A 255078-nucleotide genomic window follows, 5' to 3' on the forward strand; every position below is an offset into this window, starting at 1 on the left:
GTGGAGGTTTATAGACAAAGTGGTGCTGAAGCTGTGATCTACAGGGAAAAACCAAGGGCAACAAAAGCATCAAAGGCAGAGAGGACCCTAGGCGACATCCAGGGTGTTTTCAGCATATTATTATTTCATTTCTCTTTCAAAGGAAGGAAAAATCTTTAATATGAACCCTCAGGGTGGGGGTGGGGTGGGGTGGGGAAAGGAAGGAAAGGTCGTCTCTCGGGAGAGACAGGAGCTCAGCCCGGGGTGATGGGCAAGGCGGAGAGGCTGACTGCCCTGCAGTAACCCGTGGCAACAGCCATTCCCATAACAGCTGTCAGGCAGTGACTTAAATGGATGACCCGAGGGCTGGGTTTGTTTTTATTTGGTTGCTTGTTTTTTAACCCTGATACACGGCTTTGAACACTGAGGGACTCTCTTTTTCGGAAGAAATAAGCTGGCAAATATTTTAGGTTCAGAATGCACCTTTTCTTAAAAACCCAGGGGAAACAATTTCACTTCCAGGAGCACCAAAGAACTGGTAAATATATTACCCTTAAAAGCCCACATCCCCAAATTTAGTGCATGCCTCGTGCAAGTACTATCATTCTAATTAATGCTTTCTGCCAGTTTTAAGAAAATAGTGCTGCAAGTGCCGTTTCTCCCTCCTGGTCTAGCTTAGCAGAGCTCTCGGGATCTGAGCCCGAACTCCTCCATCAGCTACGAGCTCTCTAATTGAAGGCAAGTGTGGACCCTCTCCACACCCCACTCTGCACATACACAAAACGAGGGTAGCCCAGGACCCACCTCCTGGCCAGGCCTGAGGACTCAATGCGTCAGTGCAGAAGCACTCAGCAGAGAGCACAGCTCATGACCGATGTCCAGTAAGGGTCAGCTGGCTACTATGACCGTATTTTATCAAATGCAAAATGCCATCCATTGCATGATACATCATTACTTTACATGCCACTAAGGAAGAAAAAGTGATGCCAATAAACATAACACAATGCATTCTTACAGTTTTTTATTTTATACTTTTGCAAAAGCATTAAAACCTATTTGATTTATATTTTATTGTATAGCACTCTTGTGCGTACATTTAAAGGGAAATGTAAGTTAAATAAATAATTTAATGTATCCTAAAACTTTCTAGCAGTAGAATCTGATTCTACTGACTTTTTGTATTATTGAAGCTGTATGTGAAGTCCACTGTTGATCTCACAGAACTCGGTTCTGAGCAGGAGAAAGCACCCCCCTGACAGAACCTCAGCAGGGTTTCCAAAGGGAGCAGAGGGGCCGGCCCCATGGCCCAGTGGTTGCGTTCACCCACTCTGCTTCCACCGCCGAGGGTTTCACTGGCTGGGATCTTGGGCACAGACCCCGCGCCACTCATCAGGCCATGCAGAGGTGGCGTCCCACACGGCAGAACCAGGGGGACCTACAACTAGAATGTGCAGCTGTGTACTGGGGGCTTTGGGGAGAAGAAGAAGAAGAAAACAGATTGGCAACAGGCAGTAGCTCAGGGCCAATCCTTAAAAGTAATAGATAACCATTTGTTAAAGGAATGGATTAATTGTGGCACTCTCTTTAAAAAAAAAAAGGGAGCAGAGAAGGGTAGTGGAAGGGAAGTCTGCGAGGTGGTCACAGGGTGGTTTGGGGCAGAACATAGTGGATGAGGGCTGGGCAGGGGTCAAAATTTGTAATGACATGAGTTGCTGGAGGTTAGTGGTCTTCTCTCGGAACCAATGGGTCTGAACAAGCTGGTGCTAAAATGCTTTACACTTAGCTTGCTCTCTGTGTCACGGTTCGAATAGTTTGCTTTGCCAATCACACTACAGCTTTGCAAGCTGTGGCTTCCATTTTATTTCTGACCCATTGGTATCAACGTCCACGTATTTCCGCCCAACGTCATGCCTTGTGCCCCTAACAGTGCTGGTGACACAGGGCTTCTTACTGCCTCTGGGGTTTCCTTCGCGGTAGCTGGCCCTCATTCTGAAAGTTTCGATACCCGTGTACAGTATTAACAGCCACACCACAACTGCTGTCCAGCTCATGGTGATTTTGATATGCCTCCTGATTTCAGAATTGACAAAATGTGAAAAAACTCTGCGTCTTAGAATCAATGAAATACCCCAATAATTTGATAACAATAAAATCTAATTTTCATCCTGCAGGGTAGAACGAACTATATATTTATGCTCCTATTAATGACCCAGCCAGTTGTGGGAGATAAGTGAAAAGATGTATCATAAAATGACAGCACGAGAACACTTACCCCTGTAGACAAGCCCTTATACCACCTCTATAAACCTAAAGGGGAGTTTTTATTGTTTGTTTTGTTCTGATCCTTATCATTTTAGCATTAATTTTGTTTCCTCAACAATTTCCTACTTTTTCAAATCTGGTCACAGAAGAAATAATCCAAATCATGTGGACAGGAAATGTCAAATGTGTTTTGCCTGTGGAATTGCTGTGTCATGGGATGAAACTAGAAAAGATAAAGACACTCAAAGGTACATTTTTAATTAGATTTTTAAAAATTGGATGGATCTGAACTTCGTTCCGTTGTGACTTTCCAATGACAAAAACTAACAATCTGCACGATGGCGGCTCCAGCAGCAGGTGATTCATCAGGATGCTGACCTTTGGACTCACCGTGATTTCCCAGGAACGGTGAGCACATGTCTGTGTGCATGTCCATTCATGTGCTGTGTGGGGATGCAGGGAGAGAACCAAAAATCCATTTGTAGTGTCAACATTATGCTTTCCTCTGAATGATTACCCAAAAGGTCAGGCTTATAGATAACGGCTACACCGCCTTACGACTGGACCGGATCAAGGAAGAAACTTCACACGTTGCTGGGGCAAGTGAAGCCCTTTGGAGGTCCTACGCGTGAATAGATGTGGGCTTCCGTCCCTCCCACTCCCGATAGGAATTCAAATTAAAATAATGCTAAGTCAGAAAATAAGTGTAAAGAAACCCAACAACGTTCTGATTTCTCCGTGATTATCCTGATCTTTTTTTGAGATATGAAAAATCTGAGTTTTTCTTTTTTAACAAAAGAAACGTGAGCTGCCCCTGCATTGCTAATGTCCTGAGCATATGCTTTGTCTGCCTGCTGGGTGATCCACACTGGGTGGCATCTCGGTTTGCTTCTGGATCAGGAAATGCTCTGCTTTAGGCTGTGCAGAATGGAGACATTTGAGTACAACTGTGAACGTTTCTCGTGTTCATTTGTAAGCAGAATGCCTCCCCCACCCCATCCTCACCCCCTGTCAATGGGTTGTTTCTCAAAGCACAACTCAGATTTTCTTCACTGCAGATTATTCACCCTGTCGGATTTCTTTATCTGAAATTATCCTGGGGAACCTTTGTGTTTGAAGCACAAAATGATATGAAAAGTCAAGTTAAAAAAAAAAGGCAAACCTAAAAGCTGAAGGCAGGCCTTGGAAGCAATAGAGTCGCTCCTTGAACTCCTCAGGAGCTGATCGAAGAGACAGCCATGAATTGCAACAAAGGCAGAGATCACTCTGCTCTGAAAGCCAGCCAGGGACACTGGAAATGCTCCATTATTTATTTCATTAATTCTGTGATAGCAATCTCTACTGACAAGATTTGCAAATCTAATCATTTATTAATGAAACGTGTCTGGTGGATTGCGCCCAAGACCTTCCTTAGGTCCCAGTCTGTGCGTGGCTGAAGGCCTTTGCTGGCTGCCAGCTTGCTCTCTTGCCACAGTATGACATTGGGATTTCCAAGGTCCTCACCAGGGACTTTCTCTCTGAGCTCACAGGCATACTCAAACAAGGCTGCCAGGCACAGCCCTGCACTAAGGACCAGCGTGACGGCCACTCTCCAGGATGAGTCTAGCAAACACAGTTACTTCTGTCCACGGAAAGCACCCTCTGAGAATCCCCACACAGTGTGTGTGGTGTTAAATCATGGTGCAGCAGGAAGGAACCCTTCAAGCCGTGCGTGCCTTGTGGCTGCTCACCCTGATGCAGAGAAGGCTTATCCTGACTCTTGACTAAGACATCGATTTTTCCTGGAAATTTCACCATGGTTTCAGATATTTCCAAAATCTCAGCCTGTTTCCTTGGCAACCATCTAAGCTGCATCCCGTATAAACCAATGTGGCGTGATTCATCCGCACACAGCGAAGGAGCAACCACCCAACTTACAGGCTTCCTAAAGATTTCCTGGAAAGAGATCCCTGACCTGAGCTGTTTCACAGGCGCTGTTGTTGGTATTTCACAGAGGGCAGCTAAAAAAATGATAAATGTCCCTTAACCGGGTGCATGGGGAGCAACAGCGTTTGTGGAGATAATGAAATGCAGAAGTGAAAACCCCTCGGCAAAGCCCCTTCAGATGTGCCTAAGCTCTGTTCATTAATCTGTGATAATTAGACTTATTTGCAGAGGTTAACAGCAGTGGCACGTAGTAATTAAGCACTTGCTTTCTACCAGAGGGATCGAAAATGCTTCTCACGTGGTGCATGTCCAGTCTGCAGGACATTTTCTGTTTGCCTCACCACTCAGCTTTCCTGTTAGAGAAAGAAATCGTGTTCTCCACAGCCACGACCAGACAGTGCCTCCTGTACTGAGCGGCAAGGCCGGCCTTTCAGTGGAAGCCCTGCCCGGCTAGTGACCGGGGAAGAAGCAACGCCTCCATCACTGACTGGTTGCATCAACTCAGGCATGCTGTCAAATCCTCTTACCTCAGTTTCCCCATCTGTAAAATAGGGATAAAAATACCTTTTCTGTTGTTGTGATGATTTAATAATGGTGATGACGATAGCTAACACTCACTGAATGTTTACCGTTTGCCATACACTGTTCCAAGCCCCTTACTTATACCCATTAAATCTCATTTTATAGATGAAGAAGTCAGAGCACAAGAGGCTGAGTGCCTTGCCCAAGGCCAGGCTTTGGGAGCAAATAACTTAATTATCTTTGGGACATCAGTCCCTTGTGAGCAAACTTCCCAAAAACGGGCACAGACTCACTGTTTTGAAAAATATGTTTTCCCTCTTTCCTCTAGAATAAGAATAGTATTTATTCTTGGCAACATCCTGTGGGCTAGGCTGGGTATAGTGGCATAATCCTATCTGTGAAGGAATCCATTAACAGAGAATTATTGAAATGTAGAAAGGAGACGTTCCGCTTCTCAGTTGTAGTAATTGCACTAAGTGAGGAAATAGATGCCAAGCTCTTAGTGTGGTGCTCTGTGCTCACTATGTGCTCAATAAACAGTTGCTATCACTACAGAAGCGAATGGAAGAAGGACAGCACAAAGTTGAGCCAGGTTTGTAATGTCACATGTGAACACAAATGTGGACACACTCAGGATTGGGGTCATCCCAAAGTTCATACACAGTGGACTGTGATCTATTTCAGTCAGAAAGTAGCCAGGTTGTTTACAGTATTAAGAGGGAAGAAGGGGCCAGTCCAGGTTTCCTAGTGGTTAAGCTCACCACGCTCTACTTTGGCAGCCCAGCTTCAGTTCCTGGGCATTGACGTACACCACTCATCTGTCAGTAGCCATGCTTTGGTGGCAGCTCACATGCAAAAAGAGCAAAAAGAGGAAGATTGGCAGCAGATGTTAGCTCAAGGCCTACTTTCCTTAGCAAAAAAGAAAAGAAGGAGCAAGGAATGAGACTGGACCCCTATCTTCCACCACACACAAAACTCAACTCAAAGTGGATGAAAGACTTGACTGTGAGACCTAAAATCATAAAACTCCTAGAAGAAAACAGGTGGTAAACTCCATGACATTGGTCTTGGTGATGATTTTTTGGATTTGAAACCAAAAATGAAGGCAACAAACGCAAAAATAAACAAGTGGGACTACGTCAAACTAGAAAGCTTTTGCACAGCAAAGGAAACCATCAACAAAATGAAAAGGCAATCTACTAACTGGGAGAAAATATTGAAAATCACGTATCCAATAAGGGGTTAATATCCAAAATATACAAGGAACTCATACAACTCAATAGCAAAATAACCCCCACAAATTGGGTTCAATTAAAAAATGAGCGAAGGACCTCAATAGACCTCTTACCAATGAAGACATACATATGGCCAACAGGTACATGAAAAGATGTTCAATATCACTAATAATCAGGGAAATGCAAATCAAAACCACAAGAGACATCACCTCACCACAGTTAGGATGTCTATTATCAAAAAGATGAGAGATAGCAAATGCTGACAAGGGTACGGAGAAAAGGGAACCCTTGTGCACTGTCGAGGGAATACAAATTGGTGCGGCCATTGTGGAAAGCAGTATGAAGGTTCCTCAAAAAATTAAAAATAGAACTACCATATGATCCAGCAATTCCATTTCTGGGTATTTATCCAAAGGAAACAGAATCACTCTCTCAAAGAAATGTCTGTACTCCCCTGTTAATTGCGGCATTATTCCCAATAGCCAAGGTGTGGAAACAACCCAGGTGTCAACTGACACATGAGTGGATAAAAAAAAATGTGGTATATGTATACAATGGAATATTATTCAGCCTTAAAAAAAGAAGGAAAGCCAGTCATATGTGATATATATAAAATTGGAGGGCATTATGCTAGGTGAAATAAGTCAGACAAAGAAACAAATGCCACATGGTATGACTTATATGTGAAATCTAAAAAAATAAAGCAAGCTGAATTCACAGAAACAGAGTGGAATGGTGGTTTCCAGGGGCTGGGCGTCGGGAGAAGTAGGGAGGGGTGGGTAAAAGGGCACAAACTTTCAGTTAGAAGATGAGCAAGGGCTGAGGATCTAATGTGCGACACGGTGACTATAGTCGATCATGCTGCATTGTAGAATCGAAATTTGCTAGGAAAATAGAACTTAACGGTTCTCACCAAAAAAAAAAAAAAAGGTAAATATGTGAGGTGATGGACGTGTTAACCAACTCGATGGTGGGAATCCCTTCACGACGGGTACGTCTATCAAATCATCACACTGTACTCTTTACATAGACTGCAATTTTATTTGTCAATTATACTCAATAAAGCTGGAGAGAAAAAAGAGGGAGGGAGGGCGATGAGGACGGAGAAACAGGAAACACACCTTAAAAAAGTAGCCAAACTTCCTAGTCCTCGAATCCTGGAAAGTGGAGTTTAAAGAAGGTCTGAGGTCCTAATGGGGAGGGGTGTTCCTGTTTTTGAAGATCTTACTAGACCAAGTCAGAAAGTAATAATGGGATTATAGCTGCTTTGCCCCAAGATAGGTTCGTTTTCTGGAATATTCCAGGATAGCCTCACTGTGTGTCCTTGCTCTTTGTGTGCTGCGTTGAAGGCTTAGCATCTTTCCCACAGGCCCTCTGGAAGGAGGATCTCAGCAGAGAAGCCTAAGCCCAGAGCGGGGGCTTGGCTGGTTTTCCATACGCAGCTGGTCCCTTCATTAGCAGTTCCTGACTCCTCTCTTTGCACGACTCTGCACACGGGCAGCTTGGCACTTGTTTTTGCAAATCCTCTTTTTTACTTCTTTCTGGCTTTTGAAAGACAAGCACTGACACTTTCCAAAGAGAAAGAAAACCGCTTCCAGCACTAAGGGAAGACTCTAAAGAGCCCTACAGACGATGCGGGACGTAGATCTCGTTCACCGGGCAGCCATCCCACACCTGCCTGCAGCCCGTGAGGAGAGAGGCTGTCCCCAGTCTGCCCTCGGCGTGCCCAAACCTCGCTCTGCCTTCTGACCCGATGCTCTCCTGCGAGATCCACCTCATGGGGCTTGTGGGGCCGACAGAGTTACAGAAAACAGGGCCACACCGACACCAACGCAGCCTGGTTGCTTCAGCATTTTTACGGGGAGCCAGGGGATTTTCCAAACTGGCAACCAATGTCATATTTCACTGGGGTTTTCCATTCACACACTAAAAGGAGACATGAGATTTAACTAAGAATTCGTTCAAGATTAGACCTTACGACGCCATTCCGTGGTCATGAATGAACTCTAGGTAGCGGGCCTTGTAAACAACATTTACAAATCTCTTCCGACGGTCAGCTCTCCCGCCCGCACGGGGCTCTCTCCCCGTTCCTTTCCTTGACTGGACCAGACACAATGTGAGTTCCGGCCCTTCCCTGCTCTCTAACCTTTCTTCTCGCGGGATAGCCCTTTCCCCCAGTTTATGACGGTGATCCCACGATGCAAAATAGATCTCTATAGCCCGAGCCACACAGATAAGTTTCTACGTGCGATTATTAAAGTGCTTGTGCGTTTGGGGTTTGAATTAAGAGAATCTAAGCTGGAAGGACAAAGATTAAAAGAGATAGAAAAAGATTCCTCTTGTTAAAGTAAATTAATTAGTTGGATTTATATGAGGAGACAGAAGGGAGGAAGCCAGGCTGTGTCCCATATTAATAACTCACTTGGGAGAAGCCAGATTGGATTGAAAGCAGAAGACAAGGAGGGTGGGGGCCGCCGTGCCACCTCATAAGAGAAGTGGCCTCGGTCTTCCTCTCTTTGCACTCCACGACCCCTGCCTACACAAACACACATCCTCATTCCTGACATGAAATGATGTCATCTTTCTTTTCGACTCACCAACCAGACTGCATTAATCCCCTGCAGCGTGAGGGCCAGCAGGAGGCCGCTTAAGGGACTGCAGGCCTGTGAATAAATGATGACCTAGTGGTCGGGGTGGCGGTCTCCATACATTCAGGATGCATTAAAGCAATTAGCTGGGAGAAGAGTGAGAGCACAATTCCCAGGCCCCAAGAAGGACGAGACCACGCCTGGACAGGTGAGGAGCCCAACAGCCTAGGGCTGGTAAGAGCCACTTAGCAAAATGGCTGCACACGGAAGGAGCGTGGAGTTCACCCCTGTTGACTTTATTTGAGACTAGTGCCATTTAGGGGTGATTTCCGGATCATGGGATCTATGAAAATAATTACTTTTGCAAATCAGTGTACACAACCAGCCTTGCCACAGATGATTTCAAATCATGGTTTGCAAACTGGTGTCCCACTGGCTGAATCTGGCCCATGGATGCTTTTTGCTTGGCCAGACCATTCACTTTGAGCCAATATTAAAAATCAAGAGACTTCACAAAAACTGGCAAGTCTGAAGACGCTGCATTGGCGTTCCTGCATGACGCCAATCTGCTGAAGCTGAGTACCAGCTTTTCTCTTACACCGGTCATGTTCTCTCCAGTTTGCCACAGTCCTCACCACTCCCTACTGCCTTACTCCCAACCCACTTCACTCATTTGCATCTACCTGGGTTCCTGTAGGCATTTGAGTTTGTGACCTCTACTTTAAATGACTTCCAAGTTAGGTTCAACCAGAAGTAAAAGGTTAAATTCTAGAGCCCCTAAGCACAGTTGGCATGTGGCTACTTCTCAATTCCTGCTCCTGAAATGTTTGCCTCTAGCCTTGCGTGGGAGCCTAGAATAAACATGCCCACAACTCTTTGTGAGGCTCTACCTTCAGAGATGCAGAGACGTGTCTGGAACACACACTCAGCTATTTCAACCTGGTCAGGCTTGGTGGCTGTGAAGTGGCAATTAGAACAAAGGGGGATCTGAACACGAGTTTAAATTCAGTGGCAACTGTGGATCTGGGCAGTACCGATGCTCACCAGAATAAGGACAGTCAAAAATGTCACAAGCTAAATAAAATGCCAGCCAAGCAGCCTCGAGATCCAGAAACTGCTTGGCATATTTTGTGACACTCACTTCACACTAGACCGAGATGTGAGAAACAGCCCCTAACATAGGAGACCCGCCTAGCGAGGTCCACGTTCTGACTTCCCTGAATAGGTGCCAGCCTCCTTCTGCAACGTTCCCCGCTTGCTCAAGTCAATAGAGCTTTTTTGAGATTTTTTCCCCTTTTTCTTTTTTTCACATATGCCTCCCATTGGAAATATCATTTAAAGACAAAAGAAAGGGCTCCAATGACTTAGGGAAACCAAATCCTGGGTCTTCTGCGACACCTCCTCCTCCTTGCCACCCTCCTCCAAACCCTTGGATGCTTTTCGCACTCCTTGCTTTTAATCTCTCTTCTTCTCCTTCCGATTACTCAGCCCAAATGGGAATGAAGTGCTAAGTGGCTGCTCCACGCTCCCTCAGCCGGGCCACACTTTGGTGCTCCTAAAAGGCATCTTCCAGCCTGCTCTTGACACAGAGCCCTGTGTCAGCAATCCCTGTGCTTGAAACTAGAGGACAAGGCATGCTTTTAAAAGATGGCTGAGGAACTGGGTGACGACAGTGCCCCAGAAGAGCCTGTAACAATCTGCAGTCAAAAGTACCTGGCACAGGATGCGCAAATGACTAATTCAGACGTCGTTGACATGCGGAATTAACCCTGACTTACTTCATGCTCCTCCACCCCAGGCCCCTGACACTTGCTTCTCTGCAGGCTGGAGTTGGCTGGAGTCACTCAGGTGTGCATTTTAATCCCTCTGGGAAACTTCTTCTGCTCTATTTGGATCGCAGACAGTCGGGGCAATTGGATAAGCTTATGCTCACCGCCCTGGAAGGGGTGTCATGGAAGCCGATAGGCGCCCTTGGGGCGCCAGCCACACCATGGAAATGACCACCAAGTGTCCTTCCGCTAATATCAAAAGCCAGACACCGAGCACCTTGGGATTTAAAAGAAATCCCAAGAAAGAAAATGTCCCTCTTTCTAGTTTCACAACACTCATTTTTCTTAATGAGGCTCCTTCTTTCCAACTTCTTTACTCACACCACCACCAGCAGTAACGTCAACCTCCTTCACTCCATCAAAAAAATGAAAATCATCTTTCTAACTCGGCTCTTGGAAGGCAGGCAGAAGCAAGCGCCCCTACCTGCTTAAGGGTAGCCTCCTCTCCCATCTCACAGGACATCACAGACAGTGGTGTGAGCTCCTCCTCGCATCCCAGGCACAGAGCCACACAGGTCCCGGGAGCCGGTTCACACCTGAGTTGCACTGCGGGCCTTTCTCCCTCACGAGCCCGATGGGACGCATTGTGTTCCTGCTCAGGGAAACACGTGCACAGGTTCAGGGCAAGCGGAAAGGAAGATGTGAGCACGCCTATGTAGAGTGTGTTTCTTGGTTGTGGTTTAAAATAAGTACTGTGTGTCTTAAAGGCAACATCATGAAAGAAAATGGTACACTCCAAAGCTAAAGAAAATCTCAGTTTTGCCTTAAGAAACTTGTTCTTGTCACTATGGTCAAGTAATTTCTACAAAAATTCTCTCAACGTTGTCCAGTAGAACTTTCTGTATTGATGGAAATGTTCTGTATCTGCATTGTCCACATGATAGCCACTAGCCACATGTGGCCCCTGAGTGCTGGAGTCGTGACTGGCATGACTGAGGAAGTGCGTTAACTTCAGCTGATTTGAATTTAAACAGCCACGTGTGGCTAATGGCTCCTGTACTGGATGCTGCAAGGCTGGATGTCAAGACAGCCTATTGCCTGCTCCATTTTCTTTTTTGACCAGTCTTATGTATATCTAACGCTGAACTCTTCCTCCAGAAAGTCTTTCTGTTTCATCGACGATGAGGGAGGAAGGAAGCAGACACGGGATGAAGCCCCCTCCAGGTGCCATGGCTGGGAAAGGTGCTTCCACGGGTGAACCTCAGGGACGTGTGGCTGGAACACTACAGCTCTGCTCTAATGACGTTATCCCCACTTTACAGCTGAGGAATCCAAAGGCGAGGAATTTGGTAAATCGCCTAAAGTCACAAGATGAACAGCTGGTGGGAGTGGAACCCGAGTCTGTGGATCCAGTCCAGGAGTGTTTCCATTATAAATAAGTCGTGTTATTCCCAGTGCTATCCCCCTTCACAGAGGGGGAAAAAGTCATTAATTACGGAAGAAAGTCCAGGAGTGAGTGGGAGGCATGCAGTGTGAGGTCTTCAGCTGCAAGCTTCTTTCAGATCCAGGCACACGCCGGAAGAACTCGACGAAGGAGCATCCGGTGGTGCGACAGGCAGGTCTGAAACGACAGGTCTGAGGTCGCTCTTACTGCGATTGAAATGTCCGAGGGGTACGTTAGACAACGACAGTGTCCAGAGCAAGAAATCTGGAACACTTCCAAAACGAAACATCCTAAGAGTCGGGGAGAAAGCACCCTTCATCCGAAATAACTCAGTGCTTGACTCTGGGGGAAAGTGGGAGAATTACCAGGGTTGGGGAGCGTTGAGAGAGGTGTTTTTCTCTTCCCAGGCTACAGCTGGAACCGCTGGCCACAGCACTAACCAGGAGGGTGGTGAGGAGAAAGCTTTTCTCTGCTGGTAGCCGTTCACCCAAGGAGTTTCCTAGAAGGTGGCGTTGGTTGTAATTAGAGCCTCGTCTCTAAGAGGGTTTGTCTCAATTCCCAGTCCTGCAAATGCAGCTGGTGGCTGGGAAGCTGCCGCCTGGCATTCTCTCCAGAGAGAGTCTCAGCTGCTCCCGCCGCCTCCACTCCTCCCCGGCTTTGCTTTCCCAGGGTCCGGGCTGCCAGTGGGGGAGGGGTTGGCGGCGCTGGGCCTGGAAGGAGGCAGGGACAGGCGCAGGCGGCTTTCACAGCGTGGGTCTGCCCTGCCCGGGAGGCCGACTTCAGTGACTCCCGGTCCCTTGCTGGCTGTTCACTTTCTACGCCAATGGGCTCCGAGGTGACAAGTTCAATCCCCAGTTCTGTCAAACCTGCGTTTTCTTCCTGACCTACTTTCCCACTCGGCAGTGTTGGAACAAAGCCTCGCTCTGTTCCCTGTTTAGACCCATCCTTTGCCTGAGCTGGTGCAGAAGCCCAGGCCTTTGCCAGCCTCTTTGCCTTGAATCCCTGACAAGTGTTGATGGGAAAAGAAAAAAAGAGAAAGAAAAAAAAATCCTCTCGTAAAACAGAGTTCAGCTCTCCCCCAGAAGCCCAGATTGCAGCAGGAGTAAACGCTCCTGTAGGTAAGGAAAGAAACCAAAAGGCCGCTCTCGTCCGTTCCCATCTCTCTCCTCACCCCCCACCCCGACCCCCCAGGAACCGTGAGAAGTGAGAAGCGACCGAGGCAGCGCCGGGACACCCCTGACCGCAGGAGCATCAAAGAGGCTGCTGCTGCTGCCCAGCCAGCCCAGGGACCGTCCGTGGGTCTGGCACCACCACGGGTTTCTCGGGCTCATGGCCACAGGGTGACAGGGTGACGAGGAGCCAGTGAGCGGCGCACATGGAGACCCTTTGTGACCCGTGGAGCTGATGTCAGATCTGCAAATAAACGTAGGCTAACCCGACACAGAAGAGGTGAGCGGTGCAGAGCGACCAGCTCTTAGCCCTCCTCCAGCCTCGCCCGGCTGTGTGGCAGCACTCTTCTGTGTGCGCCACACACGCCAAGTGCTCATTTGTCCTGAGACCTACGAGACAGGTACTGTCACCTGCCATGTCATAGATGAGGAGGTCCAGGGTCGCGCCCGGCCACTGGGTCGGCTGGGATGTGCACCCGCGCATCTGCCCAGAGCCTGCGGCCACGTGCACCTCCTCCCCGCACGCTCTCTCTCCCCATCTCCATCTCAAGCACTAAGGACGCTCAGCCTGTGTGTCCTCTCCGGTGCTCTGGCAGCCCTCGCCTCCTGCTCCCCCAAACCCCGACCAAGACCACTCTGGCCCCCTTCCTCCACACGAGCCTGAAGCAACATCCTCCCTACTTCAGTGATCCCTTGAGTTTCTTCTTGTAAGAACATCTGGGCAAGCGTGTCCCAAATGCCACCTCCTGGACAGCCGCTGTGCCGGGCCCACGAGGGCCACACTGAGTGACGCCCTCCAGTCCCGCCGTCTCTCCTAGACCGGGTGGCCATCCTGTCTGTCCTGTTCGAGGGTGGTGAGAGGGAATCTGCTGGTGGATTCCGGCCAAGTTTCCTCTCAGTTAGAAGGAGAGCCATCCACAAAGAAAATGTTTGGGTTGCACCCTCCTTCCTCCTCATCTGCAGCTATGTGAGCACGCAGCTGGGAGCGGTTGCATCTCTCTTGCAACCATGAGGGAATTCGCCGCTGACACACTAAGGATAAAAACGTGGAAAGAAAAGCACCGGAACTTGGCCTCGTCACTGACCTGCTGCGCCAGCCATGGAACTGCTGACTTTCAGATTTACCTTTTGATAAAAACTCCTTAACTTACGTTGTCAACCAGCCATTACATAGGTTTTCTGTTACTTGCAGCCAAAAGCACCTGACTGATGGGGGGGCCTCAGCAGCCGTCTAGAAGAGCGCTCGCCGACCCCCTGGCTCGCACGTCCCTGCTTCTCTCCCCAGAGCTCCAGGAAAGATAACCAGCCGTCATCCTGCCCCACTTCCCAGCCTTCACCATCGCTACTCCATCTGCGGGGGAGCCTCTCCCAGCCATCTTCACAAGGCTGCTTTCATCTCTTCACCCACCTCAAAGTCACCATGACAGAGAGAAGTCACCCGACCACCCAAGCTGAGGGCCACCCTGTAACTCTCTGTCCCGTACACGGTGCGTTTCCTTCACAGAATGTCTTACTCTACATAAGTATCTCAATCGCTTCTTTAAAATACCTCCACACTCAACAGTTTGTCTTACTCGCTCACCCAGAACGTAGCCTGGCTCACAGCAAGAGTCCAGACATTGGTGTGCGCTCTCCTGCCGTGTTTGTTACAGTGTCTCAGGGGGTCCTCCTCCCCGTCTTCCTCCTCCGCCCCTTCTTTTCTTCCTTCTTCTCCTCCTTATCTTCTTCCTCCTCCTCCTCTTTCTTTTTTACCTCCTCTTCCAGTCTTCTTCCTTCGAATCTGACTGAAGCACTTTATGCCTCAGTTGATGGCACGGAGGAGCCCTTTTCCAAATTCCTCCTCCCCAATTGTTGGTGTCGCTGCCTGTGTTCCACAGCTGAAATCCCAGTCTGATCATCCCCAGTGAGCCTCAGTTTTTAGGGTTTCATTGTAAATTGGGATGCTTTGGTGGAATGACAATGTGAGAATGTTTTTAAGCTTCTTGTGTTCATTTCACTATATCATTATGGTGGTTTTCAGTCTTTCAGACATTTTAATCTATGCTTAATTATGCTCATTCCCAGAGGCTCCTTAAAACCAAATGACACAATTTTTTTAATCAAATAAATAATACACACGAGGCCTGCTAAGACTTGATAGAGCCTGTCTGCAGCTGAAGGGAGTGATTTTATCAGAGGGGCTGAGAAACAGGGGTGTGGGAGAGGCATCACCTTCTCCTCTGGTGTTTCTAGCCACTCAAGAAAAATCTTCAAAGCCTGGGAAGCTAGAGTCTTTGCCAACCCTGTACCCCACGTAGGCTCTCCTCTCAGCCGGGGTGGAATCTGCAAACCTGATTGTTCTCAGTGATCAGTTTGCTGTGCAGAAGGATAACTGGGGTTCGTCTTCCTTCCAAAGGAGGCAACATGGAGTCCATCTGGCTGCTTTGGGGAAAGGAGAGAGAGGCTCTGTCACAGTCGGTTAAGGCTGCTCTAATGAAATGCCACAGACTGAGAGGCTTAAACAACAAACATTTACTTCTCACAGTTCTGGGAGAGTCCAGGGACCCTTCCAAGGAGGCTGGGAAGTCCAAGATCACGGTGCTGGTGGATTCGGAGTCATTGAGACCTCTCTTCCCGGTTTCAGATGGCCATCTTCTCCTTATGTCCTCACGTGGCCTTTCGTCGATGTGTACACGTAGGGGGAGAGAAAGATCTCATTTCCAATCTTTGTTTTATAAGGGCATTCATCCCCTTGTGAGGTCCCACCCACATGGCCTCATCTAACCCTAATTACCTCCCAAAGGCCTCACCTCCAAAAACCATCGTGTTGGGCTTAGGGCTTCAACATAAGAATGGGGGGGGGGGCCACAAACATTCAGTCCATAGCAGGCTCCCCTGCCACTTTGTAATAATGACAAGAACCAGTGTAAGACTGGGGCGCTAGACATCTCTTTCTAGGGAGCCCGGGCCCTTTCAGCTGTGATGAGCAGCTGCTGATTTAGCCTGTCCCGACCTCGTCACTCTGCTGCTGCTGCACTTTGCTCTCTTCCCTTGCTGTGGACAGTTTTAGAAGGACTATCAGTTAAGGCTTCTCACCCTCACCCAGCCAAGAGCTGGGTATAGGGCCCAAGCTGGGTCCACCAGATTTTCAAGGGAATTTTAATCCTGAACAGAACAGGGACATAAATTGAAGAGAAAACACTAGTACTTCCCTGAAGAGACTGTCCATTACTTCCTGCTACTTAAGTTCTCGGGTTCCAGCACTCTCCTATACTTGGTCTTCAGCTTTGGCTTTTACTAAATGACTACTACATATCCTTCACTTAATTGCATTTTTCCCTTGTGAGTTTCCAGGTTAATATCTGTACCTTGCAATAAAAGGACCCTAAATTATACACTTTTTAAACAATGAAGCTCAGAGTCCTACACCTGCTTTCACCACTGAGGCCTTGGAATATGTGTATGTTATACATCCTAGCTAACCCCAGTAATCAGAGTGAAAAAGGCTCAAATAAATGCAAAGAAACCTCGGTCACCCTCTCTCTGGTCTGTCACATCATTCTCAGGTCAAAAACACAAATGGCAGCTGCAGAGGCCAAAGAAAAAGAATCTTAACAAAAACCCTATCTGTCTTAACAAGCATGAGTGAAATAAAGGAAACTATGTTCATAGCACCTGACTCCCACAATCACTGTGGGTCAGCCATCAATATGGAGATAGAAAGGAAATAATTGGCAAAGGCTCCTTGAAATTTCTGCCTACAGCCTCCCCTGGGAGGCCTGGGGGAGAATCAATGGCATTTGAACAGCCCGGGCTCAGTAACGCGAGCTGACGATCTAGTGTGTGATACAAACGACACTTCCCTCCAGGAACCACGCAAAGTACTTTGATCAGCCAAAAAGTCGCCACTGTAAGGAGGGAAGGGCTACAATAACCTCTCCTTCCTTGCTTCACCCCTGCTTGGCTGGCTCCTGCTGCCTGCCCCACCCTCGTGGCATCAGCAACGCCCTCCTGGTTGCTTCCACCTGCTCATCGATCACTGTGCCCGAACCCGGCTGATTAACAGAATCCCCGAGCTGAAGGCTGCCTGGGTTTCAAGTTGCTCTTGCTCACAGTTCACACTCCATGTGTGAGGAGCTCCCCCCATCCTTCAAATCCCTCTGTGAGTCTAGAAAGTGGGAAATCGGCTTTCAATTGTGTCTGGCTCCTCACTGACCGGTCAAACCCCAGGGTGCCCATGGAATATTTGATTAGTTGTAAACTCAAAACAACCATCACAAAGAAAGATAAAAGGTTAAAACCAGCAGCAAGGCCCCCGAGCAAGCAAACAGCTTGAGAGATACGCATGGTGAGCTGAGAGGAGACGCAGACCCTCAGCAGAAGCCGGAGATCAAACGAGGCTCACTTCAGGCCCAGGGCAGAAAACTACAAATGGAGTAGGTTCCATCCCGAGAGGGCATTGCGGGTGCGGTCTCCTCCACACCCCACCGCCAGCCCTGGCATCCTCTCTGGGGTTCCGTCTTACCTGCCGGCATGCTGTGTTTCCCTTGGTCCCCTCACTTCTGGCTGAGACAAATGCCCTGTTACTAGGAAGTGCGGGTACTAGTGTCATCCACAGACAACGTCTTCAAGGCAATAATCATAAGAAACCTTCTTGGGGCATCAGACCCTGAGGGCTTTGGGTTTGCCCCTTTGCGCCTGTATGCAAACCCATTTGTACTACAAATGGCCAAACACATCCTTTAACATGTTTTCAGAATCTAAAGGCTGGAATATGACCAGGTGATGCCTCCCTTGTGGGGCCATCCTACATCAATTAGTAATACTGGTCCACGTGGCGTATAAAGACTCAGCCCTTGTGCCCTGATTCGAGGTATCTCTGAAAATCCATTCCAGCTCCAGGGTGGCCCTGTAAAAAGCGGTAGGAAAATGCTGTGACTGCGTTGCCATTCAGCGTCTCACTCTGCTCAATCCTGTTTTATCTAGTCCCTCAACAGTGTTGATCCCGAGAGCACTCCCCATAAACTTATTGCGTTAAAATTAAAAAAAAAAAGCTGAAGTACACTAAAGTGGTCTTGAAACCCAAGCTCCCACCCAGCCACTGTGGAAACTGCTCTGTGATGTCCTTCAGAGAGAATCTAGTGCCCTTCCTGAGCCTTCCCAGCGCTGGGTTCCACATTCTCAGGCAGGAGTTAAGAGGAGGTGGTGCCACGCTGGGGAGGGCAAATCTCTGACACCAGACTAGCCACTGAACTCTGTACAGTGATGAACTAGGGGCCAGAAAAGAGAAGAGCTACTTGGAAAGGGCAAAAGGATGATGGGTAAAGGTATTGAAATGTGATGGGGCAGTAAGTTGAGTGTCCAAAAGCTGGCAGAGAAGAACCACTGAATGGTACTCAGGCATCATTTTCCTTACAAAGTTGAGCTAATAAAGGAACGAATGCAGTGGGCCATCATGCCAGGAGTAGTGTAGAAACAACACAGGGAATTTACGATAAAAGGCCAAGGAAATGGGCAAGAAAAAAGGAGCTAAGAATACAAGGACACTGAGGAGCGAACGTTAATGAGCGTCACGTCCCTGGCTTATCTCCTTTGCACACTGAGCGCCCGGAGGGTTCCAGCAGAGCACGGCGATGACGCCTGACACAGAGAGAGTTTGGTTTGTCACATATCTAACATGGTAGGGAAAGTAGAAGGAGAGGCTCTGAAACATGGAGTCAGCCAATTTCTACTAGTCAGTCAGGATGCTAATCTTTTACTTATGTCTGCAGACGTGGTCATCAGACTTATGACAATGGCCTCAGCTGCTCTGGGCCATGCCAAGATGAAGAACAAGGGGGCCCAGGATGAGATGGCACGGGCCTTCTTTTGGTGGGAGAACCTTCATGAAGGAGTTTCAACTGACATCAGAGTACGGATCGTGTGTTCCATGTCCAGGACGAGACGATGGGGAGTGGTGAGAACCTCTCCCAGGCTCCACCTAGAAAAATCACTTTCAAGCATTTTGCTGGGGTACCTATTGTGTTTGTGACTAAATTTGACTCCCAGCCTGCCAGTTTGCAGCCCCCGTTCTGACAGATGAAGATCCGCCCAGATTACCTCCAGCAATTGCCTGCTGCTGCCGTTACTCCCGCGGCAATTGGATCAGAGGCCTCAAGATAGGTTATGTTTTATTCCACGTCACATACCCCTCTCTGTGTCTTTGCTGCCACTACCCTATCACCACTTCCAGCTCAGAAAACTCAGTCCGTGTAACTGCCAAGAGGGAGGGGAAGAAAGTGAGCGGGTGGAAAAGGAAAAATGTTGAATAACATTAAGCAGAAAACGCAGGTGAAGATCTCCCAGATGGTTCCAAGGTAACCCTCAGCTCCTTGTAGGAAATCAGACCTCAGCACCTGAAGACAGCTTCCTCCTTCTGGAAGAAAAGGAGAGCGTGGTCATCTCCTGAGCACCTGGACGGTACCAGGCAAATTCTGTGCCCACAGGGCCAGCGGAAAGCGGGGTGGGGATGAGACGCGCAGACTCTCACTCTCAGGCCACTTAATCTATAGCTGCTCAGCCGATTTTCCTTCTTTCATAAGTCACTATGCCTGTGAAAGCGGGAAACAGTCACCAAAGGGACGATCCACATATTAAATGTTTGGAGCCAATAGTAATACAGAACAAAACTGAGAAAACACAGGCTTCAACTGTGAGAACGTGGATGAGAAATTCACTGCTGCTCCCAAAGCTCCCGGCAAGGCTTTGTCTGACTGATGCCCACACTGCCTGTTCCCTGAGGCCGGGGCCAAGGGCCATCCAGGCACCAGGTGGAGACAGAAGTGGGAAGAAAAGCAACCGACTCAAAATCAAAGCCTAATGGAGCCATTTCCAACGGGACCACCCAAACCTCACACTGGGAAGGAAATGGCAGATTTAAGCAGAAAGATCTTCTAAATTGTTTCTCATTCATTTTACAAAGGGACTGAGGCCAACCATGGGTCCACGATGAGACCAAGTTTATGTGCCAATTATGACTTCAGAGGTCGAGGATGTTGAGAATATCATAGCATCCTTTCTTTTTTCTTTGAGGAAGATTGGCCCTGAGCTAACATCCATGCCCATCTTTCTCTACTTTGTATGTGGGACGCCTGCCACAGCATGGCTTGACAAGCAGTGTGTATAGGTCCACGACTGGGATCTGAACCGGCAAACCCTGGGCCTCGGAAGCAGGATGCACAAACTCACTCACTGTGCCACCGGGCCAGCCCCTCATAGCTTCCATTCGGAACTTCACCGCCGATTTGTTAATAATTTTGCCTCATTCTGAGATTATTTGTGCCTCAGCCTCTTCCTCATTTTCATACATCTCTTAACTCCTAAAACTCTCCATTCATTTATTTCACAAATTTGTGTGTCCCCAGCCCTGTTCTACGTGCTGGAGATAAAGTGGAGAACGGTCAGTAGAGACCAGGACGGAGAAAAAAGAGGCACTTTTGTCCCAAAGGGAAGATGTTTGGAACCGTTAACTGGCCAAGAATGTCAAACTTATCAACCTCCTTCATTGAAGTTAATTTTTCCACATAACTTCAGTCATCTTACTCCTCTTCACAAAAGTTCTTACGTAAAAAGAACTTGGGCTTCTTAGAAGCCAGATCCAGACATATGGGCTCTGCTACATATCAGTATTACTGTTATCACAGTGTTAAAACCACCAATGCCAAAGCAGGTCACTGTCATTGCTCGCACCCACCCCTTGACCTCTGGACACCAGCCTGCATTAGGATCTAGCATCGCCTGCATTAGGATCTAGCATCACCTGCACCCATCACTGAGCGGCACCAAATGGAGTTAGAGACAGACGGGCAACAAGGGAAAGGAAAAGAACAAAAGGGAAAGAACGGAGAAATGGCCAGGAGGGAGTAAAATAATACTAGTAAAAAAGAAAGAGAGAAGATAGAGCTGGAGATGGAACAGAGAGCTTGTGTGTCGGAATAATGGGACAACAGGTGCTGGGACCAGGCAGAGAACGGAGACACCAAGAGCACTCCATCTGGGAGGTACTCACTCTCAAAGCCATGTGAGCGCCCTTCCTAATCCCAGCGCTGGCGCCCAGGGCCCCTGAGGAGCCACATCGGTGCCACTGGTCCCCAGCACGGCCCTGGACACGTGCAATGCCGTCTTCCATTCACCCTGCCTGCAGGGAGAGGCAGAACTGCTGGGACACTCTCGTCCCCTCTCCTCCTCTGTTCAGAGTTGCTGAGCTGTGAGCACTTACGGGATTGCTGACTGCGTCATGGGTGTGCCTTCTGGATCTCCAGCGGGCACACGAGCTATGTGTCTAAGGGTCCGCAAGGCCAAGTCCGCATGGACTGACACAGGAGGTGCCAGTCCAATGGCTAAGCGGACAGTTGATCAGCTGGTTGGCTGTGATGCTGCCGCTCAGCTGTGGAGCTAGAAATAGAGATAACGACCTTCAGCTCATGATCTGCAGGCCGCCCACGTCAACCTCACCCCATAAGTACAGGAGCTGCCACCATCACAGTTCCTCTAAGCAACCACATCGTCACACACGACACGGGAAGGGACAGGACGGGAGCTGAGGGTGACATTAATGAGGTATTAGAGGCCTCAGTGGACAACAACAGACAGAGACAAGCAGAAATCAAGGAACTCTCCCTGTGGGAAGGAGAATGAGATTTGAGAAAACTGAGAAACTATTGTCTTTACTTCAACAAGAAAGCGCCCAGATTGCCATCTACCTCCACCAACAGGAGGGAGGGGTCCTCTGTGTGTGCTGCCGAGATTCAAAAGAACCAATCTCCATGGAAAACTCTCGATTCCCAATCCAGGCAGCGTGCTTTAGTTGGGATGTTAAATTACAGCCATTGAGTCTCTTTATGTGTATAAATAGTCCTGTAAGCACTGGGAGGGCTAATGACTGGCTAGCGCCTGTCTGGGGCACCTCACGCTGCCTGGTCCCGTACGCCAGCCTGGCCCATCGGCAGGGTGAACACAATCTGGCCCGGGCAGGTATGTCATGAACAACTGTAGGCGTCTGGGACATTCACCCTCAAACACCATTCACTTGATCGCAGTACTCTCCGGTGTGCTCTGATCTCGGCGCCATTCCTGGACCCCTGGATCTGCAACCTTTTCAGGCCGTGCTCTTAGACTCCTGTCTGGGTGAGATCTCGCCAGTGCTCGCCCTCAGCTGCCCCTCCTCTTCCCAGCCCTGTGTTGCCTCCCGCAGGACATGTCGTGTGGCCGGCATCCTGCCTGAGCCTGCCCTGGTGGCCCTGTGCTGCAGTGACTGGACACCGGGAAGCCACTTACACACCAGCAAACAGAAACAGCAGACTTACCACCATTTCCGCTGGCCTGGAGCGAGGTCTGGATGTGGCTGCAGGTGACACTAGGCAAACCCCGTGCCTGCTGTCATTTCCTTCAACTGATTTCCCCAGGGGGCTGAGGGGCCTTTAGGAAATACAGGATTTCTGCGTATCATTGGGGTTCACTCACAGGGACACACTGACAGAGGAGGAGGAAAGGGAGAAGGGAGGCACCCCAAATGTGTCTTACGGGAGGGAGGGAGGGCCCCTGACAAGGCCACGCTGTGAGGGACAGACCTGGAATGTGAACCCAACTTAGCAACAGTCCCCCAAATCTCAGGGAAACCCTGGTTCTGACTCAAGCTGGTAGCAGATATTTGACCTCTCCACCTCAGCTGCCGTCTGTGCAGAGAGAGAAAGGGTACAAAGTGTGAAATGAAGGGCTGTCTAGGTAAAGCCTGTGGTCCCCGGGGCTCAGGCACCGTGCTGTGGGACCCCGGCTGGACGTGATGCAGCGGGAGAGGGGCTCCTCTTCTTTTGGCCAAAACCTGGCCGGCTGTGAAGGCCTGTGCAACTGAGGGGCGGTGGTGCTGGGGCAGCGGCCAGCCAGGCCGTGGAGCCAGGGAGAGTGGTGGCTCAGCTCGGAGCCCCGGAGGCCCGAGCACTGGGCTGTGGGGGCCGGGTGTGATACCCCTTGGGGATGAGGGCACCTGCTTTGGTGAAAGGGTGCAGGGCATGAAGGGAAAGCCGGCAAGCTTTGATGGAGCTGGTGGAGACGCAGGCACCCAACAAAATGAGACCTTATTCTTGCTCCCCTGCCGGGAAGCCGGGGCATCTTTTAGTTACTCCAGAGTACCAAATACTCTTGTCCCTTTTCAGTGGTGTCAGGAGACTCCCGATCTCCAGGGCCGGTGTCCTTCTGTCCAGTGATCAGCCCCTGAGCCTCCATCGTGGCAGGGAAGTAGGCTCTCCCTGTGCAGAGAAATAGGAAGCAGTTGTAATCCCCTGTCCACACTGGCCCCTGGCCCTCCTCGTGAAAGCCCCTCCTTGCTCTAGCAAGGACACCAGGAGCCTTCACCCTCCACGTGCATCCACCCTGAGCCTTGTCGTCTGACACAGACACAGGTTGTCTCTGCTGCGCTCTACGCACCTCCCGCCAGAGAGGAAGACGAGGGGCCCTGACCACGTGACCTTTTCCTGTTTCTGATCATCCCAGACACGCGTCCGGTTTCCTCTCTGGCCCTCCCAGCTCACAATCTGTTTCCTTCTGTGGTGAAGTCGGGCACGTCCCACTGCTGGGGGTGGAGAGCCAGGAATCCCGAGTGGAGGCCCGAGGACGCCCAGTCTCTGCTGCTTCCCCCACAGGACCCTCCGCCTGGTGGGACCCGACGCGGACCCCGCCGAGCTCTGCGTCCACGACTGGTGCCCTCAGGAACGCGTCCGTGGGAAGCAGGGAAAGTTTCAAACATGGTGGAATGGAGTCGTCGGATCTTTCTTTCTATGCCGGATTGCAGGCGGCCCCGAGGCTGGCCAACCGCACGAGTGAGTAGGCACAGAGCGCCACAGTGCTGAGTCACTGCCATCTGTTTTGGACCCGAGCTGCTCGGGGTAGGGACGGGAATGGGGCTCCCAGTGAGTCCTCGTATAGCTGGGGCCTCAGAGTATTTTTCTAATAGATGAAATTTGGAAGGAATTTGGATATTTTATGCTGTGGAGGGCGGCTGCTGAGGGAAATGGTTGGAGAAAAGAAACACTCAGTTCAAATGACTCCAAAGGACACTTTACTGACCTAAGCGTTTGTGAGGCCAAATGGCTCCGTCCACTCTCGGCTGCCGGAAGTGGATACACTGCAGCCACAGGCCACTGTCTGCAGCCAAGTGTGGAGGAAGGACTTGGCCGGGACGGCAGTGGGGCAGGACCCGGGCCGGGTAGGGCGCTCCATCCCACTCCATGAGGCCCCGGGACAGGCTGTTAACCCCCGCGGTAGCCTCTGAATTCTGTGTTTCCACAGAAAGTTCCCCATCATCTGGATGTCGTGAATGACTTTACATACCCAGGACGACCTGTGCATCTTTTGAAAAGTAGAAGAGCTTCTCTGTTGGAACGAACACTTTCTCCTTTCGCTGTAGCCTTGAATTTCTCGGGATGCAGAAGCGCTGCGCTGCTCCCAGGCACGCACGAGGCCCGGCGCCCAGCATTCCTCACTTTTTAAGGAGTTCTCTAAGACACCCGCAGCGCAAGCTCTTCATTCTGAATCATTTGAATTCTGTTCCAAAAAAAAAAAAGAGCCCTTCGATTTAACATGGTTTTCACCAGATGCCCGCAGGTTGGGAGCCGATGCTGCTGCCTTTGGGCTCAGCCCGGCATGCGAGGTGGAGTCGGGGGGTGCTTGGGGGCATGCGGGGGTCAGGAGGCACTGGGGGTCCTGCGGCTCCCTCTGGCCACAGACAAGTCTGCTCAGCTCTGTGGACAGCAGTGTTCCCAGGGGTCCATTCCTGCCACTCCCCAGTCACCGCAGCTGTGTGTCCAAGGATGTGCTGGATCTTACGACCAACTCGAGGGCTGTGGACTGAGGGAAAGGCACTTCTAGGCCTTGCACACGCTCTTTATGCCCTCGCCTGGAAAGGGACTGTGGCAATGAGCAATCCCCCTTTCGTAGCGGGATTGCAAACTGCCCCCAGGCCTTCACTTTCCCTGCAGACACACCTTTGCAACGTGACTTTGCATCTCCTCCCATCAATAAGTGGAGTTAATTTCCCCGCCCTGCCCTTTAAATCTGGGTTGGGCTTGTGACTCACTCTGGTGAGAGAATACGATGTGAGTGATGGCTGCCAGTTCTAAGCCTCAGGCTCAGGAGGCTTCGAGCTCTTCCGCTCTTCCTCTCGGACGCTGTGATTACCAACTGACCAAGCTGCACACTTAGACGGAAGAGACGTGGCCCAATCCCCCGTCACCCTTGCTGACAGCAAAACAGCTGTCGGACTTCGGAGGGAGGCCGTCCTAGACCAAGTGGCCTTCGGCCAACCTGCCAGCTGAACACAGATGCATGAGTGAGCCAAACCAAGATCAACCAGAGCTGGCCCAAGTCAGCAGAACTGCCCAGCTGACCCGTAGACTTGTGAGCAATAAGAAGTGCTTGTTGTTTTAAGTCACTAAGTGTTGGAGTGACTCCTTACACAGCAACAGCCAACTGATAGACTCCCTCACTTAAGGGCTCCGGTGCACACCTGACAGGCAGTGTCACACTGCCCTCCGGCATTCACAGGCTCATTCACCCCTCAGATATTGGTTGAATGCCTACCTTATAACAGGCCTTGTTTCAGGCTCAGAGGATGCACTGTCCCCACTCTCTCGGCGTTTGCATTCCACTGGGTGAAGACAAACCACAAAGAAATAAATCAGTAAATAAATAAGAAAAATACCAGCTAGCAGTAAGCAATATCCAGACCATTTAAAATGGCCTATGATAGAGAGTACCCCTGGGGTCCCTTTAGGCTGATGGCCATGGAAGCTTCGTGGAAGAGACATGCAGACCGAGGTCTGGACGTCGCGTAGAGGAGCCATGTGAGGACGGAGGGAAGAGCAGTGCGAGAGCCCCGAGGCTGGGATGTGGGCGTCTCAGACAGAAAGAAGACGGGGTCTGGAGCCCCTGGGGAAGGAGAGGAGGGGAAGGAGAGAGCATGGAGGGCTGTTAAACCAGGAGAACTTAGATTATATGCTAAATGCACTAAGCAAGCTATCATCATTTTTTAAAACAACAGAGAATAACATAATCTGATTAATGCTTAGATGACTCCCCCTGGCTGACGGGCATAGAGAGGTTATTAAGGGCACATGTGGAAGAAGGGCATCAGCTAAGAAGGCCCTGCAGTGACGTAGCCGGACCGAGGTTATAGCAATGGAGGTGAAGAGGACTATGTCTTAGGGGAAGACATGACAGGACTTGGGATGACCTGGCTGTGGGAGATACAGAGGAATCTAGGGTGACACCGAGACATTTGTTCAGTAAATGGATGGACCAAAGTGGAAGAGACAAGAGGAGGGGCAGGCCTGAGGGCAGGGCAGTGGGAGTCTGCGATGTCTGTTAGGACAGGGAGAGGCAAGGGCGTGGAAGGTGTCGACGAAAATAATCCATAACCAATCTATAAATGAAAATTTGGGTGAGTTTATTCTGAGCTGAAATCTGAGGACCATGGCCCAGGGCCTTTCTTCCCAAAGGAAGAAAGGGTACCGAAGAAGTGGGGTCCACAGAGTGATTATATACCCCCAAACAGGGTGTTTCACATATGATTGAAATGTCCCTCCCACAATGGTCACAAGATTGCCCTGTCAGCACAGCGCTTGATGGACACAGCAGGAGGCAAGTCTGTTGTCTGGAGCTGGGCGGTCACAGGTGAGCGCAGCAATCAGTTCCTAGCCTAAGGAAAGATGCTTAATCCTTAAGGAGATGCCAATGTTGGGAGGGGGAGGGAAGTTGCACCTTTATCTCAAGGGCCTTTGTTCTTGCCATAGGGAATATCTAAAGCAGATACACAATGCATGCTCAACAGCCACGGTCAGGCCCTTTTGGAAAGACAAGGTCAGGCTGAATTAGGTTTATACCAAATGGCTTCCTCATATTCTCCAATATATCCTATTGCTTGCCACATGGGCCTGGGGGCCTGGGGAGGGGTCAGCACTGGAGGAGTAGTTTGGGGGTCACTGGCATGAAGATGACGTAAGCGTTGGACAGAATGTGGCCACCCAAGGACAGTGATTAGCAGAGATGGGAGCCCAGGACAGAGACCTGGGCACACCTACATTTACGGGTTGAGCAGCCTAGAAGGAGCCAGCAAGGAGCCTGAGAAGGAATAACCAGTTAAGGCAGGCACAAAGGAGGAGGCCCATACGGTGACACTGAAACCAGGAGGGCAGAACGGGCAAGAAGAGGACGTGGGCAACTGTATCGGGTGCTCCTGACTGCTATGGAGGACAGGGACCTTCCTGCAGCTGGTGAATTTGGCAAACATTCGAATGCCTTTTGCCCTCTTCAGGCCGACAACACATCCCAGGACATCAGCTGGATTGTGAAGTTCTCTTCCGGCTCCTGTCCCTGGGTGCTGGACTGACTCGCTACCAACTGCCGGCACCCATCCTACACACGCCTGCCCTCATAGGTTCAGTCATTCCCCAAACTCCACCACAATCCAGGGGCCCAGAATTCCAATGACCCATCAGGGTAGTCAGCAGGGATTCTCTGGAAACTGTCTGCTCCACAGGGACGAAGATGGCGTCCGTCTTGCCTGCACTGTGTCCCAGTGCCCAGCACAGCGCCCAGCCACAGAGAAGTTCAAACACCGAGGACGAGAAGGGATGTTAGAGTCCCCATCTGAACTCCCGCCGTTGGCGCTGCATGTGGCTTCTCCTGGGACCCAGGCTGCCACCACCTTATCCCCCTGTGTACCGATATGAGGCATCTTTTCAATGTCCCCCAAACTGAGGTTTCTCGGGGTTGGGGTTCTGTCTTGCTGAGGCCAGGTCCCCAGTACAGCTGCTGACTTCTCTGATGTGGACTTCTGATTGGCTGGCAGGGCTTTCCTGGTGTCCTGCCCACCTGCAGAGCTGGGACATCCCCTTAACTATGCTTAAGGGTCTCATCTCCCAGGACCTTGCCTTGAAGACTGTGTGAGTGTTTATCGTTGTGGAATTTTTCAGCTGCTTTGTGTTCGGCCCACACGTGTGCAAGGTCTGAATGCCTGGATGCTAGGATGAGTTTGTGTCAGCTTGACCTGAAATGTTGTCTGTGTCTAAAAGTCAAGGTTATAATACCCGGCACCGATATCTGGGAACGTCCATGTGACTCTTTGACCCTAAAAGGGCATTACTTTTAGCCTGTGCGTCTGACCTGGATGCTTGCGTGCGACTCAGTATCTGAGTGTGCACTTCCAGCAGCTCACCTGGAGCCCCTCTCAAAGGAGGGCGTTCGGTGGCCGTTCCAGACGGCCTGGGCCAGCGCACCTGCTGATCCCACTGCAGTTCCGTGTGCCGGGACAGCCAGGCGTGAGGGTGCAGAGCACGGAAAGTTCACCTCATTTGACCTGAGCTAAAGGTTACCCTTTTCCACCTTTAAAATAATTTCACATTCAATCACTTTTTCCCAACTTCAAAAGGCTTTAGTGATTATTCTGAGCTTAGCTCCAGTCTTGCGCTACCCCCTCCTGCCGTGTGGAGCTCACGTTTGCTTGACCTGTGAAAGGAAAGGATCACAGGAGCAGAACCAGACTCTAGCTGAAGTCAAGGCGCAGATCGAGCGTGAGGCTGAGATCAAGCCTGACGCTGAATACGCGTCCCCACCTCCAACGGGCTCCCTGGCGCGCAGACGCTGAACAAATGCTTCCGATGAAGGCCCCTCTGTCTTAAAAGGAAAGTAAATTGTTCTGACAATACCTCCTCTTCGCGAAACTGCTGGCTACCATCTAGAAGCCTGTGATCCTCCAGGTGTTTGCAAATTGATTGTTCAATATTTTGCATTCCTGTGTCCACATTTCCAGGGTCAGCAGTCACATCTACAGTTCCCAGGGTAGGCGATGTGTTTGTCTTTTGCTGGTCTCTGGGCATTTCATTGACTACACACACACGTACATATACACACACACTCACACACACATACACACACACATACACACTCACACATATGCATACATACACACACTCACACACATACATACGCATACATATGCATACATAACACCCTCACACACATACCCACTCACACCACATGCATACATACACTTATACACACATGCACACACATATACACACATACATACACACATGCATGCATATACACACTCACACACATACTCACATACATATACACTCACACACATGCACACATGCACATACATATACACACATACATGCACACTCTCACACGCATGCATACATACACATGCTCACACACATTGCACCATCTTCTTTCTTTTCTAACCTCCAGTGCTGGTTCCAGTAGATCAGGGACTGCCGTGCTCTGGGAGACCTCTCCACCTTCAGGACTGAGCCACCAATCCCCCAGCAGCCAAAATATTAGCTGTGGGTGGCTCACAGCTGGGTCTCTCCCCAGGAAGTGCTCTAGAACGTGCCCCTCCCTGGCAGCAGCCCCATCTAATTAATTGGTCAATAGAGGGATGCAAGGGCCCCACTCCCTGGCCTCCAACTGGGACATCTCTGAAGGGCCATCTGAGCTCCAGAGCTCCAGGCCTGAGGCCTCTGTCCATCACGGGTGGGTTTCTCCTCTGCCCCATCCTGCTTCCCTCACTCCCGCAAATCACCTGCGTGCAAATCTCCACCGCACTGCGTGTTGCCTGGGGAAGCTGGTCTGTGACTCCAACATTAGCACAACTCTCCATTAAAGTGTGTCTTTGGGTCATCTGTCCTGGCACCTCCACATCTAATCGAGAGGTGGAATATCCCCTGAGCTTTCTGCTGGATGATCAGGGATCTTGTCCCATTATCTTTTATGTCTTTCGTAAATTGAGTCACTGATTTGTTTTGACCTGGAGAATCTTATCTGAAAATGGGTGTATTGGTTCAGATACTGGTTCTCTGTCAGCTGCACCCTTCCCACTTTGCATGGCATTCCAGGAGGTAATTTCAGATCTTGGAAATCAACAGCTCTTCCTTAAACTCCTCGATTTTCCTTTATCTAAATTTAGTTTCTTCTTCTGGTACTTGAATAATTTCCTTAGGGAATGTAAAGATCTCATAAATTCCTTTTTTATTTCTTTTATTCATGAGATTATTCCTAGTATTTCTATATAGTAATTTGAAATTTATTGAAATAAATTACGATAGCACCCATTTTTTTATAGCTCGTTATCACCAGGAATGCAATACATCATGGATTAAATCATGCTCTCCCAAAACATAACTACAACCAAGAAAAGGCAGGCGCTGGGTCACCAGAGTGCAATAGGAGAGAGTCAGCCATCTTTTCAGGGTAACCCAGCCAGTCCTCGCTCCCCTGCGGTCAGGAAAGGACAGATGTGCAGGGAGAGGGTGGGGAGGGCAGCAGGGAGCAGCGGATGGTCACACACTTGAGTGCTGGGGCTTGCCTGTGCCCTGGTGAAGTCTCTGGACTGGTGTCCAGCCACCCAGCCACATGAAGTCTCTTGTCCCCACCTCTGCACACAGTAAAGGGCACATGGAGGAGGGAAAGAGTATCTACATAGACCTGCATACTTTAATTCTCCTCATTCATTCATTCATTCATTCAACAAACATCCTTGAGGACCCTGCATGGAGCTATGCCCAGCAGTGCTATACAAGGCACAGAACATCTCAGAAAACCATTCACGTCCCCTCTGTTCCCACCCCCATTCATGAGTGACGATGCACCTCTTGGTCATGAATCCGAAACCAGAAGAATAAAATGTTCCACTGCTTTTTTTCCTTTTGATAACTTTCCTTCTTTCATTAAAATTTGGAATTTCTTCTATTTCAGATCATCTGCCATGAGCATGGCCTCTGCTGTAGAAATCTCTAATCCTTCAATTAACTTTTCCTGCTGTAGCAAGATTATGTCAAAAGACTGTCTTCTCTGGTTGAGCCAGAACCAAACAACGTTCCTAAGACTTTTCAACAACTTGCTTACACTCTGGTTTCCACAATGTTGGAAGTAAGGTGACTATTATACCTCCAGCTCGCGTCACAGTAGAAGTCTGTGGAAACCACCCAAAATGTCAGCCCCGCAATTCATGCACTACTGTGTTGATCCCCTTGTTTAGTCTGTCAAAGCCTCAGTTTCCTCATCTGTCAAATGGGACAACAGCTAACTTCAAGGATTTTATGGGGATCAGAGTGAATCCTGTGCTGAAGGATGCTCCCTGCCTGACACAGCATGCACACTCTGACTGGAGCCTCCGTCCACTTTTCTTGCTGGAGCCTCCGTCCACTTTTCTTGCTTGGGAACTCTTCTTTCATTCATTCAACAAACACACACTGCTTAAGTTGTGCAAGGCAGGGCTTCAGGCCCTGAGGCCCCAGACTGAACGAGCAGGACAGTGCACCTGGTCTTACACGGCTTCTGGTCTTGTGAGAGAGACAGATGGCAAACGAATGAAGAGACAGCGGTCGGTGGTGGGTGCTCAGTGTGAATGAACCGGGATGCCAACGGTAGGAAAGAAAGGAGGGGGGTCTGCTTTATGCTGAGCGGAAGGCAGGTCTCTCTGGGAAGTACACTTGAGCTGAGACCTAAATGACAAGGAGTTAAGCCCACTGAACACCTGAAAGAAGAGCTTTCTATAAAGAAGGCAGAGCTGGGGAGAGCCCTGCTCCTGGCACGAGTGGACTTGCACGGCTTCACACAAGGCACAGGACAGCGGTGGGCAGAGCCCTGAGCACTCGGGGCCTCTTTGGTTGGAGTGAAGAGCTTGTATTTTCTCCTCAGTGCAACGAGGAGCCTGTGGAGAATTTAAAGCAAAGGCAGGAACGAGAACTGGCCTACGTGCCTGCCCACCGCCAGGAAGGGTAGTTTTGGGGCAACAAGAGTAGAGGGAGGAAGACCACACAGGAGGCTAACGTGGCCATGTGGGCGACGGATGCTGGTGGCCCGGACCGCCGTGGGAGCCATGGGACGGTCAGAGGCGCACAGGTGCCACGAGATCTTAGAGAACGAGTCAGCAGGACCTGCAGCTGGATTGAACTGAGGAGGGAGGTGAGGAAGAGCCAGAGATCAAGGAGGATTCCCAGGATTTGACGTGAGCCACGGAGGCGCCATTTACTGAGAAAACACCAGGGAAGGAGCACGCTTATGGGAGAAAATCCAGATTTCAGTTCTGGACACTGCAAGTTGGAGATGCCTATTAAACATACACGTGGATAGGAGCAGGTGGCAGCATAGGCCTGGGCGCACAAGGTGGTTGTCAGGGGAGGGTCAGGGCTGAGGATACAGAGATGTGTTTTAGGCTAATGAGGCTACTTAGAGCCACAGAACTGGGTGAGATTCCCAAAAGACCGGGTGTGGATGGAGGGGAAAAGGAGTCAAGGTGCAGTCGCAGGACAAGCCAGCACTCGGAGGCCCAGTGGAGGGTTCTGAGGAGGAGGCGCCCGAGCAGAAACACCGGGAGAGGGTGAAGCTGCAAGAGCAAAGAGGGCGTCAAGTGCAAGGGTCTGAGTCACAGTTTTTATAGCCACCAGGCTTGCTTCACAAACACCCCATTAACAGCAAACCAGCATTAAGGCCAATCACCAACCTGTCGACCCCAAGAGCCAAGTCAGTGTTCACTTCTCAAGTGTATCAGCGTACGGGGTGAATTGTGTCAACAAAATAAGGTATGTTGGAGTCTTAACCCTCAGTTCCTCAGAACGTGACCTAATTTGGATATGGGATCTTCACAGAGGCAATCGAGTTAAAACTAGACCTTTAAGGTGGGTTCTAATCCAGTATTACTGGTGGCCTTATAAGAAGAGGACACAGACACACACACACAGGGAGACGCCATGTGAAAATGAAGACAGAGATCAGGAGATGGAGCAGAAGCCAAGGAAGGCCACAGATTCCAGCAGGCACGGAAGCCGGGAGAAAGGCCCGGCATGGGTTCTCCTTCAAGCCCTCGCAGGCCGAAGAAGGAACCCACATCTTGAACCAGACTTCTAGTCTCCAGAACTTGACACAATAAACTTGGGTGAAGCTCCCCAGTGTGTGGTACTTTGCTAGGCAGTCTTAAGAAACCAACATGGCCAGTAGGCCAGAAGGGCAGCCACAGGCCTCAGCACTCTCACGCTGGGGTCTCCCTTCCCCGTGTGCAAAAGACAAAGTAGGTTCTGAGACAGTGTTAGCACTGTGGGACACCTCCATGGGCTTGTTCTCAGTGTATGAAAATGGAACTTTGCTGCCAGCACTAGCAAAAACACTCGGGACAAAATCACACAGGGAGAGTGCTATTGGGTGTGGCTTAATGCCACAGGGAGCCCACTTTTGTCAGGAGGTAGAGGAGAGAAGGCTGCAAGCTGTGGGGAACACGAGAGCCAAAACGGTGGAGGGAAGCAAAGCTGAGCGTTTGTTGTGCACAGAAAGAGTAAGAAGACTGAAGGAGAGCATGGTGGCCACGTGGTGGCCCCAAAGGGAGGGCGCAGGGCCCCCACCGTTTGTCCGGTTAGAAACAACTTGTGTGGACCGTGCACACACACTTCGAAGGCCTCCTCTCTCTCTGCCTATTTCTGTTCCCACGAGAAACGGCAACACTGTTTCTCTTTTGATACTAAATTTACAAAATTCAAAAGAAAATATGGCATTTTTTGTGTTAAAAAATGTGGAACGTACCCATAAGGTGTTCGAGTTAAGCTGTCTTTGATCATAAGGAGCAGATATCCACAAATGTGTTCAACTCAGATGCAGGACACTGGCTGTTGTCAGGATCCATGTGAGGTAGGGAGAGACGTTCAGTTGAAATCAAGAACTTTGGTAATAAAAATAGGTCCCACTTCATATTGTGCCAGCACCCTGAGAAGTGCTCCCCACGTGCTGACTCCTTCGTTCCTCACAGTGCCCCTCCAGGGGAGGTGCTGTACTTAACGCCCGTCTTATGGACGAGGAAACTAAGGTAGAGAGATTAGGTGTGTTGCCCGAAATTACAAAGCTGGTAAGTGAGGAACCAGGATTTGAACCAAGATGGGCTGGCTCCTAGGAATGTGCCCCTACAGACCAGTCTGTGCAGCTCCTCGGGGACCCGAATGGAACTGGGCAGACTGGGGATGCGCCGTCTTCTCCTTCCTCCTGCCTTTCTCCCCCTTTCCTTCTCTCTCTCTCTCCCTCCACCTCTCTCTGTCTCTCTCGACGTTTCTGTTCCTCCTCTCGTGTGTCTGCTGTGTTCTCTTTGGCCGCTAACCAGCTTCTTCTTCCTGAGTGCTCTCTGTTGCCTCTCTCCACTCAACACCTTCTACTCACTCCTCGTTTCTGCTCCCTTACGCCTTCAACCCGGGCCATGGCGCATCACAGGACTCCGACCACCCATCGTTCACTGTCTCACCGGGATTTCTTAGTCCAGAATCCCAAAGGACAAAATCCAACTGGATCCATCCACTAGGTGCCGTGCAATCTGGTTGGCTGTGGCTGTGTATTGAGTCACAAAGAACTACAGCAGCCACCGAGGAGGACACCTGGTAAGCAGAGCATCACCTTTGTTTCTGCAGGAAAAACTGTCCACCGATCAAGTCTGTCACAGATAAGCCTGCCAGTCAAACCCCTGCCCTGCCCTGGCCTGTGCCTGAGAGTACGATGCCCCTGGAGTAATAACACTCGTGCACATTGTGTGTCTCTGAGTGATGGGGATAGCCAACTGCAAGTGAATGCATGAGAGTCTTTCCTGGTCCTCCAAGCTGCAGGGCATATCTGATGGAAGGGGAACGCAGCCATCAGGAGGAGGAAAGACCAGAGAACCACAGCGCTCCGTGCCAGCCTCGGCAGAGCCCGCCTCCTCAATAGACCAGGGGCCTCCATCTGTGTTGGAAACCAGAAAAGAGAAGCTGCCTGAGTCAAGGGAGAAAAGGACTCCACCTAGGCCAGGAGCAAGCTCAGACTAGAATGAGAGAGAATTTCAAGTTCTCTGGGGGAAAAGGGAGGAGAGGCTGAGCTATAGGAAGCTGGGCTCACCGAGCCAGACCAGACCCCTTGCTCAGAGCGCCCTGAAACTCTCTCAGCTTCTGCGGCTGCCGAACGATGAAGCAGGCTCGGCAATACATACGTGCCCCTGCTCACCTGAATATGTACAGGTATTTAAAAAGCAAGTCTGCTTGCAATTTCTTCTTTTTTTAAGCTGACTCTATTCCAAAAATGTACTTCAATGATGCCTTACCGTTTCCACATTGTCTTATAACAGATTTGAACAGATCTGTCACAGTGCTGGACAGGTGCTGGAAGCTTGGTTCATCCCCACCTTCCACACCTTGCAAGACCACGCAGCCTTCCCTCTAGAAATCTTGCTCTCTTCTTTGACACACTGGATTGACTGAAAACAGGTTTTCCATACACTTAGAGAACAAAAATATTTTTTGCATTAAAAGCAGAATCACAACAGGCACGTGGACAGATATTTAAACAAAGGACACACCAAATCTCACACCCAGTGCTGCCAGAAACACCCGCAAACTCTCCGACCATGAAATCAGAATTTGGGGACCTGGTCTAACAGGTTTGTGATTAACCTTGTCAACTTATTTTTGAAACAACCCTCGTCGTTCATGCCACTGTAGTCACGGGTTCCCTCCCCCAAGCAGGAAGTCCAGAATGAAAGTGGGTTGTTGCCATAGCAACAGAGTACAAGGCAGCGAACTCCAGCGAAGGGGGAGGTCCCAAGGCCAGAGCCACAAGAAAGCCCCAGGCCCCAGGGTGGTGGCAGCCGAGAGAGGCAACCTGCCATGACTTCACACTGCCAGATGGCCCACTGTCGACACAGGGTCCCCCCAACTGCTAATTATTTGCATAACTCTGGATAGTTCATTCAAAAGAAAATAAAGAATTCACTTAAGTACACATCGATATCCTTATCCTTGAACAGCCTTGTATCAGAAATTTTCTCTAAACACCTAGCACAGTCCCTTACACACAGAAGCTACTTAAGAAGCGTGTATTTAGCTATTTACTGGATCCCTTCTTGCACCCGGTATTGCTTAAGATACGGAGATGAGAAAGACAGGTCCCTCTCCTCAGAGAGCTCACTGTTCAGCAGGTAGACAAGCATGTATCAAGACCCATATAACCTTCACATTAGTTGCATGCTCCAGCCTTGCCCAGGGTGTAGGGAAGGGGCAGAACTCAGGAGACATGCGTGCTCTGGAGGAGAAGCAAGGAGAGAGAGAGGGGCAGGGTGTGCTCCGTGATCGGAGCCCTGAGGGTGACTGAGGAGCTGTGTGTGCTCTTTGTTTGCTTGTTGTTTTTGTCTGCTGGCCTGGGATACTCCTGGCAGGGGTCAGCAAGAGCAAAGGCCCAAAGGTGAACAGCAGCACCGTCCATGTCAGGAAAGCACGAGCAGTTTGCTGTTGCTGAATCAGAACCTGTAAGGCGGGGGATGGCGGGAGCCGAAGCTGGAGACACAGCCAGCCGAGGTGTTAACAGAGCATGGAGGTCCCTCCCCTGGAGGAGCCTAGACTGTGTCTTCTGGACAGTGGAGGCCGACGTGGAAAGGCTGCTTTCTGGAAGGACTCTTAGCAGCAGTGTGGAGAATTGCTTAGCAGTCAACCTTGGAGTCAAGAGGACCAGTTCCAAGGCTCCTTCAGACATCCAGGAAAGAAACAACAAGAGCCTGGATCAGAGCTGCCGTCAGTCATGGGGAGGGCGAGGAGAGATTCCGGAAGCATTGAGTGAGGAGTATTACACATCCTCAGCGAGGCTCACCTCCCCAAACCCCTCAGACTCCAGACTCCATCCTCCTCTCCACACCAACATGACCACCAAGAGAAACCTGGTCAAGGGAGGAGATTGACGGTGACACCAGCTCCTCCAATAAATAGTACGCAGCTTCCACTGTCCCAGAACCGCTTAAAATGATCACAGTCACTTGAAATGCTGTTGGCTGAGCTGATGGACAGGCAGATATTTCCTCTTTGGATTTATTCCAGTACACTGTTTCCCATCATTATTGGTCACAGAGGTCAGAAAAAGAAAAGAGATTTTTAGAAAGATTCTTAACAATGAATCGATGCCAACTCAGAGTGGCAGGCAAAACAAAACTGATAATGCTTCGTCTTGAGATAGGATGGTTCCTCTGAGCCTCTCTTGGTGGCACAGTGAATATTAATTTCTAGAGCATTCCTATGAAGTAGACAAGTGGCGAGGGGGTTGGCTCCATTTCAGTGGGGAGAGAAAAAGATCTTAGTGCCTGGAGAGATGAGCTGACTTGTTGGAGGCTGGGCTCGTGGAGGCGAGCCTGAGGGCAGGGTTTGGGCTTCCTGGTTTCTTCCCTGGTTTTCTCGTCTAAACCTATCCTAATGAGGTTATTGCACTTAACATGGCCTGTCCAGATCTCATCTGAAAAGAGGAAGCAAAGACCCTGGTAATTTTCCAGATAATTTCCTTAAACGAAAAAAAGCAACCTCTCTTTCCTCCAAATTGTTTATAATTGATGCAACACAGGAAGTCTCGCTGGTTTTTAATGAGTTCCCAAACTCAAATGCTGCCATTTAATTTTTTTCTGAAATCTGCGTTTGCCTGAAATATCTCAGTAATTCAAGTGGAAAGGGAGGTTTTGCCTAAATTACGAAAATGACCTCAATTTACTTCTTGGTGTAGCTAAGGGAGAAGTGAGCAATGCAGAGTAGCTGGGCTCTGGGAACGGAGCCCTTCCTGTGGCCGGGGGATCTGACCCTCTTTGGTGCTGGGATGGGGGTGGGGGCACTCCATGCTGAGTTCAACGCTGTGGCCCTTTCTGTTTCCCATCATAAATTTGTGGTGTGCATCGTTTACTCATTTTGCATCTCCCGGGACTGCCACAGACACACCTGCGTTGCCTCATCTGTACACAGGTGAAGATGTAGGACTCACTCCAATCACTGGAAGAAACCACTCCATTCCCTCTAAAGGGTCAGCCTTGGGCCGGGTGGGTAAGTTGAGCAGCTGGGCAACAAGGAAATGACCGCGTTCCTTGCTTTTTGCCAAAGCACGTGTCCCAGTTCTTTGTCTGACTAGTCCCCGTCACTTGCCAGGCTGCTTTCTCTCTCCCTCCTTCAGCCACTCCTCCCTTCTCCTTTCTTCCTCTGTCTCTGAGGAGACGGTCACAGTCCCTGGATGCTTTAGCCTTGTGAAACCCTGGGACTAGAGTGTGGTTCTCAGCAACGTTCAGGGGGAAAGGAACACCACCAATCCTGAAGCTGCCTTGGGGGCTGCAGGAAACCCCAACAGTCTGCCTCTTTCCTGGGGCTCACAGACAAAGCTTCAGATCTTGACGATGAACACAGGCAGCTCCTCTGGGCTGGCGTGTGGCCTGTCCTGCTGCTCCCGGCAGTCAGAAGAGCCAAGAACAAAAGATGCTCGCCAGGCCAGCCTGGTACCCAGCCGAATGCCCTGGGTGTCTTCCATGCGCTGCTCCCCTGTGTGCACTCCCTCCTCCCTGCCTGGCTCCCTGCACACACCCAGCCCGGAGTTCACTCTCTGCTGCGTGCACACATCTCCCCAAAGGAGGGCCCCTTTCTGAGATCAAATCCCCTCATTTTTACACCCTGAACAATTAGACATGATTTCCAAAATGTGAGAGCAGTCAGCAGCCTCTGTCCAAATGACGGTCTTGAAGCGATTAAGGCAGGAGGAGGGAAAAGGAGGGAGGAGGGGAGGAGGGGAAGGAAGGCAGAGGCTCTGAGTCTTTGTTTCTCTCCCATTTGGCTGGAAGCCAGAGGCGAAGATCGAAGAGACCTATCCTTTGTCCACTGATCTGACAGTCATCTGACATCCCCTCTCGGCAAAATCAAAGTGGAATGCATTCACACACTCATGTCCATCGCCCAAAAGGTTACGGGGAAATTCAAGTCCTCCTGTACCTAGTGGAAGCAGGATTTCTACGCAGCACTTCTGTTTTCAAGGTCACAGTAAAATTAAGAGTTCCACTTTCTCCACTGCAGCCTGTCCTTGTTAGCAGTCTCCCTGTCCTCCAAGGAGACCGAAAGCATGTGCTCTGTGGCTTTAAGGGAAGAGAGAATCCTTGCAGGCTCTCCCTATCAAGTCTGGTTAGGTTTTAGCATGTAAAGTTCCAGGCCATAAATAATTCAAAAGGCATGAAGAAGATTTTCTTCGTTCTCCAACTATAACCCCCACCCCCCCCACCCCCCGCACAACCTCCCCCCCTTCCCTTCTGGCTTATAACAAATGCTAATTTAATCAACTGGCAGTAAATTGTGCTGGTTGCTGACTCATGCCAGCCACAGCCCCTGTGGACTTAGAGCTTTGCCATCTCACTAGGAAACGAACAATAAAGAATCGTGGTCCTGAGCTGTCCACCTTTCTTCTTTTGTTCTCCTTTGTTTCCTCCTATTCCTACCCCCTCCCCCAAAAAAGGATTCTTCACAAACATATGGACCAGCCAGCAATTCACATCGCAGCCACATGGCCAGCAAGAGTCTGTGCTGCATGCAAGTTGCGAGGCCTCCCAGCCGTCCCTGACTATGGGACATCCCCTGTGCTCTTGAAGGCTGCTCTCGAGATAAAGCCACATGGCTAGGGGAGGGAAGGGGGGACCCGGAAGGGTGGGAAGCAGAGTGAGGCAGAAAGAACTTGTTATCCAAGCTGCGAAAGCATGTGTGTCAGGAAGGCGCTTGGAAAACCCCACAGTGCTGGGATGGAAGCTGACTGCAGGATGGAGGAGCAGCTCCCATGAGCAGGCGCTCCCACCTCACCCAGCCGGCAGGACTGGGAACTCCTGCGCCCCGGGACAGCTGCAAATGCAGGGTGGAGGGGAGGGACTTCCCTGAGACAAGGCAAGAGCAGCAGGTGGAGGGCTGAGGGTGGAGAGGACGCGACGGAAAGAAAGGACCAAGAGCTAGGAAATATTTACGGAAGGCCTGGGGTCTATTTCCTTTCCCCTTTGCTCTTTTATTTTAGCCATAAATATTTATCTTATAAAGAGCATCTCCATCCCCATCCCAGAGGGATTCTTCGAAAACCCTCCCATCAGACTCCTCCAAATCCTTGCTGAGCACTAATGTACAGGGAGGAAACAGAAGGTCGTGGACCCTCTCATCTTCAAATGCCTGCAAAGCACTTAGAGCGATGGGCAGCGTCACGCCTGCTGGGTCGTGCCTTCTCCTCCTGCTAGTGCTGGAAGCACGCCGCTGTAGCGCTAGGCGCCTTCCACAGGCAGGCCAGCAGATGGCACATTATAGCCAATGCTACTTCCTCCAGACTCCCTGTCCTGGGGGTTTGCACACAGTAGGTCTACCTGCCTAGACATTAGGCTTATCACATATCAAGCAAATGGAACAGCAGAACTTCCACAGGGTCTGCCTCGTCTGCCACCGCCCCGCCCACGGTGCTGACGGCCCCTGCCATTCTTCGGTCTTGAGTTGTCAGGAGCTGTTTTATGTTTAATCGTACACACCCCTCACTGGATCACAAACTCCTCCTGGCCAGGGACATGGTCTGGGGAGCTTCTGCATCCCCCACAAGGCTACGAAGGGGCCTTATAGAGAGCAAAGTCAAGTTTTCTGGTTGGTTCCGAGCACACCTTAAGTCTCTCCAGGCGAGAACTGCTATCTTCAAGTCCCCAGCCACCATTGGCTTCTTCTGTGGTCACTCCTCCAGAACAGCAGCTGTGTCTCCGTCCCTTTGGGTTCTTTGCAGGGTGTGTGTGCTCGCAACCACATGTGTCTTAGACCAACGGCACTGTTCTGTGCCCCTCTTTGCAGGCTTCTTCTAGAAGGCACCCTGCTGACGAGCAGGACACACACGATCAGCTTCCTGCAGGAAACCCAGAGAGGGAACGAACGAGGAGCCTGCTCTCCTCCAGCTCCCCTTGGTCCCTGCACGGTGCTCTGACTTCTCCCCTCTCATTCCCGGCTCTGCGACTCTGGGGTCACTGGGGAGCCAGGAGAGAACGGGCCGCGTGGAGGAGGTCCCTGTGCCCAGCACACAGCCATCCAGAGCTCGCTCCACTGCCAAGAATGGAAGGCGTGGTTGGCTTTGTCCTTATTTGACCAGAAGTCTCGGGCGGAATGTGGCCTCAGTGCCTGGCTGTAAACGCCCAGGCATAGTAAATAAGCGGAGGCCTGGTATGGCTCCTTGGCTAAATGTCCGTCCGCACAGCAACTCCAAGGAGGCAGCAGACAGGGGTCAGGAGGGAAAAGGCGGCTGGGGCGCTTCAGTTCCTCAAGCCTGGGAGACGTACTTTACTGGAGTCACTGCTGACCTCCCTCCCTCACGGCCCCGCCTGCCAGAGCAACTGCGAAGCGGCTGGTAAGAATAGCCGAGTGACCCGCTTGTCCACACGCCATGCACGAGGCCAGTCAGGACCATTAAATATTTTATCTTCTTTGAACATTTACAATTCGAATCAGGACTGTACACAAGCTGAGAACTTCAGGCTCAAGGATAACGTCGGCTCTGCAAGGCTACGCCCAGTGGAAACGTGAACAGATGATGGTCGTCTAATTCCAGCCGTCGTTGCTGGGTGTTGGCTCATCAGCAGATGCCCAGATTCATCCTCGCCCCAGAGCGGGAGCCAGCGGCTGGTGGCCAGAGGTTATGCACCTGCGTGGTATGCTTCCTTCTCTCTGCTAGGGGTGATAAGGAAGGGCTTCCTTCAGCTGCTGTGGGTCACCCTGCGAGGGGCTGAAATGGAATTATCTGCTGAATGAGTGAATGGATTCCTTCTTTTATTCATTCACAAAAACTCAGGACGCCTGGAAGTTGTGCGTCTCCGTTTTAAGTCTGACTCTCTCTGCTCCTTCTTAACAATTATGTTAGCCTGCTGGGCTGCCACACCGCGGACTCGCGGCTTGAACAACAGAAACTTAATTTCTCACAGTTCTGGGGGCTGGAAGTCCAGGATCAAGGAGTCGACTGGATTGATGTCTTTTAAGGCCTCTCTCCAGCTTATAGATGGCTACCTTCCCCGTGTCTTCACATGGTCTTCCCTCTGTGTGTACCTCTGTACTTCTCTCTTTCTTTTCTTCTTCTTCTTCTTCTTTTTTTTTTTTTTTGGTGAGGAAGAGTGGCCCTAAGCTAACATCTGTTGCCAATCTTCCTCTTTTTGCTTGAGAAAGATTGTCCCTGAGCTAATGGCTGTGCCAATCTTTTTGTATATAGGACGTTGCCATAGCATGGCTTGATGAGCAGTATCTAGGTCCACGCCCGGGATCCAAACCCATGAACCCTGGGCCACTGAAGAGGAGTGCATGAACTTAACCACTGCACCACCAGGCAAGCACCCTTATCTCCTTTTCTTACAAGGACACCAGTCACAGTGGATTAGGGCCCACCCATAGGACCCCATTTTACCTTAATCACCTTTTCAACGGCCCCACTTCCAAATGCAGCCACATTCTGAGTTCTGAGGGGTGAGGACCTCAACAGATGAATCTGAGGATGACACAGTTCGGCCCATAACAGCAATTATGACTTTTGGTGCGGCAGGACCAAATATGTTAGTCTCAGTCTACACAAACCTTTGGTAAACACAGACCTGGCCCCTCACACAGGAGGACTCTGGACCCGCCCTGCTGTGTCTGCGCCCCCACAGATACCACCGCTCCCCACCCACCCGGGAGGGACTAAATAATTCCACAGCGTTTCAGGCAGTAGTAACAGCAAAGAAGGTATTTTTTAAAGTATTAATTTTTCAGTCACTATTCCACTGGTGAAGGGGGGAGGGGCAAGAATGACTCCTTCGGGGGCCTATGGACTCCTCTCCCTTCATTTCTCTGTTCCTGCCAGTGGATTCCTCATGAAGGCTGCTTCTGCCTGCCTGCGTCTTATCAACGCTGCATCTGAGCAGTCTACTTTGGTTACAGGATGAGCTTCCATTTGTTTTGAACAGAAACTAGGATTCGGCATTTGACCAACCTAAGTTGCTAGAAAGCCCCAGGTGGCAGGTTTATAGCTGACTCTCTCCTTTTGGTGTATTTCCTCTGCTCATGTCCCCGCAGATCCCATCAGGTGGCCTTATCGCCATTGCCCCAGTCGAACCACTTTAAGGAGCCCCTTTCCTAATTCCCAAAGCATACACCTGTCCCACTCCACACTTAGCCCTGCTGGGAAGGCCCAACCAGCCGCCAGCCCGTTTCCAGGATGGGGATGCTGAGACCTCTCAGGCAGGGACTCCGGCCTCACAACTCCAGAACAAATGGCTAGGAGTCGACAAAGCACTCTGGGGCATATTTTAATGCTTCAAGAACTCCCGTTTAAGATTGTCCCAGCCTTATACGCATGTTTTGTGTGTGCATGTTGTTTTTTGAAATCCTCTTCGGAGCCTGCATGCTGGAGACACGACAAATTCGGCATTTCAGTCCATATGCCTACGTGAATTCTAGGAATGCACATTGGTAGGTTTTAAGAGCATCTTCTGGTAAGTTGAGTCAGAGGTGGATACTGATGTTGATTTAACTCAATCAGACCAGGAAAGTTAACCATAAGGAAGGGTGAGAACATCTCTCCCATTTACCTTCTTCCTGTCTCATAATTCCAACCTACATTTCTAGAGATTTTAAAATATTACAATAAGGAAGTCTTAATTGACCAAGATTCCAAGCCAAGGAGTCTGATCCCAGTGAATTAATCCATCTGTTTACCCACTATGTGCAGGGCACAGAGCTGTACACGGGCGGCAGTCAGATATGTACCTCTCTGTGCTCCAGGATCATGGAATCAGTTAGGAGATGCAGACACATCAGCCACGGTTAATGACAGAGAGCAAGAACAACTGATCGGTCCACCCAGTGGGGCAGACATCAGTGCTATTGGGTTTCGGAGGCAGGACAATAGCCACAGTGAAGGGGTCTCAGAGGAGGTGATGTCTGAGCCTGAGAGAGGGGCTTGGACCTGGTGCTATAGGCAGCGTAGGCCCCCTGAAGGCTTTTGAGCAGGAGAACATCATAAGAAAACCAGCGTTGGAGGTGAGTGCCCTGGCACTGGGAGCAGGATGAGCCACGGCAGGTGAGAAGCAGGGCTGGGAGACCAGGGGCAGACTGGCGGTTGCCCCAGCACCAGACACCTCACGCCTGAGCTGAGGGTCGGCAGTGGGAAGACAAAGACGAGAGATGCTCCCAGCGCTGTGAAGAAGAAAGACGCAGAATTGCATCTCACTTATGGTGGGGACAGGGACAGGGTTCTGATCACTGACCAGCCCCCAGAAACGGACAGCCGTCCAGAGGGAAGGCCTGGGTCTGGCTGGGCAGCTCGGTCACCTCCCTCCCCTCCCCCACACCCTAGAAACAGCAGAATGGCCAGCACACCAGGCTCTCCAGTGGGAGCCCCGGGTCACCCCGCGAACGTCGCCCTGCGCTTTGAACAGACAGGAGAAGTGTGCAGGGCACAGGGACTCATGACGTGAGGCAGCTTTCCAAACAAAAAGCCGCAGAGCTCCCTCCAGCTTTTGTAATCCTTTCAGCCTCAACCCCCAAGCCAGACTCCCCCCCTGACTGGACTGAGATGGACATCGTCCGGCCACAACCGCCACTCGTTCAGACTTGAGGTCACATACCTCTGTCCCCGTGTGGATTTCGTAGTGACTTTTGGCTGGCTCTGTTAAGCTTCCAGAACCTTCCTTCCCACGCTCCACCCACCCTTATTTCTATTTGAGTCCCACGTATGATCCGGGGTCACGAGGTCTGGGTTAAGCTCACCAGGGCACTCCATTCGCTGGTCCTGGTTGACATCCTGCAGCTCCTGATTCAAAGGTCCCCTGGAGCAGACACCTCAGACTTTTAGGGAAGTTATCGTTTGAGCTCTGTACTCTGCTCCCTGCTCTTAAAAAGCCCCGACACTGGCTCCTCGCTTAACGGTGTCATTGCATCATCGTGTCCGGGAAAGAAGGCAGAGCACTGGCCCCCTCTTGTGTGACCTGGTCGAGGACCTTTGTTTACGCTCTCCGTCCCTCTGGCCTCGATTTCTCCACTGGTACCGCGAGGAGTTGTGCCAGCCAGCCTCTCGAGATCCTTCCAGCTTTGACGTTCTGGCTCTGCAGTCCCCTCTGCGGCTGAAACCCCGGCGAACTTGACTATTCGCCCCCCCGTCTGTCCTCCCAGACAATCTGGCCGCGACCTCTGCCTGACCCTACACTGTGGCCTCTGAACACCAGGGGCACTGCCCCTTCCAAAGTGACCCAGGAATTAAATGTGCTTGCAGAGCTTGAACACGTGTAGCCGTGAGTGACAGTGGCATGAACAGAAACAGAGCCAGCGCTTCCTTTCCTGGTGGGGGGGACACAGGAGGAGGGAGGAAGGCGTGCAGCGACAGCGGGAAGCGAGGTCCCTTTAGACCTGTTGAACTGGAGTGAGCAGGAGACACCAAAAAGGAACGTTCGCCCAGCTGTTGGAGACTCCACACTGGAGGCAAGGGCTCCAAACCCTGGTGTGCAAACAGCCAGCTGATTCTGAGGTGGAGAGGATTAGCAGGGCCAGAGCTGGAGAGGTCCCCTGGAGATGCTCTGACGGCGGTGGGACAGAGAGGACCAGTGACTGCCCGGTTAGGGGGAAGAAGGGAGAGTCTGAAGGACTCAACCCTGACCGACGACCATGTTTTATGAAGAAAAGGAAGGTCAGTGAAGGTCATGGAGGGAACAGAGAAAGACCGCCTTCCCTGAGCTGCTGCCAGGCCTGCTCGTCACATAGATCAACGGTGAGAGTCAGGAAAGCCCAGGAGGAAAAGTGCCCACCGGCGAGGCGACCTTGAGGAACAGAGCGGCAGGGAATGGACTCAGAGCCATCATGAGGCCACACCAGGTCAGGTCCATGGCGCCGGACCCTAATGCACCCCTAGAATGATGGTCCTGACCTCTGGCGTCACAGACCATGGCAGACACCCTGGACACCCAGCATCACACCCCCTCACCTAAACTCAGACTCACAGCACAACGCTCCCTCACGCTTGCTCCCACAGCAGCCTCTCTCTGCATTTCTGCCTCAGGGCCTTTCCTGGAGCTGTGGGGCTTCCCAAGGAAAACTCAGACAACACAGGGGTCCCTTCTTCTCCCCACATTCTGCTCCTGAGACCCGGGACCCGCTGGACCAGGGCCCCAAACTTCTGTGCATCCACATCAGAGACCTCACTCATACACCAGAAGTTGGCTCTTCCTCCTTCCCTGCCTCAGTCTCCCCACTCCCTCACTCCTGTTTCCTGGGATCGGATCCCAACTTACAATCTGTGCCCAGTCCTGTCCTGAGACCCAGCTTTCAGGAGAACACAGAGCACGACAGAGGAGCGTCTAGGGCGGTGCGGAGCAGTGCTGGCAGAAGCACGTGTGCACACCGCCCTCAAAGCCGCCAGCCCATCAGAGAGTGAGCAGGTTCCGCTCGTCTCTGTAATGACTGAGGCTGAGCGTGCCACATGGTGCAGGCGGAGACGTCACTTTGGATATGATCCACATGTCCTTGTCCTAAATCCCCTCTCAAGAGGGCGAATAGGCAGGGCGAGCTCTCAGGCCTCCCCAAGGCCTGTCCACGTCCTGGCAGAGCCACAGTGCCCTGTGGGGGTCCCTCCCCAGGGCCAGCGCAGCCGGGAAGCCGGACACCTGATGCAGCACGAGGCCCAGGAGAGGGCCTTGCTCACTGTTTGACACATCCCCACCATGTTTCACCAGCAGACATGAATAATCGCAGTAGAAGGAGCCCAAGGATGGAAGTCCCTTAGTTGTTTATGCTCCCAGCTGGCACCGAGGGCATGTGAGTTGCAATCCCAGCTCAGGCATATTCGAGAGACAGGGCCTCAGCTCAGTCCACTCCTGCTCTGGGTCCTGACGCTGTGTCACGTCGTCTCCCTGCTCCACCCTGGACTTCCCTACGGTTCTGCCGTTGATCACCTGCTCGACCTGCCACAACCATCTGTCTCTAGTCGGCGCTGTGTCCCCCGCGGGGATGGTGGTCCCACCTTGGGGAAGGTGAGGCAGCTCTCTCCGTTCCCACCCCAATGGGCACAGACCACTGCAGAGTTCCCCACCCCGTTAGGGCTGGTGCAGGTCGCTGGCACTACTGAGGTGTTGAGAGGATCATAAGGGAGTTCGAAAAGCCGGAAAGTGAACTGAAAGTCAAGCGTGATATCCCCCGAGGCCATCAGCACTGCCGCACCAGGGACAGCCCCTCGCTGGTCCCTCTCCTGGGCCGTGGCCAGCATCGCTCAGGCTCACTTCCTCCTCGGGGCCGTTTCTGTCCAACCATCTCCTCAGAGTTCTGGCTTCCAGGCGCCAGTGCTGGGTGGCGCCTGGGACATCCTTCTATTCCCTTTTGAAAACCAACCAATCAACCCTCTTTCCCTGGGTTACATTTTTCACCTTTTTAAGTTTTTAGGAAATTAATTGCCTTAATATATTAATAACTTAAATTGCACTAATAAAGCAATTTTAACCCTTCATTGAGCCAACGCACGGCTTTTAGAAGAGACCTAGACATATCTGCACATAGAGCAAGATTATCTAAGATTTTCCTTGAGGGAAGTTGGGCGAGGTGGTGCTGTCCCAGCGTTAGCCACGCTCAGACCCGAGCCCTGAGCTGGGTTTGACGCTCTGCCATTCTCCCACTGAACCCTCCCAATAACCACACACCCTTTCCCTCTACAAAGGCTGTTGAGGCTTCATCTCAGAAGGGAATAAAGTAAACACCGTGGCATTTTCCACCCAGTACTCGCTCAGAGCCGGGATCTGAGGGCCGCCTTCGAGGCGGGAGGGTCTGAAGACCGGGCACCCTCACACACCCGGTCTGTCTGTTTTCTCCTTTAATTGAGCGCCATGCTTTTCAGAGTTCAGTGTGGGCAGAAAGCAGAGTACAGGGTTGTGTGTTTTATGGGTGATGAAAGGGCTTTGCAAGGGTGGTACTAAGTTTGTATGATGTTCACGTTAGGTGTTGATTATAGAAGCTAAAAATAGCACTCCTAAGATGTGATTCTCTGTTTGGAAAGCTTTCTTCAACATGAGTTCTGCTAACAGACTAGAATTTCTAGATGGCTGCAAAATTTTAAATAAGGCTTTTTGGTCTCACTGCCCTTGGAAAGAGAACTCAGCCCCTGGGACCTGTGGTGTCCTGTTGACAGCCACCCTGACCCCGAGTCACCACTTGGCTTCTCTCTGGTGTAGTGGAGGGGAGCAGGGCCCAGCTTTCTTACCAACCAGCCAGACAACTTGGGGCTGCAGACCCAGCACTGTCCATTCCATCGTCAGAAAGCAGACATCTCCTTGGGCCCCTCAGATGCGGGCTGACTTTCCCATCTCTCTTTCGAGCCCTATTTCATCTGTCACTGCTTATGCCTCTGCTCAGGTTCACAGTAAATGGTCTGTTCTGTCAATGACTCTCTCGTCTGTGTCAGGCAAAGGCCCATTAGACAAATCCGATGGGACGAGTTCAGAGCGTCTGTCAGTTCCCGTCACTTTCAGGTCTGGCTGTGCAGTGGAGCACAGACGAGAAACAGGCTTGTCAAGATGGGCTTCTCCTTCAGGAAGAAGTTTATCTCAATGGAGAGAAACACGCGATGGGTAAAAACAGCAAAGCCCCGGCACTCCGGCCTGGGAACAGCATGCGGAGCCAAAAAGAGTTGTCTGCGAATAAATTAAAATAAGTCAGAGTCATGCCCTGTGCATGGGGGAGTGTGGCGACAGCGGCACACAGCCAAGAGCATTTGGGGGTGCTTGGCAAGAGCCCAATACAAATGAGGAAGCTGTCATTTCTTATCAATAATTAATTTCAGCTTACCAATGATTACGATAAGAGAAATGAAAGACAACATTTTATGTCTCATTTCACTGAGAGGGTAGAAGAGAACTTCCACGTTCTCCCATTTGGTGCCACACAAGGCCACACCTCCTCTTGTCCACTGGGTGTCCTCTCCTAGCGCCTTGTCCAGCACTCGCTTCTGGAGGTGGCCTCTGCCCCCTGCCCCGTGACTTGCTCTCCACTGGATCAGGCCTTTCAGCTCACGACTACACTGCAATAGCCCCCTTGGAAACCAGAAACCCTCTTAACTCCGTATCCCCTTTGTAGTTAGGCCTGATTTTCTGCTCTGCTTTTTAGCAAAGCTCCTTTCTCAGCCTCCTCCTCCTCCCATTCTCTTGAACAATCTTCGGGGAACAAAAAGTTGTTATCAAGGTCACCGACGATCTCCACACAACCGAGTTCAATAATCATTTCACGACATTTGTCCTAATTGGTTGCTCCACATAAAATATGATATAATGTAATTAATACAATAATTTTCTTGCTTCTCTGTTCACTATCCGCCCCCCTCCCCAACATATAAGCAATTCTCATGGGACAGTAGCAGCTCTGCTCTGTCACCACGTGTCCCCGGCTCCTAGAACACTGTGCCTGGCACGTGCTGGGAGCTCAGTACATGCTTGCGAAGTGAATGCTGGAATGAACAAGTCAGTCACTCAATTAGTTGTCACTAGGGGTTAAGCAAGCAGTATGGCTCTGCTGGTGCCTGTGTTCTAGTAAAGAGCAAGAATCAAAATGTCTTTGGGGGCCGGCCTGGTGGTGCAGTGGTTAAGTGCACGTGTTCCACTTCTCGGTGGCCCGGGGTTCGCCGGTTCGGATCCCAGGTGTGGACATGACACCGCGTGGCACGCCATGCTGTGGTAGGCGTCCTACATATAAAGTAGAGGAAGGTGGGCACGGATGTTAGCTCAGGGCCAGTCTTCCTCAGCAAAAAGAGGAGGACTGGCAATAGTTAGCACAGGGCTAATCTTCCTCAAAAAAGAAAAAAAAGAAAAAAGTATCTTTGGGACATATCTGTGTTACTTCTTTTGCCTGGTATTCTGTGGTGGCCTGGGAAGTGATACTGCCCATTCTCACAAGTGAAGCAGTGAGGACGAAGAAGGAAGCTCACATTTATTAAGTGTCTACTACATGGCAAGTGCTGGACCAGCCACTTTCACATGCATTTCCTCAGGTCCTCACAGCAACCTCATCAGATCGGTGCGATTGTTATCTCCATTTTGCAAATGAAGAAACTGAGGCAACAAGAGAGGTTAAATACCTCGTCCAATTTCATCCAAACTTGTTTTCGGCATGAGGAACCCAGTTTTCTAGTTCCTTTGGTGCTGGATATTAAGTGCTATGAATTTACAGAAAATCAAAGGAACTGTGCTCATCAAGATAAATGCAAGCCAAAGTCTCCAAAATTAAATATGTATTTGGGAATATTTGTGTTGTTGTTCTTATTGTCAAAGAACACCGAAGTGTCACCAAAGTAAATAAAACCACAGCTCAAAGCGATGTCATCGTTTGTGTTCTTTTGCAAGCACGCGCACGAGCGGCTTATCACCGCCCCGCGTAGGACACGCGCAGTGGTAGAGGAGCCATCTGGCGGGGCTGAGAGAGAAGATACAGGACTAAAGTTGAATTTCAGAGGAAACGCAAATTAAGTGTCAGCATAAGTATGTCCCCAATATTGCACGGGACATACTTATTCTTAAAAAATATTTGTCTAAAATTCTGAGTTAGCTGTGTTTCTGCATTTTTATTTGCTAAATATGGCAACCCTGCACCTGGCCATGGTCTCCAGCCCTCTCACCCCGGTCCTCTCCCTCTGCCAGACAGGTGTCCTCAAGGCGATAGGACGGAGAAAAGCGGGTGAGGCCACCTTGAGAAGACCTTGAAGCTGTAAGAGCCAGAGGACCACTGTCCCGCTTTTCCTGAGGGCGGGGCTGGGCCGCTCCGGGACGCGTTGCACGACAGGTTAAGTTCACCTGCAGACCCCTCTGAGCCACCTCCGCCCCCCGGGCCTTCTCTCTGCTGCTCAGAAGCTGAACAACTGCAGACACATCCCTCACATCCCCCGGCCTGTGTCCCCACCTGGAGAACAGCCGTTGGTGTCAGGAAGAGAGAAGCACAGGTGATGTGGTGTGCCTGACCTGGCAGAGATGGTGACTGGGCAAGGCCCTCTGAAACGTTTCACAGAAACCCCAATGATCAGAAGAACGCAGCCCTGTGAAGAGCGTGGGAGTGTTTATATCTGCGCAACTAGAGGTGAGACAGAGGAGACGAGGACCACATGGGACAGTGCCTGCAAAATGTTAACGGGCACAGAGGATTCCACACTGACCTGTTTTCTAACAAAAACAAAAGAAACCAGATTTAGAGTACGGCAGAAACTTGACAATTGGGGCAAAGCAAGACTAATCTATAAATCGCATTCCTTGAAGCTGATTTAAGCGGTGAGCTGAAATGCACGCTACACGAGGAAGAAAATATGAAGACTGGGCATAAACACAGCTTGGAGTTACAATCAAACTAAAGTTACAACAAAATGAACCCCACCGATACCTGACACCGTGTGTTTCAAAGTAGGGCAGTGCTGTGGACTGTGTCCCCCCAAATTCCCACCCTGTAGCCCTAACCCCCGATGTGAGTGCATTAGAAGGTAGGAGCTATAGGGAGGTAATTAAGGTTAAATGAGGCTGGGGTCCTAATCTAACAGGACTGGTGGCCATATAAGAAGAGAAAGAGAAGAAGATCTCTCCCCACCCGCATGCGCTGAGGAAAAGCCATTTGAGCACACAGCAGCCATCGGCAAGCCAGGCAGAGAGCCCTCACCAGAGTCCACCCATGCTGGCATCTGGGTCCCAGGCTCCCAGCCTCCAGAACTGTGAGAAAATAGATTTCTGTTGTTCAAACCACCCAGTCTATGGTGTACTATTAGGGCAGCCTGAGCAGACTAAGACAGACAGTGAGGAACTAAAATCCACTTGGAGGAACACGAATACACTGATTTTAAGAGCCTCACTGTGTGAAAAGGCTACGGTTGTTTAATATTGAGTAGAATACAGAGCAGGAAAGAAAAATGAAGTCAGTGAGATGGACAAAAACAACCTAGCAATTAATGGAATAAATAACCAGGAACGAAGCCTCTTTTCCAGTGACAGCACCAGCCTCGGGTTTACCAAGTTCTCAAACACAAGGCCTTGACCGTGAGAGAGCAGGCCTCTCCCCTGGAGGGCACACATCCAGTGAGAAAACTGTGAGAGCGCTCAGTGCTGGTTAGAAAGATCCAAATTCTGACTTAACGATTCTGAGACTCGGAGGTCCATTCTCATTACCCTCTGCTTGGGTTATAAAGAAAAGAACAAGGCATGGCCTCCCGTCCAAGGTCCATTGACTCAAGACTCCATCTTAGGGAAAGGGAGTGTTTGAGCTTTGATGCTGTGGGGGTTCCTGCTCTGCACAGAAAGGTGTATAGCCCTGTAGGAGAGATGCACGGAAACTATGAGCATGCAAAGCTGGTTTTGAAGAGACATTGGATACATAATTGTCTTAAGACTGGATGGATGGATGGATGGACAGATGGATGGAGGAGACAGTGATTGTTACAGAGGTTCACAGGAGAGTTAGAATCCTGAAGTGCCGGCCTCTGGCTGTATTCAACTTCTTTGACCATAGGCATTGATGGTTCTCTGACAAACTGATAACATCCTATATGTGACTCCTCTGCTACGAGCACCCGAGAAACATGGACAATGTCTTGCTTTCATTTTCCCAAAAGCCTAACCTTGGCCTCCTGAACTGGGACCCAGACAATCTCACTGACTCTTGCCAACATTGTCTGAACTGTCTCTGTCCCTCTGTCATTACTGGGGGCCTGTTTAATAACCTCATTCATTTATTCATTCAACAAATATTTATTAAGTGTTTGTTGTATGCTATGCCTGGTGGTCTAGTGGTTAAGATCTGGCACTCTTACCTCACGGCCCAGGTTCGTGTCCCGGTCAGGGAACCACACCAACCATCTATTTGTTGTCATACTGTGGTGGTCGTATGTTGCTGTGATGCTGAAAGCTATGCCACTAGGATTTCAAATACCAGCAGGGTCACCTGTGGTGGGCAGAGCTTCCAGGCTAAGACAGACTAGGAAGAAGGACCTGGCCACCTACTTCCAAAAAATTGGCCATGAAAACTGTATGAATAGCAGGGATAATTGTCTGATGCAGCACCGGAAGGTGAGAGGATGGCACAAGAAGACCAGGGGGCGGGGGTTCCACTCTGTTCTGCACAGGGTCTCCAGGAGTCAGGATCTACTCCACAGCACTAACCACTACAAAATATGCTATGCACTGTTCTAAGGTCTGAGGATGCATTAGAAAGCAAACATGCTTAGTAGCGCTATGGAAAAGAGTGGGGCGGGAAGGAGGGCCAGAGCCAGCCAGGGTGAGGATGCCGTGTCCAAAGATGTGCTCAGGGAAGCCTCACCAGGAGGGTGACCCACAGGCAGAGACTGAAGGAGTTGGAGGCCAGACAGCTCTTGAGGAGAAGGTGCTCCACCCAGAGCGAAGAGTGAGCTCCGAGATGGAGACGCCTGGAATGAGTGAGCAGACAGACCACTGCATCAGGATGGGGTCGGGGCGGGGGGAGAGGGTGGCCAGAAGGAGACTGTAACCCAGAGAGAAGGCAGGGAGACCCGTGTGGCCCCTGTGGGCCCCTTAAGGATTTGGCTTTTTTTTTTTCAATTGAGGTATAATGGACATAGAACATTATATTGGTTTCAGGTATACAGCTTAATGATTTGATAATTATATATATTGTGAAACGATCACCACAATAAGTCTAGTTAACATCTGCCACTTACAAACCTACAAAATTTTTTTTCTTGAGATGAGAACTTTTAAGATCTACTCTCTTCGCAACTCTCAAGGATGCGGCACAGTGTATTGCATCCAGTCACCACACTGCACATCGCGTCCCCAAGACTCATTTTATAGCGGGAAGTTTGTACCTTTTGAGCTCCTTCATCCATTTCACTCCCCGCCCCACCTCCTCTGACAACCACCTCTCTGTTCTCTGTGTCTATGAGTTTTGTTTTGTTGCATTTGTTCATTTGTTTTGTTTTTTAGATTACACTGTAAGAGAAATCATACAGTATTTGTCTTTGGCTGTCTGACTTATTCCACTTAACATAATACTCTCAAGTTCCGTCCAAGTTGTCACAAATGGCAAGATTTCATCTTTTGACTGCTGAGTAGTATTCGACATACACAGGACATCTTCTTTATCCATTCATTCACTGGACACTTGAATTGCTCCCATGTCTTTGTTATTGAAAATAAGGCTTCGATGAACATAGGGGTACAAATGTCTTTTTAAGTTAGAGTTTTTGTTTTCTTCAAATAAATACCCAGCAGTGGAATTGCTGGATCATATAGTTCTATTTTTAGAGGAATCTTCATATTGTTTTCCACAGTGGCTGCACCAACTTACATTCCCACCGACAGTGCACAAGGGTTTCAATTTTCTCCACATCCTCACCAACGCTTGTTATTTCTTTTTGATAATAGCCTTTCTAACAGGTGTGAGGTGATATCTCATTGTGGTTGTGCTTTGCATTTTCCTGATGATCAGTGATGGTGAGCATCTTTTCATGTGCCTGTTGGCCATCTGTATGTCTTCTTTGGAAAAATGTCTGTTCAGATTCTCTGCTCATTTTGTAATTGGATTATTTATTTTTCGTTATTGAGCTGTATAAATTCTTTATATATTTTGGATATTAACCTCTTATAAGACATATGATTTGCAAATATTTTCTTCCATCCCGTAGGTTGCCTACTCATTTTGCCTACGGTTTCCTTTGCTGTGCAGAAGCTTTTTAGTTGGATGTAAGGATTTTGGCTTTTACTTTGAGCTATTGCAGGGAAATACAACCTGAATTAGGTTTTAGCAGGACTAACCTGGTCATGGGGTTGAGACGATGGGGAGCGGGAGAGGCAAAGGCAGAAGCAGTGACGCCAGTTAGGAGGTATTTTGATAACCCAAGTAAGAGAGAATGGCTGCTCCAGCCAGATGTTGGTGGCAGAGGTGGTGAGAATATCAGATTTTAAATATCTTTGGGAAATAAAGCCAATAGGATTTGCTGACAGTTTGGATGTAGGGTTTCAATGAGGAGACTCCCATTTTGTGACCAGGTACCCCTGGTACCAACACTGGCATTGCTGCCTGGCCTCTTCTGCTAAGGGACCTCAATCAGCTGGTTGGCTGGCCCAGTCTGAACTGGGATCCTTCCAGCACCACCAGTCTCTCCGCCACCCCACAGAATTGTGAGTTGGATTGATGGTCACTCCATCCCTATGCCCTCCACTGACTCTTCCCCCTTTTCGCCAAGCCCAACCCAGGGTCTATCCTATAACCCTCTTCTACCTCTCCCCACCCACACTTAGGTTCCCACAAGAATGCAAACTATGGGTTTTGAAGGAAGAGAAGGTTTTACCCAGATGACAACGGGTCCAAGTGCAGAGGGCAATTCGCAGCCAGGACAACTATTACGGGAAGATGCTGGACAATGTCTTGTGGCACCAGGATGATCAGAGCAGCAACACCAGATGCTGAAAGTTAGCACCTTTCTAGTTTTCTACCCAACACCTGTTTCTAGATTTCAAGACATTTTAGGTCAAAGTGAGATGTATACAGCTGTCATCTGAGAGCAACAATAAATAAGATATCTAAAGACAGCGGCTCCCACAAGCTGTTATCTTAGTCATGATTGTGTAAGCAACAAAGAAAGGAAGAAGGAAGAAAAAAAGACAGGAAGATTGGTTCTTTCCCATTGGCTATTTTACAAAAAACAGCAAAGGGTTCTTACCACATTCTACACATCTATTTACCTAGCTTTTAAAAATAACCCTAGCCCTCGACTCCCTGTATACTAGCTTGTGATTTAAAGCAGGACTTTGTTAAAGCAACAGTTAGGAAGAAACCCTCTCAAGGGCCAGGCTGAGCAGGCCCAGTCTAACCAAACCACTTTCGGTATCAGACACGCACCACACGAACACCTGGGAACACAACTGGTGACACAGACCCTGACTTCCTGATTTTCGGATTCCTGATCAGTATTTCCAGGCCTTCAGAAGCGCTGGGGGCTGTGTGTGCACATGTTCTTGCTTTAAAAGATCCAATACTACAATTCTCACGTGTGGAAACTTTCCCCTGACTTCGGTTTTCCTGGTCTGAACCTCCGAATCCTCCAAGGTTGGGCTAGGGCAGTTTGCAGGCTTACTGCCAACATCCGCGTGGAATAAATTGTAAGATGCGGTGAAGCAGTTATTTTCTAGGGCTGGTTGTGTTTTCATTCCTCTCACAAACAAAATGCAAACCATCACAAGTTAAATAGATTCCTCAAGGTCCAAAGCAGGCTTCTCGGGCTGTTTCTGCGTCCTCGGTGGCAGCGTCACTACAGACGTTCAAGGGCAGCCTCGGAAGGACGCTGTTTTCTGGATAAGATGCGAACCAGGGGCGGGGACTTGAAAGCCTTGCCCACAAGAGATTTTGGTAGTACAGTGACATGGTGGGTGAGCGTCAACTTCAGCCCCTTCCTGACTTCTTCTTGTGTCTCCTTCTGAGGTCTTCCAGGTGCCTAAAGTGTCAGGTTCAGCAGAACACTGGCTCCCTAGAAGCCACCGCTTCCCCGCCTTAATTCTCGAAATAATCTTTTCCAAGAGCTGCTGCGATGATGGCCTCTTCCACCAGACGCACTCTTCCCGGTGTCCCTGACCAGTACCTCTCACCTGTTTTTCTTCCAGAGGCTGAAGTGGCCAGATTCACTGTCCACTAGAGTGGCTGGCACTGCTCCTGTTACTTTGACTTTGGGGAACTGAGACGTGGAACTCAGAACTCTGAGACTGCCTCTGGACAGCATCTCCACGCACAGCCCGTATCCACCAGCAGGAGCAGGGGCGGGGCCCGCAAAAGCCATAACGTGGCCCTGTCTCCAGTGCCTCCCTGCTCTGGCCTTCATTTGTGAACAAAAGACAGCATCCCTGGAGACAGGCCTCCCTTTCCTGCTGGATACTATAACAGCTTGGAGGCCATAGGAGTCAGCCGGCCCAGTGGCATAGCTCTGGGCAAGTCCCTCCCTCTGTCGTCTTTGCCACCATCTGTCCATCTCTGTTGCTGACACTCACTGTATATTGGCTGATCAGAAACATAGGGGGGTGCTTGGCTTTGGGCGTGCCTGTCAGCTCTGGGGTTGCCCGTCACCCACCCGCACCCCTTTTCTGGATCTGCCCCTGCCTAACACCACTGCTGCAGAGCTGTGTTTGTGCCAAAAGGAGAATTGTGGAACAGATAAGTCATTCAAAACCTGAAGTCTAGTTAGTGTGACAACAGAAAATAATAGGCTCCATAATCTTTAACATCCCTCTGAAGACAAGTTACAAGCTTCAGCGAGCAGATTAATGAGGAACCTTGAACGTTGGGGAGCAATCAACAAGGTAGCTCGAGTAGACAAACCATTCAGTTAGAAATTACATCTTGATAAATAGTTAAGAAAATTTTTATTGAATATTTACACACCAGTCACCATAATTTAAGTTCCATCAATCCATTGTCTATACCTTATCTTAAAACGAAGTTTCTGTCTAAGATTCTTTCTTAGTGCAAAGAGATTTCTTACAATATTAAAAAGTTTGTTTTAATATTTCTAAGAACTATCATCGTACAGCCTTGAGACTATAAATGTTCTCATTATAGGAAACGACATATGTTGAAATTTGTTGTAGAAATGTATCCTTGAACGTTGTGGTTTCTAGTAGAACACAGCGTGTGTTTACTTGCTTTCATCTCTGTTTGTCATAGGAAGTGGATAGAAAGCACCAATCCTGTGATAATTAACTCAGTATTAGTACACTGCTCCAGATCTAATCTACTCAACCACTACAAAAGGCTTGTGCTGTATCTCTTAACATTAAGAACATAGCTAAAGGCGTTTCTGCCAGTAAAGATTTATTTTACAAGTATAATTAAAGCGGCAATAACAACGTATCTTTTAAACACAATGAGAACATGACTTGCCACATTAGTAACAAGATCCTAGGGATTCCACTGTTTTCAGCTCAGAAAACAAGACCCTCAACATTTAGTTCTTAAATAGACAAGTAGGTAAGTTGAAAAATGAAAAGAAAATCACTCAAAGGGTAATTTTCATGACAAACTGATTAAGATGAGAATATGGGCATGTGGGACTGTGCGTAAAAATAGCTAGCACAGAAGGTGGCATACTCCTGGTGATCCATAAGTGCTCCCCTGAATCTGATTTGCAACAATTGAAGCTCTCTTATCCTACAGTTAATCTATTGCTAGAGACAGAAGGAACAAAGGTCAAGACACAAAGTATCCTCTGGAATGTTTTCTAAGGGCACCCCACGGCTAAAATTCCCTTTTTGTCCTCAAGAGGAAGCTGTGAAAGGAAGCCAACCGCCTGAGACGTCCCAAGAAGAGGAGAGGCTCAGTGTTGCCTCTCAACTCACTCACCTCTCTCTGCTCCTTCAGGGGCCGTTCCCAGGTCCCACTGCCAGGAGTCTGGCTTAGGATGCTGGCGCTGCCCCATGAACTCTTCCCTCCTCTTGAATCAGAGATAACAGTCCACAGGCATTCCACAGCCCGAAGTTACATACCTGTCCTGTGGACCCTCAGATGGGTTTGATGGCGGTGCCAGCAGCAGTCTTCCTCCGCCGTCAGCTATTTCGGGGTCTGCCTCAGCTGCAAAGACCCTCCTCAACTGGGGTCACGCTCTCCCCAAGCAGCCCACAGCCCTTGACTGAGAGACGCCCACTGGGGCATCCTCCCACGGCCATGTTCACCCGGCACTCTGGGCAGCGCAGCGCAGCTCCTTCCCTTGCACAGGCTTCTTCCAGTGCCTTCCCTTCACAGGTGCTGAGTCCGATGAGCACACTGCTCCGGAAACTCCAGTTCACATCTGTTTCCAGAAAGTTCAGCATGGGGCAGCTGTTAAGTATTTCAATCTCTTCATGAGATTATGGCAAAATGGTCAGCCTGACAAATTCGGTGGAGGAAAGAGGAATGTCTGGAAGCTCATTTGACAGCATTTGTAGTCCTCAATATTTTAGCCTTTAGAAGAAGAAGTCTTTCTCCAAATAAGACCTTTTGTGAAATCATAAAGCAGAAAAAGTGGAGCAGCCCAGTTGAAACTGCCAGGGCAGCTCACAGAGTCCTAGAGAGACGAAAAATCTATGGACTGAATAGATCAGCAGTTCTCAAACCACATCAGGCATCAGAGTCCACCGGGGCCATTTAAAAAACTACAGATGTCTGGCCCTCACCCCTGAGATTCGATTTCAACATTGTAGAAGTCCTTCAGGTGAATCTAACAGACACCTCAGCTGAGAACTCCTGAGCTCTAAGGCACCTCCCCCTCTGCAGGTCTCTGGTTCCATAACACAAGACGGCCCTTTCTCCAATATAAACATTTGAAACAGGGCCTCCATGATCCAAGGCCAGAGCACCAACTCAGGCCTTCACACCAATGGAGAGATTTATTTTTTAATTGCCACTGGCTATATTCTGTTTCAAAAATCAAACAAATGGCATTACAGACGAGCTAAAGCCCCCTCTGACCTCCCTCCACTCCAGCATTGAAGGGCTTCTCCTATGTCCCTGGATCCCATTTCTCCTCTGCTCTCAAACCTCCTAGGACTCACAAGCCCCAAGCTCCCAAAAAGAGAAGAGGCCATCTAACCGTGGGGAGACCCACCTAACCGTGGAGAGACCCACCTAACCATGGGGAGACCTACCCAACCGTGGGGAGACCCACCCAACCCTGGGGAGACCCACCCAACCGTGGGGAGATCATGCTGGCCTCACCTGGGCCCTGGGGGCCAACCCCACAGGGGGCTTCAGCAGGACTCCTGGCTCTGCTAATATCCAACTCCCACCTAAAAGGCCACATTTCACCCTCCAGAGGCACAGAGAGCCCTTAATAATTGGTTCTCCCGACTTTCACCTCTTTTAGAGGACATTTTCATTTTCTTTATCTCATCAATAGAGTAAATAGCCAGGATTTTGGCAGTTCTCAAATACACACGCCGGCCCCCATATTTATTCTGTCTATCCCCAAACTGCCTGAAAATTAATATGATTGAATTTTCTCTAGTTATTTGTAAGATAGCACCCATTTTTTAGAATTGGCTGGCTCTCTTTGTAGCTGCCCTTCAAACACTTGACTTTGAATGTTTTTTGTTAAAGCTGACAGCCAGCGTTAAAGCAGCAGCATAGAGTGTGAGACTATTTGTGGTCGACTACACTCAAGGACCCTGCAGTTCCCTGTCAACTTACAATCCCAGCTCCATTCAGTGCCAGGAAATAGGAGCTACTTGATCACCCTTCTGCTGAGAGTCCATCTCTCAGGAAACTTGGCTCTATCCAGCGACCTCACCTCCAGCTTGATTTCAACACTAACACCAGAAGAATTGTGATAAGAAAGTTAAACGGCTTTGATTCTAGAAGGCCGACATATGCTGACAGCAAATGTCTTCCCCAGAGATAGAGATGCAGTTGTGTGTATGTTCCTAAAGAAGACGTGGCATTATTTTGTGGATACTGTGTGTGTGTGGGTGTGCGTATATGTGTGCATATATATTTCAGTAATTTGTACTCAATCATATATAACTATCTGATTTGTTTTTGAAACAATGCTTTATTGAAGAAGAATATACTTTAAGAGAAGAGCACAAATCATACAGCTCAGAGAGTTGTCTCCAGGTGAGCACTGCCCCAGTAACCAGCACCAGGGAACCCCTCCGCCCCTCCCCGTCTCAGTCCCCAGTCCCTAACCTCGCCTCTGTCATTATATATTAGTTTTGCCTGTTTGTGTCAAAGGAAGTACAGTGTGTGTTCTTTTGCGTCTACTTTCTTTCTTTCAACGTTATCCTTATGAGATTCATCTATGTTTTGTATGTATCAACAGTTTGTTCATTTTCATTGATTGAATATAACACAAATTATTCACCCATTCTACTACTGATGGACATTTAGCGAGGGGGCTATTAGGAACACATCTGCTCTGCACACTCTTGTATATTTGCTTTAGGATACTTATGTCAGCGTTTCTGTGGAGTGAGTGTCTAGGGATGGAATTGCCAGGTGATGAGATACACATACATTCAGTTTAGAGGATACTGCCAAACGTCTTCCCAAAATGATGGCCTCACTTTGTATTCAGAGAGTATGAGAGTATCAGTTGCTCCATATCCTTGCCAATACTTGGTATTTTGTTGTCAGTCTTTTTTCTTTTTTGTTCTTGTAGACAAATAGTAGTATTTCACTATGGTTTTAATATATATTTTTCCTGACTATTAGTAAGATTGAGCACTTTTTAATAAGTTTATTGGACATTTGGATATCCTCTTCTGACTCTGTTCAAAAGACTCTATAAAGCTTCAGTAAATTAAGACAACGCAGTATTGGCATGAGGATAGACAATAGATCAATGGAAAAGAATAGAAATTCCACACGTCTATGATCACTTGATTTACGATAAAGCTGAAAGAGATGAACAGTGGGGGAAAATGTCTTCACAGGAAATCATGCTCAGTCAAAAGGATATTCATATGGAAAAAATACATATGTTAACCTCTACCTCACTGCATACTCAAAAATAAATTCTCGATGGACTGCAGATTTCAATGTGAAAAGTAAAACAGTAGAGTTTTTTGAAGAACACAAAGGATAATATCTTAATGACCATGGGGAAGGGAAAGATTTCACAAACAGGATACAAAAAGCACTAAGTGCACTGAAACAAGTGAGAAATTGTAGTTCTTTAGATTTCTCTTCACCAAAAGTCGCCATGAAGAGACTGAAAAGACAAGCCACAGAAGATATTTATAAGACGTATATTTAATGGAAGACTCATACCTAGAACAAATTCTTCTAACTGCTGCATACTATTCCACAGTATCGCCTATCGCAGTTCATGTTCATGCCCTAGGGATGACCATTGACTCTGTTTCTAATTGTTTACTACCTGAAACAGTGCAATAATGAATACGTTTGTACATCTTCGAGTGTTTTCCTAGTGAATTGCCCAGAAGTGGATTGAAGAATCATGGGATAAGGCAGAGAGTTTCAAGCCACAGGGGCCAATGGAAAGACATTTTCTTCCCAGATGGGTTACCTCCCATCCTGCAAATCTCTCCTTGAAACTAATTGCCTGCACTCTCTTTGCCTGGGCCCTGCCCAATTTTTCCTCCTTTTGAAGACCCTGGCATGGCTTAACTAGAGAGCACAGGCTTGAGGAGAAGACTTAAGGATTCTGATGAGGGGAATAAAAGGACATAAGAAAATGTTTAGACAACAGACCTCGCTGATGCTTTCTCACAGATTTTCTCCTCAACTTCTCAGCTCTCTAAAAGAAGTTATATTTATGGCATAATTATTGACTTGAGCAGTATATCTTGCACATTGATGATAGGCAAGTATCCTGGCATCTTTTGAAATAAGGACTTTATCAAGTGTAAACATCAATTAACTGATTAAGTTTTTTTGGTTAAAAGAGAGATCAGACATCTCTGTATTTTCAACATTATTTATTGAAAGTATTTTCTAAATCTATATTAATCTACTTTCCTACTTCAATAAGCACAATATCCTGAATATAGCTGATTATTTCTTTATAGGTATAAAATCTTAGCATCCTCAAGATCATAATTTGAACATTAATCTCATCATATATGACTTTGATAGAGAAAGTGTCCCTGGCACATTTTGCCTTATAGTAGACTATAAACTTCCTAAAGGCAAGGACCACATTCAAATTCTGATTCCATCAGGTGAAGGTTTGAGTACATAAGATCTCGACCGAGAGTCTCTGATTCTCTGAGTTCCCATCTGCAAGCAGGAGGAGATTGCCTAACATGGAGGTTGTTGGAAGAGAAGTTCCTAATACATAGTGCATGGCACATAGCAGGACTCAGTAAGTGTTCCTTTCCTTTCTCCAAAATAATTTTTTCCTGAATCAAATTTAAATGAGGGTAGGAGATGAGAATGAATGTTTTCTGATACTGGGCATAAAAGAAAAAAAATTAGGCCTAAAGTGATTTTTTTGCCTTGTGAACTGCCTCTCTCATCTGAAAGTGAGCTGACACAGAGGATGCCAGCACCCTGAGATTTCCAATGCCTGGGTTCCAATTAGTAACTGGGCAAACCTTCAGGTGGGTAACGTGGCAGCACGCATCACCTTCCCTCTGCTCCTGCAACCGCACGCCACTCAGCAACCCCGAGGAAACAACTGAGCACGAGCAAACAGCGAACGAAAAAGGACTTTCACTGAAAGGTTGTTTATTACGTTAAAACCTCGGAAACCTCTTCAATACTCATCAACAGGATATTGGTGGAACACATTTGGGGTCATCTGTACAACAAAATATTATGAAATCTTTAGAAATTACAATATAGCTCTGTATGTATAGATTTATAAGTTGCTCACAAAATATTGTTAAGTGAATAAAGCAAATTACAAAATAGCATGTATTAAATACTTTCCATTTTTGTCAAAAACAAGCGAATCTGTAATATGTATTCATAGAAAAAAAAAGTCTTGAAAAATACATACCAACACGCTCATATGTTTATCTCCAAGTGGTAAGATTATGGATTGTTTTCTTTTCTTTTTGAGGAAGATTAGCCCTGAGCTAACATCTACCACCAATCCTCTTCTTTTTGCTGAGGAAGACTGGCCCTGAGCTAACATCTGCCCATCTTCCTCTGCTTTATATGTAGGACGCCTACCACAGCATGGCTTGACAAGTGGTGCGTAGGTCCACACTCGGGATCTGAACCAGCGAACCCCAGGCCTCAGAAGAGGAATGTGGGAACTTAACTGCTGTGCCACAGGGCTGGCTCCTCTTTCTTTTTAATACCTTTGTGTTTTACCTAAATTCTTTTACAAAAAACATCATTGTTTCTATAATCAAAAAATAGTAAAGCTACTTTTATTTGGAAAATTTTGAAATTTATTTGGCAAAAAAATGCCAACTGATAATCTGTACTAGGAAATCCTGAAACCCAACTTTTATGGACCTTATCTCATTCATCCTCAGACAGAAGTGAGAAGTCTCGTTATTTCTGTATGTAGCAGGATTTCTGGACCTCGGCACTACTGACTTTTTGGGCTGGATAATTCCTCGTTGTGGGAGATTGTCACGTGCAGCGTAAGATGTTTAGCAGTGTTCCTGGCCTCCATCTACTAAATGCCAGTAACACACCCCATTCCCTCCCACCCCCAAGTTATGCCATCCAAAAATGTCTCCAGACTTTGCCGGATGCCTGCTGGGGGCTAAGCTGCCCCCGTTGAAAACCATTGCTCTAAGGAAATTGGAGACCTGGAATGAAGCCCCGCGTCTATCCCTCAGTAGCTGAGTGATTCAGACTCTCTGGGCTTCTAGTTCCTTGCCAAGACAGTGACTCATTATCTTTAAGATATCTTTGGTCCTACAATCCAGAGTTTTATGGGTTCGCAGAAAGTCAGTTGGTCCAAAGGGAAGGCGGTTGGTCCAGGGTCATGCAGAAAGCCAGAAGCACAGACAGAAATGTACTAGGTCTCCTGATGGCAGTCATGCGCTTATTCATTTGTGAGACAAACATTGATGGAGTGCCTGCTATATCTGAGGCGCTGTTATAGGCACTGGGAAACAGAAACAAACATGAAAATAAGGTCCTCGCTTTTGGGGAGCTTACCTTCTGCTGAGAGAAGCAAACCATAATCACGTAGGTTAATAAACAGGAGTATTTTGGATAGTGATAAGTGACATAAAGTAGGTAATATGGTAATGGAGAGCCACTGGAATAGTGTTGTAGAAAGCATGCCCATGAGATAAGTGGCCTGTGAAGACCGCCAGAGGAGCTGATCCTTGAGCTAAGGTCTGAATGATAGTAAGGACAGAGCCAAGCACAAATTGGGGGTAAGAATGTCCCAGGTATGGGACTTGAAATGCAAAAGGAGTGCAGTGGAGAAGAGCTTGGCACTGCCTTCATGATTTTCTGAAAGCAATATGTGTGTCACAGAAGAGCACCAAGGACGTGTTTCCACTTTAATGACCAACAATGTGGGCAGAAGGCACATGCAGAAGTAACCTCCAGTTTCCCATGGTAGAGTGATTATGGCAGAAATTAAATCCAGAAAAAGCCCTCACGTCATGGCCTTCCTCAAAAATGCAATGGAAAAATTATGTTTCGGGAAATTCCGGAAACAAATTCCCCCAAACTCCCACCAATCCTTTCTATCACCATTTAGTACTAGGAGGGGGTGTGCCAAGAAGATGTCTACTGGATTGCTGAAGCAATAAATTGAAAGGATAATCTTTTTCGTGGTTGGTATGCTCAAGGGGAATGGGTCCAGGAGGTAAAACGATAACTAGATTTAGTTGACAATTTGCTTTGAGTAAAATGTCGAGCTTGTAAATAATTTAAAAATAGCCTGTCATTCAATTGCAGTGTGTCCTTTAAGAAATTTTAATCGATGCAAAACACATTTCTCAAACACAAGCTTCCAACCCCTGTGAAACCAGCTTTCGGTCTAAACAAAAAGCTGTGACACGGTCAGAACAGTGTGTGCCATGGTTTCGAAGGAGACTAAACTGAGCTGGGACCCCAGAGTCCAATATTATGACAATATCCTGCAACTTAGGAATTAGCTATTGTGACAACGTGTAGTGTGGAAACACACCACTTGTTCAGCTCTTCTCGCCCAAGGGCACTGAGAAGCGAGGCTTCAATCCATTCATCAGAAACAATCAACATGCACATAAACCCTGCGTTTTGGCTGCAAATGGATTGTCTGTCTGTTATATTTGCCAAAAGCTCAGCATTACAGAGAGAGACAGGGAGGGCAGGGTGGAGGGAGAGGGAAGACATAACAACTGTCTGACATGGGGGCTAGTGTCACCTTGAGAAGACGAACTCAAGGTTAAGGAGGCATAGCGCAGGGTTTGGGGGTGGGTGATCCCCCCTGACTCCCACAATGGCCACGAAGCTCAGCCAAACCCCTTTCTACGCAGTCGTTCACACTGAAAAGGGGAAAACTGATCCTCCAAATGTGAGAGGAGCGGGTCGCCACCCTTCCAGGCCAGCGGCGTCCCCCGGCACAGAGGGAGCAGAGGCAGTGGCTTCTCTTCGTCTGTGCTTCTGCGGCTGCCCAAGCCCGCCCTGCTGGGCCACACACCTGCTGGCCTGCTCTGACTCAGCATTCTCTTCCCGTAGAAATTTTTATCAAAGGAAACCAATCATTGTCCACCCCACAGTGCCAAGAGACGCAGCTACAAAACCCCAAGGACAATAGAAAGCTCTGTTCCTCTAGGTTGAAACTCCTGGAGATTTTGTAATTTTTTCCTGCTTAGATCTGAAGGCTCTTTCTTTCCCTTTTTTTCCGCATTGACATGGATTATGAAGACAGCATCCTAAACTGCCAGCATGGTAGCTCCAGTTTGGGAAATAAACCAGCACAATGAGAAAATAAGGGCACCTCTGAGTGTTTAACTGAAGTTGGCTAGATGTTTGTTTTTAATGAATTGATTATCATTGATTATCAAAGCATATATGTATTGATTTTATCCCTTAAATCTTAGATGCTAAATAATCTGCAAAGCTGTTAATCCTGGATAGATTTAAAGATGATAGATGATGATGCATTATTTATAAATGTTGTGCAGCAGGATATCCATTATACAACTGTTAATCTCTAGCAATATAATTTTCATATGCATCTTATTACTTTATTTAAACCAGATTGTGAAAAATCTCTGGAATGCTGATTTTTTAAATCTACCCTTATAACGAAACATCAGTTCCTCCTCCTTTCCATCTTAGGCAGTCGTGGCGACTGGTGAGGGTGTTGCTTCCTTGTCTCCCTCTGGCCCGGTTCACACATAGCCACACTCACTAAGACTTGTGTACGTGCTGCTTGGCTGTGTTATCGACTGCTGAAGGGTCTCCAGGTTGTCTTTGTCCCAAGGTCAACCAGAATCAAGCTCCACTTTTTGTCTTCATGTAGGAAGATTTCTTCGTTGGTAAGCTTATTTAAATTCCTTTGCAGATGCTGAACCAAATCTGCTCAGGCTGCAGCCTCCTGGGGTCTTTCACTACAGGCTAGATGTAAATAAATACTCATATAGGGTGGCTTTGATGAAACATTAAAGATGGTCTCGTTGTGTGGCTTCTAGACTCTATTTTCTCTATGAAAAATCCATGTCAGTAGAGAGAACCTTAGCCTCGGGAAAGCAATAGATTTGTAAATTGCTGCCTGTGGACCCCCTGGGACTAATGGCACAGGGCACAGAAGCAGCTGATCTTGGCAAAGGAAGCAAGAGAAATAAAATTAGCCACTAAATCAGCTCCCCTTAAAACACCAGCTGTCAACTCCCTCTGACGTTTGTGAATTTGAGGGCAGGCTGCTGTCACTGTATGTCTCAGTCAGGATCAAGCAGCATCGTCCGTCACCTGGGAAAGGGTCCCAGGTCCCCACCCTCTTTCCCTTGTCGTACGTACAGGGAAGAACCTAATCCAGGCCAACCAGTGTGTATGGATGTAGCGACTGTAATTGCTGCTGTTTCTCTTTAGACTGTGCTCCCAGTCATCCCTTCAAAGCATGGCGCTGCTGGCTTCTACAGGAGATTATGCACATGCCTTTGGGACAAGTGAATTTGCTAATAAAGATGGAAGATGGGTCTGGAGGAGCAGAAATAAGACAAAGATTAGAATCTTGCAAACTTCGGGGGATGCTTTATCTCTCTCCCACAGCTCCCCAAAGAGATCAGTCCTCTGCAGCTTCAGGAGAGAGGCTGTTGTCGCTTGAGGAGTGCACCAAAACTTCAAGTTACAGCTCTCTATCCAGGTGAAAACGGGAGACGTGCAATAACTTAAAAAGCTAACCTCAGGCAGACACTGTACTAATCGCTTTGTAAGTTTACCACTGAATGCTCAGAACAACCCTCAAGGCGGTTAACATTACAGGTCCGTTTTTGAAATGAGCAAACCAAACAGGCAAGCAGTTGGCCCACACCCCTGTGCTGGGAAGAAGCCCCACACAGGCACCATGAGGCTCCCTGCTCCTGCTGGACGTGAGGGTGATCAGCAAGCCACAGTCGCACCCTGGCATCAGTCATGCCACCCAAGCTGAAAGCACGTGCTTCCAGCTGTAGATACATCCTTCCAGCCTTGTGGGAATCCTTAAAGCATTGCTGGGCAGCTCCTCCAGGCAGAATCAGCTGGAGTCATATGGGAACACAGGGAGCACACAAGCACCTTAGGGAAAAGACATTGACAAGTGCCACCAAGTCCTTCTCCTTGAACGCCACACACACTTTTTGAAGCCAGAGGGAAGAACCTGAATGGGATCAGACATGGACTAGCTATTTTCCTCTTAATTTGCACCTCATTACATCGTCTGGTTGGCAGCCAGGTGAAATTCCTATCACATTTTATAGGAGCAAAACTATGAAGCTTTTCTCTTATATCATTTTTGCTTCCAAAAAAGAAAAAGAAATCTTACAATGCTGAGTCCATAGTAGGCACATAAAGGCCATGCATTGGCTGATTAAAATAGTGATTTTGTTTTGTTACTGTTTACCTGAAATTACAGGGGTCTTTCCCGCCGTGCCTGGGTGAGAACTCTGTAGAAGCTGTTGTTGTTGTTCGTGGTGTCAATTCCCACTCCTGGTGACCAAGCGCACAGCAGAGTGGAACCCTGCCCAGGCTTTCTGCCCACCCGCTCCTCTGCCAGCACTGTATCAGTCAATGCTCTGCTGCTACTCACAGGGTTTTCATGGCCAATTTTTCATAAGTGGGTGGCCAGCTCCTTCTTTCTAGTCTGTCTTAGTCTGGAAGCTCCACCGAAACCTGTCCACCATGAGTCACCCTGCTGGTATTTGAAATCCTGGTGGCACATCTTTGAGCATCACTCAGCCGCCACAGTTTAACAGGTGGTGTGGTTCCCTGACCGGGAAACAAACCTGGGCCTCAGCAGTGGGAGTGCCAGATCTTAACCACTAGACCACCAGGGCTGGCTTATAATCCACAGCAAACCACAATCTTCCCCGTTTCAAAAACAGGCAAAATACCAGAATACAAGTAGGCTAAATCCACACTCCACAAACTGAATAAAGGACCTGAAATGAGTGAGCCAGAAGGGTTAGCACAATTCAGGCTAGAAAAACAACCTGCTTTTCACTCAAGCATAATAAAAACCATAATGCTTTACTCTTATAAAGAGCTTCCCAATGATATTATTTTGTTTGAGCTTCACAAGGCAGTGAAGGGAGTTGTGTCATCCCCATGTCCAGATTCTGGCCGGCTAAGTGACTTGTCCAAGGTCAAGGTCAGTGTTGGAGCAAACTCAGTCTGCACATGGCCAATTATTTGACTAATCCAAGAAGGTGGAAGTCATCTGGATTTTTTTCTGCTTGAATTTTCAGCATAAGAGCTGGTCATTGACACAAACGAAAACACACTCTCGTATGCGGCCTTTACCCTCCATCTGGACGCAGGTAGAAGAAAGCTATGTGCACATGGGTCTGCACTCCTCTGGCACGTTTTCAGTCTCTCCATGAGAGGTGGGGAGAACAGGTTGATGGGAGCCTGGAGAAGACAAGCAGGAGGGCAGCGATGGAGCAGGGCCATTGCCCTGCGCGTTCCCCTCCCGGAGGAGAGGGCCTGCCTCTCCTCTCACGTTGCTCCTTTCCACACTAAATTACCACGCTGGGCACGTGGTGACGACACAGAAGCGTTTTCCATAAATTTGAGTTTAAATGGGATAATACTCAATGCTAAATCGTTAGATTAAATCATTCTTTATAAGACATTTTTACAATTTCAAGTCATTTTCCTAACTGGAACTGCATAGTAAATTAATTACTACATTAGTAGTTCATTGGTGACTCTTGTAAACACGCTTTTACTCAAAACAAATACACACAGCTATTCTCCAAATGTTTGTTCACATATTTTGAACCATTAAAAAGTACTTGTAATTTTAGGGGAACAGCATTCTTGGTAATTTGGCTGCGTGCTCGTTTTATCCTGGGAAGAGCTGCGTTCCTGTCCTGGTTGGTGTGTGGGATGATTTATCACAGCTGCTTCTGTGATCCTGGCTAACAGAATGGAGGACTTCTCAGACGCTAAGGTGGGTCAGGGAGGAGGGGTTATTAATCTAGTAAAAACAACTTCAATAGTTGGGTTTGTATAGAGACTAAGAAGAAAAGTGAACTATTTTTTCATCTCTAATGGCTGAAAATATGAAAGTTAAAATCTCCTGTTAGATAAACATACAGCAGAAGTCACATATGTTATACCTAGTTGTGCTCTTTCCAAAAACATTTCACTTCACTGTTGTAAACAAACGCTTATTCTTGTAAAATAAATAGTAAGTAACAGACAGAATATAATATTAGCAAGATGACCCTCGACTAAGGTGGGTAAGAAGTATAATTTGGGTAAAACTGTTTCCTCTAACAGCCACGTGAAAGTGAACTGTGCTCAAACTCTATGTAACTCAAATTGGTTCTCCGTGCAGTTTAAGCTTTTTCTAAATGCACATACTTAATGCACAACTGAAAATTATAAAGCATCAGAATATCCATGTATAAGGAGCAGATTTTTGTAAGAAGTAAATATACATGCTTTGTATAACTTGGCATAACTGATTTGATAAACTCGGGAAAGCTCGTGGAACAGTGGGTATGTTTGAAATCCAGCCTGAGACACCATCGGCTGCTATCTCTGCAGAGAATGAAGTCATGCGTGTGCACACGCATTTATGTGACACCCCTTCCACACCCTGTGTGCATAGGAAGAGGCAAATCCAAAAGGAGCTAAAACCCGAGGCTAAAACCACCCAAATGTCCGTCAACAGTGAAATAGATAGATAAATTGTGCTATATATGTACGATGGAACGCTAAGCAGAAATTACAGTGTGTGAACTATTATGACCCTCACAACACGGTGAAGGTCACACCCACAATGTTGGGCAAAGGAAGCCAGATGTGCCGAGGACAGTATGTTGTTTCATCTCTGTAAGGGTTTAAAAAAAGCAAAAATAATCTACGGCATTAGAGGTGAGTCCAGTGGTCACCCTTGGGAGAGAGGGACAGTGAAAGAGAGGGGTGGAGAGGGATCTTCTGGAGTCCTGAGATCTTCTCTTTCTTCACCTATAGGCTCTTACACAGTTTGGTTTCACTTTGTGAAAATTCATCTAGCTATACGCTTGGCATTTATGCACTTTTCTTCATGCAAGTTCTACTTCAATAAAAAGCTTACTTAAAAAATAAAAATAAGGGGGCTGGCCCCGTGGCCGAGTGGTTAAGTTCGTGCGCTCCGCTGCAGGCGGCCCAGTGTTTCGTCGGTTCGAATCCTGGGCACGGACATGGCACTGCTCGTCAGACCACACTGAGGCAGCGTCCCACATGCCACAACTAGAGGAACCCACAACGAAAAATACACAACTATGTACCGGGGGGCTTTGGGGAGAAAAAGGAAAAAATAAAATCTTTAAAAAAAAAAAATAAAAATAAAAATAAGAAGACAGCCAAGACAGCTCCCTTCCAAACATCACTGACCCAAGTGTCCGCAGGGTTCGCTCTCCACACCCTCCGCCAGGGAGCAGAGCCTCGTTTGTCAGAGATTCCAGGGAACAGGCGCTCACCGTCCTAAGAAGAGCCCTCATCTTCTCATGCTGGTGCAGCAGACAAGGCACTGCCACTCGAAAAGAAGGGAAAGCCCCAGGCCTCTCTGAGCCGACCAGCTCCCAGCATGTGTTTGCTCAGCTTGGCGGTAACCCGGCCACACAGAGCCGGGGACTCCTGGGAGGGGTGTCCTGGTTCCAGTTAGATGAACGGATTTGCCAAATGGATGGACAGCCTCACTCGCTAGAAGAGACCACGTGGCTTTTGATGAAACAAACTGGTTGGGAAAGACTCCATTCTGCAAACTGCCCCTGAGCGTTTGAGACGATGTGCTCTGCTTTGGCAGCCCGGGGTTTCACCTGTTTGAAACCTGGGCACAGATTCGGCACTGCTCATCAGGCCATGCTGAGGCGGCGTCCCACATAGAACAACCAGAAGGACCCACAACTAGAATATACAGCTATGTACTGGAGGGCTTTGGGGAGAAGAAGAAGAAGAATAAAAAAGATCAGCACCAGATGTTTGCTCAAGTGCCAATCTTTGAGGAAAAAAAAAAACTAAAAAGAAATGGCAGCTTTTCATTCGGTCTGAGCTTTCTTCAAGAAAAGCACCAACGCTAATGCATCTGACGTGATTCCACTTGGCGGACGTGGAGCTCTGCCGTCCTCACCCAGACTGTTGCTCTGCTTGGAGCCCAGAACCCCCTCGGTAAACAAGAAGGGAAGCTCACTGTATGGAAGCAAAGCCCACTGCTGAACTTGGGGTTGGGGGGCATGTGGCAGTGTAAACCTGGACAAGCAGAGGCAATAGATAAATACCCCGTCAGCCAGCAGGACAGACAGGGGACCCGAAAGCCATTCCCAACTGGCTCTGCTGTCTCTTTATAGCCTACCTAAATTATCTTACTTTCCTGGGAAATGGATGTGTTGTGTTTTCTCCAAATGGAGGCAAGAGAGGCTCGTGGTTGTGAGGGAGACAGGGCTCTCCTGCCTCTCTGGGCACGCATCCATGCTGCCCCGATGAGAAACATCTTTATCGAGCCTGACATCATTCACCATCATCATGACCCTCTGGTTTCTCGCCAGAATACACTAGATCTGTAATGTTTGCTTCTTCTTCTAACCCTATCACTTACTTGTGATGTCGTTTCAGTGAATCATTTAACTTCTGGGGCTGTAAATACTTTGCAGACTGAAATTGCCCTTGTCATTCTTTGAACACTTGGAGGAGCAGAATGAAGGACGTCTGTACACTGTGTTCAGCATCCATGAGCTTCACTGATTCTGTTCATGTGAGGGCCAGCCTCGCCTGCTGTCCTCCCTTCCCGTCTCCAGGCATAAGCCCCGCCTAGCTCCACCAGATGACTGGGCTCTGCCTTCCACAAGAGGGGAGCACGGCGTGTAAACCTTGGGACTTAAGGAGAAGCAAGTTCACTCGCAACATCCTTTCGCTGTGAATCAGTGTCCTCTAGCTGCCACCCAGCCTCCTCCCAGAGTTTTTGACCTTCTAGAATTTTCCCTTTCCTTGACTTAAAGAGACTTTAAAAATTCCCAATTAGATAAATCCAGTTTTTGAGGAAGTGATAATTGCTAAATCTTGATAAAGAGAAATTTTAACATGTATTTTTTTATCATGTTTTTGCAGGAGAGAAAGGATAGCTGAGGCCACCGACAATTTGGGAAGAGGAGCATGTTTCACAACTGAAGTGTTAGAAATTGGAGCTCATATGAGGTCAGCGAGAAATAAAGTGGGGGCATTGCTGAGATGTCACATTGAGCAAAGGGGAAAGTACAATTCATTTTCAGCCCAAAGGGTGATTTTGTATCCCCATTTTTTAGGGAACACGTCCATGGTGAGAGTGAGCCACACCTGTAGACCACGTTGCTCCAGCTTTTCCAGCAAGGCCAACGCAGCATTGAGAAAATGAATGCTTCTCTTAGTCAAGCAAGTAATCATGTATTTCCAGATGAGAGGCACAAAAAATGATTAAAGGTTTGGGAAATTGGATCTATACAGAAAGACTAATGGAACTGACTTCATATTTCCTCAAGAAGAAGACGAAACTGATAGAGCGAGGCTCTCAATCCCATGCGTGAAGGGTTATGTGCAACCAGTGGTTGGAATTACCTGAAGGCAAAAGCAAGGTCATTAAGGAACAACCAGACACACTTCCCTTACATTTGAACAAGACTTTTCAATCTTTGAGTTCTTAAGCTAGAGGGCTACTCAGAACCATCTCTAACAAATATCAAGAGGTCTTGAGTCTGCCTGGAAATTTTGGAGCAATGTTATACCTCGCTTCCTTTCTGGATTGGTTTGGTTAGCAGCAGAGAAGACCAGAAGGACTTTGAGGGGTACCTCTCAGAATTGTAGTTTTCAGACCCTGACTACCATTAAGCTCAACAAGATGGCCACTGTCTGATCAAACAATAACAGTGACCCTCAATGCAGCTTCCTCAGTAACCAACCAAACGCTGTCACGGCTCTACATCATTTTCTCCAACAACAGGGCTGTCCTGAACCCATCAGCTCCATAAAGTAAGTTCTTTAGCATGACTTTCCAATTTCTGTAAATGATGTCGCCTTTTGTTCAGTCATCCTGGCACGACACCTCAGAGTCATTTTAGACTCATCTGTTTCCCTCACTCCTCAGGGAAGTCTGTCACCAATGCCTATTGAGTCTTCCTTCTGTCTTTCTCATCTTATAACTGGCCCCTCCTTTTCACCCCCAGGGCCAACATCCTAGTTCAGGTGACCGTTAAGATAGACCAGCAAGAAAATTAAGTTGACTGTTCAATTCTTGTCTCCTAAATTCCAAACTCTTCCTTCATATTTCTCAAAGGATATCCCAAAGATCACCTCCAAGAAAATCACCAAAGGAGTTTGTTAAAAAGGCAGAATCCCCAGGCCCCAGACTTCTGTCTTGAACATCTGTGGTTGGCTCTCAGGTGTCTGAATTTTTGACCAGCTTCCCCCATGTGAGACTTGTGTACCCAAAGTTCTAGAAACCTTCCTCTACCAATGCAACCCACCTGCAGTTTACTCATTTGTTTATACAACAACACATGCCAGGAACAATTCTTTTCATGAGCCACTCCATATATTTAAAAGTCTTCAGTGTGTTCATCAATAGTAGAAAGTATAAATAAAACATAATTTAGTCATACAATGGGTTACTGTCCAGCAGGACCGACTACTGCCACACACAACAGCATGGGTACATCTCACAGGCCATGACGAGCAAAGGAGCTGGACAAAAAGAGCACATACAGTGCAAATCCGTCTGTGAAATCTAAGAGGAGACTGCTCTGTGGTGGCAGGCCTGACAGTAGTGGCTACTCCTGCGGGAGAGCACTGCTTGGGTGGAGGCACGAAGGGCACCTTCCGGAATGCTGGAATTGTTCCACAGTTTAATCCAGGAAGCATCTACGTGTGTGTGCATACGTGTGTTAAGTAAAAACTTATTGAGGTTTGTCCACTTTAATGTATGTAAATTATTCCTCAACTCATGTAATAAAAATAAATAAATACAGTCACAGTCTTCTGAAAGACAGAGAGAGAAGGAAGGAAGGCAGGAAGGAAAGAAGGAAAAACCTTGAGTGATTATCATTCCCTGCAGCGTAAAGTCAAAACTTCTTAGCATGTCCTTTAAGATCTTCCACAATATAGCCATGACCTAATTTTTCAAACGAAAATTCCCGCCACTTCCCTTACGTGAAAACTTTCCTCCAGTCAGACTGACCTGCTTGCATGTGACTTCACCCAATAGAACTCGTGGTTTCTTACCTTCCCCTTCTTTCTCCTCTTTCTTCTTTTGCAATCACTCCTCACCCACCTGGAATGTTATTCTTTTCCATCCAAATCTTAACCACACATGAAGGTCCACCTGTTCCCTCATGGCTCCTTCTTCTGACCACTTGTCGTGGGTTGAATTGTGTTCTCCAAGAAGACATGCTCAAGTCCTAACCCCTGGAACCTGTGAATGACCTTACTTGAAAACAAGGGTCTTTGCAGATGTAATTAGTGACGATGAGGTGATACTGGATGAGGGTGGGCACTAAACCCAGTGACTGGTGTCCCTGTTAGAAGGCCCTGTGAGGATATAGTGACACAGAGAAGAATGCCATGAGAAGATGGACACAAAGATTGGAATGACACGTCCATCAGAAACTGGGAAAGAGATAAGCAAGTATTCTCCCCTAGAGCCTTCGGAGGGGACCCTGCATCACCTTGACTTAGGGCTTCCAGGCTCCAGAACAGAGAAAAAATAAATTCCTGCTCTTTCAAACCTCCCAGTTTGTGGTAACTTGTTATGGCAGCCCTAGGACACTGATAAGCCACTCCTACCCATGGGCATTCCTTTTTACTTCTCAATCCCCATAGCTCCTACATTCTAAACATGTCACTTGGTCCCTGAGGCAGCCAGCCTCATACGTGGCCCACAGCGATGCCCACCTCATGGTACTGATGCCCCTGTGTGGCCCCTCCCACACTGATAGCATATCACAGAGATGATGTGTGGCTTCTGAGGTCAGGCAGTAGAAGAACCTGCAGCATCTGCTTCGCTCTCTTGGACCATTCTATCCGGGAAAAGCCAGTGCCGTGTCCTTAGAACACTCAGGAAGCCTATGGAAAAATATATGTGGTAACAGCCATCACAAACTCAGCATTTATGAGAGCGAGCCCTCTTGGAAACCCATCCTCCAACCCTAGTCAAAGCTTCAGATGGCTGAGATCTTGACTGCAACCTGTAAGACCTTGAACAAGAACCGCCTAGCTAATCCACTCCTCTCTTCCAAACCCACAGGAAACTATATGAGACAATAAATAGCTATTGTTTTAGGACACTAGGGGATGGGGTAAATTTTTCAGCAACAACAGGTACTTAGCACAATCCTTATCATCGTACGTGCTATTGTTAGTGGCAGCCAGTGGTTCCGACTGCCAGCACTCCTAAGGACAGCAGAGTGGAACCCTGTCTGGTCTTTTTGAGCCGTCCTCTCTCACTTTCTGGTGCTGTATCAGACAATGCTCACTGCTATTCACAGGGTTTTCACGGCCACACAGTTTTTTCGGAAGTGGGTGGCCAGGTCCTTCCTCCTAGATTGTCTTAGTCTGGAAGCTCCGCTGAAACCTGTCCACCATGCCGGTATCTGAAATCCTGGTGACACAGATTTCAGCATCACAGCAATATGCAGCTGCCACAGTGTGACAACCAACAGACAGGTGGTGTGGTTCCCTGACGGGGAAATGAGCTCAGGCCACAGCTGTGAGAGCAATGGATCTGAACCACTAGACCACCAGGGCTCCTTACCAGACACAAGCTCATATTTCTTCTCTCTCCCTGGGAGGATCTTTAATTTTCAAGTAGAAATGCAAACTCCTTGAGGGCAGGTATTGTTTCTTGTGCTTCTCTGTATCCCTCAACCATGTCCCCTAATTTTATGTATAAACATCAGTTGTAGGTATATATCACGTGTGTGTGTATATATATACACGCACAGTGTGCTCAGTAAGCATGTGTGAATGCTGAGTGAATAAATGATCACAATGTATCCCATTAGATAAGCTTTCAGAATATTGCATTGACTCCACAAGTACACCTCTCATTTAAGGATCAAGTTTATGGAAACTGCCACAGGCAAATCCCTTGAGAAAAGCCGCCTTTGAGGCCATTTTGAAGCTTTTTTCTCTCCCACCATTTCCCTTCCTCTTTCTTGTTGTCTGTTGGCTCCTGAAGGGTAGCTCACCTCTGGTGGCTTGACCTAATTAGGAGATGTAATTTAACAGGAAAAATAAATAAATAATAGAAATCCTCTGAGATAGCAGATTTGAAACAAAGAAAAGTGGTTCTTTCATTTCATGTTTTGGCAAGAGCTTCCCTGCTAAAGTTATCCCCTTTCCACCTCAGGCTACGCAATTTGTGAAGCACGAAGAAGAAAGGTAGATAAGTTCAGGGGCGGCTGGAAAGGATGACTTCGTAACGGTCGCAGGAGGAGCGAGGGCCAGCTCACTTCCCTGAAGGGGCCCTGCTGGTGGATTCCTGACAGGACACTGAGTGAGGCTGGGTAGGAGGAGCATTGACGATGCCGACACGGAGGACCACACACTCTAAGGATGACAAGAGACCTTGTGACTCCTCTAACCCAATCCCTCAGGACATGCTGTGACACCTGTTGTGTGTGTGACACAACAAAACTCCATATACAAAGCACCTAGACAATAGAGGTTTTTGATTCACACATTTGGCACTCTTGCTTTAGGAAAAAGAAAAAAGGTAAGTAAGCTAAGCAGATTTTCAGGGCTCATCACAAAGCTGACTTCCAGGGGACGTCACTGGGCCAGGTTGGGCTCCATCCACTTCCCTCTCCTCTTCCTCTCAGAGGCGTGATGCTGGGTTCCTGTAAAATGCGTAACTGCTTTCTGAATCACCCCAGAAGCACTGAACTACACCGATCATAATTGAATGCATTGTTGATTCTTTCTTTGAAAACTGATATTCTGGTTTGTCATTAAATGATTCCATTTATCTATCTAACAAAACTCAAAAGCCTACCGTGTGTATGACCTGCCTGATGGCTGACATTTATGAAGGTGAAAACTATGATCTTACTCCCATTTTACGAGGTACAGAAAGGGTAAGTAACTTACCAAAGTCAGACGGCAAATAAAAGGTAAAGTCAGGAAGCAAACCCAGGTAGTGTGACTATGGAGGCATGCTCTTCATTCCCTCCATTCCTTCCAATCAACTGTAAAACTATATTCTTCGTCTACTTGGAATCAGTGGGCGCTCACTGCACGGGGAGCACATCCATGTCTCTGTGTAAGTACCTCCTAATTGCAGGAAAGAACCCGGTCACTTTCAGCCTTCTTTCCACCCCAACACGCCCAGGGGAGCGTCGCACCCCCACTGATACCCAGGGCTCAGACATAATCACTCTCCTGTGGCTGGGCAGAGATTCTGCTCACCCCGCTACTAAGAACCCTTACCCAGAATTGAGAAACTCCACTTTGGGCATGGCGGCATGAAGAGCTCTGCAGACCCATTCAGAAAAATTGGCTAAAATTATCTTTAAAACAATGACTTAAACTCTGTGGAAATATTTCTACTAGTATACAGCAAATGAAGAAAAACTTATTCATGAACATCTGCTGAAACCCAACAAGAACTACAAGAGTTAGTGACACCTGAACAAGCTTGGTGAAGTGGAGACACTTCTCCAAACTACTGCAGCTGTGAACACAGGGCCCCTTTCCTTCCAGCTACCAGTCAGAGGCGACTTTCCCAGGAGGGGGAGGGCCTTGCATTTCTCATCTTCCCTCCAGCTACCTGTTGCTGAAGCTAAGTGCCATGTGAGTGCAGCCAAGAGGTGGGGCTCCCTTCTTCTTCCAGCCCAGCTCATGGGGCAGAGGCTCTACCATGGGCACAGTGCTGCTGAGAAGGCTGTGTCCCCAGTCATGCTTGTGCAGCTCAGGTTCTGCACCAAGAGAGGCAAGCCGAGGAGACCTGGTCCTGTTGCCCTCCCTTTACACCAAGCACTCAGCTTCTAAAGTGGGGTATCACTCAGAGAGAAGCACACCATCGTCCTGCCTCCAGCATCAGAACTCACAGATTTTGCCTGGGGGCAGTACTAGGCCACAGAACAGAGAGCCCCAAATCCTTCCCCAAAGAAACAGACATTATTTGCAACAGACTGTGGAGAAATTCAAGTCTAAGGGTTCTCTCAAAACAGTGACATTATGGTAAAAGGCAGTTGGGAGAAGATTGACAGTCATTGGAGATGCAGACGAAACTGCAGGACAGCTAGCTTGTTGTAGACAAACAAGCAAAAGAGACATCTTATCCTCCTGGGGTAAGAACAAATTGCAAAAGCCTGACCTCAGCATGTTCCCTTCAAAGACGCCTAAATGTGATTGGATTGGTCTGTGAAGAAATTTATGCCCCAGGACATTGTTGAAAACAGCAAAGTGATCAGCCAGCAATTAACTGAATTTAACAGCTGGGTGTGGTCATGGAAAGAGAGCCAGCTGAAACCACAGTCACCCCAGGGTGAGCACTGCACCCAGGGAGCTGATCAGAGACCTCACCATGTGGGAGGGTGAGATGGCAAGGAGAGAGCCTTCACTGAAATGCTCTGCCAGTTACTGACAAGTAGAGAAGCAGGTGAAATAACAACCCCTGGAGAGCCTGGCACTCAGAGGAGCTACAACATGTTATCTCAAATGCCCACTCTCAGCAGAAGAGTGTGATACAGGTAAAGAAACAAGAAAGAAGGATGTTCACTGCTTTATGCAAAACAGGCAACAGAAATGGACTCTGAGAACAACCAGATGCTGGATTTAGCAGACAAAGACTTCAAGTAGCCATTACAAATATGCCCAAAAAACTAGTGAAAACCACAATTAAAGCAGCAGAAGTCGGTATGATGACAGTGTTGCACCAAATGGAGAATATCAATAAAGAGACAGAAATTGTTTCTTTTTAAAGAACCAAATGGGAATTTTGGAGTTGATAAGTAACTGAAGTGTAAAATTCACTAGAGCGTCTCAACAGATTCAAAATAGCAGAAGAACGAATTAGCAAACTTAAAGATGGATTGATAAAGTCTACACAACCTGAGGCAAATAGAAAAAAAAAAAAAAAGAATAAGAAAAGTGAACAGAGCATGAGAAGTGTGGGATACCATTAACTGCACCAATACACACATAATGGGAGTACCAGAAGGGGAGGAGAGAAAAAGAAGCAGAAAAAATATTTGAAGAAATAATAGCTGAAAAACACTGATCCACACATCCAGAAAGCACAACGAGCTCCGAGGATAAACACAAAGAGACCCACAAACAGATAGTAAAACTGCTGACAGCTAAAGACAATGAGAAAATCTTGAAAGCAGCAAGAGAAAAATGACACACCATTTATAAGGAAATTCCAATGAGATTAACAGCTGAGTTCTCAGCAGAAATAATAGAGACCAGAAGGCAGTGAGACAACAAATTCAAAGTGTTCAAATAAAAATCTCCCAACAGGGGGCCGGCCCTGTGGCCAAGTGGTTAAGTCTTCATGCTCCGCTTCAGCGGCCCAGGATTTCACTGGTTCAGATCCTGAGCATGGACCTAGCACCACTCATCAAGCCATGCTGAAGTGACATCCCACAGAGCTGAACCAGAAGGACCACAGCTAGAATATACAGCTATGTACTGGGGGGCTTTGGGGACAAGAAGAAAGAGAAAAAAAAAGAAGATTGGCAACAGATGCTAGCTCTGGGTCAATCTTTTAAAAAAATAAAATAAAACAAAAATCTCCCAACCAAGAATCCTATATCCAGCAAAGCTACCTTTCAAAAATTAAGGCAAAATAAAGACATTTCCAAAAAGACAAAAACAGAGGATTTGTTGCTAGCAGACTTGCCTTATAAGAAATACTAAAGAAAATTCTTTAGGCTGAAAGCAAGTGATCCCAGACAGTAATTCAAATCCACACCAGAAAAAAAGAGCATTGGTAAAAGTAATTATGCAATTACAAAAGACAACGTAAATTCACATTTCTTGTCCTTTCTTCTCTTAGCTGATTTTAAATTCAATTGCATAAAACAATATGCGTATAGTGTATTGGGCCTATAAACATATCAAAAAGTATTTTATTTGCCAATAACAGCACAAAGGAGGTAGGTGGGAGTAAAGCTGCTTGGGGCTAAGGACAGGATTCCAGATGGTAACTCAAATACACAGGAACAAATGCAGAGAAGCAAAAACAGTAAATAAGAAGATTAATCTAACAAAGGTTATGCAAATATACTTGCTTTTCTTTCTTCCCTTAGCTTCTTTAAAAGAAAATAATAAAATATGTAAGGATAAATACAACAAAAAGTGAAAAACTTATATCCTGAAAATTACAAAACATCATTGTAAGAGGTTAAAGATCTAAGTAAGTGGAAAGCATCCCATGGTGGTGAATCGGAGGACTTGATATTGTTAAGACGGCGATACTCCCCAAATTGATCTACAGTTTCAGTGCAATTTATACCCTTTCAGAATTTCATCTGCCTTTCTTGTAGAAACTGGTTGGCTGATCCTAAGAGTTACGTGGAATTGGAAGGCACCAGAATAGCCAAATCAATCTCAAAAAATAACAAGGTTGGAGGACTCATACTCTCCAATTTCAAAACTTACTACAAAGCAACAGTAATCAAAACAGTGTGACACTCACGTATGTTATGGATAGACATAGAGATCAATGGAAAAGAATCGAGAGTCCAGAAATAAACCCATGTATCTCCAGTCAACTGACTTTTGACAAGGGTGCCAAGACCATCCGACGGGGAAAGAATAGTCTTTTTAACAAATGGTGCTGGGACAACTGAGTAGCACCTGCAAAACAATGAAATAATACCGTTCCCTTACACCATATACAAAACTAACACAAAAAGGATCAAAGACCCAAATGTACAAACTAAAATAATAAAATTTTAGAAGAAAATATAGAAGTAAATCTGCATGATTTTGGATTTGGCAACAAATTCTAAGATACGACCCCAAAAGCGTGAACCACAAAAGAAAAAATAGGCAAATTGGACTTCACCAAAATTTAAAACACCTATTCTTCAAAGGACACTATCCAGAAAGTGAAAAGACAACCCCCAGAATAGAATATTTGCAAATCATATATTTAATAAGGAACTTGTATCCACAATACATAAAGAACTCCCTTAATTCCTTAGTAAAAAGACAACCCAATTTTAAAGGCAAAGGCAAAGGTTTGTATAGACATTTCTCCAAAGAAGCTATACAAATGGTCAATAGGCACATGAAAAGATACTCGATACCATTAGTCATCAGAGAAATGTAAATTAAAACCGCAGTGAGATACCATTTCACACTCAGTAGGATGGTTAGAATCAAAAAGTTAGATAACAACAAGTGTTAGTGAGGATATGGATAAATTGGAACCTCATATACTGCTAGAGGGAATTTAAAATGGTGCGGCCACCTTGGAAAATAGTCCACACTTCCGCAAATGGTTAAGCACGGAGTGACCATGTGACCAGGCAATTCTACTCCTAGGTCTACACCTAAGAGAACTGAAACACATGTCCACACAGAAAACTTGTACGTGCGTGTTCAGAGCAGCATTAAGCACTACAGCAAGAGGCAGAGACAACCCAAACGTCTATCAGCTGAGGAGTAGTAAACAAGATGCAGTATAGTCAGACAACGGAAAAAGTATTTGGCCATTAAATAGAAAAAAGTACTGATACATTCTATGACATGGATGAACCTTGGAAACATTATCCTAAAGGAACAAGCCAGTCACAGAAGGCCATATATTATATGATTCCATTTATATGAAATGTTCAGAATAGGCTAATCTATAACAAAAGAAAGTAGACTAGTGGCTGCTTAGGGCTGGTGAAAATGCAGACATAGGGGGTGGAGAGGCAACAGCTAAAAGATATGGGATTTCTTTTTGAGGTGATGAAAGTATTCCAGATTGTGGTGATGGTTGCACATATTTGTGAATATACTAAAAAAAGTACACTTTACTGAGTGAATTCTATGGTAAACTATATCTCAATAAAGCTGTTATTTGAAAGAAAAATAATTGAGTAACATTCTACAAAATATCTGAGCAGTACTCCTGAAAACTGTCAAGGTCATCAAATACAAGACAGTCCGAGAAACTGTCGCAAACCAGGACAGGCTAGGGAGACATGAGGACTAAATGTAGTGTGGTGCCCTGGATGGGACTCCGGAGCAGGAGGGACGTGGTAGGGAAACTGAGGAACCCTGCACAGCGTGCCGTGTAATTACCAGTAATGCACAACGCTGCTTCCTTACCTGGGACCAGCACAACATGTGAGATGTTAGCAGGTGAAACTGCACGAGGGGACATACAAGCTCTCTGTGCTGTCTTTCCAACTTTTCTCTAAACCTAAAAATATTTCTAAATAAAACATTTATTTAAATTTTTTCAAAAAGAATCACTACCCTAGACCAGTGCTTCCCGACTTCTCTTCGTTCTAGGAATTCGCCGAAGATGATTGAATTTGCTGTGGCTCTCCTTTGTGGAGAGGTCAGTGAAAAATTGTGTTTTTTGGAGAGAAACCTGCTGGAAAGAGCAGGGGAGGAGGCATCACACTGTTGGAATCATGGAAAAAGGAGAAAAGAAGTAGAAGAAAGTGTGGCAGAAGTTGGCAGCTAATCCTGGTGGCCAGACAAAGCAGAGCTTTGCCTACAAACATTCAGGAGGTTAGAGGAGAGTGACTTGAGAAGGGAGAGGGGGATGGCTGACGGCAGAGGGGACCAGGCAGGGGTGTTGGGTAGGAGGGTCCCTGGAGTTGTCCATGCAGGAAAGGCTGAAGGGACAAGGAAAGCAGGAGACCAGCAACGGTCCTCTCCACATCTCAGACTGTCATTTTTCTCTCCACCAGACAGTTCTTGACAAGTGTCCACTTCTCACAAGCACGAGAGGGCATGCAGAGGGCCGTGACATCTTTCCTCCTGGTACCTCCTGCTGGGCTGGTGTCCTGCAGGTCCAACGTACTTTGGGAAATGTTTTAGGACAGTCTTACAGGAATATCTTACAAACATGGACTCCTTTGCCAAAATAGGCAAGTGTTCAGGATGTAGGACTCTAATAAACATAGCAAGACAAGAATCTGATGAGAATATAGAAAGGAAATCACTTAAAAGACATTTATTGGACATTTACTATAACTCATCTCCTAAGTCAGGAGCTGGGGGTAAGACATAGACGCACTCTCTGCCAACCACTGAGAAACTCACAATCAAGTGCATGTGCTTGTGAGGCAGGGAGGGGAGGAAGGCAGTGGTGTGGAAGAGAGAACTTAGAAAGAAAGAAAAAGAAAAACACACAATACAAAGCCAAAGGGCAAATAACATAAAGCTAAACCGATCTCTTTCTGCTCCTGCAGAAGCTCAGGCCAAAAAAAAAAACCCCAGGCAAGGTTGCACAGTGTGGAGGAGACACGGGGAGCAATAACCCTGGCCAACACTCATGGAGCATCACTGTGTCCTGTCAGAGCCACACCAAGAACTTGACGTGTGTTATGTCACCCAGCGCACAACTCTCCAGGGAGCTGTATTTTTAATACCCATTTTCCAGATTGTGAAATTACAGCTTACAGAGGTTAAATAGCTTGCTAGGACACAGAGATGGGAAATAGTGGAACTTAGGGAGTCGTTCTCCAGATCAGCGTGTTTAAACTCTATGCAACAGTGACTGGGCAAAGGGATGAAAGCTCAGACAAACAGATTATGTCCTCATTTTAAAAGGAAACTTTGCACAGGATGAAAGAAAAAAAATTAGATCTAAAGTCTTCCATCCTTAAATCCATCCCTAAAAACGGGGTCAGACTCAGCTGATGAAGAGAATGGAAACAGGAGGAAAAGAGAAATGGTAAATGCACAAGCGTAGCCACACTCCAGGGAGACCCTCCTCTTCTGCGAGAGCAAGGAGGGAGCAGCCTCAGCTCCGAGTTAGCGCTTCCTGTGCCAAATATCGATCCAGTGAGGCAGTGACACAGCAGAATGAATGAAGAAATGTGTACTCAGAGCCATTATTGCCTCAGAACAACGCATGCACCCAGCTAGTGTGCATTTTAAGGTCGAGGAGAGTGCACAGAAACAACTTCCCGGGGACAGTCCAAGAAGGGCAACGTATGTTGAACGATGGCATGCAGAGTCAGAGCACTTTGTTTGTTAGAAGCTGGGAGACGGCAGCTCCTTCGGGCAGAAGCCTTTTAGCTGCATCACTGCATGGATCTTCTGGGCGAGGGACATACATGAACACTTATGGGTTCTCAACACATTATATACAGCATGCAGAAACAGGCCCATTTATAGTCATGCATGGAATTGTCTTGGCCGTATTTCTGTGCCGGAAGGTACTGCAGTCAAAGCAGGAGTGGGTGTGGCACCTGGGGCTCATCCCGAGAGCTGTGGTCCAGTTTGGTATCATGCAGACATTTGGGGGTCACGGGGCCCTTTTCAACCCACATACTCAACTTCCGGACCTCACATCTCTCCATCTTACCCCATTGTCCCCATTCTAAGATCAAAACGGACTCTCCGATTTGTCACTTTTGCCCATTGCTAATGTGGCTTCACATAACATAAATGTGAATATATGAATTTTAAGAAATTATACATGAGGTGTGAACATCTTTGCACAGATAGAATTCAACTGAAGAATCCTGTACAAAGTCACATTTGCTCACACTTGCTAACGAGAACTTCATGATGGATTTTCTTTCTGCAAGTCCTCCTTTTGCGTAAGCTGGATCAGAAAAATATGACTTTGCAGAGGCACACTGTGTAAATTGTGAGCCCGTGCCTTTACGAGGCAGGCTATGGGGACAGGTTGTGGGACTGAAGGCTCTTTCGAGAGGGCATTCTCTGGGGACCTTGTTACTGCTCTGCACAATGGCTGCTGCTGCCAGTGCTCAGCTGATCTGGGGCTCCTCCTCCGGTTGTTAATGCTGAGTTCAGTTTTCAGTGAGAAAAGCGTGGGACATTAGTGCTGGTGAGCCAACCAGCAAACATCTGTCTGACCCTCTCACTCTGCAGACGAGGAATCCCAAATCCAAGATGTCCAGTGGTTTGCTCAAGGTCATATGACTTTGCAAGTTTGGTAAACATCTCAAGTCTCATAAACATTTTAAACTTGGATGTCTGCATGGCCCAGTCCATTGAGGACAGGAAGTGGTTACAATCATTTCCTGTTTCCCAGCTTACAGCCCTGAAGGACACTGACTGCAGCAACTCAGAAAAAATTTGGATGTCAGGGGCTGCGACAGGTTTTGTGGGGCCTGAAGTTTATAAAACTTGGAATCCCCTCTGAGAAAAGCAATGCTAAGCTACAAATATACAAATAGGTACAAAAAGAAAGGAATATTAATTTAGAATGAAAAAATAAAACTCAGCTAATTTTCAAAAGTGGGCAGAACCCATGCAAATGAGGGATCCTAATGCTTAAACTTCACTAGCTGTGTGGCAAATCTACCTCCATGGCACCCAGAGTTTCTGTGACAAAAGCTGTTTTAACTTGGCCTTCAAGCCAATCTGGAAGCTACTCCACCCACCAAAAGTACAGTCTATGACACCTTACCACCATCTCAGCACGACAACCATCCAGGGCAGGCAGATAAAGAAGCTCAAAGAGATGGAAAAGCACGCGCCTCTGAACACGGTGAAATCGTTGTGGAGAATGCCTGAGTGACAGCAACCGTCCTGCCTGTCTGCCCTCCTGGACCACACGGCTCCACCCTGGCTCCCTCAGAGGGCAGCCCCACTGCCGTGTGGTGCCTCCAGTGTTCCCATGTGGAAGAAATTGGGCAATTTTCCTTAAAACTAAGCTTTTCACAGTCTCTTCCTCCTTCTTAACCCCTAAGATCAGGTTGACCCCTCCTTGACTCCTCCACAGCCCAAAACTCTGGCGAGGTGACCCCTCTAGCCACAGGCGATGGCGGGCGCACCTCCATTCTCCTCATGCATTATGCAGTGAAGCAAGGGAGGGAAAGGAGTGTGGGGCAGCGTTGACCTAGGAGCACTGTTCACCGGGTCTACTGTGAAAAGGCTCTTTAAGACAAAGCTGACCTCCGAGGGGTCCCTGCACTGCGTGTTGATTTCCCACGTGGCCGCCTCTCACTCTCTTCCCTTCTCATCTTTTGGCTCCCATGCCCATGCTTTCCTCCTGCCACAAGCCCACCTGTTCAGAGGACATCCTCTGTGATGAATGGGATGAGTCCTCCCTGTGGAAGGACCCAGGCCACCCTAGGCAAATGGCAAATAGTCTAAGACTTACTCAGTTACGGCCCTTGGCCCTCCCCCATCTCATCACCCGCCCCCACCCCGCCTTAAGGCATGTGTCTTTAAACAGATGAAAAACTCTTAAGCAAAAAGTTTGAAGTCAATGAGCTTTAATAAAATGTCTAATATATATTTAAGAAAAACTTCTAGGCATCTTAAAATAGGGCATTGCATTTAATCCTCACAACCCACTGTAATGGGAAGAAATCAAGAAACCAAGAGTGTTGGGGGCAGCTAGCCAAGAGTGAGGGGGTACCTGAGAGGGGCTGGGTAACTTGTCAGAAGAGTAGAGGTGGGGACAAGATGTCGCTGTCATGAATTCTATCTTGCTGACTCCTCTCCCTCTCTCTCTCTCTCTCTCTCTCTCTCTCTCACACACAAGCGCGCGCGCGCACACACAGCACAAATGCCTTAGAGGGCGGGGGGTTGGGGGGCAGTTACCAATGTCCAGTCCAAGCCAAGCCTCTCGTTTTGCATTCCCCGCACTGCCAGGGGCAGCCAAGTGTAGGCGGAGTGGGGAGGGGCACCCAGAAGGAGAAGGACGAATTTAAAAGGAAAGATTTACGAGGCCATGAAGATGTTTCTCCCAGACTCCTGAGTGCAGGAGTCTGACTTATTTATTTTATTTTCATTTGTAACCCAAACCTTCCCCTGACTCCCATTGGCCCCAGCTGAGAGGGGAGAGAGGGCCGGGCCGTCAGGCGTTGATCGCCGGGCCAACAGGAGACCGTGTGGCGTGATGCTGACGCAGCCCACTGACAAGCCAGCGAGAGGCCCAGGGGAGCAGCTCTGAGCCAAGCAGCCAGAGCCAGGCAGGTAGGGAGCTGACGGCTGGGGAATTGCTAAGAGGCGCTGGGCTGCTGGGGGAGGCTGGTGAAACAGTGGACTCGGAGAAGGTGCCAGTCTGTGATGCACAAACACTGTTGTTTACCGGCTTCCCTTTGAGACTTCTCCGCTTCCTCCGTTCCATCAAGCTCCCCACCGTTTAAACTTCCTCTCTCCCTTCCCTGCCCACGTGATCCATCACCAGCTCAGTCCCCCCATCTCTATTCTGTAACGTTTCTCTCCCCCACTCCTTTTGGGAGAAGGAAGAGAGCAGATGAATACACATTAATAACATCAAAATGTCACTTAGTGGTCAACTGGAGAGGGACAGTCTCCCTGCTGTCCTCAAGGCAAACTATTGAATTGGGATCTGCAGAGCCAGGAGAAAGACCAGGCTGGAGGATTAAGGGGATGTCCGCGCTGGGATTCACTCACTCGTGGTGCAAAGGCACAAGGTGCACGAGCTATCCAAGGCTTGAGGACGGCTCACCACACTCCCTGGCGGGAAGCATCCCAGGAGAAGGGGGCAGTCTCCCCAGGCTGGAGTCCTCTTCTGTGAAGATGGAAGTTGGAGGGAGAGGGGAAGTGAAGTTTCAGGCCTATGGACAAGTCCTGAATCCTTTTCAGAACAGTGACCCCCAACCTTTGCACTTAACATGCCCATTTACTGAGGATCATAGGATCCTTTGCAAAGCCATCCCAAGTGGGAAGATCCATCATCCTTCTCATGCAAAAACAATGAAGAAAAAACCCAAACCTTTACTGATCTGCTTGCATTTACCCATCTTGCCCTGTCCCTTTTCTGGATGATGTTCAAATGATGTGAAACCCTCCGACCTCTCCCTTGGCACTGCCTATAACCACCCAGGCCTCTGACCCAGACCAAGCAAGATCACCGTTTTCACTCACTAAATGCACAGAACAGACACTGCCGATCTGAGGGCTGGAGGACTCAGACTGGCTGACCACTGGTGACTCTCAGCAGCCTGAGGTCACATGCTCCCTGCTCCTGAGGACCCCTGGGTCTCTGCTCCTCCACCTCCCTACTAGATGACGGGTTGCGTCATTCCCAATATATAGAAGGAACAGCAGAGGCCCGCTTGAGTGGAGGTGACTCGAGTCGGTCTGATTATCTGTTGTAGGGGAAGGGGTGATGCTGGAGACGTTGCATCAGCCCAGGGCCTATGCTGTGAGTGTTTCGCTCCACCCCAGGAGTGGGAGCCGCAGGGCTTAGCATCCAGTCTCAACTCGGACACCTGCTGCATCCAGAAGAAGCACTCAGGTCTGACTTCCAGACTTAGAATTGTCACTCAGCAATCACGTTAACTACATCACTGAAAATCCTCTGTGTCTCCCTATTGTCCTTGTAATAGAATCATAGCCCCTTACCACAATACTCAGGACCCTGGATGGTCTGGTTTTGCCCATTTCACCCCTCTCCCCGTCTCTCCCCTCCTCCCCAGCCACGTCAGCCTCCCTCCGTCCCTGAAGTCACGCAGGCTTATTTGTACCTCATTGTCCCTCCACCTATAATGTCCTCAAGTGCCTGGGGTCTGTCATTCCTTGGCCCTCAGCAAACACTGGGCTGCTCACTGGGTGGATGAAGTGTGAGTGCAGGACAGCAATAAAGCAATGGCACCCCTAAAGGAAAGTTTTTCGGGGGAACCAGTTTGAAATTTGATATATTTTCTTAAACCCAAGCAGTCATCATGGGAAATAGAAGAATCTTTCATTAGTTCGCTAATTCATCCATTTAGCGGGTACCTATGGCCCTCTTGCACCATCTGTCTCCCCTAACCACAATTTGAGCTCCAGGAAGGCAGGGCCTTGTCTGTCTTGGTCACCATCAGCACACAGACGGCGCTTGAGAAATGTCGGCTAGAGGAACGAGTGAGTTAATGAACAGACGAATGAATGTGATCTCAAGCTAATTGCTTAACCCTCCGAGCCTCAGTTTCCTCGTCTTTAAAGCATGACTAACGCCAGCGTCCTCGCCTGCTTCAAAGTGTTGGCGAGAGTAAGACATGTGCATGAGACCTGGTTTCCCAACACAGAGCGTGAGGCGGGGAGCAAGTCCTGCCGCTCTGTTTGGAAGGTGCAGTCCTGGGCTTCAAGAGTGAAGGCAAAAGGGGAAGAGACAAGAAGAATGGGAAGAAACGAAGACGACGCGTCACCGCATTGACCACTGCTCCACGTGAAGTCATGAAGAGGCACAACCAGCCACGTGGCAGGAGCATCCACAGGACCACACGGGACCTGTTGTACAGAGAAACTACACCTTGAAGCAATCCATGAAGGAAGGATGGGCATGCGCTGATGCTCACGCACTGGAGCATCTACTGCCCCATCCTTCCAGAAGGCCTCATCCTGACGCCCCAGGAAAGCACCCAGGAAGTCTACTCCTGTGTCCTTCAGCGCGACATTTCATCTCTGGGAGAGCCAGAGTCCCAGGGCTGTGGCAGGTCGGCCTCCAGGTGAAGCCCTGCAGCCCCACAGCTCCAGAGGGGACCCTGCTCCAGAACCAGCAGCTGGGTGTCCAGGCCAGGGGGCGAGTGAGGATGGGAAACTCCAACGAGGATAAGAGAATACACATGAGATTTTTTTTTTCTTTTGAGGAAGATTAGCCCTGAGCTAACTGCTGCCAATCCTCCTCTTTTTTTCTGAGGAAGACTGACCCTGAGCTAACATCTGTGCCCATCTTCCTCTACTTTATGTGTGGGACGCCTGCCACAGCATGGCTTGACAAGCGGTGTGTAGGTCCGTACCCAGGATCTGAACCAGTGAACTCCAGGCCACTGAAGCAGAATGTGTGAACTCACCCGCTGCACCACTGGGCTGGCCCCTACATGAGATATTTTTGATAAAGTATCTGAAAGTGATTTGAAAACTGTAAAGCCAAAACAATGAAAACCGATGTTGTTTTACTGGTCTTTTTTTAAATTTCAAGTGTGTTTCCAGTTCGTAGTTTCTGCACTTGTGTGAGTTTGATAAGCCGGCTAGATCATGCAAATGAAAAGCATCTCCCCTGTTTCCACGGTTATTGTAGAAACAGCTCCTCTCTGAAATAAGCCACTTCGTCTCCTATAAAAATCCTTCCATCCAAAATAGAAACATAAATGTGCTTTGTTAAAGTGGCTTTTTTTTTTTTTTGCTGTGTTTAGTTTGTATTATTGAGAGAAAACAGCAAATATGAGCAATCCACATGGGAGATACTTTTCATTCAGGAAAGCCCCTGCCTCTTGAGTCTGCTTGCATTACTCCTCTTCTATAACACCAGCTTCCTTGAGCCAGTTCTTAGGCTGGTGTATTGTCTACACGGAGATCAACTTTAACAGACCTCCAGTGTGCCAGTAGATGTTAATAGCACAGAGTCATGTAATGGTCAAAACACAGAGATTTCCTCACCTGAGACGCCTCCATCAGCAATTTCATAACTTGTTGACATGTGGCCCCTCATCAGGTTTTATCTATGAATCCAAGACCCATGCTATTTAGAGTCAGCCCAAGCTGGGGTCAGCCTGAACTGAGGAGCCCATGTGTTTTGGGTTTTGATTGCATTCGAGAGCCCGGTACAATGAAACTCCTGGCACACAGTAGGGCACACACAGGTACATAACTCAGTAAATAAGTGACAGAAGGAATGGACGTCGTCAGTTTAGAGCAGAGATTTAAAATTAAGGCACGGGCCCCAGAATGAGTGGGTCTGGGCTCCAGTCCCAGCCTTGTCACACAACAGATGGTGTGATGTGGGGCAGTGTGTGACCTCCTTGCGCCTCAGTCTGTGCCTGGACTCTCTCACCTGTAAAAATGTGATACCCCCATGGGTCTGTCTCGACGATTAGATGAGGCATGGAGCGTAAGTCTAGCCCAGTGCCCAGCACCAGCACCAGGACACTCAGCTTCGCTTTGATGGAGATTTTGAGTGCGCTGCCAGCTCCCACCTCGCCCGTGGAAATCACGGGAGGACGTGCTTTTCCCTCACGCCACCTGCCTTCACTGTTTCAACCAGGGCCAGGTTTACACATGTTTAAAATCCATTGTAAAACCTGCCTTAAAAAATTTGTGTAGCCAAAGGGAATCTCATACTGGGCACACCATGTATGTCACTTTGTGATACTCTGTGTTTTTAAACGAGGTGCTGCCAATTAATTTAAGTATTTTATTGGACATTTTACTGTTCCTGCGCCCCAAGGCTTTTTAAAGCAGCGACCAATTTTTTAAATCAAATAGATAAATGTAAAGTCATTGCACTTGAAATAACAGCAGCACAAGCGGTAGGGCCAGAATTTCCATTTGGGCTGTTTAATTATTTGCCTAATGGCCTGGAGGTTTTCCTAAAGCTTAGGGGATGAGCAGTGGGGTTGGTGGCTAACACCCCAAGCCCTTTACCTGGTGTCACCCAGGCCCCACGTCCACTCCCTGAATGAAGGTCCAGCCGAGATCTGAGCCATGTGGGACTTGCTCATCCTCCCGGGAGAAGTCATCTGGCTCCACTATTTCTCAAGTCTCTTTGACAGCCAGTTGTGTCTCCCTGATCCACAATGGAATTATGGATAATGAGTCATCATTGTAGACGCTTCCTGTAAACTGTTGCCTGTAACTATATTGCAAGCTGCAAAGCACCTTAATTTTAGTACAAAATAGCTCCCTACTATCCAAAATATAAACTGTTTTCTTGTGGAACCACTGAAGTTAAGAACTTTAAAATTAGCGTCATTAATGGTAGAATATTCACGCATTCCGTCGTCCTACGGGGACGCAGCATGGAGCACACAGCATCACTTTTGAAGAACTCTTGACACAATGTTTAACCTAAATTGAGCCAAGCTTTTGACTTAACTTCCAGTTTATAAGTGTAGGGAAGAGAGGGAAAAGTTAAATAAAACCACAGCAGAATAAGAAAGATCCAGAATGTGGGAAATTCTACAAGATAACCGGCTTAGTCTCTTAAAAAGTGTGATGTCATGGAAAAAAATGGAGGGGGGGATCTGTTCCAGATTAAGAGACTGAAACACCAAACACAATGCATGACTTTGATTGAATCCTGGTTTAAAAAATAACAGATATAAAACATATTTCAGGGATCATTGGGGAAATTTGAATTTAACTATTAGATAATATTAGAGAATTACTGTTAATGACCTAAATATGATTATACTGAAGAATGTTCTTTTTTTTAAGAGATAAATACTGAAGTATTTACCTTTGAAGTATTACATCCAAATGATCAGTGAAATATTAACAATTATTGATTCTAGGTGGTTGGTACCATATGGGTAGATAATTGTACCATCCTTTCAATAATTTAGCATGTTTGAAAATTGTCATGATAAAAGAACTTTTGAAATGTGGATTTTCCTGCATGAACTTCTGAAGTTATTAGCAATTTGGGCACTTGAGAACTCAACGTTTCTACTTCAGGAACTGGGACGTGGTAGGGGGAGGAAGGGCCTATCTTAAAATCTGGCTCCTATGTCCTATTCAGTGCACCATGTAATGTCTCTGTACTTCAAGTCACCATTTCAAAGGAAATAGGTGATCATTATTCTTTGCCTGTAGACTTTGCTAAGAGTTTGATGAGTAAACAGATCAGGTACACAATATTTCATGTATGAAGTGTATCTGTTTCATTATTTATTAGACGGAGCCTATGTAATCCTCCCTCACCTCCGCGATCGAATATCACGTTTCCTTACCCTTCTGCAATGCAGATTTCAAAGTCCTAGACCTATTAAAACTGGGCTCATCTTCCCACGTTTCTCATAAGTTAGTTTCTAAATCTAAGATGAAAGAATTTCTCAGCACAATAATTCATATAGAAAACACATCTTGGAACCAAATACATAGTTTAATCATTGTGATAGGGGAAGGGACAACCATTTGATGAATGAAATAGAGAGAAGCCAGGATTTGTTTAAACTGGAAAGCCAGCACTATCTGGGGCTCCTGTGTCTTCTCTGAGTCTCACATTCAAAGCTCTTACTACAATCACAGCGTGCGAGGTCAACAGTGGTGCCACCACTCTCTGGGTCTGTCCCTGGGCATTTTAGCTAAAATAGGGAATAAGTGTACATGAAATTCTTCAGTCAGGGGTCAAAGTGGAACTAGAAACCAGGCCCTGAACACCGAATATGTCTTGAATTGTTCTTGTCTGGAGGATTGACTCCCCTGGAAACACTTTAGTCTGCAACTTTCAATAAAGCACCGCTCGATTAGAAGAAGGAGCCTCTGCGTTGGGAGAGCTCAACATACTAGTCTCATCTGGGCCCTGCTTCTGAGATACCTCGCTAAGGAGGTGACTTTCATTCCATCTGAGACACCTCACCAAGGGAGGTGACATTGATTCCGTCCATGTTTTCCTTCTTTCTTTTATTCTTGGATTTATTAAATTCCCACTGGATGACAAGCACTGTTCTAGGTACTTAAAAGAGAGTAGATAACATAAGAAAATCAAGATTCTCACCTCTTGGAAGTTATGCTAGCGGGGGAATGGAAGAAGGTTAGTAATGAATAGGGAGCAAGGAAGATGGAGTGAGCCGGACCTACCTTAGATATTGTGGTCCAGGAAGCCCTCTCTGAGGAGGTGACCTTGGAATTGAGGCCATTGATCAGAGTCAGCCATGTGGCAGAGGAACCAGCTAATGGAAATGTTCCAGGGCAGGCGCGAGCCTGGTGGATTGGAAGGACAGCGAGAAAGCCCAAGTGACTGGAGCATGGAGAGTGACACAGAGTGACATGAAAAGTAGGTCTTGGTTAGGAGACTGGACTTGATTCTAACTCACTGGCCAGCCATTGGAGGGTCTCCCCTATTGCCCTCTTGCAGGGGCCCAAAATTTGGTTCAGATGTCAACACTAATGACACCGTGCCTACACCAACGGGGTGTGAAAAGTTTTGTTACTTATACAGCGAGGTTTTCTGAGGGCAGAAAGGCAGGCTTCCCAAACTTGTCTGAAAATGAGTTAAGAGAGCTGGAAAAAGAGATGGGCTTGGGTGTTTTTTGTTGTGGCAATGGGGACAGGTTGAGGGATCCCATGCACCGTCCCAGTAGAAATTCTCCAAAGAGGCCATGGAAATGTCCAGAAGAGAAAGGGGAGGCAGTAAACATTTACTAAGTCCTGCCTTGAGCTACAACATTTAAGGGGTCGGAAAGCAAGATTAGAAACATGGGGGAGTAAGAGGAAAAGGATGCAGACAGGTAGCCACCTCCTTCTCTGACCCCTGGCTGTCCATGTGTGTCAGGCCTGAGTTGCCACCACAAGCTGCCTGACCCAGGGTCACACACCAGGTCTTTAGACCAGGACTCTAAAGAAAGCAGACGCTAATGCAACTCCATTCCCGCGCTCCAGGAGCTCTCCCAGGCCAGTGGATAGAGTGTCTGATGTTGAGGTGTTCATAGAGCACTAAGGGGGGCACCAGGAAGATGACATCTATGCACAACCTTGAAGAACAGACCCCCTTCCAGACAGAAGGAAGAGCACGTGCAAAGGCAGGAGAGCCGAGAAAGTACGACAGCTTCAGGGAATCGCAAAACATTCCACATGCATCCTGCGTTGCTAACTTGCCAAAATACAAGAAATGAGATGTAGGCAAGTATCAGACTGTGCAGGACCTGGTAAAAAAAAAAAAATGACTTCACTTTACTTGGAAGGAAATAAGGAGCCATGAATGGATTTTAAGCAGTGTTGGCAAATGGGGCTTGCATTTTTGAACACTTCCTTCTGGAAGCAGTATGAATGAGTGAAGGGGCCAGAATGGAGATGGGGAGACTACATAAGAGACTGCTACAACATTCCAGGCAAGAGACGACGAGGGCTGAGCCAGGGCTGGGGCAGTGGCAGTGGCAATGGTAGTAGATGGAGTGAGGAGGACAGCTTCAAAGGGAAGTGACCTGTGAGGAGAAAGGTGACCTGAAGTTTCTGAGCTGAATGACCAGATAGATGGTGGTACCATTAACTGAAGCGTCGCTTGAAGAAGGAAAATCCTGTGAAAAGATGTGAAATATGATGAGATCAGTTTTGGGCTTGCTGAGTTGGAAGAGTCTGGATAAAGTTGGATAAAGCTGTCAAGCGTGGTGTTGGGATCAGCAGTCAGATCTGGTCTGGAGGTACCCGGAGATAGTGATTTAGGTGGCGTGAATAGTTGAAGCCACAGATATTGACGATTCCCATGAGAGATCCATCCATTTGGGTTGAATTTCTCAAACTCCTAGCATCCACAGGCAACTTACGATGTATTCATCACACATGCAGACAACCCATTTAGGCTTAACATTTTATCATAGGGGCCAGCCCCATGGCCGAGTGGTTAAGTTCATGTGCTCCAGTTCTGCGGCCCAGGGTTTGCTGGTTCAGATCCTGGGCACAGACCTACACGTTGCTCATCAAGCCATACTGTGGTGGCATCCCACATAGAACAACTAGAATGACCTACAGCTAGGATATACAACTATGTACTGGGGCTTTGGGGAGAAAAAACAAAGAGGAAGATTGGCAACAGATGTTAGCTCAGGGCCAATCTTCCTCACCAAAAAGCATACCTTTAAAAAAAATTACCACAATATTTTAAATACTAAAATTAAACAGATTATCTTAAATTAACATCAACAACAGTAATTTTTTCACTAAGATGGATGATTATCTGCACACTCTTGAAGATAATATGATGTGAATCTTCTGTTGGGCTCCTGAGTGTCCCCTTCACTGGATGAGAAAATCAGAAGTATTGGCTCTCATCTCAAGTTACTTAGGTAGTAGTGGGAAAAGAAAAAAAACTCTAAACTCCAGACAATGTGCTTAAAGTGACTATCTCAAAGAAAATGTATATGTTCCTATGTGTATTTGCTTTTCAGCTACAAGTAATAAAAACTTAAAAATTGCTTTAGAAAATAATTGTTTCACATCAATTAGAAGGACGATATTGTTCCCACCGTTGGTCAAGATATCTTCAGCTTAAGGTCTAGTTCACATCTTACCTTTTAGTTCAATTAGGAAACTCTAACCACAGCTAGAGGTCGTTAGGAATAGCAGCAGACGCTCCATGGCTCCCCCAGATAGTTCTGGGTAGTCAGAACAACACCGAGTCCAAAGGTTTTGGAGAGCTTTCTTGCTGAGACGTACCGTCCATGTTCTATCGGATGCTGAACTGATAAGAACATCATGCCCAAAGATGGAAACTTTGAACGTTTCAAGTGATGACAAGGAGGTGAAGACACATGGGTTCCCAGCTCCCTTTTTGGTGGCTTTGATCTCCTGATTGCGTTTGCTGTTGTTCTCTTCTAGTCTTTTGCATGTGGTTTTGAAATATGTGCAATAATATATTATTAATTTATTTTTCCAACACGCAAAACAATCTACTGTCAGGAAAGAGTAAAAATCTCATTAATTAAACCAGATGCACCACAGTTTAGTCCGACAAAGAATCCAGGATCTTATTTTTTTTTTTTTTTTTTTTTTAAGATTTTTTTTTATTTTTTCCTTTTTCTCCCCAAAGCCCCCCGGTACATAGTTGTGTATTCTTCGTTGTGGGTTCCTCTAGTTGTGGCATGTGGGACGCCGCCTCAGCGTGGTCGGATGAGCAGCGCCATGTCCGCGCCCAGGATTCGAACCAACGAAACACTGGGCCGCCTGCAGCAGAGCGCGCGAACTCAACCACTCGGCCACGGGGCCAGCCCCCAGGATCTTATTTTTAGCATGAAAACAACATGTAGTTTTTTTCCTTTAGACCCTGATCTAATAGGTTCGGTCTATTCAAGATAATGAATACATCACTGAGATACACCATCTAAACAAGCCACTGGCTGTCATAGAAATGGTGTTTCCTGGAAGTGTTAACATCAAAGAAAGATGTCGAGGGTTTTTTTGGTGCAACTTTAGGAAGGAACTTCAGAGGACCTGGTACAGGTGACGGCGCGCTTCTCCCTGAATGCAGCGGCTCCTCTTCTAGACGCGAACTCTGCAGGAACTCCCCCCGTGTGCCGGGACACGAACCAGACTCACGTCAGTGTTGTTTATAACAGAAAAAAAAGCGCAAACAGCGTAAATGTCCATCAACAGGAAAACGGACAAATAAACCATGCTATAAATAAATGAACAAAGTAAACCTACATGTATCAACATGGATCAATCCCAAAACCTCAGGTGGAGGGGAAAAGTTGCACAACTGTATTAGGGTATGACACGATTTACACCACGTTTAAAAACACACCACGGACCTGGATGCTGTCTATCAGTTACACAGACGCAGTGATATTGTCGCACAGTTACAGCAGCAACAAACGCCGGGTGAGCATGTGATTTGTCTACTAGGATGGAATAGGCTGCAATGTGGCAAAAATCATATTCCGAAACCTCAGTGGCTTATAAAGACATATTTCTTGCCCCTCTGAAGTCTCACGTGGGTCAGGTGGTCCTCTTACACCTTGAGGCTGGGAACACGAGCCTCCAAGACGGACCATCAAGAGGAGGGGAGAAGATGCACCCTTGCTCTTTCTGCCTTAATCCAGAAGGGATTTCCACTCATAGGCCACCGGCCAGAACTTCACTTGAGCCCAGATTGACAGATATTACTGAGCTCTAACTCTCTGCTATGGTGGAAAGCTCTGAAACAGGAGGGGAGGGCAGGGCAGGGCTCTAGGAGGAATTCGTAGGGGACTTCAATTCCCAAATATTTCAGCACTTTTGAAAAATCTGAGGCTACTGTGGCAGAGGAAGCCTCGATAAGGCTGAGTGGTGGATCCAGGGATATCCATCACGTTGTTCTCTCTGTCCGCTTATTTGTATTATTTCATCAATGTTTTTTAAAAAATTACATTTCCGCCCATATTTCATTTGTGTCGGTGCCTCGTGTTTGATAGCCAGCGGACCCGCATAGGGAAAACTAATCTTCGATTCTTTCTACAGCATCCTGAAATCCCACCATGGCCATCATTTTATCTTATCTACCAATTGTTACTATTTCCTTCCACACAGCATATTGTTGGTCACCAGCTATTCTCTGGGAATGACGTTACGTGTGGCTTGGCACCCAGGGGTACCCTCTTTTATTCAGCAAACGCTGACTGTATATTCTCAAAGATGAGGCACAATTACAGTTCCTAGGGACAAACAAGACCCGTGTTCTCACAGAACTTATGTTGTAGAGAAAGAGGATGGATGTTAAGGAAACAAAAAGTAAACAAAATAATTTCTGGGAAATAGCTGCGAAAATAAGAAAACAGGGTAGTGAGATGGAGAGCAACGTGGGGAGTTCTAACACTGGGACGTTAGGGAGCTGGCATCTGAGTGACAAGACAGAGGCGGTCAGGGTATAGGCTGAGGAGATGGTTCCAGGCAGAAGGAACGCCGGGCTCCGTGCTGAGCCCATAGGTAGAGCTCCATCAGATCCTTCTCAACGCTGCGTCTCACAGGACGACTCACAAAATCATTAACTAAACAAAATTCTCTCTCCCTCGGAGTTTTAGAAAAACACAATGTAAAGCCATCACGCACTCACCTTTAAGTGTACGTAGCACTCATACGCCAAGATTCAGCCCACTGACGTGCCCAGTTAAGGTCGCTGCTGGTCCTCGCACACGCGCTTGCAACTTCTCCTCCATCTTGTCTGTCACTGATATCATGGGACTTCGACAGGTGACCTGATGTGGGAATTTGCTAATGTCTCATTCCTCTTTCTTTCCAGGAACAATGTTTTAATTAACTTTGTTGTTCAATCTTCTTGTCGAAAGTGTGACCTATAACGTTCTTCCTACAAGAAAAAAACGTGAAATGTGTCATTCTCTTCCCTACCTTTAGAGACAAAATTACTCGCTTTTGTATCAGGAATTATTTTGCAGTTGTTCTAGAAAAACTCACTTGGTTTACCGGAGAGGACAGTGGGCTTCAAGGGGGTGCACACAGGAGTAATAATAATTATTATTTCTATAATAACTAGTATTTATTGGGCCCTTGCTATCTGCCAGGCATTATGCTAAATGCTTGCATGACATTTAAATCTCACAACAACACTTTGGGGAAGGCTTATTATTTAAATTTTACAAATGGAGAAATTGCGCCTTAGAAAGTTTAGATAACTTGTGTATGACCACATGTTCTAGAAGCAGGGAACTCAAGCAATCTAACACCACATCTGCACAGCAAAAATCTGACCATCCCAGAACTATCCCACCATGCTTAGATGGGGGCGGAATTAAGGAGGAAGTCAAAGATGTTGAAGGAAAATTAGGCCACTTAAGAAAGAAAACGAGAGCATTAAGAAGAGAGTTTTCAGAAGTTGTCAACAGTGTCCCACGACCCTGAGAGGGAGAACCTTCTTAAATTGTGCACCCCAGGCTCTTCTCTTGCCTCGTGCTGGTCCTGGCTCTGGGGAGGTGGAGAAGTAGTAGATGAGGACAGAGAGGTGCAAGGACAGGCTGATAGCAGAGTATAGGAGGGAGAGGGCAGGAGCTGGGAGGCCAGTTAAGAAACCACTGCAATAATCCAGGCAAGAAGTGATAGGAACTTGGACCAGGTGGCAGTGGGATGATAAGACGTAGTTGGATTCTGGATAGATTTTGAAAGTAGAGCTGATAGAATCTGCTGTCGGACCAGATGTGGAATGTGAGAGAAAGAGAGGAGTCAAGGATGACACAGAAGATTTTACCCTAAGCAACCACACCCGAATGCCAAGTAATTGGAGGTCTAACAAAAAGGCCACCGGTTTTTGGAGTCTAGAAGATGGCGGATGATCTTGGTGAGAGCATTTCCTGGGGAGTGGTGGGGAGGGAAGTAAGGTTGAGCTAAGTTAAGTAATAAATGAAACATAAGGAAGCAGAAGTAATGAATATAAACTCCCCTTGTGACTGTATATGTAAAGGAGACCTATGGTGTCCAGGACTCCCTGGTCAAGGTAAAGTTGTACATATTAAGATGGGAAAGAATTGTGCGTTCACGTGTGAGGAGAGGAAACCAACAGAAAGGAGTGATTAAAAGCACCTAGTAGAGGGAGGGGGGACTAGTTGAGCCGAAGAGATGAAGTGGGTGTGACTGCCCCCCCAGGGCACATGTAGGGGAGCCAGGCCTGAACAAGGAGGAGTCTGGAGGCAGGGAGGGGTGTGGCCATCACTGTTTCTAAGAGAGAGGATCAAGAAGTTGAGTGAGTTCTTGCCTGCTGAGTTATGCATTCTCTGTGAGTTAGAAGGTAATATAAGCTGGGTGTAAGGTTGTGCAGAGTGAGAACAGTGACAATTTAGAATGTTCTCTTGGGGAAATGTGGCATAAGATTAGGGGCCGCAATGATGGCCCAGCAAAAGCTGGAGATCGCAAACACATAGCTGAACCAAGCCACAAGGTTGTATGAAACAGACGCACAGAGCAGTAAACAGTTTGCGCTGTCCCATTTCCGTCCTTGAACACGGTGGACCTCATCCCGTCCCTTAAGAATCGATAAAACACGGTCTTCAAGGTCAAAACCACAGTTTCAACTATTTAAGAAAAAACGGTGCCCCAATTTTTCCATTCACGTTATGCATAGTCTACAACAAAGCCTAGAGCTAAAATTGGTTTCGGTCAATGTCAGATTTATTCCACTGAAGACCCCCACGTCCCCTGCCTCTTTCACAGTTTTTAGGAATATATCTGCTTTGGTTTTCAGTCTTGTCCATTTCAACATCCAGTTTCCCTGATAGTAACAGATATCACACAATCACGAAATTTCGAATCTCACTTTATTTTATTTTTTTAAACGGAGAGAAGATTATTCGGTCTTTACATAAACCATAAATCTTAAAATTAAACTATTTCATTCTTGAAATTTTCCAGCAAGCTTTTAAGATTTTGTCAAGTCTTTCTACTCAAAACAGAGATAATTAAATGTAGTTGAAAACCGCCTTATCGTTGCAGTAGGTGTAGAATTTATTTTTTTCCATTGGGCAAGACGTTTAGCAACTTGAACATTAAGCCTTCCATTAAGATTATATTAATATCATAAATATGCAAAAAGGAAATCACTCTGAAAGTTCAAAATAATAGCAATAAGCTTTCCGTCATCTAAAATCTTTTATCTCAAGATCTCGATGCACTTTGCCAACAAGCAGGAGCACCCTGCCCAACCACTTTTGCACGGGGCCAGTTGCAATGCCACCCTCGCCTTACTCACTGACTCAAAATGCTAGTAAGCAAATGCCCAATATAATCATGATTCTAGTTCCTAATGTTTCCTACGGCAGCATTTATTATCTTTAAGAGGACCGGACCCCTAGTCTGTAAGAAATCCCCAGTGGATGTCTCCTTTGCTTTATTCTTTAGCCACAGCTGATGGGGTGTGCGGGGCTGACGGGGGCAATGGGGGAGGGGTAGCTCTGGCGCACTCCACACGTGTGACTGGAGAAATAGCCACATGTCTCACACGGCGACACACCTGCACACAGATGCAATCACGGTAGAAATGAATCAGGGCCCTTGAGGCAAGAGCCCATGACTGACGCTCTCTGAGAAGCCCAGGGGCCACCCGGCACACCGGCTGGATCAGGGCCATTCGGGAACAAAGCACAGGAGAGCAAGGGCAAAGGAAAGGCAGGGGCTGACGCGCTGGCTTCCAGAGTTTGGAACCCGCCGTTGTGAGATGACGCTCGGGTCAGCCTAGGGCGCCAGAAAGGGAAACTGAGCTTTGGCCTGAGTCATGCATGCCAGCTCTCTGAGATGGACCGCCACTTCCTTTCCCCCTCTGGCCTCAGTTTCCTCACCTCTCAAAATGAGGAAATTACACAACCATGTCAGGAAGCCTCTTTCTGCTTCCAACACCCTATGAAACGCTGGTGGTCTGTTTCCTGTCCCCTCGAGAGAAATAGAGTCTCATAAAAAGAAGTGGAGGGACTCACTCTTCAAAAACCTGTTTCGGATTCTCAAAGAACTTTAACAAGGTCCCCCGCATGTTTCCACACAACTTCCATTTGAAACGACAAAGCAGCCCTGACAGTGGAGAGGAAGAGCCTTTCTCCTTGCTCCTCCGCCCATGACTGAAAGGCTCTTAGCCACATGGCCAGCCGCACTGCTGCGGACAGAAGCAGGAGGAGCCTTTCTGACCACTCCAGGCTTCTGAGTGCCTGATGTGGAGGGTCTCTCGCCACAGGCCAGTTCCACCTAGTCACCACCTTCTAAGACATTATTCCTTAAAGTGTCTTTTTCCTAGAGTCACTTCCCAGGGAGTCATTTATTAAAGAAGCAACAAAAATCCGTAAGTATGTCAGCCTCATTTTTCACCTGAAGGAGAGGTGAAAAAGAAAGATAACATTTCCCAGCCTGGGTCAAGCTGAATTTAGGACTTTAAAACAACTAGAAGAACATTTTGGGGAGGGAGCCCGGCAGACACTCACACAGGGCAGAGGTTACAGAACACACACGTGTCCCAAGATAGTGGTTTTGCTTTTGAGAAAGTGGGAGGAGGAGGGGGTTGTCCCAGATTTTTCCTTTTAATTGATGCCACTGGAAACCAAGTCTCGTCAGCTGTGGAGGGTGTCTAAGGTCTTGTGACTCTCTTAGGTGGACGAACAAGGGCCTATCGAGTAACCAGAGAGAGCTGAGCAGGGCTGAGCTGTGGGTGGGTCACCCCCAGACCATGGCTGCAGGAGAAACCTCGTGACCACACCAAGAATACTGTGCTCTGCAGCCTCCTCCTCGTGTCCTTTGAAAGCTGTAAACAAAAACAAAAGCCAGACATGTCCCATCAGAAAGATGAGTGCTGAAAAACTTTGTAAGTGTCTAGTTAGACACTCTTCAGGTATCTGAATATAGGGTTGTGTTTTTTCTGTCTTTTTTTTTTTTTTTTGAGGAAGATTAGCCCTGAGCTAACATCTGCTGCCAATCCTCCTCCTTTTTTTGTTTTTGCTGAGGAAGATTGGCCCTGAGCTAACATCTGTGCCCATCTTCCTCTGCTTTATGTATGGGATGCCTGCCACACCATGGCTTGCCAAGCAGTGTGTAGGTCTGCACCCTGGATCCAGATGGATGAACCCGGGCCGCCAAAGCACAATGTGCAAACTTAACCACTGTGCCACCAGCCAGCCCCCTGGATACGGGTTTTAGATTGGGGTGAGAGCCAGCTATAGGAGAAAAGGAAGTCAGTTCTTTTTATTTCCAGAGAAAACGGGAAGTTGCTTTGTTGAAGATTAAAGCCGTATCAGGGCAGCCCCAAGCCTGCCAGTTCACTGCTCCAGCGTGTATTGTCCCGCGTGTTCTGGCGTGAGTGTTATCCACTTTCACTCAGCTTGGTAACAGCAAGTCTAAAATCAACATTTGCAAAACCAGCCGGATGAGGGGCTCCACTGGCTCTGTAAACAAGCTCCCTGATGCCCCGAAAGTGAGATTCACAAAGATCTGTGTCTGCATAGGATCTTCAGGAGCACAGAGACGATAAGAAGTGAATACTAGGCTCAGGCATAAAAAATATAGCCAAGATATAATTTAGTGTTGTTCAAAGAAATTGCGCATTTATATAGAAAACAATGACTCTATATAAAAAACTTCACTGTTTATGGATTCGGTTTTACCTAACATCGTACCATTTGCCATTGTGCTTGTCCCGCAAACATTGACACATAAACTGCCTTACTTTTTGTACATCAAGCCAACAACGATCCCATGCCTTCTACACATCCCAAATCATACAGTCGCCATGAGAGGTACAGAACCAGGCTGTGTACAGTGCTCAGCAACACTTGCGACGTGCGTTTCAGCCGCATCCCCAACAACACAGGTTCTTTCAGGTCATACATGGGCTGCCTTTGTCTTCTAACGATCCATGTGATCTGTAGCAGAAATTTTCCCAGTGGAACCAATGAAAAGACCAACCGTCCAGGTTTGCCCAAGACTGAGAGTTTCCTGGGATGCCGGACTTTCCGTGCTTACACCGAAAGGCTGCAGGCAAACCTGAAGAAGGTGGTCACTCTGAAGAGCCGAGGAAGCAATGAAATCAGTAAATCATGAGTGTTACATTCACTATAATTCTGACCACCAGTTCCAAGGCATGGAGGTTTCCCCTACCAAGAAGCAATTCTCCGACACCAGCTGGGTGTCATACGGTTCAACTCAGATCTGATACTACGCAGGGAGATAGCATCAGATCCCACAGGCTAAGGGCTCAGTCCTACAAGTCTGCCGCCTACTTCAGACCCGATCCTAAGTCCAGGTGTCACCTGCGCTTCTGACCCACCAGCTATAGAGGACGGTTCCCGCGACGCCCTCGGGTTTGATTAGTTTGCTAGAACGGCTCACAGAACTCAGGGAAACATGTTACTTACTAGATCCCCGCTTTATTACAAAAGGATATAACTCAGGAACAGCCAGACAGGCGAGATGCATAGGGCAGGGCGTGGGGAAAGGGCGTGGAGCTTCCATGCCTTCTCCGGGCACCCCACTCTCCATGCATCTCCATGGGTTCACCAGCTCAAAAGCTCTCCAGCCCACCCTCCCCGTCCTGTTGAGTTTTTATGGAGAATTCATTACACAGGCAAGATTGATTAAGTCATTGGCCATTGGCGATCGAGCTCAATCTCCATCCCCCTCCCCCCTCCCTGGAGGTCAGGGGTGGGAGTGAAGCTGCAGCCCTCTCATCACCTGCTTGGCTCCACTGCCAGCCAGTCCTCAAAGTCACCTCATTAACACAACAGAAGACACCTTTGTCGTTCTCATCACTTGGGAAATTCTCAGGGTTTTAGGAGGTCTGTGCCAGAAACGGAATGAAGACCAAGTGCAAACTTCTTATGAGAAATCACAACACCAGCCTCACACACGTGCTGCCCTACTCTCTCTCTCTCCTCCTTCCGTCCCATCTTACTCTCTTAGGGTAGCTCTATGGCACATTCACTAAGACCCAGACTCTAGCTTCCAAGTAGATAGGAGTCTAAGTTCCAGCTTTGCCATGACCTTTTAAAAATCTTGAACAACTAATTAAACTTCTCCAGCACTGTTTCCTTATTTGTGAAATGCCGGAAGTTTGTGACAATTGAGAAAACGCCTGTGACATATGTCACACTCCATATGTGTTAAGCATCGTCATCTCACAGATCACACATTAGATACTTCAGACTTTCAGTGTGCTGGTTCTGGTGAGACTGACTTCAGGTCACTGAGTGCCAGTGGGGAGCAAACCTTCCACCACAGGGCATTTGCTGGGCCAGAAGCAGGTCAGTCCTTTGTCCCTCCATTAGTGCAAAGCCAAGAAATGGGCAGAGCTGGAGCAATGTTCTGTCTGTCCAGAGCTTTTTCAGTTTTCCTTATCCAGCCTCTTAACCAAGGTCCTTGCATTATTGCTTTCATACACATCACACATGCACAGAGACACACACATGGACACATCATATAAATACACACAAACACAGAGACACACACACATACACACACACACCATATAAACACACAGACACGCCATATAAAGACACACACACACACCCCCCACATAAAAACACATGCACAGAGGTTTTTATACTGTTGAGATGGGAGAAGCCAAATAAACATTTTTTCCTTTGTTTCTCAACAATTTAGGAAGTCTGCGGAAAACGGCGTGGCGCTCACTAAAGAGGGACTGAAGACCTGGAGAGGCAGGCCGGGGGGTGGAGGAGGGAGAAGTATTGGGAAAGGAATGTGCAGAAGGGAGATTCTTTTGGCCACAGAGTTCAGCAGGAAGCCCCACCTCCAGGGTGTGTGACCTCTTGGTGATTTCCCTGGGGAGTTCCCCCAGAAAACCTTTGTTCCAGGATCAAGAGGACGCTGAGCTTGGTAAATTCCCCAACAGAGGGGCCCGGTGGGCAAGGAGCTAAGGACGGGCAGGGACCAGGGTCTGGGCAGGTTTCCCCTTCCTGCCCTGACAGCCATGAGTGTGAGCTCCGCCAGGAAGAGGGGATGCCGTGGCCGGGGCGTCTCTGGTGGTTTCCTTTGTCCCTCGGCTTCCTGAGTTTGAAATGAAGGGATCTGAGGCTCTGTGACCACTCTCATCGTCTGGGATTCTTTCCTCAAGAGGCGTTCCTGAATTTGTGAGGACTGCCAGGAAAGAGAGTGAGTCACGGCTTCTGAGCAGACAACACCGGCTTTAGAAATTCCCAGAGATATGGCTTGTTTATGGGAGAGGAAACGGAGCTATTCTGAGCCACCAGGGGAAGAGGAAACACCGCTCAGTCTTTTAAAAGCTGCGTTGAAAGGTCACACAAGCAGCCAGAGAGCCAGCAAGAACCTGGGATAGACCCTGCTGTGGGCAGTTCACTTATCGACACCTTAGAGGCTATTTTGGGGCTTGGCATTTAAAATGCAAGACCCACAGCATTGAAATTCCACTGCTAGTCTCAAGTGGGAGGCATAAGGAGGCTCCGAGGGTGAGCCATGGGGTGGGGGATGCAGTGATGGCGGTTGGGGCTGGCGGACGGAGGGAGCAGGGCCTGTACCCTCAGTTGGAGGGAAAGGGGCACCTACACCACCTTTGACGATTTTCTAACTTCGTCTGTCATGATCAAGCCTCTGATTTTCATTCCCATTGTAGGGGAAGTAAAGTGTCCTCCACCCTCCTTCGTTCTCCAGCTGGACTGACGCAGGACAGCGTAACAGGAGAAACATGTCTGCACTTTATTTACATGTAAATGCGAGCCCTCACAAGAAAAATGAAGACCCAAAGACCCAAAGAAGAGGCCTAAGTGCTTATATACTAGGTTGAACAAAGAGTAACAACTGTGGAAACGTAACTGAAACATGAGAGAGACTAAAGGAAGGCCAGATGTTTAACAAGCTCTATCAGTACAGATTTCTCACAGCCTCGACTGCGTCTCTGGTGATAAGAAGGTTTCTTTCTCCTGGAACAGGGAGGGCACCTTTCACATAGAAACGTTATCTCCTGCTTTTGGGGAGAAAAAAAGGAACGTCAGATTGCTCTTCTTGTATCAGCTGTTTTTCAAGCACCTTTCACTCAAAGGATCAACATGCCAAAGCAGCATATTTCGGGTGGCATGTCCTGAACTCTCACCATATTCCTTGCCACCTCCTCTTATATCTTTTCTCCGTAGTGTTAACAACTGAGATGTCGACTGTTATTACCTTAGAGAATTGTTCAAAGCTGCCAACTTTGGAGAATGTGACCAAGGAGAGAAACTCAGGGCATCCTTCCCACAACTCTGCTTCTCATGGACTCACTTTCTTGTGTATTGAGTTTGACCCTGAAATATTCAAACTCACAAAGCCACTGTCTACACATTTGTCATTGTTGGCAGAGTTAGTCAGCTGACCACAGAGATTGATCTCCAAGGGAAAAATAACCCACTGAGTATGCACTGATTCAACAGTCATTAACCAATGTGATAATTTCATAGATACTGCATTTAATAAAAATCAATACCTTTTCCTAATCATAAAGTAAACATTTAAATAGAAATAGGATACCCCTTCAATGTGATAAAGGTGCCTTGGCTTAAAATAAATAAAGATTATATTTAATAGACAAATATTGGAAATATTCAAAATTGGAAACAAACACAAGGAATGTTCCCTTAGTATCACCATCACTTTAGATTCTCTGGCTAAGGCAGTAAGTTGTGAAATGGAAGAAATCAATTTGTAAACTAAGATACTAAAGTACTTGAAAATCACACCAGTATATATCTGGAAAAACCAAATGAATTAGCTAAAGCGTTCTTAATTAATAAAGAGTCATAAAGAACCTGGAATAAGATAAATACCTAACAAGCAATAGTATTCCTATATACGGCAATAACCAGATAGACAATAGATTGGGAAAGAAAAGCTATTTAAATAGCAAGAAATATAAAGCACCTACAAACTCAGTGCGAAATGTATTAAAATTTTTAAAACCTCTATTGAGAGATAATTTTAACAATGAATAAGAAGAGCTACCTTTGTATTAGATGGAATAATTCAACATAAAAATGTCAACGCTTCTCAAATTTATTAAAATATTCTACCAAAAAACGCAACAGGACTTTTCTTGGAAGTCATTAGAATTAGCATTGACTAATTGCTAAGTTTGGTGCTTCTCTTATAACCAGGGCTCAAAACTCTAAACAGGAAAATCTGGCAAGAAATATTCTGAGGGATCGATCTTGTCAGATATCAGAACCTATTATAAAACGTTAATAATTAAAACTGTGAGTTTGATATAAATGTAAAAATATAAACCAAAAGAAAGTAACCAAACACCCTGGAACAGACCCTGTTACAAGCGTCACATTTATAGACAGCTTTATGGTTTACGAAACTTTCCACCTGCATTATCTTTTCTGCTTTAAAACCATCCTATGAAACAAATGTTATTATTATCCCTATTTTTTTAATGAAGCAACTGATACTCAGAAGTTGAGTGACTTGCCCAACATAATAAAACTTAAATGAACCCAGATGTTCTGACCTCCCAGACCAGGCCTCTTTTCACTGTGTTGTTCTCACAAAGCAAAGGAGAATCGACTTTTCTTTTTAGTGATGTTGAAATACGGAAAAAAAAATATTTAGACTTGCCTCTTACACCATACACCCCTGCTAAAAGTAAAGACACAAAAATGTGCAGTTGTTTAAAGATTTCAATACTAAAAATCAAATTAGAGAAACCTTGGCAGAGAACCACGTATGTTACTAGAGACATGAGACAGAACTGGTGTGTGTGATGGCTCCTCACCGAGCCCACTCACGGGCAGGGGCTGCCCCATTCCCTCCTCGGCCCCTACACACCACCCCCAGCCCCTCCAGGTGAATCCCCAGTGTCTTACTACAACGTAAAAGTCCCCACAGTGAAGCTGAAGCTCTCCGGAAAACCGCTGTTGAAAGAAAGTGTAGTCAATCCATTTCTGGGGAGGGATAGGATGCCCAGAGCGTGACCAATTAGGAACCCATATTTGAGAGTCAGAACCAACACAAAAAACCTTTAAGCAACTAATATACAACCCATGCTTATTGTGTGTGGCACCTAATCAACTCTGACGTTGTGGTGAAAAAGCAGGTGCAGACAGTAGACGCACAACAGCCTCGGAGGAGCGGGCAGGACTGAGTTCCGGTGAAACTTTCCTTCCACGAATCGGCAGTGGGCAGACCTGACTTTGAGAACCCCTGTGCTAGACCATTTAAAATTAGTTAGCCCATTACATCAGCCTAAATACCCTTCAGATGAGAAATCAGAAACTGAAAGAGCTTCCTCAGCTTGACCACTTGACGGATCAGGACAGACCAGGTTTTCTCTTTGGTAAGTGGGCAGAGCTAAAAGCAGAACTCAGGTCTGTGACTCAAAAGCTGGATGGTGCGCAGTCTTCCCATTGGACGGCCTCCGAGGACCTGGGGGCGTTAACTGGACTTCGTAGATGTGAGATCTCAGGAGGTGGAGGAGGACCCCAAAGAGGTTCAGTTTCGTGAAACAAACACCTGCTGCCCTGAACTGGGGGCGGGGGGGGGGGGGGGGACGTGGATGGTTCGTGTTGGGGTCAATTCAGGAGGCAGGAAGCTGTGGGCCTTCTTGCTCACCCATGCCCCCTCTCCCAACCCAGACTTTCCATTTGCTGCTCCGAACACAGAGACCGCAGGGGAGCGGCGGACAGCGGTGTGTGCTTGTGTGTGCGAGGTGCAGGCAGATTGGTGGCTGTTTACACAAACCAGGAAATCCCCCAAACTAAGGTGATCCGGAGCAACTCATTTAACTTCTTTGAGCCCAAGCTTCCCTTTGTGTAAAATGGAAATGTCTTTCCTCATCCTTTTTTGTTTTTTTTTTTTTTCAGGATGTCAGGATAACAAAACAGAAAAAAACTCTGTGCAAAGTTCATAGGAACCTCAGGGATATGTGTCATAAAATGACACAGTCTTATTGTCACCTGACAGCGCATGACTTCAGCTGGCTCCAGTCCTCTGCACTTCCCTTTCGGCAGGAACTCTGCAGTCTTTACATTTAACACGGCTCTGTTGAGGGGCCAGCACGATTAAACTGTGCTCTGACAACCACATCGACAGGAGACCAGGATATATGACACATAAAGGTGAAAGGACAGCGACTAAGGGGGGCGAATGAGCTTTTAAACAAGCCTGACGCCAGCCAACTAGTTCTCGTATGGCCTCCTGTGAAAAATCTTGACATATTGGTGCATTGCCATGAGTTATTTCTTCATATAACTGGGAATAGTGGCCAACATTATTTGATCTTGTCGAGTGTTATCTGGGACTACAAACTTACTTTATTTTAAGCTCAATGACATTTCATCACCAGTTAACACAGCATGAGTAGCTAAAACTCACTTCAGCACAGTATGCACGGCCCCCGGGGTTTTCCCGCTTCATTTTTGTGTGAATAGCTAGCTCTCTGATTTTCTCTACTTTTGATAGTTTCTGGTTTTACCCTCTTGGTGTGTTTTGAGCCATGTTTTTTAGTCCGTTATTACACATTATGTTATTTCTTTCACACGAGATTTATGTGTTATCTGTAATAATGGGAACTAATTCACTTCCTTTGCCCGTGTTAGCTCCGTCTAAAAGAGGAAGACATTTCTCTCCTGGTCATGCTTCTGGGGAGGAATGGGAAGGAGCGGGAGGCAGTCATTAAGGATTCTCTGGGATGGCTCCACCTGCAAACCTCCGCTCTGGGCTGGGGACGGGGCCCCACATGGGCGGCCCTCAGCAAATTCTCCCAGTTTGGGACTGAGACCTTCATGGTGCCTGGAATTTTTTGATGCTTTCTGGAAATTCAGAAACGATCGGTTCTGATCTCAATTCAGCTACTGACTCTCTGGTCTTTTCTACTTAAAGCCACGAAATTGTTTATTTTCAAGTTGTAGTTTAATTTAGTTTTGTTTTAAGCTTACCTGTTTCTGCCCAATCAATACAATTGGCCACAAATTTAATCTGCTTCTGTCATCAAGAAGGCGGAAAAGCCCATGATTTTTCAGTCCTCTTTGAGTAAGTTCAGCCTGTGCGTGAGCTCAGCCCACTTTCCCCGGCTCCGTGTCAGCTTCTCTCCTGTAATACAAGAAAACACCCACATGGTCATAGACTCATTGCAAAAATTACATAATAAACAAGACTGAACTCTATTTGGTGATTGACAACATATGTTTACTTAATGAAACAACAGCACACGTGTCCAAGAAGGTGAACACTGGATTTGCTGGGTGCTCAGTCTGTGGCAGCACTTTGAGGTGCTTGACAGGAACCCATCCATCAGGGGTATCGTATCAATTAACAAGGGTGAGTGTTGACTATTGCAGCTGCGTGCTGATGATAATTTAGCCCTCCCTTTTAAAAAACGTTTTGTGGGGGGCTGGCCCAGTGGTGCAGCTGTTAAGTGCACACATTCCACTTTGGCAGCCTGGGGTTTGCCGGTTCAGATCCCAGGTGCGGACATGGCACTGCTTGTCAAGCCATGATATGGTAGGCGTCCCACATATAAAGTAGAGGAAGATGGGCATGGATGTTAGCTCAGGGCCAGTCTTCCTCAGCAAAAAGAGGAAGATTGGTGCAGATATTAGCTGAGGGCTAAACTTCCTCCAAAAACAAAATTTTTTTGTGGAGGTATAACATGCAAACAGAGACGGGATAAATGTTCCAGTGTAGTGAATTTTCACAAAATGAACAATCTGTGTAACGAATGCTCAGATGAAGACACAGTGTCTCCAGCACCACAGGGGTGCCCTGCGCCCCACTCCAGGCACTGGAAAGCCCCAGAGAAAACCTCTATCCCGGTTCTAATGCTGTTGACCACGTGGAATTATATGGTGTTAGCAGAGGCTTTTCTGAAGCTCCCTTAAGCCGCACGCATACAGGTCTGAGGCCTGAAGAGATCTGTCTGTTCTAGGCCGACGTGACAGAAGAGCTGGAGGAGGAGCATGAGTGCAGAGGGCGGGGCGTACTGTCACCTGAACGGGGACACCTCTGAGCTTGAGAGGAGGCGCTCTTCACCATGACGCCAGGACAGAAGGCAAGATAGTGACCGTCTCCAGCAAGCCAGGACACATGGTCACCTTGTGAGCAGGGACACACTAACAGGCAAAGTCCACCTTAAAGGCCGCAAAGGAGAGTCCACTCTCATCGCCCTAGACAAATGTGAGAGTGGGGGCTGGGGCATCCTTCCAGAAAGTGTGGTCACTGGTACCGCTCAGGTGGACGAGCCTCCCCGCGTCCCCGCTAGTGCAGGCACTGCAGAGTCTCAGAGGGAGCTCAGGCACTGTCCCCACCCCAAGGAGCTTGTGGTCTCACATGGCAACAAGACAAGTTCACAAATCAGTAAACTGTCAGGGAGCCGCCAACAGAAATGAACAAAGCAACATACGGGCTCCAAGGAATTATACGAAGTGTCATATGGATTCCAAGTGTCCACTGGGAGACGTGGAAGAAGCATTGTGGGGAGGTGACAGTCAAGATGAATTCTGACTCAACTCCAGTGATTCTCAGCCTTGACTGCACATGGGAATCACATGGGGAGGGTTGCAAACTCTGGTACCCAGGTACCCCCAGACCAACTAAGTCAGAATCCCAGAGCAGGACCCAGGCATAAGCATTTTAAAAGCTCTCCCAGGGAAGTCCAGTGCAGAGCCAAGTTTGAGAAGCACTATTCTAGAAACATGAGTAGGCACTGTCTGCCAGGAAAGGTGGGGAGGAGCAGAGACCATGGCGAGAAAAGCTGTTAGCTAGTCTGCTCCATCTTTGGTGGGCACACAGAGAAGACTCATCTGTTGGGAATTAAATATGGAGGGAAAGCAGCAGGGCAAAAATAATTTAACCCCCTTCAGGAAAAAAATTAATTAATTATGAAACCATTTGCTAAGGCCAATAACAGGGGTGGGTGGGGAGAGGATGCAGTGAACACCAAGGGAACTCAGAGCGGTCACACATCCATCATAATCGCAGGAGCCGTCTGAGGACTTCTGCTCCTCACATTAGCATTCCATTAAGCCCCTATTAGTGAGAGCGAGGAGACTGAATGAAACCGGCTTCCCAGGTTAGCACTAGCAGCCTGAGAGAGTTAACAAGCTGCGATCTTCCACTGGTACCTTGCAGGACCTGAGCCCCATTTGTAAAGGATGCTTAGAGGCTCCAAACCTTGACCTATCACGTTCCTGCTTGCAGGAGTTTGGGGAGCTAGAATTAATCACAGCAGGGACACAATTTACCGATCAATACCAGCCAATTAGAAGGCTCCCTGCTGTGGAGAGTTCCCCAGAATGCCGGATGACCTTTGGCCTTGACTTTTTGTGAGGGAGATGCTGCTTTATCACTGCTAGATAAGGATGGGATTCAGGTGCATAGCTCATTTCACATCAGGCCAACCCTCCGGGCATCCTGAGGCTGAACTTTTTCAGGACTTACATGTGAGCCACCTGCCAGTGGAGGCTGAAGAAGACGGGGATGGGAATTGTATCAGTCATCAATTCACAGCCAATGTGCCACTTTTTTTGAGAACTCAGCTGTGACCTTCGAGAAGCCATTGATGACCACAGAAAGAAGTAGACCATCTTTCCAGTGAATTCCCTATCACGTTGGCTGTCTGTCAGGAGCGAGGAGGTTCCGGGGCCTGGAACACAGCTGGAGATGGCGGGATCCTCACCATCTCAATCTCACCCGTGGCCTCCATAGAACCACCTGGTGGAAAGCATCCTAGTGGCTACCACTGTGTCCCGTGATCCGGCTCAGTGTCGAGACGGAGCTTGAGAGCGGCCCCGGGCCTCCATCCTGTGCTGGTGCAATCGCTGCCCCCCGTTATTGTTTACAGCGCCAGGTCAACATTTTTTATCAGTTTTCTGAGATCTTTGCCTCAGAGGTAATGTGCCCTAGGACATAAATGTTTAGAAGAAAAAAAAAACCTAGATAATTCTGGAAAGTGTTCTGAAGTTTACCATTTATTTTTCTGTTATTTACTTTTGTTTTCAGGAGCACAGGCTATCACTCACGGCCCCTCCTGGAGACTCTAGGACTTGAGGCGTTTGGCCCCATTCTCCTGTTTGTTTCTTTTCCTCTTGCAGGATTTCAGTCACGATTTCTTAGACGTCCACTTAATGAACACTTCTCAACTCTTCTGCTAAGTATTCCCCTGCCCTCTGCCCTCTGCCCCCTGCCCCCTGCCCCGAGAGTGACATGGGTTTAAAATGAAAACTAAGACAGAGTTTTGAGTGACCCTAGGAAGCACCGGGCCTGGGGCAGATCTGTGGTTCCCTGCCCTGCCCTTACCCCATCCACAGGTCTTTCTATTTAAGTCAAACTTCATATAAATGACTATCAAAAATATCCTTGAAGGGAAAAAGCAAACTTCTGGAAGGTCAGCCTGGGAGTTGTGTGTGGATAGGACAGGGATGACATCAGAGATTTTTGCCTTGGAAATAGAGAAGGAGGGAACAGCTCCACGAACCAACGATGTATGTGAATTAGACTCAAGAAAACGGAAATAATTAAATGCACCGCTAGGCAGAGCCGCCGGTGTTCTGCCATCCTTCTCACCCACTAAAGCCCTGAGTGACTGACTCTTCGAGCCCCTCCCCAGATGTGCAGTGGTCGCCCATGTCACCTGAGCTGAGGGAGGACCACCACGTTCTTCACTTATGTCAGAGGGGATGCCTGTCACCTCCCGATCTCATCCAAAAGCACTGCGGCCTCTGCTGTTTTACAGTCTTTCCAAAGATGTTTAGCCTGAATCTTACTGTGAGCGACAGACTCAAACGACTCCTGATGGAGGGGCAGGGATGTTTGCATGTGTTCGTGCACAAAAGTGCAAAATGTGAAGACATTCACCGAGTCTAGTAAACATTACCAGGATTATATTACTTTTTCAATTTTTCTGTAGGTTCAACATTTTTCACAAATCACAAGGTGCACCTCTGACATGATGCTCAGTCTGTTGTGTTCAGCAGTCCACGGATTAACCATGATATTCAAAAATTTTTCACACATTGATACTTGACACAGGAAATAAAACAGATTATTAAACCAGTTTTTAGCAAATTTGGAGGTTCTTTATGAAAAACTAAATTCCTTTTAACAGGAAACAGTCCCTCAAAGGAAAATAATACTGTGTCCAAGACATCAACTTCCTCACGAAGAGAATTCAGAGAAAGTTCTTCCAACCATGATGACAAGTCCTGTCCAAACTCCCTCATGGAGACGCGAAGAGTCCTCGCAGTCAACCGAGCCAGAGCAGGCGGAGCACAAGGCGGCAGGTTTTCAGCGGGAAGCCCCCTCTCCACATATGGGAGGTGCTCAGGAATAATTTTATGAACTGCATTACTGGTAAACAGGTTTTCTGCAATGTGAATGACACCAAAGAGGATAATCAATTTATTTTTGTCTAAGAAATGTTAGAGTAGGCTGTATTTTAGATTTCTTGGTTTAAGGTGACCCATTATATATATTTACATGCATACATATGCACACACATGTACTGGGCATGGGGCGTAGCCTGCTGCTAAATACAGATTACCAGCTTTCTTTACCACATCGTTTACCACTTTTGTGCCTAAAGATACTCATCAACTTAAGATTTCTGTAAAGAGGTGTATTTGCTGGGATCAATAAAAATTATAGACATACTTAATAAAATTTCATCTTCTAATGCATGTTCTAGGCAGTTATATATATTTATTTACACAGTATTATATAGTTTACATGTTTATATGTATTTATTTACTCTTCTACAAAATTGTCTAATAGCCCATATCTTAAGAGAACGTTACAAAGGATACAAAAGAAAAGAAACACAGAGGTAAGACGGTTGTGCTGTGGACGGACAGACGGAGAGCACGCAGCATTGCCCTGCCTTCCCAACATGCTGGGCAAAGCTGATGACCAGCACTCAGAAGCATGGGGTCCAGGCAGCGCGTGATACATGCAGCTCTCGGGCTGATGAGCAGGATGATAGCTGTGAGAAACTTCCTGGAAGCTCACCAAGTGCCGGGCACCACAGGGAGGGCTCTGCATAGCTTATGTGTCTTGTTTTGCAGAGGAAGCTCCTGAGACTCAGAGAAGTTGAGTGATCCGCTGAGGGTCCCATGTTTGATACGTGATCAAGCTGAGGTTCAAATCCAGACGTCAACCTCAGACCCCACACCCACGATCATTCCAGCCACCACCTCCAAGTTCTACATACAAGTGGCAACCAGCAGCCCAGGACAGGAAAGTGAGTCAAGACACTTGTGCGCAAGCCACAAACAACATGACAAAGAGCAGAAGGAGGAGGTATAACTTCCACGTTCTCCATTTGTGTTCCAGACAGAAAACTCAAATATGGGGCAGAAACGGCGCAATACCATCGAGGGTGGATTGCATTATTTGGGGAGTTAGTCATGTGACCCCGCCCAGCCTCCCACTGCTGCTTTGCAGCATCTGACCCTGGCTCAACGAGCTGGCATCCTGCGTCCCCACCTACCTACCGCTGTCAGCTTGACCATGATGCACGCCTCCGCCAAAGCATGGAAGGCCCGCTCACAGGGAGCCCAACAGGAAAGAAGCTTCCTCCTCCACAGGCCAGCAGCGCGGCTAAAGATGCGGTTTAGCTGACTGGTGAGGTAGAGGGATGATGAAGATGAATAAACGGCACAGGCCTGTGCTTGGCTCAGACAAAACATGCAGCAAAGGCACCGCTGTCATGCCGTCATCATCCCCGTGCTCTGAGACAGCCCTGCATCTCAGAAACCTGGCCTGGCATCCAGCACTGGAGAGGGGAAGGCGGCCCCTCACACAGTCTGAGAGTGGCAGACACACGTAGGCCTGGGAACCAACATTTTTCTAGGAGAAACCCTCACTCTTTCTCCCCTTAAAGTAATGGCACACAGCAGAAAAGTGCACAGCTCGACTAGAACACGGAACGTGTGTTGCGGGGATCTTTGCCATCACAGCCGACCCCACATCAGGCTGTGTGCAAGCCACTATTTCATAACACTTTTACTTTAACCTGTAACTCAGGCACCAAGTTTCCTCAAGCTACACATCCCCCTCTTCTACAATATCCTCAGTCTGACATTATAAGGATGAAAAGAGCTACTTTTTAAGAAAAACATCTTTAAGCTGACACATCATTTCCAACACACCCTACGTAGAAAGTTGCTGTGTTTCAGAGTCTTTTGGATTATTTTAATCTGTTGAAAAGAAAAGCTAACATAACATCTTTGGACACTTCAGACTTCTTTTTCTTTGCTCTGATGATGCTCTTTTCTTCTTTTCTCCCCTTAGTTTCATCTCTTTTCAAAAGCACAATTTTAAATCCTGTAAGTAGAAACTGGAAAGACTTCTGGGTTTTGCATAGCATCTAGCTAATTCCTCAGTATAGTCTTTGTTCTATTTTTTAGTGCACATTTTTAAAGGCAATAATAAACTTTGACCTTTAAAATCTTCAAATAAATCAATTAGCAAGAGAAAGGACTAGGTAACGAGTAGAATGGGAAAAAATCAAACAAGGATAGGAAGTCATAGAAAAGTCCTAAAATGGAGCGTGTGTGTATTTGAGTGTTGTTCTTTTGTGTATGTGTGTTTCAAGCAAGCAAATTTTGAGTAAAAATGTAGTAAATGAGAAAAGTGGTAAGGTGCTTTTGAAGTCCTTTCATCAGGCAAAGATTTGCAAAGCAATGAAAAGGAGGAGGAGCTGGGAAAGCAACGGTCCCGGGCACGTGTTCACACCAGCCTGTTCACACCAGCCTGTTCACACCAGCCGGCTCCAGCCTCGCGGGCCCTTGTTCCCGTGTTATCCCTATTGCAGGAGGAGGTAGTGACGCTTTCACTGTTCTTTCTCCTTCTCCTCCTTCTCCTCTCTTTGCTCTTAAATTCGGTTTCCAATAGAGGGTCTTTCCTGATTTGCCTACAAACATTGTTCCTTTTCCTGGTACAGATAACATCTTCTTTGATCAAAGAAAAATCAGCAAATTAAAACTCCTTCTGGGCCCAAAGCTTCTTCCACGTTGTATCACACTGAAATCTACAACGGAGGCCTGAACGTAGGGGTTTTCATGCTGCAACGAACATGGGGGCGAAGTCAAAGCTGGCAGCAGACGAGTTCAGTGGCCACGCATATTCGAAGCTAACGGGAAATTACTTCTGAGGGAAGTAACATGTCGGCTTAAATTCACCATGAAATATAAATGACTGATGTCAAATCTTTTGCTGAAGCAGAAATTGATGAAGAGGAGGACAGGCGTATAGGAAAGGGTGCAGAGCCCTTTGAGAGGAAGGGAGCCCTCAGCAGAGGGGAGAAAACTATGCAGGAAAAGGAGGCAGAACTCAGGTCAGCTGGTCTGCATCTCTGCTCTGCCTTGAACTTGCTCTTCCCTTCAATTCATGATGTGTGACAGCATCCAGTTATATTCATTCAAATTCAGACAGAAAATAAACAGTATTCCAGAAAAGGGGGAAGCATCCGCAGAGCTTCTCAGAACACAGGCAGTCGTGGCCTCACTGAGTCTCAGGTTCCAGCCAACAACCCCAGCCCCAGCTCAGCTCCTGAAGGCCCTGCCTCCTCCCATCTCGTCCAGGGGGCTGGGCAGGGCCTGCTTCCATAGTCGTCACACGACAGGGTTGCCTGGGTGTGCCCCACCCCTTCTCCCCAAGCAAAGGCGAGTCCTGGAGATGGCTTTGCTGACTCACGGACCTACAGCATTCTCAGAAATTTGATGTCCTAGTTTTGACTATTCCTGTCTAATTCCAAAAGCCCACGGCAAGAGGTGATTGCCGTTTGCTGAGCACTAATTTGAGTGTTGCACTTTCTGGGGTGGAAGAGCTGGTTTTTGAAACTAGGATACCTCACTGGGGCTTAATTGCCCTTCCTCCCAAAAGTAGTAAGCTGCAGGAAATAAGGAAGTTTCGCTTCCAAAGCTATGTTATGGCATTATTCCCACATTTGGGGATTACCAAAGTTCTCCTGACATATATTTTCTCCATAAATGTCAATGATCTATGGTAGTATTTATACACCTGATAATAGTAATCACTCCATTTATTGAATGCCTATTATGAATCAGGCACTTTACATATATCAGCTCACTTACGGTCAAAATAATCCTGTAGCAGGACCTACCACTATTCTCATCTTACAAATGATGAAGTGGAGATTTAGTGAGCTTGGGCCACTGTGGAGACAGTAGGATCTGAACCCAGGCAGTCTGACTTCAGAAGCCTGTGAGTGTAATCACGACACTGCAATGCCTCTGTGTGTGCCGATGACCTCTATATAATGTCCCCACGTGAATCTGTTACAAGAGACCAGCAGCTCCTCACAGGCAACTTGTGTCCAGAGTCACTGGATTTCTTATCCTCAGTGCCAAGGCCAGGCCTATGGGAAGATATTCAACACATTCGGGAGTAAGGCCTGGAGGAGCCCGCTGGCTGGTACTCAGAACCCCCTCCTGCACCCTTCCCTTATGTACCTGGGGTCTTGGCTGTCTTCGGTGCCACAGGAGCGGTGCACTCAGCAAGGCTCTGCCACGTGGTTTGGAAGAGACGGAAGCTCCTTTCTTCATATCTGGACCTTATAGTGACTTGAGGAGCCTTTGGTAACATGTACCTGGAGCAACCGAGCCTGTTCCAACGGCTTTTAGACCATTAAATGGATGGCTTATCTCACCTTAACCAGAAACTCTCTCTTTCGCCCCCTCTCTCCCTCCCTCTCTCTCTCTCCTCCCCCAACATGCACACACTCTGTCTGCTTCCTTCTTGATTAAAATCAGACTCACTAGGTGTGGTTGCCAAACCTCCACGACAGGAGAGCTGACCCCACACCTTCTCCCCAAGCCTGCATTCTTACTTCTTAAAGAGAACCAAGCTCAGAGAGGAAAAGGCAGCCCGCTTCGTCCCTCCCCATATTCCCACCCCTGAAGCCTGCTCTGGTTCCAAACATGCACATTGCTCAGCCTGGCCATTTCTGAAGCTCAGATGAATTTTACCCACAGAGGAAGCGGTGGCATTACCCCATTTACAGCAGCAAGGCAATCTTGACTGCCATTCTGTTGGCCACTCCTGGTGATGATGCTTTTAAAAGTGACTAGAGCCCCTTCAGGAAACTTCAAATGCATTTGGAATATAACAACAGAATACATTTTATAAAACTACGTGTAACAAAGCCATTTCCCCAGCAGGTATTTCAGTGGGCCAGAGTCTGTTTACTTCAGAAGCTCCAGGATGCCGTAAGAATATTTGCCTCATTATCCCCATTATTTTACCCTCAGGGAACTGTCCCTAATAAACTTTGCTATGTCTCTTCTCCTGGCTAGTTTTAATGTGAGCCAAGGGAACGATTTCAGGAAAGCACGAGTTCTTTTCTGCCTGGGCTTGCAAAATTGTCTTCTGCTGCAGACGCATCTGTTAGCAATGATTGAGGCAATCTGTGCAGCGTAAGACAACTTGTTGAGAGATGACTCTGAAAAGATCCTCTCCCAAGGAACGTTTAACCTCTTAGTACCCTTTCAGGGCAGCGAGATCTTCAATTTAATGGCTGCAGAAGACTCGATGATGCCTTCTCACCAGCACGGCCATCTTAAAGTAGCGCTTGCACCTCGGAACCAAGAGGAACTTGAGAACTTCAGGGGCCTAAAGACAGTAAATATCACCCAAAAGGGTGTTTCAGGTTCAAGTACCACTTCAAGTTCTCACCCTCTCTGATGGGCCAGGATGATTGTTTGACAAAGATCCTCTTTGACAGGAGTAGCATCCCTCGGCATTCTTTACATGGCCAAGAAGACCCCAGATCTAAAGCCAAGTTCTCAGGAGGCTGAGAACATCAGAAAACCCCTAAAGTAGTCCTCTAAGCCACTACTCCGCTTATCATCTTCCTGCCTCAGTCTGAGAATAAAATTGGCATGGCTTCCAACTAGAGATTTAGAGCAGCCTGGCGATGAATACCAGGCCCAGGGCTCTCAAGACAGATATGTCGTCATCTCTGGGTGTCCTGTCTCCCCAGCATGTTAGCCAACACATCAGGGACCTGCTCAAACCGGGGTTGCAGACTCAGGAGTAGGTGGAGACATGCCAGGAGAAGAAGGAGCCATGGGATACACGTGGACAGGGTCTGGGAGCACCAATAACGGGGAGAATGACGTTATCTTAGAGCTTAAGCAAGTAGAATAGAATACAAACCTGGAATAAAACACCAAATTCATGGAGTTTTAAAGTAAACCTTAAAACTGCGAATAAATTCTGAGCTCGAGGCAAGAGCTTCCATCTTCTTCCCCAGAACTCAGAGTTTCTAAATGTCTACTGTCCTCCTGCGGCAGGGGCACTTTGATGGGTATTTGAGAAAAACTGTCTCAGTGTATCTCTCTCAGAGCCACTGGCATTTTAAAAAAATACTCAATGGAAAAAAATCTGTTATAAAACAAAAAGAATAAATTAAGGAAAAAGGAAAAAAAGAAAGAAGTATTTACAGGAATCTTTGTATACTTATGGCATAACCCCTCAATGCATTTCATGTTAAGGGGGAATCTCAGGTCCGCAAAGGCTGAGCGATTTGCCCAGAGTCACGGAGCTCTGAAGGGCAAGGCCAAGACGGCAACGAGTAGAAATAGCGAGATGAGGAGAGCCTTTTTGGAAGACCCCCTGTCATTGACAGTCAACTGTCACCCCACCTGCGTGAGAGAGCTTCCAGATTCCCCCAGCAGGCCTGCCACTGCAGCCTGCTCCCTCCCCCGGGCAGGATCCTTTCCGAGTCCCTGACAGCATAGCAGCACCCTGCCAGACTCAGCATGGGGGTGAGCCAGGAGATCTCGCTCTTTTTCCCGGGTTTATTGAGATGTAATGGACATACAACATTGTATCAGTTTTAGGTGGACAACATGATGATCTGATATATGTATAGATTGCAAAATGATTATCACTATGAGTTTAATTAACATCCATCACCTCACTTGGTTGCAATTTTTTTTGTGTGATGAGAGCTTTTATGATCTACTCGCTTAGCAACTTTCAACCATACGATATGCTATTGCCAACTCTAATCACCATGCTGTATGTTACATCCCCAGGACTTACTGATCTTCTTTTTTTAAAGATTTTTTATTTCTCCTTTTTCTCCCAAAGCTCCCCGGTACATAGTTGCGTATTTTTGGTTGTGGGTCCTTCTAGTTGTGGCATGTGGGTTGCCACCTCAGCGTGGCTTGATGACTGGTGCCATGTCCACGCCCAGGATTTGAACTGGCGAAACCCTGGGCAGCCAAAGCAGAGCACGTGAACTTAACCACTCGGCCACGGGGTGGGCCTCTGGACTTATTGATCTTATAAGTGGATGTTTGTACTTTTTGATGCCTTTCCCATTTGCCCCAGCCCCCACCCTCCACCTCTGAGAACCACCAATCTAGTCTGTGTTTCTAATGAATCAATTTTTTTTTAGATTCTACGTATAAGTGAGATCATACAGTATTTGTATTTCTCTGTCTGACCTATTGCACTTAGCATAATGCCCTCAACGTCCATCCATGTTGTCACAATGACAGAATTTCCTTCTTTTTTATGACTGAATTATATATTCATATTTAATTTTCTTTATCCATTCACCCATCGATGGACACTTAGGTTGTTTCTGCATCTTTGCTGTTGTAAATAACACAGCAGTGAACATGGGGGTTCTCAGAAGACATCTCTGTTGACCTCTGTTTATCCCTCTAGCCAGGCTGCTACCCTTGGCCAGTGGAAGGGAGATTTTTGAAGGGACCACCTGCAAATTAGAAAATGAGCAACCCCAGGACACCTAACCATCTTGGCCCTCGCTCTCCCGTTCTCTGTCTCTCTGCGTCTCTGAATCTTAAATGTACTACTGTTTCTTCCTCAGTTTCTGTTTCTGTCTCTGTTTCTTTTTTTCCTTTCTGTCTATTCTCTATTTCTTCCTCTTCTACCTATTTTCTCTTTATTTGATTTGAAAAATTGTATCATTTGGTAACAAGCCTGAGGATATAAGCATCACAATATGTAATTAAAATATGGAAAGAAGTGACAACCCTGGTGTTTTGCTTGGAGTTGTGTTGCATATTTATTAATTTATTTATTAATTATAATTTAATTTGAAGGATTTCAGCCAGGACTGTGAGATATTCTGCATGTGCCAGTTAGTCCAAGCTTCCACTCTAGGGGCAGTCAGCTGCCTTAATGGAAAATCCATCCTCCTGGGGTACTCAGTTGGCATCACGTTTGAAAGGATCCCTCGAGAAGCAGCTACGCAAATGCTCCTGTGTGCGGTAGCTCAAACAGCACCCAAGGTTTCCTAGTTAGCATAGTGAATTTTAAATATATTTAAAGTGGCTACTTATTAAATAAATTAATGGCTTTTTAGTTAGTATATCACAAAGGTTTCCACATATTTACAACACTCCTCCTCAAATACCTCATTTTACAGATGTGGAATCTGAGGTTCCAAAAGGTTAGAAATGGGCTATATTGGTGAATTAAATGTGCTTGGGATGCAGAGACTGGCTGGAATGTTTAAGAAACTCTCGCAGCCTCACTTACCCAGGCTGTCAGAGTCCAGCTGGACCTGCCGCTGACCTCTTGGCAGTGATGCCCAGGGCCCATCTCTGAAGGTCTGGGTCCAGCCACTAGCCCGGAGGATTTCTGGCTGCCTGACAGGAGCGGAAGAAAATCCTGCCTCTGGAGCATCGCCATGTCTGCCTCAAGTGGGCCTTTCTGCAAGCTGGAAGGGACACAACCAAAAGGACAGGGGCCGTGACATCACCTTTATAGAGCAGATTGCAGGAGCTATTTTGTGCCCACCTGCTCATATGGCTGTTGAATGATCACATGTGGGGCAGGATTTATCCTGAGATCTGCTTTCATTGTAACCTGGTAGCAAGGTTGTGAGGAAACAACTCACTCACTCACCTCAAACTTCTTCAAGCCTCCTGTTATCTACCAAGAAGGACTTAAGAGTTGTGCTTTAAAAACTGGCTTGTAGGGCTGCCCTTGTTGCATAGTGGTTAAGTTCACAAGCTCTGCTTCTGTGGCCCAGGGTTTGCAGTTCCGGATCCCAGGCTCAGACCTACACACCACTCATCAAGCCATGATGTGGCAGCATCCTACATACAAAATAGAGGAAAGATTGGCACAGATGTTAGCTCAGGGACACTCTTCCTCACCAAAAAACAAAAACAAAAAACCGGGCTTTGGTCAGTTCACAACAACAATAGAAGAGAGGAAGCAAAGGCAGCCTTGTCTCACATTTCCCCTGCCTCCATAGGACTCTGAGAAGAGCTGGTGTAAGGCGGAGCCCGGCGCCAAGAGGCTATGAAGAGATGCGGTTCCCACCACCGTCACCCAGAGTCTGCATGACTCTGGGCAAGTCGTGTAGACCCTGGGTCTCGACGGTTGCACTGTAGAGCAGAAACGATTGCTTACTCACACCAAGGGTCTCCTGAGTTTTAGAAGCCATTATTCAAAGAAGTTGCAGCTTTGCTTCTGGGGAAGGGTCACCTTCAACTTGAAAACACTCTGGCTTCTTTTTTTAATCCTTGGAGATGACAGTTTTTGTGGGTGGCAGCTTTACTGAGATATAATTCACATGCCACACAATTCATACATTTAAAGGATACAACTCAAAGGTTTCCAGTATACTCATAGAGTTGTGTAATCATCACCACAATCAATTTGAGAACATTTTACCACCTCAAAAAGAAACCCATATCCCTTGGCTATCTCCCCAGTCCCACCACCCATCTTCCCCGAGCACTAGGCCACCACTACTTTCTGCTTATCCTGGATATTTTATATAAATGAAATCATACAGGATTTGGACTTTTGTGTCTGGCTTCTTTCACTTAGTATAATGTTTTCAAAGTTCATGCACGCTGTAGCAGGTGTCAGTAGTTCATTCCTTTTTATGGCTGAATAATATTCCATTGTGTGGATACAACACATTTTACTCATCCATTCACCCATTGACAGACACTTGGTTTGCTTCTACCTTTCAGTGGCTATAGGTAATGCTGCTACGAACATTTCACATACAAGTTTTTGGGTGGACACGTTTTCATTTCTCTTGACCATATACCTGAGAGTGGAATTGATGGGTTCTCCTCCATATGGTAACTCTACATTTAATCTTTTGAGGAACCATTAGACTGTCTTCCAAAATGACTGCACCATTATACATTCCCACCAGCAACGTACAAGGAGCCCAGATTCTCCACATCCTGACAACTCTTGTTATTGTCTGTCTTTTTGTCATAGTGGGCATGAAGCGGTATCTCACTGTGGTTTTGATTTGCGTTTCCCTGATGACTACTGATGTTTGGCATCTTTTCTCATTCTCATTGGTTTTGATTATCTTCTTTGGAAAGATGTCTGCTCAGATCCTTTCCCCATTTTTAAATCTAGTTGTCAATTATTGAGATGTAAGAATTATTCATATATTCTAAATACAAGTCCCTTATCAGATGTGTGACTTGGAAATATTTTCTCCCATTCTGCGGGCTGTCTTTTCACTTTCTGGATAGGAAACTTTGAAGACTAAAAGCTTTTCATGTTAGAGAAGTCCAACTTGTCTATTTTTTTCCCTTTTGTTGCTTGTGCTTTTGTTGTCATATCTGAGACTCCATCACCAAATCCAAGGTTACAAGATTTACCCTATGTTTTCTTCTAAGAGTATTACAGTTTTAGTTTCTACATTTAGGGCTTTGATCCATTTTGAGTTAATTTTAGCATATGGTGTAAGGTAGAGGTCCAACTGCATCCTTCTGCCTGAGGAACTCCAGTTGTACCAGCACCATTTGTTGAAAAGTCTATTCTTTCTCTGTTGAATGATCTTGGCACTTTCATCAAAAATCAGTGAACAGTAGCTATGTAGGTTTACTTCTGGACTCTCATTTTTGTGCCATTGACCCATATGTCTGTCCTTATCCCAACACCACACTGCCTTGATGACTGCAGGTTTTTAGTAAGTTTTGAAATTGAGAAGTGTGAATCCTCCAACTTTGTTCTTCTTTTTAAAGATTGTCTAGATTATTCTGCATCCCTTGCATTTCCATATGAATTTTCAACTCCTTTTTAAAATTTCAAAAGGGAAAAGTGTTCTAGTGTTGGTAGGCTGTAACGTCTATAAACAAGTTTTGATTTTTGCCTTCCAGGGATTTAAAAGCAAAGAAATATAAAATTTCTATAGTTCTGTGGCTTCAGTACAGTAGGAATTTCTCCAAATCAGGTTCATCTAACCGAACATTCTTTACATTTCCTCTTGTACTATTCATCCTCTCTTTTCCATAATGGGAGAGGCTTTAAAATTGCTCAGCTTGAGAAGCTTTGCTAAGAAAAGTCTCAGACACTTGGCCACATCTTCCTTAATTCCAAGCTTCTGGAGGTTGTCACTGGTTAGTCAGAGAAGCAGAGACAATGAACAAGAATTAGCCCAGTGTCTCTTCAGCAATCTGAAGAAAAAAAACATGTCAAGAAACATCTCTGAAACCCCTCTCTTGTTTAAAATTCTTGATCTGGGCATAGCTTACTAAAAAGCTGTATGCCCTTACACTCATCCCTCACCCCACTGGGTAAAGCAAAGGTCTCAAGAATCCATGTAAAAACCTCTCAATTTAGCACACTGAGAGGCAAGGAAAATGGTGTTGAAAGCAGTGGAGAGCTGCAGAGAGAGGAGAGGAGAGATAAAGAACAAGATAAGGCAGAAACCAATCAGAACAGAGGAGGGAAGAGAATGAAGAGGGAAGGGAAGGAGAGCTCAGGAAGAGAGAGAAGCATATGGCAGGTATCAATTATTCACCATTTATGTACAATAAAAAAATGCACTTTAACTACAGGAAGAGCACCAAATCCACTCAAGAACCATTTAAAAGCATATGGAAAAAAACACAGCCATTTAAGGGGCTGTAATAAATGTGCCATGCTCTTTGTAAGGCCCCTGAAAGAACACAAGCGTTAAGCCTTGGTAAATTACACTTAAAAGTAAGTGTAACATAAAAACGAAATTAGGCATACAAATAACCTCACACTTAGGCATTTTTTACAAGTCTCTTTCAAACAGTTAATTAGAAAAGCCTCTAAGGAGCATAATTTTTCTTCTCTCACATTCTCTTAACAGAGCCAAGCAAGGGCAGGAGCGGATAAATGTGGACCCAGGATGCACAGGAGGTCTGCATCCTGTCGTCCGCCTGGAGAGCGAGGGAGAAGCTACACAGAAGGCCCTGTCAGAACGGTCCCCCAGCTTGTGAGAGAACAGACGCCCTTTAACAAGGTGCACCGCGACGCGCCATGAGTCACAGCCCTGCTTCCTGCGCACAGTTTCAAGCTGCCCTCTCTCTTCAGAGCCAGCAGGCCAATCGGCAGGGCCCACCAACCTCACGCGGCTGCTCTTCATTCACGTCCGCTGTCTAATGGCCACATTTCCAGTAAACCAGGCCCGGCACACTCCAGCCTTAGAGAGGAGAGAATCAAAAAGATTTTGGCTCCAAAGGCACCGAGCCTGCTGACTGCCACATTAAAGTGGGGCTGGGGTGGGGCGCAGCTGCTGGCGGGGTTTGCTGTGTGGCAGCCTGCAAATTCTCCCTAAAAATTCTAATCACAAACAAGACCTCTCTGGTCAATCAAGGAGGAGCACACGTCTTTTTCACCCTATCCAGTCAGCCCCTAAATCTCTTTGCATTGGGGGCACAGCCCATGACCCCTACGAGATTTCAAGAAAGCTACAGGTTGGATTCTCCAGGAAGCCGACTCTGAGACAGAGCCGAGTGTGCAGGACATTTGCAGGGCACGCTCCAGGGACCCCACACCTCAGAAGGGAAAGAAACGGAGCAAAACCCAGTCGAGGGAGAAGTCGCACTGCGACGCAGTTTCCGAAGACAGCTGGCCCAAGCCCACAGGGAGTTCTGAAGGCGGACGGGACCCCTCAACACTGTCCCAGCTGGAGGAGGAGCTAGGCCTCTGCCTTGTGGTCAGTCATTGGGTGCAGCTCCCAGGAAGAGGTGGCCTTGTTCAAGACTGCTCTTCTCAACTGAAACAACCCAGAAGGGGCTGATGGCCGTGCCCGCAGCACCCAGCAGCCAGGTTGACGCCCTCAGTCCTGGAAGAGGATGTGATCAGCACTCTTCCACGGCACACAGGAGCAAATAGAAAGGCCTCTCAGGTCCATTTCTGTGCTCAGACAGCAGTTGCAGGGCCAGCCCAGTGACATAGTGGTTAAGTTTGCGCTCTGTGCTCCGGTGGCCTGGGGTTTGCTGATCTGGATCCCAATCGTGGACCCAGCACCATTCATCAAGCCATGCTGTGGCAGCATCCCACATAAAACAGAAGATTGGGGGGCTGGCCCCGTGGCCGAGTGGTTAAGTTCGCGCGCTCCGCTGCAGGCGGCCCAGTGTTTCGTTGGTTCGAATCCTGGGCGCGGACATGGCACTGCTCATCAAACCACGCTGAGGCAGCGTCCCACATGCCACAACTAGAAGGACCCACAATGAAGAATATACAACTATGTACTGGGGGGCTTTGGGGAGAAAAAGGAAAAAAATAAAATCTTTAAAAAAAACAAAAACAAAAAAAAAAAAAAACAGAAGATTGGCACAGATGTTAGATTAGTGACAATCTTCCTTACAAAAAAAAGAAAGAAAAGAAAACAGTCGTTGCATCATTTTGATGGCAGGGCACTGATCTATGATGACTGATGAATGTTTCCAGCACGTCTCCAGGCTCAGAATACAGGGTATTCTACACTCACTGCCTCCCTCGAATTCTCTGGGAGGCAACACTGTGTTAAGGACTCATCTGCCCATTTTACACACAGAAAAACTGACAATGGAGAAAAGCAGTCAGCCAGAGTCTCTCACAGGCAAGCCCTCCAGTATTTAAAAGAAAAAGGCATCGCAGGGAAATGATAGCAAACCTTCCTAGAAATGCAGGCAATCCATTGACGGGGGCTGCAGCTGGACACGAAGAGGAGAGATGGAGCCAAAGAGAAATTCCCTGGAGCCTTGAAGTCCTTCTCCTCCCTCTCTTCTCTCTGTTTGCAAACTCCAGAAGGCAAGATTCGTCCACAAATGACACTCTGACCCCATTGTCTAAATTTCATTAAAAACATTTTTTCCTCCTTTATCTGAAAATTCCTCTTTCAACTCTTACAGAGACACTCCTGGGTCTGTCTCATTGCCCAGAAAGTAACCTGCTGCCGTTTGCACAGACTGCAATCAGCTCTGCCTCTGTCACACCTGGTGGGCCCTGACCGCACGCTGGTCCTCCTGTGTCACTTCACCCAATTAATACGTGGAGCAAAGATCTCAGAAAGGGACGACATTTGATTTTGCAGCACAGTGAGGGACTCAAGTCTCCCGTAAAGATGGAGTGGGGTCCATTCCTTCCCATCTCCCTGTGCTCCACCCCTGCACCCAGGAAGGTCAGCTCGCCTCCCCGCCCCCACCCAAGTGACCTTTAGCTGCCCCTCTCAGTAATACTAAACCATTAGTCATGCCCGGGTCAGTGATGTGTCAATAACAGAGTAGTTATGGAAGAAAGCCCTCAGAGGAAGGCCAGCAGCCTCGATTCAGAATTAGCTCGACCCGAACCGGCACCACGGCTTGTTGGATGAATGAATGGATGTCGAATAAATGGCCCCTTTACATCTGGAGGCCTAAAGACTGTTGATTCCATTAATCCAGGGGTTCTTTGTAGCTGCTAAACACCCTTTTAGAACAGTAAGTGGTATGGCTTTTACTCCCGCTGACTGTGACCCGCCCTGCTCTAGAAGAACAAATTTCCTGTGCTTAATGGTTCTGGCATTTTACAAGGAAGCCGGTCAGCAGGGCCGTCGGGAGCACCTGCGCCTCCGCAGGGCCCTGGGTGCAGAGAAGCACCTCTCCCCGCTCATAGGGGCCGATCTGGAGACCCTGAGGCGCCTCCAAACTACACTAGACGTCCAGTCAGAACCAAACAGCGAGGGGCTGATAAAAGAAATGAGGGACATGAGAGAGGCAGTGTGGCGTCACAGTTAAGGTCAGGACACAGAGAGATGCACACACAGGGAGGACGCCACGGGAGGGCTGAGCCATGCTGCCACAAGCCAGGCAACTACAGAAACTGGGAGAAGGGCCTGCAACAGACCCTCCTTGGCCCCGTCAGAGGGAGCATGGCCCTGCTGACTTCTTGGTCTTGGACTTCTGGCCTCCAGACCTGTGAGATGATACATTTCTGTTATTTAGGCCACTTAGTTTGTGGTGCTGTTACAGCAGCCCCAACAAACGGGCGTGCAGCGGGATAGCCCGCAGTCAGCAGGCCTTCCTGAGCTCCGGCTTCTTCACTCCCCCGTTGTGTCATGCTGGGCCAGTTACTTAAGCACCTCTATCTGCCCCTCTCTTTCCTATAAAACCAAGATGAGGATACATGGTTTACCTCCCCCACAAAATCTACTGTGGGATCAACACCTTATATGTGGAAAAGCACTTTCCAGACTCTAACACAGCAGTATGCAGGCTATACATGACATTACGGCATCCAACATGGGATTCGTGTGGTGGTCCCTTCCACCCCTTAGGTATGTACAAATTAGGGTCTCCAGGATCCCATAAGAGAGCTCAAAATGTGCTCAGAAAATCAACAAACAAACACAAAACTCCCCCTCCCCTAGCCTTGTAGGCAGGAAGGCTGGATTTGAGTAGGGAATGGGAGTCTTTGGAGGCAAAAAGGAGAGGCCAGCCCTAGGTCACATCTTCCCAATACAACAGCATGGGTGAAAGAGACGGCCAAGCAAGGAAATGACACTCCAGATAGGCACCAACCAAGACCAGCGGCCCAAGGTCTGTCTTTCCACCGGAGCGCAGGGGCCAGGAAGGAGAGAGAGCTGGACCAAGGAAGGAGATGGAGCTGGACCAAGGAAGGAGATGGAGCTGGACCAAGAAAGGAGATACAGCTGCACCAAGGAAGGAGAGGGAGCTAGAGCCAGGGAAGGAGATGGAGCTGGACCAAGGAAGGAGATGGAGCTGGACCCAGGGAAGGAGATGGAGCTGGACCCAGGGAAGGAGATGGAGCTGGACCCAGGGAAGGAGAGAGGGGGCACAGGTATAGAGAGAGAGCTGGGCCAGGAAAGGAGATGGAGCTGGGCCCAAAGAATGTAATGAAAATGCCAGACGGCCAGTTCTGTACAATGACAGTCTTCATTAGATGCCATACATAATATCCCCATGATGTTTCATTATTGTGGGGTTTTTTTTAATAAGCAGATGTTTCTTCTATGTTCAAGTGCAACCAGAAGGAAATCCTGTGGTCCCTCAGCTCCAAGAAGCTGCATTGAAAAAAATGTCCAAGAAACAACATGACTTTAGAAGGCAATCCACGGATAGTACACCCCCTTGATACGATAGGATGAAAAGGGCACTTTACCCCTGTGGTCTTTCTCCCAAAAACCTATAACCCAGTCAAATCACAACAAAAACATCAGACAAATTCCAGTTGAGAACATTCTACAAAATACCTGTCCGGTACTCCTCAAAACTGACAAGGCCGCCCAAAACAGGGAAACCTGAGAAACTGCCACAGCCTAGAGGAGCCCAAGGAGACGTGACAACTAAATGTCGTGTGGTACCCTGGATGGGGTCCTGGAACAGCACAGGGCACAGGAAACACTAAGGAAATCTGAATAAACTATGGCCTTTAGTTAATAATAACGTATCACTATTGGTTCATTAACTGTCACAAAGGTACCACACTAATGTAAGAATGTTAACAACAGGGGAAACTGGGCGTGGGGTAATGGGGACGCTTTGTACTGTTGTCTCAATTTTTCTGTAAATCTAAAAGTGTTCTAAAAAATTAAGTTCACTGAAATGTGAAAAAGGCAGTCCAAACTTTGCTTTCATCTCGAAGAGTATGAGAGGAAATTAAATTTATGACTCACGAAAGCACTTTTTTTAAAATCCCTTTTCCTCTTCTCTCCAGATGCTAGACAACCTAAAATTCCTCCAGAGCCTCTTTCTCAGACCTCTACACACACATATGAGCACGTGCGCCCATGTGCTGCCGGACTCTCAGGAACCCCGGCTTTTTGTCTCTCGTCCTGCCTTGCTGATACAATGCTGTCTCCACTGTCACCATTCCCCACCACCAGGCCCTCCCTGAAGGTGTCACCAGACTTTGCTCCAGCCAGCCCGTCACAGCCCCGTAGAAGCCTGCATGACCCCATAGTTCTGCCCTTGCTGCTCATGGAAACAGGCAGGCGGAGCTCCCCAGAACGCGTAGTTCTTCTCCAAGTCCGTCAGGTTCCTTACAAGCAACTCTAGTGGAGAATTTGTAATAAATAAAATTCTCTACCTCCCTATGGAATAAATATTTTGAAAGTCAGAAGTAAATATATCACTAATTTCATTCTCTTACTACCTACATGTATGAACTAATGTTGAATTGAAAAAAAATCAGCCGTCCCAGAACACTATATACAAAACTGTTACTAGTTTGATAAAGCTCAAAAATCAGCAAAACTCAGGATTCTATTGTTTAGACATACCTGGATCTGTGATAAAATTATCCTTTTAAGAAGCGAGGGAGCAATAAACACAAAATTCAGGATGGTGGTTATCTCCTGGGGAAAAGGGTAATATTGTGGGTCTTACCTTGGATGACCATTATACTTTACAACTCACATATACATTACACACATTCTTTGGTATGTATCAAGTAAAAATATGTATTTTTAAAGATAACAAGCACCTTATTTGGAGTACTGTATCAGTCAGATTCCTCCAGGCATGGAAACCGACTTTGGCTTCCTTAAAAAGAAAATGATCCTATTCATAAGATACTGAGTGGCTCACAGAATAACCAGAAGGACCAGGCAGCCAGGCTGGGGGTCAGCCGAGAACTCAGGCAGCAGAGCCAGCCCTGGGAAGACACCACTGAACATAGACACTACAGCTTACATCTGCAAAGCCACCAACGCGGGGCGCTGAGGAGAACCGGAGAAACTCGCCATGCTGCCTCTCAAAACTGGGTAGGGGACAGCTGCTGCCACCGGATGCCCTCGTGGCTCCTGCTTCTTTGCACCTTCTGGCTCTACTTTCCAACTCCAGGCAGATGAATCTGATTGGTGGAGCCCAGGTCATGTGCCTGTGTCCTACCTGCAAGGGAGCCTGGGAAGGTGCTCAGCTTCTGCTGTAGGAAGCGGGTCTGCCTCCAAGACTCATAAGGGAGTGAATCTCCCAGACAGAGACAGAGACTTCAGATGCTGGGTGTCAGACCCATGACAAACGTCTCACTTCTTCACCTGTTCTAAATCAGCATATATCCTTCTTCCCATGCATCTGCTTTTTAAAAATACTGCTGTTTAATGTAATGTAACTATTCCTCATATAATCTATAAAGTGTCCACCTTATGCCCCAAATGGGGGTGGGGGCACCCAAACGCCTAAGGTCTCATCGGTTGTCACCAGGTCCTGCACCAGCTCCAAGTGCGAGATCCCTGAGCGTCCGTTCTTGTGGTGGTTCCACCAAGATCTCCTGATGCTCTTTCTGTAGCCTCTAAACCAGAGCACTAAGCTAACTGACAAAGGATTCACCCTGTAAAAGTGATGGAGGAAACAGAACAGAAGGAAGAGGAAAAGAGGAAGAAAATTAAAGTATAAAAATACGTGTTTAACCCAATCAAAAATCCTCTAGCTGGTCATGAGTCAAAGGTGGCATTTACGATCTCCTCACCCATTCTAAGGTCCCTTTGCCTTCAGCCAGAACCTCTATTAGGGATTTTTTTTTAATGGTTTTTTTTTTTAAGATCGGCCCTGAGCTGACATCTGTAGCCAATCTTCTTTTTTCTTTCTTCTTATCCCCAAAGCCCCCCAGGACATAGTTGTACATATACATATATATATTCTAGATGTAGGTCCCTCTGATTCTGCTATGTGGGACGCCGCCTCCGCACAGCTTGATGAGAGTGCTAGGTCCGTGCCCAGGATCTGAACCAGCGAAACCCTGGGCCACCGAAGCAGAGCGCATGAACTTAACCACTCTGCCACAGGGCCGGCCCCTCAATTAGGGATTCTTCACCTCATGGAGTGACTCAGAGCTTCACTCCTGAGGGGTCTGAGTTTTTGGTGATCCTATTTGTACAAGATGATGGAGTCTTCCTTTAACCTTTACCACTGGGCGTCCATCCTCCTGCTCATCCTCCTCTGAGGCAGCGAGCCCATTTCCTTTGTAGAGTCAGGGTCTCAACGCAGCAACACCACAGCCCTGTCTTTGGCCTTTTCATCTAGTGGCATGAGGGTGTAATGGAGTCTCCAAATTGGGGTGTTCTCATGGGTATATTAGGTTTCTGGGGCTGCTGTGACAAATTATCACAAATTTCCTGGCTTACAACACAGAAATTTATTCTCTCACAGTTCCAGAGACTGTGGAGGCCTTTTCTGAGAAGTCTGAAACCAGGGTTCCTTGGCTCGTCCAGCATCTGGGGGCTCCAGGTGTTGTTTGGTTTATGGCAGCATCACTCCAATCTCTACCTCCGTCTTCACATGGCCTTGTCTCTTGTGCGTCTCTGCGTCTCAAATATTCTCTTATAAGGACACCAGTCATGGTCCACCCCTAAATCCATGATGATCTCATCTTGAGATCCTTAACTTAATTACATCCACAAAGACCCTCTTTCTAAGTAAGTTCATATTCACAGATACTGGGAGTTAGGACTTGGATGTATCTTTTGGGAAAACACAATACAATGAGCATCCACAGAGGACACACTAATCGTGTGGGCTCTGGGCTCAGTCTGAGATTTCTAACTATATTCCCATTCCCTCCCCAAACCTCTAAGTCAACAATCCCCCATTCTTCTTCCTGCCAAGTCCCTGCCCAGCCTGCAAACCCTTAGACTTGCCCATAAATCAGAGTAGCTCCCTATCTCAGGCCCTCTCCACCCAGGCCAGTGGGCACTGAGACGTGGTGAGCTGCAGGGAAGGTGGACAGCCCAGCCCTTGTCCTGGACATGGAGAGGGCCATGGAGGGGAGCTGCGCTCACCCTGCTGCAGCACCCCAAGTGCTGGGCGAGACTCCTGATTTCCCACATGTGATGCTGTTCCCGATGCCCTAACCCTGTCAGTGGCTGTTAGAGGTTAATAGTTGTAAACTGTTCAGTTTTGGGACAATTACATGCTGAAGTGATTATTTTGCTGTAGACATAGGACTAAATTACACCCTCCTCTGTGGAGCAGGACTTATCCTGAATGTAGCAGATGTTTCTAGTATTAACCATTCTGAAAAGAAGCCCCTCCGGCCTTGAATGGTTGAGGCCTGGGTTTCCAGAAAGGTGGTCTTCAACTTCCACACACAACCCATTTTCTATTACCTCGCCTTGCCCCTCAAACTATCCCCCAGACAAGAAGAATGCTATCCAGCCCCAAAATACATGTTGCGCCATATTCAATTGTCATATAATCATGCACTGAGAAAATATTTAACCACACTTTTCTGCTCAGCATTTTTCCTCTTATCCTCACAGATTATTTGAGTTTTTTAAAAACGAGATCATGAACAGAAACAAGACCTTTTTGTCCCATTACTTCTGAATTGGGAAGACCTTACTATCCTCCTCCTTTGTATTTCTTTTTTCTTCACTAAGAAATTTGTCACTCGTGCTGTTTCTCTGACAATCAATTCATTGATCTTCACTATCCCACTCCAGGAATATTTGAAATGCAAATAAGGTCACAGGTCTCTTTTCCATTAAAAAAGGGTCGTTCAGAAACAGTGAAACAGTGCAGCTCTATAAACCGCCGTCTTTCTAATACACAACATACCACCTTTTCTTTCTCTTTAATTTTTCTCTTTGTCAAAGCAGAAAAATAAACCGCTGGCAAAAGCATACACTGGTTAATCTTCCAAAGCACAGGAAATCACTACGCTGGAAGAGTCTTTATTCATTTGACCGAAACCCCTCAATTTCTTAGACACTAAACATCAGCAGACCTAGCAAAGCTCTTTGTATCTATCATCTACTCATGCATCATTCATATAAAAGGTGACCTGGGTCCCATTAGTCGACTAGCTGATCTGAATCTTTTGGGTTACTCAGATAAGTCATTCCTAGTGGTCCTCCCATTAAAATTAATGGAATAGAACAGAATGCATGCTACTTAAACGAACACCCTGCTGGGAATTTCTCACTAAAGTAAGGTTAATTCTTTTCTGTATTTCCCCTTTCTTTCCACCCTTATTTTTGCTTTCATTCCAAAGGACTGTATTTCTGATTTTATTTTAGATCCAGGAGTACAGAAGATCAATGTCAAGGCCCCAGCTGGGACTCAACACACGGGAATTTGAATCAGTAACCGCCCTCTGGTACAAAGCCTCCTTCTCTCAAAGTGCTGTCTTTCTGTTCAAGGCCTTTGGTTAAGCCCCATGAGAACACGACCCAGTCACTCCTTGGAAGCCCTGTTGATCAGAGCCGCATAGATAGTCAAGGCTTTCCCTATAACACCCTACAGATAGGAGTAATTGCTCATTTCCTTATTTGCCATGCAATTATGACTAGCCCCAAGAGAGGTCATTGCTTTTAAAAAATACGTCTTGAAAGATTTAAATAAATGGTCACCATTCTGTTTAAGAGTCCTTCAACGGTACCCCATAAATTTCAGCCGGAGTTCAAATTCTGAAGCTTAACACACCAAGTCCCTAGTACTTGGCTCCTGCCTGCCTTTCAACCGTCCTCGCCCACCTGTCCCCCGTCACGTTGTAATTCCACCCCCCTGAGCTGCTGGTGTCTCCCATGCTTCTGCGTTTGTGATGCCTGGGATGCCCTCAGCCCCTCCATCATCTAGCTAACCCTTACTCCTGCCCCAACAGCAGTTCAAGTCTTATCCCCCAGGAATCCTTCGAAAGCCCCACCCTGATCTGAGTTCCCTGTTCTTTGCTCTCAGTGATCTTGAAATTACTTCTAAAATAGTACTTATCACACTGCCGTGCAGCAAATGTTAATCCACTTACCTGTCTGCCACACTTGCTCAGAGCTTCTTCTTCCACTTGTCAGTAAAAGCATAAACTTTTGCCAACCCAAGTCTAAGTGTTAAAGGAATGGCCATTGGGATTGCCTGGTAGGTATCTAAAATGAGGAAGGCCAACCTGACTGATAATTGATGTTGTGTTTACCAATATCCTCAATCACAGAATTTTTTAATGAACTAGGAGATTTATTACATGATGCAGGCCTAAGAATAATTCACCCTATTCAATTAAATTATTTATATGTAAAAGCTATTTTACTTTTAAAATTAAAAAGTTATTTTAATTTTCCTACGTGCATTCTTTAAGTGACAATTGAAGCTCTGAAAAGCTGCCTTTAGCTGCTGTCTTATAATCTGACCACCTCAACCAGTAGCAAAAACACCACCCTACCAAGGAATTCACTCAGTGTTGTGCGTTTCATGTGTATGGTCTTCCTTACGTCTCTAGTCACAATAATTTGGCTTTGTTTCAGCCCCTCTGTAATTGTAACCTTTTCTGCCTCTTCACTGGTTTCCTGTTCAATTCCCCCGTTAATCAAAATTCAGCTGCAAGTGTCAGAAAACACAGGTCAAACCATCTTAAACAGACAAACTAAGAAAGAGTCGGGTTGATTTTCCTAGAGCACACAACTGAGCAGTTCAGGGCACAGAGTGAGATCCGGGGTTGACATGACGGCATCAGGAATCTGCCTTTCTTCCTCTTCATTGATTTTATTCTCCGTCGGGCTCTACAAGAAGAGGAGATGACCCCATCCACAGCTCTAACCTTACATTGCACTTTCAGCTGGCAAATGCCATAATAAACTGCCACATTCCTGAGAGTTGAAGCACAAGTCTCAAGGGGAACCTTATTGGCCCAAGTTGAGTCACATGCTCCTCCCTAAACCAATCACTGTGGCCAGTGAGATGCATTATTCTGATTGGATAGCCTGGGTCAAATGCCAACCCCTGGAGTGAAAGGAGGCCAGTCCCATTCAAAGTACAGGGCCGAGATTCCGCGTAAGACAGAGGAAGGCTGTCACCAGAAACAGGGAGAAAAGAAAAGCACGCTGGGCAGACCAAAACTAGAGACGGATCTGTGTCTCCTCTCCTCATGGTGTTTGGAAAACAAAAAGGAAAAGTATTCCTTAGTACCCTCCAAATATTTCTACTGAAGAGCTCCTAATCACAAGGGTGGAGTGTATCAGTCAGGGTTCTACCAAAGACACAGAACCAATCGGATATATGGAGATTACGTATGTACACGTGTGCCTGTGGGTATACATTTATACACATATGCATATACATATATATATCTACCTACCTGAGGTCTGATGAAGGCCCACTTCCTGGCTTGTAAGTGGCTGTCTTCTCACTAGGTCTTCCCATGGAAAGAGCAGACAGAGCAAGCTCTTTGGTGTCTCATGTTATGAGAGCACTAATCTCATTCACGGGTGCTCCACCCTTGTGACCTACTTACCTACCAAAGGCTCCACCTCCTAAGACCATTACATTGAGGGTTAGGATTTCAACATATGAATTTGGGGAGGACATGAACATTCAATCCATAATAGGACCCCATTCTGTTTTATCTCCCCTCACTAAATTCTTCTCCCTCTGACACACCCAAGAGCCTAATACCATGCACGTGGCAAATACTCAGTAAACATGTGTGGAATAGACACATGAACAGACTGCATTTTAATTCTCTCACTTGCTCCATTGAATATGGGAATGATGACTATTTTTCTCTTTATATGGCTTCTACCACATCAAGTAAAATAGTAAAGAAAAGAATTTTGAACAATGCAAAGCATCAAGCAATCTATAAAATAATTTTTCCATGTATAATAATGTAGGTATTGCAGTACTTCATACACTCAATCTTATGGTCATAATTCCCACTTGCAATAAAGTTTGTAGTTTTAACTAACTTACAGACTTTAGTTTGGCACTGTGCTAGCTGCTTCTAATGTTTTGTCAGGAGACTAGCATGATGAGAAGGGAAAATTAATTCAGATAGCATATAGGGTAGACATAGAGTGAAATGCCTTATGGCCAGACTTCAGGATTATTATAATAATCCAGGGCTAAAGGAGGATGGTGACAGTGAAATTGGAAAGGGAGAATGGATTAAAAAGACACGGCAAGGGAAGAGTGGAGAAGATTCAGGTTAATCAATTGCTATGGGGAAAAAATTTCAACATGTGAGACAGGGTGAATGAGAAAATGATGAGACCTTATTGAGGCTGGAGAAGGAGCTGGGGTGGGAGGCATTTTGATGAGTTAGTTTTACACTCATTAAGTTTGAAGTTATGGAAACCTCCAAGTCAGCAAGGCCATCAGGTGGCTGAGGATGCAGTAATGACACTCAGAAGTTGACTAGACATTCAGATTTGGACACTGCAGTGTGCTGGGCATCAGCAATTCCCTTCTGATCCTATACCAAGTGTCTGTGTGATTGCACGGCTCCTCTCCAGAGCACCCCCTAACAACAGAGGTTCCTTCAGCCTAGTCTCTTCTCACTTTCACCTGTGACTTTCTACTTCCATAACCTGGAATAGGTAAAAAATCAGGGAAAGCATAGATAATCACCTTCGAAACAACCCTGTCTCTTCAGTTACCACTGGGTTTTCATCCGCTGTTCACTGAGATACACCTTCCTTGGCAAGCTGACGTCAGCACACTTACCCAATTCGTGCACAATCTCCATCTGTAGTCTAGCTTGAGGGTTTCATTAAGTTGGATCAATAAATATTTATTGAGCATATAATTTGGTTCAGGAATTGTGTTCACATTGAGGAAATAAAGATGATAAGATCTTCTCTCTACCTTGAAGGAACTGTGAGTCTGTTAGGAAGACATAAAAACAAGTAGGTGAGGACAGTATGTGGTGTAAAGGAGGAAGAGACCTACTCTGCTAATAGGGTTTAGGGAAGGCTTATAAAAAAGAGATGCCTGGAAGGACACCCAGGAGACCACCGTGTGGAGAAGGTGAGAAGAAGCAGGGATTTCCAGACAACAGGAAGATTATGTCGGAAGCGTAGGGGCTGTGAACCACACAGTCCATTAAAGGAACTGAAAGAGACTCAGTTGGAGGTTGACTGGTACATAGGATGTGAGGCAGCAAAGGACCAGAAGTGAGTCTTAAGAATGAGGACCAGAAGATGGTAGGCTTTGTTTGGTGAGATTTTTGAATTGCCTGGCACCAACTATATACAGTTGAGACCCAACACAAGTAAATCTCATATCACTCAACAGAATATAAACTTGGAGCACTAAAGACTATTTCTAATCACTGAAAGTTTTTGTGATACTTCTGGCCAAAAGCCACTGCCCCAGACTCAGCCCTTGGAATGAGGGTCACTGTGATTTTCTTGTTCACCTAACCTACTTTTTCCCTCCTAACAGGAAGTCATTACTTCTCATTGTATCTATCCTATACCCTTTAGATTCTTATCATATACTAGGATTGTTTAATTCCCAAGTAACAGAAACCTATTCAGACTAGTTTAAACCGAAAAGTTGAGTTTGTCATAAAGATATAGGAATAGCTTATAGACATTCAAGGGAGAAATGCATCTTGGCCTCAAAAGAGAGTAGATCCAGGAACAAAAGAAACATCCAGAAGAATCTCCCCATCTCTCATCTCTGCTTCCATCTGCATATTGTAAACCCAAAAATGAAGCTAACAGGCATACCCTCCCTCTTGGGTGCATGTGGCAGGGAAGAAGCGCCAACCACGCAACAAGGAAGCTTTCAATGGTCGAGCTCCCCAAGAAAAATCTGACTGTTTCCCTGTCATTCTCAGTTCCAAATCCCCAGGGAAGGGACTCGGGTCCAGCTTAGGGGCATACTCTTGGAGCAATCCAAGTGACCAGAGAACAAGGTCACCTTGCTAAAAATGAACCATGGGGCCAGCCACTGTGGCCAGTCGGGCCAGGTGAGGGATTCATTTGAGCTGGGCAAACCTCTAAGGTGGTGTCTGCAGCAGGCCAAGAATCCCAACATCACAGTCACCTGCACAGAGAAGTCAGAGAGAATCCTCAGCCTGTGCCCTCACAGATCCTCAGCGCCTTGACGGGTTCTGAGGAATGTCCTAATTCCCCTGAGCTGGACCTCCCATGTCAATCACCATAACCAACATTCCTTCTCTAGCCTTCAACCTGTTTTCTCTACCTAACTCTAACCTTTAAACTAGGTCTTTGAGCTCCCATTCTACCCTTCAATCGCCTTCTCTGGCACAGAAGTGTCATCCTCCTATCATGGATCCACCCGACCCAGATGATGTGTATCTTTCAACCTAAATAATAGGTTAGGATGTCAAGGAAAGTCTCCTTTAAATCGTTTACATTTATTTTTCCGTCAATTCCACTGCTCTCAAGTAGTCTGATAAATTCCAAGTAAACAAAGATTTGGGGAAAGGGGTTATTTTAGAACAGACTACAGGTAGTTCTCACTTTGCATGGTACCACATTAATTCCATTGTGTGCACTTCAGAACCGTGTCCTCACCTTTGTACAATTCCATGGTAACAATCTCAGTTACACTAACTATGTAAAGTGATGACATGGTTCTGACGTGCACACAATTCAGTTAACATAGTGTAAGGCAAAGTGAGGACTCCCCGTACGCCGATTTGATCAATGGACAAATGGACAAAAGGTTATTCCATATAGTCAAGCATCTAACGTCTCAGGAGTCGCCCGATTCTGCTCAGCCCCCTCCTCAAGTCTTACCACCTTCCAGCGTCAGAAATGAGAGAGGCTGGCGGGTGGCAGGGCTGGAAGGTTTCTCAGGCTACCTTTCTTGCTCATTTACCCTGTCAATTTTCATTGTTACTCTTTTATTGTTATCAAGTTTATGGGAGAAAAAGACGGCATCATATTAAGGCATAATTAGGATAATAAACGGGAGCTGTGGTTTGGTTTTGGACTGACTCCAGTTGGATAGCACACATAATCACCTCTAGCTGACTGCTTGGTGATTATGACTTTGACAAATTGGCATTATTTACTGCTAATAGATGAGATGATGATTTATTACTAATTACCCTCTTTTTCTACAATTTTTATATTATGTTAAATGAAGGATTACAGTTGAGATAGTAAATATTCTCTAGAAGAAAACGTCCAGCGGCAGAGTTCATAGACTAGACCCTGATTAAGGGAGCCATTTTAATCAGTCAGGACCAGACTTCAGAGGAAACTGCGGACAGTCAGCGCATCGTTAGCCTCTCCCACCTCTCCTGGGAGCTTCTCTTTCCTCCTGTCAGGAGCCCTCACCCCACCCCAGGTTCTCCAAATCACCCCATCCACCTGCTCTCGGTTTCTCTCCTCCTCCCTCCTCTTAGACCTTGATAAAAACTCAAGCCAAAGAGTTTGAGTTGTAACACAAGATCCCCTGGCTCACTTTGGACTTCGTGAGTCTTCTGGAATAAAAAGGAAGAAAACAAAAACCTTTCTAGATATAAAGAACCAAAGATGGGATTAAGATTTATTCTTTCCAGAAATATGAGTGAGTAGGGAAAGTCAGAGTGACAGAAGGGAATGCCATTAAATGTAAATGAGGGGTCTTAACTCTTACAAACAGTGGTGAGACCTCTGGGCAGGAAGGGGGTTACAGTGACCCATCAAACTGCCCCTTTTGGAAGACGGACAGATGCAGACCAGGGTGGTCCCCACTCGAGTGTGAGACTCGATGGGTGGCTGTGAAAGGGGACAAAACTTGTGCGGATGTTGCAGGCAGAAGGGTGGATACAGGCAACATTCACTTTCAAAGTCTTCAGGCAAGGTTAGGAGCGGGAATCACAGACGAAGCAAAGCTGAGCAAGAGAAGAGACTGAAAGCCCTTTGAGGACAGGAGCCCCCTCTTTATATTCCTTTATAGTCTCCACAAAGCCTGGCACAGTGTCCAGAGCACAGAGGACGCTCTGAAAATGTGTCTTGACTGATTTTTGGTGGATTGACTAAAGCAGTGAGGAGCGACATTCTCTGCATGCAGACCAATTAATAACTAATTTATTTAAAGTTTGCAGACCACATTTGTAAAAGATGCTATAGTTTTCTTAGTAGGAAATGCAGTAACGTCAATTTAAGCGTTATTCATTTACTTCTCTTTCACTAGAAGTTTTCATTGCCAGCTAGAATTTCATCTGCTTTGTAATTAACACACACAGCAGTATCTGATTTTAATGTTGTACCTGTGAGCAGATTTTATTGTTGAGTAAGTTGCTTTTGAAGTTGGTTTATGTTATTTTTCCTTAACTGAATTTGTAGACCTCTTATTGCTAAATGTGGTTTCTTATAGCATCTCTTAGTGCTATATACTTTGGTTTGAACTCTATTTTCAGATTGTAAACCTATAAACTGCTTTATTAAGTAACATAATGTAAAATGAATTTAATAATATTTTGAATTTTTTGGAATGACTGTGTCATCATTGGGCTGTCAGCAGAAGGGATCAGCCGCCCGCACCCCAGTCCTTAGGGTCCACTAGATGAGCCTATACTCCAGCAGTGGACACGACACTGGGCTCTCACCAAGGCCGCACACTCAGCATATCTGAAGAAGTGACGTGTGGCCTGAGTAATGAAGGACGAGTCGGAGTTCACCAGGCAGAGAAGAGAGGGCAGGATATCCTAGATAGGGAAAACTACTTGTCAAGGCAGAAGGGCTTACAGAAGACAGAGTTTGGGCAACGATGAAAATGTCACTGTAACAAGAATGTGTGGTGTGTGACGGTGAGAATGAAGAAACATTAGCTAGATAGGTTGTTCAGAGCTAAATCATGCTAAGTATTTGCATGGACAAATTTTAACCTATGGGCAACTGGAGGCTCAGAGGCTGGGTTCTCCAGAGTAATGGAACCAATAGGAGATATACATATACTGTGAGGAATCTATATATATATTATATTATGTCTTATAAGAGGAATTGGCTCACGTGATTATGGACGCTGAGAAGTCCCACAACCTGCCATCTGCAAGCTGGAGACTCAAGAAAGCCAGCGTGTAGCTCCAGTCCAAGTCTAAAATCTGAGAGCTGGCACGCCTAAGGTATAAGCCCCAGTCCAAGGGCAAGAGAAGACCGACGTCCCAGCTGGACACTCGGGCAGAGGGCGAGAATTCTCCCTTCCTCCACCTTGTTCTACTCAGGGTCTCAGTGGATTGGATGAGACCCACCCACATTGGGGAGGGCCATCTGCTTTACTCAGCCCACCAATTCAAATGCTAATCTGGTCTTGAAACACTCAGAAATAATGTTTATCGGGGCATCGCGTGACCCAGTCATGTTGACACATAAAATTAACCGTCGCAGGAAATACCTATATTTTAGAAAAGTGACACTGACACAATGTAGAGGACAGATGTGAAAGAGACGGGAACTGAAGAGGCCAGCTGGGAGCTATCCTCGTGAGGAAGTCAGAGACGAGGTACCCAGGGAGGAGCGGATGGCCTCCAGGGAGAATCCAGCATGGCTTATAACTTATCACATATGTGATCAAGAGAGAAAGAGGTGACTCCGACATTTCTAACCTGCCCCTGAGTGTGTGTGAGAAACTTTGTGTGAAATTTTTCCCTTTTTTTTGAACAATTGACCCACCAGGGTTTGTCTTCTGAAGAACTTTGGGCTAAACTGCGTAAAGAAATAGCTACATACCACAAAGGAAGAAAAATAACACTCTTTGAGCACCTACTAAGCGGTGGCTTGAGGCTGAACATTTGTGTAGTCCTCACAAACGCCCTGTGAGGCAAAGGTTATTATTCTTTTTATGGATTGAGAAACTGACGCACAGAAAAAATTAATGACCTGTGCAAGGCCACACAGCTGGTAAATGGCAGACCCCAAAAATCCAAACTCAAGGTTTTTGGCTTTGAAAGAAATATTTTTTCCACCCTGTAAAGTTGCCTCTCAGTAGAATAAAATACACCTTCATAAAACTCTACATTCGTGTGAGTAATTTCATCAGAGAGAATTCAAAAGGGCTTTGAACTTCCACCCTGGATATAACGGAGGAAGGAATTAAATAGTCCTGAAATTCTGAGTGCACTCAAAACCCGAAGGCCTCAGGTTCCACCGGCAGCTTTGAGCCCACACGGTTTGTGCTGGTCCGTTCATAGTCCCCAGGAGAGCTAATGGGAGCAGTAAGAATTACTACAAACGAAATGTACCACCCGTGATGCCTGTTCACATTTAGTAAGAAAAGAACTATTTAAAAAATTCCAAGAGACATAAGTACATTTTTTAAAACTTGCAAAAATGGATTTCTAACAGGATATAGATTTGTCGTTTGTTGGATTAAGGTGTCGCATCAGGTTCTTCCCGATGGTGCATGAGGATTTGATGTACCAGGTGTGGTCCATCTCCCTAGCCAAGGGACTGATTAGCACTGAATCCCGGTGACTGGAAGTGTGGCGTGGTGCCCGCCTTCCCGGATCAACTCTTCCGTATGGGTTTTGTACTCTAGGACTAAAAGCTTCTATCCATTCGTTCAATAAATCTGTACCGAGTGACTTGTACGCGCAGAGCATGTTCTGTGTGTGGGAACACGCAGCGGGGAGCAGAGAGTCAGGCGTGGGGTTCACATGACACAGATGGAGAGTGGGGAGAAACACGGACAGTAACTGGGTAAACAAGCGCGGATAACCCCAGATGGTTGATTCGTGCTGTGAAGACAACTAAAACCCTTTACCTGGAAGAGGACGGCATCCGGAGGCAGGCAGGGCCCCGTGGGCTGGTGTTTGAACCGAGACGTGAGGAGAACTGTCCAGGACAAGGTCTGCGGGCAAACTTCCAGGCGGCAGGAGGAGAACACAAGGCCCGGAGGCGCGGGTGAGCTCGAGATGAGAGGAGGAGGAAGCCCAGGGTGCCTGAGGCCCAGCCGGGGAAAGCGTGTGGGAGGAGGCGGGAGAGCCGACTGCAGGCAGCTCCCAAGGGGCTTTCAAGACTGCGTGCGGCAGGGCGGTCTGCTGTCCCCGAGGGCTCCATGCTGCCCTTCGCAGAGTGAAAAGTTGTGCCTGGGCATGTCTCCCCGCCAGAAACAACATCTCCCAGCCTCCCAGCTCTAGGTGGGACCAAACGATCAAGTCTCACCAATGGAAAGTGGTCCTCTCAGGGTCACGGCCTTAAGGTGTGGGTGCGCCTTCTCCACCACTCTCCTCCATCTGCCAGCTGGGTGCAGAAGACGCTGAGGCAGCTATCAAATGAGCGGACCACAACAGAAAAACCTGAATCATCACGTGGTGGAAAACAGCTCAAAACCGGGATCCCCTGCACCGACTGTTTCACAAGCCAAGGGTAAATGTTAGTGTGTTAAGCCACTGAAACTCTGAGTTTGATTTATCACCACAGCTGGAATCACCTTAACTAATATACCGTGATAAGGAGCTTGGGTTTTATTCTTACTGCAAACAAATGCGACTGGAAGGTTTTAGAGAGTGGATGAGAGAGACCTGGTTTATGTGTTTAAAGACCACTGTGGCTACTGTGCGAAGCCCACGGGCGAGAGAAGCTGAGAAAAGACTCAGGTGTCCACTTAATCCAGGCAAGAATTAACAGAAGCGGTGGTCACGGCAGAGACGGAGAAGAACGGACAAATTGAGATCCACTTGGGAGACAGAGCCAAGGGCTCTCTAGCCGATGGGATGTCGAGGGTGAGGAAAAAGAGACTAGGGGACTCCTGGCTGTGACCTGGCACCACGTCCTCCTGTTCGTGTGGCCTGAGGAGCACGTGTGCGGGAGACGGGCTAGCCTTTGTTTTGGCTGTGTTGTTATACCCAGAGTCCAGACAAGAAAACTAAATCTCATGTTCAGTAGATGTACAAAATTAATAAACAGATTACATATTTATTCACAGTATATAATCTAAAGGAAACCCTTAGTGACTTGTTTTACAGCGAGTGAAGGGAAAATCCTAGTACTAGATTAAGTGTTTAATGAAAGTCACAGATCATTAAACTTTCCATTATTAGAAGTCTAGCAAAATTAAATAATAAAATTAAAGGCTATATGAATTATATGGTGAATGATGAAACTCTGTCTAACAACACTATTGTTGGTGCAAATGTTGAATTGGATTTTTTAAAAAGCAGTTACCATTTTTAAGCTGGTCTTTTTCAATTCACACCAACATGAATGTATATTATCCAAATGCTGCAAACTATTAGATGTCTGAAGGACTTTAAAAATTACCCAGTGAAATCTTCTCTATTTAAAAATAGTACAACTTAGGGGCTGGCCCAGTGGCATAGCAATTAAGTTCGTGCACTCAGCTTGGGCAGCCTGGAGGTCGCAGGTTCAGATCCTGGGCAGGGACCTACACACCACTCATCAAGCCATGCTGTGGTGGCGTCCCACATACAAAATAGAGGAACATTGTCACAGATATTAGCTCAGTGACAATCTTCCTCAAGCAAAAAGAGGAAGATTGGCAACGGATGTTAGCACAGGGCCAGCCTTCCTCACCAAAAAGAAAAGAAAAACAAACAACCTAGCCCCATAAAAATGCCTTGTCTGTCCCAGGTGATGAAGCCAAGCAGTTTCCCTGACCTGAAACCCAATCTCAGCGTGAACACATCTTCAAGCCACGTTAGAAATGAGACTCTTGAAGGCCAAGGATCACAGACAATGTGTTTCACATTATAATAGGTTTTCTAAACCAAATAATATTTCAATGAAAATAACTGTTCAACTGAAAGGGGAGTCAACATGAAAAATATTGAACTCAAATATCATTCCACAAACTTACACTCTCATTTTTATCTAATTCCTATTTCCTTAGTCATATGCTCTGAATTTGGTAACAATAGATGTGATATTAGACCAAGAAAACAAATGTCTGGGCTTTCAAAGTTCCTTGTCTCGTTTATAAGAACCATATAGAAGAATCTGGAATAAACACTGAAGAATGTGCACTGATGCTTTATTTTTCTAATTTTTTTTGCTGAGGAAGTTTGGCCCTGACCTAACATCTGTGCCAATCTTCCTCTATGTTGTATGTGGGATACACAGCATGGCCACCAGTGAGCGGTGTAGGTCTGCACTCGGGAACCAAACGGGGGCCACCGAGGTGGAACATGCCGAACTTAACCACCAGGCCATGGGGCCGGCCCCTCAGACTTTATTTTCCACTAGAGAAACATAAGACCTTTAGGGCCACTATTGTTTGTGTCATGACGTTGTGTTAAGTGGGACCTCGTCTGATGAACAGAGCTGAGGACAAAGAGCTACACCTGCCTGTTCCAAAGACCCTCCCTGCGGGACCAGCTGAAAAGGGGCCAGAATGTCCCGGGGACAGAAGCCCATCTCCACAGCCTGCCGGCACCAAAGAGAGAAAACTTCGTAGAGAAATTCATGGAGGAACTGGGGGTGCTCTGCCTCCCTGCCCCCTTGCAAAACACCCCGCCAAGTGGGGGGGCTTCCACACAGCCCCTGCTCACAGAAAGACAGGCGTCTTAGCTCACGACTGACGATCTCAGAGAATGGGGCAAAAAGAGTTTTAGGGAGGACCTAAACCGTCCTCCGAGGTGGCAGCCATCCCTGGAGAACAGGCAAACCCAGAGGACGACAGGGCGAGCGAGCCGCGCGTCTAGCAGCCACAGCAGGATGGGGACGCCTGGACCACGGGACACCCCAGGGCAGCCAGGCTGGCACCATCTTGAAAGGCAGGGCACTGGAGCCAGCCAAAGGAAGCTCAGGAGAGCACGGCCAGAGCAAAGCCCTGAGAGGGCAGGGGTCAGAGCTCAGCCAGAGGGCACAGTGCCCGCCTGGACACAGATCCACAAAACGGTCCCCAGGGAGACCCTACGCTGGGGCGTCTGCCACAGAACCATACCAGTGCCAGCCAAGGCGGAAACTGTCGCCATCTTCCTCCCCTCCCAGCTCTGGAAGAGTCTGGCAGCAGAAGCCTTCTGAGCAGAGACTTGGAGTGACAGTGGGGACACTGAGAGGTCGTGTCCTCTCTGAGGGTTGGGGGCACTGAGGGGTCGTGTCTTCTCTGAGGCTGGGGGCACTGAGAGGTCGTGTCCTCTCTGAGGGTTGGGGGGCACTGAGGGGTCGTGTCTTCTCTGAGGCTGGGGGCACTGAGAGGTCGTGTCCTCTCTGAGGGTTGGGGGCCCTGAGGGGTCGTGTGGGATTGTGTCCTGAAGGTTGGGGGGCACTGAGAGGTCGTGTCTTCTCTGAGGTTGTGGGGACACTGAGGGGTCGTGTCCTCTCTGAGAGTTGGGGGGCCCTGAGGGGTCGTGTCCTCTCTGAGAGTTGGGGGGCACTGAGAGGTCGTGTTCCCTCTGAGGGTTTGGGGGGTTTGGGGAAGGGACTTCGCTTAGGTGAGAGATGGGAGTTTTTATATTGGGTTGGGCTGTGCTATTTAGTACTTGAAAGTGAGCCTATTTGTTAACATTTTAAAATTGACTGAAAAGCTATGACTTCTGCCCAAGGAGGCGGAGAGGGGAATTCTGACCAAGTATAATTAAGAGCAGTTGTGGAAGAAAAATAAATGTTGTTTCTTGGTTAAACTGTACCAAGTTTAGCTCATTTAATAAACCAGTTAGAGTAGTAATAACTAAAAACCACAAATGAGATGCTGAGTTAAATACACGGAATATGAGGGCCCGGTCACAGGCCTCACATCTAAGATTCCTTTGCCATCAAATCCAGTTTCGACGTATCTACAGCCAGGTAAAATGAGCTTATGAGACGACTGAGAATGGCTTATAAGCAATTTAAATATTAATTATAAAAATAAATTTGAGGGATGTTTTTAAGGGAGAGCTAACTAATGCAGATGAAGCTAAGACCAGGAAAATGATGTCAGCAGGGAAGCATGTTTCTTAGCCATCTTCAGTGCTGTATCGCCATCTAAGTGGTATTTAGAGGCATGAGAAGAATTAGAGGATGTGGCTTCTCTTCTTGGGATCAGCTGAATGAGATAAATCCATGCTTAAAATAAAAACAACAAACACTGCAGAAGAGAACAATAGAACAAAGCGGGCCTAACCAGGCGCTGCTGCGAGGGGCGGAGGTTGCACTCCTGCACAGACCTGCACGCGCCAGGGTGCAGGGCGGTGGGGAGGAGCCACGTAACAACAGGAGGAGAAGCAGACCCTCCGGGAAGACCGAGCAGGTTGAAAATGCTTTCCTGATGCAGATTTAAAGCTCAGGTACAAAACTCAGGTCCCTGGAGTCAATGGAGACTTCGTTCCACGGGCATCTGTTGGCAGTCTCATTACGGAAAAGCATGAGCAGGTAGGAAATCGTGAAGGAGCCTTGCTGAGAATTTTACTGGTAGGAAGAGTACCATAGGGAAATGGTTAAGAGGGATTTTTTTCTTTTTTTTTTTTTTACTGGTCAGAAAAGTCACTTGGCAATCTGAATCTGTCAAGATGCTTCAGGGAAAGTGGCGATGGTGTGATGGTATTTTGGACTTCTAATCACTAAGAGAGATAAATAGAGGCAGCCTGGACTTAAGGAAATGAGTGTGCCCAAAGCTACACTGATGAAATAATGAAACTGAAATGCAACCCAATCGGAGAAACTATGAAAATTTAATTGGAAAAGGATTTCTTTGAATTCCAGTGTGAGCAGTACGAGGCGCGCCCTGTCTGTCTGAAACTCCAGCGGGCTCTTTGCTCTCCACAATGACACCTGCCTAGGTCCCCCCATAGGACCATTAGTCGGTGTGGGTTTCCTTGTGAGCCACCTTTGAGATTCCAGGAAGACCTTTTACAGTGTGTGGTTGGGTTTAGTGGTGTGAACGACACAGCTTTTTGGGGAGAAGCCTTTCTGCCTTATTCCCAGACAGGGCAGTCGTTGCATAATTACCCTGCTACCTTGCAATTTGGATTTGCTGTCCACTGTCAGGCCACATTCCCAGAAGTTCTCCCATTCTCTGGGAGTAACAAAGCAGTGGAAAGAGAGGAAGAGACCTCTGAACACTGCAGGGGCTGTTCAGGTGAGATTTTGTCAGTCGGTGCACATTAAGTTATGCTGACCCAGATATTCTGATTTCAACCGCTTTCCACATCCACGAAAAAATCCTGATCTCAGCAAGCGTGCGGCCTGCGAGCTGGGAGTGTTAACCTGCGGTTTCTTCAGGATTCTCCATCATTTCAATGTGGGTTAGTCATAGTTAGCACGGCTCTACTATTCTCTCACTTTGGGTGTGATCCGTGTTGGAACAACAGATGGAAGTGATGCCTGTAACCAAGGTGAGGCCATCGCTGTCTTGACTCTTTTATCTGGCAGTTTCCGGCTGGAAAGACGATATTCTTTTGCATGGAAAGGGGCGGTGCTGAGGTCTAAAACACAGCTCTAGGTCTGATTATTTTCTGAAGAAAATAACATTGTACCCCAGCAAAAGCAGTCAGTCTGTCCATTCGCCAAGATGTAAGCTGTAGATTATAATGGACCACTGAACAGTTCAAACCAAAATTATAACTTCTGATTAAGTAGCGTGGCCTGACCTGCTGAGTCACCAATGTGGAAACTCATCCCGAAGAATGTGGAGCCCAAGATGACATGGGTCATCATTGTTTGTGGAAACAGCATGATTTTTTTTGTCTTTTCATTTAACTCTTTAATAACTAAACTTGTCCTCCAAATTCTGCAGCAAGAGCCCAATCAAGATGATCATGGAGGTGTGACCAGAGTCAGGAAATAATAGGTAGCTTCTGGGGAACAATAGGTGGTATTCATGGATGCGTTCCACAGATATTTATGGGTACATAACCATGTGCCAGCCACTGGAAGAAAAGCAGAGAATTACACCTATGAGACTGCTGTGTCTGATGTCTCCAGGCCTAAGGTGTGCTGGCCCAGTGTCAGAAAGATGTCTGTATCACCTGTATAATCTCAGAACATTAACCCTGAGCGACCTCAGATGTTATGGAAACTAGTAAATGAATCGCCTAGGATGTTTTTGTGATAAGCAACAGAAAATCCAGGTCAAACTGGCATTAACAATAAAGTTAATTTATTGTCTCACGTAACTGAAAAGCCCAGAAATTATATAGACTTTGAGGACAGCTTGATTAGGTTCTGGCTCCAATTTTTGCCGTTCTCTTGGCTTTTCCTTCCTCAGTGTCAGCCTTATTTTCAAGCTAACTACCTGACTTAATTCAACAGTTAATTCGACGTGTCAGTTCGGCTGGCCGCAGGGTGCCCACATTAAACGTCATTCCTGGGTGTGTCCATGAGGGTGTCTTTGGGTGGCATGAGCATTTGAATGAGTGGACTCAGTAAAGGAGGCTGTCCTCCCCAGTGCCGGTGGGCCTCATCCAATCAGTTGAGGGCCTAATAGAACAGAAGGAGGAAGAAGGAGGAATTTGTCTCTCTCCTGCCTCAGTGCTCAGGCTGACTCCTCTCATCTCTTCTGCCCTCAGACGGATTCGCACCCTCGGCTCCCCTGGTTCTCTGGCCTTCGGACTCAGACTGAACTACAGCACCAGCTTCCCTGGGGCTCCAGCTTGTAGGCTTGTGGGACTTCTCAGCCTCCAAAATCTCACCAGCCATTTCCTCCCGATCAGTATCTCTCTGTCTCTCTCTGTGTCTGTATAGATAGAGAGACACGCACGATCTGTGGGTCTATATGTTTCCTATTGATTACGTTACTCTAGAGAACTCTGACTTAACGCGGTGACAAAATGGAAGCTATAGCTGAGGGTTCGCATTCCCACATCAGGTCATCTAGAAAAAGAGAGAGAGCTTCCCAATCAATGCCCTAAGTCACAGGCCCTCCTCTGCATCGGTCACAGGAGACAAAAGGCCGATTGATTGAGACCAGTCCGGGTCCTCGCCTGGCCCTGGCAGTGGAGGTCGTCCTAGCCAACCTCACAGCTGCTCTTCCAATGGTGGGATAAATCCTAAGAGAAAACCCCCACACTGAACCTGAGCATTAGCCCCCAACACGCAGTATTAGGAACCCAGGGTTCACCAAAGGCTTCCTCTCTGAGCAGAGAACTGTACGTTGCAGAAGAAGATGTGCGCTCACGTTTGTTCACAAATGTCTCAGCACGTGCCGCAGGGTTGAGGTGAATTCACTGGTTCCCAATAACATTTCCCTGGACAGTGTGTGAAAGGTGCAAGTTACAATGTCTGCTTCTGAGAACTGCAGAGGATCTGCCAAGCTCATGGCCCCTCTCCATGAGTTCCTGGCCCTCACTCACAGTCCCCAATATGTGAACAAAGTGACCTGGGAAAGTTGGCCACAGACTAACAGGTCCAAGCAGGAGTACCTGATCCAGAGGCAGGAAACTATCGACTGGCCTACAGGACAGTCTGGCATAAGAGCTCAGCACTACAGAGCCTCTCGGAGTTTGAATGTAAGACACACCTGTGAAGAAGTATGAAGAAATGTCACCTTCCTCGCAAGCTAACTATTTAGCCTGCCACGCTTCCATGGATGCTGGCAGAAGACACAGACTCCTGGGTCAGAGACAAAGGACTCACTACTCACAGCACAGCACACAGCGGGGGTGCGTGGCACCCCTTGTCCCCGAGTCCCTCACCCCTTTATGTCCCAAAGGGGTGACACAGGGCAGCCACGTGATGCAGGGGGTTTGCATTAAGTTGAAAAATCTGAAACTTAGGAAACCTACATCTTTTATAATGGCTTACTAGTAAACCTGCCCTACCTTTGCCCCTCAGAGAGACATTATTATACCGAACAGCAAATAAAGCCGCTGTCTGTTCCAGAGGGAGACACTGTCACCACCTCCCAGGTCTGCTCGCCATACAAACATCCATGAAAAGGTAGTCCAGATCAAAAGCTGTCAATGCCTCTGCTTGCAAGATGTACAGAAACGCAAGAGACCCATGAACAATTGTCCCCCAACAACAACAGTCAAGGGAAAGTCGCAGAAACCAAGAGAGACGTACAGAGTGGGCAGCAAGTACCAACATGAAGCAGAAGGAGCCCCAAGGTCGAGAGAAAGAAAACAGGAATGAAAACTACTTCATAGCAGCAGGAGCAATAAGTAAGAAAGGACACAGCATCTTTGTGCCAGCGGGAGCCTGGTCGTGTTTATAAACATGAGCTGGAGTCATGTTCCCTCAGGGCAATGGAATCATGAGGTGTTTGCACAGGAGTTATCAGTGAATGTGGGCAACAACCAACCTTGAGCATCTTTTTGTTGGAGAGTAGAAACTTCTCACATTGTCCACTAAGGTGCCCTCAACTCAGTTGAGTCAGTCAAGCTAGACTCTCTGGTGGTGTCAGGCTGAGGGGTTTTGTGGGAGATGGTGCCATGTAGATGTGAGCGAAACACCAGAGGTGATTGACCTCAGAAAGCTGGGCCCTGGGGAACAGTCTCGACTGATTTGGCACTGGTTTTAACTTCCTGCATTTTTTCTCTCACTTTGTGTCTTAATCCAACCCGCTTCTCTAGACAAGAGGTGTTTGTTGTTATTTGTCAGTGGTGATAACAGCCAGATGACTATAGATACGACCTTGTTAAAGTCAGCCCAACACTGACCTCAAAGGAAAATGTGCATATTTATTTTAGACACTCACTTGGTCTCTGTTTCCCATTTGCCTAGCTTGGTGAATTCACTGCATTTTGTCTCCAAAACACCAAATATCTCAAATTTGTTGCATTATGTGTACCCTCAAAGCAGGCATCTTAAGTTGTTACTGCCTCTTACTTATATTGCATTAAGTATTCTATTCACTCCCACAACAACAACAATAAAAAAAACTCCCCGTTCATTGATAATTAGATGTTTCGCTTCATGTGGATTTCCTCCAACATCTTCTGTTCAGATTCAGCTCTTATAATTAATTATCCTCTTGCTGAACAACTGAAAACTAAAGTCTGACCAAAGCACATCTCATCCCACACAGATGTCCTGGTTACTCCACGAAAGGTTAATTAATCATAAGAGGTGCTTCAGAGCAGGAGGCGCTGGAAGAAATTCAGACCTAGTTTCTGGCAGCACAGAAAAACCACCATCGTGCCGATTGCTTTTGAGCTCACACTGAGAGAATCATTTCAAGGGAACAAAAATGCAACTGCACAAAATAGCTGGTGGATATAATATCATGCCTCAGACAATGGAGCATGCCACTTGCCAGCCACTGATGATTCAGGACCCCAGACTGCCTGCGAGGGAAGGTCAGCCCTGTTGATCCTCATTTCTCAGAGGTGCCTGAAGCTCCCGAAAGACGACAATGGCAGAAGCAGTCTTCATTGTTCTCCTCGCTCCGGCTGGGTGCCGTTTCATTACATGAACGAACCCTCCTCTGCAGCCAAAACAGTCTACACACCATCTTCCCAGGACACCTTCCACCTTCCTCACCTGTGGTTTCGGGATGCTAACACTCCCGGTCCCGGAATAGCCTTGCCTTCTTCCACGGTCTGGCCAAAGCCTGTAATTCAGTCAAGAGCCAGTTCAGATGGCTCCTCCTCACAAAACCGCCCCCAGGGGAAGTGCTTCCTCATCTGGCCAGGAGCAGCTGTGGGTAGAAGGTCCTGGGCGACAGAAAATATATATAATATTGGCTCAATTAAATGCATAACTTTGAGCAAGTTGGTCAACTCCTGTGAGCCTCAGCTTTCTGTTCAATAAAATGGGAAGAATAACCAGTACTCTGTGGGCTTTATCATGGAAATTAAACAGAATAAAGTATTTGAAAATGTTTGTCATTTTGTTGCTGCTCCACACATATTTCTTCGCTTGCCTGATAATGACCGTTCTCGTGTTTTCACTTTCTCTCTTTCTCTGTTTTTCTTCCTTTTAACCAAAGATGTGACAGAAGGTCACCTTGGTGGTCCTTAAGATACTAATCATCATCAAAGTAGCCACCCTTAGGAGAATAGGCAGATGGTTCCATTTTTCTGAGAACACAGATGTCATAAATTCTGTGTTTTAAAGATCTGTGAAAGGACATTTCCAGACTCTTGGGAGGAAGTTGCTGGGGGAGCAGTGAAGGAAGAGGGGTCAGGACTCTGAGACCAAGAATCTGAACCCATCATGTCCAAGCATGGGGGACCCATTTGTGGTGCTAGAAGTGGCTGTGAATCGAACAGGGAGAGTCCGCCTCAACAGGTCATGAGGCCTGAGGCAGCATCCATAGATGGCCCCGATCCTGACTCTCGTCACCTTGGCCAGGTGTTCTCCTGCTCCTGGCATGCTCTCCTGGACAGTAAGAGAGACTGCACATGGATTTCCAGGTCCTCTTGGGAGTCAGGAAAGAGGGTTCCTCATTCTGGAGATGGAAGGGAAGTGACGCTCTGGTGACAGCCATAAACTGTCTCATCATGTCTCATAAACTGTTACCATGCCTTCTCTCCCCAGCTAGATGCTACACTCCTGGAGGCCAAAATCTAGTTTTAAGTTTTTATGCTTTCCTCAGGACCTGGCCCGGAGCTCAGTGTGCCCTCAGTGGATTCTGGTTGGTCTTCATGGCCTCACAAGGTGAGCCACTTTTCTCTCCCCTCAGTCTCTGCCTCTTGTTTACTGTCTAGCCACAGCTTAAACCGTGTTAAAATGGATTCCAAGTCGATGTGGAGGATTCTAGGTGGCCGATGTTGCTGAATGACGCACTCCATTTCTCTTGGAGGCTCCCACTGAAATGGAGAGTCCATTTCTCTTGAGGGAAGGAGAGTGAGAAGGGGGCAAGAAAGTGGGTGGGATAAATGGCTTCATACTGGGAGCAAAAAGTGCAGCTTGTCTTTCAAGAATAAGATTCTGTGAGAAAAAGATGGCAATTCTAGTTCGTGGTGGCAGAAGGGTCAGTCCTGCCCTGGAGAGTCAGGTCGTCCCGGCCTCCTTGTCCACCTTGTTTATTTAGCTCTCACTTGGAAGTCAGCCTTGAACTGCGTACAGGGAAGATTTCCTTCCTGTCTAAGATGTCAACCTGTAAAACATAGTGATTGAAATAAATAACGATTTGCATTTAAAGCACCTTTATTCAAGGGTTCAAATCTCTTCCCAAGCGTGCTTGTGCCCAGCCTTCAGAGATGACAGAGTGCTTATCAGATATCTTCATTTTAAAGTTGCCAAAACTGAGTCAGAAAAGTCAAATATCAAGTTCAGCTGAATAGAATTGGAACCCAATTCCATCCTTTTCATATATATAATTATTATAATTATTATCATTCAATGGCATTTCTAATGCTAACACAGCCCACTGTGCAGAATTCAGCCAGCACCTGAAATGCAGCCAGGGAGACAATGTTTAATAAAAAATAATTCTGAGACCACAGCACTCCCAGTTTTTGAAAGCATTAAAATAAATCCCAAATCAATTCATAATGGAAATAAATCACAGAACCCAAGGTACAAAATTATTTCCACAGCTGTTCCCATAAACATCAGAAAAGGCCTTGCCAACTCCTGACTATTCAGGCTACTGTTGTACAAAAGAGGGGTTTTTTTTTAAAAGAATAACCCCTGTTTGTCCTTCTGAAAGGCCAATAAGCAGGCATGATCAGCTTCCTAAAAGAATATGTTCAATTTCAAATTTTCTCAAAATCTTCTGGTTATATTTACTCACTTCCTCAGTTATGAGGTGCTTGAAGCCCTGAAAAATGTTATCACTGCTCTAATTCTGTAGTCAACGGCATAGATACAGCTACAGATAGAGAGATCTAAAGAGACGGAGAGAGAGAAGCACACTCGTCCATCTGCCTAACCGGATTGTCCAGCAGCTCATGAATCTACTTCTCGAGAGTCTCCGGTGCCCCAAGCAGGTAACCACGGTGGTTTGCACGTGGAGAGGCCTTCGTAAATGCGTGTTGAGTGATGGCAGTGTACATATCGCAGCCAATTCTGAAGGGATGGAAACGTAATGAGCTCGAGAAATCGGCCCACATCCTTACACTTCCACTTGTAAGAAACAGTGCTCTGAGCCACAGAGACGGCCAAGGGACCAGTGGTTTCCAGGGATTGGGGGCAAGGGAGGAATTATGAGCAGGAGGAGCACAGGGGGTTTTTAGGGCAGTGAAACTACTCTCTATGATACTATAATGGGGGGGTACTTGCTGTCACACATTTGTTCCAGCCCATGGAATGTACACCAAGAGTGAAGCCTCATGGGAACTCTGGACTCTGGGTGATAATGACGTGTCGATGTAGGTTCGTCAACGGTAAGATATGTACCACTGTGGGGGGGTGCTGATCGTGGGTATGGGGGGCAGGGGTTTATGGGAAATCTCTGTACCGTCCTCTCAATTTTCGTAAAACTGCTCTAAAAAAAATAGCCTTTTTAAAAAGAAAACAGTGCTCCTTCCTAATTCTGTGTAAAGGATGCCTACTGGTGCACGTACGGCTCCAGGGGAAGGCAGCCTGCATGCTCGGGCGTCGGGGCCTTCCCAGCAGTGGCGAGGCTTTCTGAGGGGGTGGGGAGAGGTGGGCGAGGGGCAGGAGAAGGCAGTACTGTGGCCAGACAGGGCAGCAGTGCCACGGTCCACACTCGTGCAGGTGGTGGGGTCCCCAGTGATGGACAGGGATGTAAGTGGAGTGGTATCTGGCATCAGAGAAATCTGGGTTCAAGTCCTAATTCTGTCTCTTACCAGACAGGCGTCCTTGAGCAAGGTGCTAAATCGCTCAAATCCTCACCTTCCTCATCTGTAAAATAGGCGAGTAGCAGCTTGGCTTTCAGGATTAAGTATGCTAATTAACTCAAAGTGTGCTGACAGGAATGCGGCATTCAGTTAAGATAGCTTCTTCCCCTTTCTGACTTCTGTCTCTACCAAGGCACAGTTTTTCCATAAAAGCAAAGGCTGATAGACCCCTAACCGCCCCCACTTCCGTCACAGTATTTCTCAACTTTTAAAAATCCACATACTGCCTGATCACACAAAGGTTCGCCTTCCCACGCCTCCTGTTGAGATTTATAGATTTGACCCCTAAAATGGGTTGGAAAATTAAAAAGCAAATAATACATGAATATCCCCCAAGCCTCTCTCTGCAAACCGCAGGGGGCCCTGTGGACGAGCCCACGCGTCTGGTGCGGGCGGGCGTGGGTGTCCAGAGGGAGATCTTCGTCTGGGGCTCTCAGGTTACGCGGCCGCTGCCGGAAGAGTTCAGGGATTGCCAGAAGTCAGAGACAAGTCGAGTCAGCTGTTTTGCTTAAAGGAACAAGATATAACTTAAAGGCTCAACCAGAAAACTGGGGAAGGAGCAATGGTTTGGGAAACTGGGTCATCACCAAGGTCCTTGCTGAACGACCCATGGCAGCCTCTCACCACCTGATTGTTTTTCAAGAAAAAATGCAAACGATGCACCTATTTGCTGTGTGATTTCTCAGCAAGCCGCCTGGCTTGGACTGCGCGAGCCTCTGCCGTGGACTGTGACTCCGCGTTGGGAAGGGCAGGAGGAGGTGGAACAGGCCTCCTGGAGACCTCTTCCACTTCTGACTCTGTCTGCATCCTGGCAGGAGCTCGCCAGAATTGTTCGAATGCACTACCCAATTTGGACGAGTTGTTGGACAAGGGAGCCATGTGGCTCGAAGGGCCTGTGGCGTTGCACTGGGCTAGGCAACATGGGGAACATTTCCACAGTTATCTGTTAGCCCGTGACAGAGGGAGGGAGCCAGCAAAGTTGGTACAGCACACCTCCAAAGAAGTCTCTGTAGGAGCTGCGGGGAGACTTCGGGAAAAAAGTTTTGAAAAAAAAGATGTAATATGCAGAATAATTTTAACAAAGGCAAAAAAGTCAAACCAAGATCTCTACAACCTACCTGTAACTGAACATCCTGGGTTGCCTTTTTCATATTCTGAAGCCTCATCTTCTTGGCATAAACTACATTCTTCTAAGTTGGTTTGGTCCAATGCCAAGCACATCTATACACATACACAGCCACATTTAAAGAGGCTAAAAAATATTTTATAGTCATAAAATCTGGAGGCTGGCCTGGTGGTGTGGTGGTGAAGTTTGCACGCTCCGCTTCAGCGGCCTGGAGTTCAAGGGTTCGGATCCCAGGCGCAGACCTACACACTGCTCATCAAGCCATGCTGTGGCAGCGTCCCACATACAAAATAGAGGAAGCCTGGCACAGATGTTAGCTCAGGGACAATCTTCCTCACCAAAAAAAACCCTGGGCTACAGTAGTGGTTAGACAGACATCTCAGCATAACCTTCCAGGACTGGGAAATTCTCTCCCGAAACATACCATTTGGATACACATAGGTCATTCTCTGGCAAAAAACGCAGAGGTCGACAACTGCTTTAGCCGAAGAACTCACAGGCATTAATTTCTAACAGAACTAGCTCATCCTCATGCTTGGCAACACAACACACCCAGACACCCCACACAGGCATATGGGCACGCATGCACACACACGCACACACATGGCAATTCTATCAGCCTCTAGTCCTTCCTGCTGGGTCTGGGAGAAACAGACTAAATATGTTTACATTTTCTGAACTCAGAACAATCCGATTAGAACCACAGTCTCACTTTCCATTCTGTTCTTGGAACCATCTTCCAAAAGGAAAATCCAGTTGTGCAGGGAAAGTGTGGAGCAATGCCTAGAAATAGGCACTGAGGCTCCGTGAACACTTTGCCGTTGGCTCGAATCAAAGGCAGCAGCAGCTTGAAACTGGGAGACAGAATGGCCCCCTCTCTTAGCCACGTCTGCCATCATCTCTCCATGTTTCGTGCTCAGGAAACAAGACGAACCAGACAGATCCAGTCTCTGCTCTCAGCGCACTGACAGAACGGCGGCAGAAACAAAGTCGAGGACAACTTCAGGAGGCTGTGGTAAGTGCTGAAGGAGGAGGGAGTGGAGGAGGCCCTCGGAGAGCAAGGGATCGCCCCGGAAGGTGATCAGGAGTCAGCTGAGAAGGGACAGGAGAGTGAAGCCACAGGCCTGAGTCCCTGGTGGTTCCCTGTGGCTAGAGGCGTCGAGGATTCTGCAGGGGTGTGGCGAGCAGTATGGATCAGAGAACAGAAGGCCTCACAAGGCAGGATGAAGATCTGGGGAGTCAGAGAAGAGCCACTCGCAGGGCGGGGGCACGGTCAGTCGGGCTGTGGAGAAACAGCACCGTGGCTGCCGGAGAGACAAGGGCAGCGAGCAGCAGGGAGAGCAGCGAGAAGGCAGCCGAGCGGTCCAGCGCAAGCTGACGGCAGCCTGGACCGCGGACTGGACAGTGAAGATGGAGAGAAGTGGATGGAGCCAAGAGGCCAACTCCTTCCCTTCCTTCAAACAGCGGCTCTGGAGTGAAGCACCGCGGGGTGGGGTGGACGCGACATGTTCTTCAAATACCAACTTGGCGTTTCATGTTTTCTCTTAGAAAATCACTGTCTCTCATTCATCTTCAGTGCAATTCTTGGTAATTGAAAGACGTACAGAATCTATCATTTTTTTAAGTGTTACTGCTTTTTTTTTTAAAGATTGGCCATGAGCTAACATCTGTTGCCAATCTCCTTCTTTTTTTCTCGCTTCTTCTTATCCCCAAAGCCCCCCAAAATGTAGTTGCACATTCTAGTTGTGAGTGCCTCTGGTTTTGCTATATTTAGACTTTTTATGTTTGCATTGTTCTTTGTCTATACTCATTTTATTTTTTTATTATTTTTCCTTCTTCTTCTTCTCCCTAAAGCCCCCCCAGTACATAGTTGTATATTCTAGTTGTGGGTCCTTCTGGTTGTGCTACGTGGGATGCTGCCTCAGCATGGCCTGATGAGAGGTGCCATGTCCACGCCCAGGATTCGAACTGGTGAAACCTGGGCTGCTGAAGCGGAGCCCACAAACCCAACCACCCAGCCACAAGGCTGGCCCCCTGGAACCTATCGTTTACCTGTATTTTGAGACCAGAAAGTTCACACGGTTCTCCTGGCCAAAATGAACGGCTCGTTTTGTAATCTACTAGCGTGCATTCTCCACGGGACCCGCACGGCCACTCCTTCAGCCCTAGCACTGCTACTCATCCCACGTTCCCAGCGCGAATGAGTGGCGATGGCGGTCACTGTGGCCAACAAGTGTTCGAGGAGATGATCACTGGGTGTGTTGAGATGCTGCCGATCACACCACGTTTTCTGATTCCACCTACACTGCAGGTACCTGTACTCCATAGGAACCTCTATTAATAGATAATATCAGAATGCTAATAGCTGCTTAAAGTATAATTTAAGAATTTCAAGTGATCTAAGCCAGATTTAAAAACATCATAATAACCTAACAGAAACGAGCCAAAAAATAAATCTTATCACATTTAAGGAAATTATTTTTAAAGAGAGACACCGGCAATTTACCCATAAAAAATGCAGTTATACTGCTTGGGCTGAGTAATAAAATGTATGCACAGTTTTTCAATCACTCAACAAAACAGAAAGTTCAAAGTGCTCCACCGTCTGAGCTCCTGTTTATTGCTGAACCATGAGCGTTTACACACACACTCCCATTACGGAATATGCCTGGGTTTGCCACCGTTCATTCATTCATTCGACCAACACTGACCAAGCACCTATGCGATGCCCAACACTGTGCTAAGCACTGAGGGCCTGAGAAAAAAACAGGATGGACCGACAGGCCAGAAGGGACAACTTACACTCAAATAAGTATGATATTGACATATGTGCCAAGCAGAGACAAGTGAAAGGCACTGTAATGCTAGAGAGGAAGACCCCCCCGACTCGATCATGGAGGGCTTCCTAGAGGAGGTGACTTTTAAGGTAGCTGTTAGCAGAAAAGTCAAGAGCTTGGCAGACCAATCCAAACAGTGGGCAGATAACCCAGGGACAGAATAAAAGACAGTTGAAGGGGACAGAGAGAAAGAAGGGCCGCAAAAGAAAGCAATGTGACCAAGGAGCTGCAGAGCTAGAGCACAAGGCCCGAGAGAAGAGTCCGGAGAGGCCTCCGAGGGCTGGAAGGCCAGAGCAGGCCCCTGGAGCGGAGGAAGCACTGGTGGACTACCCTTGACTTGTTCTTTAGAAGAAGAGGCTCAGTGGCTAGGACACCAGTTTCATGTTTAATCTATGACAGTTAATAGTCTAGTGACCACGATGACAAACCATGACACGTGGTAGACGATTGGAAACAAGACGCCCTTCAGAATTGAGGAAACACCCGCCGCCCTCCGACCCCCACCTTGCTGACTCAGACTCATCCTCCAGTCCTGGGCTGCGGCGTCACCTCCTCAAGCAGTCCTCCTTGACCACTCCGCTTAGCCAACGATCACACGTCTGTGTTGAGCCGTGTTGGCAGTGGGCTGTGGGCTGCCCAGGATCCTGTGAGGCTGCTGAACAGCACCCTCGCCTTCCCTCCACTCTTTGTACACTCAGACACACACACACAACACATGCACATATATATAGCACACACACACAATACACACACAGTACACACAACACCTACACACACACACAATACACACATACACACACAAAAAGCCACACATACAACACACACACACACACACACCAAGTGTTGAAAGTCTCTGGGGCGGTGGGAGCAGCAGGCTAGCAGAAGAGAAGCTTGGGAGCTTCAGTGGAGGGACAGTGGGAGGAAGGAAGGGGCCCCCCAGAACGGGGACACTGCAGAGGAAGGGGCAGGAGCCACCGGGAGCTGTCTGATGGCACAGAGCTTGAAGTGCTACACATAGAAAGCTCCAGAGACAGCCAGTGGCCTGACAAGATTAAAGCCGCAGGAGGATGTCCTGCCTGAGTCTGGTCTTTCAGCTTCCTCAGGAAGCAGTGCCCTGTTCTCATATCATCGCATCTCTGCCACCCCGTCGCCCTTCAGGTCCTTGAAGCAGTCATTCCGCCCCGAACCTGCAGCCTTCACGGGTGGCCTGCAACACCCGAAGCCACGCTTGGTCAGGGCGGCACCGGCCCTCCAAGCCTCGGGATTTCAATCTTTCCATATAAATCACTCCTCCAGCTCCTTAGTCGTGGGTGACAACCGGCAGCAGCTGCATCTCTGCTCTGACCCCCTGCAAGGGCTTGCAGCTGAGCAGGGCTAAGCGGAGTCAGTAACTCAGCTGGGAGACGCAGAACCACACAGGAATGCACAGAATGAGTCGACACACAGCACAGGGCTCCCTCAGCCCACTCCTCACCATCAGGAAGAGGGGCTCCCAGGGCCTGGAACCGCGCGTCTTGTGAATCAGGGGGCCGCCCGTGAGCGTCGCAGCGGCTCTCCCACCTGCAGACACTGGAAAGTAGAGTGGGGTCCCAAAGGACCCTCCAGCCTCAGCCCACTCTGGGTGCCCCCAACTTCCTGTGAGAGACAGCCGGCCCCAAGCAGGGCCATGTCAGGACCATCGAGTCTGTGCGGCAGGAGGACTATGAACCAAACTGGGCAGAATCCTGGACTTGACCCAGATCCCAGGCCATCGCTGCTGGGATGAGGCCCCATTCCAGCCCCTATTATTCTGAATCCAGCACTATTACAGCGCTCACTTCCTGTCCATTCAACAGCCTCCTAGGGTACCCTCTGCTTGCTGGGCCTCTGAACGTGATGTTAAGGTCCTGTGGTTCTGTGCACTTGCCTGGTCTACTGACACGGGACAAGACAGAGTTCTCCCAGTGCAGGTTCTTGAGATAATGAGTAACATTCCCCTGGAAGCTTAAACGTAACAGGTGCACCTCTAAGCACTTTCCTCGTAGTAACTCGTTCTAAACTTCCCAACAACCCAACGGGGAGGTGAGACATTGAGATAGAGAGAGGTCAAGGAACTCGCCCAAGGGCACACAGAGAATAAGAGGCTGCCCCGGGATTTGCACCCAGGCATTGTGATCCAGAGCCCACCGTCACCACTCTGCCGTTCTGCCCAGACCCTTTGATGTTACTGAGGCTTCTGCCTCTTAAAGAAAACTTGGACCATAAAAAGAACTTGTAAGAAAATGACCAAAAAAAATGTAAAAACTAAGGGCTGTGGAAGACGACAACCTCTGAAGCAGGAGCAGAAGCCACCGGCTCTTCTGGAAACACAGGAAGGAAGGAGGGCAGCGGGACGATTCCGTGAGAGGAGGGGCCGAGTGTTCACCAGTGGGTCCAGCAGCCCACTCGAGGTGTGGGAAGGACAGGTGGTTCAAACCGAAGAGCGCTGGGCAGGACTGGAAAGTGGACGAGGTGGTGATCGTGAGTGTCAGCGGGTAGAGGGAGGAAGTGAAGAAAGCTGGAGCCAAAGGAAGCAGAGATCAAGGTCAAGGGTGTCCCTCTATGCAAATTACGTCACTGAATCCTCACAGCCGTGCTGGCTTCACCATCATCTCCATTTTAAAGATGAAGACGTTCAAACTTCGGGAAATTAAGTAAGTTGCCCAAGGTCATGCACAGGTAAGTGGCGGTGCCTAATAAACGGGTGCGTGGTCAGGCAGCCCGATCCAGAGGCTGAGCTCCTGGTCCCTGGGCCATTGCCGCCATGCCTCCTGGAAGGGTCAGCGGATGAGAGGGACTCCAGAAGCCAGAGGCACGGGAAGAGTCTGGGAAAGCAGGGCTGGGAAGCAGCAGGGAGAGGGCCGGGAGGCACAGGAGTTGGTGCTAGACTTACAAAGATCTGCAATTTCCTTCCTCTGAGATTAGACGGAAAGAGTGGAGGTGGAGTGAGCTCACAGGGCATTCCAGCAAGGAAGGAGGCCAGCTCATGTCACCCCTTCCTCCTCTTCTCATCCAGTTAGAGCAGAGCTCATCCACCACGGTCTCCAGTCCTAGAGCACTGGGGTTGCAGCTGCAGCTGGAGACCTGGCCTGTCTGGAACAGCTCCACGTGGGGCTGGACTCCCTGCAGGGGAAGGCACGCGGTGCTCAGCAGTGGGGACCCGTCTGAGCCTGTGTCATCGTTATAATGAAACCGGTTGCCCCGAGTTCGTGGTTTTCTCCAGCAACGGCTGGAAGTACAGCAGACTTAAAGAAAATGGCTGAGGTCCTTTCCTCAGTGTTGGACTCCTTGCAAACACACGAATGCCCCAAAGTGTTAAAATTACCCACTTTCTTTTAAAAGAGAAAAGTTTGAAGGCTAATAATCCATACAGTGAAAGACCAAGGCACCACGGACCTGAAGTGCAGCCTGGTGGTCAATGGAGTAGACGCTGGCATGGAGCCTGGGTCCAGCTCCCAGGGGTGCCTCTTACTAGCTGGTGATGTTGGATAAGCTACTTAACCTCTCTACGCCTCCATTTCTTACCTGTAAAAGGGAGTACTATTTGAGCTTACTTCATAAGGTTGTTGTGAGAGTTAAATAAAACATACAAAGCACTTAGCACAGTGTCTGAGGTACAGTTTGTGGTCAATAGACGTTAACCTTTATTAAGGCTCACAAGGACCTCACTGACGCTTCTACTGATCAGCAGTCGCTCCTGGAAGCTCAGCGTCTCCTGCGTACGCATGTATGCGCCAAATCATGCGAGAGCCTAGACCTCCCAGCCGTCAGCAGTGGCTTTAAATTCTCCAGCTGTCCTAACTAGCTCTTGTTTTCAGAAGAAGGCAATGTGTTGGTGTAAGGGACTATGAGTTTGCTCCTAGGGAAAGCGGCCAACTGCTCCCTACTGAATGCCAACAAGACCTTGACCTTTCCTTCTTTCTGTGTCAGCCTTCCTCTCCTAAAGCAAACCCAGACCACAAGTCTAGCCAGAGAGTCGATATTAAATTAAACCTAGAATTTTAAAACCTGGCCCAGGTCTTTCCCAGCAATTACAATCCTTTGTAAGCATTAGGTTTTCTGTACGGGCTCCCAAAGAGGTGCGGCATAGAGCTGGTCCTGTTAACCTTCTTCCAAACCCCTGTAGTCTATTCAGGGTCATTTCTTTTTATGTTCTTTCATGTGCAAGTAATACTTGTTGCCCAGGATTGCATTCTCATTCTCCACAGCAAAGAGATTTTTCTTGAAAATGTGATAAGAATACAAATGCTTCATGCACTTAGATGTGTTAAATAACTATATCCTAAACTTCCTAAGAACTTTCTTCCTTTTCAGAAAAGAGAAATGTTTTTTCTCTTTTTCTGGAAAATAGAAGTCATAGAATAAGGAAGCCTGATGACTAAGAATATCACTGACGTTCCTCTCTGAATTCTTGTGCTGACTTGTGGTCTCTTCCGAGCCGTGTCTCTAACTGTTGCATAGGTCTCTCTCTTCTGCCTCATTGGGGCAGGAATGTCATTTGCCTCTCTCGCAGTATCTCACAAATTCATAAAAGTAGAGAAGTGACACAATAAAAACTTTTTGATTGACTGAAAATACTTTTTTTTTTTTGAGAAAGATTAGCCCTGAGCTAACACCTGCCACCAATCCTCCTCTTTTTCACTGAGGAAGACTGGCCCTGAGCTAACATCTGTGCCAGTCTTCCTCCACTTTCTATGTAGGACGCCTGCCACAGCGTGCCTTGATGAGCAGTGCATAGGTCCACACCCAGGATCCAAACCAGCAAGCCCAGGGCCACTGAAGCAGAACGTAAGAACTTAACCGCTGAGCCACTGTGCGAGGTCCCTGAAAATACTTTTTGTTTAATTAATTCACATAGAACAGGGCATCAGGCAGGTAACTAAATAATGGAGCAAGCCGGGTGCAAGACAACATGGAATAGTGGGGACTGAGGTTATATGAAAAATGCATGTCCCCTCTAAGGAGGCAGCCGGAACTCAGCTCCAGCTCACTCTTGCCAGATGTCAATGTAGGCTTTGTGTTGCTAGATATTCCCATTTTTAGACAGAAGACAGATTTTTAATGGGAACTCTCCCAGCTTTTATATGCTAGCAACCAATTAAATAATTTTAATACAAGGCCAGCCCAGGATAATATACTGTGGGCTGGGTTCAGCCCAGGACCAACAGTTTGCAATACCTTAGTTAAAGGAAATTCCTGAGTAACCATGATGAGTAGCTCAGACTCTCCTTATCCGTCATTTACACCAGACCCACCTTCGAGCAGCTTTGTGACCACGGCCTGCAGTCCCAGCCTCTGTCTCTTCCTATTGCCAGTCTCAGCGGGGCTGGCTCTCCCAGCAAGACCCATCTGAGTGAGCACAGAAGGATACCAACCACGCGTGCACACAGCCCACTGGGCCCTTTGATGGTGTTGGACAAAGCCGAAATACTGTCATTGGTAGAGAAGGTGTGCAGGTTAAATGTTATGACAAACCTTTTGCAAGGCCTGGATGATGTCATGATTCTAACAGAGGCCCAGAAAAGCCACCTAAAGACAGGACATGGGTAGTCAGGTGTCCTGTTTCAGATGTCAGCTGACTGTCCTCATTGAGAAGCGTGGGAAGGAACGCTCCATTCTCCCGTCCCCACCAGCTCCAAATTACTTGGTACATAGCAAAGATTCCTACTTTCTTATGAAACTCAAAAACATGTTCCTGCTAAAGGAAGCATATTTTACCCAATAATAGGTTTATATTCTTATCAGAGTTTATAAATTTTCCTTTGGCCTAAAACCCCGTCTTCATGCACACCTTGGAGCCTAGGTAAGGCTCAGCATTTTTTCTAAAACAAAATATTATTGAAATTCCCTGAAGATGGATCCCACGTCATATCAACCTTTCTCTCCCCAGCACCTGGCATAGTACCAGAACAGAGACTCAACAAGTGTTTTTTTAATGAACTAACTAATGACAGCAAGATTGAACTCAGCCCGTGCCTCGAATGGTCTTGCCTTAGAGTAGTGCTGGGGGAGGGGACGGAAAGAAAGAGAACAGGGGTCAGCCTGTTTAAATGCAGCACGAGGGCTTTCTTTTTGATCTTAAAGTGCTTTAGAGAATTGTGTGGTCATTTCTCTAACCCACCCTGTCAGGGAGAATCTGAAGACGTCTTCTCTGCCTGCCTGCTAAATCGTAGCGTGTGCTGATTTGAGGTGGCTGCAGAAGTGAAGCTAAAACAATTAATTGCACTATTAAATAAACACTTTATGTTCCCTTGAAAACTTTTAACAGCAGCCTCAGTGTCAGAGGAAAAGATGCTGAGGCATCAGAACCGTGAAAGAGACATTAAATGTCTCCCTGCCTGCAGCCTGCGGATCCCAGCGTCGGCTCCCCAACCCTGCAAAGCCCACGGCTCTTTAACATGACGCCGAGCTTGACGGGGAACTGCAGGTACTTGAGCAGTATCTGCATCGCAACAGATGTCAGCATCACATCTAGAAGGAAAGTGAATTACAGGTGGAAGAAGCTTGGGAGCCAGAGCATCTGCTATAGGAATCTGGATTCCAGAGGAGACGTGAAAAGTCTCCTCAACTTCCAGATGAAATGAAGTTGTTCGTGATTCTCGCTGCCTTTCTCTCTCCTTCTCTCTCTGCCTTTAGAAGGAGTGAGAGGAGACTGAAGTTTTTCCACCCTGTCAAGGTGAAGAGTATTGCTGGAAAACATTTCAGAAAATAATGAGTGGTTTTTGTCTGTAGTGGGATGCCAGTCAGAAATGTTAGAATATTCAAAAGCTTCTGTTCAAATAATCCTAATATCCTCACCCAAATAAAAAGCACCATGTTATCTGGGGATTTTTGGAAGTGACCTATCATGCTTGGTCAGTGTAAAATACCTAGGACCTGCATGTGACCCTTTCTGTTGTCAATGTCCATTTTCTTTTAGTTAACGTGAGAAGGGACCATTCAATCCAGGTAGGCATTATTTCATTCAACAAAAAAGTAGCTCTTTGAGCAAAGAATTCTCAGAAGATAGTTTACGGCTCTAAGTAAAACTTCCTGATAAATATCCTCCTTAAACTACGTAAAGGACACAGCTCACTCCTTCCCCATCACGTTTCGACAGTGGCTCAACTCACACCTGACGGAACGCGTCACAGGTATGTGGACTGCAGGCTGCGAAGGAAACGGCCAGAAGCACACACTCATCCTCACACAGGTCCCAGCCGCAGCTTCCGGGCTCTCACACATTCATCACCCCAGGCTCCTCCCCGCTTGTGAAAGATGGATGACTTATAGATTCTAGTGGGAGGGACAGTGATCACCTGTGACCTCTTAGGGTCACCCTGAGACCAGCTCATGCCTAAACCAGGGTAACTGTGCCAGCGTCCTTCTACCCACAGGCAGACTTCAGTCAGCCCGCCCAGCCCCTCCCCACCACGCACCAAGAGCTTCATTTAACCCCTGAACGTCCTCTAAAAACTAGCTGAGACCCAAGGTCCTTCCATGTTGCCCTCACTGTAGTTCCCCCGCCAATCGATACCCATTCCAGCTTTCCACCAATCAACAGTGGGTGAAGGGAGATGAGAGGAAAGTGGAAGGCTTTACCCCAAAACAGAAAGCACTTAAGCAAGGACAGATTCTGCACCAAGGAGGGAGAACAGCTGCAGGACCTGGGGGACTGCTTGAACAAGGCTGGCAGAGAGCCTTTTGAGTGACTTAACGGAGATCACCGGAACGTAGAGCTGGGATCAGTTATCCATAAAAATAAAATTCACGCTTCCTTTTATAGGACTTTTGAAGAGCCTTCACCATTACTCCCTGACCCTTGAGCAGTGACTCTCCACCTAGGAGGGCCTGTCCCTGTGTGAACAAGCCGGGACTCAGGATTCCTGTGGGTGTGCTGTGTGGCGCTCCCACTGCCTTCACTCTGCTCGTGATAAATGCGATGGTTTGGGCACATCTGGCTAAAGTCAGGAGTGTGAGGCAGCCACATCTGGAGTCTGGCATTGTTTCATCGCTAATTTAATAGCTGACTTCCTAGTCCTGAAGCTGATGAAGGACTCAAGCACAGAAAAATGAAAGGTGATCACTGAGCTCTGTTGGCTTCCAAGCCCTCGCTCTTGCCTTGGGGATGTTGATATCCTAGTCCACTGAAGACACTGCTCAGGTGACAGGTATGACTTGACAATAGTGTGCACAAGATTTTCCAAAGATTGACATTCCTACTGATTGTCCTTTAGCCTACGGTTTGGGTCAAACCTACACTGTGGAAATTTCCCCTTTATGCCACGGGCTCAAGGGCACCAGTTCACCAAGGGAAAAAACACCCTTCTCCACTTTCAAACTTCACAATCCATTTTTATTTTCTTTGTCTCATTAACCTTATTGATCTTCTCACTTCCTTGCACTGTCCCGAGATCATCATTTTTAGAAATTTATTTATTTGGTAAGTTGGTGGCTTTTGTAGAGTTTTGCTTAGGGCAATCTCGAGAGATCTCTGCTGAGCTCGTCTTAGAGCTGCTGTCGGTTGGAGTGCCTCTCTCCTCACCGTCTCTTTTCTGGATGACCTTATCTCCCAGGCATGTCTTTATCTTCTTCACATATGAACCCCTCATTTCAGGACCCTCGTTCTCAGTGTTTACAATTTAACTTCATAATCTTTGCACAAAACTTGATGGGCCAAAGAAATTCACTGTAAGACTCAGGGCCTCTGCTTATTTACCTTTGAAATATAATTTTTATATGGCTCTAATGTGACTTTATTAAAATATCAAACTTTGAAAATACAAAGTAAAATACTATGCTTCCTATACAATAATCCTAAATAAATGAATTTAGCTGGTGCTTCTATAGATGATATCAAGGGTAGTTATTGAACCAAAGAAGTAGCTGGATAATAGAAGACATTATCTGACAATCTGAGGCTCCCAAAAAATTATATCCCCCTTGGAAACATCTAATGAGCTCCTACCATGTGCAAAGTGTGAGGCCAGGCACCAAAGGGGTGGAAAAGGGTCCTCGAGACACTCCCTGCCCTCCTACTTGCTCCCCGTACAGGAAAAAGCAGACTTGTAAACATAACATCAGATAGTGGAACCGAGGCCAGAGGGGCCCTGGATAATCAGATTCCGAAGCAGAAGCGAGTGTCGGTGGTGTTCGCCCTAGATTCTGCCCCAGCCACCGGGAGGTCTTGGCGCCTCCTATCCAGGCCTGCAGCCAGGAAAGGTGACCTTCGGTGGGGTCCATCCATTACAATTGACTATATTATTTCTACCTGAAGAAACGCAGGCGACTTCTACAAAATACATATGGCGCAGGGGAGTCTGGAAAAGGGTTTATTAGTCCTAGTGTTGCAGGTGAAGAGTTAGGGGGCCAGGAAGGTGCTGGCCAAGTTCTGAGAGCCGTTAAGCACGAGGGGCACCCACAGAGTGGCTCCCCATCTCATCTCACTCTCCCGGTCCCCGGAGCCGCCTGCAAGTGTCAGGGACGGACCTTAAACCTGACCACCCAGGAGGCCTCTGACCCCCTCAGATCACCCCTCGGCCATGGCAGCCCCTCGCGCAGCATTTCCAACAACCCACTTCCGACTACCATTTTATGACTTTACAACACAGTTTTTCCTCGAATTTTATGGCATTTCATTAAAGCCGCCAGAAGGTGATACTGCCCCTTTTCTAGGAGTGACATAAATTCACGTTTTATCGCTTCTGGAAATGCCCGAGCAGCTGTCAGGACATTTGATCGATTTTCTCAATTACAGGACTTGTGGAGCATTTTATACTTACATCTGCACCAGAGCCCTGCACAGGAGATGCGCCTCTTGCCTCCCTCTCTTTATCTTGTGCATCTTTTTCCTTTTAATGACCAATTTGTTATTTTTTCCCTTTTATTTCTCCTTACTTTTTTTTTTTTATTTTGTTTCCATTTTTGCTGTTTGGTTTAGAGAATGATGCATTTCTCATACAAACTTACATTTCTTTGTAGAAGAAATGGGAAGGAAAAAGCCCTAATGTATTCACGGAAGAAAAAAGTAGTTAAAATTTAAAAGCAAATCAATTTTCCATGGGGGAATTTACTGTTAATATAAGGTACACTTTGCACACGTAGTATTTATTAAAGTGGCATGACGTACATTGAGTTGTTTCCTAATGGGATGGAAGCTTTGGATGGTGTGACTTTTTACACTAATAAGGCTGCTCATTGGTGTTTTTCTTCATTATCAACATGGAGAATATCAGCTTTCAATGACAGCGTCGTGGATTATTCAAAACTGCAGAAGCATGGTCCCAATGGATGTTAAATAAATAAAAAAGGCTAATGTGTAGCATAGACTGTGCCAGGAGAGGGTACAGACAGAGTGTGGTTATGGCGATAAAGTTTATCTTGCTGACTTTGAATGGATCACCTTGTGGGCAAACCAGAAACTTCAGAAAGCGAACGGGTGTCAAAATTTCTGTTTTCATAGAAACGCTTTCACTTAACATTGGAGCACTTTCACCAACATTACCAAGTGTTAGCTCCCTGGCAATCCTGGAGGGTAGGCAAGATGAGCAGGATTACCCTCCTATTAGAGATGAGGAAACTGAGGCTCCCCGAGAACCAGTGCTTTGCCCAAGGTCAAAAGCAGAGTCTTAACTCCAGTCTACTCTTCTAAATTCCAGTGATTTTCCTCTATTGTGGATCCCCGAGAATACCTGATACTCTCAACAAGAAGAGTTAACTCCTCAGTTTCTGGATAGACGACCCGAGTAATACCTTCCAAGTACATGAGACTTTAAAGTCTTCAAAATGTGCTCAACCAGCCTCTCCGAATTTTCCCTGTCATTCTTATACCATTACCCTGTTTAATTATTATAGCCCAAATCACACTCTGAAATTATATTCCGTATTTATTTATTCACCCATTTATTAACTGTTTCAGCTATCAAATGCTGTGTAACGAGCAACCTCAAAACTTAGTGGTTTAAAAAAACAATTTATTATTTCTCGAAAGTCTGTGGAGTACTGGGCTCAGTTGGGTGGTTTTTCTGCCCAATGTGATGTAGCTGAGGTCACATGTGTGGTTCTGTTGAGCTGGGAGCTTGGTTGGGATTGAAACATCCAGAACGGACTCTCACCTTCCAGGCACTTCCTCCACGTGGCCTTTCAACATCCAGGCGTGGAGCCCGAGCTTCTCCACAGCGTAGCGCTGGCTTCCAGATGAGGACATTCAGAGGCGTAAAGCCCCAGTGTGCAAGGTCTCCTCAGAGCTTCTGTTCACATCCTGCTAACATCTCATTGGCTGAAGCAGGTCACACAGCCAAATCCAGAACCAGTGGGCACAGGACACCCACAATGTGGATGCTGTGTGGGGCAACTCATCAGGGGCCGCAATGTCACAGTGTCGTCCAGCATCAAGAGGGGAAACTGCTGGAATGTCAAGTCTGTGAGGGCAGAAACCATCCTGTTGCTGCTATAACCCTAGGGTTAGAACAGCTCCTGGCAAATCAAGAAATATACATATTTGTTAAATAAACGAATAAATGGGTGAGACACACCCCATGAATCAGGACAGGTTTATTAACTTCATCTCCTTTTATTAAAGTTTAAGGCCCTATGCCCCCTCCCAGTCACCACTCCTCTTAAAGGGTAACTACTATCCTGACTTCTAACACTATGTGTTAGTTTTGCCTATTTCTGAAATTTTGTATAAACAGAATCATACGGCATAGACTCCTTTGTGTCTGGCTTCTTTTGTGACCATCATGTTTGTGAGACGAATCCGTGTTGCTGGGTGAAGCTGCATTATTCATTCTCCCTGCTGCATAGTGTTCCAGTGCACGAACCCCCCACCTCGTGGTTATCCATCCTACCGCTGACAGACATCCGAGTTGTTTCCAAGTTGGAGCTATTATAAACAGTGTTATCGTGAATATTCATGTTCACGATCTGGGGTGAAAGTATGCGTTTCTCTCGGGTTCATTGTCTATGAGAGGAATGGCTGGATCACAGGATAAGGGTCTACTCGGCTTCACAAGGTGCTCCCGGTTTAGCACGTGGCTGTAGCGTTCACTCCACCAGCAGCATCCGGTGCTCCAGCAGTTCCACGCCCTCATCAACACTTACGACTATCTGTCTTTATAGCCGTCGGAGGGTGGCTGGAGGTGTCACGTTATGCTTTGAGTTTGCTTATCCTTGACAATTATAAAGGCACTGTATTAGTTTGCTATGGCCGTTGTAACAAATTACGACACACCTGACGGTTTCAAACAACGTGAGTGTGTTCACTCACGGTCTGCAGGCCAGAAGTCTGAAATCAAGGGGTCAGCAGGTGTCGGCTTGTGCATACATCACTCCAACCTCTGCCTCTGTCTGTGTGCCCCTTTGCTGTGTATCTGTGTCAAACTCCCTCTGCCTCTCTCTTATAAGGACACGTGTAATTGCACATAGGGCTCATCCAGATATCTCTTACCGTCTAAGGCACTATTCACAGGCTCTGGGGATTAGGAAGTGAATGTATCTTTGTGGGGCCATTTTTTCAGCCTGCAGGGGGGCACATTTTAATTTGTATGTCCTCTTTCATAAAGTGCCTGCTCCTTTGTCCACTTTTCTATTGGGTGGTCTGCCTTTTTCTTATTGACTTCTTTGTTATTCTGAGTACAAATCCTTCATCAGATAGATGTATTGCAGATTCTTCCCTCACTCTGTGGCCTGCCTTTCCACTCTTCCAACAGTGCCTGGTTCATACTTTAATGTAGTCCAATTTATCTCACCTTTTAAAACATTAATAAATAGGTTCAGAGAAGCCTAACGACTTTTCCAGGATGTACCTAATCAGAGGGAGGTGCTTCCGCTCAGCCTCGAGTCCATGTCACCAAAGTTCCCTAATGAATGAACGGGGTTTTTTAGTGCTGTAAAACCACACGGTATTTCTAAATGTTTCCTTTGACATTTAGAGTTTTTATTTTTATAAATAATAAAATAACACATTTTTAAATTAAATTTTAAAAGTTTATTTTCTCAAAATTCCAGTTGACTTCTTTACAGACATTGATAAGCTGATCCTAACATTCATATGGAAATTCAAGTGACCAGAATAGCCAAAACAATCTTGATAAAGAAAAACAAAGTAAGAGGACTCACACTTCCTCATTTCAAAGCTTGCTACAAAGCTACAGTAAATAAGACAGTGTGGTATTGGCAAAAGGCTAGATCAAGGAATAAATTTTAGAGTCTAGAAATAAACCCACATATTTTGGTCAACTGATTTCGACAAGGGTGCCAAGACCATTCAATGTGAAAAGAATATGTGGTCTTTTTAAAAATGGCACTAGGATACTAAAAACCATTGAACTGTACACTTGAAATATGGGAACGCAAACATTCTTTCTTCTTGTTCTACAGTAAACCATCTTTAAGTCACACTCTATTCATTTGACAGTTATAATAAATTTAGCAGGACATTATCTGACACAAACGATTTATTATGTAAACGAATAGTGTGAACATAAAATTTTACAAAAGTCTTTAAGAAAACTCGTTATCCTCTTTTGAAATGCAACTTTTTTGTCTACCCCGATAGTTTTACTCACGGGTTGCACAGTAACTTCCTGTCCATGAGTTTCTTTTCCCAGAGAAAAGTCCTATCTTAAAGAGCTCAGAGCTCCCTTATTTTCATATTTCCGGTGCCTAGAGAGTGTCTTGGCAAACAGTATGCATTCATTCAACAAATATTTGCTGAAAGATCACTGTTTCGAAGTACCGTACTCTGGAGACTTCTGAATCCATTTACCTGAAAGCAACTCATGTGCACATCAGAAATCATTCTTTTTGATTTGCTTTTTTTTTTTAAGATTTTATTTTTCCTTTTTCTCCCCAAAGCCCCCCAGTACATAGTTGTATATTTTTAGTTGCGGGTCCTTCTAGTTGTGGCATGTGGGACACCGCCTCAGCATGGCTTGGTGAGCGGTGCCATGTCTGCACCCGGGATCCAAACCGGCAAAACCCTGGGCTGCTGAAGCGGAGCCCACAAACTTAACCACTCAGCCACCGGGCCGGCCCCTGTTTTCCTTTTTAAAAACAACTTTATTAGGAAATTTTTTGCTAACTTTCTTCTAGTTATACGTTTCTGTAAGTTAGTAAACTTTACTTTCACACTTCTTTATAAAATGTGGTTTAATTTAGATTTTTCACCAATTCAGCCCTTTCCAGAAATTAATCTGACTAGTGAAGCTTCACTCTACTAAACCCGTATTTGTGTTTTCAGTTTTGGTTTTAAATATGCACATTCTTAGATCCAGACTCCTCAGCCCCCATAAATTAACCCCTGGATAGGCCATCACATTCCAAGAAAGCCGATGGGTTGAGAGTAACTGTAAATAAACTACTCATTATATTTGCGGGGAAGTAATGTTAGCACTTGTTTGGGGCGGAGGCTACACAGGTGTTTGTCAGAATGTCTTTTGTGTTTCCTGCACGTTTTTCAACTTTCAAAATTAAAAAAGGAGGACGAAACATTAGGAAAATGGCTTGAGGGGTGTCAAGTGAGAAGTTGTTTTGGGCACGAAAGTTAGGATGACCGGGCAGTAGGCAGGAGAGCCAACGACGAGAAGTCCAGCATATAGAAAAGAAGTCGGTGGAAGCTGTGGAGGAGGATCTGGAGCGGTGAGGGCAGCACTGGGCTCCTCTTTCAACTACACATCATAGTGAGTTAGTATGTTTTTCCTTTGTGGATCAGTGGGGTTTTTTATGGTTGGTTGGTTTTTATATCTGTTAAATACCCAGAAATCACCCTTCAATTCACAGTCTTAAATACATTCTCTTTGACAGGAAAGACATGCTCATAAATGATGAGCTTTCTATGTCAAGTTAGAATCCACTTCTTCTATGGCCTTGTTTGTGTTTGTGTCTCCGTAAACTTCTGACAATGGTTCCTCAATTGTTTAGGGGGTTGTGAGAAAAAAAAAAAAAAGATAAATGGATAGATAGAAATTTTTATAATACCCAGGGCACCAACAAGCAGAGAGAGAGAGAAAAAGTCCTTGCTGATGGCGATTAGCTGTATTCTGCCCATGAGATTGTATTATTCTTGTCATGGCAGGCGAAGGTTACCCTTCTTCTTAAATTTTATCCCGCCCACAGACCAATCTAATTATAGCAAATAATTTTCTCAATTCACAATTCTGCTTTTCTCCAGCCTGCCCATTATTTTCTATATTTTTGCAATAAGCTACTACAAAATTGCATGTTTCACTACCAACTCAACATCTCTCTGAAAATGATGCATCCCTAAGTCAGTTCCTTCCCCACCCTGCATTGAGAGTGCTATGTTTCTCAGTCTTTCATGCCATAAAATCTCTATTCAATAAAGAGTAGTTAATTTTTGATCAGGGAAGTGGGGGCTGTAATGTTTTTACAACACTGGCAATATTACAGGAACAGAGAAGCAATATTGTATTTGTCAGTGTGGGATAGTAGAAAAAGCACCAGACTGAGAGTCAGAGGAGCTGGAGACCTATTAGCTGTGCAATCTTGGGCAAGTCCTTTTATCCTTCTAAGCTTAGGGTTCATCATCTATAAAAATATCACCCATCTTCTAAGGTTATTTTGGGGCTCAAATGAAAGAAATAAAAATATTTGAAAATTATAAAGAACTACACAAACATGGAATATTATTATTATTTAAAATAACATATAACTTTTTAAAGGCCCAGCTTCCACTCCGTTGGCACGTGGCATGTTCCTGAATAAAACACCCAAATTGAATCTACAATATACGCCCCTGTGTTTACTATTTGCCCCCAAATAAATCTTCCTACTATCTTCTCTGTGGGGTTTTTTTGTTTTTTGATTTTGTTTGTTGTGGTTTGTTTTTGTTGTTTCTCTATCTGAGTTATTGACTTCGTAGCTTTCCTCAAAGAGGAGAAGTGAAAATTTTCATAGGTGGAAATTCGTCTCCATGCATGCCGCCATTCCATCATTTCGCTGCACCAAGGGAGACAGCCTACAGAACCTTAAACCTTTTTTTAAAGACCCCAGTGATGTATGAACATTCATTTCCAAGCGCTCCCTCTGGAGTCATTCTAATCCGGGGCGCTCCAGGGACTGTTTGAACGCGGTCTATATGAAGTCGTTTCTCAGGCACTTCTTCTCACTGTCGTGTAGCCAACAGGCTGAATCAACCACAAGCAGTAATGAAAACATCCTGTATTTATAGGAGTGTTTCTCCAAGGAACATCCTTCAGCAGGCATGCCTAAAAGAGTTCTAAGAATTGAAGGACATATTTCAGACATGTCCAACCTGTCTCCGAACCCCTATAAAAATGGTCAGGATACCAAATTGCGCCTGTCCCCTCCTCGTGCTATAAAATGAAATGGGAGAGTTGTTTGGCTTTATGGCTCTCCATGTCATTGTGTCTTTTTGCTATTACACAGGTGTAAAAAAAATAAATAACAATAAGCTATATTAAGCATTATGCCATGTCACCACCTCACCAAGCAGCTACATAACTTCAACTGTGAATTTTGTTTTATTTTAAAGAATTTTTAAGAACATCAGTCTGTACAAAATAGTCTACAGGCATATGATTTTTCAATTTTTCCCTCTAGACAAAGCTCTTGGCATCCAGAAATATTGAAAGGAGAAAAAAGAGATAGCATTTGTAGCAAACCAAAGTTTACATTTTCTCTCTTTTAAAGTGAAGGGAGTTGGACCAGATTTGTTTTAAGATTCTTCTACTGCTTGAATTCTTGAAATACATAAGCGAAGAGCAAACTGAGCAGTTAATCATTTCATGATAAAAGATAAAATATATTTTTTCAAAAGCTTTCCCAAAGGTAGCCTTTATTTAAAGTGGCCTAAGCAGAAAGGTTCCCAGGGTTTCTGGGACAAGCTGTTGATCATTTTCTCGGTCATGGTGGGGAATAAAAGAGGGACTTCCCCCAGAGGAAGGCGCTCACACACCAATGGCCCCCTCACAGGCCTCCAGCTCTGAAGGGCAGACAAGACCCCGAACCTCACTTGGAGAGTGATGGAGGGAGATCCATCCCTTGCTCAGGCATCTTTGCCCAAGGGTTGCTGCTACCCCAAATAGTGTGATCCTCACCACCCTCCTTGCTCTCCTAGCCAGATTTGGAGTCCTGGTCACAACTCTGGGTTTGTTTGCTCAAAACACAGGTTTAAAGAAGTGGAACAAGTAGACAAAAGGAGTGTCCGCTGATCACAGCTAACACCATGAAGACTGAACACGGCACTGTGTCCACCGTGAGGCAGGCACTGGAAGGAGGTATGTAGTATCTTATTCTGCTGTGGCCAACATGGTTCTCTGTCCTCTCTTTGCTCTTCCGACCTTCAGCCCAGGAAGTGACTTCAGCATAGTTACTCTGAGTGATATTACAAGAAGTGGTCAATACGAGCAAAAAGATGTTCTACTCTGAAGAATGATGGCAGGGGGAACACCTACACCTATACTGTGGAGGACCTTGAGGACCCACCATCTATGGCGATGAGTCACCATCATTACAAAAGTTTCGCTAGGCTTGGCCAATCCTAGTACTGAGAAAATGGAGCTAAGACACCTGGGGGTGGTGTGGGACTCGGGGATGGTAGAGGCAGAAAAAAGAAAAAGATCAGGGGAAAAAAGTCTGTTTTGACACCCATCAAAGAAGGTTCAGTGGGCCTGAAAAGCAACCCAACGGAGGAAGTTTAGCACCATATTTTAGACTTTGTGTGTATTTGTGATCAGCTTAGCCTGAGTTTTTTTAAGTAATAAACTGTTTTTCAAGCCCTTCTAGATGTTGCAGAAGTACAAGATCCTTATTGCAACCTACAAGGTCCAGAAGAAGACACTAAAGCCTGGAGAAGTTAGGTAACTTGCACAGGACACACAACTAGCAAGCAGCAGAACCAGGATTCCAGGCCAGGGCTGCCTGACCCCCGCGGCTGTGTCTTGGTCACCACACAACACAGCTTTTCACTGATGGCAATCCTGCTGCTATGCTTCCTCTATCCCACTAATGGACTTGGGCTGCACAAAAATTCAGTATTTGTCATTCTCTTTAAAACAGCTATTTACGTTAATGGTGTGTTTATTCACATATTTCCAGGTGCACCATGATATTTGAAATAACTTCTTCCACTATTCATTTCACATTTATTCAACACACAGCTCCCGAGTTCCTCAGCCAAGCTGGGCATTGTGCTGGGTGCTTTAGAAGTCAGAGTCCACTGGAAGAGATCAAATTAAAATGAAAATAAGTGCTTGGTTTCCCATGGTACAGTAAGGCGTAACCGAGAGATTAGAGCTTGCTTATTGAGCTGCAATCCAAAACCATATTATTGGGCTATAACTTCCGATTTGATTGACAAGAAAGGACTGAGCAACTGGCCCAAGGTCAAGCAGCTCGTCAGCGGCAGTTCATTTCGCTCACTTTATTGTCTCTGACATACCATGTTTTCATGATTACCCTCTCTTAATAGCTGTATGTAATGTTCAAAACATATTTCATGTTTTACAGATGTTTTTAAAATTTAAGGCCAAAGAAGCAAAAACATCAAACACTAGCACCGGGCTGGATCATGTTTTGACTGCCAGCTTTGCTGACAGCAGAGAGTCCACAAGGTTTGGCTTTCCCCCAGGCGTGTTTCCAGGCTATGGGAGCAGTTAATTCTGCCCTAAATGCATCCTGTGTCCTCATCTCCTCTGTAGCCCTCTATCCAGACTAGGACTTAATTGGTTTGGGTTGGGTAATTCAGTGTCTCATGAGGGCATCAAAACACATACCAAGCTCTCTAGTAATTTTCTCCCCTGAAAGAACATTGATTGGCTCCTTCATTGGGAAAGGAATTAGCTAGAGGACTCTTGAGTTTGTGCAAAGAGATTAAGTCCACAATGAATGATTTCAAAGTGTATTCTACAATCAGATTTCTTTGAGCCTATCTGTCGATCAAATTTCTCTTCTTTTGCTTAAACTTCTTGCACATCCTACCCAACAGCGAAAGGGTGCTAGTTACCAAACAGAAATTGTATAAACCATAAGTATTTTAAAGTTTTCACTTGCCAGTCTCCTGGTTTTCTTTCGTCTGAGATGAACTTTGTTAATACACTAATAGGAAAACCACTAAAAGATGGCTTTTCTGCCGATCTTGATTATTAACTACTCTGCCTTCTGCTGTTGCTATAACAGACTCGGTCAGCGCCCCATTCATATCCACTCATCGCCACACATCAAAGGATGCTAACTGTGAAGACCTACAATTCTCTGCTTATGTTCTCTGGCTTCCAGAGAAGGGTCAGCACTCCTAGACAGCGAATCGAAAGTGCTGGGGTATTGATGCCCCTGGAATCAACCACTGACAGAGGGTATTTGGTGGATAAACCTCCCAGCTTCCTCACCTCTCAGCTAGAATAACCTGAAATATGCTCTACACTCTCCTCCAGAGTTCCTGGGCAGAATGAGCTCCAGTTGCCTAAAGTGATGACTGGCCTGATAACATACCCTTTATTGGCCTCTTTCCTTCCCAGTCTCCCTTCCTCACTCCACGACAAGTGTTTCCTGGGGTCTTCTCCCAAAAATATCACATCCGCTTGATTTCTTGTCACAGCGTCTGCTTCTGAGGAACCTAAAGAAAAAAACTTACTATGGTCCAGTCAGTCTTTGACTTTCACCATCTGAGGTCACTGAGACAGGTGTCCCATCATGGTAATTAAGGTCACTGAGACAGGTGTCCTGGTGTGGTGGGGGCGGAGCATTCTCAGTCAACTCTGTGTTCACCCTACAATCTGGATACAGTTGGTAGGATCTGGGGACTAATGAGCTAGATTCACCAGGAGCCAGTTTTCATTAAGGTTCAAGGAACTTCCAGGGAAATAACTCACTCAAAAAGAAGAGAGCGTTGAGACCTGCCAACCGAGTCCAAAGACACACAGATGAGTATTGGTGAGAGGAGAGGAAGCGGCTGGGACAGTCTTGAGTGGTGAGACTGTACCTTCGACATTCTCTCTGGGGTGCCCTTAGTCCACACCCATGACCTTCTGAAGGCATTTAGTGGAGCACAGTGGGGGCGAGGGGAGGGAGGGCAATGAAAGACAGGGAGTAAAGGAAACTAGAATGAACGAAGTGTCGCTTTCCTTACAGCTGCTGAAGGAGGTTGGAACCGAAACTTGCGTTTTTTGTTATTGTATCCTATTTTTACCCTCAGATTGGTGTGTCATGGGGAAACATTAGTAAAACTTCTATCAGCATCGCATAAGTATAACTTCCCTGACAGTAACCGGCCTTGGTGTAGCCAAGGCAGCCAATTCCTAAAAATCTGTCAAGTCTTCTTTCAAGATAATATTCTGGGACTTTCCTACTGAAAAATAAAATAAATCCATTCCTTTCTCTCCAATCACACAAAACATGCGTTAGGCATATTGCCACTGACAGTCTTAAGAAGGCTGACCTGCCAGCTTTCTTTCTTATCCTTTGCTTTCTTATAAAATTGACATGATCCCTAGGATCAGCATGAACAAAACTGAATGGGACCCACTCAGGGGACTCTGGATTCTGAATCCTCCAGGAGCGTCCCATAATGCCCCTGTCAGTTGGCTTTGCCCTTGGGCATCTAATTTAACTGACAAATCTGAAGAGTCACATGGAGGCAGCCACCTCCCCAGTGACTTCACAGATGGGACCCCTGCAGTGAGTGAGTTATCCCAGCAAATCTGATATTAGCTTACGTTGAACATTCTCCTGACAGGTCTGCTCATTTCTTAACAGCACAAAACAACTCACTGTTATTAGGCACGAGTCTCTCTTGACTTGATAAATACCATGGCCCCATTTCTGGCTGTTTTTATGGACATCCTAAAGGCATCTGAATATGGCATTTTACATTTGGCAGACGCTGATCAACAAGAATTTTTTCTAATTAGTCTTGGAAGCCTCAGACTTGAATGCCCAGGGTCAAATCTTCCCCAAGTGAAGGATATCCAACTCTATGGAAAAGTGCATTTTTGAGGGTGAATGGAGGTAGAGAGAGCATTCATACTGCCTGAGCACATGTGGGTACATTTTGCAAAATCAACTTAGCTGCAAATTTAACCTGAAATCAAATCATGTCTTGGCATTATGCCTAGCAGGCATTATATAGTTGTTAGTTTCAATCACAAGAACAATTACTTCAAGTTATGGTGCAGACCAGTTTTAAAAGTCCTCAGGCCAGTAAAGTCTTCCTAGGATGCAGCTAGCTGCAAAAAATCACCAGATGAAAGAAGTGCAATACTTTATACTTTCAGCTTTTATTACTATTTTGTCAGTCAGTTAGCAACAGGCACAGAGCCCTGGCAGGACACCAAACACCTTGTGTACAGTGCCAGGAGGGTACAACGAATGAGGACGACATGGCCAATGGGCTCAGAAAACATGAAGTCTACAGGCAGAGTCAGACCATACTGCAGAGGCCTACCCAAAACTGAAGAGAAAACTCAGAACTCTATGTAAAGATGAGATCACAAATGCAAAGCACTTAGTTCCATGTCAAGGAGGCCCACAGCGAACACTAAACAAGTAGCTATTCCTATTAGTGTATTAGGAAGCTTGAATTCATAATTACATAAATCCTGAGCGGGAACAAACTCAGGTTGGAGGGGAGTGAGTTCTGAGTCTGATTATAAAAGTTTGGAGTCAGGTTAGAGCAGAGAAAGCCTGAGGCCCATTCCCAGCAGAGAGAACTGCTTAAGCCATGACACAGTCGCGGAGGTGGGTCAATTTCACGCAAGGGCAGCAGGTCTAGGGAACCTCGAACAAAGACGCCATCAAGGAGAGGTTACTCTAAGAGGCTGTCGAGATGGGAAGGTGGGCAGTCGCCTTCATGCTAGGCAGAGAAGTCTACATTCAACAGAGTCGGAAAATCTGGACCTGATGTAAGTGCTTTAGGCAGGCTGGCCACATAATTTTCAGGGCCTAGAGCAAAACAAAAATGTGAGGCCCCTTGTTCAAAAATTACTAACAATTTCAAGACAGTGACAGAAGAGCATTAAACCAAGTGTGGGCTCTTCTGAGCCCAGAGCTGTGTAAATACACATGTCACACGCCCATGAAACCAGCCCTGTGTTTCAGAGTATGATGGTGAAAATGCCTCTCAAGATATGACTCTACCATCTACTCATGAGATGCATTGGAAAAGGTAAATATTTGAGGCAGAGAAAGCCACAAGGTGACTCTACTGAAATTTGCCAAGAGATGTTGCAGAGGAAAATCTGGGAGAAGTTGACAATAGAAAAGATATAAGGCATAAAGGAGAAAGAGGGTTTGAAATCACTTCAAGTTAAGCAGGAGGATTTTTTAAAAGGGTAAAATATAGTCAGAGTGCTTTTAACCAACCAACTCATTTCATTAGCTGAAAGTATTATGCCCCTTTACGATATGCTGCCTGAGGTTCCCTCACACTGCGTGCCGGCCCTGGGTGGCAGCTCCAGAGGGCAGAGGTGTTTGTCAGTTTTGCTCGTTTCTATATAGCCAGGTGCTTGGCATAGAGTAGTCACTAAATAAACACTGAATGAATGAATGCGTGGACCTGTGTGAGGGGGCACCCGTCCAAGAGACTGGGCTTCCACTATAAATTGAATCCCTTTCTTCTTTTTTCTTTTAAAGATTTTGTTTTTGCTCTTTCTCCCCAAAGCCCCCCAGTACATAGTTGTATATTTTTAGTTGTGGGTCCTTCTAGTTGAGGCATGTGGGACGCCGCCTCAGCATGGCTTGATGGGCAGTGCCATGTCCGCACCCAGGATCTGAACCAGTGAAACCGTGGGCAGCCGCAGCAGAGCACACGAACTTGACCACTCAGCCACGGGGCCACCCCGCTGAATCCCTTTATTCTCATCTAAAGTCAGTTACTTTCTCAAACCTGTTCATGTCATTTGTTTTTGTTATTGTAATCCTGTAATTTAATCAATTATGGAACCCAATGAAGTTGTGTATGCAAAGAGAGTTATTTTTTATAAAAACTTGGATGAAACATTGGAAAGATTCAATAAGTATTGGGGAAAATGCTCTCAATTAGATGTGGAAAACAAAAGCAGGAAAAAAGAGGGGAAAATAAATAAATTCCAGAATTCTTGACTCAGATTGCTTTGCGAGTTGCTCTCAGTTCTCCCTCCACTTCGAACAGACTAAAACTGGAAGCTGCAGCCTACAATGGATGTGTTTAATGAAAGAAGGACCATGAAGATTTCACACAGCAAATCCATGCTCGAAGAAAAGGCCTCAGCCCTACGTCAAAGACAGAGGAGAGACTGCAACGTACATGCCATACGTGTGTGTGATGCATTTATCATCTTTTTGGCGTTTCTACTTTGAGGTCTTTTTGGATACTTGTTGTCACCATTGATTGAGCACCTACTGTTTGCCAGACACAGTAATACCTCTCTCCTCACACTATCACGGATTTGGGTGGCAACCCTGCCGGGCAGTATCCTTAATCTCATGTCATAGGCAAAGATTCTGACACCCTGTTGCTCAGTTACTTTGCATCACATCAAGTTAACTGAATATTTTAATGAAATAACTAACCACCAGGTCTGAGCATCAAATAAGAATAAACCAAAATAAAATTGAATAAATAAATGAATACATAAGCAAACTAACTTAAGGGAAATAAACCAGAATGTCAGCATATTAGGTCAACAGCCTAATTATAGATTACAATTATACATTATATAATCATAGCTATAGATAATAGATTTATACTTATATTTTATATTTATACCTTAACTTCTTCATTATTTTACACTTATCTTTAACATATATATTAATTTCTACTGACCCAATTATTTGCATTTCCTATCCTAGGAAGTCCCTGCCTGACATCAGGTGACCTGGGAGGTGAATTTTAATCAGAATGCTGATTGGGGAGCGTAAAGTAAAAATTTCCCTGGGAGGATGTTTTATGTAAACCCTAGAAGAGCCCAGTGAAATATCCCTGCTTCATAACCAAATACACTGCTCTGAGGACCAGGTAAAGGAATCCCCAAATTTAGTCTCTTACCATCAAAAGTGTGGGTTCCACTAGAGTGGAGAGACTGATGAGGAACGAATTGACAAGCTACGTGTGGTAGGCAGAATGGCCCCCCGAAGGTGTCCAAGCCCTGATGCCTGGAGCCTGTGAATATGTTTCTTTACATGGTAAAAAGGACTTTGCAGATGTGCTGAAGGTAACGGACGTGGATTTTCCAGGTGGGCCCCCTCTAATCACATGAACCCTGAGAATCAGTAAATTGTATTTTCTGTCATATACGTGTTTATATTTTCTATATCCCGACATTGAACATTTATTTCTTATATAATTAGGGAGAAACATTGTGAATTTAGATATAAAGAACCAGGAGAAATGGAAAATAACTCCTCAAACCACAGGACCTGAGAGTGGAGCAGGCTGGTTGGAGGTAGGCAGAGGAGGAGAGGGCAGAAACTTTGTCAGGACTATTTAGGTTGCAAGTGACAGAAACCAGCTCAGGTCACGTACCCATCCCCAGACCAATTACAGTTTCCAGAGGGTGGTGTAGTGACCCTGAGGGGAAGATCAGCCAAATCCACGTGACGAGTAGGGAAGCCAGAACCCAAGTAAGGGGAGGGGCACTAACAGAAGAAGGAGTGAAGAAATGCTTACTAGTCGAAACAGGGCGTCTCCAACCCTACAAGACGGGGCACAGTAGAGGGGTGGGGATGGGGGGCATAAAGAATGAGGGGGAAGGAGTAAAGATCATGATGAGCTCAATGTTAAACTCATTCGCGTCTTCGAGCAGAAGTTGTTCCCAGTGCAGACATTCTAAAGGCAAGGGGGAATGGGTTAAAAGAAAGGAAATGAGATTTGTGAGTGATCTTCACTGACATAGTAACTGAAGCAGTTTTGTTAAGACTCTACATCAAGTGACAAAAATCCACCTCAAATTACTTCAAACAAAGCAACTGAAAGATTCCAGAGTAAAATCCAGAGGCTCAGCTGGGTGGAGATCCTCAAAAAATTGCGTCAGTTATGTGTCTTGCCCTGTCTTCTCAGTTCTGCTTTGTCTGTGCTGACTTCATCCCCATATATGCCCTTCCCACACGATGGTGTGAGGACCACTAACCATCTGAGCATCCATTCCAGCAGCTCAGCAACGCCTGAGGAAAGAGAGCACCACCTTCACACAGTCCCAGACAAAGTCCTAACGCTCTTTGCACTGCTTTTTGGCCACATCTTGAATCAGTCCCTATGGCAACAGAGAAAAAACTATATGTATGGACCAGCCCTAGATCCTATGCCCAACCCTGGAGCCAAGAGGAGGGGACAGCAAAGTGTGTCAACTGAAGAGCAGTGATGAGCATTACAAGTGGGCCCAGAGGAAAGTCCTCTCTCTTCCTCTTTCTTTGGACTTCACAGTTTCCACCCAGTTTGTCGATTGAGGTGGCCTGTGCCTTCTTCTGGGCACTCCATGACTGCTCACTTACTCGCCCAAATCAGATTTGTGCATCCAGCTCCTTGTTGCCACAACATAGGGAGTTGTTCAGTGTCCTAGACTCCAGTTTGACACTAGTTCTTCCCTGATGAAAATCCTAATGCAGTCGGTTTTCCTCCACATGTGTGCAAAACATATTATGTTCCTTTGATGAAAATTATACAAAGAACCAGATGTTTACTTTTTGTTATCTTATAGATAGCAGTTGGTGTTTGAATGGACTACCTGGTGTTTCACTGTCCTTGTACTTTGAATTCTGTTTTGGTGTGTGTGTTCCCATACAACTGTGTTATTTTTCCGAGTTTATTTTCTTAGATTGAACTTGAACATACTAATAGAGTGTTTTGGTTTTCTATTGCCACAGCAACAAGTTACTACAAATCTAAAGGCTTAAAACAACACTCATTTATTATTTCACAATTTCCGTGGGTCAGAAGTCTGGGCAGAGCATGTCTCACAAGACTGAATCAAGGTGTGGGCAGAGCTGCGTTCCTTTCTGAGGTTCTGGGAAGAATCTACTTCCAAGCTTACTAGGTTGTTGTCAGAATTTCATTCCTTGTGGTTGTAGGATTGAGGTTCTTCGCAGGCTGTCACCCAGGGCTGCCCTTAGCTCCTAAAGATCTCTCTTCAGGCCTTGCAGGTGGCTCCCTACTCACAATATGCAACAGCACTTCAAGTTCTTCCCACGCTTGGAACCTCTCTGATTCCCTCTGCTGCCTCCTATTCCACTGCAGGTCTCTGACTCCAGAGAAAATTGTCTGCTCTGAAGGGCTTGTGTAATTAGAGGGGCCCACCTGGAAAATCCATGTCCATTACATTCAGCACATCTGCAAAGTGGTTTTTACCACGTAAGGAAACATATTCACAGGCCACCTGATGTCAGGCAGGGACTTCTCAGGATAGAAAATGCAAATAATTAAGTCAATGTAAATTAAAATACATATTAAATATAAGTATAAATTAATATATGAATGCAAATTATAAATATATATTAAGATAAATTAAATATAAATTAAAATGACGGCATTCTAATGTCAACTGGAATGGGGGATATGAGTCAATAACCGAAAGAATGATCATATCTAGGAGTACTTAAAACATCTAGTGTCCTCACTCCAGAGCCATACAGCAGCCTCATCATGGACCCTTTTCCCACAAAATCACCACTGAAGAGATTTGTTGGAAAATAATTTTTATATATATGTTAATTGATATAACATAAGCATGGAGCTTCTCCAAGAGTGTCTATCAAGACAGAAGAGAGAGTAGCTCATGACCTTGTGAGAAGACACTGGTCATTAGTAGGCAGGGATGAAGAGACGGGTAACGGATAATACAGCCAGGGAGGAACGAGCCACTCTGTAAGATGTGCTCCTTACCTAGCCTGCCTCTGCCAGCATCTTGACTGTAATTGGTAATGAGACCCATTTGGCATCTCAAGATGCAGGACTGAAGGCTCCCACACTGCGGACTGGGAACCCACCCAGTATACATATATTACGCATGTACACACATACACATATTACACTGTGTGTATATATTTAAATAGGATTCAGGGTAGGATTGGTGCTGATTTACAATTCCTTAGGGCTCTGCTGCATCCCATGCCATCTGTGTGGCCAATGCATCTGAATCAGAGTCCTAAACCCTGCCACTTTTGTATCCGTACCATCTTGGTTTTCAAGAAGCCACTCTTTCATATTATCATTTGACACTGTTGGGGCAGAAAATTTTCCCTTCTTCTCTTCCAAGTTCTTTGGCTGGTCTAATAATTAAATTGACATAAGACAGATTAACAAGAGAAAAACAAATTTAATTTCATACATACAGGAGCCCCAAAGGCATGAGACTCAAAGGCCTGACTGCTTGAGGCCTTTGAGGCTTGGATGCCATCCTGAGCCAAGGAGAAGGGGGTAGGGGCCTGGGGCTTCAAAGGGGAGGAAGGCAGTTCACAGGAAGACAGCAAGAGCAGTGCTGGACAGTCAGATGTTGGCCCTGCTGGGTAAGTAAGTTTTTCAGGTAAAAAGTTATCTCTCTTTCTTTCTGATAGCTCTCTTTCTGGGTCAGGCCCCTATCTGAACTCTTTTAGGCAGTTAAGGGAGAGGTAAAAACTTCCTAAGTTTGCTGGATCTTGATTGCCTTCAGCTCAAAACAATCCACATGCCAAAGTGCACATTCTGGGGTGGCACATTCTGCCCCCTCAACACCAAATACCACTTTTCCTTACAGATCATAGCTAAATTTCTGGAGTGGGTGCTCCTCAGCCTACTTCACCACTTCATGTCAGAACTCTTGGATTGTACTACTTTTATTACTATACTACTTTATTCTGTATTTTTTTTACTTTTTCTGTTCACTGTTATTACTGTATTATTTTCATCACTCCGCTAGAATTTGTGCACTCTCTGTAGACTCCTAAATCACCAGTTTAGGAAGAGAACCAGGAGGTCAAAGAGGAAAGAGGAGCTGCTTGCCAAACTCCCATTGCAGCTGGACACCATGATACATCACAGGACAGGTCAACTGCCTAGGACTTCCATAAAAGCTTGATATTCATTAGATTCTCCTCCAACTTTTTCATAATCTAGGCTTCCTGCCCTGTGCTAATTATATTTCTGATCCAAAATCAACAAACTAAGAGGCTGCATGTTGTGATGGAAAGTGAGCTGGACCAGATGCCAAAAACTGTGAGGTTTAGTGCCAACTCTGGAGCTGGTCAGCTGTGTGACTTTGAACAAGTCCCTTCACCTCCCAGAACCCTGTCCCCTCACTTTTTCAATGAACAGCTAATAAAATTATGCCTATAATTCTTCCTGGTCAAATTGTGTCATTCTTTGATCATGATTCTCTGTCTTCTTACCATGTATACACCATATATAACAAAATAGACTGCAAAGCTTATATTATTATTTCTTACTAAACATAAATTACTACTCATGAACTATATAACACTAAAAATGAGCACTACACGCAATTTCAAAAACAATTTTGTTAAATTTATTTGAGGTATGAATCAGTAAGGGAGTATTTAGCATACCACTGTGAGAGTAAACCTTGGCTTTAAAACCCAGCAAATAAAAACTGGATCTGAAACACTGGAGCTAAAATTGGCTAGGGCCCATCACCTTTATGAGAGTAGAGGGCCTCAGAACATAACACATCCATGAGAACTGGGCAGATAATCCAGAGCAAGAGGGCAGAGGGTGGTAAATTGGAGGGAAAATTAAAGAAACATTTTCCCCAGCTGTTTGATTTTTCACGCTGTTGAGTTTGAGGTTACAATGTGTAACTCGAATATGAAACATCACTAGGAGGAAGGGAACTCATTCAATATTATGTTAGTTATGGAATTATAACTAGGTGTAAAGCCAAGAAAGTAGTTATCTATTCTTCATTCCTTCTGAACAGACATTTCCTGTCTGGGAACACAAAGCATGACTGGAATTCACTTGCTGAAACTCGGAGATGCTACAAGAGAACATTTTACTTTCCTTTGATCTGACCTTGTATATGATAATGGAGCTTCTTTACAACACTGACGCTTGTCTGTTCTCCTTATATTGCACCCCTGAGAATTATTCCTACCTCTGGCCTCAGAGGGGAGAAAATTAACCTTAAAGGGTTTCAGTGATTTGTCCAGGCTATGCCAGCGGGCTGCCTCTTCAGGCAATCCTGAACAGATCTGGCCACAAAAACCAGCCAAGTAAGTTATCTATGCATATATATGTGACTGCCTATATTACGTGAAGGATTTCTCTCATTCATGAGCCCATGCAGCCACCATATCAGATTGACTGGAAATTAACAAACCTCCTTGTTCATTCCAAGTGTCGCTAGCTGCTGAGCGAACCTGTGAAGATGGCTACTTCTTAGCATGGGGGCAGAAAAGAAGTGTCCTGGCCAGAGACACTGTATGGAACATAGATGTACCAGACACAGCTGAGCCTGGGGCCGAGTGTCCTGTCTCCCGACTAAGGCCTTGATCCGAACCAAAGCACAAAACCCCAAGCTGCAGTGAACCTCAATAAACAGAGATGCGACTCCCCTTGGTTTTCTTCTTTTGTTTTTGTTTTCTCCAATTAAATTATGCACTAAATCAACTTTAAAACTCAGTCAGATTTGACCTAGAATCTAATCGCAGAATCAGTTTTGACCTAGAATCTAATCCACTCATTTTCTAAAAATTATTAAATCAGAACATAATCTCATTGAATTGATGTGTCACCCAGTTCAAGACCTCTAAATATTGATGGCTAGATGGACGGATAGATGGGTGGGAGGACGGATGGATGGATGGACGGTAGATGCATAGATGAAATGGATGAATTCCCTTTCCTGGACTATAGTTACTGGCTAAAACCTCTAAGAAGATCAAATGTACCTCTTCATATAGATACCGCCTTGCTAAACTCCTGCGCTGATTAAAAAGTGAATGTAAATTTTCTCTGATGAGCTTTTTATCATGTTCATAAGAAGGAGAAGTCTGATATAAAGTAGTAAAACAAGAATAAACAAACCTATAATTTGGAGTGGCAGCTCTGGGGACAATAACAAGGTTTTCCAATCTCGCAGATCACCATTACCAACGTAAAGACTTAAAGGGAAGTTCAGGAAGCAGGGCTTAAACCTTTTTGTAAATTTAAAAACAAGTAATGATCTCCATTGCTGTTCTCCAGGTTTATTCAAATTTGGACAATTAGGACAATTAAACATAAAACAGAGACAGTTCTAAAGAGGGAGCTGCAACAAAGCAGAATAATTGCTGGTACCGGGCTATCAAATTTACATAAAAAAAGATTAAAAAGCTGATTTACATTTAAAAAACAAGATCAGGCAACATCTAAAATAGATAACACAACCCGCTGAGAAAAACTCTTTTCATCAATAAAGGAGAAGCAAAGGTGATTATACATAACAAAACTAATCTCCTATATTGCCTTAATCACCGGAAACTGCTTTAACTGTTTATTTGGGAACTGTTACGTGAAAAAAAAATATTGCATGTAAAAGTGGCTGATTTCCAGGTTGCAGTAAGACACAGACACCAGCAAGATCCCGCTCACACACTCCCTGTTCACCACCTGCTGTCTCCTCGAGAGCCTGTCTTCTCTTGGTTATCAAATCTTTCACCAATTACAAATCTGCTCATTCTAGAACTTGAAAATTTGCCATATAATTGGTTTAACAGGTGCTTCCAGAATAGCCATGCTGTTTATTGTTAAAGCATCTCATGAACAAAGTAGATTGTGAAGACTTTCCTTCCTGGACTGAGCACCTATGTGGAATTTTAACTTTTTTCAAAACAGAGAAAGAGCATCATTACCTGAATTTTAACATGTGCCAGCACCAGATCCTTTGTTCATATTTACTATTTTACTGCGTGTGTGTTTTCAAGAAGAGTATTTTATTCTTTATTTGGGTACATTCATGATTTGAGCTTGAGGAATCAAAAACAGTTAAACATGTCTCAAAATTGAGGGGTCAATTGCCACTAACGTATATGCTATTGGTCATAGAGCATCCTGTTAAATCACACTAGAAGTCAAGAAGAAAATTACAATTATCTCAGTCATGAATTTGAGTTAAGAAAAACAGAAAGAAGATAGGAATTGGGAGAAATTCCCATTTCAGTCCATTTATAAAGAAGCAATGAAATGCTAGTGATGTTGAAAGCTTTCAATATACCCCACGACAGGGCTCAGGACACAACAGCCCAAAATATGGTACCTTGGCATATTGAATAGTTTAAGCTGAAATTTGAGAAACAGCAGGTGCAGGAAGGACCCTCTGACCCTCCCTGAAGCAGGTCACTAAACCCTCATGAGAGAGGCCCTCCTGGTACCCGAGGAGAGGAGCATCCTTACCTCCGAGGAAGGAGGGATGCTGAGAAGGATCTGGACCAAGAGGCCTTGCTGTGTTTCCCCAGTTCACTCCCCTCAGCTCATACTCTTTGTCCTATCGCATTTTCCATGACTTTCCGCTCTTCATCAAACCTAGTATAAAGACACTCAGGTTCAATCGCTTCTTCAGGTCCTCGTTTTCTCACGAAGTCTCCCATGTCACATACACCTTATGTTAAATAAATTTCTATGCTTTTCTCTTATTCATCTGTGTTTTGTTAGAAGGGCCCCAGCCAGATACCTAGAAGGGTAGAAGGAAAAGATATTTTTCTTCCCCTGCACAACCCATCAAGATAAACAATGTGAAGACAAACAAACTCCAAACTTAAGAGAAGATAGAGGTGACTTTAAATTATTTTACAAATTCTCTCAAAATTTGTCCAAATTTGTCCCCTAGCCCCTCTGTCTTCAAACTCTTCATGTGAAAAGTGCCTCCTGCATGTTGTTTACATGGAGTAGTTCCAATTGCACACGTTTGTGAATCAAATAGAGAGTATCTCTATGTTACAAAGGCATCAAACATTATCTGGCGAAGTTGGGCATCACTTCTTTTTATCAAATGAATCCTGTTTCCCATTCATTTCTACTATAAATAGGAAACGTGATTCCACAGGAAACAAAAAAGAGAGCTTATGGCAAAAAGGAAAGATACGGTGGACAGGGGGTCAGCACAGCGGCCTCTCCTGAACTGTGGTCCTCAGAGCACCGAGCTCCCCAGAAACTGGAAACGCCACGCGCGTCCACTGTGGAAGAGCGCTGACTAACGGCTCCCCTCATCGTGTCCTAAACCTGTAACTTTCTACATCCGGTTTCTTAAAAGTAACACAATAAAAAGTGTCACAGAGGGTAGAGGTTAAGGACAGGCCACGAACCCTCACACACACACTGAAACAACAGCACGACAAGAACTGAAAAGAGGACGGTTCCGAAACCGTGAGGCCCCCAGTGCCATCTGTGTGAGCGTCTCCTTCCATGGCACAGTCCTAAGCACTCCCAGGGCTCAGGGAAGCCGAGGACTGAATCCCAGAGAGAGAGGCAGCGACAACGAGATTACAGCTTCACTTCGCCCCGATGTTCTCCAGGACTTGGGGCAGCCGCTTAGCCTCAGACCATCTCAGCTCACCCATCAGCAAAAGGGTTCTGTGGCTTTCCTGCATAGCTCCAAAAGAAAATGAAAAGGTGAACTAGAAACTGCAAGTCACTCTGAATCCCTTGGATAAAGGTCTTATAAATATTTATTACTGTTGTTATTATTACAGTGAAACATGCTTCAGCCCTCGACACAACTATTTCGACTGGACGAGCAATGCACACGGGGAGAGAAGATAAAAGCTCGCTGTCACTGAGTAGCCATGTGAACTGGAATCTAGGCAGCATCCGCCATGTAATATTTGCAAATGTCCACCATATGCTAAGATACGAAATACAGAAAAGACACAGCCTGTACTTTAAGTATGGAGGGTAAAGCAGAAGATAGGGCAAAACATACAGAGAAATAAGACGTGAAAACATACGACAGGAGATGCTCTAAACAAAAGCACAAACAAGGTGGGGGAATCTCAAGATGTAACGGCGAGCGAGTGAGGCCAGATACAAAGGAATACAGACTGTATGATTCTATTTACATGAAGCTCAAGAAGCACAGCTCTTCTGTTATCAGAAGACAGAAGAGTGGTTACCTGTTCCTGGTGGGTGGATGATAATGGACTGAGAAGGAAACATCCTAGATCTCGACACAGGTGGTGCTTTCCTGGGAAATACGTTTGTAAAAATTCATCAACCTGCACCCTTAAGATGTGTGCCCTTTATGTATGTTATTCCACAATTTTTTTTTTTTTTTTTGGTGAAGAAGATTGGCCCTGAGCTAACATGTGTTGCCAATGTTTTTCCTCTTTTTGCTTGAGGAAGATTGCTGCTGAGCTAACAACTGTGCCAATCTTCCTCTATTTTATGCGGGACGCCACCACAGAATGGCTTGATGAGCAGTGTGTAGGTCTGCACCCCAGATCCAAACCCTTGAACTCTGGGCCGCGAAAGCCAAGCACACGAACTTAACCACTACACCACTGTGCTGGCCCCTCCACAAATTTTTTTTTTAATTTTAAATGAAGAAAGCCTGCATGTGTCTTCACTTTGACTGAGCACACCTCTGTGGAATTCTAATGAGCAATGTCAGAGGGATGGAGGAGTGACCCGAGTGAGCAGACAGGGGCAGGGTCCTCAGAGAATGTTCCAGGAGCGTGGTTTCTGTAGGCTGAGGGACTTGATTCGGCAGAGGGGAAGGGAGAGAGCATTCCCCATAAAGGAATAGCAGAGGCTTCTGGATAGTCCAGGCCCGTGTTTCCAAGTCATTAAAAACGCCACAGACCTGAGACTACAACAGAAGGCTCAAGGATGAAAGATTCTGCAAAACACTCTCAGCAGAATAAACAGCAAATGGCTTCTATGACTCAAGAATTTTCATGACATCAGCCATCCCAAGACGGTTTAGGGTCAGAATATTTAAAGTCTTCTCACAACTGGTGAAAGTTGGAACTCAAATAACTGCTCAAGTCCGCAGAGGTCCCGGATGCAGTCATCACAAGGGCATCTGTTTCTGCAGAGAGCACACGAGAAGCAACCTGCCAAATCGACTGCAGGCACAGAAGAGCAAGGGCGCCCTTATGTCTCCACCTCTCACACCCACGTGTCTTCAACAGTAAGATAGGGAAGGGCTGGGCTCCCTGAGGCAGAGCCTGAGACAGAATTCAGGGGTCCGGGATCCACTGAGAGGGTCCTTGAAAGGAAGAAGCTGCAGGAGCTGAGGGAAGCAGGCTGGGGAAGAGGGGGAGGCCCTCCAGCAAGGCACCTCAGCTTTTGTACCCCTCCTGTCCCGTCCATCATTTCTACAGGCTGGGTGGAGAGGACAGTGGCCTCCTGCAAAGAGGCTTCTGTTGGCCCAGGGCAATTCTCTGGAGAAAGGGAAGCTGTGCGATATTCGCAGCCGACACTCCTGGAAGCTGGGGAAGTGGCCTGCCAGAGGGGTCCAGGCTGGGCGGTGTCCACTCCAGTAGCTCCTTGAGCGCCACACCCATCTTTAAATAGCAGTTCCTGTTGGCAGTCAGCTCAGCCCATTACTTTCGCGCAGTCCTCATGATTTGTACAGCCAACATCTAGAAAACCATTTGGTTTTTCTACCAAACAAATCTCATCTCAATCGCCAAGATGCAGATCGGTTTCTGAGACACTGCGCATCTCCTGTGCTAGCAGCAACACCAAAATAAGGGGACGTGGATCGGCACTGGGCTGTGGCACGGGCCTCCAGTTTGCCTTCAGAAATGAACTTCCTTCAGATCCCAGGAAATCTGGGGAGTAAGAGAGAAACAGAATGAAAGTTCGAGAAGGGGACAGAAAGTGTCTTCTCTCAAACCATAAATCATAGAAATTGAATTAGATCATCTCAAATTGAGAGACAAAAAGCCAGTTATAGATCCATTTCACGACACCGGCTGACATGGATTCCATCTGTGACTCACTGAGCAGCATTACTTATTCTGAGTGCTCCTCTGACAATGCAGGCACTGAACATGAAGACATGTGTGACATTACAGGAGGACGCAGGAAAGGGCGAAATCCCACAGTCTGCCTGGAAAGTAACTCTGAGCATCAATCATATGCATTTCTGAGCCTGCCCTCAGTGTCTGTTAAATTCTGCTGTTTGCGTAGCTCAGAATTTGTAAGATCTTGTTCTCTTTCCGGATGCAATCAACACAATCAAGTCATTTCGTCTCAACCTTAGGGTGCTAGATCAATACTAAAGACTATATGGGAGCTGGGTTAGCCACCCATCCAGCTGGGGTAAGTGAGGAGACTTTAATGAGTTTAATTGCGGGTATCAGTAGGGTTAAAAGAAACCAGCAAGGATGGTGAAGCACCCTGGGGCCAGCAACAGCAGAGCTGTCCCCAGCCCTGGGGGAGAGGAGTAAGGGAGGAAGCAGGAGTTGCAAAGAGGGTGGGATCCTGAGAGCCGAGGCCTCCAGGCGAGGACCACACCCCCTGGGAAAGCAAGCTGGGCAAATAAGCACCCCCACCCCGCCCTTCTCCCACCTTCTGATCACCTGTCAGGGCAACCTTTGTCCCATTCCACCCAGAAGCGAGGGAGCCAGGGTCCTCCCAATCCAGTCCACACAGGGCACAGAGCAGGCGGGAGAAGGGTGGAGAGTGGGCCTGGGGCAGCAACAGACAATATTTAGCACCGTGTCCAGCTATCTCAAACGTGGAGTTGATATCTGATACAAAAAGGTTGAAGTTATAGTTTTAAGAAAAAAAAGTAGTTCCTTCAATTTATCCCTTGTGGGAAGCGCTTCATGTATTATTGATGAAAACAACTGCCATATGTCAGGCACTGGACCAGATGCTTTACTGTTAGTTACTTATGTTGTTTAATCCTCATAATAACTCTGTGTGGTGGGTAAAATTAGCTCCATTTTAAATGATCAACGGGAGGCTTAGCGGGGCCAGGCACCTGGCTCCATGTCCATGGGGAGGAAGGGCAGGAGCCGGGCGAGACAGAACTCTCTGCCGCCAAAGCCGCGTGCTCCCCTCCGTCCTGCTCCCCGCAACAAAGATGCTGCATCATTCAAAACTCTCTGGGAGCCCCTTCTGCTGCTTCAGGAGCCTTCCCCCCTCCCCAAAATCAGTGGTGTGACTTTGTAGTCACACATTTTTAACAACAACAAAAGGAGATGGCCATGATTCATCCTCGTCATGTTCACCAGATGTAAGGCCAGATGACGCCGGACTGTTTCTAAAAGTCAGATTAGATTCACCCTCAAAGAACCGAGGATATTAAAAATCAGCTTTGAAAGATAACTCCAGAGAGAAGCCTCAAAGACAACATCTGTAACGCTGGACATCCCAATTCAGAAAGCGGTGCCTTTAAAACCAGGAATGGTTTTCCCACAGAATAATCCCAGGCCTCCGGAAGAGGCCCACTGCTTATTCACAGGAGCAGGAAAGTTGGAAACAACCTAAATCTCCAAAAATAGGGCACCGAGTAAATAAACACGTTTGTGTACTGCCTCCCTCCGCTGCACCCCATCCTTCATCGGGTGGAAACCAACTGGCTGCCTCTGCCAGCTGCTCCACCCAGCTCGCTGCACCAGGCCGGGCACATGGCAGGGCCTCGAGGAGATCTGCTGAATGAAGGAGGGGATGCATGAACTACAGAGTTCCCCTTTCTTCCTGGAGCACAACCTCTGTGTGAGGGTCCCACACCCTTTGATGTCATTTTGCATGAAGCAGGATGGCCAGTGATGAACACAAAGTCTTTTGTTCCCTCACATATAAGGCCAGTAAACCATCTACAGAATTATCTATGGGGCACTAAGAAAACAATTAACCCCTACTCCTCACACCCTCCCCATCACACTCCCCGCCAGCTTCCCTCTCTCCCTCACACACGCAAGTGTCAAAACAATCACCAGTTCTGTTTGGCAGACATCGAGCATCCTTCTCTTGCAAGGCCATCCAAAAAATAATGAGTATTATTACATCTCCTCCATGGCTAATACTAAAAGTGCTAAGAGAGATGGCATTTTGCTGGTTTGCATCTAAAATTCAGACAATCAACCATGAATGCCTCGGGCTGATCACATGCTGGGAGAAGCGATGATGATACGTCTGGCCAGAGCTCACTGCCAACTGGAAGGCCCAGGTGGGGGAGCAGATGTGCTGTGGAGGTGACACATTCGGCTTTCGGTGGGGAGGGTCTGTGGGTCTCATCTGTCTTTGGCACCCCTACTGGTCAGCTCGGAGCTCAGCACTACCGCCAGCTGCTTCAGGACCTGCTCTTGCGTGTACCTCCAGCCACTGGGAAAGAAGCCCCCTAAGGAGGAGGCAGCCCCAAGCATTCCGTGACCCAGTGGCTCCGCCAGGCTTTGCTCACAGGCTCCTCTTTCTGGGGTGGATGGAGTCCACTGTCCCTTTCCCCACAGCCACGGTTCAGTGGCGTTCTTCTAGGTGGCTTCAGCACTCTGCTGCTCTGCCAGGGAAGTCCAGCTCCTGCACGTGGAAACAGCCTGAAGGCCGCAGCCGCATGAGCTGGAAGCCACAGAGGACCCTCTGCAGAAGCAACAGGCCTCTGACGCTGCCACGTGAAGGGACCCCACGCTTATCAGCTGCATCATGATAAGCACCTATTTGCCTGACATCTCCTCAATCAATAACTTTGTTATTGTTTGCATTATCTGACTATAAGTTTGGTCAATACATCCAGCTAATGGGTAACTCGAGCCAGGATTGCATTTCAGTTCTTTTTCTAAGTTTAACTCTCTCTGCGCCAGGTAGAAGGAGTCACCAGGCGAACCTCCCCAGCTCTGCTTCTGCCCTTGCTGAGTTTTATGGAACCCCTCCAAGACAGGGGCTGTCTGGAGACAAGGAAATTAATGTTGCCCAGGTCTAAACCAAATTGAATAAACCCTGACTCTTTTTGCTATTATTTTTATTAGGTTTTCACAAGGATGGGCAGATGGTTTTGTGTGTGTGTGTTTCCTTAATGCACTGGAGAGAAGAGAATAAACTTGCTAGCGTGTGGTCAAGATGCGCAATGCAAACGGTATCAGCTGGGTGGAAAATGTGTGTGGATCTAAAGAGGTTTGAGCCCCTTTCCACGATTAGCCTTAGGCATATATGGTGACACCAATATAAAAACAAATATTCTTGAGTCATGTCCCAAATCAGCTCTGTGCACCATGTCAGAAGGGCCCTGGCCCTGGCCGTGGCTGTTATTACCAGCAGACTGCCTGGCACTCGGAGATGGCTCCAGCCGGCCCCCACTCTTCTGGAGATTGCACGGGCCTCTTGTACCAGATCAGGCCCAAAAGGTTATGACTAATAACTAAAAAAGAAGTAAAACTCATAGTAATAACCATGTGCAATTGTCACGTTAAAAATATTTACCGGTTTCTCCAGTCCAGATTTAGTGGCAACCCCAAGTACAGAGGGAATAAACAGATTACTCACTCCCCAGAATGAGCCTGGGCGTATCACCACTTCTTCATCATTCTGCCTTTTAGTGCCTTTTTTTCCCTTTTTTTGATTGGTTCCAATAAGTTATTTAGATATAACTGCATTGGTAACGGGTATAAATATACAGATCACAGGAAGTTTTCTTTTTCATAAATTAACTTTAAAACTGTGCTACAGGATTTTCAAATTGCAAACTGCTGCTTCCTAGCTCCTCAGCTCGTGGAGCCTCAGAGGCAGCCTAGAGCATGTCTGGTCTGGCCCCTGGTTGTACAGCTGAGGCCCCGAGAGGTGAGTGACTGCCCAAGTCAAACCTCTCGTCACCTCAGGAACCGGGTGAAGGCCCCGCCTTCGGCCCCGGCTCTACAGGCCTCCCACACTGTCCAGCTCAGCTGTCCTGTATCTCTGCCTGTGATTCCTCATCTGTTCATTTCCTTGCATCTCATTAAAGAGGGCATGGGGACAAGGGGCAGCCACTTGGAATGAGCGAACACTTGACCTCTATCACAGCCCTGACCTTTGTTCAGACCCTCTTTGTAATTTGTAAGGGAGAGGAAGACAGGAGGAGTGGGAGGAAAACAAGACAGTGCCAGAGAGGAAGGAACAAGGTAAAGAGGTGAGGGGTGGTTTGTGTCGATCTGCTCAGACACAGGTGATGTGGACAAATGCCCCCAGAGCCCTCCTTCCCTCCCCCAGACTATTACCTTAACCTACAGCCCTAACAAGAACTGACCCAGCCAAAAACAGACCCCGAGGGGCTAAGGCAGTTGACACGGATGTATCATGGGAAACAACGAGCCATGGAAAATTAGGAATGACAACCAAGTGTGACCAACACAGGACTGCAGATGGGACAGACGGTGGCGGTTCCAAGGCACTGACTCCTTTGTTTCACATCGTGACTGACGGGGTTCAGGACGTACTGCCCCAAAATGTCGCACCTCATCCTGCATGTCGTGGGTCTTAAGCTGATGGAGTCGGAGGAACGGCAGGTGCAGGCAGGGCTCTCTGGCCTCCCCTGAGGCAGGTCCTAAGAGCTCATGTGAGAGGTGCCCTCCTGGTACCCGAGGACAGGAGCATCCTTATCGCAGGATGGAGGGACACTGAGGTGTCCTCTCGGGCCACAGGCCTTGCCTCGTCCCCCCCCGCCCCGGTCACTCCCCTCAGCTCACACCCTTTGTCCTATGTCATTTTCCGACGCCTCTCCACTCTTCATCCAGCACAGCCTGAAAACGCTCAGTTTTAACCCTTTTTTTGGGTCTTCATTTCCTTATGAACATAGGCTCCCATGACACATGGAGCTGATATTAAATGAATTTGTCAGCTTTTCTCCTATTAATCTGTCTTTGTCAGTTTAATTTTCAGACCCAGCCAGGGACACCAAGAGGGTCAAGGAAAACTGTTTTCTCTGCTACGGGACATTCGTCCCAGAACCCACGCCCTCCAGTGCCCTCTGCCGGGCCGTACCATTGTGACCAGGGTTCTGGCACCCAGCGCGGATGGACTGACTGAACTAAAGTTAATTCTCCGCCTCCTGTCCTGTGGTTAGACTGAAGGCTGTGGTTTCAGGTGAGTCCTGCCCTTTCTTTCAGTCGTGTGTCCTGTCTTCAAATTCTGGGAGGCGTGGACAGAGGGGCTGTTGAGAGGCGGTGCGTGAACAGTGATCACGTTTAAGCCCGTGCACCTAGAGAGAGTCCCGTGAGAAAGGAGGGGCAGCGGGGTTGTATGGGGCCTTCCTGGGGTGCGTGCTAAGTTGGTGACACACTGGGTCCCCCTCCTAACAGCCTGTCACTTTCCCTTGTAGACGTGTTTCCCGTGTGGCACAACCCGCAGCTCGGACTCCAGACCCCACAGCTCCCTGTCCAGGAACCGGTAGGTTTAGTTCCTGCTTTACCCTCCCAAATGCACTCTCCATGCAGGGCCGGCTCGAGGCTCCCAGGTCCTGAGTGGCAAATAACAGGAGTCGGTAGAAGTAAGCTCCTTCAAGAAAGTCTGTCCTTTGCATCATAATCTGAAACAGTAATTCAGCCTCTCTGGCCATGTGTGTTCCTTGCACACAGAATCCAGGTGGACAGTCAGAGCGGTGTCTGTCTCTACACCGACTTCTTGCTTGTGCAGCTGGCAGGGAAGTGCCCGACTCCGGGATGTCTACATTCATCCTGCTAACATCTCCAAGTTCTCTAGCGGCCGCAGGACTTGAGCCGGGTCAACTCTGGGAGGAGAGGTTTGCTTTTCCTTCCTGTAACCTCAGGGCTGATTTAATGAAGCCTCCCCGCAGTCCCGATTCTGGGCCTTCAGCGTGTTCTCGTGGCGCCCTTCCGTGTGCTGCGTTTTTCAGTGAGCTGAAATGCAGTGAGTTCAATTGAAACTCCATTCTGAGCGTCTGCTGCCGCCCGGAGAGTGCTTCCAACAGTGCCTTCGTCTCAGCTTTTGGCTGCAGAAGGGCAGACAGCGGGCCGGCCGAGGTCTCCTCTGCTGAGAGCGCCATCCTAAAGTCAAGGAGAGGGTGGCTGAAGTCCCTGGGCTCCTGAGGAGGGCAGAGCTTTCTCCCCGGCCTCCTGCTGTGAGCACAGAACCCTGTTAACCTTATTGTATAAACCACAAATTCTTTTTTTTCAAGATTAAAACTAAAAACAAGAAAACTCTCACACTTAGGGGTGGGAGAGCCAAGGAAAGCAAGGGGAAAAGGAGAAAGGATGTCACAGGTAGCTGCTGTCCTCAGTTTGTCCCTCGTGACTTTTTGTTCCACCATCAGGCCCCAGACGCCCTCCCCAGTCTGACAATCCAGACCCCCAGCCTGCCACCTGGGAATGAATGAAACCAAATTTCCCACAGGAAATGCCCTTTCCTAGTCGCTCAAAGGTTTCCGCCGCGAAATGAAATCTGACAAAAGAAACAAATTAGATTAAATTGAGCACCAAGGGCTTTGGGTTGCTCAGACAAAAGGGTGTGCGGTGTTGTTAGGACTGAGCACAAGCATCTTCTGCGACCTGGGGAAACACACGAAGTTCTCCTTCCTCCAGCCGTTCTTGCTGTCAGGGTGCACCATCCTCATCATCATCTGAAGATGAGGATCAGACGTGGGAGACGGAAGGACTCATGAGGGACATCAGCCTGAGCGCCCACAGAGGCAGGCAAGTAACGCATGAACAAAACTGGCTCAGCGAGAAGCTTTACGTGATCTCTCCAGATTTTCAAATGTTAGCAACTCGTTTGATTAAGAAATCCACCACTGTTCCTCTGATGTTTATTGAGCACTTTCTATTTTATAAAACCATGCTGCTCTTACCTTCGATTCACGGATGGGAAAATGCGAGCCTCTCAGTGGCAGATCCAACCCCGGCCCACAGCTGAGGACACGTTTCATCCACGACACTAAACCGCCTGGGGGTTTTATAGATAGAGAAACTGAGGCTCGCTGGGGTTAACAAATGTGACCAGGATCATAAAACAGCAGCGAGATTTTCCAAAAATAAATCATCAAACTACAGAAGCTGAGAGTACGGTGGGAAAGAGACATGCTGGAAAAGAAAAGAGAAAGAAATACAAGACAAAAAAGATAGATGCCACTGTGAGACCCTAACACCCTCGTCCTGACAGCGGCCTAGACCAAGAGATAAAGACGTTTTATTGAAAAAATTACAAATTTTCAAGCACGAATAACGCTGCTTCTGTTATTACTCCTCCTGTTTGAAACCAAACGGTGGAGGAACCCCACAAGAGCATCCGTGAGGTTCAAAGGCAGTCGCCGTTCTGTGATTTATGTGGGCAATGCTGCCCTCTCATGGCCGGCTTCTTAAGAACACGATTCTGTGTTTAAAATTGAAAGATTGCTATGTTCCTTATGTTCCCAAAGTCCTCCAAAGAATTCTGCATCCTTTAGCGTAGACAGAATTATTTCCCCAGCACAACACCCGCTGCACGTTTTCCATCTAACCTGGGACTGGGCTTGTACGTTTTTACATGCGCTTTCCAGAGCCTTGGAGGAAACGAACGGGAGACAAACCGTGGTGCTACTGGGCTCCTGAGCCTTCAGAATTCATTTCTGCCGGGAAGAAATGTTTTTCTCATGACACAAAACTCAGAAGAGCTGCAGAACAGAAAACGTGTGAGTGTCTGTCATCTGAGCACAGTCTGACAGAAATGGCTCTCCCCTCCTCTTCTGGGGAGAAAGGTTTGTCATATTTGAAAGAAACAACGGATCAGTATAAATATACTTTTTTAGGTAAAAACAACCACTTGTGCTTGTGAATACAGAATCCTCTCCTGCCTTCCTGCAGGGCCAGCTCACCTGCAATTACAGAAGGATCGCAGACCAGGAGCAGACTGTCAGGTCAGTTACTGCACGAGGGTAGACTGGGTAAGGCCACTTTCCTAGACTGACGGGCAGCTCTGAGAACCACTAACAAGAAGGCCGCTGCCTCCGAGCCTGCGTGGGTCCCTGTCCCACGTGGAGCCAGGATGTGGACGGCGGGTAGACAGTGGCCCTAAGGAGAGGAGCTGCCTTTCGCGGAAACAAGGTTGGGGAGCATCCTGTAAAGAGGGAGAAAGCCTGCCGCTGTCAGGTTCCCTCCTGAAGAATATTTGCAAGTCAAAGAAAAATTTTCACTGACCAGATCCATTGTTATTCTTGGTGGAACTCCAAATGCAAAAATGCTGGGAAGCCAAGTGTGCCAAGAGTAGACCGAGGCCCTCAAGGCACACTGCGCTTGCTAATATATCAGTGTGGCTGAACTATGTTTTTTTAATCAAAATATTTTACATAAAAATCCAATTTTTGGTTTTTAAGTAAAACCAGAAGATCTGGCAGCACCAGGCCCGTTTTTCCACTAGAGCTGAGAAGTGGCTGCCCCCTTAGATGGAGCATGCCCACTGTGGTTTACCACAGTCCACACTACTCCCTAACACACACCCAGCCCATTTCTCTAATGTACAGTACTTGCCTGTGCTTGTAGGCCTTTCAGTTACATGCCTTTTTGCTCTAGCTCAGAGAAGAGAGATGCACACATTTATTTTTTAGCAGCCACAGAGCTCAGCAAATTTAAATAGCGCTCCAACTTGAGGGAGGGGAGGGCACAGTTTATGGGCACTAATTCTGATTTATCTCTTTTCATTTTGCCTACCCTTTTCCTCCATTGTCTCCCTTCATTGTTACAACTTCCCATAAGGGGTTGAAGTATTATTTCAGTTAGAAGTTATCTCTAAAGCATCTACACTTGGGTAAAGAAAGTTTTTATATAAATCTATATTTAAAATAATTAAAACAGACTAATGGAAAGCACATTGAATTAGGAAGCAGAAAACCTGGGATATTATTCAAACCTTTTCCCCTGATAAACTCTGCGGCATTAAGTAATCCTCTTAAACCCTCTTTACCTTTTAATACTGCATAAATAAGGGACAATGATACTTGTTCCTACTCCCTCACCGGGATATTGTAGCAGTAACCGTAAATCAGGGGACACCTGAGTCTGCAGCAGTGTGTCCTGTACAGACCAGGTCGGCCTGAGCACGCGGCAGCATCAGCTGTGAAGTGGATGCTAAAGGGTTAGTCAAAGTGGACTTCACTGAAAAGGAAGCTGTTGCTACATCATCCTGTCTTTGGAGAAGATACATCAAAATTTAGCAGTAGTTATATCTGGGGAAGGGAATTTGGGATGATTTTTCCCCCTTTGGCTTTTACCTATTTTCTACTTTCTCTATAAGGAACACGTGTTAGCTGTGCAATAAAAAATATAACAAACCATAATAAAGACAGGTTGGGAGAAAAACAGAACTCTTTGCATTTTCAATTTTAATGGACTTGAATAATCACTGATTCTACTGCAACCACTCCTAAAATTTCTGTTTGTAGTTAATATATGCCTTACATTAGGAACCTAAACTTTAGAAAACTTCTGGGAAATATCCTCGAATATACCGCTGGCCGGCAAGCACGGTGGACTGGTCAAAGCGGAGGCTGCTCTCGTTTTCTGCCATCTCCTTCCCGCGCTTCATCCGAATCAGGCAGGCAGGCGGACGCAAACACTGCGGGCGGTGGGCCTCTGACTCTGCTTTCCACTCCAGACAAGGCGTGTGCAAACGTCTCCGCCTGTCTCCACATCAGCAGCATGGGGTTCTAATTCTTAACATCCTCTAGTCATTTTGCCCTTTCTAGAGAAATGGTCACTGTACTCCCAGATTAAAGATCACTGTAAACCAGTGGTTCTTAACTGAGGGTGATGTTGCTTCCCAGGGGACTCTGGCCATGTCTGCACACATTTTTGGTTGTCATGCTAGAAGAGGGAAGCCACCAGCATCCAGGAGGCAGAGACCAGCGATGCTGCTAAACGTCTGTGCGCAGGACGGCCCACAGCAAAGCATCAGCTGTGCTGGGCTTGAGAAGTCTTGCTTAAATGAGGATGCTCCGAGTTCATGCGTAAGTGTCATGAGGGTCTCTCCGGAGTCACAGAGATGGGGGTTACCAACTTTGTGGCTAATACTCAAAATAGGAGAGGCACATCTGGCAAATTTAAATTACCTGATAATTTGGTATTTCACAAAACTTTTACTCATCGTTTTCATAACAGCAATTGCTTACTTTGAGTGAGATTATTTCTTCTTATAATCCCTTGTATTTGTACTATATGGAAAGTGACACCATGGACGAAAAATCAGGGAAAGAGTTGTGAAGAGCTGTTTGTCTCTGTTTACACTTCTCTCCACCGGGAAGATGAGAGAGAATGAGCTAAACGCTGTACTAGATTAAAATGAAACGTACACCCACGACATCAAATATGCTGACAAGACATCACTCCCTCGAAATTCAGAGAGAAAAATACTCTCAACAAGAAATGTAGAAGCTCAGGGTTGCATAAATAAAAAGGAATTTAAAAAACACTTACTCTTAAAAACAGTATCGTTAACAAAGGAAAAACAACTATTCACAAGAAGCTGTGAACACTCAGGTTGAAGCAGGACAAAAGCAAGAAGATAGATTTAGACACAAATGCTGCAACTGTTTTTCTTTGAAAATCACTTTCCAGAAATTTCTCTAATTAAGCAAATAAAGGGGTTTTAAACGGATTCTTGGGTTTGTTTGTTAGTATAGATTATTGTTCCTTTTGTGTTTGCAAACAGTATAAGATGAAACAGGGCTTCATCAGTCAAGAGTTATTCAGGATAAAAATTTGCAAGTTTTTTTTTGGGTGAAAATTTTTACTCACTTTAAAAAAATCCTGTCACGACTCTATCTAGAGATAAATTATGAAATAAACTGAAAAAGGGGAGAGGGAAGACTCATGGAGCCTTTGCCTTCATTGTCTTTGAGCCAAATCCTTGATATTCATTATTAATATGTTATGTTCATGACAGTCATTGTAATCAAAATTCATTTGCCTTATTCCTTTTCTAACCCATAGGTCACAGAGCATCTTATCTATGATTTTTGTTCAGGAGGAAATTGAAGAAGGGACAGAACACAAAACAGCCTCATTGCTCTGTTGATTAACAAGGGGAGCTGGGCCTCCGAACCCCTGACCCCACTCTTCGGACTTGGTGCAAGAGAGAAAGGGAGCTGGACGTTCAGGAGAGGTCTAGGCAGACGTTGGCCAAGTGTGGAGTACTGGCTTTCGTATAACTTAGATATCAGCTACCAATAGAAAAAAACAGATTCAAGGATTAATCAAAGCCTAATAAAATCCATTTCAAACCACTGCAGTGCAGGGTCGAGAGTCCTGGGGAGAGTCCAAAAAGGGATATGTGTGACAGCTGAAATCAACACCTCTCCTGGCAGGTCCCATTGCTTTACTTTGATTGGCACCCAGCTCAAGAGCCCATCACCCTGGCTCATGTCCTCCAGTACACATGGCTGCTTCTCCCAGCCTCCGAAGCCCTCTTAGCTGCTCCCTTTGTCCCCTCTGGCCCAGTCAAAGATGTCAAAGCAAACACCGGCAAAACATATGAGGGGGAGTGGGGGATGACGATGGTAGCTCGCGTGAAAACGTGCCCGGGAGAAAAAGAAGCCGGGACTTCCACACTGGTCCCATTTTACTTCTAAATAAACAATTGAGAATACTATATAATAGTAGCTAACTTTGACTGAGTTTTTACTATGTGCCAGGGTCTTTCTAAATACCATGTATATATTAACTCACTTGATCTCCACATCCGCCCTCTTTAGTTTGTACCACCATCACCCTCTTTACAGATAAGGAATCCAAGGTACCTACCCCTGGTTACACAGCTAGTAAATGGCAGACCAGGGGGAGGAACCAGGTGGTCTGACTTCCGAGCCCATGTATGCTCCCCACTGCCTTACACAGCCTCTCACCTACCCCACACCTCTGTGGGATGGCTACTGCCACATCCTGCATTTTGTAGAGACAATGAGAAGCAAAAAGGCTGTGTGACCATCCCACAAACCATGATGCAAGGAGAATCCTCATGCCAATGACTCTTTCATGTTTTTCCGCACCTCTTGTCATATTTAACCAGATAATTTGATGAAAACACCTTTGGAACCAAGTCTAGTTCAACAGGTACATTAATATTATGAATCAATAAAAAACAAAACAAATGAAGATAATATACCATTTATGTCAGTTGGGGTGTTCTCTAATTATTTTCTATACATGGATGTCTGAAATTACAACTATAAGCCCCTCAAGAGCAGGAGCATACATTTCATTTGTAAATATCCTAGTGCGTTGACATGATGTATACTCGAAAATTGCTAGTAGGATGAGTCAATCAATCTACCTATCAATCAACCACATTTGTTGAATGTCTACCACTGGGGCAGCAGGAGGTGAAAGATAAAAAGAGAAATAGATTAATCCTCTCTTCCACTTAATGCAAATGGGATCAACTAAATACATACTTTTCAGATCAAGAATAAAAGCATTCTCCCCTTCTTCCTTACCAAGAGAACTCGATTCTATTTGGGGTGGCAAAGCAGCCAGTTACAACTCCTCTGCTCTCCCGGATTCCCTTCTGATCAGAAGAGGCCATGGAAATCAGTGCTGGCTGACTGCAAATGGAGGCAAAACTCACAGGGTGGAGCTTCCGTGGCACCATCTCCAAGGCTGTTCCTCCCCCTTTACCTTGACTGGAGCATAGACGCGATGCCAAGGTGACTGAGGAGCAGCGAGAAGGAGCCAGGTCCTCACGAGTTCCTCGGGCACCAGCACCTACTCTGGACTGCCCCGCCCAGATTCCTCATTAGTGAGGAAAACATTGCCACCCTTGTCTAAGCCAAAGAAGCCAGCTCTCTCCTCCACGCAGCTGAGCGTGGTCCTGACTGATGCTGCCTGCCTGCTGGGCCTGGCCTTTCTCTCCCCTTCCTGGTTTTGAGGAGCACATGTCTTCTATTCTGCCTATATGGCCACAGGCAGAGATAGGAGAAAAAGGGAAAGAAAAACTGAAAAAGAAACAATAAAGCATTACTAATTGCACATTATGTAACTTTACAAGTTTGATTATTTTTGGAAGTTATTTGGAAGGAAAGCAGCAGATCTGTTATAATACTTTTTTCCTACAATGTCCCCCCATCTGTTTATTTTTTACACCTCATTTTGATGAAATCACTATTCGTATTATTTTCCTCTTAGTTTCTTTAATATGTAGCTATTCAGTGATCTCCTACTAGACTTTTCCAGTCGATTTTAACTAGTATTTCTTGCTCCAAAACTAAACTCAATCACGACATCTAGGATCTCCCAAACCATAGCGCATTAAAATATTACGTCGTTTATTCTTAGAGTTGGAATCTTCATCACTACTGAATCATAACTGTCCCACTAAAAAGTCTTCAAATAACTTTAAGGCATTCATTAAAATGACTGCTCACAAAGTAATGCTAAAGAAATCATCACGTTCTTTCAGATATTCAGATAGTACCCTTGTCATCACGTAGCCTTAGACTCATAACAGAAGAAAAATAGGTAAGCCAAGCTCAACGTTCTTAAAAACTTTATTTTTTTTAACTTCACAGAAGTTAAGAGTTTAGAATGTTAAAGAAGGTTCTTTAAAAAGAACCTTACAAAGCTTTTGGTTGTTAAGTTTGTTTTGATATGTCAATATATCATCTGCTAAAACCTGCATTCACAGTTACTCATACACCTCAAGTGAAAACACCACCTCACTTTGTTTAATTACCTCATCATTGATAGAAAAGTTGGTTAGGGATTAAGAGTTATCAGAACCACTACTTAATTTACCCCAAACATCAAGACTATTTACTTTTTAGTGTGTGGATCCAACTTTTAAGTTGGTCATAGGAAAAAATATTCCAAAATAAACTTACTAAATGAAGAACCAAACTCAGAAAAACTTGCCTGGCATTTATTCAAGTTACAGAAACTCATAAATAACTAGGGGATGAAGTTAGGGGCTGATGAATTGCCGTGGAGCACGGGAAATTCATTTTCTAGGACAGTCTCTGCCTCTCAGGTGCCTCGATTACGTGCGTCTCATAAATACAAATGACTGCACCAGCCAGGTGGCTCCAAAACCTGCCGTCTCCTCTCCAGGGTCATTATTGGGGATTCCTTTCTCCTTCTGTCTCTCCCCCCACTTCTCCTCTCCAACTACAACCCTTGTGACTGCAGGGCAAATCCCCAGGGGCAGGAGAGGAGGCAACAAAGGACACGGGGAGGGAGGAAAAAAGTGAAGCTTTGTCACCCCTTTCTTCCATCCCTTATAACTTCTTACGTCGCCTGCTTGGGGGTGGCAGGCTGAGGGGACCCTCCTGTCACAACACACAAGGCCCCTCATGAGCTGGCTCCTGAGGATCTTGTCTAAGGTCATTGCCTAAAGCGTTGGCTGGTCCTGGGAGGGGCCCTGCCCAGCACAGCTTGAGCATCAGCCCAACGAGGGCTAGGCTCCTCCTGGCTCCCACTCTGCGCTCCTCCCACGCACATTCCCCACTCAACACCTTCCTTTCTACGCCCGCCGTGAGCAACTGGAGAGCAGAAAACGTCTTTCCTCTGTATTTTCAGGGCCTGGCCACCTTGCTCAGGAACGGGTTCAAAAACACCAGTGGTGCTCAAAAAGTACTTGTAGCACGAATGAACAGCTCGGGCGTTTTCCAAGTGCTGCATCCCAGAGCCCCCGCCCTGGCTGCCACCCCATGTCCCCTGCCGAAAGTTAGTCTTCCATGGTGAAGAAGGAAGATGAAGTTAACTGAGCTGCTTTGCTGAAATGGAAATGAAACTACTTAGGGTCCTTTTGCCAGCCTGAGACCCAGAGTTATCAACTAGGTGTCCCCACGCCTCTAAATTTCTCCATTTAGAAGGAGGTGGCAGGGTGTCACCAGAGAGACCCAGACTTTCATTAAATGGGTGGGGCTTTTTAAAAGAAAAAAGGCAAAGATACAGCTCTGCATAATAACAGCCAGCATTCAGTCAGCCTTTATTCTGTCCAGACACTCTTGTAAATACACTACATTTATTGTAAACTTGAATTCTTGAATCAGCTCTCTGAGGTCTTGATGTTCTCCCTGAGTCAGAATGCGGAACACTTTCTCTAATGCATTAATATCCACTCAACAGAATATTACCAGGCATTAAAAAAAGCTAGTGTGTATATGTGGAATCTAAAAAATCCAAACTCATAGATACAGGGAACAGAGAGGTGGTTGCCAGAGATGCGAGGCAAAATGGATGCAGGGGGTCAAAAGGGACAAACTTTAATAAGTTCTGGGAATGTGATGTACAGTGTGTGACTATAGTTGATAATACTGTATTGTATATTTGAAAGTTGCTAAGAGAATAGATCTTAAAAGTTCTGATCACAAGAAAAAATTCTAACTATGGGAGGTGATGGATGTTAACTAGACTCATCGTAGTGATCAACATATACAAACACTGAATCATTACGTTGTATACGTGAAACTAATACAATGCTGTATGTCAATTTTATCTCAATAAGACTAGAAAAACAGAGCTGCTTCTAAAAGAAGAAAAGCATGAAGTGTGAAGACTAGGTGGGAGCATAGGAAATGTGTACACAACTAGTGAGAAAAGAAAGATAGAAAGCACAGGCCCCGATAATCTACAGCCACACAAGCATCTCACTGTAACAGGGACTGAAAAAGAATGCCCACAAATGAGGACGCTTGGGTGGGAATGATGAGCAGTGTCTTTTTTACATTATTATTATTGTTAAAAGCTTGCAGCAGAGAGAAACTCAGGTCGGAGACAACCAGTGCGGCAATAAGGAGGAAGTAAAAGAGGTCTGGGGAGAGAATCAGGGAGGGATGGCTCTCAAGCTGATCCAGGATCAGGAGTTGTTCCAACTCAGAGTCTGGGCTGGCAGGTTGGGACCTCCATGACTCCCGGCCCCCAACTCCCAGACCACCGGCCCACAGAAACACAGACCCAAGGCTGTCCTGCCAGATGGGGATCCTACCCCACCAACCCTGACTGGCTCAGAAATGTGAGAATCCCCTCTCCCAAAACCTGGCTGGACAGGGAGCAGAGGCAGGGCCAGGCCAAGCTGCCAGAGAGAGGATCTGTTCCACTCTGCAGGTCAGAACAAACTCTCCCAGGGAACTACTTCTCCAGCCTGCTGACCTCCTGCTGTTGGTCAGGCAGGTTGTGAAGTGAATGGCTTCTACGGGCTGGGCAGAGCCTAGTCCAGGCCTGTAGGCAACGTGCTTCACTGTTTCTACGGGAAAACCCAAGTCAACGCCAAAGAACCGATTACAAAGGAGCCTTAGGAAGCTGACTGCTCCTCCTTGGACCCCATCTACACAGCCAACACAAGTGAAGGAGATGAGGGTGAGAGCCCACAGGCTTTTTGGAGAGAGTTTTAACTTTTATCTGTTAGGGCCTTGTTTTCTTGCTATATTCTCCTTCTCAGCAAAAAAATGCTTAAATAGAACTTAACCAGTTTTTTTTCAATTCAGATTTTAAAAACAGATAAATTAAACATTACAGATACAGTTAAAGCCTTCCAAAACTCCTTGCTGATTTCGTTACCCATCCTCATTCTTCTGTCCTGAATTTGGTGTTTCTCATTCGCTGCATGGTTGTACACTCTAGCTACGTATGGCTGTGTCCATCAGCAACATACACTTGTTTGGCATATTTTCAAACTTTACGTAAATGGTACACTGGACTTGTATCTCTTTTACTCAGTTTTTGCTCAACATTGCTTTTGAGGTTTATTCATATTAACACGGCTCCAGAGAGTTCACTTTTAGTTGTAGCATTCTATTATGTGTACATGTCACATTACTATTATCATAGCATTCTATTACTGTTACTATTCCTTGTAGTATTTAATTGTAGCATTCTTTTATATAAAGATATCATGATTTGTTTCTTAATTCTCCTGAGGAGTGGGATAGCTGGGTGGTAGAGTACGAACACTTTTAACTTTAAAGAGAAGTTTGGTAATGTCTAATGAAACGGCTGAACCCATTTATACCCCTGCCAGCCGAGGTTGAGAGCTGCTGTCTCTCACCCTCAGAAACACTTGATATCATCAGATTCTTCAGTTTCTGCCCATGTTATGGAGATGATATGCAACCTCATTTGGGGCAAGATCTTTATTCACAGATTGAAAAAGGGTTTTTTTTCCAAAATGATCTTATAGGTCAGTGTTTGTCAAAGTGTGGTCTGGGGACCCCTTGAAGACCCCTGAGACACCTTCAGGCATCACTGAGGTCACAGCTGTTTCATAATAGCACCAAGACATCATCCGCCCTTTCACTCTCACGCCCGCGCAAATGCACAGCGGCGTCATCCAGAGGCGCCCGACACGTGACACCATAATAGGCTGCGTGAGCATCCAGTAAGCCGGGCGGTAAGGAGATCTGCAAAAACCTGAAACAATGCCACTCTTCTAGTTACTTTTGTCTTGGAAAATGTGATTATTTATCATTCAAAAAAATGTGTTAGCACATTATGGGTTTTTATTGTTCTTATATGAATTAATAAATATTTTCACCTATTTCAGTTTTAACTTCCAATGTGGCAAACATCACTAGATGTAACATACATATAAACAAAAGCTCTTCAGGGTCCTCAACAATATTTAAGACTGTATAGGGGCCCTCCTGAGACCAAAAAGTTTGAACGTTGCTGGCATAGGGCACACCCTTTTGTTGTCACTTCCCACTGAAGTCAAGGACAGCTGACGTAAGCCGGTCCTTCCTGCCACAGGCCTGTACCCTGAGTGCCTGAGGGCTGCTTCTCCTTTAGCCCCCAGGATCCTCCTGGAAAGCAGGGGCTGGGACTGGCCTCCTCTAGGGCGAGTGAGTTGAGGCTGGGGGCAGCTGGGCAGTGCGCCTGAGGTCAAGCAGCAGGACTGAAGTCCCAGCCTCGCCGCCTCCAGAGGCCCCTCTGCCTCCACCATCACAGCCACTGCCCTCCCTCCCTACGCCCCCAGCTTTCTTCTCTTAGTCATTCTCTGAGTCAGCCACCTGGAAACTATCAACTCATCTTTGACTCACCGTCTCCTCTTCACTTGAAATGATCTGAATTCCCATCCCAAGGCAGCAGAGGGGCGAGGGCTCTGAGGCTGGCTTCCTGGACGTGGAGCAGCAGTAGGTGTGGCCATACCCCCCTCCCCCGCCCCTCCCCCCCACCCCCGGCTTCCAGTCAGCAGAGCCGGGAGCCCAAGGAGATGCACAGGATGGAGGCCTGGAAACAGACCCTCCAAAAGGGCAGCACTGAGAGGGAAAATATTTGCCAGACAGGCTCTGGAAGGAAAGGTTGCCGAGGTCCCGGAAGAGAAGGGGAGATCCTTTCCCTCTGGATTTCTCTGTCTCAGGCCCATAGGTGGGGAGGAAGTGTCAAAATCGGGCATCTGCCTGTTAATCATTCCATCTCTTAACGTTATTCCCACTCACTGATCTCCACTCAGCAAATACAACGGCGTGGTAAGTGGGCTGTGAAGGATAATAGTAACAGACAACATTTATTGGTGTGAAAGGACGCAGGTGACTAGAAATGGGGCCTGGAGAGGATGACGAGAGCCAGCCCTTGAAGGACCTTGTAACCCAAGAGTTTGGGTTTTACCTGGAAGGTTCAATCAAGGGAGTGGCAGCCTCAGATTTGCTCTTTATGAAGATCCTCTGGCTGCAGAGTGGAGAATGGATTTCCGAGGAAGCGCGAGCAGGAAACAGGGGGCCTGGGATCAGCTCACGACTAGTAGGAATGGATGAGCTCAGTGACCGAGAGGCGAGAAGCAAAGATGCGAATGGTTTCTAGGGGGCCTTGAGTTACCCCATGGCCTCCTCCCTGGATTTCCTTCCAATCAGCCGTGAGCATCACCACCAGATTAACCTTCCTTAAATACCACTTGTCATGTTGAGGAGAACTAGGCAGCCTGCTGATTAAGTGCCTTGGCTCCAGAGCTGAACGGCCTGGGTTCAAGTCCTACCTCAGCCACTCTACTGTGCCCAGTTTCCTCATCCAAAAAACAGGGTGCTACTGGAAATAGAGTTTGCATCACAGGGATGCTGGGAGTCAACGTATATGAGAGCTCTTATTACCTGTGTATGGTAATCCCTCCAAAAACATCAGTCCCTCTCTTGACATTCCTCCCATCAGAAAACTTCAGTAGAAAACCTTCTATTTCCATCTGCAGAGTTACAAGGCCTGCCTCTCCAGCTCCTACATGACGGGGCCCACCTCCCTCCCAGCCTCATGGAACCCCATTCCCTGCATGCGTCCCATGAACACAGCACATGAGCACGTGCCTTGGTCCTGCTGTCCCCTCATTTCAGTGGAAATGAAACTACTTAAGGTCCTGTGTTTTCCCCGTCTACCCTCCCCACTCCTTCTGTCCCTTACACGCTCATCACCACTTCTAGAAAGATGACTCCAAATGCAGGGACTGGTGACCAGACCCTGTATAATCATTCTCCCCCAAGCAGGACTGCATGTCATTCCTACCAGGAGGCCCTCATGCCACATAACTCACAAAGCCACTCCCGCTCCACCTGTCACTGCTGTCTAAATGCTCAGCACTCACAGAAGGCCCAGGGCACAAACTTGTCTTTCCCAAGCTTTGTGGAGCCCTGTGGAGGCTCCAGAAGCCCATAAATAAAAAATAACTTTGGTATTAGTTAAGTTTTCATCAGGACTACCAGCTATGAAATATTTAAAGACTCTCTTGGGTTATTAAACAAAACCAATGTTGTGTGTTAAAAAAAGATGGAACCAAAATATATGAATTAATTGACCAAAATATGTTTTAGGGGAAGCAAAGTCTCACCCCGAGCAGGACTTCACAAAGTGCCTCCGTCCTTCTGCGCTTCAAGTCCTTTTGTTTCCAGAGCTTTACTGAGCTGTGATTAACAAACAATAGACTTCACAACATTAAAGGGTGCAGTTTGGTAAATCTCCTGTTCTCTTAATCACAAAGCTTTCTAACAACCAGCATTGTATTAGACTACTGAAGGTTCTCTTACAGTTTCATTCTCTTATAGTTTCAAACACAATTGTGTAACGAGAAAATCCAAGTCAGCCTACAGTGAGGCATTCCACACCTGTAAGTTACTAGGAATTCCCCTCGCTTGGGAAGACGTGTTCCAGAATTTGAAATTCAGAAACCAAAATGATTTCTTCTTCAATGAAAAATGATAGCTTTGCATTTTAAACCAGCATGTTGTAGGCACTTGATTTGCATTTGGCTAGAAATACAAGATTTTCTCTAAAGTATGCCCCTCATTAGCTATCATCTCTCTACCTCTGTGCTCAGCTCCCTTCTCAGAGGTGGACTCACACAGAGGTTCAGAGTGGCACCAAGCGCCAGGCCCCTGCAAATGCTTGCTTTTGATTGACTCACTTCTTCAGCCAACCTTTCCTGAGCCCCTGCTTCTTACCAGGCTGGGCAGTCCCGTCCCATCAGCAGCTTACAAACAGATTCGAGACATAAGACACAAATTGTCAGCCCCTGGGAGAGCCAGCGCACAGCCGCATCCATGCACTGTAGGGAGCCAGCTGCGGGCAGCTGGGGGCGGGGTGGGGGCAGTGTACCACATACACGCTCCCTTCCCTACTCCGCCAGGATGGCCGGTCCACGTGGTCTGGTTTCTGACTCAGATTCCCAGATTCTTACCCTCTCAATATTTTCTCCCTGACCACATCTTTCTGGAATGGAAATGTCTCCCTGAATTCTAACCTGTTTAGATGAGCCCCAACTGTCCGTGCTTTTCCCAAGACAAGGCTCTTATTTCCTGAGCCCATAGCTATGGGCTAATGTGCAGTGTGAATGGACTCGTCAATCAAACTTGCCTGACCATTAAGCGTCCTCTCGGGCACTTGTCAAAATGACATATTCCGGGACCCAACTCCAATCTCTTTGAATCAGAAACTCCTGGGGAAAAGAGGCTTCAGACGAGGAAACAGGCTCCGAGAGAAGAAATGACAGGCTCAAATCATACACGTGAACACAGAGCCAGAAGTAGACCCAGATTTTCAGTCTCACCTTCCTTCATGTTGTAATTAGACATATGAGAGGGGATGGGGCCGTATGTGCTTCAGCTTCGCCCCCTTTCTTTAATCGCTGCCTCCTTGTTCCATTTCCAGAGTCATATACGCCCTCAGTCTCTTCCAGAATGTAATCCTGTGTTCCGACAGACAGAAGGGCACAGTAGCTGCCCGAAGTGGGCGGGGTGGCAGTGCAAAGGCACTGTCCATGGAAGGCCAGGACTCTGGAAGGCGAGAGTCCCTCCATGTCCCAGGACGCGGCTGCTTCTCAGTAACTACTAGCTATCTCCCGATGAGAATGGGGCCCAGCTTTGCTGGAAGATCTAGATTTTCGGGTGAAATCTCAAAATGTCACTCCCCTGATTATATTATACAATGTAACACTCCATGGTTGAGACTCGAGAGAGAAAATCTGCGGCTGGCCTTGAAGAAGCCGTCTGCTACGACATGAACGGCCTTCGAGAGGGCCACACGGGATGCAGCCTTGCAGGTGGCCTCAAAGCTGAGGGCCTCAGTCCTACAACGACAAGGAACTGAATTCTGCCAACAACCACGTGAGTTGGGAAGAAGATCCTAAGTTCCAGAAAGGAGTGCAGCCCCACTGGCATTTTGATTGCAGTTTTGTGAGCCTCTGAGCAGAGGACCCAACCAAGCCAAGCCCAGATTACCGACCTACAGAAACTGTTAGACAGTAAATGTGCACAGTTTTAAGCCGCTAGGGTCGTGTAATTTGTTACACAGTAATAGAAAATCAGTACACCCTCCTGGGCCCACCCCTCTCAGATACTGCTTCCAATTCTAGCGGTACCCTCTCCACCTGCCAGCAACATTTCCATCCCTAACTGCCCTGATCTCAGCTGGCTGTCAAGAGACAGATTAATCCGACAAACTGATTTACCGTTTATGATTTACCCTCCCTGTTAGGGATTCTTTGCCTTTCGTAAGAGAGGGCTTGGACAGATACCGGCTAAATCCATGTGTGATTGATTCAAAATGAAGAATTTCAGAAAGTCATGCAGGAAAGCAGGAGTAATTTGATGACTGGAGATTAGCCCAGTGGCCTCAAGACATACCACAGTCTTTACCTAGGAGTAAGTTCAGCCCAGCCAAAAACACACTAAACAGTGGGACAAGGAGCCAGGAACCACATTGCCACTTATTAGGCAGACTTACTGGGAAAAGCTTCCATTTTCCTCTGTGTGAAATGGAGAGGAGATCTCCCTGCCTGCCTTGAAGGCTGCAGTGAGGGTCATGCCAGTTGGCCCATGTATGTGAGATGACGGAAAATATACATTGTTCTCCCCCACTTACGGGCACAGAGCTCCTGAAACCCTTGTAATTTTCTGGGTGGTGAGAGAGCTTTTTGTTCTTATGAGGTGACTTTCAGTGGGCTCCTGGATGAGGGCTGGTCACTGGAAAGACCGAGCCATGATTAGAAGCTTGGATTTTCAGCCTGCCCCCCATTCTCTTGAGAAGGGAGAAGGGCTGGAAACGGAGTTAATAATTGATCAGGACTACATGATGAAGCCTCTAAAAATCCCAGTAGTATGGGGTTCGGAGAGCTTCCAGGTTGGTGAAGGCATCCAGGTAGTGGGAGGGTCATGCACCCCAACTCCACAGGGACAGGAGCTCCCACGCTCGGGACCCTCCCAGACCTTGCCGTGTGTGTCTCCTCATCTGGCTGTTCATCTGCATCCTGTATCATGTCTTTTAATGAACTGGTAAATGTAAGTAAGTGTTTCCCTGAGTTGTGTGAGCCACTCTAGCAATTAAACCTGAGGAGGGGGTCCTGGGAACCCCTGATTTGTAGCCAACTTGGACAGAAGTTGTGGGTAACCTAGGAACATCCTTCTTGCAGCTGAACTGGGGGGCAGTGTCGTGGGACTGAGCCCTTAACATGTGGGATCTGACACTCTCTCCAGGTAGAGAGTGGCAGAATGGAGTTAAATTGTCGGACACCCCACTGGTGTCAGAGAATTGCTTGGAGGGGGAAAACCCCACATACGTGGTGACCAGAAGCGCCAGAGGTGTTGTAACTGACAGTCATGTGAGGGTAAAGGAAAAACAGAGGGAGGAAAAGACTGACGTTTTCTGTGCAGTGTGCACAAACTCGGTAAGTAAAAAGCACATTTACAAAAATAGATTGAAGTGATGAACAACCCAAATAATTTAAACTGAAACGACCCTGGCGCACCGTCTGACCTCAGACCTGCAGCCTCACGCCGGCCTCGCCCAGGTCTGCTGTCCGGCTGCCCTGTCACTTCTTGCTCCGGCCGGAGGCTGACCTTCACTCCTCCCAGCTCCCACGCAGCTAGAAGGGGGGGCGGGTCTGCGAGGACGCTCCTCTCACCTCCGGCTGCGATCAACCAGGCAGGAAGAGGCCTCCAGGAAGGTCACGCCATGCGGGTGTCCGGGAAGTCCCCGGACACCAGACAGAAACAGCCCCTGACTCCCCGGGCTGCAGACACGAAACCCCCCTGTGAGACGGAGCCACAAGTCCTCAAGCCGAAGCAGTCAGCCGCCGAGAGCTCCGAGCCCCGCCCGGCTCAGCAGGCCTCCGCCTCCCCCGGCCCAGACCCGGCTCCAAACCGCAGGGGCGAGCGCCGCTGTCCCCTGATGTCGGCTCGGCTTGGAGTGACACCCGCCTCAGGCAGGAGCTTTCCTGGATCTGAATGGACGAGAAAAGGAGTCAGGAGGAAGAGAAGAGGTTGGTCTATCCTCCTGCTGGTCAAACAAATGTAAAAACCATGAGAAGAAACAACAGCTTCCCATTTTGAAGCCAGAGGTTGAACTCAAGGATCACATGATTGGAGGAGGAGGGGAAAATTCTCATTCCTCAACTAAACTATTAAATTATAGAATTTCATGATAGTGGTAATACTAATACCACCACGACAGTACTAAACATGTTTCCCGTGTGCCTGGCACCGAGCTAAACGCTTCCCACGCGTTCTCTCTCTCAGTCCTCACAAGAGCCCTAAAGAGACGGACGACCACTGTCCCTCTTGAACAGATGAAGAAACCGAGTCTTAGGGAAGTGAAGCAGTTTACACAAGGGCATGAAACCAGCAAATGACAGTGTTGGCTCTTGAAACCAGCTGAGTCTGCTCCAGAGCCTATGCTCTTAGCACTATGCCATCTTGCCCCTGAAAATGGAGAAGCACAACCGTGCCCCACTCCCCAGAAGAGCCAAGGGTGCTGATCACAAATCCGCCCCTGCTACAAGCTCGTGGCACTCCCTCCCCCCACCTGTTCTCCCCAGAGCCTCCTCAAACAGGCCGGAAGAAGGGATTCTCCCACAGCTCCCTCACAGTGACCTCCCCTCCTCAGAGCAGACACCACGCCCCACGCCATAGATGTCCATATTCACGGGTGCTTTTGCTTCTCTAGAAATAAAATATTAATAAAATACACTAGTCCTAAAAGAATCCGTGCTTTTAACATTTTCAGAAAGTGAGAACCCTCTTGACTGGAGACAATCTAGATACTCAATTTCCCTTGCAGCTTGGTGCCTAACAAACAAATGGATCCAGTTTTTGAATCCAAGGAAGAAATTGTTGGCTTTGACTGGAACAATTTCCCTGCACGGCCAGGACTTGACACAAAGGCAATACCGTTTTATATTATTGAGGTGTTTTACAACACTAGATGGAATTTTGTTTGTTTGGCATCTTTTTCAAGAACTTAAAATTAGTAAGCAATAGAGAATCTGGAGCTGATAAGTTTATAGTAGAATTGTAGAAAGAAACATGGGTTAAAATCATCAAAGATTTGCAACCTGAAGTTAATACTCATTGCATTTGGAGAACGTAAAGTTTAGGCAGAGATGAGAGGGAAAGCAATAATAGAAGCAATGGCAGCCTCTATGTGGAAGAGAAGAGAATCATTAAGTGGGCACATGGAAGCCAAAGAAAGGTCACGGCTAGCTTTGATGCTGCATTCTCAGAGACGTTCTTCCACAAAACAGATCTACTGCTCCGTGCAGTTTCCTGGAATACAGCTTGGAGCTACGTCTAATTACAGAGAAGTTAGGAGGAAGGACGATCATAAGGAAAGACTCGGGGATAAGGAAGAAAAGAGAAAAAAGGAAAAGCAAAAGTGGGGGCTCTAAGTTAAATCCAACATGGGCAAGGAAAATCAGTGTAACAACAATAAAAAGATTCTGAAGTTTCCAGAAATGAAACCTCATGAAATCTAGATATTAAAAATAAAAAAACAAAAAATGCTAGATAGTATATGGGAATTCTTGGTATCAGAACTTGACCTGTAGTTCAGAAAATAATAGTAGTAATGTTTAAGGCCACAGGAAGTAGTGGAAGAGTGGTCGACAGAGAATATTATTTTGGATGATATTTGTGCTATATGGATAAACTAAGAAGTGGTTTTCTAGTTTTTGGTTTTCATAATAATAGCTATTATTTGTTGAGTGCCTAGTGTATCCAACTCTGCACTAAACTCTATGTGTAATACTCTATCAGATTTAATCTTCCCAGCAAGTCTACCAGATAACTATATTTAGCCCTCATTTGTACATGAGAAAACTGAACATGAGAGAGGGGACGTTGCTCAAAGACACACAGAGCTACCCGTCACTGCCAGCCCCACGTGACTAGATGACCCTCAAACCTGTTCAGTCCGAAGCATCATCCTGAACACCGCCAACACTCACCGAGCAGTTTGCAGAGAGTGCCATTTTTAATCCCCACCACAACCCCTTGAGATGGTAATTATTGTTACTCCTGTTTTACGGAAGGGGAAACTGAGGCTCAAAGAGGTTAAATAATGTCCAAGGTCATCTAGCTGGTAAGGTGGTAGAGTTGGGATACGAAATCAGACAAGCCGACTCCATATATTGAATCATTGCATGCTTCAATATTCCATACACTTCAGAAATATGACGGACACTTTAACACTCCTGTACAAATAATACAGAACTAGTATTTCAATAAATGTTAATAAATGCCTTGCTCTCTTGTACTTTGAACATGAGAATTGGCCTCAAAATCAGGTCAAATTCAGTTACAGGCAATTTAATGCAGAGACCTGTTGGCTGTGTTTTATTTTCATTTTCTCATTTTGATAGAAATATGCCGTAATGAATTAACTGTGATAAATCACATTAACTAACAGTCTATTGGCATTAGAAATAAAAAAAGAGCCTAGGCTTAGTCTTACCACCTTTCTAAAGCAACAGTGAATTAACAAGTGAAAGGAAACAGTAAAGGTGGTGCCTGGAAACCCGACCCTTCTTCAGGCTTCGAGGCGTGTGTGTACTTGTGAAGGCGCAGAACCTGGCTGTTGCGTTTTGGTAACCGACTGAGATTTTAGGTATATGTGTCTGCCAACAAACAGGAGGAATAATGAACTTTGAAGAGTTCAGCTTCTCTCTCCTTTTCCACTTTCTTCCTGCCCTTTAACTTTCACAATGAATTGGTTATATTATAGGTATTTATGTAACAATTGCAAGGTACTCCAGAAAGAGCAAATTTTGTAAAGCATGAATTCGTCAGGATACAATAGGCTATGCTACATTAAAACACGAGCCAGTGACTTAACAAAGATTAATTTCTAGCTCACACAGAGTGCCAGTCACTTGGGCAACTCTCCAGAGCGTCTGTCCTCCACGTGGGGACTCAGTGATCCAGGCTGTTCCCATGGAACGGCTTCACCATCTCAGCGTATAGCCCGTGCTGTAAGCTCACGGCAGCAGAGGAAGGAGGGGAGAGAGGGGGCTGAAGGATCACACGCAGGCTCTTAAATGCTTTGGTTCAGAAACGGCACATGTCGCTCTGCTTATGGTTCAGTGGCCAGCATCAGACACTTGAGCGAGGGGCCTGGAAATGGAGGGAAGCACACCTGTCTCTGGTGGGTAATAAATGTCTGACAGAGAACATTACCTACATGGTTTCTTACTACTACTGCCACTACTTTTACTATTACTACACGTACTACTACTACTCTTGCTGCTGCTGCTGCTATTACTACTACTGTTACTACTATTACTATTACTGCTGCTGCTGCTATTGCTGCTGCTACTACTATTACTACTGTTACTACTATTGCTATTACTACTGCTACTATTACTGCTACTACTACTCTTGCTGCTGCTGCTACTATTGATAGTAATAATACTACATATTTATCATGACCGAAGTTTGTTCTATTCATCATTTTTCAAGGAACAAACTTTTGGTTTTGTTAATCAATTTCACTAAGTTTATTTTGCTTCATTAATTTTGTTTTTATCTTTAATCGGCTGTAAATTCATCTACTCTCTGGGATTTATTTTTGTTGTCCGTTTTGTGTCTTCTGGAGCTGGGTACTTTACACTCAATCTTATTTCCATATCTTTCTTGTTTCTTTATCTATAAATTTCCCTCTGAATGCCACGTTGGCTGCTTTCTATGGTTTTGGTACATACTGCTTTCATTGTGGTTTCACTCTGAATATTTTGCAGTTTTACTGATTCCCTGTTTATCCAAAATTATTTAGGAATATGCTTTGTTAATTTCCAAATGTATAGATTTCAAGGGGTTCTCTTCAGTTGTTAATTTATAACTGCGCCTTGTTTATTCTTGTGTCTCGCTTATCTTCGTGTGCACGGGGCTGGCAGGGAGAACGCACTAACAATGTGGATGACTGGGTGAATGAAGTTACCTGTGTGGGACGGGCCTGGAGGTCCAGTGGCTAAGTTCATACGCTCTGCTTCAGCGGCCTGGGGTTCACAGCTTTGGATCCTGGGCGCAGACCTATGCACTACTCATTGCGTGATGCTGGGGCAGCATCCCACATACAAAACAGAGGAAGATTGGCACAGATGTTAGCTCAGTGACAATTTTCCTCAAGCAAAAAGAGGAAGGTTGGCATCAGATGTCAGATCAGGGCCAATTTTCCTCACAAAAAAATAAGTTACCTATGGAACTCTGAGCATCACATAATGATACTAGAGGTCTGTATAATAGAAATAAAACCCTATTTCATCTTCTGACATGTCAGTGGCTTAAGAGGTGTGACAACACTTAGACTGCTTTTGTTGTATCTTCTCCACATGCACAATGTTGAGCATATAGTAAACACTTCATAAATACATCGTAAATGTGATTTGTGAGCATTCGTATTAGTTTCTTATTGCTGCTGGGACAAATTGCCACAAACTCAGTGGCTTAAAACAACAGAAATTTGTTATCTCAGAGTTCTGGAATCAGAAGTTCGAAGTGGGTCTCCCTGGACCAGTCGAGTGTCGGCTGGTTCCTTTCTGCAGGCTCTAGAAAGAAGCCATCTTCTTGCCTTTTCCAACTTCGAGAGGCTGTTGTGTTCTTAAGCCTGTGCCTCCCTTCCATCATGAAAGCCAGCCATTTTTTCCCGCAATGCCATTTCTCTGTTTCTCACTTTTTTGCCTCTGCCTTGGCCGTTTAAGGACCCTTGTGATTATATTTGGCCACCAGATAATCCAGGATAATCTTCTTATTTTGAGACCAGTTGATTAGCAGCCTTAATTCCCCTCGCCATGTAACATGACATATTTACAGGTTCTGGGCATTAGGACGTGCATATCTCTTGGGGGCCGTTATTCTGTCCACCACAAGGTGTAATACCAAAAAAAACCAAAAGAATAGAGGAAGAAATTACAAGGAATGGACAAAATGGAGTGGTAACATTAATAACAGTAATAGGATTTGAGATCTGTAAGGACAGGTGCATTAGATACAAGATTCTGGAACAAAGCAAAAACATTCTCTACTCAACGCGATTAGCTAATTCCAAGCGGGCATGTGCTCCCGCATGCGCGCACACGCACAGTAATATCCTGGTTAGCCGATGCCACAGCTAGGATATAATTGTTTGCTAATTAGACAAACTAGACAAGAAATGAATTACGTGTTTTGTTATTTATAGAACTTTTGTAGAAAAAGTTCCCAAATTCTTTTCTTCCTGAAAAAGGATTATTTTCTTGCCCCTTCCGTTCTAGCTGACTTCTAAAATTTCTGGAAAACTTCTAGAAGGATGGATAAAAATGTCAACATTTGTCTACCCCACCTAAGCTGTCGTGGTGTCAGGAGGGCTAGTGACTGCCCAGGCAGGCTCACAGACCTGAGCCCCGCTGGCCTGGCTCAGAGAAGGCTGGCGGACGTTGCCCCCTTGTGCGGAGACATAGAGAACCCACTCCCTGTGGCAACCCAACCAGTTTGCTGGAGGACACTTCTTGGCTAAAACTCCACGGAAAACAGTTGTTTGGAGAGTGAAGTTCCCCAGAGCTTTTAGAATCAACATTTTTCACCATTTTAAACCTACTTACTGGGAAATCTTTCTAAAATGTACTACACAAAAAGAATAATCATACAGAGTCAATCCCGCATGAAAGGATATAACAGCATGAAATAAATTGTCCGTCTCCTGCCCTGTAAAGAGGACTTGGGACGCGACGTCAGCGAATCCTCCTGCCAGCGAGCCTCAGTTCGTTTACTGCTCATAGAGCAGATAGAACACCAGCATTCTTCTGCATGTTTACGACATTTTCTAAAAGGTAGTTTGTTACTGTTGTTGTGGTTTTGGTTTTTTCCCTCCTCTGTCGCTGTCAGGGGTCACTTTTTGATTTTGAGTTTGTCTGTGTGGCTTCCTTTAGCTGTATCCTTCCCCTCCTCATTTGCTGTGGAAATAGTAACTAGGATACCATGCTAGTTAGAATTGTGAGAAAAACGAGGTTAAAGAGGCTCCTAATAAAGCTCCTCTTACAAGTGAAGTGTATGAGATTTAAGACAGAACCAGAGTAACATTGCACACAGGTCAGCCCATTCCATCTGGAATTTGTGACTGTTTGACATCTATTTGGCTACTTAGAAGCTATTTTTACCTCTTTTCTATTTTTGTTCTGAATAGGTTAGTTGTGTTTTGGCAAGATGGAATATTGCTATATTTTTCACTGCGCCAAAGTCTTGAAATGGGATAAAAATTCCTCACTCCTAGGGTAAGAAAAAAAAAAGCCATGCCCCTTTCAAAGTATATGGCAACTTAAATATAAAACTAGGGCTGTGACCTAAATGTCCATTAAAAGGAGAATCGGCAAAGTGTAGCTCATCTGTACAATGGAATCCTCCACAGCCATGAACTGCATAGGCTACGTGTATGTACACCACTGGAAAATATGCTCATTGCCATGTTGTTTAGTTGTGGGGGGAGGTACACCGATAGAAAAATGCTCCCATCTTTGGTCCCCTAAGAGACCTTATTTCCTAATAAGGAGGTGCCCGCAGGATCCAGCACCGTCCTCAGAGCACTGTCCCACTAATCATGCCTCCTTATATTACCACCCCTCTCCCCCTGCTTCTTTCCCTGGTGCCTACTTCTGCTCCCATGATCACCTCCCCAAGCCACAGTACAAGCCTTTGTCTCACGCTTTGCTTCTGAGAGAAGCCAGGTAAAGAAAGACATTGTCAAGTGAGAAAATGGTGTCTGGAGCTGCTGCAGCAGCCATCTTGCTACCGTGAGGGCAAGACCAAGAGAACTGCAAAGAAACTGACCCAGATCCGTGGCACCGTCGGGCTACCGATCCACCACCCACCTCTAGACATCTTCTTCCATGAAAAGAATAGCCCCTTATTAAGTTGCTTGCGGGTGGGTTTTCTGTTATTTGCAGCCAAAAGTACTCTATATGATACACAAGGCCAGTCGAAGTCCTCCTTGGGCCTCTTCATCTAGAGCTGAAGGCAGAGGGATAAGCCCCCAGTGTGGGAAGCCTCGGGGTGGGGGCCAGCAGCTTCTGATGACAGAGTCCCAGCTGTGGAGAGTGCTGGCCTGGGAGCAGGAGAGACAAAAGACAGAAAACAAGTCCTGTGGTAGATTCTTCTGCCAGTGAATCCCTCTTTTTGCCTAAAATAGTTGAGGAAGAGTTTCTATCACTCGCAAAAAAAGGTCCTGCCTAATTTAAGTGTGAGCTCTTTCTTGTTTTACAAAAAAATGTGGGTGTACATGTGTGAGTATATGTTCATCTAAGCATGGAAAAAGCATGAACAGCTGTATGGACGTTCTAAACAGCCACCAGTAGTGATTTCTCCAGGAGAAGTGGAAGACAAGTGAGCAGGACACATGTACCACTTTTCCTTTACAGACTTCTTGTTTAAACTTGCTATAACCAGCTTGTATCATTTTTATAATTTTAAAAATCTAAAAACTGCAGAAACTCTGAGATAATGTGTGTGTTGGTTTATGCTGTTATGTTTGAGGTATACAGCAACTGAAAACCAATACACTCAAGGAGTCATTACAAACCTGAAAACCGCTCTTACAGACCACCCAGCAAACGTCAGACAGATGACCTCAAGTCCCAACGCCCTCATAAAACCAGTAACAACGTGCCAAGGGAGGGACTGATGCTGGGAAGTCGTATCCAATTGGTCTGTGACCATGGCCTCCTACCCCCCACACACAAATAATTTCCATTATTTCTCCCAAAATCCAACCCAAATAAACCCACAATCTAAATTTAAAAACAAACAAACCATAAATACCATGCTTGCCATACAAAAGCAGCTTCAATGCAAGCTCCTCCACTCACCCCCTCCCAGTCCAAGATGCTCTAGACAGAAAACCCACAGCTGGCAGAGCTCCGTGAGTGAGTGTAAAGGATGTGGGGCCAAGCTAAGTACACGGCTGATGGGTGGAGCCAGGACCGGAGAGGGTGGGGTCACGGGAAACAGATACAGCTGGCTCAGCCATGAGCTGCGCAGCAGGTGGGTCAAAGTGCACAATTATGGGGACGTGACATTCTCAAGGTGGAGATGGTGTTGGCAAGTGGAGCACAGGCAGCTAAAAGAAAAGCAGGTGACAGTCCAGAGTGATGCCAGCAGGACCCCAAGTGGTGGCCCGAGGATGGCAGGAGCAGAACACAGACCGAGGACCAGCAAGATCTTGTGTGCAGCTGGGGGGTTGGGAGGCAGCATCCGATGATAGATGAGACCTGGAATTTCAGGTGGGAATATTGAGGCAGAAGTTCAAGGGTATGTCTAGTAAGAGCTACATGTGCTTACTTACCACATGCCAAGTGCTTTAAACTCAAATTTCACTTAATTCTCCCAAAAACCTTTTGAGGAGGGAACTTTCATCATCTGCATTTTTCAGACGAAGAAACTAAGGTAGACAGAAGATATGTGATTTGCTCAACGTCACACAACCAGCATATTAGTCAGCTCAGGCTGCCGTAACAGAATGCCACAGACTGGGTGATTTAAGCAACAGAAATTTATTTTCTCCGAGTCCTGGAAGCTCCAAGTCCAAGATCAAGGCATCAGAGGGGTTGGTTTCCGGTGAGGCCTCTTCCTGGCTGTGACAGCTGTCTTCTCGCTGTGTCCTCACACGGCCTTTCTTGCGTGCACATGCAGAGAGAGAAATCTCTGGTTTCTCTCCCTCTTCTTATAAGGACAACAGTCCTTCTGGATTAGGGCCCCACCCTTATGACCTCATTTGACCTTAATTATCTTCTTAAAGGCCCTGTCTCCAAACACAGTCACATTGGGAATTAGGGCTTCAACATACGAGTTTGGGGGGAGGGCACACAACTCAGCACTTAAGAGCTACTTAGTAGCAAACACACACAGTGTGACTCCAGAGCCTAAGACTCTCTTTTTTTTTAATTGAGGTATAATTGACATACAACATCATATTAGTTTCAAGTATACTACATAATGACTTGATATTTGTATATATTGCCAAATGATCACCACGATAAGTCTAGTTAACATCCACCATGACACATAGTTACAAAATTTTCTTCCTGCAAAGGGAACTTTTAAGATCTACTCTCTTAGCAAATTCCAAATATGCAACCTGGTATTATTAACTACAGGCACCAAGCTGTGCATCACATCCCCACCTAATGCTATTCTTGTGTATGTGTTTTCACATTTCGTTGAGGTATAATTTAAGTATTTTAGTTCAGTAAGTTTTGAACAAATGCCTACAACCATGTGACCCACATTCCTAGCAGGAGCTACCCAGTATCCTCACCACGACACTCTACAGACTACGTGACCACAGGAGGGCCGCCCCCCGATGGATTCTGTGGCAGCCAGGAGTCATCCTTGGCACTGCAGACACCAGGGCCACTGGCAGCAAGACTTGCTTCTGAGCCCTCCTTGTGCGCCCACACAGGGCTCCCCACCCACGCCAGCACTCACGCTCTGCTGCTCTACTCTGGGTCCCAGAGACCGACCTTTGGGAGCACGTTCCCAGGGTATTCCTCCCCTCCCTCTCTGCCTGAGGCAGTGTCTCTGGCACCTCCTCTGTGGCTCCAGCTCCCACCATGCCGTCCCACAGCAGTTTCGCACTTTGGTAGAAAGCACCTCCTCCTGTTGACCTCCAGGTTGGAAAGCAGCAGTGGCTTCCTGCTCTTGCTGTGCTTTGGGTTATCTCACCATCCACTGTTTTGGCTTCTCAGCTCTTCCACCTCCTGTCCGGAGAGTTACCTGCATTAAATTCCCTCTGTTTCACATACCCTTTTCCAGTTTACACTTTTAGAGCACACCATATACCCCCTGCTTGTCAGGACTGGGGCGGTCCTGGGCATCAGATGGAGCCCACGCGGAGAGACCTGAAGGCGGAGGACTCATCAGCAGAGGCTTCTCCAAGAGGATACCAGAGATGGTGTTCACATTTGTTCTCCACTTGTTGACACCTTGTTGGTCCTTGTTAGCAAATTAGCACTCTCCTCTAACTCATCGCTGCCCGCACTCACCTGCATCTCAGGTGGGCCTCTGCCAGCGGCCAGGACCAAGGATGCTTTCATCACCTGCTTCTTCAGCTACTGTCTTGACACCAGGCTACTAACTGGATGTGTCCAACTGATAAATATTTTCAAAAAACGTGCTTGTCTATATGAAGTGGCTAGGAAGGAAGAAGTGATTAAGGAGAGCAAGACGGACACCCCAACACCGAGGGGGCTTCCACAGCCTGTGGGTGTCCCCCAGGATCCTGCCAATCATCTAGGGGGGTGGGGAGGAAGTCTTCGCAGAGGCTTAAGAGGCCAAATGCAAGGTCAGCTCTAGCTCCAGGCTCCAGCAGGCTCGGGCTCACTGTAAAATCCGCAGTGAGTAGATCCCCGGGACTACCGCAGAAGGACCTCCATCTCTAGTTTGGCTGCAAAATTAAGTCTTGTCTTCCAAGGGCCTCTGGCGTTAGGAGGGAGAACCAGCAGGCAGCCCGCACCACTGGCTGGGCCTGCATCCGGGGACTTCTCCAGAACTGCGGTAGCTGAGTCATGTTTCCCTCCTCGGCTCACACCCCTAGGCAACGGCTGACTGCGGGAGCCGGTGTCAGATGCCCCTCTCCTTCCCTCGCTGTGCGATAAATCACTGCAGCCGGGGAACCTTCGAGAAACGCCCTGGCAGCGAATGGGAGAAATGTAACCCCGTACAAGGAAGACTCCCGTTAGTCACAGCTTTTCGTCTGAAACCCAGAGCAGGCTCTTGCTTTCTCTGGGAACAGCCAACCCACAGTTCTCACCACGTTAGCTGCTCGAGCAAAAGCAGCTCCGAGAACGCAAGTCTTCAGGGCCTCTGAGCTGGATTGAAGGCGACCTTCAAAGGAGAGATGCAGCACCCTTAAAAAAGTCAAAGAAGTAAGTAAGCTAGCTACTGGGTGGGCGGCTCCCCTCCACGGTCCACGCAACACCTGCGCCGGCAGGTGAGTCCAGGAGAGCCGGGGCTGCTTGGGAGACGGCGGAAAACAGGGCGAGACGGCAGGACTGCAAGAGATGCTTCGTTCCAAAGGAAAATCACGACGAGCTAAAGCTTATGATAAGAAAGGACCTCAAAGCAGGCGGCTGGAGCTATTTTAAGGATGAAGAAATACCCTTTGTGGAGAAGTGTCTAGGAAAAAAGCACAGAGAGTGCATGAACATCATATTATAGGAACAAAACATTCCCTCCCAGATAAAAGCCCGTGCGGAACTTGCGGTTTGAACATCACCTAAGCCGAAAGCAGGCCCCCGAGCAGCGGTAAAGAAACGTGGCCGCGGCGCCTGGAGCCCCCGCCCGGCCTCCTCCCGCCGCCTCCCCCGCTGCCGCCGCAGCACCGCGTGCTCCCCAGGCGCGGGGCGCAGAGTCCTCTGAGAAGCGGGTTCCCCCAAATTACGCAGACGCAGCTCCGCTGACTTCCTGTCCTTCCCGTGCCAGAAGCATTTGCTATGTAGGAACTCAGTGAAAATGAGCAACGCTTCTAACAAACGGCGAATCACTACCGTAAAATCTCAGGGGGAGTGTCGTACCCACACCCTAAGTGGTACCACGTGTACAAGTATGCCTTAAACTTGACCTCTTTTAGAGCATTAATTCACATTGCGTGGGTGTGAGAACACTATTTTTAGAACGCGGACTTTCAGAAGTTGAGATTACAACTTTCAATCAAAATAGCCATGTGTCTAAAGAAGGCCGGCAGAAAAATATTTATGAACTTATTTCCAACTTGTGTTCTCCTGCTCGCATTTGAACTTTCATATCAACAAAGGTATGGGAAAGCTTTGTCAAGAACCAGCAAACCTTCCTAAAGTCCGGTTCGACCTTGCCACACTTCCCTTCTACCAGTGCACCCAAACATTTTGGAAGAGTTTTATCCAAATCATCCTCTGGTCCTGGTAGGATAAAACACAATGAATGACAGATCTATGTCCATATTTACAATTATAAGGATTCCTACCCTAGCATTGCATTCTCATTCCTGACTGGGGTAGACTATTGCTAGAGAGAGCTACAATAATCGCTGTCCACTGCTTGCCCTTTTCCAACGCAGCTCTGCCACTCCTTCCATCAATGATGGAGTCTACTTCCTCTCCCCTTGAATCTGGGCTGGCTGTGTGACTCACTTTGACCAAAAGGATCTGGCAGAAGGGACTCAGTGTGATTTCCAGGCTTAGGCCTTAAGAAAGCTTAGAGCTTCCCTTTCGCCCACTTGGACCCCGAGCCTCCACATCAGGAAGTCCGGGCTGTGCTTCTTGGCTGTTGGAGGAGCAGTGAGGTGCCCCAGCTGACAGCCAGCCCCAGACGTTAGCGAGGCCACACCTCATCCCCCTGCCCTAGTCATGACCAGCCAACACATGGAGAGGCAGGCCTTCTCCACTGAGTCCTAATCAAACTGCAAATGTACAGAAATCACAAGCAAATTGCTGTTTTAACCTACTGTGTTTTGGGGTAATTTGTTACATAGCAGTAAATAACCAAAACACTGACCTTACACAAAAATGACTAAATTGTGTATAGCTATCCAGATTTGACACATCAAAGATGAGGTACTTGAACTCAGAAAGCATAATTTGTTTTAGTACAAAAATATAAATGATCAAAGTCCAAGTTATACTCCGAATCAGAGTGCTCCCCCCATATCCATGCTCCCCTCCTTCCATGGCAGTGGTTCTCAAACTGTGGTCCTGGACCAGCAGTATCAACACACAGGAACTTGTTAGAAATGCAAATTCTTGGCCTCCTACTGAATAAGAGACTTAGGGTGGGGCCCAGCATCTATAGTTCAACAAGTCTCACAGGTGATTCTGACACATGCTGAAGTTTGAGAACCACTATTTTGTAGTAACAAAACTTCTGAAGTTTAAGCGGTCTACTGGCCACCTGGATAAAGACTAGGTAGGATGGCTAGATAAGGCCATAGTTGAGTTCTGCCAGCAAGAAGTAAGCAAAAATAGGAAGGGGGTGTTCCTTTCTCTGTCCCTTTCACCTTCATGCTGGCTGGAACTCAGGTGATGGCTGGAGCCCCAGCACTGTCTCAGATAATAAGATGATCCTGGGAAATGAACCCATGCACAGCAGAGTAACAAGACAGAAGGAGCCCAGGACCCTGGTTGACATCCTGAACATGAGAGAGAAATTTCTTTCTTGTTTAAGCCCCTGTTTTTTAAAAGTTCTGTGGCTCACAGGTAAATCTAATCTTAACTCATACACCATCCTAATAAAGTAGTCCCCCTTCCCTCACCTACTGAGATAGTCTTTATTATAAGAATATTTGCTTTGCTTTGCTTGTCACAAGCTATCTTTTAGATTGTTTATCTCTTCAGTTGCTTATTAGCGCTCTCCCTATTTGACTGGAAGCTCTATGCAGGCAGTCTTACTTTATCATTGAATCCCAGCATCCAACACATTCTACCCTTCCAAATAGAGACTTGGTGAATATTTACTGAATCAAATGACCTATGGAAAGGTGGATGTAGGCAAACGAAATTTTGTCCAGTTTTTCAGCACTGATAAGCTGACCAAGCCTCAAAATAAATCTTTTAAATTGAACCTCCAGCAAAACTATCCCCCCCACATCCTGCCTCTGTTGCACATTTTAATCTGAATATAAAGCAATAATAATAATAGTAACCAACACTTTTATAAGGCTTCAAAGGTGCCAAGGGCAAATTCCAATAGAGGGCATCCTACAGTATATCTGCCTGTGCTCCTCAGAACCGTCGGGGACATCCAAAAGCAGGAAAGTCTAAGAAACTGTCACAGCCAAGGGGCCTAAGAAGACAGGGCTACTAAATGTAACACAGTATCCTGGATGGGATCCTGGAACGGAAAAGGATGTTAGGTAAAAACTAAGGAAATCTGATAAACTACAGACTTTAGTTAACAATAATGTATCAGTTTTGGGTCATTAATTGTAATAAATGCACCAAACTAATGTACGATGTTAACAAGAGGAGAAACTGGGTGTGGCGTAGGGTGAGGGAGGTATACAGGTGTATGTTCTCCATACTCTCTGCTCACTTTTTCTAGAAATCTAAAACTGTTCTAATAAACAAAGCCAAGTAATAAAAGAAATACGTCAAAGACTTACATGTATTAACTCCTATTACGCATATTAATCCTCATGAAGACTGAGATGGGTACCATGATGAGCCGTGTTTTACAGACACGAAAGAATGCACAAAGTGTGGTTTCCACAAGACCTTGAGGCTTAGACGATATGTTTCTTTCAAATCAAAATTTATTTGATCAGTTATTTAAATAATGTGTATTGATTACTATGCACTGGCCAGGGACTGAGTTTAGGTGATTCTATGAAAAGAGTCAAAACTGGGAAGGCAGAAAGGGCTTTGTATTTGCCTACTGAAATTTAAACAGCACAAGCAAACATTTTAGAGAGTGTACAATTCTAAAATGTGTTATATTTATTTATATGTTGACAGCACACATACTCCTCCAGCAGGTAGAAACAACGGAGCTTGACATCTAATTATCAAAAATAATTATTTAAATGTGAAGCCACCAGATGGCACATATTGTTAAGAACATATCAATCAAACATCATAAGTTATAGAGCTGATCTGAGAGTGGATTTGTGTTTTATCCTAGGCACCAAAAGAGCCAAGGTTCTATCTCTGAGCACACTCCCTGGTCTACACTGAAAGAACACCTCCGATGAGAAAGATCTCTATGTTCCCTAAAGATGTCACTGTAAACTTCCTTAAGTCTTATGTTGGTGAGCAGAATCTTAGCATTTTCATTACTGACTACTCTGTTGACCAAAAAAAAGATCTGGCCCACAGAGTTTGACCGTGAAACGTTATCAGGGCTCGCTCCGATAACGTCATACACTCAGACAGAAATAAGCTTTGTCGAAAACTTTTTGCAAAGTGTATTATCTGTGGGGTTCCACGCTCTGAACTGTAATCAACAGGTAGTGTCCAATCCAAATATCCACCTGAAACAACACCCAACAGAGGACTTTGCACCTGTGATTTCATTGCTTCTCCTGGTTCCTCTGATGGCTGCATCGCTCTGCTTATCCTTCCAAGTTCAGCTGAGGAATTAGCTCCTTCGCAAAGTCCTTCTTACCCTGCTTGGTGTGGGCCATTTCCGTACACTCCCATGGCACCCTGTGCTGACCTTGGTCATAGGATCTATCACAGTTCAGTACAATTCAACAAGTATTGAATGAATGCCGATGAGGCACTGCCCTGGGCGCTTGGAAATCACCAGTGAGCAAATCAAAGATGCCTGCCCTTTGAGGAAAAACAGATAAACAGACAATAAACTATAACAAATAAGTAAATTTCATCTTAAATTATACTGATAAGTGCTATGGAAAAAGAAACTGTGGAGTGGTTGGGGGATGGGTGGCCCGGGGCACACGGGGAGGCCCAGGCTGCAGTATTAATTTGGGTGGCCAAGGTAGGCTTCAGTGAGAACAGGATATTTGAGCAAAGGCTTGAAGGAGGTGAGAGGGATAACTCCGTATCTCCTGAAGAAGGAGGCTTCCGGGCGGCGGCAAGAGCTAGCGCAAAGACCCTCAGGCAGAGGCTAGCCTGGCAAGGCTCAGACAGAGCTGGGAGGCCGGACAGTCTGGAGTAAAACGCCCAGCAGGGAGTAGGAGGGGAGAGAGGTGAAGCAGGGAGCAAGAATTATGTAGGGCCTGGGGCCATTACAAACACTTTGGTTTTCACTCTGAGTGAAACAGGGTGCTCCTGCTGGGGTTTGAGTAGAGGAGAGACATGATCTGACCTAGTTCTGCAAGCTCAGGACACTGTTGAGAATAGGATTGTAGTGGGGCCAAGAGAGAAGCAGAAGAACCCGTTAGGAAGTGATTCCAGGTGAGATGATGACGCCTCAGGCTGGTGGAGCAGTAGAGGGCAGGTGGGAGCCAGGTTCTGGATTCAGAATCGTGGTGGATGGGCTGTGGGGTGTAACAGACAGAGGAAAGCCAAAGATGACTCCGGGGGCTCTGTCCTGAGAAACTACCACAGCAGAATTATCACGAGCTAACGCAAGAAGTCCACGGAAGAAGCAGGTTAGGTGTGAGAGCAGGAATTCTGGAAAGAATATGAATTTCGTTCTTGTCTGAAAATGTTCTGTTGACACCTTCTGGTAAGATGGAACTAGCACAAGCAGAGTGGGTGTCCGTGGTTTGAAAGAAAATCTGGGATTCAGCAGAGGGGCACATTTTAGAAGTGTGGCATTTCTAATTTCCAACACTTGGTATCACAGACAAAATTGTGAGAAAAAACACAAAAATCAATGTCTCTGAGTCAAAAAGTGATTCTGAAGAATCAGACTCTGAACATTCTAGAAATACCTTAAATGATTTGTTTACATTTGCCTTTTTACATATGGCCTGAGAATGAGAGACGATTTAACAAATCTGTCTAGGGTCCGGCCTGGTGGTGCAGTGGTTAAGTTCGCACGTTCCTCTTTGGCGGCCTGGGGTTCGCCAGCCGGGATCCTGGGTGCAGACATGGCACTGCTTGTCAAGCCATGCTGTGGTAGGTGTCCCACATATAACGTAGAGGAAGGTGGGCATGGATGTTAGCTCAGGGCCAGTCTTCCTCAGCAAAAAGAGGAGGATTGGCAGCAGATGTTAGCTCAGGGCTAATCTTCCTCAAAAAAAAAAAAAAATCTGTCTAAATATGTCTAAAATTTTTTCAATAAATAGAAAATAATTCTGGTGATAAACCATCATATAATAATTTAATGGGCAATTTTTTTCTTAATGACACAAAATGTTTCTTTTACTTGGATGCAATGAAATATGATGATAAAAATATCTAACACTTACTAATCACTTAGAATGAGCTGGAGACAGTGCTGAGTGATATATATGGATCTTTCATTTCATCCTCTCAACAATCCTATGAGGCAGTTACCATTTCCTCCCTTTTTAGAAAAAGCTCAAAACAGTGAGGAAAACTTGATTGTCTTCTGTGTGTCCCATACAATCTTTGTACTTGGCTATTTTTTATTGGAAAAAAATCATCTTCTTATTTAATAATTCCTAACCTTCAAGAATTTTAAGAACAAATCATGGGCCTTCCATGCCTGCTCCATACATTCCCCCAAGCATAGCTGCTCCCTCTGCTCCACATACACCTCTAATGTGTTCACTCTTCTGTGTCCTGTGTTTTAGGTGTTGAGTTTGGTTCCCTCTGTTCGGGTCCATAAAAAGGCAGAGAAGGAGGTGTGGCATTAAAGGGAGGAGGTAAAACTTTGTCCCTGGCCTTGAGGCACTTATAGTCTAATGGTTTAGACAAATCTACGAGTGAGCAAAGTGCTTCATAACATGTGACAGGTGCTCTGCCTGTGTGTGCAGCAAGCGCTGACAGTGAGGTGACAACTCAGGGCAAGCCCTAGCGGAAAGAAAGGAGGGTGTTTTCACTCCTTTGGCTTCGTGCTATATTCCAGGTAATCCCAGCAAACATCCCTGGGTTGCAGCAAGCCCCTGAGGGAGCATTTGGATTACAGCCCTTCCATACCCTGCATCACGTAGGCCACAAGAGCATAAGGTACTTGTTTAATCTTGGACTAACGCTGATAGACCGGGTTATATAAAAGTCCTAAAAATGATTCAGTTCCAGATTCTCAGAAAAAGTACAAGAAATTCTTGACACACAATTACAAAAGCATTCTACCAGTTTGGCTCAAAACCACAGTTACAAAAACTATTTAGCGCTGTGCCATAGACCAGACATTAGAGAGTAACATTTACAGAGCGTTAGACAGTAACATATTAGACACTAACATTTGCAGATTCATCATACAAATTTACACAGGTAATTGCACTGGGGGGTAGGGAGTGGGGAAAAGAAGGGATGTAGTCCATCCTGGAGAAAGACCAGTCCAGTTAGGGAGACTCTGTGAACCTAAAATAAGAAGCCACCCTGTCAAGAACCAGGGCTGTGAGCATTCCAAATTCTAACAAATTTAATTCCGTTCCACTGAGTTTATAACCCTCTATCACAGCTTGAGAATGCATGTACTAAGGGACCTCTTATCCTAAGAGGATCCCAGAACTGCGAAGGTATCTGCTTCAACCAATGGGTTGGGATGAGACAGTTTTTCCCCGATCTACAAATGCAAGACCCAATGATATAAAATCTGTTCATGCAGGGGAGGCATGTGCACGTGCACCTTCCTCTGAGTTCTGTTGGCAAGAAGACTTTCCTGGAAGAAGCAACACTGTAGTGAATGCAGCGCACAGAAACATACTAAATCACTGTCATTTCTGACAGGTCCCTCGAGAAAAAGAACAAGTATGTCAAATACTAAACCATAAGAATTTAGCTGACAGGACGAGATTCCTTGCTAAGAGGAGTACACAGAAAAGGGACACCAATAATCGTGATATTGACATTTTTAAGGGTTTTTATTCTCATTTGCTGCCTGGGGACATGCACAGATGAAAAGGTTAGTTCTCTCCTCCCCCATCATCCTCACACACTCAAACAAGTAATCTCTTTTTAAATGCCTCGTAGAGGGGGGAAGGCAAGGAGAAGATGAAAGTGTAGGTGGGAAGAGCTTTTGAAAATAGATAGCGTCCCTCCCCGACTCCATCTCTGGATGTTATTGTGTGAAAAGGACAGAAAACTTGAGAGCTACTCATTAAGTATCCTCATTAAGTATCTGAACACAAGTCAGATACCCTGATACAGTTAGTTTTAGGCGAAACAGTAACTCCTACTTCCTGAGCTAAGCATGTCTGACTGACTTTCACTCTGCAGAGATGGGATACTTCTCAGGGCTGGTTTGAACCACTGTCTCCTGTACCCGAGTCAAGAGTAACAATTCCCGCTAGGGCGTGAGCCAGCTGCGTTGTTGTCCAGCGTCACCAAGACAACGTACATGACCGAACCACGACTAACACAGAGACCAGAAAAGTTTCACCAAGATGCCTGTGAACCTTATCATTAAGATTGACAAAATTAATAACCACTTCATCCTTTTTCCTCATATTGAAAGACATATCACTCTTCTGGAGAAGAAAGGTGCTCTAGAACTTCTGAAATACATTCTACAGTAAACTGTATCTTACATTATAGCAGTAAAGCATCAGTTTTCAAGCCCTGAAAGACATTTAGTATGGAAGCTTTTTGTTTTCTTTTAATAAGCATTGGGTAGCATGGGCATAAAGCCTGAAGGGAAAGGAGTAAGAACCTAACAAGACAGTTAAAAAGGCAAGAGAATCCTTGTCTTTTTATATTATTATTACTAATGCCTTAGATATTTGACTATTACCACTAATATAAGAATAGTGCAGTCAAAAATGCAGAATTTGGAAAGGACCGCAAAAAAGTAAGCTTGTTATCCTTGGAAAGTCAAAGGTCTCCATCTTCTCAGTTACCCGTGTTGCCTTCCCACGGCTTCTTGGAAAACACCACTGTTTTCCTCGGGTTCTTTCCATGCTTTATTGAGAAGGCAAGAGGGAGGAGAGGAAAATGTCCTAAACACTGTATCACAGAAGAGTGGGGAATGCTTCCCTCAATATGCTTCTGTTCTTTCTACATAAAACTCTTATGAATATATTGTGGAGGAAGAAGGATGATCAGAAAATGTAGCATTGGTCATTTGGTGATTGTTCTAGCACAATAATTCTCACATACGTTCATCCTAAAATCTTACCTTAATACCCTAAAACAGCAGTTTCCTGCCCCACCTCTTCCTATCTTCTACTGCCTGCCCAGAGAGGCAGCCATCTAACAATCAAGGCTGTCTGAAAAGCTCTCAATGCCAATCCCTCCCCCACCCCGCCCTTCTTCCTGGAGTGCTCTCTCCCTCCTCACAGCTGCTGTCGTGGCCCTTCCCTTCACCTCTCTCCTAGGCAAGGGTTCCCTTTGAGATAACTGTATTATTGTTCAAAATACTTGCAGCTCCTGCATTGGGGTCGATTCCAATGACATGTGTCCCTCTAAAGTGAAAATTTAAGAGACAATCTATCATCTCTCTTTTTTCCTTCTGTCACAAGACTAGCAATGTCCCAGATAGAGGATGCCCCATCAGCCTGGATCCCATTATGAAGGTGACAGGAGCAGAACTACATGACGGACGTGTTGGGTGAGAAGACGTAAACCTACACTGTAAACCATGGAGAGTTGGGTGGTGTTTGTTATTGCACCAAAGACTAAGTTGACAGATACACTCTTGTTTCCTGGATCTTCCTTCTTGGTTTACTTCCTCATTTTGGTAGAGATATCTTCCAGTAGTTTCCTGAGGAAAGCTTCATGACAAGCAAAGACCTACTATGTCTGAAAATAACAGAACACTGGATTTGAAAGCCTTTCCCCTCGGAACTAGAAAGCGTTGGTACATTGTCTTCTAGCTTCCGAAGCTGCCGTGGAGAAGCCCGGGGCCGTTTCACTCCCAGGGCTTTGTGTGTACCTTCCTCCCCACCAGAAGCTTTAAGCTCTTTTCTTCTTACTGGTGTTCTAAAATGTCATGGTCATGCGCTTTGACACGAGCCTTTTCAAGAGATTTGAATATCTCTTTCAATGTTAATACTCACATTTTTCAAATCCAGGAAAGTATCTTCAATAACTTTTCCCCCTTAAGATCATCTTTTATTCTTTTTTTTCTTAGAATTATTATTTTTTTTAAAGATTTTATTTTTTTCCTTTTTCTCCCCAAAGTCCCCTAGTACATAGTTGTATACTCTTCGTTGTGGGTCCTTCTAGTTGTGGCATGTGGGACGCTGCCTCAGCGTAGTTTGATGAGCAGTGCCATGTCCACGCCCAGGATTTGAGCCAATGAAACACTGGGCTGCCTGCAGCAGAGCGCACGAACTTAACCACTCGGCCACGGGGCCAGCCCCAGAATTATTTTTATCAAAGTTATACATGCTCATAGTTTGAAGAGTCAACAGCCCTCTCACTGAATAGTCATCCTTCCCTAGCAACAGCCACTGTGAATTCTTTTAGCTGATTCTTTGGAATCGACCTCCATATCTCTACACAGTGTTTTAATTGTGATAACGATATTTCAGCGTTAGGCATTAGTTATTGACTTTTCACTGCAGAAATGAGGATTTATTCTCCTCCTTCTCGACCACACAATGCTCCTTTCACCATAAGTCATAACTTTAATTAGATCAATAATGAGTATTCACACCATTAAGACCTTATATTCCAGTTAGATTTAAGCCATATAATAACTATGACTACTTTTCCTCTCCTACCAAACTTTTTGTTTGCCCTGGAGCTAATAACTGTATTGTTCTTTTCATTTACTTAGTTTTCTAAGCACAGATCACTAATTTGAAACTCTCCAGCTCTTGTTTAAATCTCATCGTAACACATTCATACACATCACTTTCTGCCGGTTGGTTGGTTGGCTGGATAGTTTGTTGGTGATGGTCCTGAACACTCTGTGTTTTAGTAGGGGAAACTGGCTTCCTTTCCGTTGCTATCCCTCTTGGAGGCACTTAGGTATCAGCTTCCTGCACTCTGCCAATTCAGCTACCTTTCATTCATCCATCCCATCTTCTAAACGGGTGTGGAATTCTCTCAACTGCCGTTGTCCCCTTCCCTGTTTTTTTGTCCTTGAGGGATTGTATTAGTATCTTATTGCCACTGTAACAAATTACCACAAACTTAATGGCTCAAAACAACACAAAGGTATTACCTTACAGTTCTGGAGGTCTGAAGTCCAACATCAGTCTCAGTGGCTAAAACCAAGGTGTCGGTGGAGCTGCGTTCCTTCAGGAAGCTCTGGGGGAGAGTCTGTTTCCTTGCTTCCTGTAGCTCCTAGAGGCTGTCTGCATTCTTTGCCTCATGGCCTCATTCTCTATCTTCAAAGCCAGCAGGGGAGCATCTTCCAATTTTTCTCTCTCTTCCTCTGACTCTAACTCTCCTGTCTCCCTCTTTCCTTTTAAGGATCCTTGTGATTATATCTGGCCCACCCAAATAAACCAGGATCATCTCCCCATTTCAAAATCCTTAACTTAATCCCATCTTCAAAGTGTCTTTTGCCAAAGAAAATAACATATTCATAGGTTCCAGGAATTAGGACATGAGTATGTGTGGGGAGAGCATTATTCTGTCTACCATAGGGTTTATATTTTTCTCATTCCTTTTCTGTGGGGTGTCAGGAATGAGCAAAGCAGAAAGCATGTGTTCAACCACCTTGTCTGATCAAGATCCCAAATAGTATGCGTCCTGTTTCCAATCCCTGGGACTCTTCTCACATCCATTTCTGAAATAGATATAATGATTGTGTAGGAATAATAACAGAAATAACCAAATATCATTAAAGCCCTCACTCCATACACGAGATTAGGACAAGCCCCAGAAATGTTTTCATAAACCCTAAATGCCACTATTTGGGAGAAAATCTAGTGGAGTAGAAATGGGAAGAAAATGAATAAAAGTAGAAAACAGAACAAAGGAGTGGAAAAAAAGTCTTTTAAAGGAGGTGCATATGATGACTTTATGAAATATGCTTGTCACTCAGTAATATGGGTGCTACCCATGGAGTAGAGGCAAGGATAAGAGATAGGAAGAGGAAAGCAACATCATATATGAAAAAAAGAAGCTAAATTTAAAATTTTAAGTTCTAAATTCAAATCCCAGTTCTCAAACTTACAGTTTGATCTTGCACAAGTCAGTTAGGTATCTTGGTTGTATAGCTGAGGAAACTGAAACTCAAAGAAGTTATCTCCACTTAAATCAGCAGATAGATATGAAAGACCCTAGGGAGACACCTATTATACAGCAGTTGAACACTAGTTGAATCTGAAGCAGAAAGAGGCACAAGTTGAAATCTAGCATTATGGCATAGGCAACGATAACATGAATGCCCAACAGCTAGAAGGCAGACGAAAAGAAAATTATCTTTTCCATTTCTAAAAAGATGGACTAGCCTGGCCACAGGAAAATTCACTTTAATGCATGGATATGATTGCAGATATTCTACAGAAATACCACTTTTATTCATTCAAAAAATTTTTATTGCACTCCTCCAATGTGCTAAACACCATGCTAGGCATTAAGGATACAGCAACGAATAAGGCAGATGCAATCTCTGTCCTCACAGAGGGTTCAGTCTAGCAGGGAACTAGACAACTAAACAAACAGTGATAAGGAAGTGTGATAGGTGCTTTGATGAAAACGAAAACATAGAGTTCAGGCACCTAAACCAGATGAGCATGTTGTGGGGGAGAGTTAGGTAGGGTACTCAGGGTTTATAACACACACTTCAGAGCTCAGCTAGAGTAGGAGCTAGGGAAGCAAAGATGGAGGGAACGGTTTGGCAGTGTTTCAAGGAGCCTACTCCTTTGCCTAGGAAGAGTGACAGGGTTTCTTGGAAGCTAGTTAGCCTGATTCTTGTGTCAGGCATGAAAATGGCGATAGGCTAATGTCAGAAGAAAGTGCTTGGGTTACTATGATGCTTTCAGAATGACAGACTTACACTAATTAAATTACAATTACTATGCTTTCTTGTCAATGCAAAGTCCCTCCCTTCTTTTCATCCAACAACCAGATAGTGGAGTACAGTGTTAAGAGTGCAGGCTGGAGCCAGACTGTCTGGGCTCACATCTGACTCTGTCATTACTAGCTCTAAGACATAGGAGACATTTCTTCACCACTCTGGGCTTCAGCTTATTCATCTATAACATGTTCCTAATGTTAATATTTTCCTCATTGGGTTATTATAAGGATTAAATTAGTTAATACATCAAAAGTGTTCAGAACAGTGCCTAGTACAAAGTAAGCACTCAATAAATCTTTGCTTGTTACAACTATTGATTTTAATTGCCAACCACTGGTCTTTTTGCAACTTCTAGGAGGATAAGAGGCCATTTGACTTTGTTTATATGACATCGCTTTCAGTCACAAGGAAGAAGAGAATGCAGCAGTACTAGTAGCTTACCAATTGGTCCCCAAAATAGAAACTAAAAGCAACCAGAATCTTGCTTATCAGTTCTTCAGTTCTGACTCTGGGATGTGGAAAGATCAGAAAGCTTCAGAGGTCCTCATATCTTTCAGATTCTATGGAACTGAGGCAGAGAAGGCAAAGAGCATGGCCATGCTGAAATCACGCCCCACAAGAAGACAATACTTTGGTGGAACCACCATGATTCAACACAGAAACTCAAGATTTATAGATGCACCCAGAGGTGGTCAGGCTGAGGGAGACCTGTTCATGCTAACCAAATGTCAGGAGATTAATATTAAATCCAGAATTTCAACTGCATTCACTCAATAAACATTTGAGTGCCAGCTATGTATAAGACAGTAGATATTAAGGATACAGCAGTGAAAAGAGATAAAAATCCTTGCCCAGGTGGGTTCAGATGGACAACAAACCAAATGATTGAGTTAAGTATGTAGCATACCAGGAAAGGAGGCATGCTATGGAGTTAAGTATATAGCACACCAAGAAATAACTGGTGCTATGGAGTTAAGTATGTAGTATACCAAGAAGTGAGGCACGCTATGGGGTTAAGTATGAGGCATACCAGGAAGTGAGGCTTGCTATGGGGTTAAGTACTTAGCATACCAGGAAGGGAGGGGTACTATGGAGTTAAGTATATAGCACACCAGGAAGGGAGGGGTGCTATGGAACTAAGCATATTGCATAACAGGAAATGAGGGGTACTGTGGAATTAAGCATATAGCACACTGGGAAATGAGGAATACTGTGGAGTTAAGTGTGTAGCATACCAGGAGGCGGGGGTTGCTATGGTTAAGTATATAGCACACCAGGAAGGGAGGGGTACTATAGAAATAAGCATATAGCATACCAGGAAATGAGGGGTACTGTGGAATTAAGTATATAGCACACCAGCAAATGAGGGGTACTATGGAGTTAATTATGTAGCATACCAGGAAATGAGGGCTGCTATGGAGTTAAGTATTTAGCATACCAGGAAGTGAGGCCTGGTATGGAGTTAAGTATATAGCATACCAGGAAGTGAGGCCTGCTATGGAGTTAAGTATATAGCATACCAGGAAGTGAGGCCTGCTATGGAGTTAAGTATATAGCATACCAGGAAGTGAGAGGTGCTATAGAGTTAAGTATATAGCATATCAGGAAGGGAGGAGTGCTATGGAACTAAGTATACAGCACACCAGAAAATGAGGGGTGCTATGGAGGTAAGTAACTAGAACTCCAGGAAATGAGGGGTGCTATGGTCTAAGTAGCATGCCAGGAAGGGAGGGGTGCTATGGAACTAAGCATATAGCACACCAGGGAATGAGGGGTGCTATGGAGTTAAGTATGTAGCATACCAGGAAGGTATGGAAATAAGTATATAATATACCAGGAAATGAGTGATACTGTGGAGCTAAATATAAACTTCATACCAGGAAGTGAGGGGTGCTATGGAGTTACATAGGTAGTATACCAGGAAGGGATGGGTGCTATAGAGTTAAGTATATAGCATATCAGGAAGTGAGGGTTGCTATGGAGCTAAGTATGTAGCATACCAGGAAGTGAGGGGTGCTATGGAGCTAAGTATGTAGCATACCAGGAAGTGAGAGGAGCTATGAAATTAATTATGTAGCATATAGAAAGTGAGGGGTGCTATGGAGCTAAGTATATAGCATACCAGGAAGTGACAGGTGCTATGGAGAAAAATAGCAAAGGAGGGGTGTGTGGAGAGAGACCAATTTTCACCAGGGTGGTAGAGAAGGCCTCCCAGGAAGAGTGACTTTTGAGTAAAGACCTGAGGAGGCGAGGAGGACATGGAAATGTCTGGAGGGAGCATGCTGAGCAGAGGGAATAGAAAATGCAAAGCCCCTGAGGACAGAGTATGTCCAAAGTGTTTGAGGAACAGCAAGGTGGACAACAGGCCAGAGCAGAGAAAGTCGGGGGAAGAATCGCAGGAAGTGAGATCAGAGAGGAAATGGGGTCTTACAGGCCTAACGATAAGAATCACAGCTTTTCTGAGTGAGACGAGGGCTACTGAACAGTTTTGAACAGAATCATGTTTTAAAAGGATTACTCTGGCTTCTGTGGCAAGAACAGAATGAAGGTTAAGGGTGGCTGATACCAAATCCTAGTCAAATGTGACAGTGGCTTGGACCGAGGTGGCATCAGTGGAGATGGAAAGAGTGGTCACACATTTTGGAGAGACAGCAATAGGATCTGATGACAGATTGGACGTGGGATGTAAAGGAGCTGCTGAGTCGGCCTCTGCGATGGGAATGATGAAGCTGCCTTTACTGAGGCAGAGAAGGCTGTAGCTAGAGAAGGTTTTGGAGGGGAGGGGAGATCAGGAGTTTGGTTTTGGATGCAATAAAATGGAGAGGCCTATTAAACATCCAAGCAGAGGTACTGAGGTCCATGAATATGTAAGTCTGGATCTGAGACCAGGGAGTTGTGAGTGTGTTTATCATATCTAATGCCATAAGATTGAATGACATCACTAAAAGAGAGTAAAGAAGAGGTCCAAGGACAAAGTCCTAGGACATTCCAATATTAAGAGGTCAGCGAGCAAACGAGAACAGTGACCAGTAGTGTAGGAAGAAAACCAGGAGAGTGAAGTGTCCTGTAACACTGAAGAAAGAAGCATAACAAGTGAAGGAAGTGTTAGGGGGAGGAGGGTGACCAAGTGTGTCAAACGCTGCTGATAGGTCAAGTAAGATAAAGACTGAGAGGAAGCCATTGGATTAAGTAACACGGAGAGCAGTTATGGTGGAATGCTGGGGGCGAGAGCTAGTAGGAGTGGATTTAACAGAAAATGAGAGAAAAGAAATTAGGACTGTGAATATAAAACTCTTTCAAGGATATTAACTGTAATGAAAGCAAAAAAAAAAAGAGGACAGTAGCTAGAGGAGGAAGTGGAAGTCAAGAGTTTTTTTGTGGTTAAGATTAATTTTAAGAAGCAATATATTAATTTACATGGGGAACTGCGACTGGTAAACAGACCAGGAACAGTTGTAACAGATCAGCGCTTTCTCTTCTCTGTTGGAAAACTATTTGGAAAGCACAATTAAAATCACAAGATTACTTCATGAGCATTGATAACAGCTCCACCTGCACCAGTTCCAACTATATGCATCTATACGCAGGAAAGAATCACTAAGTAGATCAGTTGCTTGAATCAGCTGGGCAGGGTACCTCTCCCTTGATCAGTGCTGGAGAAACCCTAACCAATCATTCACTCTTTCATTCAAGAAACATTACGGAGCACCTACTATATGCTAGTTACTGGCGATGCAAGTTCAACAAAACAAAACTTTGCCTTTAGGGAGCTCATGGTTCAATAAAGGATGTAGACAAGCAAATGAATAGTTACAGTGTAACAAGTGTTAAAAGAGATCTGTGTATATATAAGGGACAAAAAATGAATTAAATAGTTAACTAGTAGTGGAGACATTTGGGTCATTCACTTTTTTTATCTGCTCTTAAAGGGATGTTAAGGATTTCCATTGCTTCCTGATCCAGAAATATTTACTGTATTGATATCTATTACATTAAGGTTAGAGGAAATCTTACCAAATAAGAAGGAAATCTATTAAATACCTCCTCATTCTAACTGCAAAAGCAACCAAGAAAATAAATCTGAACAGTATGAACTGCCTCAGACTGAAGACAGGCAAGTAGAAAATTCATTTAACAAATATATACTGAGTACCTATCATATGTCAGTACCTATCATATTTCAAGTGTTTGAGATACATCAGTGAACAAAACAAAGATATTGCTTTTTAGAACTTGTAGTTTAGCAGGGGAGCCAGTCAACAATAAACATAAAAAGTAGTAAAATAGAATGTTTGAAGGTAATAAGGATCATAGAAAAAAATACTAACAAGGTAAGGGGATTCCAGAAAAGTGGGATGTCTATGGGGGTGGTGGAGGTGGGTGTCAGGTTGCAATTTTAAATAGTATGGTCGAGGCCTCAGTGAGAAAGTGACATTTCGGCAAAGACTTGAAGGTGAGTTACCTCTCTTGATATTTAGAAGAACAGCATTTTAAACACTGAAACAGCCCCAAGGTCCTAAAGTCAGAAGTGCGGCTGGGGAAGAAGTAGGGAGACCTCTCAAGAAACACTTGCAGTAATCCAGGCGAGAGACAAAGATACTGTAGACCTGGCTCACTTTCAGTGGAAGCTGTAAGTAGTCAGTTTTGGGATATATTTTGAAGGTACAGTCAATAAAATTTCCTAAAGGAATAGATGTGGGGTGTGAGAGAAAGGAAGGCACTAAGAATCATGCCAAGATTTTTACCCTCAGCAATTAAGATGGAAAAAGCTGCAGGTGCAGATGTGAGGAGGCGTATCAGTTCAGATTTGGACATACTGAGTTTGAGATGTCTATCAGATGTCTGCAGCATCTCAGATCCTCTTGGTCCTTCGCCTGTGGTGCCTTTGGCCACTTAGTCTGTTCCTATTGCCATGGCAAACCAACTTCAAGCACACCACCAACAATGCTTTGCCTCAGGCGCAGGCCACACATCTCACAAGCAGGTCTGTTGGTGCCCACACAAAATGGAAGTAAGTGTGCATTGGGGAAGAGGGCAGTGTTAGCATCCCACTGACTGAATCTTGACCTCCTCTCCTGACTCACTTCTTTTGCCTACCCTCATTTCCCTGGGAGTGTACTCCCTAATGAGATAACAGCACAGAAGCTTTTGCCTCAGATTCTAGGAACCAAGACAGAAACAACATCCAAGAGGAGGTGTGAGTAGGCAGTTGTTTAAATGAATCTGGAGTTTGGGAGAGTGATTTGGGGAGAAAATATAATTTTGAGAGTTATCAGCATACCTATTGTATTTACAATCATGAGACTGGATGAAAGCACAAAGGGGTGAAGAAAAATGAAAACGTCAGAAAGAGGAGAGGATGAAGATTTTAGTACCACTTGAGAGCAGAAACAATTGTTTTATTCCCTGCTATATCCCCAGTTTCTAAAAGAGTACATGGCACAAAGTAGGTGCTCGACAGATATTTTTAGAATAAATGAAATAGGTCACCATGGCCTTGGGGTTAGGGAGGAAGGCAAATTAAGTCATGAGAGGTGATGAACTAGAATAGGCAGGGTTCATGGAGCTTCAGTTTGAAGTGAGGGTGAAAATTAGGTTCAACAGCGGAAGCAAGAGAGAAAAATAACAGGAAAAGGAAGCCGTGGTTAGAGAAAAGCTCTCAGATATCACTTTCTCCTTGAAGGCTTTTCTAATTATCCCATGAGACCTTCCCCCTTTTCTGGACCTATCTCAAGGCACTTATCTGTCTTATCCTACGCCAAATTATAGCCGTGTGCTCTTCTCTACTTTCATCTCCCCAGTATTGACTACATTTTCCAATTTAGAAGTTGGGTACCTCAAACATGGAGGTAGCTTCCAAGTCCCAGAGACAAAAAATGGATGCTGCAAGGTGGACATTTCTAGTTCATTTCTATGGTTTACGGAGATGCTAGAGCAGAATACATGAAATTGGCAGACTAGATTTCAAATCTGAAGTATATCCAAAATGTTTAGTAAAATAACTTGCACTTGAATGAATGAATGAGTGAATGAACAAAGTTAGCTGAGAACAGAGGCCAGGAGAGCAGAAGTCAAGGAGAATTCATGATTTAATAACTGTTTAAGGCCCACTGGTCTGACAGTAGGGCACAAGTGAACACGGGAAGTGGGCCTGCAGTCAGAAAGCACCAGGAAGTTAGGAAAGTAACTAAGACGTGAAGAGGTAAAGCCCAAATGAAGGTCAATGTGAACAGAAAGGAAGAATATGAGGAAATTTTAAAATAAAAAATTACTATATTTGGTGGGTGGGTGGGTAAATACATGCTATGTGTAGATAATTCCAAGATTTTGGTATCACGTATAGGGGCAAGGTAAGAAGAGCAGGAAGATGATAAACTCAGTTTTGAAAATGTATTAGATGTGACATATACAAGTAAAAGCTAGTAATAGGCACCATTTTAGTTAACACCCAGTACATCCCAAACACCGTTCCAAAAAGACTTGCCAGGATTGATCTCATTTAATTATCACAATAACACTATGATGCAGGTGCTTTTATGATCTTTATTTTACAGATGGAAACACTGAGGGAGAAGAGTAAACAATTTGCCCAAAGTCACATAGCTAGAAAGTAGCTGAGCCAGGATTTGAATCCCAAAATATTAAGAGACTTTGTCCGGAACCACACAGATATTCATTATTAATTCAATAAATAGGTAACAAGCACCACTACATTCTAGATATTGTGCTAGCGATAGGAGGGGAAAGGCTGGGCATGAACAAGACAGATGTGGTCCCTAACAGCACAGACCTTACATGGATATTAAACAAATAATTACAAGTGTGATGAATCAGAAGGGAAAGTGGTGAGTTACAACTACATAGGAGGAGTGGGTGAGAGAAAAGCATTCCAGGGGAGGGGAACGGCATGTGTCAGTACCTTGAGGTGAGAGCCTGTAACAGGGAAAAAACAGAACAGAGCCTGGAAAAAACAAAAAGACATGTGGCTGGAGTGCAGACAGCTGGGGGGACAGTGGGGGAGGCTGGGGAGGATGACAAGCCCAGACGGTGGAAGGCCTGGTCTCCATGATAAGGAGCTTAGACTGTGTCCAGGAAGCAAAGGGAAGTCATTGAAGGAATTCAAGCAGAGTAGTGATTTCATCAGATTTACATTAAAAAAAAAATTACTCTGGGGACCTGCCCGTGTCCGACTGGTTAAGTTGGGGGGATTCCACTTCAGCAGCCTGGGGCCACTGGTTCGGATCCCAGGCACAGACCTGCACCACTGTCAGTCATGCTGTGGCAGGGACCCACACACACGAGAGAGGAGATGGGCACAGATGTGAGCTCAGGGACAACCTTCCTCAGCGGGAAAAATAAAATCACTCTGGCTGCAGTATGGCAACTGGATTGGGATGAGCCAAGAGCAGTTTTGTAGCACCTCGATGGTAGTGACCACAGGACTTCAAGCAAGAGGCGACCGTGGCTTGACTACAGTGCGATGAAAAAGTGGCCATGGGATGGGAGAGAGGCCACAAACGCATTTTTTCAGGGCCGACAGGGCTAGGCGTTGTGACGCGCGCTGGGCTGTCTCAGGTCGCGGGCTTGAACTGAGCCGATGGCTAGGATCCCGTCAGGGCTTTCGGAGGGACACGATGCACAGGTTGAGCGTGGCCGCCCCGTCACTGGTCATCGAAACGAAGGCGTAGCAAAGGCGGCTGGAATTTGAGTCTGGAGTTCCAGAGCAACACACAGGCCTGAGTTCCGGCGGCGCGGTCTGGGCAGAGGTGTCCGGAGCCGTCGGGGAGCGTCCCTGGTGGACCCACAAGGCCCACTTCGCCGGATCCCGATGTTTAAGAGCTGGAGAAGCGGCAGGAGGAAGCCCGATGGCACAGTGGACAGAAGGGCACGCGGGGGAGGGTGTGGCCGGGCGTCCAGGAGGCCTCGTGGGCCGAGGACGACAGGAGTGGGAGGCAGAGCAGAAGCCAGAGCCGAGAGGCCCCGAGACGAGACCGCTGGAGCCGCGGGCGAGAGGGGCTCACGGAGAGAAGAAACCGAGCCTGGGAGCGGGTGAGCCTGGGAGCCTGTGAACGCGGCCCGGGAGGAGGGGGTCCGCTCCCAGGACACTCTGGCGCTCCACGGGACAGAGGGGGGAGCGCAGGCTCTGGGGGGGCGGGGCACGGTGACAAGGGGGAATGATGAGGTGGGGGGCGCGGTGGGGGGCGTGGTAAGGAAGGAGGATAGTGAGGTGGGGGGCAGGTTGAGGAGGGGTGATGCTGAGGTGGGGGGCGCTGTGGGGGGGGCACGGTGAGGAGGGGGATGGTGAGGTGGGCACGGTGAGGAGGGGGATGGTGAGGAGGGGGGCGCGGTGAGGAGGGGGGCGCGGTGAGGTGGGGGGCGCGGTGAGGAGGGGGATGGTGAGGAGGGGGGCGCGGTGAGGAGGGGGATGGTGGGGGGGGCGCGGTGAGGAGGGGGATGGTGAGGTGGGGGCGCGGTGAGGAGGGGGATGATGAGGTGGGCGCGGTGAGGAGGGGGATGGTGAGGTGGGCACGGTGAGGAGGGGGATGGTGAGGTGGGGGGCACGGTGAGGAGGGGGATGGTGAGGTGGGCACGGTGAGGAGGGGGATGGTGAGGTGGGGGGCGCGGTGAGGAGGGGGATGGTGAGGAGGGGGGCGCGGTGAGGAGGGGGATGGTGGGGGGGGCACGGTGAGGAGGGGGATGGTGAGGGGGGCGCGGTGAGGAGGGGGATGGTGAGGTGGGGGCGCGGTGAGGAGGGGGATGGTGAGGGGGGACACGGTGAGGAGGGGGATGGTGAGGAGGGGGGCGCAGTGAGGAGGGGGATGGTGAGGGGGGACACGGTGAGGAGGGGGATGGTGAGGAGGGGGCCGCAGTGAGGGGATGGGTCGTGGTGAGGAGGGGGATGGTGGGGGGGCGCGGTGAGGAGGGGGATGGTGAGGGGGGACACGGTGAGGAGGGGGATGGTGAGGAGGGGGCCGCAGTGAGGGGATGGGTCGTGGTGAGGAGGGGGATGGTGGGGGGGCGCGGTGAGGAGGGGGATGGTGAGGGGGGACACGGTGAGGAGGGGGATGGTGAGGAGGGGGCCGCAGTGAGGGGATGGGTCGTGGTGAGGAGGGGGATGGTGGGGGGGGCGCGGTGAGGAGGGGGATGGTGAGGGGGGCGCGGTGAGGAGGGGGATGGTGAGGTGGGGGCGCGGTGAGGAGGGGGATGGTGAGGGGGGACACGGTGAGGAGGGGGATGGTGAGGAGGGGGGCGCAGTGAGGAGGGGGATGGTGGGGGGGACACGGTGAGGAGGGGGATGGTGAGGAGGGGGCCGCAGTGAGGGGATGGGTCGTGGTGAGGAGGGGGATGGTGGGGGGGCGCGGTGAGGAGGGGGATGGTGAGGGGGGACACGGTGAGGAGGGGGATGGTGAGGAGGGGGCCGCAGTGAGGGGATGGGTCGTGGTGAGGAGGGGGATGGTGGGGGGGCGCGGTGAGGAGGGGGATGGTGAGGGGGGACACGGTGAGGAGGGGGATGGTGAGGAGGGGGCCGCAGTGAGGGGATGGGTCGTGGTGAGGAGGGGGATGGTGGGGGGGGCGCGGTGAGGAGGGGGATGGTGAGGGGGGCGCGGTGAGGAGGGGGATGGTGGGGGGGGCGCGGTGAGGAGGGAGGTCGCGGGGAGGGGAGGGCGCGGCACGGTAGGTGAGGGCGCCTTGGGCTCCGGGGTCGGGGCGCGGTCAGTGGGCAGCGGCCCGGTGAGGGGCGACGGTGAGGAGCCGGGTCGCGGTGAGGACAGAAACGGCATCCCGGCCGCGGGACCCAGGGAGGGAGAGGGCGGTGGGGGGGGGGACGCTGGCGAGCGCCCGCCCGCACTGAGGACCGCCGGCCACCGCAAGGTCCCCGCAAGTGCTCGGGA

The 255078-nt window shown here is 46.6% G+C and overlaps 3 long non-coding RNA genes across 3 annotated transcripts; 1 reads left to right on the forward strand and 2 right to left on the reverse strand.

Annotated features, from left to right (window-relative positions):
- Positions 1–15390: 15390 nt before the first annotated feature.
- Positions 15391–156096, reverse strand: LOC103548910 (uncharacterized). The gene is made up of 6 exons (XR_544391.2): positions 155998–156096; positions 111683–111836; positions 99376–99627; positions 25486–25552; positions 24238–24450; positions 15391–23156 (listed from the first exon to the last, which is right to left on the reverse strand). It is a non-coding gene; the product is annotated as an uncharacterized lncRNA (long non-coding RNA).
- Positions 23420–32858, forward strand: LOC139076863 (uncharacterized). The gene is made up of 3 exons (XR_011528886.1): positions 23420–23726; positions 24196–27848; positions 30667–32858. It is a non-coding gene; the product is annotated as an uncharacterized lncRNA (long non-coding RNA).
- Positions 156097–230617: 74521 nt separating the features above from the next.
- LOC139076862 (uncharacterized) lies at positions 230618–233111 on the reverse strand. Its single transcript, XR_011528885.1, has 2 exons — positions 232971–233111; positions 230618–232870 (listed from the first exon to the last, which is right to left on the reverse strand). It is a non-coding gene; the product is annotated as an uncharacterized lncRNA (long non-coding RNA).
- Positions 233112–255078: the final 21967 nt, after the last annotated feature.

Source organism: Equus przewalskii, chromosome 17, assembly GCF_037783145.1.
Source record: "Equus przewalskii isolate Varuska chromosome 17, EquPr2, whole genome shotgun sequence".
In the NCBI taxonomy this organism is placed as follows: Eukaryota; Metazoa; Chordata; class Mammalia; order Perissodactyla; family Equidae; genus Equus; species Equus przewalskii.